Raw genomic sequence first — 288358 nt, 5'->3', positions numbered from 1 at the left:
GCTGCAGCATAGGCGGGATGCCCGCGACATTCGAGACATTCACAGCGGGCAGAACGCTCGTCCTCAACCCGACTACGATGCTTAACCGAGTGAGGGAGGGCTGAGCGGGTCCCGAAGGACTCATGGTGTCTGTGAGTAAGTGTGGGCACGGGGAAGCGGGCACATTTACTGCTTTGGACGGAGGCAGAGCGAGCGCGCACAGGTTTCGTTTTTACAGAAAACCTGTGACATGTGTGACATAGTGTTTGTGGGCACTGGGAAGTGGGCACGTTTACTATGTTGTTTGCGCGATCAACCTGAGTCGATTTTATGGGCGCGCGCCCTGTGTGAAGGGCTGTGCTTGTGTGTAGGGATGGGCACAGAGGAGTGGGCATCAGCGCTACATTTATTGCACCATCGGCCGTGGCCGGGATACCAGAAAATACACTCTTTACAGGATTTATCTGGGTAGCCGTAAAAACGGCTTTTGTGTGCAGGCAAGCGGGCAACTGTACGGGCTTGCGCGTTGCAGAAGACGCTGAGACAGTTGCAATTCCTGGGACTGAAACAGCGGCGCGCTTGGGTGAGAGTCCGGCCGCAGCGGGACTCACAAACCGGCGCTTTCCTAGGCATGCTAGGATGTTTTCGGGGCTTCCGGTTTCACCACAATCCTCGGCCGCGGCCCACGGGGAGCGGGGCGACGGTTGGCAGAGCGAGAGCGGGGCCTCGAGCTGCGTTGCTGTCGGTGTTGCGACGAAGCAGCAGGAGGGGGAGGCTGTGGCTGAGAGCTCCGTGGGGCCGGTTTAGCACGACTCGCTGAAGAGCTAGAGCGCTTCGGGAGGAAGTGCTTAAAGGCTTGAGACGCTTTCTGGACCTCGGCGAATCTCTCTACGAACTCGTTGACAGAGGATCCGAAGAGGCCAGCAGAAGATAGTGGGGCGTCGAGGAACGCGGTGCGCTCAGAATCAGCCATATCTGAGAGCGTTAGCCACAGATGTCTCTCAGCTACAGTGGCGGAAGCCATACACCGTCCCATGGCCTGTGCAGCGGACTTAGTAGCGCGGAGAGAGAGATCCGAAGCGCTTCTTAAGTCCGAGATGCAGATCGCATCAGGTCCCATCTCATCCAGCTGACGGAGAAGATCTCCCTGAAAGATCTGCAGTGTAGCCATGGTGTGTAGTGCAGACGCGGCTTGCCCAGTGGCGGAGAAGATTCGCGCGAGCAGCGTCGACGTCATGCGGCAGGCTTTGGATGGCAACACCGGTTTCGTCCGCCGTCCAGCAGAGGGCGGGCAAAGAGGGGTCGCTATCGCCTGTTCCACCGGCGGAAGCGAATGGTAGCCTCTGTTTTTAGCATCGTCTAGCGTAGCGAATGCTGGTGAGACAGACGAACGTGTTCGAGCTGAAAAGGGAGCGCTCCAAGCCTTCGCAACTTCTTCATGAAGCTCAGGAAGAAAGGGGGCAGGCTTGGATTCCGGAGAAGTGCGCTCACCAGGGAGAAAGCTACCATCCAGTCGAATCCGAGAAGGGGGCTCCGGAGCGGACCACTCAAGGCCGAGGCTCGCCGCGGCCAGCGAGAGTACGCGCATCAGCTCCCTCTCGATGTTAGCTCTTCTGTTAGGTGTACGGGCAGGAAGCGCGAGATCCGCAGAGCTCGCCCAGTCTTCACTGCCCGAGGCTAACAGAGAGCACGAGTCATCATCCCCCGACGCGGCTTTAGAATCAGCTTCCTCTGCTGAAGCGGCGGCAGACAGCGGTCGCTGAGCATCAGGGGCCAGTTGCACCAACAGGGCGTACGCCTGGTCTTAAGGTAAGTAGGTCTTAACTCAGCATTCTAAGTCCGACCTAAAAGTTACGACCGTTGCACCATCCAGGCTTAAGTCCTCTTCTCGCTAAGACCGGGCGTAAATCTTACGCCTAGTCAGTAGCAGGCGTAAATTCAAAATCTAGGCATATAATAGCGTTAATAGCCGTTATCCGATAGATAATGTTTCTATAGTAACCACTTAGTAACCACATAAGTAAATACAGTAGTAAAGACATGGCGCGCCTTATACACAGACTTTACAATGAGCGGGCTTTTAGACGGGAGAGAGTTATTCGGGACAGAAGCAATCCATTGGACCTTTACAATGATGAGGAGCTGATAGAGAGGTTTCGATTCTGTCGGAGGGATATATATGAACTTGTTGAAGAGCTGTCACCCGACTTACAGTATGTATCGGACCACAACGCAGCATTGACACCAGCATTACAGCTATTAATAGCGCTACGTTTTTATGCAAATGGTGCGTTTCAAAACACTGTTGGAGATATGATTAATGTCCACAAATCCACCGCATGTCGGGCCATCCGCAGAGTGTCACTGGCACTGAGCCGTCGCCTTCCGCGATCTGCTCACCTCCCCACTGAGGCCGAGTCTGCGGTGATGAAACGCCGATTCAGCCGGGCCTCTGGCATTCCTGGTATTGTGGGCTGCATCGATGGGACTCACGTCCGGATCCAGGCACCATCTGAGCATGAGTATCTGTATGTCAACCGCAAGGGATACCATTCAATAAATGTGCAGATTGCTTGTGACGCCAATTATAAGATCTTTAATTTGGTGGCGAGATGGCCTGGATCTACCCATGACGCACGCATCCTCCGGGAGAGTGCGTTATACCAGGATTTCGAGGCTGGAAGAGTAAACGGGCTGCTTCTCGGTGACAGTGGATACCCACTGAAACACTGGCTGATGACGCCTATAATTGCTCCGAGGACTGAGCAAGAACGACGGTATAACACCATCCACACCACCACTAGGTCACTCGTTGAGTGGTGCATCGGAGTCCTCAAGCGCAGGTAAAATCCTTTCCACAGTGTCTGTATCCCTATCCATGGTGCTGATGTAGTGCGGTCACTAGATCACTGAAAACTATATACATGGGCGGCGCTAGGGTGGGCTAGCAGTTGCTTTATATTTGTTAAAATATTATAATGTTATTTTTTTTTATCTATGTTGATTATGACAAGTGAACAGCACGAGTAAGATATATCAATATATTGAGAGACATGGAGCGGGTCAGACATGATTTTGTTTTGTAGAAAGCCTTTCTTTAAAGTGAATTTCGTTTTGGATAAATTGTATCTTAATTTTAATCAATTTTTCAGCATACAATTGCCTGTAGCCTATTTAATAAATAAGAAGTATATAGCAGACAATCATGGAGGCGCCCGCGCGGTCACTTGCACTGCACGTTAACGGGAGCGCGTCTCATCCTATAAGTTAACGAAACTCAGTGTATGCCTCACACAGACATGAGAAATACATCAAATACACAAAGCTTGAAATGTCTTTAAACGAAATAATTCAAAACGAAAAAACATAGGCTACTCTCTGATTATGTAATCCATGTGCATTTCTCTGTATAGGCGCGTTCACTACGAATATGGCGATCGTCAAAAAAAAAATTAAAAAAAGTTGAATATTACATATTTAGTGGCCAAGTTTTGCTCATTTAATAATAGTAAAAAAGTGACACATTTAGGTTTTACAGTAATCATTGACTTTTTTTCTAGGTTTCATTGTCTTCATGGAGAGATGCGGATGCACCCAGAGCGAGTCTGCACCGTAATAGCAGCGTGCACTGTCCTCCACAACATCTGTGTCACCAAGATGATCCCTCTCCCTAGGCAACACCATCAGCCGGTGCCAGAGGAAGGTGTCGACCCTGTGGACCATGCAGGGCATGAAGATGTCGGTGGACGACTAGTCCGTACACGCATTATTAATGCTTTATAAATGTTAAAATATTTCTGCCAATTATCTGCAGGTTGTAAACCATAAAAATAAGCCACAAAGAAAGTCCAGTAGGTCTATAATAAACTTTTTTTTTTATTTACATATGTAATTGTCATTGATTCATTGTACACAATTTACCATTAGGTTTATTTACAGAAATACAAAAGACCGCCCATCCTCTTCAGAAATAGGCGAAGATGACCTGTTTATCTGTTGTTGGAGCAACTGTATTTCTAAACATATTTTTTGTTTTTCAAGTTCCAACTTTTCCTGCTCGGTCTGTAATTTTTTTGTTTCAATCTCCACTCTAACAATTTCCTTCTCAAGAAGTGTCTGCTGCAGATTATCCAGCCTCCTCATCCGTTTCACCGGCGGTGCACCGCTGCTGTGTTCGTGAGAACTTTGTGGAGTGACTGGGTCCTCCATCGAGTCTAAAAAAATACAGATAATCTGTCATAGGCCTATTGTTATCTGACAACTACTAAAACTGTTATTCTAGGCTACTCTAATATATAGGCTACACACCTTCACAATTCACACTCTCGCTTGAGTGATCAACATCCATCTCTGGAGAGACAGAGGTTTCTTCCATGTCGGTACCGCCACTTTCCGCACCGACCAAACCAATAAAAGCCGGGGAATCCTCTCCAAAGATATCCACAATTATGATACTGTACACAGAAGTTTTTGGGGGAGGACCCCCGCCGGTCGGGTGGTGTTTTTTTGCAGACAAATCTTTTTTTGCTTTGCTCAGGAGGTCTTTCCACTTTTTTCTTATATCGCTCTCAGTCCGAAGGCAGCCGGAGTCAGAGCAATCGTTAATCGCCTCTGTTATCTGTCTCCATGTTGTTTGTTTTTTCTTGTTTGTTATTGTATTTGATTGCTTGGCAGTCAGTGTGTGTCTGTGCTGACTGTACTGCTCTATTAACTTTCGTATTTCAATGTCGGTGAAATTTCCTTTTCTTTTTCTTTGCTCCTCCATTGATACGGCTAATGTTACAAGTTAACCAAACAGCGGAAGATAGTTTACAGCGTAACCTAGCAACGCGCGCTGCTGGTCAACAACACATGAACGCGCAACGCTAAGACCAGGCGTAGTTAAGCCTAGGCTTAAGTTTGGTTGGTGCAACAGACGTTAGGTCAACTCTAAAGACTGGTCTTAACTAAGACCTACTTAGCAGTTAGGACCAGGCTTAGTAAAGCCCTGTTGGTGCAACTGGCTCCAGGAAGTGATCCAGGCGAAACCGGTGAAGCAGGTGGGCGAACCGGCGAGCTTAGTCGGGCTGGAGAAGGCTCCGGGACCCGCTGAGAGCGGCGCTTCTTACGGCGCGGCAGTACAGCGGGAGATGCAGGCTCGGAGAATACTGCCAGGCGAGTCCTCAGAGTCACCATAGGCATAAGCTCGCAGTGAGGGCAGCCGCCGTCAGCGAGCGCGAGCGCTGCATGGTCTTCACCCAGGCAGGAGACACAGATGACATGACGGTCTCCCTCGCTGAGTGGGGCTCGGCACGAGCCGCATTTAGAAGGCATCTTGAAAAAGACGCGAGCTCTTTTACGAGTGTGTGTCGCAGGGCGAACACACACACACACAGAGAATAAACAGAAAAAGGATATGGGCGCCGGAAAGCGCAGCAGGAACGGCAGTCGAAGGCGGCGTGGGCCAGCAGCTTCCGTGAGTGACTCGTCCCGCTGAAGTGCTTCTCAGACGACGCGTTGCTTCTTCTCGTGATCCAACGATGCGTGAGCTTCGCTGAAGAGATGAAAAATCAGTGAATCAGCCTTTTCGAGCTCCTTTTATAGGACTAAGCCACGCCCGTTTCGGCGGGAAGTGGCGAGAAGGGCGCGAAGCGCCCTCATTGGCCTGACGTCACCACAGGCCTCGCTCGATAGGCTTATGCAGTTGCCGCAGAGCAGCCAATGAGCGAGCGAGCCGTCTCGCCCATGGCAGCATGCTGCTGCAATGCGCTTTACATTATTTCAAAATTAAAGGATAATTTTTTGCTTCAGTATTTCGTGAAAAAGAGTTTTTCCCCTAGTGTTTTCAACGCAGTACGAGAGACCTCTCGTAAGAGAACTGTGTATTCTAGCCCCCTATAGACTAACCTTACCTATCACAGAAAACTGTCTGCATTTTTACATTTTCAATAAACAAAAGTCTGATTTATAAGCTGTTTTCTGAAGAAAAAAAAAAATCCCCAAAAGGACAAGGATTTCAGATATTGACATCTTTGTGGGGATATTTTGACCCTATAATGTAGAGTTGCACACACACACACACACACACTCTCTCTCTCTCTCTCTCTCTCTCTCACGCTCACGCACACACACACACACACACACACACACACTCTCTCTCTCTCTCTCTCTCTCTCTCACACACACACACACACACACACTAACGATTATGTTAGTGTTATGTTACGATTGTCATTATATTGTAAAAACGTCTGTCCCCAAATCAATATTTGACGTGATTTGCCCCGTATTCTTGAGCACAGAACTGTTGATTTCTCCCTCGCTTACCGCATCTAGGTTTCCTTAGGACTCGGAGGAGTTTTGGCGCTTTGCACAACCAAATGTGACTACAGCCTCTCACAAGTTAGAAAGAAAACACAAAGCCAATCAGTTTAGCGATGTGTGTTCAGGAGGCGGGACTCAGATCTATTAACCGTTTGTGTAATTGGCCAATTTTTTTTTAACGACGACAAGCCGGAATGAAAACAAGCCGAAATGAACTAGGAGTAACGAGGCTATTTTTAAAATTTAAGGAGTAGAAAGTACAGATAATTGCGTGAAAATGTAAGGAGTAGAAGTAAAAAGTCGTCTGAAAAATAATTACTCCAGTACAGTATAGATACCCAAAATTTCTACTGAAAAACTTCTCATGATTCGTTAATCCCGATAGCTGTAATAGTAAAAACATATAAAAGCTGTAATAGTAAAAGTTTTCCAGATAGCTCTACATGTAATGCCAGATATTTCATATGCAAGCATGTCAGCCAATCACAGCAGTGGGCAACAACACTGAAGTCTCACAGCAGACACGCCCCTTCAAACAGAGTGTTCAAATCAATGGATGAAATCAGGCTAGGAAATATGCCTTTTATTTCTAAATTATAACAAATTTTGATCTAAAAAACATACTAACATTATAAGGGCACCCCAGGAAACATTATAAAATAATAAAATAATCCATTCTATGGCACCTTTAAGTAATGTAACGAAGTATTTGTACTTCGTTACTTGACACCTCTGGTTCTGTCTCATAGGAGAGGAGTAACCGTGATAAAAAGAAACTATTACAAAGAGAGGCTTTTTGGGTTGAAGTCATTAACCCCTATTGAAATGAATGAAGACATGGATCTTGCATGTTTTCTTTAATGTTATTTGTGTGTCCGTGTGTCCGTGTGTGCGTGTTTGTGTGTGTACATGTTTTTCTATCCCGGTGGGGACTTCAACCTGAATGCACACAGACTCATGGGGACTCGTGTCACAGTGGGGACCTAAATTGATGTACACAAGCTTATAAATCATACAGAATGAGTTTTTTTTTGGAAATTTAAAAATGCATTAAGTTTTCTGTGATGGGTAGGTTTAGGGGTCGGGTTAGTGTAAGGAGATAGAATATACAGTTTGTACAGTATAAAACCATTAAGTCTATGGAGAGTCCCCACAAAGATAGTGAACCAGACATGTGTGTGTGTGTGTGTGTGTGTGTGTGTGTGTGTGTGTTTTGTGCTATATGTTTGTTTTGTTTAGTAACATATTCTTTTCATTTGTATTTTTGGAATTGGTTTTGGTAATTCCCCTTTATTGATTAACCTCAGCTGGTGACAATTTGTAATTGTGCCATGAGCACTGTAGAAAACTATGGGCTGAAACGTTTGCTCGCTGGTCTATACTTTTCACATGCAATAAATAAAATTAAAGATACATTTTTGGTAGACCCTTGTTTGGTCTGATTGCATTTTTTCAGTGTGCAGGGCAGCTTCAGCTACAACTATGTAGTTAACTGCATGCCTCAACCATGAGGATGTAATGATGGATAACAAGCTTTTGTGGGTTTTAAGAACCAGAATCAAGCTGTCTGAGCAAATTGAACTTTAGCTGCAGTGTGAGCTTGTTTATTTTCTCTTATTATGCCTGGAGAACAATTTAATTTTATTCAGTTGTGTTGTACTTTTTATTCAAACAAAATTTTTATGTAGAAAGTATCAGTGCCACCCACCCTAGACTGGTTGCTACCCCTTGCCTGGCCACCCCTATGAAAATTTCTTGCCTCCACCACTGTGTGGTGCCATCCCAAAGAAGCACAAAATCACTTTGACTGACCTTTACCTACTGTTCCCTACTGCTTTTAAAGAAACGGCTAAAGACACATTTCTATATATATATATTATGTTGTCATGACTAATGTCATAATATCTTAGTAGCATCCCATCAAATGACCACATCGTATATCTTTTCTGATTCCAACAAATTCAGATAAGCTTAGCCTTCATAGTCATTCTAGCTCACTTATTTGAAGGTACTGTACGCTTTTCTCATTCTCCTTGCACACTTTCAGTTTGCTACTTTCATTTTATTTCTTAATCCTTTCTTCAAGGTATTTGGCCTATCAATAGTGAGTGATTACCGGGTAGTGGCAAGTGTGGGCGTGTGTAGCCTACTTTAGAAAGGTCATTTAAAAACAACTGCTTTCTCATTGCACCATGACAGAAAGATGGCTAGATTAATAGCTGCCACAACAACAGCAGTCATTTCACCCCAAGGTCTAAACTCTGTTTATTTTTCTTTATTTCCATTTACGCGTACTCTATCAATTCTCCTTAATTCAGTTATCTGTATGTATATATGGTTCTGCATTAGTTTTTCTTTTGCTCTTTATTATCTTCTCAGTATCAGTATGTAAAGGTAACCTCAGGTTTTTAAGTTATGGTTTGATATTCAAGAACATGGGCTTTATTACCTTGAAGATGTCCTCTCAGAGTCTCGTCCATGAATAATTCTGTTGTTTTTACTGTTCCTGTTGTGCAATGCTCGAAGCTCATCAATTGTTGGTGTTGGTAATGCGGTGTTCCTGAGGGCTCAGGTGCAGTGCTTGCTGTGTTTGATGTCTTATGGGAGAATGTTTCGTGCCTCATCTCCAACTGTGCATCAGCTCATCAGCTCTGTTCAGTGTGTGTGTGTGTGTGTATTTGTTTGGGAACCTGCATCTGGTCTGTTTTTTTACTTAAAGTGAACCCTTACAGGAGCAGGCAGATGAGACACTTAATGGGTTGCAAACCATCAAACTTAAATATGCGTGGATTTCAATTAATTAGGCTTGGGATCAAAGGTCGTTTTTGAGGCCTCTACACATTCTGAAAATTCGGCTCAATTGTATGTTATCGGTTCATTCTTTCCATTTAAATAACTTGTTTTCATTTTGTGATTTTTGCAATGAGTGATATAAAAACTTCAGTAGTACCGTTCTAGAACAGCATACAGATTATCATGAAATGCCATGTGTTATATCTTGTATAGTAAATATATCTTCATAAAATACTGTATTGTTACAAATATAAGATGTTTTTTGTTGTTTTTTTCTCTTGGACATTCATCTGATAAAAATGGGTTATCTTATATTAAGGGTCTAGACTTTTACATGTCAATAATACACCCGCAACAATAGGGAGTGCCAAATATGTGTAAAGCGAGTGTTTCCCCCAGGATTGAAGCCACTGGACAAATGGATGCCCTAAGCAGAATTGTATTGTTGTGCCCTTCTCTACCTCCCTTCCTCCCCCACTCCCTGCCCCGTCCTCCTAAAACTAAATAGGTATATTCAACCAATAACATGAAGCTTGTACCCCAGATGTGATCACTGTAAATGAGCTGCAGCATAGAGTTTGTGTGCTGGAAGTGTGGTGTGCATTTTATCTCCTCAGTTCTTTCTAACTGCTCAAATACTACCCCTTTGTTCAGTGCATTAATAACCTAAGCTGTTGACCTTATTTTGCAATGCGGAAGTAATCTGTTTTCTGTGAATGTGAGGGACTTCCAATGCATTAGCTGCTGTAGGTAAATAACTAGAACAATAACAAAGTGCAGTAAACCATAAAACTATTTGCGCCACAAACCAGTATGTTTTATAATTACGACAAAAAATTGAAATAATATGGTAAGTCTGACAAGCAGGGCGGGGCCGATTTTTTTCTTGCGATTAGCGTGATTGCTAATGAGTGTCTCCTGCCACTGGCCTCGTGTGCTCCGGAAGAATAAAAGGAGGAGCGACGAGAGAGGACCAGGCCTAGACTTCACGTTGTTTTTTTGTTGTGCGGCAGTTGTATGTGAGGGCTGCCGCTGTACTTTCGTTTTGTTTGTTTGTTTATTTTGATATGAAAGTATGTTGAACGTTCGCCAGTTCCCGCCTCCTTCCCTGAACACTAACCTCGTTACAGTAAGAAATACCAGTTTGCAATACCAAGCAGAATGACAAGCTGTTTTGTACAGCTAAAAATAACTCGAAGCAGATGACACCAGAGGCCAGAAACTTTCAATTTAAAAATTGCTATGTTAAGTAAAATAATGTGTATCCCTAAAATCTTCATTAGGGCATTAGGCGGCTGCATATATGGAAAAAAAACACCTAACCCTAAAAAAATTCTAACAAAAGGTTTTGCAGCTGTTTTTTGTAGTATTAGGTGTCCTTAATAACATACTAAAAGTTTACCAAAGTTTGACCACTAGAAAGGTGTAATTTTAAAGATGGCGTCCAAGATGGGCAGGAAACCCTTAAAATATCAACAACTCCATTATTTGACCTAGCCAAGTAGTCTTGGTGTCTAACCCCATGTTTTCTGGGTCTATGAATCCATTGGACTTGTCTAAATTGCACTGACATGATTACATACTTATGGAATACATGATTTTGTGAGATAACTGTAAGGTTTTATCTTTGTTTGGGGTGAACCAGAGATGTAAATGATTTAGCCTATATGTCATGTAACTCCTACCCTTTTTTTGCTAAAACACAGACTTGACATTCAATGTAAAAGTTAATGCACCCAAAAGTAACTTAAATTGGAGTTGTACTTTGATCATAAACAACTCTGAATCAGTATCAGGTCCTTCCATTTGGTCCAGCTTTTGCTCCGCGGACATTCTCCAAGTGCATGGATGCAGCTCTGGGCCCCTTGACGCTCCAAGGCATCCATGTACTAAATTATCTAGACGACTAGCTCATTCTGGCTCATTCCAGAGAGTTGGTGTTTTGTCACAGGGACGTCATTCTCCATCACCTCCAGTCTCTTGGTCTCAGGTTGAATGCTCAGAAGAATGTCTTAACTTAAGAATGTCTTGCCCCAGGTCTTGTGAAGGTGTTTCTATGGCCTAGACCTGGTTATGTCACCAAAGTTTTGTCCACGTCATTCCGCTCTCAAGTTGCGCCACTGAGGCACCGTGCCATCAGCCAATGAATTGGTGTAATTCTATACAGGTTCAGACAATCAACACATGGCTTCACATGGCAGCCCTGTTTTGACTAATTTGACAGTACCACACAGTTCTAATGAATTTATTCTTTATTGGAATCAAAAGAATGGTTATGAACCACAGAAACCACCAACACTAGGCAAAACGATATGAGAAAGGAGAAATAAGCAATTACTTAAGGCGAGAGTTAGCATAGTTTTTTTTTCACTGGTCAATTTTGAGATTTTGGGATATTTGTCTTCAATAACATGTCTTCTTTCAGACTTGTGGCGAAAAAGAGTCTGAAATACACATTTAGGTCTTTATTTTACTACACTTTGTCTGTTTACTTCTGTAGATTTCTCATAAATTCAACAAAAGTTGGCGTTCTAAATCATCCTACTGCTCCGCGATTGCTGGAGCACCCTGCACCCTGTCATCACATACACTGTAATTTTTTTCCCATCTAATATTGAAAACAATGAACAAATTATTTTGAATATTTTTATATATATATTTATATAATTTATATATGCAAATAAGCGCATATTTAATTAGATAATGCATAATTTGCATATTTAAACATTAAATTACAGAAAACTTGTAATACATTTTTTTCTCATCTTAATGTAGACAATCAACTGGGAAAGTTTCATGGTGATATCTGCTAGTTAAAAATGTTACCCTATTCACCTGTAGTGTCTCGCCTTAAGGGAAATTTTACTTATTTTTCGCATAAATATGCTTGTAACCAATTGCTTTAATATATAATTGTACTTGTAATCACTTATCTATCATGCAAATATGTTAATTAGAATATTACATGGCCCAAACATGTATCAGGCACCAGTATTCCTGATCTAGGAGGAATACAAAGGAGTAATGGTCATTTTAAGGGTCCTGACGGCCGCCATTTTGAAAATGGGGCCTTTCTTGGAGTCAAACTTTGGTAAACTTTTAGTATGTTTTTAAGTACATCTGATACTACTGTAAACCACTGAGAAACCTTTTGTTAGAATTTTTTTGGGGTCAAGCCATATTTGCAGCTGACTACATGTCCACACGCTTGTAATGAGGGGGTTGGAAATCATAGGGCTGACAAAGGCTTTGACTGTAGCAGTGCATTTATGTTTTGGGGATCTGTCTTTTAGTCACTCATTGTCAGAAAAAAAAGTGAATTTGAACTGTAAATGTGAAGCTATCTCAAAGGGACACCTTTGTAATGTATCTACATGTACAATAAATGAAGATAAGGTACAAGGGTATCTTTGAGGATACTCTTTAGTGACAACCTAAAAGTAAAAAAAACAAAACAAAAAAACAAATATATATATATATATATATATATATATATATATATATATATATATATATATATATATATATATATATATATATATATATATATATATATATATAAATTATGTCAGTGTTGTATGGAAAGGTTTTGCTGGTTCTTATTTAGAGGGCTTCACAGTACTCAGAAAAACAGTGGTGAAATTAAGATTTAAACTAAGATTTATTCCACCACAAATCCACCCCTTAACAGTTGAAAAACTATAATATTTATTCATTTTTAAAATAATAAATTATTCAATATACTGTAGCCCATGCCCAAGCCTTATATTAACTTGTATTTCTGAAACAATTTTAACAATCACAATTTTAATAAACAAAATATTTCTTTTGAGCCATATTTGATCATTAGCCTTTTTTTAAACACCTGGTGAGTGGATGTACTCTAAATAAACATTTAATACTTGGCTCTACTTTAATAGCTCTGGAGTGAATTGACAATATCTGTGAACCAAACTTCAGAAACTTTTGTTAATAATTTATTAACAATACTTCACTCTCTTAAATGTCAAAAAGCAATAGAGAACTATGAGAATGATCAATGCCTCATTCCTAATATAACAAAACTTTGTATTATACATATTACTTTTATCTGCAATAAGCCTGTATTAAAGAATTTATTGATTTTTCACAAGTGCATTCCCTGAGAGAGAATGGATATCACTATAGTCTCATAAAGAATGGGCAACATTGTTTTTGCAAGACACCACAAACACATCTTCTATGCTGAAAGTGCACACTGATCCTGATAGATGTGAGGCCAACAGTCTGCATGCATAACATTCATAAAGGAATTCAGAGCATGTTTCCTTGTGCACCAGATGGTTTTTGTCACATATACAAGCTGACTGATTGCTGCTTAATCAAATCTACCGTCAGCTACCGTTTCCTGTTTTTGGTCTGTCAACCTTAAATTCAAAAGGTAAACATGTTTTACATTACACAACAGACATGGGTCACTTTGATGCAAAAATAATGTTATTCTGAATCTTATTATGAAATATTAAAGATAAGAAGTGTTGATGTCCTCCCAAACCACCTCTCCCAACACTTCCCTTTTTTATTTATTTCTGAAGCTCCCAAGTGAACCGTGTTCAGTGTTAGCTGTTTTGTTTTTCCATTTCATTAAAAACATCAGAAGTCCAGTCTGCATCACAAAACTGATCCTGTATAGCCACAGGCTCTGTCTACATGCGCACATCTATCCCCAAAGCCTCACACCGTGTCGGGTGCCAATCCCCTTAGCACAGCTTTTCTCTTGTTGTGTCGACGTATGAATATTATCTGCCAAAGAGAATGTGCTTTTTAATCAGAGTTTACTCAATAAGCCTGTTCATCTGGCTGGAGGTACAAAATGAAATGTATTGATCGCAGGATAAATCAGATTAAAAAGCATACATGTTTAAGATAATTTTATTGCTTGGCAGGATAAAAGCTGAAAGCATATAAACCATAATTCAGTTTGCCAGGTTTATCACCTGTTCACACATTCAGGTTTGTAAATCTGTGTGTCAGACCCTCCCAGCACTACCAGAGTGGATTACCATGGATCTTCTCTTAACCTAAGGGGCTATGTGTACATCAGTTTGAATCAGTCTGTTTTCTGATTCATGGCCTTTGCATTTACAAAAATCTCATCATTCTGAAATGTCACACAAAGCCTCAATATGGCACATACGCATGATACGTAATTCACTCGCCACACATGGATTGTATCTTTAAGCACATTTTCTTTGCCACTGCTTCCCCTTTCCTAAGCTATGTAATTGAATCCAGGCTTGAATAATTTTCTGTGAATTTGCATTTGCTGTTAAAGTGAAAACCTTTCGAAATTCTTTTTTTAAGAAAAATATGCTTAGTAGTAAGTGCATTACTTTACATATGTGACCCTGGATCACAAAACCAGTCACAAGTCGCACGGGTATATTTGTGGCAATAGCCAACAATACATTGAATGGGTCAAAATAATAGATTTTTCTTTTATGCTACAAATCATTAGGATATTAAGTAAAGATCATGTTCCATGAAGATATTTTGTAAATTTCCTACCGTAAATATGTAAAACATTTATTTTTGTGAGTGAATGCAGCAGAATCGCGAACATAAATGGACAATTTTAAAGGTGATTTTCTCATTGTTTAATTTTTTTGCACCCTCAGATTCCAGATTTTCAAATAGTTGTATCTCGGCCAAATATTGTCCTTTCATAACAAACCATACATCAATTGAAAGCTTATTCATTCAACATATGATGTATAAATCCCAATTTCAAATAATTGACCCATGTGACTGGTTTTGTGGTCCAGGGTATTAGATTAGTATTTTTTTGGTCGAAATTTATTTTCCAGTCCTGTTCTGCATTTTTTTCTTTCTTTTTTTAATTTTTTATTATTAGTTATGTACATTAGGGTTCCCTTTCAAAGTGGAACTTCGACGCTGTATATTGGTATTGATGCTATGGGAATGCGACATCAGTGTTGCCGTTTCCCATAGTGTCAGTACCAAGACGCAGGATCTCGTTCCCCTTCTCAGGGAACCAGGGTTACAGTTGTTTCATGTTACATCTTCTGTTGTTAAATAATGTTTACTGCATTATTTTAGTGTCATGCTTGTTTTCGTGACTGGGTTTTGTGTTTCTGTGTATGACACTGTGCACCTTCTCTTTTCCACCTGTGTTTTTAAGGTGGTTGTCAGTATATTGAAGAGGTTAAAAAAAGTTATTAATTTGGTATATTATTACATTAAATAATGAAATAACTTGTATTTAATGTAAATTACTTTACAGTTAAATTGTATTTAAAGGCACACTGTGTAGAAATTGTGTTTTTGTCAAACAGCGACCCCTAGAGTCGCTGTGGAATACTTGCACTGACGTAAATGAATGAACAGCATGTAAAAAAAAATGACATACTACAAGCGCAACAACATACATCATAGAATGCAAACAAGTTTACAAATAAGAGATTTATTTACTGGCCACTTCATGCGTTCTCTCAGATCGGATAGCTATCTGATTTATCAAAACGATTCCATTTACACCTGGTCACATAAATGTGTTTTTGCGAAACGGATTTAAATCCGATCTTCAATTCCCACACTATATGCAGATTTATTGGAGTGCACGTCACCGAAAGCAACAGATATGAGCTGCATTTTATTGATAATCAGCTAAAATTTCAAAATCAAAGACCGCAATAAGAGAGAGCAGTAATAGCCCTGGTAAGATCATTTCGTTTCTTTACTTTTAATGATGATGATTGTGTGTTAAGCGTCTGCGACTTACTTTCACTTTGATTTGCGATAGTTTGCACGTTGGCTTGATGAATAGATGCTCAGCTGCTCACCTGCGGTGATGCGTGTTCCAGTAGCGTCGTCATATCTGGCTATAACATTACATATAGCCTATAACACGCTCTCACACGTTTTTTTATTTTTATTTTTAGCATTTTTGGGAGGAGTACAATTTACATATGTGGTTTCAACGACCAGATGCATTTACACTTGTCCAGTTTCATCTGGAATGCGTCTCAGACCTCCTCCTGAAGTGGTTTGAGCGATCGGATTCAAATCCGTCTTGAATGCGTTTCGGAGGGCATTTACACCTGGTCTTTTCACGATCAGATAGCTATCCGATCTGAGAAAACGCATGAAGTGGCCAGGTGTAAACAGCCCTTATGACAAAAACATACGCACGAAAGCCGAAAACAAACGCTGGTTGGCCTCTCACGTCCAAATTTGAGGAAGTGGTGGGGGAAGTGACGTATGCCGTAAAGCAGTCGAATTTTGTAGTTCTTTTTGTGCTCGGGTTACTACCCGAACCCTAAAGTTATGCAGTGCCAGTAAAAGCGATACAGACCCTGTCAGGCTATGGCAGACGCGTCATTCAACCTATTGTAAGTCGATGTACCATCACAAGGGTCTTGGAAATATATTATGAAGGTTGAAAAGCTACATAGTGTTCCTTTAATGTAAATTACTTTAAAGTTAAATCTTTTTTTTAATTTTTTTTTTAACTTAACTTTCTGTTGAAATCTGTTTTATTGAATTGTTTAATTTAATCATATAATTATGTATTCATTTTTATTATATAACTTTGTAATATGTAGTTACATATTTGTAACTATTTGTAATAAATAGTATTTGTAATCTTTGCTATTGTTTAATCTTATGCTTGTGTGGTTTAAAGTGTCTTCACAAGTAAGAGACAAGAGAATTTCAAAAAACATTTTTGCTTGCATTTTCTTTTTTTCACACACAAAACCACAGAACAAGTGTAGGCTAACATCACAGGACGATGTTGTGAAGCAGTAATTTTCCATTGCTTTTGCATTGGTATAATAACACTTGTTGGAGTACAGGATGAAGTACAATAAAAACAGACAAAACACTGATTTTGGGTATCAGACTAGATTTGCTGTTAACTGGTTCTGGATATCAGACAAAACTCTGCTGACTGGTTTTCGGGTATCAGACAAAACGGATGTCTTCTGACGGGATCTGGTAAAGTGACTAGATCCAACATTCCTGCGTCGAGATCCAATCAAACAAAATGCTGTTGTCCAGGATTGTATGTTTAGCTCTGTTATGTCTCTCCACTCACCGCTATGAGCAGATGTGACGGATGCTCCTCAGAGGGCTGTTACCATTTCAAAAAGTTATTTTTATCCTTTGTTTCAGAGTGTTGCATGAGAATTGAAGGCTTTAATGGTGCTGTCATATCTGGAGCAGACAGTCTAAGGGCAAAAACCTTGACCGCATAATGAGTATTCTGTCTGCCAGCACAGGAAGAGGGAATTAAATCATAGTTTTCAGTGGGATCAGGTGGTTTGTAAAAGCAGAGATGGAAACTCGAATCTGCAACTTGGACTCGAGTCACACTTAAGTTGCAAAAAATAACTTGTGATCTCAGCCTGCCCTCTGTTCGTTGATTGGCCGGCTGTTTTCAGGCCGGAGGAAAACGGAAAGTCTCAGACTGAGTACAGAAGAGAAATGAAATTGAGCGGAAGTACGAAGTTCTGACGTAGTCAGGCTAAGTATTTGCTACCATATGCATTTAATATCAAAATCATATAATATCAAAATCTAGTTAACTTGCATGTGGACTGGACGGACATTTCCATACTCATTTCCACAGATTTGGCTTGTTGAGTCGGGGTAGCCAATAGAATCCAGCTGCACTGCAGCGCCAGCAGTTTCAGACCAGCAACGCCAGACCCACAGCCACAGGACAGAAGTGAGTTTCTGATTTTAAATTTAAAAGCTTAAAATTTAAGGGAATTCTGTTCTCCTTTTGTGGGTGGTGTGTCCATATTCATTCTTTATTGTCCTCTTTAGAGGAAATTTGTTTTCACAGACTGTACCAAGAGCAACATTCAACACGCATAACATGCACATACCACACAGAATTTTGTTCACATAAATAGACATATTGCACAAAAATAATAAAAATACATTAAAGGGTTAGTTAACCCAAAAATGAAAATTCTGTCAGAAATTACTCACCCTCATGTTGTTCCAACCCCGTAAGACCTTCGTTCATCTTCGGAACACAAATTAAGATATTTTTGATGAAATCTGACAGCTGGATCACTCCTACATAGGCTTCTAAGGGACTGAAACTGGCTGGCCCAGAAAAGTTATTAAAAAGATCGTTAATATAGTCCAAGTGACTACAGTGGCTCAATCTTAAGTATATCAAGCGACGAGAATACTTTTTGTGCGCAAAAAAAACAAAAATAATGACTTTATTCCACTATTCATTTCCTTCTCTCTGGGCCTCGAGTTGGTTCACGAAGTGTTTTTGCGCAGCGTGTCAGTCTTGTACGTCACACGCATCACACACATGACCAGCGTCGGCCAATAGTGAGCGTACGTGGTGACGTGTAACACAGATGCGCTGCGCAGTTATACTACGTGAACCAACTTGAGGCACAGAGAGAGAATGAAATGAATAGTGGAATAAAGTCGTTATTTTTTTTATTTTTTTGCGCACAAAAAGTATTCTCGTCGCTTGATATACTTAAGATTGAGCAACTGTAGTCACTTGGACTATATTAACGATCTCTTTAATAACTTTTCTGGGCCAGCAAGTTTCAGTCACATAGAAGCCTATGGAGAAGTGATCCAGCTCTCAGATTTAATCAAAAATATCTTAATTTGTGTTCCGAAGATGAACGAATGTCTTACGGGGTTGGAACAACATGAGGGTGAGTAATTACTGACAGAATTTTCATTTTTGGGTGAACTAACCCTTTAAGTGAACAACCCAGGCTCCCCCGAAACCATCTTTATAAGTTAGGCATTCTTTGAATTCAACGCTCTTATAGCTGAGATGACAAAACTTTTCCCTAGCCGTGATTTTTTTATGGGGTCCCTTCAAGATATCCGATAATAATTGCTCCTCTCCCCTGAAACCAGTTGCAACCCTTTTGGGTACATGAATAGGCCCAACACAATTCCCAAAATATTTGTGTTGTAAATATTTACAGCTCTTTTCTTCTAGTCTGGGTATCTAAGGGAAATTGAAATGTTATGTTATTTATCATTTCTGGATTGGCATCTAAATGTGTAATTAGCATGATACATTTTTTTACCTGCGAATACAATGTCATATTGGATTTATTCTGTATTCTTCTGAAATCGTTATGACAGTAGATTAAGTGGAGTCTGGTGTTTCCGCAAATCTGCGTCCAGGATAGGTCAAACTAAAGGCCCAATGAAAGGAATATGTGGCACATCATGTGGGGCCTTTTGAGTTCTGTCTATCTCTGACTTAGCAAGTTGCAGTTACGTGACTAAAGCCCCTTTCACACAGAGATTCCGGAAAATAGATGGATAATGTGTCCCGGGATTTGTCCCGGGATCGTTTGATTTCGGTTCATTCATACTTCCAGTGATTTTCCGGAATCTGTGAGTGCGTTCACAGTGTGACGTGTAACGTACGCATCGAAAACATGTACACTAACGCATCGCATTCCGTTCCACAAAGCTGGCGAACGATCTCAGCTTCAGTGCGGATAGTATGGAGCTCCCTGGAGTCTGTTTCATTCCAGTTTCCAGACATTTTTTGTTTATTTTTTCACACAGGGCATGTTCCGGGACTGATCCTGGCAATGTCACAATGTCCCCATTCCGGCATCAATCCTGGGACGTGTTTGCATTCACACAGAAGGCACTCTAGCAATTTTACGGCAATTTCCCGGGATCAACGCGCTGTGTGAAAGGGGCTTAAGAAAACTACACTTTTTGTATGAGCAAGCATGTAGCCACCAACTAAAATGTTTTAGTTAACCCTGTACAAAGATCAGAGCTGAAGAGTTTGTGTCCCGGCTGACGTAAGACTCTATGTGACATCGGGTCCCTAATGAATGAATAATTGAAAGTATGGGATACCGAGAATAATCAAATATCCAAATGATTAACAAAATAATAATAATAATAATCTCAATCTAAATTTTAGAGTCATTTAAAATTGGAGTCAGATTAAACACAGAGCTAGAATCAAATTGAAATAGATTCAAATAAATTAAGTGAACTTTACAGTAGCGCAAGAAAAAAACCTACACAAATTATACCTTTGCCCACACCATTGGATTCAGTCGTTGGGCCATTGGGTGGTCCTTACATGTAGCCAAGGTTCACAAAAGGCTTCCCAGGCTGTTGGAAGCATATCAGCAGTTAATGTGGAAATCGAGTGTGACCAAAGCTCTGTCTTGCCCCCGCTGTGAGTTTTAAGTGGGTTAATGCCATTGACACCTCCACTGCGGTGATTTTACTGGACTGCTTTCAATCTGCCCTCTACAGTTTTGAGTTCTTTAATTCCTCAATGAGTGGAGTCCTGTGAGTCTATGTCTGTGTTTCACACAGCTGAACGGCACTGAGTAGACGAACACTGCAGGGAAAGCACACAATGACAAATCTATACGCATTCCAGCCTGAAGTTCCTCTCTCAACTCATTGGCTCTATAAATGCACCCTAGAGAGAGTGAATCGGCTCTGTTTTTTGAGCCTCATTTTTCATACTGGTCTGACACATCTAATCCATGGCCATGAAGTTGGGATTAGGTGTCAGCATGTCCATTGAGAGGCTGAAGTAATCATGGTGGCCTATATCAGAGAGATCATCTGGGATGCCACTTTTCTTTAAAGCCCCCTCTGAATGTGACTGAGAGTGGTTATGGCACCTTATCGACAAACCCATCTTCCTCTAGATCCTGTGAAAATGAGGTTGGAGCTCCACAGGACCTCCTGTAATGGAGACAGTGATAATAATTACTTGTAGTATTACCTTGATAGCCTAGTCATCATCCTATGTCTGGAAAGGGACACTGTGGAATTTCAAGGATGTTGTAGCAGATAAACATGATATACATGCCTTTAATATGAGCGAACGTATGGTCTAAATTAAATTATGATTGTGAAATCATGCTGGAATACAAGGACATTTTGCGTGCTGATGTCTTTAAAGAAAAACAAAAACGTTTCACTCAAATTTATTCTGATAATGGATAATTAAATAAAATTAGATAAGAATGCGAATACGCATTTGTTTTTGTTTTTATTCAAAAATGAAACGCTGTTAAACCCTCTTCCTTTTGAAAACCATCTCTTTTTAATTTCACATTTATTTTGTAAATAACCAGTCCTTATGAGTAAACTAAGAAGTGCCTCTGTCAAAGGGAAAGTCAGAAGAATGTGTAGAAGCTGGAAGTATTCAAAATAATAATAATAAAAAAAAAAAACTGAGGTCAGTCATCATTGATTGTTGGTAGAATATTTACAGTACACAAAATGATTAATGTTGCATGCTGGGATGGTATTAAAAGGATCCATTAACTCTTTCACATTGGAAATCGCTTCTCTAGCATGGGGACATACATTTGATTATTGGATCACACAACAATCAAGAAGAAGAGGACAAACCAATAAATCACTCTTGAATAAATCAATTCTACAAATAAAGTTCCCTGAGTCTTTCCATTGTGGAAGACATAAAAAACATGCTTTATTCCACTCCATCAGACATCAATGAGCTGTTAAAATCAATAGTGTTAGTTACTTCACCTAAAGCCACTTTGTTTAGCTGTCTCTCTACACACCTATATGTGAGCCTTCAGTGTATTATGACCCTTCAAGTCTCTTTCTCTCTCACTTGCACACTTTTTTTCTTTCTCCTCTGCACTCCAGGTCTCCTCTATTCAGATAAACATATTAATTCCCCACTTACTAATGCACTGACTGATATTGATGGTCAACAGAAGTACAGGATAAGATCAGGAGGAAAGTCCCACAGCCACAAAATCTTTCTGAATTACCACTTGAGCTTTGCCAAGACACATAAATCTAATTATTTTGTATTTTTATTGGAAATAGAGTAGAACAAATCAAATAAACTATGTTAAAATTATTTATATATGGTTTAAATAAACATTTTATTATGTTACCTTCTATTTTATACTATTTAATATTAAAGTATTACATGGCAGTTAAAAAGTCAGTGAATTCAAGATGAATCATCCTTTTTATTGTCATTTTTTAGAAATATTTGCAATGATTTCTTATTTCACTTTCCCATGAAGAAGCATGTAGGTAATAATAAAAAACAAAACAATATTTTTTCCTTGCTTTGACATACTAAAATGGTCTTCATTTTATTTGTATATTTTGTCAATATTTGTCAATATTTTTCCTAAATTGCTGAAATGGCCGATAAAATAATTAATAACAACTTGTTGTTTGTCATAATATTACAAATTTTAATAATTTAAATATGTCTCTGGTCAAGCCTAGTTAAAGGGAAACTCTCGCCAAAATTTAACCTAGGCTCTTTTTGTTAATCGGCCCGAGTCAAACTTTCGTGTAAAAGCATAATTAGAATAGAAACGCCACTTTTAAGACTGACCGTATTTTCGTTTTAGGTCAAAATGCCTTTTGAATTGGAATGCGTGGGGCACTTCTATAATAGCATCAAAATCGCTATTTTTAAAACACTAAGAAGGCTCGACACAACATAAAACTGTGCTCGAAGTATCACCAGGGGCTCTACACATTAACTTGAGCATTGACTACATTGTTTGTGTACACAGAGTTTACTAAAAAGAAAGATTTTGTACGACTCACTTTATCAGTTAGTGTTTCCGGTGGCAGGAATTTTGTCAGTCAAAAGTAGTCGATCTCCGAATGCAACGGAACATGAGGAGAGTAAAGATGGAAAGCTCCTAAAGCTTTTTTTCCATATAAATTCATGGATAATTTTGTGCTTTTGATGCTTTTCATTGAAATTACAAGTTTATGACATTTCCTCATATGGAGTCAGTTCATTACGTTGCATTCGGAGATCGACTACTTTTGACTGACAAAATTTCAGCCATTTGGTATTTGATTATGTTCTTCACCTATGCCTTTTTTGATTACTCATCTTCTTTTCATGGTATATTTAGCCCTTTATTTCTATCTTTAGTTTGCACAGTATTGTCTTGGCATTGTGTTAAACTGTTGTGTTTATACTTACCTGTCAGATTATCTTATGTCATATCTTATGTTTCAGTGGAAATTACATCAACGCATCATACAAAGCCGCGCGTTCCAAGGTACTTCAGTGGGCCTTTAAAGACCACTGAAGCGTATGGTAGGATAATCCCTGGTATGTTGCAGGTAAGTGAGCATGTGTTCTCAGATAAGGTCAGACAACTACGGGTGGTGTGTGTGTGTGCTTTATAGTGCAGGTGATGAGGGCTGATGAGAATGATCAGTACGCCGGTGACTGTGAAGGCTGAGTGAGGGAGGGAGAGCCAGGCATGATTGTGATTTTAGCAGTTAATTTGGTGTAACATAGAGCTACCATAACAAATCAATATGCTGCCAGTGTCAGCACTGCATCATGGGTGTGTATAGTGATACTCATAATGATGATTATTTCTGTAAGATCAACAATATGAAGTAATGATTTTGATTTAAATCCTTGCTTATATTTCAGAAGTTGGCTTTGCTGAACACATTTGGGCAAAGCCAAGTCCTTAATCTTTTTTGTTCTAAGGGGAGATTCATGAAGTTTGGAACAAACCCCATTGTCTGTCCTCCTCCTCGTGTTCATGGCAGAGTGAGTGTAAGAGTATATTTTCTGAGAAGATTACATAAAACACATACTTTATGTTTCAGGTTTAGCAGGTGTACAAACCCCACTGCAGAAAGTGTGTGTGTAAAATATGAGGGTGCCAGGGGACAGCTCTTAAATGCTGAGCCAAGGTCTTTTAAACCTGGTCAGTGTTTAAACTGTTTCCATAAGCATGAACGGACCTGTCACCCCTAGTGAAAATAAATATACTAAAATATATTTGAAATACATTTATTTTATTCTAAGTACACTACAAATATATTTACATATTACATACTTAATATAAATACCCTGTAATTGTACTTTTGGTATATATATATATAGGGGAGCGCGGGGCACAGCGTAACACGGGGCTACTTGTAACACGCTTGTTTTAAATACTTCCGCACATGCTTGGATGACGAAACTTTGTGTATTTACTAGTTGCCATATCAACACTATATAGAAAAAAAAATTCCGCCAAATTTTTTATTTTTTTTGGAAGATATCCATAGACATTTATTAAACCATAGCAGAAGTAAATTTCTTACTTAAGTTAATTTTTCATCTCTATTTCTTGTGTTTATTTAAAATAAGACAAATCTGATATTATTTTAATCTCCAAGATGTGATTTAACAGTTGAGATAGTTATTTAATGCTTCACTAACTAGAAGAAGACACTAGCAGGGTTTAAATCCCAGTTGTGCAGGCGGGGCATGTTGTAACACTGCGTTACAATGTGCCCCTATTAGAAATATGCTATTATATTCTATACTTTTATTAATTTTATTGAGAAAACGTGAGAAAAAGGTGAATAAAGACTGAGAGTCAATGTTCAGAAATTACTAATTATTTATTTGTTTTGAACTATGTTGTATAGCTGTGTTTTCATGTGTTCGTAGTCAAAACTCAAAAATGAGTTTATATTTAATTATTAAAAATTGCCATTATTTTATATGAAAAAGTTTTTCAATTGTATTTTATTTAGAAAATATTTTAGTTTGTTTTGTATATTTTTTTTATTAGATCAGATAACATTTTAAGCTGTCATATGTTATGTTACAATGTGCCCCAATGCACCTATGGGGCATGTTGTCACATTTCACTTCCATTCTTTCGGGGTATATCAAGAAAAAAGTATATACTGTATTAATAAAACAAAACCACATAATTGTACTAGACATGTGGGAAATTAATGTGGGAAAAAATAAATACTCTGAACATATATAAGTAGATTTACACAAACTGAGAAAGTCAAAAAGCGTTACTTTGTGCCCCGCTCTCCCCTATATATATACACAGTACAGGTCAAAAGTTTGGAAACATTACTATTTTTAATGTTTTAAGTTTATTTGATCAAAAATGTAATGTAATATTGTGATATATTATTACAATTTAAAATAATTGGTTTTCAATTTATTATACTTTAAATTATCATTTATTTCTGTGATGCAAAGCTGAATTTTCAGGATCATTACTCTAGTCTATCACATGATCCTTCAGAAATCATTCTAATATGATGATTCATTATCAAAGTTGGAAACAGTTCTGCTGCTTAATATTTTTTCATAACCTGTGATACTTTTTTAGGATACTTTGATGAATAAAAAGTAAAAAAAAATAAAAAAGAAAAAAAAGAAGCACATTTTTAAAAAATAGAAATCTTTTGTAACAACAATATACACTACTGGTCAGTAATTTGGGGTCAGTAATTTTTTTTTCTTTCATTTTTTGAAATAAATCAATACTTTTATTCAGCAAGGATGTGTTAAATTGATAAAAAGTGATAGTAAAGAAGATTTATATTATTAGAAAATATTTTTTTATTTTGAATAAATGCAGTTCTTTTTAACCTTTTATTCATCAAATATATTAGGCAGCAGAACTGTTTCCAACACTCATAATAATGATTTCTAAAGGATCATGTGATAGACTGGATGTCACATGTGACACTGAAGACTGGAGTAATGATGCTGAAAATTCAGCTTTGCATCACAGGAATAAATTATTTTTTAAAGTATATTCAAATAGAAAACTATTATTTTAAGTTGTAATAATATTTCACAATATTACTGTTTTTTTTTTTTTTTTTTCTGTATTTTTGATCAAATAAACGCAGCCTTGATAAGCATTAGAGACTTCTTTCAAAAATATAAAAAAAACTTAATGTTTCCAAACTTTTGACCTGTACTTTTTATATCAGTAAATCTCAAGCGATATGTCAGTAAATATGTTAATGGATTTGTAGTGAAATAAATGTATTTAAAATACATTTTGGCATAGATTTTTTTTTTCACTAAAAAAATCGCATTGCTCAGGAGCTACTTACCCTCCTCCATCCCCAGCTCCTCCTCTCATCCACAGTCAGGACTTGGACTTCTGATATTCCTCTTCTAATCAGACTGTCATTTATCTTTATGCTGTTACATTACATTATTGTCATTGAAAACATCAATTGGTGATGTTCTTAATAAAATAGGGGTGTCTTGTTTTTTAATAAAAAAATAATTATACATTTTAACCCTTTACACCAGCTAGTTTATGCAGGCTTTATTTATTTATGTTTTTACTTATAAGGAAGAACTATGCTTTAAAAAATCAAATAAAGAACGGAAATGAGAAAGGTAGAAAAGTCAAAAGGAAAAATGTGGTCAAAGTAAGAACAGAAGCAGAGGAGGAAGACAGATTGTCTGGACTGGAGCTATGTTAAATGGATAGTTCCTGATAGGGAGGCAATATGACTGTTATTAAACTGCAGCCCACCTGGATTTAAACCAGCCCCTATGTCCCTTGAGGGTTCCCATTATTGGCCAATGGGTGTGAAACAGCACAGGGGGAAAGACAGGTCACTACTACAAATCTACTGCTACCACATGTGGAACAGAGCCTGAAAACTAATAAGCTGATTCCAGAGCAACAGACAGATTAAATAGAGTTTAATCACCTGAGGTGATGTATTTGTAATGGATTGTGTTGCTAGAATACATACAAACACGAAGAAGATGATGAAGGTAATAAGTAGTGATGGGAATTTCAAAACACTGCTTCATGAAGCTTCGAAACCTTTACGAATCTTTTGTTCCGAATCAATGGTTCTGAGCATGTATCAAACTGCCAGAGTCACGTGATTTCACGAAACACTTCGAAATTTCAATTGTTCACCGCTGGGGGTGATGATCTCTATCAACCCATGATTCATGAGGAGTCACTGAGAACCAATGACCAAGTGTCTGTGGGTTTTACCTGATCTCTAATCAGTTTTATACATTTGTAGACGTTTTAATTAGACATTAGTATAAATGAATAATGATAGTTAATAGTCTCATATTGACTTTTCATAGCCATTCATAGAACAAACAAAACAAACCCTGACAAATGATAAAGGAACACAAAGACACTTCTATAGACACTTCACATAGATAATCTTATTAGATCATTAGATGATTGCATTTGAAAGATTTTACTTCAAAAACAATTGCAATAGATTTGTAAAAGGTGTTTTTATGCATGTTTGGCACGGGTTTTTGTTGCATTTACACTGTTCTGACCACTAGGGGTCACCGTGGAGACGGGTGTCGGATTGTTTCAAAGCCTCAACACAATACGAAAAATTTGCTTCAACTCTTTCAGTGTTCCTTGAACAATCTGCCCACCACTAATAAGGCAGTCTTTATTAAATCCACATGCAACTCCACATAAAAAGAGTATAGCGTAACACACATCCAAACATAGATGAGACCCAACAACAATGAACAGAAACAAGGGAACTTAAAGGAACACTCCACCCATTTGCATTAAGCTTTGCAATGTTAGAAACCCAGTCATACTATTGAATGGTCGTGCAACATTTTCTCATTTTCCCCTGAGACGAGAGAAATCTGTATTTACCTCTTTACACTTCCTCCTACAATGACGCAAAAATCATCATTTTGCGTCATTGTGGGAGGAAGTGTAAGAGGGGGGGATTTCTGTTGAGACTACAAGCACTAGTTCCCACCCTTTCAAACCCGCCCATAGGGGGTTGGACCTAATGCGCTAACAGACCTATCACAGATCAGTGCCAGTGCGTTTGATTTCACCGGCAGAAACCTGCATGTCCGCCCGTCGAGATCGTCCAAAATGTCCGGGATTCGGCTTTGCTTTCTACGGTCGCCATTCATTGTTTACATGCACACCTTTTGTTTCAATATAACTGAATTCATTCCGATTGGTGAATCTGAATGTAGTGTTTACATGAACGCTAAACAAGTGATCGGTTGATGTGCGTTTTACCATTGCTAAGAAAATATACCCGCTCCTCAATGAGAGATAGCCCACGAGACCGGCGCGTCTCACAGGCGCCGCTCATCAGTAATCACGCCACCGGCTTTTGCGTTCTACAGTCGCCATTCATCATGTTTACTGTGGCGAGCAGGACGAGGCTAGGGCCGCGGGAGAAAGACGCGAGGCCGGTGGCGTGATCGGTTGATGTGCGTTTTACCACTGCTAAGAAAATACCCACTCCTCCATGAGAGATACGAGACCAGTGCCTCACAGGTGTCGGTCATCAGTAATCACGCCACCGGCCTCGTGCCGTTCTCCTGCGCGCCTCAGCCTCGTCCTGCTCGCCACAGTAAACACAATGAATGACGACTGTAGAACGCAAAAGCCGAATCCCGGACATTTTGTGCGATGCGATCTCAAAAACCCGGGCAGACTCACGGAGACTAGTAACTTAGCTTAGCTTTATTGTTTACAATTGCTCTCTACCCAGTAGGCGTGGCTTGGGAGTGGCCTCGCAGAGCAGCGAAGCAAGTGCATTCTGGGAGTTGTTGTCTTTCATCCACATGAGCCAAAAGTACATTTTCTGGCTTTTCTCAGTCTAGAAAGCTCCAAATTCAAAAATAATTTCACATTTCTTATACATAAATGACCCAATTTAAATACACATTCATCTTTCCAGAGGTGGAGTGTCCCTTTAAATACAGGTGCAAATGATGTGATTAACGACACACGGCTATCAGTAATGAAGACTCAAATCAGAAACCATGACAACAAATTCAACTCAGGAAAAAGGTGCAAACTGAAAAACAATGTCCAAATGGTGAGTGACTGTGACAGTATTTTCTCTTGAAACAGAATTTTCTCTACATCACAGAAATGAACTAAAGCCATAAAATGGCAATTTTGTTTTCATTGGGTCCTTTATAAGGCTAATGTTATTATGTTATAGTTAGTGCCTATGTTACATTACTAATGTAGTTGATAATGACCATAATGCTGGTGATGATTTCACCGTGTACAACATGTTTCTGGATCAACATCCTTGCAGGACCGTCTCGTCCCCTATGCTATAAATACCACCTGGCCAAAGCGACCGTTGACACTTCATGGAGCAAAATGGGTTGGAGATGTGTGTTCGGTTGCTCTCAAAAGCTCAAGTTTTATTCTGTTTTCCAACTGTGCGTTGATTGATTTATTCACACCTCTACTATTAAATCCAACGTTTCATCAGTGCTCGATTCGCTTCCACTGTGCTGTCAAGTACGACTTGCAGTCTGTGAGGTAAACTAAACACTATTGGCTATTTGAAAAGGGGGAGGAGCCATTCAATATTTCCCGCCTTAGCTTCCTGTTTCAGTGGAAATTATGTCAACGCATCATACAAAGCTGCACGTTCCAAGGTACTTCAGTGGGCCTTTACTGCCAAGTTTAGCCTTACAACAAGGGTTAGGGTCTTCCACACCATTCTTATTCACCTATTATTTTTATGAATAGGGTATTGTAAAAAACTTGATCCTCCCTCCCCCGCCCCAATTAATATAACTGAAGAACAGTGGAGATATGTCACATATACACCATATTAAGCATCCTAAAACCAATACTATCCTAAATTTACAATACTATACTTCCCAAATTTACAACACTATACTTGGAGAGATGTGATTGCAAACGATTGCAAAGTGACTCTTGAATGTTGCCAAAATCGAACTGTATACCATTCAGATAAATTAAGCCGACTGATGTCTGGAACACTCTGATTGCACAGGTTCTCTTCACATGAGTGCCTGAGCACTACTGCATCCTAATCAAGCATTTGTGGGCTTGATTACTAGAAATTATGCTAAATATGCTAAATATATGTTTCATACATATAACAACGTATATAGTAGTTCTGTTATATATAGAACATGACAATTGGTTAAGATCATGCGAAACAGAAACAGTTCAAATGTTTGACTGCGTGTGTATAAATAAAAAACTACAGTAGACCTATATGCTAAACCAGTCAGCATAAACAAAAAGAATAAACTACATTTTAATATAAAGATAGAGAGAAAAGATGGTAAAACCTGCTGCTATATAAATAGTGTGTGGCTTGGGAAACATGTAGCTATTAATAAATGAATAAATAAAGAAATAAAGAAATAATAAACCGATGAATTACAGTCATTTTACTGCATTGTATGCACACCATAAAGTAAATCAGGGTTTACTCACCCTCATGCCATTCTAAACTTTTCTTTCTTTCTTCTGCTGAACACAAAATAAGATATTTGAAGAATGTCTCAGCTGTTTTTGTACATGCAATGAAATTCAATGGGGTGTAATACTTTTATGTTACCTTTATGCCCTTTTTGGAGCTTGAAAGATATGGACCCCATTGACTTTCACTGAAATAAATATATTCTTTTATGCTCTGCTGGAGAAAGAAAATGATACAAGTGAAGGTGAGTAAATGATGACAGAATTTCACTATTCCTTTAATATACACCTTTGTAATCCATGTCTCTTTAAGAGAATGTTGACATTGTGAATGAATGTAGAGCACAAACTGTTTAGGTTCACTGCTGCGGGTTCAAAAGAGGCAGGCCAATGTTGAGTTTCCATGTTTCATGGGGACTTTCCACAGACGTAATGATTTTTATGCTGTATATTCTACCCCCTAACCAAGTAGCCCTAAACATACCAATCACAGAAAGCTCTCTGCATTATTACATTTTCAAAAAACATAATTTCCTATGATTTATTAGCTGTTTTCCTTTATTAGTTTTGTTTTGCCATTGCTATACTTGTGTGTAAATTGAAAATAGTCTCCTAATTTGTTGTCTTGCTCCCAAATCATCACTGGTATCATGAGGAAAAAATACGTCTTGTGAATACTGATAGACAAATTAAGCCAAGGACAACTATAAATAAAGAACAACTCAATGCATGTGTCTTCAATTTCATTCAATTTAAATCACATTGCACTGCTGCTTGGGTAATGTGCACAGGTGTCTTTGGAGGGTTGTGGATTATTGATGCGATTGGGATTGAAACCGCAGGCTTCATGCATCCATGAGCCTATATCCCTTTTCCCCTTCACTTGAAATACAGCATCCTACCAATGCCACGGCTGGTAGAATCTATAGTTGATGGACAACACTATTCCTATGAGAATTTAATGTCAACATGATCTGTATGCCTATAATGCTCAGATTGCATGCTTCCATCATCGACAGTAACCTCAAGGTAAAGGGGAGTGAAAACAACCTGATGTATAAATAACCAAATTAACATTTTTTTTTCTTTATTCCAAGAGGGTTGAAAATTGTCTCCAGGAAAAGTTCAGGGAGGCACATTGTAATTATGTGACCAGATGTTGCCATGATGGAAGAACAAGTACCTGTCACCCATGAAATACAGGGAATTGTGAAATCACTCATTACCTCCTCAGCGATTCAAAGTGTTCTGCTTCTGCGTCGCTGAGCAGGCAAAGGCAAAATGTATTTTATCGGGACGCGGCTGTCATTTTCTCAGTGTTAGCGAGCAATGTGTCTATCTGGGCTTGTTGTTAATTTACATGCAGTCTGTAGCACAGTGGATCACCTCACTATGAGCCCCTATCCACGAGTGACCTGACACTTGAACTAATGGATGTATAGGAATGTTTCATTGACTGCAGATTATGCCATTCAAACATAATACTGTTAGTAATAGGTGTCTATATACACCCGGTGCAATGCGGCGCCAGGCGGGACGCAAGTGTTTTTTGCTTGTTTCAGCCTGATGCTGTTATCATTTTCACGTCTTGCGCCACGTTGTTTAAATAGCAAATGCATTTGTGCCCATTTGTGCCCCCATGGGTGTGCTGGTCTGAAAACGAGGTGTGTTCTGACGCATTGTTGATGCGTTGCTATTTTGAGGCAACTGAAATAGTCTGTGCCATTGACCAACAAAAACCTGGTCTAAAGCCAATAAGCGGGTACACAATGCGTGTATTACACAATGCGTGTATTACACAATGTGTGCTTAGTACACACACAGTGATGCGCAGTAGCGCAAAACATGACAAATATTAAAAAATAAAAGGATTACAATGTAAAATATTACATTGCGCACGAGCAGATCCGTTTCCTCGCTAGAGAAGCGTTCAGTTTTTCCGCTTGCAAATTCCTCCATGTAAAGAGCGAATCTGAGCGCAACTGGCTTTTAAAGGCACAATATGTAACTTTTTTGCTTTAAAAATAGCAAAAATCACTATATCTATGTTATATATTTTTTTTAGTTGTTTACTTACATTATCCCGACTGTTTCCAACAACTTTCAAACCAGGAGAAATTTTAATTTAATTCGAAGACACGGCACGTTTCTTTATTTCCGTTTTGTCGCAGTCAATGGCGTCATATCCGCGTTGTCCCTGGTTTCCGCTTGTACTGCCATGGTAACCAGAGCTAAGAACTAGAGCCCTCTGATAGTAACCAAGACGACAGACGTGGACCACTGTAGTTCGCAATGTCTATCTGCACGCTGTTGTTGTTTCGTTCAAACATTATGGACCATGGCAAGCAGACTTTGGATAAAAAAGGAGAACTAAAACGAGAATCAATATCAGCGCAGTGTTTTCGAGATGCCGAGAGCTCCCATATATAAACGAGAGCTCCACGTCCGAGACTTCGACCGCTCCTACATGTACTTTATTAAACAGGTGAGCACATTTACATAAAACTAATCAATGTTATATAGTTCAACAATGATAAAATGTTAGAATATGATCTGTATGTTATTCTCATGTTGATCTAGCTTACTGCTAGTCTCATACAGACAAACTAACACATACATTTCAACACATTCAAATGCAGTTTAGTGTGCTAGTGTAATGTTAGACCAAGTGAAACAGCGCTGCATTACCTCACAAGTTTAATTTGTCTAATAAACTGACCTGTGAGTAGTAATTCTGCACTCGCGTGTAGTTCGGTAGAATGAAATGTCCATATTCCTTTTATATCCGCGGGACTCGCGTCGCTTGTGGAGCTGATAGCTGTATCTTAGCAATCCCGAACTGCTTCATATCACAGTCATGATAAAAACATTGATGTATTCAGTCATCCATAAACATTATTAGATCGGTCGGCTTGACGTTGACGACAAGATCCATAATTCTTAGCAAATGTTGCGTCGTCAAACTACGCCTTTGTTATTGTAAATAGGTTAGCGACCCCTAGTGGAGAAAAAATTCCATACTGTACGTTTAAAGGGAATGGGAGATGAGATTCTGATTGGTTTGTTGCACATTACGCCCAAAACACACCCATTACTCATTAAGAGAATAGGGACAACCCTTTTAGACCATGCGCTGGGCGCGCAGACCATTTTTTCCCGTCGTTAAACTAGCAAAAGTGGATTCGGACACAACCTAACTGCACTTGCGCCGTGTGTTTTAGTGAGTTGAATTTGTACCGACTATGCAGAATTGTAAGTTGAATTGTTAAATTTTAATTTAAGGCGGAAGAATTTAAATGAAAGGAAATTCATTGAACTGCTGTTGGTTTTAAATAAGACATTTCATTTCCAGTATTTATTACTAATAAACATAGTTATATGCTCTATATAGGGGCACTTCCAGAAATAGTAGATTGTCAATGTTTGAAATGCCACCTATAGAAACGTGTATTTGAACATGGATGGCTAGAACACTTGTGTGGTTATTGCTCATTATACAGTTTTATAAAATTTTGTTGCAGTATTTTCTTTTTATAACGTTTTATAATCTAAAATCATTGTGGTGGACACATTGTTTCACAAATCTTTTGATGGATGTTAATTGTTTTCACAGTAGCCTGCTAAACAATGATTAGAGAAATATGTCTGACAACAATGTAAATAATTTATGAAACATATGGGGAATAAATGATTAGGCATGATTAGTCAATCTACTGTAAAGTAATTATTGATGTTTTGTCACAAAACTCGTGAGCTGAAAGGGAGCAAATTCTTAAATTCTCAATTTTTACTAACCAAGTCTCTGTTTAATTATTATTATTATTATTAAATAATAATGATAAAAAGTAATAATAAAGAAGAATACAATGGTAAAAGGCAAAGAGAACATAATGGGGTTGTTCAAGGTGATGTGTCTGGGTGATGAGGGCAGTCAGTTTGCATAGGAAGAGCTGTTCTCTAAGAAGGTGAATGTCATCACCCCTCTCAGGAGTATGTCACTCTCTAACGTAGATGCCACCTTTCATTTGAGAGAGGAAGGTCATCTATAAATATTTCAGTCCCCCTTTTGTCATTATGTCCCCTCTTTTGACACCCCTGATTTTTTTTTAACTTTTTGAACCCAATTAAATTTCTTGTGTATATATTTTCAAGCGGCTGGTAAAAATATTTTATCTATATAAAATTTTAAGTAAAAACGAATTACATTTTAATTGTCTTATTCGAATCCTAACAAAAAGTGTACAGGTGTCACGAACACAGGAGGAGACAGACAGGTTTAGGTGCACACAGTGTTTATTAAAAGCAGAGTTGTGGTGGAACAACAGGAACCAGGTGATGGTGAGAGGATGGTGACTTGTAGAATGATGATGGTGACTTAGCTGGTGATGACTGAAGTGGATTCTCTGTGCAGGTGACGAGTGAACACGAAGACAGGCGATCTGGATCAGGAAGACGGACAGGAGACTGGATAAGACGATCTCAGTTGAGTAGATTGGTAAGGAGTCTGACATAAAGCAGTGTATACTGCAACGAGACCAGACATGGAGTGAACGGGGCAAATAAAGTGTGTGTTGATGAGGGAGTGCAGGTGCAGCGAGTACTCTGGTGATTGTGAACGAGTGGGCTTCCTATTCCTGGTGATTGAGTGATGATTGGGGCCCCATTTACACGTACATGATTATTTTGAAAAACTGAGACATTTCCCTTCGTTTGTACCCACAAAACGAGAGCAAACGGAAACGGAGAATTCGCCTCTGAAAACGATTCTTTCTAAAATCTCCGGCCAGAGTGGAGATTTTGGAAAACTTCGTTAGCACGTTTGCTTGTAAACTGAGAAAAACTGAGTTTTAGGCAGCCGACGTCACAGTATGCAACAGAACTTGTATCTGCGTCAAAAGTGCGACCCATGTTTCGGGATTCCGATTGGCTAACGTGGGCTTGAGCTTCTCGTTACACTGCCACCTACAGGTTTGGCATGCTCTTGACGCCATATATACACGGTTCGTGTAAACGAACACTTTTCTGAAAACTGACAGGTGTGCACAATGTTATTTTTGAAAACGGAGAGGGTGAAATGTCAGTTTATGAAAATAGCCGGCCACGTGTAAACGTAGCCTGGGGCTGTGATGTGTGGCTGACTCTGTGGCAATAAGTGGCATATTGTAAACATTTTATTTCAGTTTGTGAATGAATTGAATAACTTGATCTAACTTGATATAAAATTGAAACAATTTTGGAAAAAGCTGATAAAATGTCCATATACATATGTGTAAAATAAATACAATGTACCTTTAAGAACTCCCCAACCTTTGGTTTTGACTCAAGTTGATATAAGCCTTAATTAGACAAAATTCACACCCATCTCAATATAAAATTTAATTGAGGCTCTCAACTCCAGGTAATTTGAGATAAATAACAAAACGCATTGAAAAAGAAAAACAGCATTAAACAATTGCATGCGGCAACATAAGCTCCCAACGACATTGAATGCACTCAAAACAAAAGGCATTTGAACTCTCTGAGGTTATGTGAGGAAAGATGAAATAGAAATTTCAGGTAATTCATTGCTCTCCCTGTCCTTAGTCCTTTGTGGCAGTCAATTTGATTAAATTCTCGCTTACCACAGTGGCGGAGAGCATAAAACAATGAGGAGCCCTGTGCAGGGGAGAAAATGGCCTCTTAGGGAGATGATATGGATCTCATTTTGTATTTACAGTGTGGCTGTTTCAATGTGGAACACATCCAAATAATCATGGCAGTGTTGTCAGCACCTTTGCCCAGGTACAGCGATTCAGTAATGTCAGTCCAAATGTAGCAATTCTATAGGAACTTCATAAATACAGCATATATGTATGAGGCTTGAAGATAAAAAAGCATGTAACAACACAGAACTTTCTGTGTGTGGCCATGATGCTGTAACAGCTAGCCTAATCTGTTTCTATTTCCTTTGCAAAGGACTTTTATTTTGTTAGTTCCATTTCCCTGTATCTTAATTCCAGTTTCCTTAGTTCTTGTCTCTAGTTTCTTTCTATGGTCACTCATTGATTATGTTCACCTGTGTCTTGTTTAGTTTCTCATTATCATGTGTGTATTTAAGCCCTTAGTTTGTTTAGGTTCATTATCCTGTGTTTTTTCACCCATGTGTGTAAGCTGTTGTGTTTGTTTCTTCTGTGGAAAATCTTCTTAGTTTTATTTGTTGTTAATAAAGTGTAAAGGGCTGCATTTAGATCCCCCTCTCGTCCTTTGCATCACTATGCCTGACCAGCCATGACAGAACACAGGACCAAGATGGGATTTAGGTCATTGGCTGCCCTGGAAAGAGAACACTCTGACGGAATGTTCTTTAGTTGATGCCAATGGGGAACTCCAACTGGTGGCGTTGTGGCTAGTGGGTTCCCCCTGACAGTGGGGGTGGTCTGGGAGGACACTCTGATCTTCCACTCTCCGTGTTCCAGGGCCAGAGGATGTCCCAAACCAAGCCCCCACGCCTGCCACGGACCCAGAGCCTGAGCCAAAGCCCACCACAGACCCAATGCCAGAGCCCATGCCCACCTCGCTCGTCGACCCATCAGCTCCACCATGGCCCATTGCTCCCTTGACTCCTCCATGGTCTTTCGGCCTTTAGGCTCTGCCAGGGTACTTTATCCCTCCGGCTCCATCTTGGTCAGACATCACTCTGGTTTTGTCTCAGCCCTTCACTCATTCGATGAGCTATCTCTCCATCTTCGCCCTAGTCTTTGATCCACCTGATTATTACTCGGTCTGCAGTTCCCCTGGTTCAGCCCTGATCAACACCATGGAGGGCTCCGATATGGACCTTCAGCCCTCAAGTGTTGTCAGGACAGGATGAATTTTCTGATTCTCTGTGGCCTCCTCTACCATCCCCTCAGTGGTTCCTTCCTCCGTTGGCTCCTCTTTGGTGTTTCTCTCTACCGGTCCCTTCCTGGATTCTTTCTCCCAGTATTTTGTTTACAAGAGGTAAGCTCAATATTGAAGTTTAAGCTCAATATTGCCTAAATTTCTTTATAATTGCATTAAGAGGGTGCATGTCACACCTTCTGTGTGAACGCAAACACGTCCCGGGATTGATGCCGGGATCGATGCCGGGATGGGGACCTAGTAACATTGCTGGGATCAGTCCCGGAACGCGCCCTGTGTGAACAAAAGCCAGGACCAATGCCGTAAGGGGTGTGTCATAGTGATGACGCACGTGCCATCACGCGACTCTGTTGCTCTTAGAAGAAAGTTTGTGTTCGTCATCAACAAAGAAAGAACACAAAAATGTCTGCAAACTGGAATGAAGCAGAGACCACCTTACTATCCACGCTGAAGCTGAGATCGTTCGCCAGCTTTGTGGAACGGTACGCGATGCGTTAGTGTACATGTTTTCGACGCGTACATTACACGTCACATCCTGACGTAACGTGTCTTTACGGGATGTGTGTGAATGCACTCACAGATTCCGGGAAAATCACTGGTAGTGTGAATGAACCAAAATCGAACGATCCCGGGACAAATCCCAGGACACATTATCAGTGTATTTTCCGGAATCCCTTTGTGAAAGGGGCTTAAGTAACTTTGCAACTACATGTCAACTAACTCTCATTATAGTATTAGTAGACTGTCTGCTTAATATCTTCTAACTCTTTATTTTGATGGTCCTCCTACAGACATTCTACTGACCGTAAGTAACTTTGCTAGTACGTCAACTTATTCTAACCCACCAGTCTACTCTACTAACACTCTACTGAGAGTTAGTAGACATGTAGGTGCAACGTTACTTATAGTCAACAGAATGCATTAAAGGGGTGGTATAATGCCCTTTTCACAAGATGTGAAATAAGTCTTTGATGTCCCCAGAGTGTGTATGTGAAGTTTTAGCTCAAAATACCCCACAGATATTTTTATATAGCATGTTAAAGTTGTCACTTTTTGAGAGTGAGCAAAAACGCACCATTTTTGTGTCTGTACCTTTAAATGCAAATGAGTTTCTGCTCCCAGCACAGAGGGCGGAGCTTCAACAGCTTGTGTCCTTTTACCTCACACAGACATGCACTGAAAATGTCAAAAACTTTTAGCCTTTTATGTTCAAACCGGAGTCAGAAACATGGAGAGACTCAAGAAGAAGTGACAACATGTAACAACCTTTCTGAATGGTTAGTTGATGAATTTATGTAGCTTATGTGTAGTTATCTTCTAGTCATTGATTAGCATATTCTGTCTTGATAATCTATAAATCATGTTCCCGGGGGCGGGATTATGTAAATTTTCAGGTTAGTGATGTCACTAACCCGGGAGGAATGTCGTGTAGTCCATACCAGCCGTTTGCTGTAGTCCTTAAAAAGCAATTTCTTTAAAAGCAAATATCTCCCTTTGCTTTGAACTTTGAGCGTTGTAACTTTGCAGATATTGTTTATGCTCAAACAGCAACATTACACACTAACTATAGTTAGTAAAGTGAAATCATATTCAACCACCCCCTAAAGGGACCATCAAAATAAAGTGAAACCATGTATTATTTTGTGAATTAAGTAGACAGGTCTATGGAAACTGTAGGAGACCACAATGAGTGAGGTTTTTTTGACAGCATAATGTGAACATGATTGTTGTCTCTATATTCAGGGCAATTTAACATTTAAATCAAATCCACAGTACTTAAACCTGACATTCTGGCACTCTGACAGTTTGACAATCTGGATTTCTCAGTTTAACCATCAGCTGCTTTGTCTTTGACTGACTGAACTCAGGGAGGAGGTCTTTAATGTCTGCCGTTCCCTAGGGACCTCTTGTCTTGTGATTAACAGCCTTGGTTGTGTCTGCAAAAAAGCCATCCATCTGTCCTCATACACTCCATCTCGCTTTGCAAGCCCAGCCCAGTGCCAGTCTGAATTATTATCACACACTGGCTTTGATAAGTTGCTGTCTCTTGCACTGAGGGCAGAGGCACATGTGATGTTTAGCTGATCAATATATTTCCACCCAGTCATCAGTGAAGTGGATTTGAAAATGTTTGGAGTGTTTGCAGCTAACCTGCTGGCAGTGGTTGCTCTTGGAAGCATTTTAGAAACTAACAAATTACATCGCTGAGTCTCTTTTTTTTAGGCTGCATTAATGGTGCAATAGGCGATTTCTGAGAAAAACTGTTGATATCTGAAATCAACCCCAAACAAACTCGCCCCTCCCTTTATTGCTCCACCCTCAAAATTCACAAACACGCAGTGCAAGAGTGGATGTCTCTTTATTATAGCAAAATAATGCTTCACGTAAAATAAAGCGAAGATGACGAGCAAGGAAGAACAAAAAATGAACATACAGTACACAAGTATATTCAAGCAAGAGTTGGTTGTTACTATTACTATAGCTAACATTTCAACAATAGCATATATTGGTTCTGTGAAACAGTAAACTTAATGTTACACACATGCTCTGGGTCCGTTTTCAGGCCTTCTCGCTTAAGTCTCCACCAGCTCTGGAAAGCTTTTCTAATATCAACACAGGTCCTAAAGCACTTGCCTGAACTCTTCTTTTTCCAGTGATATTCCTCTGACCTTTTCTTTTTTTGTATTGTCTCACAACCATTACTCTTTCTACAGTCTTTGTTCAAATCTCCCTCTTGTTCTTATTCCTAACCCAGCTGATTCATAGGTAATGCAATTTAAATTTAATTGTACACTATTGAAAAGTAGTGATTCAAGATTCTTCTTGTTTAGATTTTCTGGAGTAACTAAAAATGGCATATACAGTATAATAGTAATACAACTTCTGTATAAACACATTTTGTTTCAATGTCGAAAACACTTTTTGGATTATATATCTGTAAACCATAAGTAAAGCTTCTTCAAATTACTATTATTTTTTTCACCCCATAGCTCATTTAAACCCAACTAAACTTGATATCCCCTATTCTGTATTACTAATTCACCTTTCCAAGTGCATTTAACAAAAAGTTCAAAGGGAAAGTTGTAACCAGATTTTTAGGCTTATTATCATCCATCTGGGTAATTTGAATAAAAACAATTGTTTTAGTGAAACACAAACACATTTCATTTGATATCATAATGCAGAACATTTGACATATTTCATTTCTGAAAAAATGAATTTCTGAATTGCAATAATCAGTACTGCATTTTGGTGTCTTTGCCTTGTCATTTAGGTGGTACTGATGTGGGAATCCAATTTACCTGTCCATGAAATAGAAAACTATAGTTTATGGTTCTAGATTCATGGAATGATTGTATGGCTCTGCAGTGGGCAGTAGCTTGATTTAAGAGAATTCTTTTAAATCCCCTCGAGACAAAAACAACCAGGTCCAGGTGAACAAGATATATAAGAACCATAGGGGTAATCATGCCACACTCCCTGGATGATTGCTTTTGCAAGCAGCATAACAACTTCCATCAACGTCCAATGGCAATTGATTGCAGAATTGCATTATGAAAACATAACTTTGCGAATTGATTCGCTAAAAAGTGTCAGACACAACGATTAGCTCTGTGTGCCTAGAGGCTAATGGATTATGATGTATACTTTGCTTGCCCCCGAAACACTATCAGAGTTTACCTTCAATTTATCATGAGGATGTGTTCAGGGATGACAATGGGCAGATAATTTATTCTCAATGATTTTGTAAAGCATCAGACTTTTTCAGCATGAACAATTGACACTCAGAATACAGATACCATGCTGTTCCTTGCTGCACTGTTGCATTTACATAAGCAGCGGTTTGATAAATGACTGTGCGGTGGCCTGATGACCCAGTCGAATACGCAGCCCTATTATATTTAAAGGAGAGCGCTACATGTCTAGCTTTACATTCCCGGGAGATGAGGCACCCACAGTGCTGGGAAATGACTGAAAGTCAGAACTTAACCAATGAGATCATTTAGAAAGTGCCCTATTTTCTTTTGTCAAAAGTCGCTCCTTTTTTATTTCTTTTCTAAGTTCCCCCTCTTCATTATGTTGTCCTATTCAGGTTATCTGGATAAGTGGCTGCATTCTTGTTCCATTTCTAAGAATCATCTTTCTCGTTTTTAGTTAAGCTGTATGCATTTGCATATAGTGGCACATGGTGTGTGTGCATCTCTGGCACTCAGCTTGTGTTCGACTTGTGGCATTACCTCCAGATCATGAAGGTTATAGTGAGAAAAAAAAGGTTAGCTGACAGAAACTGTACTTAACATGCTGGAGCCATACAGTAAAAGCACCCTAAGCCTGTCTGACGAGCAAAAGACAAGCTAACCATATCCTTCCTATCTCCTCCACACCTGCCCACAACCCTGAGCTTCAACACATTCTTATTCATATTCCACACACTTGTGGGCATACACTCACAATACTTCTCTAGGGCTGCATATTCCCATGAAAATTCATGCAGTGGCTCTAGTAGGCCTGTGATCATTCCGGTCGGTCTGGGAGATTTCATCCGACAGATTCCTTTTTTTTATCATATGAGAGGAACCACCTGTTAAACATTTATAGCTTGAGCTCCGTGCCTGGAATTCTGGCCCATTAGAAGGAAAAAAAATGCATGGCTGCATCTCCATTCAGTGAAAATAAGAAAAGAAAATTGACACACCTGCTACCCATGAGTGAAACAATGTACAATTTAACATTAAATTCAGTTATGTGGAGCATGTTAGACTGGTTATGCTTAAAGATGAAGTCATTAATCTAGGTGGACCAGACAGTTTATTGGTTGATGCCAATTAGCTTGTCTTTTTAATCTGTCCTTTGCAAAACATGGGTTATTTTGTAGGGATAATTGTGTGAGAAAGACCACTGTCTGTTTTGTTTTGTATCTGTCATAAGGCAAGGCAAGGCAAGGCAAGTTTATTTATATAGCACTTTTCATACACAGTGGCAATTCAAAGTGCTTTACATAGAAGAAATTAAAATAATAAAAAGAAATAAGAATAATTAAAACAGTTTAGAAAAATAAAAAATAAAATACAGTACAGTACAAACAGTCGGACGAACATTGGCACAGTGCTCATTCAGTAAATGCATAGCTAAACAGATGTGTTTTTAGTCTGGATTTGAATGTGACTACTGTAGGAGCACGTCTGATCTCCTCTGGAAGCTGGTTCCAGCTGCGGCTGGCATAATAGCTAAAAGCAGACTCGCCATGCTTAGAGTGAACCCTTGGTATTTCTAGCTGATATGATCCTAGTGATCTGAGTGATCTGTTGGGTTTATATTCAGTGAGCATATCTGCAATGTATTGAGGTCCTAGGCCATTAAATGATTTATATACCAGTAATAATACTTTAAAATCAATCCTAAATTTAACTGGGAGCCAGTGTAAAGACCTGAGGACTGGTGTGATATGTTCATATTTTCTGGTTCTGCTCAGAATCCTGGCGGCAGCGTTCTGTATGAGCTGCAACTGTCTTATGGTCTTTTTGGGAAGGCCAGTGAGGAGTCCATTACAATAATCCACCCTGCTGGTGATGAAAGCATGAACAAGTTTCTCTAAGTCTTGTCTGGAAACAAAGTATCTAATTCTTGCAATATTTTTCAGATGATAGTATGCTGATTTAGTTATTGCTTTGACATGACTACTGAAACTAAGGTCTGACTCTAGTGTCACACCAAGATTCCTGACTTGATGTTTAGTTGTTTGACCCCTAGAGTGAAGGTATGCGTTCACCTTGAGAACTTCATCTTTGTTTCCAAATGCAATGACTTCAGTTTTGTCTTTGTTTAACTGAAGAAAGTTTTGACACATCCAACTGTTGACTTCATCAATGCATTGGCACAGGGAGTCAATGGGGCTGTAATTGTTAGGCGATAGGGCTAAGTAGAGCTGTGTGTCGTCTGCATAGCTGTGGTAAGCAATTTGGTTCTTTCTCATTATTTGGCTCATTGGGAGCATATACAGGTTGAACAGGAGTGGCGCAAGAATTGAGCCTTGAGGGACTCCGCATGTCATGGATGTCCACTCAGACTTATGATCTCCTATACTCACATAATAACCTCTCCCATCTAAGTATGACCTGAACCATTTTAGGACTTTCCCAGAAAGCCCCACCCAGTTTTCCAGCCTGTCAAGAAGTATGTTATGATCGACAGTGTCAAATGCAGCACTGAGGTCGAGTAATACCAGCACTGATAATTTGCCTGAATCAGTATTTAAGCGAATATCGTTTATTATCTTTATGAGCGCTGTCTCTGTGCTGTGGTGCAGTCGGAAACCAGATTGAAAATTGTCAAAGTATCCATTCGAGCATAAGAATTTGTTCAGCTGATTGAAGACAACTTTTTCAATGATCTTGCCTATGAAAGGAAGATTTGAGATCGGCCTATAGTTGCTTAATATGGTCTTATCCATATTGTTCTTTTTCAGGAGGGGCTTGACAACTGCAGTTTTCAGGGAGTTTGGAAAACTCCCAGAGAGAAGTGAGGCATTTACCACTTCTAGAAGATCTGCTTCTAAACTATTTAACACACTTTTGAAAAATGATGTGGGAAGTGTGTCAAGAGCACAGGTTGATGTTTTAAGGTGCTGTACGGTTTCTTCCAAAATTTTGCCATCAATTTCTTTGAAGTCAGACATAGTAACTACTTTCTCAGGTGGTTTGATGGTCTGTCTAACCCCAGGGCAACTCAAAGATGTGCTGATCGCCTTTCTGATATTATTGATTTTCTCAGAGAAGAAAGAGGCAAACTCACTGCACTTGTTGTCTGAGAGCATTTCACTGGGAATCTGGCTTGGGGGGTTTGTCAGTCTCTCTACAGTAGCAAAAAGAGTGCGTGTGTTGTTTAAATTACTGTTTATAATATTTGAGAAGAAAGTCTGTCTAGCTTTGCCTAGTTCCATATTAAAAGCATGGATGCTGTCTTTGTAGATGTTATAATGGACTACAAGTTTTGTCTTCCGCCACATGCGCTCTACTTTTCTGCATTGTCTTTTCATATTTTGCACTGCTGTTGAGTTTCTCCAAGGTGCTTTTTGTCTGCCACTCTTCTTCCTGACTTTAACAGGAGCAATATCATCAATTACACTTTTAACTTTTGAGTTAAAGGAATCAAGGAGAAAATCAACAGAGTCTGCAGATATGCTTGGTGTTAAGGATATAGCCTTCATAAATAGTACACTAGTGTTCTCATTTAAGCATCTCTTCTTGACAGACACAGATCTAGCTTCAGTGGCAGGAGAGATCAATATATCAAAGAAAATACAGAAATGATCAGACAGTGCTACATCCTTAATAACAATCGATGAAATGTTTAGACCCTTACTGATAAGTAAATCTAGAGTGTGTCCACGATTGTGTGTGGGTCCATGAACATGCTGAGTCAGATCAAAAGTTTTTAAAACAGTATTGATTTCTTTTGCCATATTGGTTTCTGCATTATCTATGTGGATGTTTAAATCTCCAGCAATGGCAAAACAGTCAAACTCTGATGTAATTGTTGATAACATTTCTGTAAAGTCCTCAGCAAAGGCTGGAGAGTATTTTGGAGGCCTGTAAATAATGATAAGTAAAATGCGTGGAGCACCTTTTAACACAATACCCAGATATTCGAAAGACAAGTAATTCCCAAATGATTTTTGCTTACATTGATAGATATCTTTAAAAAGAGCAGCTAGACCCCCACCTCTCTTAACAGCTCTGCAGACACTCATAAAAGTAAAGTTCGGGGGGGCTGCTTCATTGAGGATTGTTGCACTGCAGCTGTCTTCTAGCCAGGTTTCATTTAGAAGCATAAAATCCAGATTGTTTGTGGTTATTAAGTCGTTGACTAGAAGTGATTTATTTTTAAGTGAGCGAATGTTAAGGATTGCTAACTTAACAGACTTACTTTTCCCCACAGCAATATTAGTTTGACGTGTAAGAGGCACCAGATTAGTTAGGTTTGCTGCACGGCTATTGAAGGCCTTAGACTTTCTATCTTGTAATAGAACTGCAATAGAGGAAGATACAGGCACACTGGGTTCCCGTTTGTTCTGTAAACATTTGAGAAAGTTACTGTTATCAAAACGGGGACCCGACACATATCACTGAGAGCTGGTATCAGTTGTTTTCGGTTCACCTCGAGCAGATGGAGGAGGGTGTGGGCCCTGGCGTTGTGGCAGAGGCCGAAGAGCTCTCACAGGAGGAGGGGGAGGGCGAGCTGGGCCCGCAGGCTTTGGTGGTAATGGTGCCTGTCTTTTTTTAGTTGGTATTTGGGGGCTTGCAGCAAAAGAGTGGGATAGTCTGGTTCCAGCATACACCAGTTCTTCCAATTTCTGTGAGAAGCACAGGAGTGGAGTTGCTGGGGAGAGGGAGAAAGTGTCTGGTGAAAGGGGCTGTTGCTCTGGTGTTATCGGAGGTTGTGATATGCTGTCCTGGATTCCCTGGCTGTTTTCCAGGAAGTCGTCCTTGGGTGGTGAATCTTGGAGCAGTTCTGATATGTCTGTCTGTGGTGAGCTGTGTGGACAGGGCTCAGCTGATATTGTGTCCGTGAGCAGAGGTTGTTGTGGCGGAGTGGTGTTATCATGTCCATTTTGCTGCTGAAGTGAAGTCCCGTGGTTATTCATACTGTATCCAGATGTGTGTGTGCCGTTCAGATTGAGTGGATTGGCACACACTGCAGAAGGATGATTGAGGGAGAAGTAGATATTGTCCTTTAACACTCTTGAACCAAGTTTGTTTGGGTGATGGCCATCCCGATGAAAAAGTTGTCTCTGACTCCAGAAAAGATTGAAATTGTCAATGAAGTTTACTCCTTTTATATTGCAGGTTTTTTGCAGCCACGTATTAAGCCCAAGCAACCGTGAAAACCGGTTTGTTCCTCTTGCTGGGAGTGGTCCACTGATGAATGTTTGCACTTTCAGTCTTTTAAGTGTTTCAAAAAGTTCATTGAAATCCTTTTTAAGGAGTTCTGACTGCTCTTTATGAATATCATTCTTCCCCACATGAATGATGAGTCGATTTGCAGTCTTATGTTTCATCAGAATGTTATGAAGTTCCCTGTTTATATCAGAAGTTGTTGCTTGTGGAAGGCAGCATGTAGTTGTATCCCTGCCGCTAATGTTTCTGATTATGGAGTCCCCCACTATCAGAGTCCTGGGCTCGGCAGCGCTCTGAGCTGAGTGCCGCTGTCTGCTCGACCTTGAGCGCCAGTTAGCATCAGTGTTAGCCACTGGCCCATTCAGTCTGTGTTCGATCACATTCATCACGTTTGGGGATTCCTCATTTACATTCATTAGCACTTCAAATCTGTTCTCAAGATGTATAGGCGGTGGTTGGAGACCAGTGTTTGCAATCCTTGTCAGAGCTGTATCTGGGGTAGAGGATGCTACTGCGGCAATATGTGATGCTCGTGACAATCTGATGTCTCGAGTGTCTTTGGGTCTCCCTCCCTGTTTGTGCCATCGATTAGTAAGTCGATCGGCTTGTTTCTCTACCTGTCGAGGAGCACTAGTTTCATGGGACTCACCGGTATGCTGAGGGTGTCCATGACGAAGCTCTGTTGTGTGCTCCGTCTGGTTTGGTGGTCCCGTAAGTAACTTTGTTTCAAGAACTGCAATCCTTTGTAAAAGTCTGTGGCAGTTGGTGCAGCAAGTAGATTTCAGAAGAGGCATTTTCTCTTATCCTTGTAGGCAGTTGTGTTTTCCTTTCCCGGAATGTAAGCTGGTCGGGTAAAAGAATTCTCAGTTTTTGTAGTAATCCAAACTTTGTCGTCTGAGCACTGTGCTGATTTGCTGAAGTTAAAATTAGGTGATATAAGGAAATAAAATAAAGGAAATAAAATATAAGAAAATAGGAGATAAAATGTAAAAGCGATAGAGCAAAGCGCGGAGCAGTAAGCGAGAGCGTCTGAACAGTAGCTGAGCAGGAAGTCAAGTCATATGCATGTGAAGTTTAACAATGAGTTTGGAATTACAAGAATAACAATGGATTGGATGGAGGAGCATTGGGAGCACTTGCTAGTCAAGTCAAGTCATCTTTATTTATATAGCGCTTTTTACAATACAGATTGTTTCAAAGCAGCTTTACAGTGATAATAGGAAAATAATGCAACAAAGTTTGTTTTTTTGCTGTAAAGCAGCTCTAGAAGAAAATAGCGTCATAGTCCAGCTCAAGTAAGTTCAGTAATGGTTCATTTTTGCTGTAAAAAAGTTAATATATAGCCGCTCTGGAGAAAACAGTGATGTCATCGTCCAGCTCAGTTCAGTTCTCATATAATGGTGTCAAGGCAGGCAGATCATTAATATCGTTGAATATTAAGTGTCCCTAACTAAGCAAGCCAAAAGCCGACAAAGGCCACAGTGGCAAGGAATCAAAAATTCTCGTCTGGCCAACAAATGAACAGTGTATGATTATGATTCAGGCAACATTACAGGTCAGAAGTCAGATTGGATCAGAACATTCAGAATAGTTATCCAGCTCCATCTGGTTGAAGGTCGGAGTCATCACGTCAGTATGGAGATGGGTTTGTTGAGGATCAGTGCCGATGGCTGTCGTGTCGATGAGGCCTTCACAGGGGAGAGTCTAGTTGACAAAATCTCTGCTGACACTTCAGGGCATCGTTGTGGTTGTGTCTAGGCGCAGGTCCACCATCTGATCTAGATACAGCCCGGATCCGGCTGACTACATCATGTGTTGTGGTCATGACTAGGCGCAGGTCCACCATCTGATCTGGATACAAGTGGCCTTTGATGGCACTCAGGAAAGAATTCAAGCGGCAGCCAGGCTGAGGAAAGAGAGGTATGACCAGTAGGCCGCAGGAACAAAATACAAAATGTGTGGAGCTCGATAAAGTATAAAGTGGTTTGAGTGCCTACTGAGGGGGGAGATGTCTATTCTATCACCCCTTTAGATAAGTTTACATAGGTAAAACGGGTGCATCGTACTATTTTGAAGCCTGTCCCTGATGTTTCACCTTTAATCCATCTTCCATGTACTGGCCTTGAGTCTGTGCGATTTGATAACACTAGAATTGAAAAAGAAACAGTGGATGGACAGTGTTGGATTTGTGTCCCACTGTCATAGGAGAATCCATACACTATTGTGCCAGTCCCAGCTGTCCCCCCTCCTGGCTACACGGAGTAAGTATTTGGTCCATTGTGCCCTGATGGCTTGCAAGAGGTCTTAGGTCAGATGGCCGATTGGTTACCTTCTGTTGGCATGGGGGCACTGGAGCGATTTCTCTTTGGAGATTGGCATGAGAAACAGCAGGGAGACATTTCAATCCTCATCTCGTGCCTAGGGCTGTGGGGATTCGTGCGAGGGGGGCTGCGACTTCTTTCCCTTGGCATAGCGAGGGGGTGACTGTTGTTTTTATGCCCTGGATTTAGCTCGTTTGTCAAGATGTTCGAACCTGGGGGGGAGAAGGGGGGTCTGTGTGGATTGTGAAGATGCGAATAAATAAGAATCGCAGGGCGTACATATTTGTTTTGCCCTATAAATAGCCTGAGGTTGGGTAGGATTAATAATTTCCTGACCTTTTTCCACCGACTTCCGGTGTTGTGACCCTGAAGCATCATATATAGGTATTATGAGTGCAGCATTTGAGTTGAAGCTTTTTGTTGAGTTCTTGGAGAGTAAGAGAACGTCTCAAGTTATGCATATAACCATGGTTCCCTGAGAGGGGAATGAGATGCCTCATCAGCTGATGCAATGGGGATATGCCCCGTAGGACCCAGTGTCTGAGGCACGTGTACCAACTAGCCAATCATGGCCAATGCAGTGATGATGTCGAAAGGTGCTCCCCAGCATATAAAATGGGCACCTGAAAACACGTAATCAGCAACTTAAGTTTCAGTCAGCCAACGACTGGAAACGCCCTGCACAACGTTGGGGAAAGAGCATAACCTGACTTAATTCCCAGATAACTGGGGAGGTGAAAGAGAAGAGAATATCATCATTGACGATCATCTCAAAAATCTGTCGGCTCTACTTCTGAATATATTTACCAGGGAGCCAAACACCCAGTCCCAGCTTGACCTGACGCCAGCCACCCCCCCACCCCCATCATCCCATATTCTCCAGCCACACTCGCCTTCTGCACCTGGCGAGGCATGAATTTCCAAAAGGTGGCCGACTGCGCCTCTCTGTTCATTACCGTCTCAATGGCAGCGGCAAACAGTCCAGAGGGTGAGACGGGGGCATCCAGGAGGATCACTTTGTCATACTCCTTGATGCCTTGTCACCAGAGCAGCCATAGATCGTCCAAGGGAACGGGCCACCTGCCTGGTTGCGTGTAGTTCGGAGACCGCCTCGGGATAATCCCTCCCCCTGATCCAGGTCCTTAAGCAGATTTGCCTGGTAAGCTTTCAATACTGAAATAGTATGCAAAGCTCCGCCAGTCTGACCAGCCACCGCATACGCTTTGCCCACCAACTTCAATGTCATCTGACATGGCTTAGGGGGCAAAACGGGAGCCTTCTACGATGAGGATGTCCCGGGGAAAGATAATTTGCTAATTGCCTCTCCACCCGAGGCATACACCCATAACTCCACTCCCTCAGCCCCTCTACATTCAAATAATTTGAAGCAGAATGGACCATTCCAAGCTCAGTCTGACTGTAGCATGAGTTATAAGCTCCTCTAGCTCATCGGCATTTCGCTGCATGGAGCAGGAAACAGGTCTTTTACAAATATCGGTCTCTAGTGACTCCACGCTTTCTATATCGTCAGAATCATGAGTGAGCAATGAGTCCTCATATTCCACATAAGAAGTCGCAGAGCGGGCATCCACTTCAGGAACGAGGACAGCAGAGCTGGGGGAGAAGTGAGAGCAACTTGCTCACGCTCCTCGAGCAGCTCCGTCTTAGATCCCCACGGCTGTAAGCTGTGCACTGCTTTAGCAAGCGCGGAGCCCAAGCCGTGAGGCTCAACAGCCTGACTCTCTTCATTCATGAAGAGTGCCAAACGAGAGCAGAGCTTTCTCAGTGAGAAATCATCAAAATGAATGCATCCAGCCCCCTCAAGGGCTGAACGTGCATGCTCCACTCCTAGACAGATAACACACATATAGTGACCATCGCCAAGCGTTTTGAATCACGTGTATGTAGGGATACAGTGTTTAAACTGTTTACTTGTCATATTGCCTTCTCTTTTACTTTCACACACAGAAAAACTGCTTCCTGAAGACATTGAACTTGATGACGTGTTTTCAGGTGCCCTTTTTATATGCTGGGTAGCACCTTGGCTTGCAACGTCATCACTGCATCGGTCATAATTGTGTAGTTGGTACATGTGCCTCAGACACAGAAAGGAAACAATGTTTTGTTTCTTATTCATTCTTTGTTCATCATAGGGACGGAACTCCTTGGTCCAAGAATGTGAGTATGTGAGCTGTTAATTTGGTTAATTTCAGGGTTGAGGATACTGTGTTTATGCAAATAGCAGTGAGGATCATTTATCAGGCTGAATTTATTTTTGTTCCACTTTTGGAGTACGACACAGGTATGCGTGTGTGTGTGTTGGATTGTTATGTTTTAAAGGTGATTGAAGTAATGCGGTTAACCGCTGATTAATGTTCGGGCCTCAGACTCACTCTCCCAGTTTAAATCTAGATTAAAGTCGCATCTCTTTAGCCAAGCATTCACATAATGCATCTCAAAACCATGTACTCCAGTTATATCAGATCAAATGCACATGATTATCTTTGCTTAATGTTTTGAACAGCAGCTACGCTAATTATTTTCCATTTGCTTTTCTGTTTTATCTTGGGATGCCCATCCCGAGGAAACTAGAGAGTATGCAATCTCCAGTTTGGATTCAGCCTATTATGAAGACTTCAGATGCCCCAATACCTGTGAAGAGATGGCGTCAACTCCTGCAAAGACTTCAGATGATGTAAACTCTGAATCTACATGCACCAGTGCTAAATTTTCTATTATATCCTAATCACAGTTAACAACATGTATTCATTACTTAAGCGCTCACTGTTTCTGCCTTACATGAATACATTGTTTAAATTAATACATTATTAGCTAAATGCGTGATTTGTATATGTATATTTCTGAAATACATAACTTGACACAGACACCTCTGATGACAGATCACTCTAAATTGTAATGTAGACATGAATTTTTTTAAACGATATGTATTGTGAAAATCGCTATACAAATAAATGTGAATTGAATTTATTTAAAGGATTGTGTATTTTAAATGCTTATGCGTTGAATTCATGTAAACATGCATAGCGATGCGATCCTGTTTTATTTTATGTATGTTGACGTTTTGTATTTTATACACAACATTCAATCGCATTGTCAAAGATTGCAAGTTGTACTCTTGTATTTGGTTTAAGTGTGTGATTTTAAAACCTGAGATAAGGTTGAGCCAACTGCTGAGGTTTATTTTGTGTTATTGTTTAAAGGGGATTTTTTAAATCTGGGTCTTTCCCTTTCTTAACTGCATGGTGGCTTGAGGTTTTCTTTCACAGAATGTACATCGAAATAAGGGTGTAGAGTGACCTGTATTGTTCACTGCAATTATTTCAAGTTATGTTTTAGTGATTTAGATATCAGTGCATGTGTGGTGTGTGTGCCCTTAAGACTGTGGGTTGTGGTCCAGTGACACTTTGCTTCTTTCTCTTCCCACAGGCCTGGTATAACCTGTACTATTTTAAGTGGTGGGTTGTGATTTTAATATTTTGATATAAGGTCCAGATCTCCAAAATGGGATTTTAAGTTAAATTGGCTATTTATCACAATCTATTATTGATGGTTGTTTTGTTAATAAAAGTACTTGAAGGTGACCTATCTGTTCTCTTTTGCTACTGGCTGTTGAATATGTGTTGCTGAGCAAATTATTTCCTTGGGCATAAGTCTCTGGTGGCTTGGTCGGGAGTTAAGTGTGACCTTTTGATACAGCTCAGTCACATCTGCTTATGTTCTTCTGCTGAAACAGTTGTTTGAGTGCCTTCACATATGTGCTGTGTCAACACTAGTCTTAGCAACCAAAGTAACGTCTGAGCACTGCCATGTACACGTGTGTCATTTCCATGACCATTCTTAGATGAACATGACATGGGAAAGGAGTGAGGATGTAGTTCTGAGCTAAACTGAAATGACAGGGGAGATGACAAGACATTAATCAGCAAAGAAGCAGATTTTTTGCCCCTACTTTGTACTTTGAAACACCCAGACCTTCCATAATGTTTCAATAATGTTAGATCTGCTGGCTGGGTAAACCTCAGAAACTGTTTTTACCTCTTGAGAGCTAAGTTAAGATTTTAACTACAAAGAAATAATCAGGTCTAGTAACTCCCACTAGATTCTCGCATTATTAGGAGTCCCCTAAAGTTTTATAGTCAGCAGCAGTTATTTTTGTTTTGCTGGCATTTTTTGGTCATTCTTTATCATTAACAGCATTCTTATATGGCAAACAGGGTTCAGTATGACTCAACAGAACATTTGGAATTTAAAAAAAAATAATAATACCTCTGGGCCCCAGGTTTTGTGCTCCTTACACAAATTATGGTCATGTGTTTTTGTGAGATGGCCTTGGATATGAGCAGTTTCCGAATGGCATCCCTGCTGTAAATTCCAGGATTATGTGCTCTCATAATGCACCGTTTTTTGTTGAGTTGAAAACACAGAGGTGCTGATTCAGTTCCATGTTAAAACTCTTTTGTGGCATTTTGCAATTAAACATAACATGGAGATGATAAAATAATTGTTTTCAAAGACTAGCACTTTGACACTCAATATCAAAAGTTTGCGTTATCAAGCCGCTAAAATGAACGGCAAAACACATAAACATTTTTCTGTTTTTAGTTGAAAACGGATTGTGTAAACGGCCCCTTTGTCAGTGCATTTTGTTAATGGCCAAATTTCTGAAGATGATGACATCATGCACATACGTATTACTCGTTCAGTCTATAGTGTTTCATCGCCATCTAATGGGCAGGCAGCAGAATACAGCGTTTTTAGTCATTTTCGCAGATCCGTGTGAATTTTGAAAATGGTGTCGTCTGTATGCGGAAAATTTCTCAGTTTTAAGCATATCTTTGTCGTGTAAACGTACCCTTAGTAGTAGTTGTAGTAGTAGTACTTGTTACTGATGGATCTACCATTCTGGTGCCAAAACCCCATAGATGAAGTGCTGATTGTCTGTTCTTTTCTCTAGGTTGATCATACTGCTTAATGATGTTACCACATAAGCTATACGTTTTTTGGGCCCTATTTTAACGATCTAAGCGCATCGGTCTAAAGCACATGGCGCAAGTGCACTTAGGGTGTAACACCATCTACGGGACAAAGTGTACGTGCGTTGTGAACCCGCCTATTCACCTTTTTCACGGGAAGCAAAACTACCAGTTATGCTTTGGGCGTGCGTGTAGGCAGGATGCTTAAAACTTCCGGTTTGCAGCTTGACGCATTAGGTAGGCGTTATTGGACAGCTCTGAAACGAAGGTTGTAATCTGTTTTACTTCATTTTAATGTCCATAATGGCAACAAGCAATGACAACATTAGTTTGCGGTGGCAACACGGGCAAGACTATTTAACGAAGACCGTAAACAACGTAAATTTGTCTGTCCATCATCCTACGAAGTTGACAAGCGCCACCTCCTGGATTGATGATATGAAACAATGGTCAGCAGTCACATATGTTGACATTCAATTATCTTGTTTTGTCTGAGGGTGTCAATGGCGAGGAGCTTAGAAATGATTAATTATAAAAGCACGGAAGCATACAATTACTTACACAGTAATAAAATTGGACAAATTCTTTGCCATAATCATCAGCAGTTCACATTCTCAAAAGTGGACATAGAGCCGAGTCAGACTATAAATAAACCCAATCACATTGCGTGGGTTATGTTACAAAATAACAGAGTAGTGAAAACAGCTGGATGCTCCTGCGTAAAAATATAACAAATATGTAATACAGTACACATATTTAGCAAAATACTCTCTATAGCAAATTTTTCTAACCAACTAACTTGCTATATATGGTCATTAAATGGCTTTCCTGAGGTAAATGTAACGTTCAATTTGATGAACGTCACCACAGAATCATCCTAATTTACATCTCTTTCTCTCTTCCCCCATTCCTTCTCTCTCTCATGCTGAGGTCACCAAAATTCTCCCAGAAATCTATATGGTTTAATGTGAATAATTATCATACAGTTTTATACATGTTTGGTATCATTTGAAATGTCTCAGTGCAACTGGTACAAATGTCTCATTCCCAAAGAAGTAAACCAAAAGGTAATAAAGTTCAAGTTTAGAGATAACTTGCACACAGAGGAGGGGTGGGTCTTCCAGGCAAATGGCATCCTGCCCAAAAGGTGTAAACTCTGAATGCAAATTCCCATTGTTAGCAAATGTTTCTATGCGAAAGAAGTTTCTGTCTATATAAAGAAATGCAACGAGAGGCTCAGCGCGATTTGTAACTCAAATAAGCCCGTGATGCGGAGTGTATGCAGGCACTCAGCATCAAGTATTTTCTAATGTCAGGTTTGCATCTTTTCTCTTTATTCCAGAGCATTTGATGTTTTGTATTTATTATCTTTGAACTGAATATGACATTGGCATGAAACATTTATCTGACATAATAAATTTCCATTTAGAACAGCAAAAACACTGCTTGACCAATCTAAATTTGGGTGTGTCTTACCTCTGTTTTAATTTAATGTTACTTTAGATAAGTGTACGTGGGAAACCACGGCATGGCCAATCCAAAGCTATTATAAGAGTAAGTAATGTTGGTCTGCTTATATCTGTAGTAGTAGCCATACCTCTGCCTGGCGAGTATACTGTCATGTGTTTGTTGCATATACTGTCAAACAGACACACACAGGGAGACATGGAATGATGATATTGATGATATGCTTGATAGTGTAAACTTGTATCTGTTACCACAATATTTTAACATTATCATACCCATAAACACACCGATTTGCAGCTCAAATAGTTTTAATGCTAATGAATCAGACATACTAAAATATGGTGGATAGATCAATGATTCTCACCAGGTGTCCTGGAGCCTCCACAAAGCTGCATGTTTTGGATGTTGTCCTTGTCTGTGTCACAGGTGCAGCAGAACTCAAATGTAGGTACAAAAAGGCTGAGTAGAAGAGCATACAGGTGAGTGAATACACAGTAAAACAGACAGGAACTGCACTTTATTATTTTGTTCTTTGTTTTTGTTTTACTTTATAAAATATTTTTTGTAAAGCCATTAAATAACCTCTAATAGGCTGTTTAATAGCAGGTTCCCTTGCGACAACTTACCTCATATTGTGTTGCTACATTTTTCTCACTTGATGGTGTGTTTAATGAGCTGTATCTGTTTTTCCTGGGCAATGACATTGGAAACCCAAGACTTTAAGGTATGTTCTTTTGTAGAATCTTTTAATAATAACCACATGGTGGGAAATATTCACTGAAGCAATCAGTGTGCCAACTAGTACATCCCCTACATGCTAAGCACACTTATCTGACATTATTTATATGAGGCACTGACTGTCACTGATTTGTTTGCCAACCGATACAATCTGTTGTCTATATCTGTGAGGTGGTTATATACAAATTATAGTGAACTCACTAAGTACAGCAGACCACTTCAATACACCAGCCATGATCAATTTCCCTCTTCCTAATGTGTCCATAAACATGCAACACACACCTGATCAACAATAGAAACATCTGCATGATAGTTGTCCGTCATGTTTGTGAAATGAGACCTTGGCTTCAAAATAAGAGGTTGGCTCAACACCACTGTGTATTGACTTCCCATACACTCTTCTTGATCTGCTTTGACAAGCAATAACTTTGATTATCAAGGCCTTAATGATATGTTACTTTGACACTAATTCCCTTGATGACAAGTCTGCGCAATGTTGCATATTTATCCAGATCAGGTAATCAGGTGTTTTTTTGTAGTTTTTTTTTTTTTTTTTTTAAGCCAAAGATGGACTCAAATTCTGCCATTAAAAAATAAAAATAAAATAAAAAACAGCTATGATTCTTATCTATCAACACTGTGCCTCGCCTAGGATTTTATTATCGCTGAATTTCTGATGTGGCTTACTAATTTGCATAAAAAAAGTTCTGGCCATCTGTTTAGTAGACAAAAAAAACCAAAAAAACAAAAAAAAACGGACACATCTGAGTTCAATTTAATGTACATTGGTAGAGAAACTCAAAATATAAGCAGCGGGAGGCAGTTGTTTTGTGTACTCTACTAGTAGCATATTAAATTCAGTCAGCAGGGTGAAGAACTCAAGGTCGTTGTCAGAAGTAAGGCAATTGCTGGTTCCCTGTGGGGAGAGAGGTTAGTGAGACACAGCATGAGAGTGTTAATGTTGGAGAAAATGTGCTCCATGTCCATTTATGAAGTATATACTGCCAGTTTTTCCTTGACAAGGTTCCAAGGTTCCGTCCTGCGACAGCAGGTCCAGGATCAGATCTTATAGGCTACTGGGAGCCATTTATAAAACTGAAAAATTTGTCTCAAATTAGTAGTATAGTAGTAATTTTAGTAATAATACAAAATTAGTAGTAATACAAAAAAGTATTTTGGTTTTGGCTACACTGTGAAAAGTGACCAGTTGACTTAACTTAAGAAAGTGAGGAAACCCCTTGCCTTAAAGGTGTAGTTCACTTCAGAATTTAAATTTCCTGATAATTTACTCACCCCCATGCCATCTGTTTTGTAAAATATGTCTAGTGTATGCACTGAATAAAGACACTGAGAGCGAGCTCATACGTTTCAGGAACCTTTTTACTGGGAACATATGTGTCACCTTCAAAACAGTCTGTGTGTAACCATGAACCTTTAGTTCCCTTTACAGAACACCTCCCCTCTTAAGTAAGAATCCCCCCCTCTGACATCCAACAACAGCCCTTAAAAGCAATACTCACTTATCGGGAAATTCTTGTCAAACTGAACCTTTCACAACAAAACATTTATAGAATAAGGGTTTTTTTTTGTTTTGTTCTCAAGTTGGTGTGTGACCTGGTTGTCTGACTCTGTAGTTGTAACAGTCTTATCCAGAGGCACCTGAGGTTGTAGTTGGTGCACCGGACGTAGGTGTGTTCGGTTTCTCCTGATCTGTCCTTCATCCGTGTGAATGATGTAAGACCTGGGTGTTGTAGCCTTCTGAACGACTGTTCCTCGTTTCTCCTCTCTTGGGAGCCACACATTTTGTCCCGGCTGCAAAGGCAGCAGGGGGCGGGCTCTATGACACAGGTTGTAGCGGAGTTGTTGTTTTTCTTTCAACCGCTTTTCAGCCTTCTTGAACCCTCTGATGTTTGGCCAGCAAAGAAGCAGGGATGCTGGAAGCTGAGGTATGGTCGTGCGTAGCTGTCTGCCCATAAGGAGTTGTGCAGGGGAGTAACCACACCCCAGAGGTGTGGCTCGATACGCCATCAAAGCTTTTAGTTTCTCACCTCCTCCTTTCCACAGTCCTTTTATGGTTGCCACCGCACGCTCTGCCTCTCCATTCGCTTGCGGGTATCTTGGGCTGCTCGTGATGTGTGTAAACCCATACTCCGTGGAAAAGTCTCTGAACAACCCACAGCTGTATTGTGGTCCATTATCAGACACAACTGTGTCCGGTATCCCATGGCGGCTAAATGCTTCTTTCAGAGCTGCAATGACTGTGTTGGCTGAGGCAATATTGAGGTGGGCAACTTCAATATAACGTGAGAAGTAGTCCACTACAAGGAGATAAGTCTTCTTCTCCCAGAAGAATAAGTCCGTGCCCACTCTTTGCCAGGGTCTCTCCTGTACCGGGGTGGTCAGCAAAGGCTCCCTGTGCTCTATCCTGTGCTGTGAGCATATGTTACAGTTCTCCACCAGCTGACTGATACAGTATGTACTGACAGTCCTGGCCACCAGACGGACTGGTGTGCTCTCGCGCTGCACTTGACAATACCTTGATGGCCACTGTGGAGGTTGTTGAGGATGTCCTGTCTCATGTCGTGGGGAATGACGATTCTCTGGCCCCTGACAAGCAGCTCTCCTGCTAACGTTAGTGTCGCTCTTTCAGGCCAGTATGGCCCCAGCTCTGGCGGAAGGGCATTTTTCTCCGGCCAGCCTGTCTTGCAGTATCTGATGAGTTTTGCACACACAGGGTCAGTTTTCTGTCTTTCTTGTATTACCTGCAGTTTTGTTTCAGTGGCGGGAAGGCTTTGGATGACAGCATCCACAAAAACTTTAACCTCTGCCTCGTTATCCTTTTCCTCCTGTGTGAGTGTTTGTCCTACAGGGGCTCTTGATAATGTGTCTGCTGTTATTAAACTCTTGCCTGGCACATGCACAATGTCGAACGTGAACTTCATCAGTCTCAACCTGAATCTCAGCACCCTGGGAGGGAGTTCATCTAGCGCCTTGGTACTCAGGAGTGGCACTAGAGGTTTATGGTCTGTCTCTAACCTGAACTTCAGTCCCAGGAGGTAAGGCGTCAACCTTTTGCATGCCCACGTCGCAGCCAAAGCCTCCTTTTCGATTTGTGCGTAATGTTTTTCGGCCTCGGACAGGCCTCTGGAGATGAACATGATGGGCCTCCACGTTCCATCACTCTGTTGTTGGCTGAGCACGGCGCCCAAGCCAAAGGATGAGGCGTCTGCCGACACACACGTCTCTGCTGTTGTTGAATATGAGGCCAGCACCCGTGGTGAGCTCAGTTCTATTTTAAGTCTTTGGAACGCCTCTCTCTGTGGTGCTCCCCAGCACCACTCATTCTTCTCACAGAGTAGGTCTTTAATTGGCCTGGTGTATGACGCAAGGTGGGGTAAAAACTTGCCCAGATAGTTCACCATCCCCATCACTCTCCTCACGTCTTCTACTCCCTTTGGTTCGGGCATCTCCATGATGGCTCTGACCTTATCTGGATCCGGTGTCACACCACCTGCCATGACACGATGACCCACAAACATGATGTTATCTTATGTAAACTCACATTTTTCATTCAGTGTGAGTCCTTCCTCTCTCAGTCTCTTCTCTCGTTGTGCTGCTGTATGTCCTCTCCATACACAACTATGTCGTCCGCATGACACACCACTCCGTCGCACCCCTCCAACATCTGCGACATACGACGCTGGAAGTGCTCCGGGGCTGATGAGATCCCAAATGGTAGGCGATTGAATGCATATCGCAAGAATGGGGTGATGAATGTAGTGAGGAGCTGGCTCTCCTCTGACAACGGGATCTGCCAGAAACCGGAGGTTGCGTCCAACTTCGTGAACACTTTTGCCCCGGCCAGCATGGCTAGTGTGTGGTCTACTGCTGGGAGAATGTGTCTCTCTCTCCGCACCCACTGGTTCAAGTGCGTCAGGTCCACGCACAGCCGAATCTTTCCTGGCTGAGCTTTTGGCGCCACAACCATGCCTGCGCACCAGGGTGTGGGCCGGGTCACCTTTGTAATCACCCCCATGTCCTCCATACGCTTCAGCTCCGCCTGCACCTTATCTCGCAGTGGTAGAGGCACGCGGCGTGGGGATGACAAAGCGTACGGGACAGCACCTGGCTCCAGCTCTATTTTGTAGGGCTCCTTTAATTTTCCCAAGCCTGAAAACACTGTAGGGTACTGCGCTTTAAAATCCTCTTGCTGGGTTTGTACAGTGTGGACACGCCTTATTAGCTTGAGTGCTTTTATAGCAGGAAGGCCCAGTAGCGCCTTAGTCAAATCTTTAACAACATAAATGTCTTGTTCTGTTGTTACCTTATCGTGACTCAGCTCACCTTTAAAGCGTCCTTTTACTTCCAGTCTGTAGTTTCCTGGTCCATACAGCACTTTGAGTGGCGGTTGCAGTGTCCCATGCTTTTTAATGGAGTAACTGCTGCTTGGAATTGCTGTAACACTTGCTCCAGTATCCAGTTTGAAAACAGTTGCTTCTCCATATAACTGCACTGTCTCTATCCACTCGTCCTCACCCTCAGAGCCCACCTCTCCTAGGAAAGCAAAATCCTCTTCGTTTTTGCTCCCCCTCTGTGCCTCTGAGATTTCATGGACCCCACCAGTCGATCTGCATTTCTTTGCAAAGTGTCCCTTTTTGTGACAACTCCTGCACTCTGCATCACGGGCGGGGCAGTCCTTCCACAGATGTTTCCTTGAAAATCCGCACCTGCCGCATTCGGATGTCTTTGACTCCGGTTTATCTTTGGCCGCTTTCCGTCATTTGGTATGTTTTTGCTGTATTGCTTCAACCTGTGCGGACGCTTGCTCTGTCCCTCGTAACACTGGCTGCTGTTTTTTTACTGCTGCACTCTGTCTCACTCTTGTCATGGCTTTAGCTAGTGTCAAATCAGCGTCCAACTGTAGACTTTCTGATAATTTAGCATCACTAATGCCAACCACAATTCGGTCCCTTATTAACTGTTCTCTCAAGACCCCAAATTCACAATGTTCGGCCAGCGTGTGCACCACTGTTATAAAGGACTCAACACTCTCACCGGGCTCTTGGTTTCGTCTGTTGAAGCGTGCTCTTTCGAAAATAACGTTCCGCTTACTAACACAGTGCGCCGTGAAAGCCTCTGTAACCGCATGATAGGACTTCTTTTGTTCGTCTGTGAGGGGTAACACTTTTAGAATATCTTCGGCATCGTCGCCGGCTGCATACATAAAGGCGTTCACTTGAAACTCTGACGATTGTTTATCCAATCCTGACGCTATTCTGTAGCGTTCAAAGCTCTTAAACCATCTCGGCCATTCGTTAGCATTGGAGAAGTTGAACTTGCCTGGCAGCGCTAGCTGTGGAGCTAACTGTTGCGCCGTTGCTTCTCCGTCCATCTTCCTTTCTTTTTCGGGACGATGTTTTGCTTCACAGGTTTAGTTCGTCTTTCTACTGTCCTCCTCCACTCCGTTTTACTTCTGACACCATGTTTTGTAAAATATGTCTAGTGTATGCACTGAATAAAGACACTGAGAGCGAGCTCATACGTTTCAGGAACCTTTTTACTGGGAACATATGTGTCACCTTCAAAACAGTCCGTGTGTAACCATGAACCTTTAGTTCCCTTTACAGAACACCATCCAATTCATGTCTTTGGAACTAAAGGGTTGAAGGTCCAAATTGCAGTTTCAGTGCAGCTTCAAAGGGCTCCAAACGATCCCAGCCGAGGATTAAGGGTCTTATCTAGCGAAACAATTGGTCATTTTCTAAAAATAAATAAAAATATATATACTTTTTAACCACAAATAATCGTCTTGCACTAGCTGTCAGGATTCCATCACCATCTCCTTCCACTCATTCCCTCACTCCGCCCACTCATTGTCACCTGATTACTAATCACCATCACCTGGACCTCATCATCAGTTCACCCATATATACCTGCTACAAACATTCAGTCATTGTCTGATCTCGTCTACACATGACACAGACTCTCTGCCATACTTACCTGTATACCTACCTTCGATCCCGATCTTCTCAGCCAGTCACCATTCCGTCTTCTAAGGAACTCCATCATCATCTGCAAGAGAAAGAGAGAGAGAGAGACTTGGTTACACTTCAGTTAAGCTATCATCTGAAATTCAACTTACTGTTTACTCACCTGTTTCGCTGTACCGATCCATTCTGCAAATTAAAGCATTTAACTTACCATTCTGTCTGCTTCGTCTATGCCAAACCTGACACTAGCTCTGTGATGCGCTACGCATTACGTAATCACGTTGGAAAGGTCACGTGGTAAACTGACGTAGGTGGAAAATGTAGGGCAGGGTGAAAAATGAATTTTCTCCTCCAACTTGAAAATCGTCCGACATCGTTGTTTTACCTTTTATTATTATTATTTTTTAAAGGGCATTTGACTTAGTCTTTGCACTTTCACTTTGTGAACACTAGGTCGGTACTTCTGCCTATGTCACGCGTGACCTTCATCACAGCTATAGTGCAAGACGAGCATTTGTGGTTAAAAAAAGTATATAAATGTTTATTTCTTTTAGAAAATGGCCGATTGTTTCGCTAGATAAGACCCTTATTCCTCGGCTGAGATCGTGTAGAGCCCTTTGAAGCTGCACTGAAACTGCAATTTTGACCTTCAACCCGTTGGTTCCTGTTGAAGTCCACTATATGGAGAAAAATCCTGGAATGTTTTCCTCAAAAACCTTAATTTCTTTTCGACTGAAGAAAGAAATACATGAATATCTTGGATCATGTGGGGGTAAATTATCAGTAAATTTTAATTTTGAAGTGAACTAATCCTTTAAGATTAAGTATAAATAAACTTCATGAGTAATTGGAAAAAAAAAAGTTATGTGGAATTGGCAAGTTCACAAAACGTATTTTTTTAAATTACGCATTAAGTTTATAACTTTATAATTTTAAGGCAATGAGTTTCCTCACTTTTTTTAAGTTAAGTCAACTGATCATATTTTACAGGTCTTATGGAAGCAAAGGCCCTATCCCAAATGGCACCCTAAACACTTGTGGTATTCCTACGAGTCTGCTGCAGAGCTCGCTTCAGTGAGAGCTCGGCAAAAGTGCGCATCAAGGGCACCCTTCTGACACCTAAAATGACAAATGGAGCACCATACGTTCTCATGGACTTAACGGACACGCGTACGTGGCATCCATTGTAAGTCCAGAAGACCGTAAGTGCATATGAAGTGTGCCATTTGTGACATGCCCATAGTATACAAATAGAGTGTACAAATTGAATACAAAAACCAGAATGTAGTACAAGAGGTATACTTATGGACACACCTATCACACACACTTTGATGGAAATTGACTAACATAAATCATTAAAAACACACACAATTGAACCATAGACTGTAAAGAAAGATGTACGACGTGTCTCCACTTCCATCCATTGTAGAAAAATGAAGCCAGAATATTCCCTGCCTGGTTAATTAGAAGCTATGTATCCACATTGCAGGACTCTTATTGCAGACACATCATAAGACTACAAGACCATCTTTTTTGTAGACCCTGGAGGATACGGTATGGGATAGAAAATGTAAAGTGTCGTCCCCCCCCCATCTTACAGGAGTAGAAGGCACTAGAGAAGAGTTTAAGAGGAGTGCCATGGTGCTGCAGAGTACTGCTCCCACGACGAAACGCCATTCAGGGTCTGTATGTTGGAGGACAGGCATGGATGTGAAGGCTGTTTTGAGTGTGTTGTAGCCAGGAACCAAGGCCAGTTTGTGAGTTGTTTGATCACAAAGCACTGGATGTAGTTGTGGAAGACTTTGGACTCTGATAGTAAGTTGGCCAGCCCATATGGCATAACCCAGTATTCATAGTGGCCAGTGGGAGTGATGAACATGGTTATCCACTCATTGCCCTTTCTAATGCAGTTCAAATTGTAGGCGTTTCATAAACCTAACTTGGAGAATACATTGTATTTAAGTTGCACTCCAAACCTTTCAAGTGAGAGATAGCTAGAGGGGTCGAATGTTATTAATGTACTATTTATTAAAACAAAGTATAACCAAGTATTAATCGGCTGTAGTAGACTGTTAGGCTAGGTGTTAGGGTTCAGGTAGGTAGAATAAGTTGACATGTACTTGTAAAGTTACTTATAGTCTGTAGAATATTTTGATGCTCCCAAGAGACAAAGTCTTAACAGATATTAAGCACACAGTCTACTAATACTCTATTGAGAGTTAGTTGGCATGTAGTTGCAAAATTGCTTATAGTTAAAAAAAAGTCTTTAGATGTATTTCAGTTTCCAACACTTGGCAATATAGCAAAGAAATTGTTTGATGCAATATGATTTTTCAGACTGCCTTACTGCCTATAACAGAAATCCTTTATGTTCTCACAATTGCATTATTAAGCAGTTTAAGGTCTCAAGTTGATGAATGAACTTCTTCTTGCAACAGGGTGCTTCAACTGTTGGCTACGTGAGGCACGTTGAAGCAGAATCAGAAGACAGGATGAAGTGACAACAGGAATTTAATATAAATAGAAACGTACCAAAACTACAACACAGTGTTGACGAGAACCGACCGTGAACAGAGAACAATGAGGAACTTAAATACACAGATGAAAATGAGAAGACAAGGTGACAACAGCTGAACATGGTGAGTAATGATGATCGCTGGCAGGTGCGGGTAATGGTGAAGTGAGTGCAGGTGTGAGCCGGAGAGGATGATGGGACATGTAGTGAAGACGATGACTAACAGGTGACCGTGACAGCTTGACACATTGCTCCCCACAGCAAGCTCTTTTTATGACTTTCCACTTTCTCAAGGTGATTCACTCTATATTCGTCTCATTCTCCAGACATCATGATTCTTGTAAGTGGAGAGATATATTGCTTACTTCAAGGTAAACAAATTGCCTTAAGTAGAGACTAGAAATCAATTTTCCCTCTAAGGATGATCAGTGAGGACCCTCATGCTGCTTCTGATGAGCGAAAAAGCACACGGATTTGATCTCAGATCAACTCAAAATGTTGAGCAGCGCTGTATGCAAAAGCCTTTGAAATTCTTGATATATTTTAAGATCAGTGCATTTATTCTGTATGTTCAATAGATGGATTCATTCATTGACTCATGCAGGGTGTCAGCCTTAAAATAACAAACACATTTTATTTATAATATTAATTACAATATTGAAAATTATGTCATTTCAAAGTTGGTGGCGTCACTCCAATGGTCCCCCCTTCGGGGACTTTAATTCCTCCACTATCACACTATCCGGCTTTGATTTATCACTTTGTAAAAATTTGGTCATTTATCTTTTTACTGGTCTGAAAAAGTATATTTGCCACACTTTACTTGTATGTAATGTACTTAGCAATTTGCATTTTGCATGCTCTGCAAGTTATACACTAGATTAATGCTCTCAGATGCAGCTCCTGCAATTGCCTGAGACATAATCCGTAAAAAAAACGTCCTTGTTCATTTTTGGCCACAGCATTATTCATTCAGTGACCACATCCACACTTTCAGAGTAGAAACTGAACTTCACCCTGAGTAAAACAGAACATTGGTCCAATTAAGCTATAGTATAGAACACTGTGCTGTTGTTTTCTCTTATTTTCCATCCAATTGAACCAGAAGAAAATTACAGTATGAAAAGGTTTTAACAAGCTGTACAATAAACCACTTTACCTCATGATGTGCAAGGCTGCAAAAAATCTCTAATAGTACTACAACATTTTCAATTGACCTGCGTATTGACTGGAAATCTCTTTATAGCACTAACTTATTTTATGTGGTGAGACATGATTATTCTCTAAGGGACTATAACAGAAGGTGTTGGTGTTTTGCTCTTTGCCTTGGGTAGCAGACAGTGCAGAAGAACTAATTGGATCTCACAAAAAAAGACAAACCATATTCACTACCAAATAAGAACGAGGCACTTAGATCTTACTGAAAGGTTTATGCAGTGATCAGTGTGATTTACATTCAGAATCCCATTCTTTGAAAAACTTTAACTAGCCCAGTAAGTGTTGTCCTAATTATCTGAGGATCATTAATTAAATTAATGAAAAAAATATATATGTTTCACTCAATAAATACCTCATTCTCCCTGTTCCTCTATGATACTTTCAACACCACAAATAACAAATCACATTTACAGCCCACGTTTACTTACAAATGTTAATGTAATGTTAATATGAATGTTCCTTTGTAAAACACTCAACATTTAAAATCAGAAATGACAGTGTCCTCAAGCTTTTTTATAAGCTTTCTTTGCTTTCTCCTGCATCCATCTGAAAACAAACAAAGCCCTCAGCAGCCTACTAGGATGTATTTAAACGGTCTCTTCTCCCAAGATCAATACAGAGGATTGGTTGTTTTTTCCCCCAGTCTGTGTTGTGGACATGCAACTGTTTTAGTCAGGGTGGATTTACAGCCATTTATAAATTTATCTGAGATCCAAATTGAGGAACAAACAGAATCACAAGCAAAATAAATAAATAATAATTCACATATAATGAATATTCAACACTTATTCAAGTTGACAAGCTCAACTGAATTGTTTTGGCTGCAAGCTTCTTTATTATTTCATTCATTTACATAATTATTTAATATTGTCCTGGACAATAAGGGACTGGAAAAGATCCAATGTTTCTACGCACTGATTCAGTGGTTTTAAGGCCCAAGAATCAGGGCATCATATTAGGAATTATGTGTGGTTTAAGGTCTGATCGACCAAAGGAAGTAAAAATGAATTATTTTGGAGTTATATATGTTTCAACAGGGCTTGCACCAACATTCCAGTAACTGCAAAATGTAGTTTTCCTCTAAAAATACGCTGGCGAACAACAATTTGCGTTTGACTGACTATGGCAACAGTTCAATGTCCTTTATACGATCGATTATCATGATCATTATCAGTTTATTAAATTTACACATTACAAATAACATCACTTTCGTTTTCTTCTTTAATACAAATCTACGCTATGATCGCGGCGCCAATAATTCTCACATTGCATAGAATAAACATTTAGCACCACGGACAGCGCTCATGAACAATGGTAACTCAAATAAAGAAAGTGCTTTCAAACTTCCCCTAATGTTACTCTGAGCATTCCTCAAGAGATAAAAGTTTCGCCAATATGTCGTGTGACAGCAGATACAGAACAGCTGAGCTGCAGATGTTTTTGTCCTTGTGACCTGAATGTGGCGTCCAGTAAACCTCAGTAGAGTAGACTCAGACGTCAGCTGAGAAGGAGGTACTAACATCAACACTGTACAGTTCCAACCGCATATGAGGAGTGTAATCATCACCACACGGTGGAGCAAAGGGACGCCAAACTTTATTCCCACTTCTGAACCGATGAACAAAGTTCAGCAATTGCAAAAAAAGCGTTGTGCATCTCTTCTAACACTTACACTCTTCTGCAAATAATTATCCTCTCTCTATGGATTGTATTCTGTTGTCAAAACGCAAGAGCACTATAAATGTTGCGCTTTCCCCCAGAAAACAAGGCAGTGACTGTTCAATGTGCACCCAGAACGGATTGCGATGATTGTGTCCAACTTCAGTGTGATCAGCTGCAGGAGGGCGAACAACGCGCTGTGCCTCAGTGCAGTGGAGGGACATTTGGAGGCGTCCTCCCCCTATAACACTCTCAGTCCCACCGGCCACCTGCTCGTGGCGATGAGCTTGGGCTTCATCGGCACTTTCGGATTCCTCAACAACCTCCTGGTTCTCGTGCTCTTCTGCCGCTACAAGGTGCTGCGGTCCCCCATAAACTTTCTGCTGGTGAATATTTGCTTGAGTGATCTCCTGGTGTGCGTGTTGGGCACGCCGTTCAGCTTCGCGGCGAGCACTCAAGGGCGATGGCTCATCGGCGACAGTGGATGTGTGTGGTACGGCTTTGCCAACTCGTTATTAGGTGAGTGTTTTTGTGGAATCTGATCTGCACGTATTGTATCATAACATTCTGTTATGGTTTTGCATGCATGAAAGTTTGATTTATCTGGATTTGATTTCATCTGGCATAAATCATTAAAATGATATAAAACCTGTTAATCATAAATACCCAAAGTGTCCAGCTTTGTCTCCGTTTGAACGTTTAGTTTTATGAATAGGGATAACAAATATGACATCTTCGTGTTGCTGAGATCTAAGTTCTTAGAAATGTTATCTTTGTATTCATGTTTCGTAATTGTTTTACTATTCAAAAACATATAGTCTACCATTTTCTACAAATATCTTAATGACTTTAAAATGCAAATGGTGTAAGCATAAATAAAATAAATAAATAAAATACTTTCCGTGTACTTGGAATAGTACACGTGAATGTGCACAACTTAATCGCTATTTTCAAGCCAAGCCTTATCAGGCTTGTTGTTGTTGTATCACCCCAGTTAAAACTTGCCTTTCATAAAAATGTCGTATTTTCCAAGTTGGGTTTCCAATGTTTTATGGGGACATTCAATAGACATAATGATTTTTTTTCTTTTTTTCTGTACAAACTGTATATTCATACATAATAAACCCATAAACCCACCACAGAAAACTTTCTGCGTATTTACATTTAAAAAAAAAAAAAAAAAAAAAAAAAAAAAAATCACTTAACGATTTATGGGGACCAAAAAATGTCTCCACAAGGACACACACACACACACAGACACAGACAGAGTTGTAGTTTATAGCTGCAAATGCATCTGAAGGTGATGACACTGGTTCTTTCTGAAGGCAGTAAACTGTATGTCAGAGTAAATTCAGCATCTCAGACTGATAAATGACCGATTAAACATTTTTCAAGAATCGTTGTGTCCACCTTTATCACAAATGAACTTAAATTAGGCATGGAGTGTTTGATGTTTTCCAGTTTGAAGATTGCATGTTATTGCTTTCACCATGTTTAACTGACGCCATTTGATTAGCATGCTAAGTTACATTAGTTATATTGTCTGAAAACTAGGAGAAGAGAGAAGGGAAATGTGATAAAGTGAGAGAAGGATCCATGAAATAAAGAGTCTCAGAAGAGAAAAAGAGAGATGCCATTGAAAGACATGAGCTCAGCAGGTAAAGAAAAAGGCTAGAGTCCAAGAGCAGAGACCAGAGAAAGGACAGCATGAGCACACACCACGGCATCTTTGGGTTTAATCACTATCAGCACCTCTGTGAGCTTTGGAATGCAAAATGATATTTTCTGGTGGTCAGAAAGTGGGGTTGTAATAGAGAAATACATTTCTTTGTTAATTTTCAAAACTGCAGAATGTCTTGGAAATGATTGTCTCTTCTAATCCCGGCAGTGTGTTCTCAGGACTCAGATGGCTATGAAGATAATAACAGTGATGTTGATATTGATACAGATATTGTCATCTGTCGTTCAGTCATTCAGCTCAATTAAATTCAGTGTTGATTCAGTTTAGTTTAATAACAGTATGAATGTAAAGTAGTTAGGAAGCAAACTCTGTTCAACTATAAAGCAGATAATAGCATGATTATTCAGCTCAAGTCAGTCAGTGTTAATTCAGTTTAGTTCAATAATAGTGCATCAAAATAGGAAACAAGCATAAAGTAATTCAGTTATTATCAGCTCTACAGAAGTTTAATAGTGTCATTATTCAGCACAAGTCAGTTCAGTGTTGATTAAATTCAGTTCACTAACAGTGTCGATATTGCTGAGTAAATCAATTCTGAAACAAATTTAAAATTGCCATCCAGCTATTTTCACATCAAGTTTTGTTCTCATCCAATAGTGTCAGTGCAGTAACATTTACAGTATTACTGAATATTAAATGTCTTTTAAAGCCCAACTGAGCAAGCTAAAGTCAAGGAAACAAAACTCCATAGTGGAGAGAAAAAAAACATTGGGAGGCATCAGGTTCAGTTCTCCTCTGGCCAAATGAAATAACACAGTGTGATTCTTCATCACAAGTCAGACTATGCACTGAAATTATAAAAAAAATGTTCTTCTGCTCGAGGATCGGGATACGCCACGGCAGAATTAGGTAAAAAATGAGAAAGTCTAAAGAAGAATCACCATTGTTATATTTTCCAATAAGTCTCTTTTTTGCATCAGAAAGCTGCCAGTGAATGCAACAGAGCAAGACAAATCACATTTGATTGCTTTGTTTGTGGGAAAATCATCTCTTGGCATCTTAACATAGCCAGAATATTAGATTTTGAATCCACTTCTCTATTGCTTGAGATCTTATGCAATTTTACAGATGCTTACTTCATCAGATTCATCTCCTCTGAGATGTTATGTGGACAATTTATCATTAAAATAAGCTAAAGGCCTCATGTCTCATAAAATGTTTATGACTGTTGGTTTTATTTGGATTCAATTCTGTCAGGAACACTATTGTCAAAGATGTTTGACAAGTAGCATACAGTTTGAATTGTTGGTGTGGTTTTGTTCTGGGCAAGAACTCCCTGCCCATCCGTGCAGCCTAGCATGGATAAGAGCAGGAAGTGCAGCGATAACCCCCTTTAGGGTAAACAGAACAGAACCAACATAAATGTATTGCAGATATCATTAATGTTCTTAATGGCAATAATTGAATGTATAATAACAACATAAATAAAGATAAATGGCAGTCTGATTTGAAGAGTAATATCAGTAATATTGAAGAGTAATATCAGTCCTAAAGTCCTGACTGGACGAGAGGAGGAGCTGGGGATGGAGAAGGGTAATTGGCTCCTGAGCAACACGATAAAGCTGCTGATAATACTGAATGGACCTTATATAGGGATGCTGTAATAGGTAGAGTCAGCTGATCCAAACTTGACTGATGTGACCCGCCAGAAATAACGCTACACTTGATTTTGAAGAAAGTAATCAAAAAGTAATTTCATGCTGCAGGGCTGTGTTCTTAAGCACTAGTCCCAGAGGAACACATTAAAAACGTAACTGTTCAAGGTAACTGTGGAGAAATTAAACACGTGTATTACATGTGTTTTTTACACAGTTATTAGCACTGTGGTTACTGATCATGATGAATAATATAATAATAACAAGATTTTTTGTTGTTTAAATGGGTCTAAATCTGTTATGATTGAGTTTATATAAAATTATGGAAGAATGAAAAATTTTCCAGTTCAATTTATTCTTCCATAATTTTGTGACTTGACAATTTCCACTATTCACTCCTTTCTTCCTTTGATTTCTGCTCCAAGAAACTGGCAGCATCCAATAATTTGCATTTGGAGTGGCATTCATGGAGTGACGATTCTTCTATTTCAGCAATCTCTTTGCGATTGCTGAAATCTCACTATATTATTGGTCCAGATAGCTTTGTTTTTCTGTAAGTATCACTTGTCTTGTGCGAAATGATATATTGCTACTGAAACAAATATCAAATAGTATCAAGTTGAGTTGTTTGCTCATAAAGCTCCCTCTCTCTCAGTCCCTCTCTCCAATATATATGTACAGTATACAAAGATTTGGATTGTTCTTGAAAAACAGTTCTAGAAAAGTCTAGAAAGTTCTAAACAGTTCTAGAAAGTGCTAAGGAAGTGCTACTTATAAGCAGTAACGTTTGTTATATGGTTTTTCCAATTTTTTCTCTCGGGTGACCTTTAAAAATGTTAAAAAAAAACATTTTCATTGCTTTTAATCAAAAGTTCATCCTTAACAAGAAAGTCATACATGTTTGGAAAGGCTAAGTACATTATGACACTTTTTTTTTTGTTTTTTGTTGTTGGGTGAACTCTTATTTTAAAGGGCCCCTATTATGCTATTTTAAAGTTTCCATGTTTACATGCATCAAAGGTAAAAAAAAAACTGTTTAATTTCCTCATAATATACATTTGCACATCATCACATTTTCAATGATTCTCAAACGACTCGTCAGATGAATCAATCTCTCTAAATGCCTCCTTTCCGCGAGCTACTCTGCTCTGATTGGCCAGACAGCTCAGTCTGTTGTGATTGGCCTACCGTGTACAGCGCGTCGAAAACAAAAATGCCCATTGCCATAACAACGTCAGCTCTGCTTGTCCTGAGGCTTCCTACACTGTACACTAAACAAAGAAACGAACAATGACGTCGATTTGACCATATCAATGCGAGCGCGAGTCCGATGATGAAACATTGGAAGTTATTGAACCCGAACCTCCATCGTGAGGACGACTCGAGCAGGATGTTTCTCAGTGAAACACTACTCAGTTTGAGGTACATTATATGAGATGTTGCAACTGTAATTCCTCACCATCAGCATTAACAAGTGCATGTCCATCAACAAACCGATTATTTTACTTGTACAAATTTATTTACAGAGTATTTTTCTAATATATTGCGGTGAATATGTGGAAACTGTATCAATAACAGTGCATGTATGCAATGTATACATTAGCCGAGCTCTAGAGTGAATGATCTGTAACATAAACGTTGGTAAAACAAATATTTCCTCAAAGTAGTGAGAACGACAGACAATCTGCATTAATAGACACAGTTATAGGTAATAGTGGTTCACAACTGATTAGCAGAAGTATTTCAGTAAGACAGTGATAACGTGAGTTAGCCAGTTAGCAGGAGACCTACACAATATAAAACTCAAAACTAAGTTTTTTGAACACCATCTTTCAAGACCAAGTGGTTTGCGAATCCTGCACTGAACTTAAAATAAAGGGAAAACAGCAAAAGTTTAGGATTATACTGCTGTGATATCGTGGTAAAGATGCATTTTAACCATTGATTCTACACATGCTCGTCCTTGGGCAGTGAAAAGAAACTGTCTTTACCTTCACATTGTAGAGCACAGCGTCTTCTCGACATGATGCTATCCAGTGTCCACAGGAATCAGCTGCAGTGTTTGAGGTTCAAGTTTTCCCTGGTGTCTGTGCGCGCAATAAGTGGGTGAGCCATATACTAATGTTTTGTCTTTAGTCACAATGAAACGGCTTATGACTCGTTTGAAAAACGATTCATTTAATTGACTCAGTGTCGACTTTTACTTTTGAAAGACAATAACTTTATATACTGTGCACTTTCAGATTTAAAACTTTGCAGGATGTTTTCATTCACTTAGAGCTACAGTATGTTACACACTACATGAAAGGTAATTTTCAAAAATCCATAATAGGGGCCCTTTAAGGTGTCACATAACCAAAGTAGTCAGACCAATGCATCTTGAGACATAAAGACCAAGCTTTTTTCCCTATAGATTCTCAGAGATGGACTATATGGTTCTTATGGCATGGTCTAGTGGTTTAGTTAATGGATCAGCAATCAGGCTGTAGAAGGATTTGATTTCGGGTGAGCTCCACTGCGGTCATGACCTTGAGTTTATGTATTATGCCCTCCCTATCACACCATCACACGGTGAGGTGAGCTCAATATCTACAGCAGGTTTTCGCCCTCCCAAACACTCACATTAAGTGATAGTGGTATTGTGAGGGACTTAAAAAAATAAAAATAATAATAATAATTAAATAATTAAAAGAATAATAATAAACAAACCTTGAGATTTAATTGTTTTACATAATCTCTGGTCTGCATTTATTGACCTGGAAATCAAAGTGTTCCACTTTAACAGATACACTAGGTTATTTACCTTGATTAATTTATTAATTGTAGCGTCTTTACAGAATTAAATACATACGTGACTGTCCGTTGCTTCAGATCAGATTCAACTAACTCTAACTACCTTTACCTGACCAACATCATCAGGTTAGTTCACCCAATTAATTTTTTTTAATTTGAATGAAATTTCTGTCATCATTTAATCAACCTCATGTCGCTCCAAACCCGTAAGACCAGGCACTGGGCCAGCAGGGGGCCCTGTCAAATTTACTGTGTATATTCTTTTCAAATAATTAATTTATTTATTTATTTTTCAGTAAAATTGTGTTTAATATTGTGGAATAATGTGATTCTTTTTTTTGCAGTTGCAAAGTATTAACTGGTAAATAAATCAAATAAACACTTTTAATGTATTGCTGCGCTGTTCAGAGGGACATCTAGAGACGAGTGAAAATCATTGTGTAATATAAAGTCACGCGTAGAAGACCGTAACTTGAAAAACAAAACAAAAATGAGTTTAAATCCACAACCAAGTGGATCAATGAAAAGAAAGCAAAAAAAGGACAAAGAAGCAAGAGAAGCTGCCACAGCCACCGTCACCATCACAATGTCGGGATGATCACACTAAGAGTAAGACAGATGATGAACACCTGTTTTGGGAGACAAACAACGACCCAGCATTGTGGGGAGATTTAAAAAGGGATTCGGTGAGAAGTATTCTTATTAACAGAGGGGCTGCTGCTTTTCATAACCGAAGCTTAAAATATACTTCTTCCGTAAGGGATAGCAGTCTGGGTGGCAAGACTCGCTCCCTTACCAATGATTTATTACACACTCACTTACCAAAGGGCCAGATTGTGTCACAAGAGTGGCTTTTATACTCTCCATCAATGGGACTGGTGTTCTGCTATTCTTGCAAACTTTTCTCGTCCAAAAGACACATCTTTACAGATGGATTCAGTGACTGGAAGTACCCAGAACGGATTTGTGAACATGAGAGGAGCCCAGGTCATATGTCCTGTATGCTAGCCTTATTGCATAGATCTAAAAACACTCAGGCGATGGACTCAGCTCTGGTCAAACAAATAGCTGGAGAGAGGGAGTACTGGAAAGAGGTACTGAAACGTGTGGTGGCAGTAATACAATTTTTAGCCAAAAGAGGACTGGCTTTCAGGGGGGAGGATTAACTCCTAGGTTTGCCTCACAATGGAAGCTATCTAGGAATTTTAGAGCTGATATCTCAATTTGACCCGTTTCTATCGGAGCATATTAAAACACGTGGCCAAAAAGGAAGGGGAACTGTATCTTGTTTGTCATCAAGTATATGTGAGGAGTTTATTGATGTATTGGGAGAACACACTAAACAAGTAATCACAAATGAATTAAAGGATGCCAAATATTTTTCAGTCATCGTTGATTCACCATCACAGATTTGTCCCACACAGACCAGTTAACATTCATCTTCAGATTCGTCAATGAGAAAGGGAATGTACTAGAACGATTCATAGCTTTTGAGCCCATTTCATGTCACACAGGTGAGAGTTTGTGTGATTACGTTGTCCTTGACTTGGACATATTAAACTGTAGAGGCCAATCGTACGATAATGCGAGTAATATGTCGGGCATACAATGGACTGCAGGCTCACTTAAAACGGATAAATCCATTGATCCATTACATACCTTGTGCTGCTCACTCATTGAATTTAGTAGGTGTAAACAGTATACACAGCAGTCCAGATGTCGAACAGTACTTTAGTCTGTCACAGTCGTTGTATTCATTTTATTCTGCATCTACTCGCCGATGGGCAAAAGTGTTCGAAAAGACAAACTTAACACTTAAGCATTTGTCTAATACTCGGTGGAGCTGTAGGGCTGATTCGGCCAAAGCTCTCTGGCAAAATTATAGTAATATAAGAGAGGCCTTGAACAATATAGCTGCAGATGAGAACGAAAAAAGGGAAACACGCAACGAAGCATCGGGACTGCGCGCAAAGATGGACAAACTGGAAACTGCATTTATGGCGCAGTTCTGGAATACTATACTCGAACGATTTAACGTGACCAGTTTATGTCTACAAAAAAGTGATATGGACCTTCGAAAAGCGACACGACTGCTTGAATCATTGCGTGAGTTTGAATCAGCGAGCACTATTTGAACACTTTGAGAGGAGTGCTTTAAGTGTGACAGGTGTATGTCAGTCTTATAAGAATGAAGTACAACGCATCAAGAAAAGAAAAACTTTTGCTGACGAGACCACAGATGGTGATGCAGCTGGACAGATCACCATCAAAAATGCTGAAAACAATTATTGATTATGGACTGCCTTTGGTTTTCCCCAATGTGTATGTTGCCCTAAAGCTTTTCATCACCCTGCCAGTCAGCAACTGTGAAGGAGAACGTTCATTTTCTGTCATGGCAAGTAAAAAAAAAACGAACTAAGAAGCAAAATATGTCAAGGACGTCTCAATTCACTGTCTTTAATGGCCATTGAATGCAATCTTGTGAGGGACCTGGATTTTGATGATGTTGTGGAAGCGTTTTCTCTGAGGAAATCGAGAAAGATACCCCTCAGCTAAGGTAAAGTTAAACCAACTTTTTGGTTCTAAGCTAAATGCCTGTGGTGAACGACAGTTATACACACGAACTGCTAAGCGCATGTCTGCTAAATGTAGAAATGTAAAATTTCTATGTGGAATTTTCTCCTGTGATATGATTTGGAGAGGTCAGAAGCTTTTTGATAGAGTATGTTGTACAGGATGTTGATAGATACTGTTGAGATATAAATAAACCAATTTGTGGTGTGAAAGTACAGAATATTGTGTGCTTTCTCTCCCCGTGTATTTCTGCCATTGTTAATCCTGTATGATGGGGCACACAGGTGCAATACTGCTGTCGAAAAATTTGGTAAAGGGGGCCTTTGAGACATCCATGCCCAGGGCACATCATTGCCATAATCCGTCCCTGCATAAGACTTTAATTCCTCTTAGACCACAAACAAAAATTATTTCTAATATATTTTCTAATCTTTCTAATCATTTTGTTCCATCCTGTTACACTTATTCAGATGCGTTTGTAGTTTTGTTTTCATGGACTTTTAGTTTGTTTCCATTAGTCACATGTGTTCCTTCGTTTGAGTTTCCCGTCACTCATCAGTTCCCATGGACACTAATCATCATCATAGCTGGTCATCATTTAGGTTATTACCATGTGTATTTAAGTTACTCACCTCCACTCAGTGTTTGTCTGGTCTTGTTTGCATCAGCGTTTGTGTATGTATTACCTGTTGGACTGTTATTAAACTGCATTTGAACTTTATTCCTGATCACCATCTGTCTGTTTGCACCTGGCTAACACATCCATTGAAAGTCCACTCAAACAACATTTTCAAGCTTCAAAAAGTAGTGATGGGAAACTGTGGTTTAAAGGTGGAAAAAAGGTTCATTACTCAAAGTTTTTAACACATTATGCATTAGTGATATCTGGTGGTCTTGTTTTCTCCACCATATCTAACAAATCACTGTAGAGCAGAAAAAGCATGTGACCAAAGCTTCGGAAGTCCGTGACATACAAGTGTGGGATCAATACAGTTCTATCTAATCTCATCTCATCTAAATTAATTTGTGCCAATGAGACCACAACTTGTGTCATGTGTAGCCTGGTCAATGGATTCACATATTGATCAATAATATAAAATATACAAGTAGGCTATGTGATCATAATTATAGTAGGCTAATTGTAATTGACAAAATATTTTGGGTGTTCTGTTTTAAGAAAATATAAATTATTTTATAGGGAAGTGTAGTGTTAAATAATTTAAAGAATGCCTCCTCGATAATCATTTCCCTTTTTATGCATCAGATGAGGTCGCGATTCTCCCGAAGCTCCATTTTTTTTCAAACCAGCTGTGCCGACCTTCCGATACTGCTTGACGTTCGAAGCTTCAAACGTCATCAATCACGTGGCATTGTCATTTCGATACGAGCATCGGTACAGTGTGTGATACAAAAGTGCTTTGAAAACTGCGTCAGAGCATTGGAGCCCCGGTATCAACTGTCCCATCACTATAAAAAGTACATAAAGACACTGTAAAGTAATCCATATGAATCAAGTATTTTAATATGAGTCTTCTGAAGAGACATGATTGCTTTATATTATAAATGTAGACTTTTATTCACAAATAAAAACTGACCAACATACATAGAGCTCGACAAATAAGGTAAACAGAAGCTCAAACATCTCATTAACAATAGCTTGAATCTTTAAATAATCTGATTTCAGAACAAAATGCATTAGTTATGTGCACTTTCATATTCATTAATCTGGTTAATGGGGGGAAATGATCAAAGTGGTGCAGTTAATCCCAAGACTTTTGTCAGGCCAGTTACATGGTTAAAATTACAACACTACTTCAGTCCACTTCTCTGATAATAGAAAATCAGTAAGAGGTAAAGTTGAATCTTAGAGACTTGAATTGATTCCCTTGACAAGTAAATGCTTGGGCTCTGTGGTGCTCTCAAAACACCAGTGGAAGACAGAACACATGGAGAGGGCTTGGGAAAACTTTTTAATTGTCATTATTTTTGCAGTTTTGTAATTCATAAAGTGTCACAAAAATTACACACTTCAGCTTTAAGAACTGCGGCTTGTGGATTGCTTTCACCTAAAATGGTACAGCCTTGAATTAATAGTAAGACATGAGTTCTACTCTTCTGAATGTCTTATATGCCTGCTGAAAAATACTCAAAATTGAACTTAATGTGCAGCAGTCTGTTGGTAATGGAATGTCACATTTGACTATTTAAACCTAAATCAAATTATAACATTATTGAAATATCTTTATATTTTTTTCTGCAGGCATTGTGTCGCTTATCTCCCTGGCCGTGCTATCATATGAACGGTACTGCACAATGATGGGCTCCACAGAAGCTGATGCCACCAACTACAGGAAGGTGGCCTGTGGGGTGGTGATGTCCTGGGTTTACTCTTTAATCTGGACTCTGCCCCCTCTGTTTGGTTGGAGCCGCTATGGCCCAGAAGGCCCTGGAACCACCTGCTCTGTAGACTGGACAACCAAGACAGCTAATAACATTTCTTATATCATCTGCCTCTTTATTTTTTGCCTGATTATCCCCTTCCTGGTCATTATTTTCTGCTATGGTAAGCTGCTGCATGCCATTAAACAGGTGAGTGAAACATTATCCACTGTCATTGGTTTTCTGAAATCATTTTTTCTGCTAAACCTTTTTGCATTTGTCCTTAGCATTTCAGTTTTTGATTAAGGTTAGGTTGTTTGTCATTTAGCAGCTGCGTATAGTCCACCTGGGGCTATGTTCCTTGTGCAAGGGCACAATTCTGGTAGGGGATCTCAACTACTTTCTAGTTCTGGATGCCAGCCAAGATCCCTAAAGGAAAAGTTAGGTTATAGTTATATATCCATATATATATATATATATATATATATACACACAATCTAATCTAATTTGGTTGTATTTATTTATGATTTCACTGGAATGAAAAGCGCTCTGAAGAGAGGTGAGAAATGATATGCAAATTGTGTGCATACCGACCACTGGCCCACAGAGGGAAGGGTAATAATGTGAGAGATGGATTTTAACTGCTGGTAAAAGTAGTGAAACAACTTATTATAACTTAATGCAGTCACCTTTTTCAGCAAACATGAAGCGTGGATTTAGAGTGCATTAAAGGGTTGGTTCAGAGTAAAATGAACCTAGGGTCCTTTGCACCATGACCTAGGTTGATTTTACTCCGAACCATCCCTTTAAGGGAACTGAGCTTTGGCATTTTTTAGACCTGAGACAGTCTTGCACATTTACTTCCTGATGCTTACATGCGCTCTCAAGTGGCCAAGACCTCAAGTGTGGATATTGAGACAGGACCTATTGAAGCTTCCAGACAGGTGTGTTGGAGAAGGTTGAAGATGAACTCTTCAGGAAGCTTATCTTCCAACAGCAGGAATGGACCCTGATTTAGATGGTCACAAAACGAATGTCACAACGAAATCATAGACACCCAAGTGGAAATCCCTGATGAAAATTCTTGACTTTACAATAAACCAGTAGTTCTCAACTCCGGTCCTAGGGACCCACCACTCTTCAGATTTTGTACATCTTTATTTAACACACCTGATTTGGATCAACAGCTTGTTAGAATTGAATACAGCGATGGGTCACCGGGACCGGAGTTGAGAACCACTGCAATACACCAAGAAGTGCAGAAAGATTTAATTGTGTTTGTCTTATTATTTTACAGACATTTTTACTTAGCCTGTAATGTTTTTTAACAACGTTACAACCATCACCAACAATTTCGACATCTTGAAGATAAGGAGACTCATGTGCAGACAGACACAGTTGTATGGGAGGGAAGTATGAGGAGATATTTGGAATAAGTTGCCTCCTAGGAAACAAATCATTTTCAATGAGACGGTTGGGTGGAATTTAGAGCAAGATAACTTATGAATGTGAACTTGTGAAATAAGTTGTGTGTTTCTAAGAACATTGGGTCAGCCTGACTGTGACAGATTTTTTTTTTATCTTTTACTGTATGTTCTGGTGTATTTACTTTGGATATAAATTTGTTTTCAAGCCATCCCACAAGTTTACTTATCCAACTGGAAAAGTCGAAGGAAAACTCAAAATATCTTTTGTTCAGTCTCTCTGTCTTTCTCTGGCTCTTTTTCTGCACTCAATAGTCACTTTGTAGAATCTTTTAAGTGGCCTGTCCAGTTTAGTGAAAGCTTCTGTTGCTACTGTATTAGCATTCACTTTACCATTGCATCATAATCGCTAGTGTCGTTTTTTCACAGATGAAGACAGTCTGACTTCGCAAAGCGCATGCATGAATAACAGCTCAAGATTCCTACAGCTACAGGCAAAAATAGCACTGTATGTGTGTATTTTATCTATTTATTTTGCTAATTTACATACATCTGGACTCTCTAGACAAATACTGCAGTGTCATCCCTTGTTGCAGAGAGCACACTAATAAATCAAACTAGCTAATGGTGTTGAATTCCCGATTTAATAAAGCGATCTTCTTTTAACTGTATGATGCAGTGAGAGTAAAATCAATTAATCTGCTTTAAATGAGATGACTAGTCCTTTCTCTAGCTTTTCACAGATGAATAATTAATTATGGAAGAAGTTGGAAGTAGAAGTTCTGAAGATATGTTATGAGCTCAGGACTGCTGTTACCTTTGGGAATATATGCTCCGAATGACATATTTCATAGTCACAAAATGAGACTATTTGCCAAACCCAGGGAAAATCTTGTCATTAGTTCTTTGGAGTTGGTTGACTATTATATATAAGTTTGCATGCAACTTGTTTTGCTTGTATGAGCTAGCTGTTGATGTTAAGTTCACAGGAATTGTTGAATGCACTCAGAACGCTGTGTTAGATGTGTGAGAGATATGTGAAAATACATTACGTACTTTGATTAGAGAGGTCAGCTGGCTGCTGTTGATGTGCTTGGAAACCCAAGTAGACAAACTGTGTGGTTTCTCTCTTTCCTTCTTCTTGAGGGGCAAATGTGGCTTCTCTTCAGTTTTATATATCTTATAGCTTTTTATATCTTAACAGATATATGTTTAAGCAGATGGAAGAACTCTCAGCTATGTATTTCTGCTTCTAACTGGCAAATTAAATACAAGCTCTAAATCAGTGATTGTCACAAACTGCTCTGAAGATCCAAATGCAGTTTTATTGGGGAAATCCAAAATCATGATTCATGTAACAGGCTTAATATCAAGGCAAATAATGACTGAGTCCAGGAAAAAGGGAAATGGGTTCAAGACCATAAACCATAAACCATAAACCATGACAAGGGAAACAAGAGAGCACACTCAGATCAACAGCTAATGACACACAGGTGGATGTGATCACATGATAATGAGTCCAGGCAAAGGTTTATGGGAAATGTAGTTCATGATGGAATGGCAAAAGACCAGGGAGGAGTACCCTCTGGTGGCTATCATGTTCAAATAAGATCTTTAGACTATTTAAACTACAAATTATATATGTCCAGTTCTGATTTTTATTTCTGTTTTGACTGCACTTGCTTTTGCTTGTATGTACCCATTGGTTGTCATGATTATGTGACAAGCTTACTTATGTTCACCATGCTTGAAACATTCGCAGTGGATGTTTCACCATTGAATATGTTTCTCATACATTAAAAAAACCCTGGAAAAAACAACTGGAAATAGTGGCATATACACTTCTTAAAATAATTTATCATCCTTTGTATGGTATATTGCAGTATTTATTATAAATTATTATTATTTGTATTATTTATTTTATACGTGCCCTTGTAATCTTTAATCAAAAACATTAACGTCTCATCCCCTGGCCTCACAATGACATTTCTTTCTATGATGTGTATACAAGTGTGGGCAAGTTTGTCCAATGACCAGACAAGTTCACTTCTACAGTTGGCTTTCTAATTTTAAATAGTTTACAAAGTGAAATATTTGAAATGCTCTGTGGTCTTTTACAAACTTAACTTTTACACCCTATACCTATTGAATACCTGTTGATAAGGGCATGCTCCAGGGGTATCCAATCCTGCTCCTCAAGCGCCATGTTCCTGCAGACTTTAGCAGAATTGCTTGGAAGTGAAAAAAGATTAAGTACTGAATTGATCATATTAAACAGGATTTTTGAATTCTCACTATACCTTGAAATGAAACGAAATAGTTTATTTTAGCTAGTATCCAGAGATTCTGTCTGTAACTTATTCTTCTTCCACATATGCTCAGCTCTCCTACGTGCTTGTCTCATGTCTCATGTGTCCTTGTTTAACCAAGGTTCTTATTTGGTTTTACAACTCTTAACCCTTAATGGGGCTATTGAGTTTAGGATAGATGAGCATGCAGATTTTAAGATATTATAAGAAACATTCACATCTAAATCAGCATAGGAGCCCTCAAGAGTACCAGTAATGTCAGATTCAGAAAATACGGTCTTAAACTTCTCAAACGTATCCGTGTTTACATTTCGAACCTGAGAAATTGGAGGACTAACACTCCTAATGACACATGGAGTAGTAACAGAACTGATAATAAACATGTGATCTGAGAAAACTGAGTTTTTAATTTCAATGTCTCCAACAGAAAGGTCCAACATAAGTATAAGTCCAGGTGGTGTTCATGTTCATGAGTAGGACCATGTACATGATGAACAAAGTTGAAAGAGTCAGTCAAATCCAGAAAATCTTTAGCCAGCTAATTAGATGAACAACAAACATGCACATCCAAGTCCCCCACTATTAAAAGTTCATTATATTTTAGGCAAATATCACCTAAAAAGTCAGAAAATGCAATATAAAATCCTTATTAAATTTTGGAGTATGATATACTAACTGCACTGCATTGATCAGAGATCAATCAGAGATCAATCATCAGAGATACTCTGACCCAATCGCCTTGCCGTAACAAATTGGCCCTTGTGAAAGTCACTCACATCTTTATTGTTGCCTTTTCTCCTGTATCCAACATATTGATTACGAGAACCGATTTTTTGCATCTAATCTTCTCAGACCATACTATGTGGCCTTGTTAGGATATGATCAATGGTATTCACTTCACCTGTGGCTGCTCATAATGTTTTGGCTCATCAGTATATGTTACGTTTGGCCTAAATGTCATTTTTAGCATCAAATCAATTATTATTATTTTTTTAGGATATGATCAATGGTATTCACTTCACCTGTGGCTGCTCATAATGTTTTGGCTCATCAGTATATGTTACATTTGGCCTAAATGTCATTTTTAGCATCAAATCTATTATTATTATTTTTTTTAATGGCAAACAGATTTAGGAAAAATCTTTGGTTACACTTTATTTTAAGGTGTCATTGTTACAGTGTAATTCTATATTTAAGTACTGAGTAATATTAAGCAACTACATGTACTTACTCTAGGGTTAGGGTAGGATTAGGATTTGGTTGAGGTTTAGTTGCATGTAATTATGCACAATTTACTGTTATTACTATGGCAAGTACATGTAGCATAACAAGGACACTGTAAAATAAAGTGTTACCAAATCTTTTCATTCGTAACTTTTCTGGAGAAGTTGGATGACTATGATGAATATACATTTTGCATGCTACTTGTACTGTTAATATTTACATCTTTATTCAGTTCTTTCATACATTCTCTGTGTTGACTCTTGCTTTGACATCTCAATCACTGTTTTCGTGCATATTTTACACTGATCATAACCATAGAGTTATGATTTAGCAGCTGTTTAAGCATGCTTTCTAAACCATCAACCTGACATTTTTGACAGCATTTAAAGTAATCTCCAGTGCTGTATGTTTGTGTACTAGCGGCTAATGTTCTGATCCATATACAACATCAACAAATATCTTCAAACAACTATTTAGTTTTGAATTTGACTATATAACTTACAATAATTTTAATGGTGTCCTGGAAAAATCCCACATATCTCTGCTCTGTGACAGGCTCATTGCCCTGTAAAGAGCAAAATAGAGTCAGGATGTGTTTGGATTTGCTGTTTGGAATCTTTGGACAGCGAAGTAAAGGTGTATGGTTGAAATCAACAAAATGGCTGAAATCACCTTAAGCACTTTTAATATGAGCAACATCTCATGCCAACATGAAAAGGTCAGTCAAGTGTGTCATGGTGTGACAGCTGTCAAAGTGAATTTGACGATCATTGTTTGATTCATAAGGGTCACTTGTTGTACAAAGCTGTAAGTTTGTATAACAAGAGAATGAAAGAATGTCCTATATCCACCATGCTGCTCACTATAACGTGATAGTAAAATGCTCAGAAAACACGGGCTGCTACCAATATCACTTGGGTCTGAACACGGGGGTCTGGAGACACGTGCTGCTTGTCAGAAGAAGCTGGGGATGTGTAGATATAATTTCTAATTAAAGCTACAATATGTAATTTTATTCACTGCTAGGGTTCGCTAACCTCTTACAATAACAAAGGTGTAGGTTGATGATGCATAAGCGGAATTATGAAACTTGCTGTCATGCGGAAGGATCTAATAATGTTTATGGATGAGTGAATACATTGATGTTATTAACATGACTGTGGTATGAAGCAGGTCGCGATTGCTAATGAGAGACAGATATCAGCGCCACACGCGAGTCCCGTGGATATAAAGGAATAAGGACATTTTATTCTACCGAACTACCCACAAGTGCTGAATTAATACTCACACAGGTCAGTTTATTAGACGAATGAAACTTGTGAGGTAACGCAGCACAGTTTCACTTGGTCTACACTATCACACACACAAAAAAAAAAATCCTGTAAAAAAACGGTAAATCTCTGGCAGCAAAGTTTCCAGACGGATTCCGTTAAATTACAGCAAATAACCATTTCACAAAATTACAGGCAAAAACCGTAAAAATACAGAATTGACTTTACGGTCAAAATTAATTAAATTACAGTACATTACTGTTAATAATGGCTTATTAAACCGTGGAAAAACGGATAAATGATGTCAAATTACATAAAAAGAACATTTAACTTTAAGGTTAAGCTGTAAATTTAGGGTTTTATAAAGTTATTTTATAATAATGCTCTGTCTATCTACAGTAATTATCTTTTAATATATAGTTTTTCTGTGTAAAATAACTATGAAGTTATGTATAAAAATGCAATAAGTACATAAATTCAAATACAAAGTTTGTATATTTACAGTTTTAATTTTTGCAGATCCAGTTTCACAACTTTGACCAATCTCTAATTAAGTACTTAATAATAGCAAATGTACAGTCAATTTCTGTTAAATTAACTAAACATATAAGTACGGAATACCAGCACATTTACAGTATTACTCAAACAAACACTGAACATCAAGATACATGAATGATAGGAAATACAGGCTTAGTATATCATTTAGAACATGTAAAAATATCCACATTAAAAAGACAATTGCTGTATGCCTTTATACTCTAATATAACTTATTTTAAACATTTACAATTACATTTTATCCAAAGTGACTTAAAATTAAGAGAACAATAGAAGCAACAAGTGCAGTGACAAGTCCCAGTTAGTGTAGCACAGTGCACAATTTTTTTTATTTTTTTTATTAAAACAAAGATTTAGTATTATTGGGTCAAGTGTTTATGAAAAGATGGATCTTTAGCAGTTTCTTGAAAATGTGTTGAGTTGGGCAGGTCATCCCACCAGCAGGGAACAGTCCAGGGAAAGGTCAGTGAAAGTGATTTTGTGTCTCTTTGGGATGATGGCACCACAAGGCGCCGTACACTTGCAGAACACAAGCTTCTGGAGACACATAGATCTGAAGCAGTGAGTTTAGGCCTTGCTGCAGCATCTGGATCAGTTGCAGAGGTTTGACTGATGCTGGAAGAGCTGCAATAGTACCTCGGCTCCAAAACCATAAGCAGTTCTGTCTTGGCAAGGTTGAGTTGAAGGTGGTCATTCATCCAGCAAGAATTTTCCATCAGGTAGGCTGAGATGCGAGCAGCAACCGTCAGATCCTCTGGCTGGAATGAAAGGTAGAGATATATGTCATTAAGTGATAGGAAAAGTCATGTTTCTAAATGACAGAGACAAAAAAAAAAAATTAAATAGATGGGTGGAATCTAACACAATCGTGGTCTTACTGTAGCAAAACCAAACCTTGTGCAGTGGCCTCACAAGGATCAAATGAATATTCACATGGGAAAATACAGTATAAAACAAATTAAATTTTCTGCCACTTTTAGTGCAATCATATGGAATCAGAAGACTCTGCCATTACGATATTTTAAATTACTTCTTCCCATACCTTGTTTGCCATGATCATTCTGCTTTCCACTTGACCTGAAATCACAAAAAAAAAAAAAAAAAAAAAAAAATTTAACAACTCAGTATTACATTTACACATGTCAGAATATGTTCCACTGGGACAATGCAAAACCTCAACTGACTATGATCTGGAAGCTGAGCAGGAAAGGCTAACAGTGAAGTTTTAAGCTGAGACACCTAGGGGTGTAACTTTCTGTTCATCTGGATCAATGCAATTTTCATAACCAATGATCAAAAGTATCCTATGAAAAAGGCTACTATGATGACCCCAGGCCATCCAAAATGTAGATAAGTTCATTTCTTCATCAGAACACAAACATTCTATCAACTTTTATTTTATAAGCCTAATATATGCACATGCATTCTATAGCTACGTGTTGGCAAGCAAATGCAGCCTATGTAATTTATCATGTTGTGTTCATATTCTAGTCTCATGTGCTTTCCTGTATCATCAAGTACAGTATTTACTGAATTCGTTTTCTTAACAGTCTTGATAGCCACGTTAACCCTTATGAAAATGAACTATGGTTTAACCACAAAGAAAAAAACAAAAAAACATGGTAGGCCTATTTGTAGTATAACTGTGGTTATTAAAAATGGTAATAAAAATCCGCCAAAAACGTGGTTACTATAATTTTACTATAATTAAAACCAAGGATATTTTTTAAGAGAAGAGTTTTCAGCTTCCAGACAGTGTTTAAAAATGTCCCGCCATTTAAGAGATTGATTTACTGACAGATACTATCGCGTATTAACGAAGATTTTATACACAATTAAACGGACTTTGATATGTACAACAAGTCTAGGAAAGCTTGTTTTAGGTCTTTTGAGGTGTGGGTTCAACTGATCTTTCTTAAAACAGATGAAAAATGTAGACGCATTGCTAGCCTACATTTTCAGTGTTTTGCCCTCCAGCTCTCGCCAGTTAACGTTAACTGAACATCATTTAAGAATGCTAACGTTAGCTTGAAAACTGTAAACTTAACACAAATGTAATATAAAATATCATTCACATGTAACGTTAGTATAATGAGACTCTTACCTCAGCCGGTGATCGGTTGGCATGATGTCCGCTGTGACGAACAAGGCTCACTGAAAAGGGCGTTATTTCCGAAGAATCCAAACGGACTGACTGACAACAGGGCTCCTGTTCACGGCTGCTCTTGACGAATACGATTGCTTTGAACCACTGTTGATCTCACAATCCACTTCACGAGAGTAGACTGAATTCAAATCTCCCGCTTGCCCAAACTCGACTGATCAGCTAACGTTAAACGTTGTGGGCGGGAGTAAACAGCGGAAATGAATTTGAATCTGCGTCATCGCGCACGCGCACTCACACACACACAAAGCCCTGAATGTGCAGCAACAGAGATTTGGAAAAATATTCATAAAATATACATGAAATTATGGGAGAATAAGACAATGAAATAATGATCAAAATGAGTATATAATAAAATGTGAAATAAAAAATAATTCAATACAGGCCTACTGTAGCCTATGTAGGGTACTGTATGTACAAATACTATTATTTAACCTTAAAAAAACTCACTTTAACCCCCACATGCTTAATAATCTGTAAGGAAAACATATTGAATAGATGCTGATTTCCGCAGTTATACCTTCTTTTCTTTGTTTTCTAATTTCACAGAAAAAATCTGTAAAATATTACTTAATAATTTCTGTAAAATTACACATAACTTACACATAACAAGTTCCTTTTAAAAAACGTAAAATTGATGTAAAACCAAAATACAAGCAATTACCTGTAAATTTAACAGTGGACCTTTAAATTACAGCAAATGCCTTTTATTTTACAGATATTTGCTGTATAATGACAAAACGGTAAAATTCTGTAAAAAAAATAGACAATTTTCCTGTAAAATTACACTTTTTTTTACAGTGTGCATTTGAGTGTGTTGAAACTTATAATGTTATTCTATGTGTTTGTTTGTCTGTATGAGATTAGCAGTAAGCTAGATCAACATTAGAAAAACATACTGATCATATTCTAACATTTCATCATGTTGAGCTATATAACATTGATTAGTTTTATGTACATTTCCTCACCTCTACATTTGCGCGTCTCTGTCAAGTCGAAGTTTGTCACGCACGTGGAGCTCTCGGCATCTCGAAAACGCCACCCTGATCAAAGTCTGCTTGCCATGGTTCATAATGTTTGAACGAAACAACAACAGCGTGAGTGTGCCGCTAGACGTAATTAGACGCGAATATTACGTCATTGACAGGCGACAAGTGGGACAGGGCGACAGGGATGAGCCATTATTTAAAACTGGAATTTCTCTGAAATTAAAAATCTTTGGGAACTTTTGGGATATTGTAAGTACACAACTGCAGGAAATATATCACACTGTGCAAGTGATTTTTGGGTATTTTATTACAAAAATCTTACGTATTGTAGCTTTAAAAAGCGATTGTACTGGTGCATGGTTCCTCACTAGTCTGGGTTGCATCACCAACAGGATCTACATTGGTGTGATTCAGCAGGACTTTGAGACAGCACAGTGTAGGACGTGACAGAACTAAGAGTTTGGCCTCAGGTGCTGGATGCGTTTGTCGGCCTACAGAGACATTGGACGGACCGGTTTGGACATTATCAGTCCTGCTGCAGCTGTGTGGAGGTTACATTCTGGCCAGCTCATTGCCTTGGGCGCAGGCTCCACGCAGACAGATACAAATGCACACGTGTTTTTACAGCCTGAGGACTAACACTCCAACCTACAGGGGAGAAAAAGAGAGAAAAAAAAGTGTAGTGTGCAAAGAGAAAAGGAAACGAGTGCTCCTGTTGGTAATTCTCTACTGAAAAACTCTACAAGGATTTTCATTATGTCATTTTTGATTGGATTTAATCAGCTATGAGCTACAGCAAATGTTACTGGAGTTCTAAGTATGACCATGTAATAGATTTTTGTAAGCTCAGGAAGTGTCTCTCTCAGGCTTCCCTTACATAAGGTTACGTTCACTCTGATTGGCAAAAGCAGCTTGTAATTAGCCTCCTCTGGAACTCAGATTACTTAGCACCTTGTGGATTGTATGCTGAGATTAAACCTACTATGATTTGCAGTGAAGTGCAGTATGTGTGTGTGTGTATATTATTCATGCCTGGGGAACATATTATCCTTGTATTAGTATAAATTGTACCTGGCAGATTGTCTGCACCAGGTGTCATTAGCAATCCATGAGTATGCATGAGTATCCAACTTATTTTTTCCCCCCTTCCTGGCTGTGAGTAGCATATATAATCATTTTGTCATAGGGGTTATAAGGTATATTATGTCATAGTTTGTTAAATAGTCTTTTTGTTAGATATGTAGGTATCACTTTATTTTAAGGTGATGTAGTTACACGTTGCTATATGTACTACAGTAAAAACAGTAAATTATGCATAATTACATGCAACTAACCCTCAACCAAATCCTAATCCTACCCTAACCCTATAGTAAGTACTGTACATGTAGTTAACTATTATTACTCAGAACTTAAATGCATAATTACACTGTGACAATGACAACTTAAAATAAAGTAACTACATGTGGTTAATTAATATTACAATGTAACTACGTCATCTTAAAATAAAGTGTAACCGATATGTATAAACGTAATGTTTTTCAACTAAAACCATGTCGTATTAATCATTAACTTCTCATTAATGGGTGAATGAGCAAAGAGCAAAAAAAACAAGAAAAAAAAAACAATGTGACCTTTTTATATCATTGTTATCAATTCAATTTTCTGTGAATTTAGAAATTTTACATGAACAACAGAAAACAACACTGATGCAAGAAAGAATATTAATTATTCATAAAATTGTATTTGAATATATCATTATATGATTTTTTTTAAGAACCTGAGAATTACTAGCATTAACTAAAAAAAAACAAAAAAACCTTATAACTCATGATTGCTCAGAAACAGTCCACATTTTTGGAACCTAGAAATGAATTTTATATTATTTTATAAAAAACTACTGGAATGTTTTAAACAAAATGTATGCATTTTACTTGAATAAACTTTCAGTTTCAGATAAGAAATATGTTTTTTTGATTATTCATGCTTATCAACAAAAATCTGTCCCTAAAGAGTGTGTGAGAAACGCGAAAGACACTAAAAATATTTTACAAAAGTATTTCTGAGACAAATCTAACTAAAAAAAAGTTGACATATTGTGCATAACATCATGCGTAAAGTGTTAAAAGTTTCATTTATAGATTTATTCATGTTGAATACAAGCCTCTCTAACCTAGGTGTGTGACCAGTGATACATGTAATGGTAATAACACCCAAAGCCCATTATTGCTAGTTACAGGCAGTATCAGCAATTTGCATTTCATTATATGCAATGCACTAATCAAGTTCATGGGGAATAACATCATGCAATCTTTGAGCACTTAGAAAAAAAAAAAAAAAAAAAAAAAAATCCTTGAAAGCAGGTTTCCTATTAATTCACTGTCATTTTATTTAATTACAAATTCATGTGTTCCCATGGTGTGAACTTTGACTGACACACTGAGGCAAAGATAAATTATTAACCTGTGAGAAATCCTTTTGTACATGGTTTCTTTTGAGAGTCAATAACAGTGGTTGTGACAGGAACTTGAGTTTTGAACGTTTTCAATTGCTGACAGGGTGTATATGGCCTTTCATCCATATCTCATCATTAAAGCTAGTGTCCCATGCCTGTAATTTACTTTCAATTACATTGCCTCTTACATCTCAGTTTATTCTGCAGAAACTGCTGGAATAAGGGTTACCAGCTTCATTTCTCTGATAATTTCCTGTGATTTGTTCAATCCAAATGTCTGCGCAAATTGTGAGGTATCAAAAATATTTATTCAGATGACAGTTGATGGTTTCTTGGAAAGGAAAATAGCTTAAATGTACTGGCCTGTGACAATAAAACAACTGCAAAATATGTATAGTGTGTGAGAAAATTAAGTAATTATATATATTTTTTTTTACAGCAGATATTTTTATGCCGTTCATATGGCACCAAGAAAAAGTTAATTTTTATAAAATATCTATCCATCCATCCATCCATCCATCGAGTGTGTGTGTTTGTGTGTGTTACCGGGGATAGATATATATATATATATATATATATATATATATATATATATATATATATATATACACACAGTATATATATATATATATAATATTTAAATGTTATATTTACATTTATAAATGTAAATGTTTTTTTTTTTCGTTTTTTTTTAATTGAGCCAGCTGTCGAAAGCAAATTTGTTCAATATAAATGCACCAACTTACACAAATTAAGCTGCGGATTCTGCAGAGACAATATCTGTAAGCGGCATTGCAGCTCTCTGACACACACTCCACTTATCTATCACACATTCACAGCAGTTTTATGGGATTGTGCCTGCTCTAAATTCCCCCTACCGCTCTCATTGAAAATGATTTGTGTCAGAGTGCCCCATCTTACTTCTGTATACAGTACATGTGTCTCTCCTCACCTGTGAGGGGCTGAGCATGGTGGGTGATGGATGTTACTGTTACGATCTGCTCCGAGACTCGAAGGTAAAGATCCAAACGCAGCTTTATTTAGGGGTAATCCAAAGAACAAGCAATAGGTCATACACAGGAAGGCAGTCCAAACAAACAAACAAACAAACAAACCAGGCAGGGGTCAGAGGCAAGAGAGTAATCCACGGAACAGGCAAGAAATCCAAAAACCAAGAGACAACAAAACCAGGGAAAAACGCTCAGAAGTGCAGTGCAACAACATACAAAACTTCGCAGTGAGTGATGGGGTGAACCAGGCTTATATGGGGTGAACTAAACAAGAAGATGAGATACAGGTGAATGTGATAATGAGTGCTGATTAGTCCAGGCAGAGAATGATGGGAGATGTAGTCTGTGAGTGAACATAGTCTATTGTGGAGCGCCCTCTGGTGGCTCTCGAGGGCACTCCAGCTGGTTATCGTTACATAGCCCCTCCCCAAAGAGCGGCTTCCAGACGCTCCAAAACTGTCCAGGTGGGAGGTGGCCCGGAGGCGGACCCGGGGGCGGGATGGAGGGCCAGGTCCGTGGAGCGGAAGAGGACCTTGAGACTGCGGTAGGGCGGAAGGCCAGGGCGGAGCAGGCTGTGCAGGCGACCAGGGCGGATCAGGCTGTGCAGGCGACCAGGGCGGAGCAGGCTGTGCAGGCGACCAGGGCGGAGCAGGCTGTGCAGGCGACCAGGGCGGAGACGACCCTTCAGGCGGCCAGGGAGGCGACCATGGCACAGGAACAGACACCGGCTCAGGAACAGGAACAGACACAGAGACAGGAACAGACACCGGCTCAGAGACAGGAACAGACACCGGCTCAGGGACAGGAACAGACACAGAGACAGGAACAGACACCGGCTCAGGGACAGGAACAGACACCGGCTCAGCGGCAGCCATCTTGTCTGAAGACACTGGCTCGGCGGAGACCATCTTGTCCTGAGACACTGGCTCGGCGGTGGCCATCTTGTCCGAAGACACAGGCGTGGAGTCGGCCATCTTGTCCGAAGACACAGGCGTGGAGTCGGCCATCTTGTCCGAAGACACAGGCGTGGAGTCGGCCATCTTGTCCGAAGACACAGGCGCAGAAAGAGGAAGAGGAACAGATTCAGGCTCAGTATCAGGATCAGATTCAGGCTCAGGAACAGATTCAGTCTCGGCGGGACGAGACTCTTGGCGAGCGGACGTGACGTGAAGCTCAGTCTCTGGATCGGCTGACGTGACGTGAAGCTCAGTCTCTGGATCGGCAGAAGTGACGTGAAGCTCAGTCTCTGGGTCGGCAGAAGTGACGTGAAGCTCAGTCTCTGGGTCGGCAGAAGTGACGTGAAGCTCAGTCTCTGGATCAGGATCAGCGCGCTCTGAGCTTGACGGGACCAGCGGCAGCGAGGGCTTTGAGCTGGTTAGGACCAGCGATGAAGAGGGCTTTGAGCTGGACAGGACCAGCGATGAAGAGGGCTCTGAACTGGACGGAACCAGCGGCGAAGAGGGCTCTGAGCTGGGCAGGACCAGCGATGAAGAGGGCTCTGAGCTGGACAGGACCAGCGGCGAAGAGGGCTCTGGGCTGGACAGGACCAGCGGTGAAGAGGGCTCTGTGCTGGACGAGACCAGCGGTGAAGGCTCTAGCTTGGCGGGCATGTCGCTTGCTGTCTCAGGTGCGGCGGGCATGATGCTGTCAGTCTCAGAGGCGGCGGGCATGACGCATACTGCCTTGGCTTCGGCAGATTTGGCGTGAAGTGCGGGCTCGGCTGGACTGGCGTGAAGTGCAGGTTCGGCTGGACTGGCGTGAACGGACTCAGACTTAGTAGGTACTGTGGAGTCGCAGGGCTCCTTGTCCGCCAAACCCACAGTAAAAGCTGAATTGCTTAATTGCAGGGCCAAATTCATATACTGTCCAAGAGTCCAATGAGGATTGTGCAGAGGCATGCTTGAACTGAGCGGCTCAGATAATCCTCCTCGAAAAAATATCATTAAGCATACCTCTTCTATGCAGGTCAGGTGAGCCAGCTCCAAAAAGTCAATTACATAATCCTCCATTGATCGATCTCCTTGACGGAGACGTATAAGTCTCAATGCTGGATCCATGTTGGCGAAGTTTTCTGTTACGATCAGCTCCGAGACTCGAAGGTAAAGATCCAAACGCAGCTTTATTTAGGGGTAATCCAAAGAACAAGCAATAGGTCATACACAGGAAGGCAGTCCAAACAAACAAACAAACAAACAAAACAGGCAGGGGTCAGAGGCAAGAGAGTAATCCACGGAACAGGCAAGAAATCCAAAAACCAAGAGACAACAAAACCAGGGAAAAACGCTCAGAAGTGCAGTGCAACAAAACGTCACAGTGAGTGATGGGGTGAACCAGGCTTATATGGGGTGAACTAAACAAGAAGATGAGATACAGGTGAATGTGATAATGAGTGCTGATGAGTCCAGGCAGAGAATGATGGGAGATGTAGTCTGTGAGTGAACATAGTCTATTGTGGAGTGCCCTCTGGTGGCTCTCGAGGGCACTCCAGCTGGTTATCGTTACAGTTACAGTACAGATCAAGTTAATGTCAGTAAAATAATTAAGCAAACACAACAAAACTGCACTTAGTTTATTGTAAAATAAAATGAGATTTGAACGAGCATGGTAATGATTTAATTGTGAGATTTTTACCATTCAAGAATCTAGATTTTTTACATTATTGTAAAAACGATTAACTGCTGAGGTTTGTGATGGGCTGGTATACAATAGTTCACGGAATCCATCCATGCACATAGACAATACGTTTCTAAGTTTGACTGATGAAGTGAAATATTTTTAATGATCTTGTATAGGTGAATGCACAGCTGAGTTTCACTATAAATTCACTATCTATTCATGCCCAGCGCTTATTCCATTAGTCAGCAGAAGTCAGATGTAGTATTTTACAGTCCTTCGACCAGGCTAAGTTTAGTGTGTGCTTTTTCTAATTAACCTTCACAATACCCTTTTCAGGTTTTATGAAATAATTTATTGGTTCCCTATTTGAGAGTGATACATGTGAAGTTTATATTAGAGAGGTTCAAGCACAAGTTTCTCTCCTTTAATTACAAAAGTAAAAATGGAATTGAGGTGGTGGTGGGATGCCCTAAGATTTGACACCCATATAAAGCTCCCATGTACAGTATATACTGTATATTTAGCATTATTATTAGGATTGGGCAAAATTCTGAATTTAAGAAATCTTCCTTTCAATTTAATATTTCGAATTTGAATTAAAAGGATGATGAGGAATTAAACACGCAGATTTTATTAGTTTAATTATTAGTTTTGTCCTTATATTTTATTACCACAAAACAATTAGCTACAAAACATTAATTAACAATTATGTTATAAAGTTTGACCATTTATGCCCTATTTATTCCATGATAAGAAGACAACCTTTTTATCAACTGATTAAACATCTCTGTAAATTGTTCATTATTGTCAAAACAATACCAGCCATTGAGACATCAATGTCAAGGGATGGTTGTGTATGTGCAAAGGGACAAGGAGCAGCAAGAATCCAATTGCAGAACAGTTTTTTTTTTTTTTTTTGCAAACACGAACAAAGATAAACCACACTGAAATTCTAGACCAGAAACAGGAACAACATCCAAATACTGGGACAACAACAGCTTCACACAAACATACAACGAAAATGACTGACAAAATGAACAACAGGTGTGAACTGAACAGGGTAACTATGGTAATAAGCAAGGGTTATCAGGGGAGCAAACCATGGAGCTAATGCAAACAAGGGAACACAGAAACAATGAGAACAGATTAATAAGTTGACTTTACTTAGAAAAAGTGAGGAAACCGATTGCCTTAAAATTTCCAAGTAAAGTAGTGTATTAATTTTAATTTAGTTGGCACAACTTAATAAAATTTGTGTAGAAAACTTGTTTATCAAGTATACTAAAGTACTGTTGAATCAAAATCATTAGTTGTGTTAACTTCTCATTAGAGTTCACATTACTTGGAAAATATCAGGAAACTGATTGCCTTAAAAAAAGCAAGTAAAGTGAAATAGGAATAGTGTGTGGTACTGACAAATGCTTAGTTATTATAATTCACTTACACAAGAGTTCTAGTAACTAAAAAAGAACTGTAGAGAGTACTTGATCATTTACTTTAAAAAAGAAAAAAATAATTGTTACCATTGTTGTGTTTTGCATGCTGAATGTTGAAGTCTGTGTGACTCAAGCATGATCATTTACAAGATTGTTACAAATATAGAGGGATTATATAAACCTAATTAAAAGTTGTATCCAGAAGAACCCATTTCACAAGTTGTTTAGGACATAAGTGTTAGCAACAAAATGATAAAAGATCATTAATTGACATGAAATATAGTTATGTCATACATCATTCATTCACATACATATATATACATATAAAAAGGAAAATCAGCATCAATTTATGAAGTCAACTTATGTGATGTTCTCTCAAATTTTTCAGTTGTATTGACAATTCAACATTCAAGATGACTTTGGGAAATGAGTGAATGCAAACAGAGAAAAATAACTGCAAAAGTGGAGGAAATGAGTGAACAGTCCATTAAGATTTTCCCCGCATCAAAAACCGCACTCAAACCAAACAATTCTTCAATTCTTCAACTTGGGTTTTCTGAGTAAACAAAGCATAGTATGTGAATAGTACAGATTACTAGATTTGTATAATTAAGTTAAGACATTAAGTAAAGTTAACTAAAAAAGTTTTAGTTAGAATCACGACAGGATCATTGGGACAACAATGGGATCATGACAGCGCATGTACTGTAAATTGCACAACGAAAGAGAACAGTCTTGAATTACAAACACTCAGGAGAACACAGAGAAATACAACCAATCTACCATAAATGAAAACGGACAAAGAACTGAACAAAACAGGGAGTATACAGACTAAAGGGCCATTCACACAGAACATGTTTTTCAAAGCAAAGAGTGCGGGCAGTGGAACGGGGAAAAATCGCAAGGTCTCGAAACACGTTGAACTGTTGAACTGATTTTAACTTGAGTGCTGTGTTTTTAGAACGCAATGTCATGCGTGAGATGCTGCAAAAGACTCGAGACGCGTAGTGAGTAATAATAATTAACTACATGTATTTACCATAGGGTTAGGATAATTGTGTGTTGTTTGGGGTTAGTTTACATAATTCTGCACAATTTATAGTATTTCCTATAGTAACTACGTGTAACATGGGCACTTTAAAATAAAGTGTAACCGGGTTTGGTTTAGTTGCTTTTAATTATGCAAAATGTACTGTTGTTACTATAGTAAGCACATGCAATGTGTAACAAGGACACTGTAAAATAAAGTGTTACATAATTTCATAAAAGTGTAATGTAATTGTAATGTATAGAGTTACAATGAAAACAGTGTGGTGGATTTGTTTAACAGGTTTTTCCATGCATCTGGTAGAAGTTGCCACAGTTCTTCTATGGATTTAGGCCGTCTGTCTCTTCATATAATTTCAGCCTGACTCAATGATGGTGAGATCAGGGGCCTCATTTATAAACGTTGTGTACGCACAAAAGAAGGCGTACGCCGCTCTCTATGCAATAATTGGTATTTATAAAAAGCAAACTTGACGGGAAAATGTGCGGTCCTTCACGCAAACTCTAACCCAGGCGTACGCACAATAACGGGTGAAATGAGAAATGGCGACACCGTCGGCAGATGGAAGAAACACGTGAAAGTGTGTGAAACTTTAGACCGTTGTGTAAAAAAATGACAATACTGCCTCTCATAAATAACATGAAGACTTTACAAAGCAAGTCTTACAATTAACAGCCTACACGAACACCCGTTTGATCGATCTGCAGTGTATAACAAACAAAATCAAACGAAAATTACAACAGAAATGCTAATTAACACATATTTGCAAAAAGAAAAGTGAAATATGTTCTGCAATAATATTGGCATGTTGTGCAATTCATCCTCATAAATAATATAGTAAACTGAACGAAATAATGTACAAAACTGATATTCTCGTCAATGTGTCCATCTGGCGGAGCAGATAGATGCAATTAGATAGACAGATAGATAGATAGATAATTAGGGAGATATATAGATAGATAAATAGATAGATGTATTAATTGTCCACTGGGGAAAGTTGTTTTCATAGTAAAACATTTCTTCATCAGCTACGGAATCATGGTATTCATGCATATGCCTTTAGTTTGTTTTATTTTTGATAAAATAACGTTTGACGTATGTCTCAACTCTGGCGATGGAGCGCTAGACGCTTTTTTGCCTCAACTTTGATGTCCAACCATTTCTTTTTTATTTCGGCCACGGTCCGGGGTTGTGAGGCTGCAGCATTTACGGCGTCTGCAACCTTTTGCCACTCAAGTGCCTTTTTGGCATTAGTAATGCCCACACTGTGCCCTCCAAACAAAATTTTTCTCCTCTTTTCCACCTCGCCAACGATAACTTCTACTTCACATTGAGTGAAGTTACGTTTTTTTTTATTTCCTCTCTGTGTTTGCCAAGATTTCGCAATCAATGAATATTAACTTGTGGGCGTTTCACGGACTATTTATGGGCATCTATGGGTGTGACATGAAGCCGCAAAAGCTGCGCTACATTTAGAATTGATTGTGATTTTTTAAGGGAAAACTGCGTAGGATGTGCGTGCGCACGGTTTTATAAATCCGAATATTTCTGTGCGTACGCACGACCTATGTTTCATCCGTACGCCACTTCTGACGCAAATCCTACGCAAAGTTTTATAAATGAGGCCCCAGATATTTGTGTGGGCCTAACCATCTGTTGTAGGACACTTTGTTTATTGAACAAAATTGGATTATTGCAATGCTTGCAAAATAAATGTTTGGAAATATAAAATGTATATTTCCTAATGACGCTCTAATACAAAGGATATAAATATCTTAAAAATGTTCCATTTCAAATTCAGAAGCCTGGCATTAGATGGACATGCATTCAAAAACCCCATTCCCTGTATGATTTTGTAAAATTAATGATGAAAACGTTTTTACTTAATGTTCTTAGATGCAAGATAAGTCAATTAATCTATCTCTACATTCATCAAAAGCAGCTTATATGTGAGTTAATTGGTTAAGTCAGTTTTCTAATAAAAACCTTCATCTGGAGAGGACTGCAGTAATGGCCAAGAGCGAAATTATGATGCTGTGTTTTGATCTGTAAACACTTTTTCACATGTGAACAGAGAACCAAATGATTATGTCAAGCAGCGTACACCATCTGCGTTTCTATCTTCCATCCAACCCCCAAATGAAGATGTGACACATTTGGAAGTTCCAACACAGTGACAAACCACCAATGGTTTTGGACATGACTGCTGTAGTGACAAACTAATTCAATCAATGCAGTCGCTTTATTTATTGTGAATGATGGGATTGAATTCTGAAGTAATTGGTCTCGAGGGTTTAATCTGCAGTACATCTGTCCATCCCTTTAGTCTGTCTCAAGACTAGAGGACCGTTCACACTAAGAACAATAACTATAAAGATAACTATAACGATAACTATATTAGCATACACAGCAATGATATTGTTTTTCAGTGTCACTATTGTTGTTGTGATGTGGACTCTGTGTTAGGTTTTTGGATGAGTTTTGGCCTCATTGTGTTTCATTTCAGTTTCCCGCCATTTTATCATGTGCTATTGTTCTCACCTGTGCCTCATTTCCTGTGAGTGTATTTAAGTTGCTCTGTTCCTCTGTTTTTGGCTTGTTATGTTGATACCAACCTCTCCAGTCTTTTGGTACATTTCTTTGGATTTATTACTTCTGTTTGATTATATGACTTTTTCATTTTTTTGTCCTTATTTTTTTCCCATGGAAGTTTTTTTTTTTTTTTTCGACCTTTTTGGGAAACATCATTTACCCTTTGATGTTTCTAGACCAGGGTTCACCAATCTCGGTCCTGGAGGGCCGCTGTCCTGCAGAGTTTAGCTCCAACCCCAATTAAACACACCTGAACCAGCTAATCAAGGTCTCACTAGGCATACTAGAAACTTTCAAACAGGTGTGTTGGAGCTGGTTGGAGCTAAACTCTGCAGGGACAGCGGCCCTCCAGGACCGAGATTGGTGAACCCTGTTCTAGACCCTCTTTTGGATTTTTTTGGGATTGTCTCTTGGGAAAATTAGGAGTTACTTTCTGGACTAATTAAATGAAACATTATCTACATTCAGCCCTCACAGCTTTGTTCTAACCTTGGTTCTGACACTCTGCTATTTTACATTTAGAAAAATAGCAAATTTACTATTTATATTTTACATTTAGAAAAATTTACCTTTTTAAAACTGTATCTTAAGTCATGACTGAAAGTCGTTTGTGTGGAATGCCTATTTGAGGCAATTCTCATTCCTTTGGATAAGTCAAATTTAACTCTCTGCACATTACATAAAGTCCAGTCAGCTTCCAGGTCCTATAATTCCCTTAATTTGCAGTAATCAAAAGAAATGGCTCATCGCAAGATCCTTTGTGCAAAGGAGTTGAATTGAGCATCTGATTGTAATTTGATGTTAATCTCGCATCTGATCATCATGTGGGTCCCTCGCCTTCTGCCAAAAATTTGTGAAATTAGTCATTGAGGCCTTGCTAATTCATTTAGGTTGTATGCCCCACTGTGGTTTTGATGATTAAATAAGTACTACAGCCCTTTCTCTCACAGCCACAGTCCAAAATCAAATGAGTAGAGAAAGTGCTGAACAGCTTGTGTCCTCACTCCTTGGCATTTGTAAGAGGACACGGCTAATGACATGTGGTCCTCGTAAATGAGTGAGACTGGGATTCAGCGCTCTGTCACTATTCATTTCTCCTGCAGGGAGTATCAATCCCAATTCATTTGGGAGTTGCACGAAGGAATCAGGGCAGGGACTCGAGCTGATTATCAAATGTTCCATTCGACCTACTTTCACATATGTAATGTGAAACATATGTAATGCTTGTATAAATAGGTAGGTATTAATTCCAGGTTCTATACTGTAGAGTTCTCGTTGATCTTTTTATGGACTCACCGACCACATTTACATGCACATTATTTTCCAATTAAAGTGGTTCAACTAAAAAAATAAATAAAATGTTTGACATACTTAACATCTATTGGAATATTCCTATACAGTAAATAAGTGATCTGAATAAACTAAGACAGGTGTTATTCTTATCTGGAAATAGTGCAGATACTCTGTCATTCTTTATTAGGCATATGTCAGCTGTCTTATTCAGATTTCTAGAAACCAGGTTATTGGCTTAAAACCAAAAATTGGCATGATCAGGTTAATGTGCTAACATGATGCTTACTGTAACAAAGTTCAAGGCTCAGGGAAGAAAGAGGTAGGAACCGGCAAATGTTAAAAGTAAAATTTAAAAACAAAATAAGCAAAATAAACACAATAAAACGAAAGTAAGCGGCAGCTGCATCACGGCCTGACTGACGAATAAATGTAAGCAAAACAACCACTCAAATGTCCCAGACCTGGGGCCTGTTTCAGAAAGGAGGTTAAGTGAAAACTCTGAGTATGTTAACCCTGAAATGAGGGAAACTCTGAGTTTTCTGTTTCAGAATGGGAGGTATGTTAAACCTGAGAAAGCAGAGTAAGTCAAGCCTGTTTCAGAAAGAGAGGTAACTTATACTCAGAGTCAGTTACCATGGTAACTTACTCTGTGAACCTAACCTGGTTGGGAGCAGGTTTTCTTCAGTAAACCCAGAGTTTCTTTCGGTCTCCTCCCCTTTTTAAAGTGGAAGTGGTGTTTAAACACCTCATTCAGTCTTTCAGTACATTTTTATTAATAAAATTAATCTTTTATTAATAAATAAAATATATATATTTTTTTGTTGTTGTTTTTTTTTTAAAATAAGATGAAGTCTATATAACTCCTTAACTGGCAACTGAAAACACAGTAGTAGATTAGAGTTACATAATGTAGTTCTAAACAAATTCTACAGAATTAAACTGTGGCATTTACTGAAAATCACTGAACTGTTCATCTGTGTACCAGAAGTTGATGGACCGTCCTCCTGCTGTTCTTCAACACTCTGGGGGCGGGGGTAGAGATAAGAATACCCGTTTATACTTAAACTTTAAACTTAGATTCTATAGGCTACTCCACATAAAAATGTGAAAAAATCTGAATGTGTAGATTGTTTGATGTGTAGACACATAATATTAACATTAGGCCTCTCTGTGGCAGCAGAAACTCTTTATCCCCATGTGATGAGCATTTGGTTGAGTACACTTTATAACACTATTTGTCATAATTTCTGGTGTATTGAGTAGGCGACTTACAACTGCCTGGGGTTCTGTTGGGACAGGAGGCTCCAAAAGACATATATTACCATCAGAATATGTTGGGACCAACAAAAATCCTAACCCAAAGTAAAATAAATGGAAATATCAAAAATAGCCTATATAAAAAATAACACATGTAAACCTCTTACATTTTATGAAGGCCCTTGGATTTTCGGAAGTGACTGGCTCTGAAGTCTGTCCAGGAATTCCCTCTGCCAAAAATGCTGCTGCACTGCTAGACACTGGATGCTTTAGTTATTTAATATGTCACATGTTTGTAAAGTCAGGTAGCCTACACCCATGATATGCTCAAGCCTTACTTGACTGAATGCACCTACATGAAAATTAAAATTAGGTTGAATAACATACTGTTCTTCCAGTTTCACCTCTGATATTATAACAGTTGGGCAAGTAACTTGTATTACTAACTACAAATGACATCTTCAACAGTGTAATTAGGTTAATGTAATAATGACTATCTTTAGAAATTATTGGTCTACTTATTACTAATTACTAAATCCCATGTCAACCTTAAACACTTGAACAATACAGGGAGAGACAAGAAACTGCACTTTTAATGCTTTCAAATAAACAATATACAATTGCATGAATAATTCTTGAATTGACCAAAGTGTGTAGAGGGAGAAGGTTACATTAAAAATATACCTTTTAAAAATGTATGTTAAATAGCCTATACAGAATTGTTCTATAGTCTAATACAATTACATCAGATTTAACTTTAAATTACGGAAGAATTAAGAGTAATCCCTTTAATTAAATTACAGTATTTAGATTACTTGGTAATTAATTACACCCATCACTGTATAACAGTAATTAAAATGTGAAGAAATATGAAGACCTCTTTTTGTCTGGCGCTGTTGCCATGGTGACTCATAATATCTGTGCTCCATTGATAATGGCTTTTTATAGTTGTGGTGCACGCGCAGAGTTGATTGAACTATCTAATTTCAGCTGTTCTGAAACCAAAAACTCAGAGTTTCCCATCTCAGGGTAAGTCAACTCAGAGTTCAAGTTTTAACTCAGAGTTGGTTGAACCTCCTTATTGAAACAGGCCCCTGGTCCTCTCTCGTCTGCCACTGTCGTCATTCCTCCTTATATCCTTCCAGAGCTCCTCCATGGGACACGCAGGTGTCGTTCATTAACATTCGCTCCACCAGCCTGTTTGCCACACATACATAAACAGAATATGACCAAATGCTGATTGTATTTTGAATATTTTTCTGCAAGCACTTTGCAAACTCTCTATGAGAAGCCAAAATTGCAGGTGTTTACACTAGTTAAAAAACGCATTAAACAGGCGTTCTAAACAGATTTGGGGAGGAAAACAGTGCCAACGACGTAACACTATTGTTTTTTTTAACATTTTAAATTTTTTTGCATTTGTCAGATGTTTTAATCCAAAGCAATTCATTTTTATTTCAGCTATGGTAGCTGTTTTTATAGTTTCTAAATATATTTACTATACTGTCATAACAAATACCATATATTTTTTTTTAACTCTATCCAGGAGATGTCTGATACTTTGAACATTAAAGCTGCCATCGGCAAGATTTTTTTGATCATATTCACTGAAACCGACACTATGCTCCAACAGAACAACATAAATCAGCCGGTTTTAGAAAAAAAACCTGCGCTTCTACCTCCACCTGGAGCCTGTTATTTGTTTTGCAAAAATCCACCGCTCCCGGTTCTTCTGGTCCAATCAGAGTAGGGCTGTGTGAGATCTGACTGTCAATCACAGTTCGTGCACACGCCACAGATCCCCCCCTCCCCTCTCGCGCACGTTGCAATATCACATGCACACGCCTGAAGTTTGCAGGCGTGTTGGATTGTACGAAGCGTGATGGCGGAGAGACAATCTACTAACAAGCTTCCAATTCCTCGGTTAACAACCAGAGCTAGGAGGTCCAAAACAACCAAGGAAAAGAAAATTATGCTTCAATGCTGAAGAGACAGGTGCGTTCACAGAAAATCTGGTGCACACGCACTGACGAGCACAAACTCGATGGGAGGGTGCTTGGTGGTAGTGGGGGAGGGGCATGAGAGTTGTAAACATTCAAAATTTTGGCTAAGTCCCCTCAATCTGCCAGACTTGCCGACTGCAGCTTTAAGTTTAAGGTGTCCCTACTCAGCCCCACTGTAAGAAAACTTGAACTTATTTGCTTTATGTAAATGATAGGTCAATTGACCCTTCGCTAAGCCCCGCCCTCCTTAGTTACTGTTGCTACGCCTGTCAAGCTTTTGCGCCTGGCACATCTATTACAGTATGTATGCAGCGGTGTCAGACATTCCCAAGGAGATAATTAGTCATTTTTGGCGAACAGGTGAAATATCTGAGAGAGCAAGACAAAAGGGACTGCAGTATGCATTCGAGGGATATATCCACGACATAATATGCAACCGATTAGAGAATAATTTCATCAAAATTGAAGCTATAAAGCCTAACAGTTATAGGTCCCAGCCCAGCGCAAGCAGCAACCGCCTCATACGCTGACCATTCAAATGGGAACAGCTATGTTCGTGCACAGCAGGGTGAGTGAAATTTGAAAATCTAATATTTATAAATCAAACAGCTTATCCATAAGTATTGTGGAATAAACACAAGACATTAGCCTGACCACTTTGCAATGACAACATTCTCCCGCTTATATTTTTAGTGCGCCAAGATACTGCTCAGTGCTCACACGCCGTGGGTCACATAAGTGACTAACGTTACTGTTATGAACTGATTAAGTTTGCATACCAACCTTTTCCTTGGAGATCTCCGGCAAGCCCCCTGATGTTCCCTCCTTTTACTAACTACCTTTTACTTTTACGTTACTAGAACTAACACAAGGAGAGTTGCGATCGGATTGGGGTAGGGCGGCCGTCGATTAACAAAATGCTGAAATATATTTTTAAGTAACGCAAGTTATGTCAGTGAGCCTCCGTCTTGCCTTTAATTACACTTGATCCACGAGCTGAACAATAACTTTATTCTAGAGCTGCTATAAAGCCAAAACACTTTACTTTTAATTTCCTATTATCAATGTAAAGCTGCTTTGGAACAATCTACATTGTTAAAAGCGCTATATAAATGAGAATGACGCCCGGCATTTCTCCCCTTGGGTTTTAGGTTTCGGGAAGGGAACAAAATCCACCACCCCGTACAAACTTTTAGGATACCGGGTATCAGATTTGCACAATCCGCACAACGCTTCGGCATGTTTCCCTCGCTTGAAAGCTTGCCAGACCTCCCGCGCCTAGTTACGGTTGCTAAGCCACGATTGGCCAGTGGCGGTTTTCGGGCATGGCTTAGCGAAGGGTCAGTTAACTGTTCAGATGTTATTGATGTTAAAATCAATAAATGTATCTGCATCTCAACTCAAAATCAGAGCTTTACTAGCTTTACTTTATCAATATGGGCTATATTATTGGCTATTACAATTATTGGTTAATACAATAACAATATCACTACCATTATTGTTAAAAGCCACACAAATAATACCACAGTGCTGATACAGTCCATGCAAGGTGATTCCAAGTTTAGGATTAATTACTTGCCTTTGTTGGCCAAATTAACCCTTTAAACTAGGTTCGATATTGATAATCAGGTAAAGTTACTTAAAAAAAAGTTATACAGAATCACTGAAATGTTTTTTTGTACTGTTTGTCTGTTCAGTCCGATCTATTTTTGAGTTTTTGGAACGTAATAAATGTATGTTTGTTCAGCTTTATTAATCACCCATGTCCCATTATTTGCATAACATTATTCATCATTTTAATGAGTTTTCTACTAAAATGTTAGTGTTCTAACAAGATTTTATGATGGAGTGAATAATAATCAGCTGTTTGAATATGATTATAGCCAGTTTAATGTCAGCATAAGTGCATTTGTATTTATACAATCGTAGGAATGAGATTTGCTGTCACAGCTAAAACTTTATTATTTAGTAGGATGCAGTCTCTGTTAAATATTCATGACATCACAAGACTTTTTACAGATACCTGAATTCACTGATTAACAAGAGAGCAGAACTGAGTGTGTGAGTGAATCGGAAAGTATCTAATATGCAATCTATCCGTTTTCATTGGGAGGTAGCAAATTTTTTTCTGCATCATGCATTCAAAGGCTCAAAACCTCTTTGCTGATTTCTTTAGTTTGGGAGCTGCAAACAAACAATGCATCAGTCTACTCTAAGCATTTACTCCTGTCAGTACTGCAATTTTCCTTGAAAAAATAACGGTGCATTTGCTCAGCTTTTGGACTTCTTCGTAATTTGACATCATAATTACAGGATTGAAATAAGTGTTAGATGCATTTGGCGCATGCTTTGGTTATATACCACAGGCCTTTGAAACATAGAAAAGGAGTCGCTATAACTGTTTCGCTACCACTTTCAGCCTCTTCAAGGCATCGTAGATTGCAGTGTTTTTCAACAGAATGCCTTAAAAGCTTAATTTTGATTGACTTTATAATGTTTCCCATCCGACGATAGGGCAACGCCGCTACATACTGAGATTTTAAGCATGACAGAGATAGGGGGATGGAGTATCGAGCATGTCCACACAGAGCAAGGGCTTCTTTATGAAGAGAAGCCTGAAGCTGTCTTTGCTGGAGACATGAAGTCCTGACAGGGTGAAGAAGCCCCATGTCAGCAAACACACAAGACCTGGGCATTCAGTCCGTCAGATTAAGACCAAAAGAGAAAAGATTGACAGATACTCCATGTGGAGTGTGGACACATAGTTAAGGCTGAGACAAATTTCTTGTTCTCGCTGGCTGAGTGAACCTGGCTTTGACAGTGCACATAAAGCAAATGTTTATATATATATATATATATATATATATATATTTTTTTTTTTATCTCTGTATTCATGCACCTTTTTACAATAGAGCACAACACCACATGGTTCCAGAACTATTTTGTCCATGGGGATTTTTAACAATAATAATAATAAGTCGTCATTAAAGTGTTCTGAAACATGAACCAAACCAACCAATTCTATAGTGAATCAAAAGATCAAAAGAAATGATTTGAAGCAAAAAATGATTTGAAAAATGGGCAAAAGGACAAAAGACAGTATGAAAGGTCATGAAAGACATGAAAGGTCTGCATGTTCCACCCGTGTTGGCGTGGGTTTCCTCCATTATCCAAAGACATGCAGGATGGATTAATTGGAGATGATTAACTCTTTCCCTGCCATTGACATAATTTTTCATGTCGCTTCCCTGCTATTGACGGAATATTCCGGCAATCTATGTTTTCACTGTTATTATTTAGGGGGGCGCTATTTTACATCTTCTGAAAGAGTACAGAGTTTCCAGATCCAAAAATCTGGAGAAACACATCAAAAAAGAAGAAAGAAACCAGCGATAAAAGCATTGCTTTATGCATGTCACGGAGCGCTCCGTGCTGCCTCCCTCTGGAATCATCAGATCACTATCTCCCGAATTCTAGAAACTGCACTTCCCATCATTCCAGTCACCTTATCATCTGTGATTACCATCACCTGGACATCTTCAGCTCACCTATATCTGGACTGTTCTTCCCATTGTTTAGTTGCGAAGTCTTGTTTTGCCAGTGTTATTCCTGCAGACAGTTCCGAGCATTATTTCTAAGATTCCCGTTTCCCTGGTTTGGATTTTAGCCTGTTTTCCTGGACATTTACGAACGTTTCTCTGCCTGCCCTGACCTCTGCTCTCTTCTGACTACAAGTTTGGATTGCCCTTCGGTTTGTCTGCTTGTGTTGCATGTCAGCTCTATAGTGTCTTCTGGTGTGTTACAATAAAGCTTTGCACATGGATCCAACTGCCTCAGCCTCTCGTTCACAACAGCCTTCGGCCCCTGAGACCCGAGCACAACAGAAGACTTCGCCACCCCCGGATCCAGCAGCTTTACATCATCTCTCTACGGAGCTCTCGAGTCAAGCCTCAGTTCTCACCGTACATCAACAACAACTGGTAAAACTAACCTCCATTACTGACGAGTTAGTGAAAACCATGCAAGCCCTTACTGCTCAAGCGACAGCCACTAATCAAGCTCAAAACGCCAGTCCACCTGTTCCACCATCACCCAGCGTGAGTACCGCATCTAATAATCCTCGTTTATCTCTCCCTGAGAAATTTAATGGCTCACCTGCTGATTGCAAGGGATTTCTTCTGCAGTGTACGCTTTACATCAGCCAACAGCCACAGTTGTTTCCCTCTGATAATGCTCGTGTAGCTTTTATCTGTTCTCTTCTCACGGGACGGGCACTGGAATGGGCCACCGCACTCTGGGCAGGAGGAGAGCTTTCATTCCCGAGTTATGACGACTTCATTGCTCAGTTTCGAGAGGTTTTTGAACACGCCGCGGGAGGGAAGGATCCCGGTGAGCAATTATTATCCTTACGTCAAGGAAATTCCACGGCGGCAGATTATACTCTCTCATTTCGCACCCTCGCGGCTCAGACGGGCTGGACCGACGATCCACTTAAACTCCTCTATCGAAAGGGCCTGCACGCGGATCTTCAGGGAGAATTAGCCTGCCGCGACGACGACAAAACTTTGAGTCAACTCATGGAGCTCGCTGTCCGTCTGGATAAACCCTCTCGCGAGCCCGCCGCACCTCGCTCAGAACACACTTCAACAAGTATCCCTCCGCCAGCTCCGGGCCCGAACCCATGCAAATCGGCTTCATGCGCCTTTCCACAGAGGAGCGCGAGAGGAGGCGGAGAAACAATCTCTGTTTATACTGCGCTCAAACCGGCCACCTGAGGGCGTCCTGTCCCGTGAGACCCACTCACGGCGATTTTTCTGCGGTGAGTCCCAATACTCGTTATTCTAATTCTCTCAATTTGGAGGTTTCTCTGTGTATCACTAATGAATCTCTGAAAGTTACAGCTTTAATTGACTCTGGGGCAGCTGGAAACTTCATTGATCTGGCCTTTGCTAAAGCTCATAATTTATCTCTAATTCCATGTGGATCCCGTGTGGCTGTGGCAGCGCTAGACGGGCGCCCCCTGGGGTCGGGTCAGGTCCAGTACACCACTAAACAGCTCACCCTTAACATTGGAACTAAACATACTGAATTAATTCATCTGTTCACTATCCACTCTCCTCTTCATCCGTTAATCCTAGGATTTCCCTGGCTGGAGAAGCACAATCCTCATATTTCGTGGTCTGAAAGGAGGATTATTCAGTGGTCCCCTCACTGTATTTCCCACTGTCAACCCGCTGTTCATGGTCCTGAAGCAGCCCAGAATTGTATCAAAAATCCAGATCTCCAAGGTGTTCCAGCTGTTTATCACGACCTCGCCCAGGCTTTCAGTGAGCAGGAGGCTTCTCGGCTACCACCCCATCGTGCAGGAGACTGCACAATCGAACTGTTGCCTGGAGCGTTACCTCCCCGCGGGAGAGTATATCCATTATCCCAGCCTGAGACTGACGCAATGAAGGCTTACATAGATGAACAACTCACTAAGGGCTTCATTACACCCTCTACTTCTCCTGTTTCAGCGGGGTTCTTTTTTGTGAAAAAAAAGGACGGAGGCCTTCGTCCTTGTATCGACTATCGTAGTCTGAACGAAGTTACTGTGAAATATCGCTACCCTCTGCCTCTGGTTCCCGCAGCCCTGGAGATGCTTCGCACCGCTAAGTTTTTTACAAAGCTGGACTTACGGAATGCCTATAATCTTATTCGGATTCGGAGGGGTGATGAGTGGAAGACGGCTTTCTCGACGACCACGGGGCACTATGAATACCGGGTAATGCCGTTTGGCCTTTCGAACTGTCCCTCTGTGTTCCAAGCTTTTGTAAATGAAGTATTCCGCGACATGCTGAGCCAGAGAGTCATAGTTTATATTGATGACATCCTTATTTATTCAAATTCCTTTGAAGACCATGTACGGGATGTGCGAGCTGTCCTCCAACGCCTCATCGACAACCAGCTGTATGCAAAGGTTCAGAAGTGTGAATTTCATCAAACCCGCATATCCTTCCTTGGCTATGTCATCAGCGCAGAGGGTGTTACCATGGATGACAGCAAGGTTACAGCCGTTGTGAACTGGCCTCGACCCACCACTGTGAAGGAGCTTCAACGTTTCCTGGGGTTTGCGAATTTCTATCGAAGGTTTATCCGAAACTTCAGCATCACTGTGGCCCCGCTAACATCCCTCCTTCAGGGGGGGGGGAAACATTTCAAGTGGTCGTCTGAGTGCACTTTGGCGTTCAATCTTCTAAAGGAAAGGTTCACCTCAGCTCCCATTCTCCACCATCCGGATCCCGAACGGGAATTCATTGTGGAGGTGGACGCCTCTAATACCGGCATCGGCGCTATTCTGTCCCAACGCCACGGTAACCCGGCTAAGATGTTTCCCTGTGCCTTTTATTCACGCAAGCTCAATCCTGCAGAACGGAATTACGAAGTGGGAGACAGAGAACTTCTGGCTATGAAAGCCGCCTTCGAGGAGTGGAGACATTGGCTTGAGGGATCTCGCCATCCATTCACCGTTCTCACTGACCATCGCAACCTGGAGTACATTAGATCAGCCAAACGTTTGAATGCCCGACAGGCCAGATGGTCCCTGTTCTTCTCCAGATTTAATTTTAAAATTACCTATCGTCCAGGATCTAAGAATGGAAAGGCTGATGCGCTCTCTCGCCAGTTCGATGGTTCCAGTGAACAGTTTGAACCCACATCAATTCTGCCATCCACACTCATTGTTGCGCCAGTTCAATGGGATATCATCTCGGAGATTACGGAAACCTTGAGGAACCATCCTGTCCCTTCCGAGTGTCCCCCTGATCGACTCTTTGTGCCTCCTGAACTCCGCTCTCGAGTTCTCCAGTGGGTTCATTGCACCCCCAGTGCAGGTCACCCCGGGATTTCAGCTACCCAGCATCTTGTCACGAACCGTTTCTGGTGGTCCTCGTTAAAAGCTGACGTCATCAAGTTCATCCACCAATGCACCGTCTGCAATACTGTCAAATCCTCACATTTGAAACCAGCCGGACTCCTTCAGCCCCTACCAGTTCCTCGACGCCCACATAGCTGTGGATTTTGTCTCTGATCTTCCTTCCTCCCAGGGATACACTGCTGTCCTTTCTGTGGTTGATCGGTTCTCCAAGGCCTGTCGTTTCATCCCCCTGGCTGGTCTGCCCACCGCCCTACAGACGGCGGAGGTACTCATGCATCAAGTATTCCGTCTTTATGGTCTTCCGGAGGACATTGTCTCGGACCGTGGTCCTCAATTCACTTCTCGAGTCTGGAGAGAGCTCTGTTCCAAGTTAAATATAAATGTAAGCCTAACTTCGGGGTACCACCCTCAGGCCAACGGACAGGTCGAGCGTCTTAATCAGGACCTCACACGCTACCTCCGTACCTACTGTCATCAAAACCAACAGGACTGGAGCCGATACCTGGTTTGGGCGGAGTATGCCCAGAATTCCCTCCGTAAGCCTGCCACCGGACTAACTCCATTCCAGTGTGTGCTAGGGTTCCAACCCCCGCTGTTCCCATGGGCCGGCGAGCCCACGAATCTCCCGGCTGTTGATTCTTGGCTTCAACGTAGCGAGGAAACATGGAACTCTGCGCATGTCCACCTCCAACGAGCCGTCCGCCAGTTCCAACACCAGGCTGACCGAAGGAGGCGCGGGGGTCCCCGTTACCGCCCGGGACAGTGGGTGTGGTTATCCACCCGGGACTTCCGTTTAAAACTCCCATGCAAAAAGCTATCTCCCCGATTCATTGGTCCCTTCCAGATCCTCCGTCAGATCACACCTGTGTCTTATCGTCTTGCACTTCCCTCTACTTATCGTATCTCACCCACTTTCCATGTGTCTCTCCTCAGGCCCGCGGCAGCTCCCAGGAGAGAGGAGGCCCAGGAGGAGGTCGCTCCAGTGCAGGCTCCCCCCATTGATGTCAGCGGCGAGCAGGCGTACCGGGTGCGAGAGGTCTTGGATTCCCGGCGTCGCGGCGGGGTTCTCCAGTACCTCATCGACTGGGAGGGGTACAGCCCGGAGGAACGCTCCTGGGTCAGGTCCCAAGACATTCTGGATCCCTCTTTGGTGGCTTCCTTCCATCAAGAACACCCGGATCGTCCAGCCCCGAGGCCCCGTGGGAGACCCCGCCGCCGTCCAGGTCCTCGCTTCCGGAGCCGCTCGCAGGGGGGGGGCTCTGTCACGGAGCGCTCCGTGCTGCCTCCCTCTGGAATCATCAGATCACTATCTCCCGAATTCTAGAAACTGCACTTCCCATCATTCCAGTCACCTTATCATCTGTGATTACCATCACCTGGACATCTTCAGCTCACCTATATCTGGACTGTTCTTCCCATTGTTTAGTTGCAAAGTCTTGTTTTGCCAGTGTTATTCCTGCAGACAGTTCCGAGCATTATTTCTAAGATTCCCGTTTCCCTGGTTTGGATTTTAGCCTGTTTTCCTGGACATTTACGAACGTTTCTCTGCCTGCCCTGACCTCTGCTCTCTTCTGACTACAAGTTTGGATTGCCCTTCGGTTTGTCTGCTTGTGTTGCATGTCAGCTCTATAGTGTCTTCTGGTGTGTTACAATAAAGCTTTGCACATGGATCCAACTGCCTCAGCCTCTCGTTCACAACAGCCTTCGGCCCCTGAGACCCGAGCACAACAATGCACATTCTAGTCTTTGACCAAAGAAATTCAGCTTTTTGTTCAAAATGTAGTTTTTTTTTTTAAAACTTAACCACATTCAAGAGTTGAAAAGAAAGAATGAAAATATATATTCAAGAAACTCTGTTCTTTCTTTTGAAATATTGCATGTTCAGATATTCATTCAACAAAATATTCTGGAGGCCATGAAAGATTTGTGAAAATGATCAAAACTGCTGGCAGATGGCATCTATGTGTATATATATATATATATATATATATATATATATAAAATATATTTTTATTATGTTTTTTTTATAATATAATATGCTGGTGGATAATATATATATATATATATATATATATATATATATATATATTATTCACCAGCATATATTATATTATATCTTTTTATTATATATATTTTTTTATAATATAATATGCTGGTGGATAAAAATTAAATTGTCAGTGTCTGTGTTATCCTTGCAATGGACTGGCCATCCATCCATTGTGTTTCCCTGTCTTCAGCCAGAGATGTTTTAAGACAAACAGTTTGGAAATATAAATAGTTTGAGAGGGTAAGAAGACCAACTCTGATTTGTCATTCACAGTACTTAATGGTAGTAGGGTGTCTTTGCAGAACTCTTTTGGCTCTTTCATTTATTTGACTCTTTTTTTTCTTTTCTTTTATTGGTTCTTCACATAATGACTGAGGAGAAGAGCTTCCTTGGAATGCTGTAAATTATGTGCATCACATTGTGAGTCAGTCAGCTGTCACACCATCCAGAAAAAGTCATATTGCTATCTTCTATTAGCAAATCTAGCTCTTTTTAATCAAAAAAACGCCATTCACCTCAAGTTTTTTATAACTCAACAAAAAAAGCAACAACAACAGAACAACTGTTTACATCAGTGGGCTTGCTTTGATAGAACCGACTTCACTTGACAATAATCCTCTAATTGGTGTGTATTTCTATACTTTCTCATGATCATGTTTAATTTATTTATTCACCCTTTTCACTGTTAAACTTTCACTGGTATTTTTAATGAAGTTGAAATCATGCAGAGTGATGGCTTCAACAAAAGCATATGTATTATCAATGAACAACCTCTGCCCTCATAGGTCTATCTTTAAAGGTTTATGAGTTGTCAGAAAAATCATTTTCTCTATGGAGAAAATGAATAGGATATTTATTTCTGGAACGCAAATACTGTGCTCTATGAAAAAGAGATTTAAACGTACAGTATGGCATTTTTCGCCACTAGGGGTCGCTAACCTATTTACAATAACAAAGGCGTAGATTGATGACGCAACATTTGCTAAGAATTATGGATCTTGTCGTCAACGTCAAGCCGACCGATCTAATAATGTTTATGGATGACTGAATACATCAATGTTTTTATCATGACTGTGATATGAAGCAGTTCGGGATTGCTAAGAGACAGCTATCAGCTCCACAAGCGACGCGAGTCCCGCGGATATAAAGGAATATGGACATTTCATTCTACCGAACTACACGCAGAATTACTACTCACAGGTCAGTTTATTAGACAAATTAAACTTGTGAGGTAACGCAGCGCTGTTTCACTTGGTCTAACATTACACAAGCACACTAAACTGCATTTGAATGTGTTGAAATGTATGTGTTAACGTTAGTCTGTCTGTATGAGACTAGCAGTAAACTAGATCAACATAACATACAGATCATATTCTGACATTTTATCATTGTTGAACTATAAAACATTGATTAGTTTTATGTAAATGTGCTCACCTGTTTAATAAAGTACATGTAGGAGCGGTCGAAGTCTGGGACGTGGAGCTCTCGTTTATATACTGTCTATGGGAGCTCTCGGCATCTCGAAAACACCGCGCTGATATTGATTCTCGTTTTAGTTCTCCTTTTTTTATCCAAAGTCTGCTTGCCATGGTCCATAATGTTTGAACGAAACAACAACAGCGTGCAAATAGACATTGCGAACTACAAAGTTGTCCGCGTCAGTCGCTTTGGTTACTATCAGAGGGCTCTGGTTCATAGCTCTGGTTGTCATGGCAGCACGAGCGGAAACCAGGGACAACGCGGATATGACGGCATTGGCGGCGACAAAACGGAAATAAAGAAACGTTTCTCGAATTAAATTACAAATTTCTCCTGTTTTGAAAGTTGTTGGAAACAGTCGGGATAATGTAAGTACACAACTAAAAAAAATAAAATAACATAGATATAGTGATTTTTGCTATTTTTAAAGCAAAAAAGTTACATATTGTGCCTTTAAGTTAGAAATGCAGTGAATATTGGGTAAAAGGACAACGAGTTTGTAAAAATTGGAAACTTACTACAAAATCACTCGTAGTAAGAGAGTTCGCAGATAATTAGTAAGGCTGGTTTGATATGGTTGTTGACCATTTCTTTGTGTTTCTTTCTTTTTCTCTGTTTAGAAGTGGCACCATTTCTCTATTTGTTTGTCAGACGGTCTTATGGATTGATTCAGCCTGTACTATTTTGGGGAGTGTGGTGAGTCTTTGGGCAAAGTCTTCCTGTAGATCAAAAAGCATGGTGCTGGCAATGTCAAAGTCATGGGTTTCATTCCCAGGGAAAGCAATAACTTTTAAAATATCATCATGTGTATCCTTACTTGGATAAAATCATCTGCCTAATGTGTAAATGTGAAATTTCTTTCCCTGTGCCCTGCTCACTTTGAAGGGCGGAAACCCTTGAAGTGGGAACTCTGGTGGGGGCTATAGGCAATAGTGTCTCATAATGTGGCAATGAAATGCGAGCAATAAAAAACAACATAATTTTCTTTTTATCTGGAATGAATTACCCTTCATATGGCATCCTCTTCTTGAAGTGCCCTTCAAGGGAGCAAAAACGCCATTTATAATTCACCTTTTGTTTGACTATGGTTACGTTCAGACTGCAAGCAAATGTGGCCCAAATCCAGTTTTTTTTGGCTCATTTGTGACTGTTTTTCTCATGACAGTGTGAACAGCACAAACCACATGGAATCTGATCTTTTCAGTTCCGATTTGTGGCACTTCCATAAGTGGTACTAAATCCCATCCAGGTCTTGAATTCTGAATTCTGACGGAATTCATGCAAATTTTACGTCACTCTAGAGCAACATTCATCACAATTCTGCGCTCATGGGAGTCACTTCATAGATTTGACAAACTTGATGTTATCAAGACATTTGTGAAAGGTAGTCAGTAAAGGACAGTGGTGTGTCAGAGCTCATAAGTATTACACTGACAGCTCATAAAAGCAAAACACAAGGGCTCATATAATAAATGTTTAAAAACTCTACTCTCTTTTTTTGCATCACCGTCTTTGGTTTTTTTGAAAATATTGCCTGCTTATAAATTTGCTGGCTTCCGTAGCAGATCACACACTATAAACGCATAATCACTTACTTTAATTTTCTCTGTGTTTACTTCCATATGAAAGCGTACTGCATGAGGTTTTTTTATCATTCGATTTGATTTGATTTATTAGACAAAAAATAGTGAAATACACTCATTTGTCAAGGATAACACTATAAAGTTAAAAACTTGTTTCCACTGTGGTCCTTAATGTAAAGCACAAACTTCACTCATAGTGACAGGTTACTTTGGCATTGCATACTATTATAAATACAAAGCAACAATAGGTTTCCACATTTGTAAAGTTTACAATCACAATTAAACATCCACACAATACACTAATACAAATTCATCTCTAAAACAACCCATCTAACTTTTAACATTTGCACTAAAACCAACCATATTAGAAATACTTTTGATATCCAGAGGTAACGAATTCCACAATTGAGCCCCTGAGTACTCAACAGACCAAGACCATACATAGTTTTAAAAAGATATAATGTAATATCCATGAGACTTTGCCTAGTATTATAAAGACATCTCTCACTTACCCTAGAGAAATATGTGTTAAAATATGTAGGAGCTCTTTTATTAATTAACTTGTGTACCATTTTTAGTTTAAAATGTGCTACTATGCTTTCTATCGGTAACCAATCCAGATGTCTAAAATGAGATACATCAACATGTGCACAAATATTAAAACTTAAAACCAACCTTATCAATTTATTTTGCAATTTCTGTAACTTATCCAACCATACACGAGACAGATCAGACATCCAAGAAATGAATGCATACTCAAAATGACATTGCACTAAACATGACATAGCACTAAACATGATTCAAGTAGTTGAGTAGTGAATTTTGTTTATCCATAAAATTAACTAGCCATTAACCTTACTTAAGGTTTTCATAGCCATACTTGTACCACTCAAATCATTGTCAAGGACACAGCCAAGATAATTAACACTATTTCTGTTTGATATTACGCTATCCCTTACCTTGATAGATATGTTAGGAACCTTGATCAGATTACTTTTAGACCTAAATAATAATATTCTGTTTTCCCTTAAAGCAATAAGAGTTTATTTTCAGAGAGCCAGTCTTTTAATTTAATTAACGCCTCACTTAATATCACTTGTATTTTCCCAACACCCTTGTCTGAAACCAGTAAAGCAGAGTCATCAGCATACAGTATAATAACAATTTACAGTCACAAACTGCTTGCATATCATTTATGTATAGGATGAATAAAAGGGGGCCTAAGACACTTCCCTGAGGAACGTTCTTTTGCTAAGTTCAGGACCATGATCTGTTTGCACTGGAATCTGATATTGGCCACATTTAAAACAACAATGTGAACGGCTTTACAAAAAATCAGATCTGAGCAATAAATCGGAATTGAGCTCCAAGGTTCCAGAGTGAACGTAGTCTGTGTTGCCGATGCAATTCAAATGGGCAGGTCCCATATGATGGTAGCAATCTGTTTGTCTTTCCTTGAGCAAGCAGCAATTTGTCGTATTCACTTTGCTCAGTTTGTTTTTGCGAGTCCAACAAAGCCTCAATACTAATAACCAGAATCCGAAACTCAAACTCAACTGTCTGACTGAGGGTGAGAGATCAGATTATTTGTTGGTAAGGTTGTTTTTGAGGAATTCTAGGGCCAACGACAGAAAACTTACAGATGCCTGCCGCCAAACTCATGAAAGATGTGTAGATTGAGGACGACTGTGTGCCTGTCCTTTGCTGAAGACTCTCTCTTGCTCTCTCAGACACCATCTGTCTTCATATTGACTGTAAACTTCACTACAGTGAGAGACAGACTTACTGGATTCTTTTGATACAACCTGGCTCAGTTTGAGAATGGGATCAGCCTTACTTTTACTATTGCTTTTATTGCAGTTTGTTTTATGGAGATTATGTGGATGGGCAAGAAAATGATCCCATGAGAACTTTAACTAGAAGTGGTTGGCAGGGGTCCATATGCAGGGGTCCATATGCTTTAATGTTAGCAGCGTCAATTTGGAAAAACAATCAAACAATCAATTAAAATTAAGCTCACAGCATGCCTCGCCTAAATAGGAAAATTACCATTGTGCATAAAATGCACAATATGCACTAAGTTTTCAGGTCCTCTAGGATTTTGCTATGGCAAGAATATCCGACTGTATATAAGAATGCAAATTAAACTAAATTCTGCATTATTCTAGCCTAGAAATCTAGACGCACCCTAGCGGCAGCAAAATTTATTTTGCAGCCAGGGTAGTCTAGCAACTCTCCGTTGACTTTTGGAGCTGTAAAAACCTAAATTGGGTCAGGCCAATCACATCGTGTATAGAGTAGGCGGGGCGGGCTTAAACATAATGACGACAGAGTTGCGACGGTTCCCTGCTACTTGAAAACAAAGAATGGCTGCTGCTGGCGAACAGTCTTTCAAATCGGCTTTGGCCGCGACTCTGGAGGACTTGGAGTTAAGTTTTTCTTTGAGAAAAGAGCAAAGCACGGCACTTATCTTCCTTTTTTAAGAGTGACTTGTGTTCGTAGTTTTGCCAGCCAGATTGAAAAGTTGAATCTATCAACTAACGTTAGCTCTGCTGTTGGGAAAACGCTCTGGTTGGTTGAAGCGCTGTCCTATTGCGTGCAGAGGGAATTTGAAAGACAGCCGTTTATCCCGCCCCTCGGATTGAGCCGTGTCTATGGTGAGTTGCCAGACCTAACATCTTGATGTAGGCCTGGCTTGTCAGGCTAGCATTATTCATCTTATTTTTCACATTTCTGATCAATCCCCATTGTGCCCATAAGTAAGACTGAAAATTCTGTCATCATTTACTCACCCTCATGTCGATCCAAATCCTTAAGACAAATTAAGATATTTGTAATTAAATCTGAGAGATTTCTGTCCCTCCATTGACAGCTACGCAACTACAACTTTGATGCTTCAAAAAGTTAAAAAAAGATTGTAAAACGAATCCATATGAATTTAGTTTAGTTTAGTCCAAATTTACTGAAGAAACACAGTCCCTTTATAAGATGCACAGATTGAATTTAGGCTTTTATTCACAGTAACATTGTTCAGCGAACACAAACAGAGCTCATAACCCTTTAAAGGGATAGTTCACCCAAAAATGAAAATTACCCCATGATTTATTTACCCTTAAGCCATCCTATGTGTATATAACTTTCTTCTTTCAGACGAACACAATCTATATTAAAAAACATCCTTCCAAACTTTATAATGGTAGTGAATGGCGCTCCTGATTTTGAAGTCCAAAAAAGTGCACCAATGCATCAAAAAAAAATCCACCCTGCTTTCCACAAATATATATCACAATATATATTTTCCTCATAATGTGTACATATATTGCAATTACATGTTCCTATGTAAATGTGAATATATATATAAACAGTGTCAGTGCATGTTCAAAAAATGTATTCACACACAGTACCATATTTTATCACATGTACATCTATATATTATGAAGAGTATTGAATATAAAATTACATACTGTACATTATGATATACAGTGTATATAGTAAATATATTGTCACATATTTTGTGATAAACCTGAATATATGAAAGATTGCAATTCCATATGTACTGTACAATTTAATAATATTGTAATACATTAACAAAATTAATTATTTTGTTTATTATAATATAATTATATATTTATCCTTCATACATCAAGGGAATGTATATATTTTTTGCTTAAGGGCAGGTGGGGAGAAAACCTCAGAGTAGGGTCTATGTTATTGGGAGACCTTGCATTATGCCACTTCACTGGACAGCTTTGAACACAGGGGTTAACGTTTGATTTTCCAGCTTGTTCCAAATAACCTCAAACAAGCCACTTTTGTGTTTTGCACCTAAATCAACTACTGTCCAGGGGTGCGTTTCCCGAAAGCATCGTTGGCCAACTATGGTCGCAAGTTCATCGCAATGTCCATTGAACTCTATTGGTAACGAGGGAACTTGCGACCATAGTTGGCTAATGATGCTTTCGGGAAACGCACCCCAGCACACCCGGTGCATGCTTAATATTTCCTCATTACGTTTTATTGCATCTTTTTTTCTTCTGACCACTGACGGCTACGGCAGGATAAAATGTGTTGGACAAGTTTATGTTCTTCATCATCAATCATTGCACTGATCCCCAATAGCACACAAACTAATGAAACTATGAATTTGTCAACCGCTAGCCTACATTGATTCTTACAAATGGGATTTGTGTTATATTCATGAGCTGAGAGAGACCAGTTCTCAATCATAATTTAATCAATACTATGGTGATTTGTTTTAGCTATGTAGCTAGCTAGCATTACATGATTTCTTTAAATGCAGAGGCTATTTAAGTGCGAAGGAAACGGTATATTCTTTTTATACAAAAGTTACCTTTGTAAAAATATCAATACTCTCTACCATTTTTTTATTTTTTATTTTTTTGGTAGTTTTTATGTGGTTGGACACCATTGTTGTAGATGACACATAGTATTATTCAATAGTGAATAGATCATGATGACTGTGTCTAGATCAGGTTCTCACTCCAACAGAGAATAAATCACTGGGAATATAAATAAATATATATATATATATTTTCTTTAAATTAGAAAATAAAAAGAAATCCTATTCTGACCTATGATCTTCCTGCTTCCTCCGGTCTGTTGGTCTGTACATTTGTACAATGATTCTCTTTGTGACAGGTACTGTGAAGCCTGTTTATACTCGTCGCGTCCATGGCAAAAATGATGTCATCGCGGTGTGAGCGCTTGTGCGCATTGAGTGCGCAGGACCCCATTTCGCGTGGTGGTGTGCAGTGCACTGCATTTTTTTGTAACTTTGCACGCGGCTCCACTTCCGAAGATGCACAACTGCAAGGCAACTCTGTACATCTGTACTGGCACCTGACTACCATAAAAGAAATAAGCCTTTTTAATAAAAATAAAGGTCCATGTTTAATAAAAATGTTCATGAAATTAAAAGAAAAATTTCAAAAATAAAGACGTTCATTTAGTTTTATACACAGTTCTCATATCCATATATGTAGTTCTAATCTAATGCCACAAGTAATAATCTCAAGGTTTACTGGGTTTTACACGATTCTTTGATTCTTTTGCAGTGTGGGTTTGGTGAAGTGTACCAAAAACAAACATCGTCTGAATCCGAAATCGCCCCCTATACCCTCAAATAGGGCGTTATTTGAGGGGACAGCCATTTGTAGTGGTGTCCGAAACCATAGTGTATGTTATTGAGTGCACTCATTCAATCCCACATTGCACAGCAAAAACGTATGTACAACCGATGTATGCTCAACGGCTGTCTGAATACACTCACTCGTTTTCATTCACTCCTTCAAGTGAACTGTATTAGAGGACTAACGTAGAGAATAGTGAATGGGTTTAGGGGGCGATTTCGGATTCACCACCTGTGTACATATAATCCCAGTGTTTCCTGTGTTCTTTGTCAGATCATGTCCATGAATGGATGTCTTGTTGGTTTCCTCAGTTTTGTTTCCTGTATTCCTTTGTTTCCTGGTTTTCTGAGTTTGGTTTTTGTATCTGATTTTTCAGACAATAAACTCTCTGCACTTGGATTCTGCTCACCCTTGTTTCTGAGTTCACCGATGTTACAGTTAGCAAGAAAGATTACATTTTAAATGTATTTTATTTAGTGTATCATTGCATAAAATTAAATGAAACTGAAGGTGAAGGTCAAATGGACACCTGGTTAGTGCTAGAGATCAGATTCACATGGAATCTGCACCTACAGAACAACTTAACAACAATCAACTTCTGATTATTACAATACCTGTCAATCACAAAGTTTTTTTCTGCATTCTGCATCCTTCAAATTTTTGTTTTATTACATATTTTGGCTTAATCAATTATGTTTTCAGATACCATGACACTCGTTTTAAGACATTTTACCATGTTTACTATATATTCAATTTTCACCCCCCCAAAAAAGGGCCTGCGGCCTGCCGATAGGGCACTAATCTTTCCTAAACACCAAACCCAATACTCTTCCCAATGCTGAGAACAAAACAAAAAATACATTAATACAGTATATGGTAGGTGATGCAGGAAGCAGGTTATACTGTATATATATGTTCAACCCTGCTGTTTCCATAAGTCATGTCAGCTTAGTAACCTGGTTGCACAAAGCTGTGAATTGCGATGACACCTCAGCTTGCTGACTGACTGACTGACTAAGACCTCTGGCTCAAAAGGTTGCATACTGTAGTATGGCAGGGAGTAAATATACAGTAGTATCAGTAGACATGCCTCCAGACCTGTTCACATCAATCCGTATGTTCAGCATTATAATTCTATCCGATTTTGTTCAGGCAAACTAAGAAGGCAGGCTTGAATGAAAATTTCGCTCTCTGAAAAGAGGTGGTGCTTATGGAAAAGCAGAAATACAGTGGTATAATATTTGCTTATCAATATGCTGATATACTGTATTTTTCTTTTTTTATTATTAATATTTTTGTTGGTCTCAGTATTTGCATTGCTATGTCTAATATTTGCCATAATATGTGTTCATTGTTCAAAATGTTGCAACACACACACACACACACACACACACACACACACACACACACACACACACACACACACAGTTGCTCAACGCCCTCAACGCCCATCCGCACAAAACAGTGCCTGGTGGCTCTAGAACGCACTCCCGGAAATAGGTTCCAAGGTGTAAACGATTATCAGTTATCTCTGCGCAAACACAGATGTCGCGCACATGCGCATCACGTGTTCAGTCCATAGGTATGAGCTTTTGAATATATATGTGCGCAGGCGTGTAGTCCTTCTTTACAAATCAAACCTCAACAAACTACTTGTCTGCCTTAAATTTATAATACAGAATTATTTATCACCTCCGCGTAGCCACGTGGTGACTCTGTACAGATAAAATGACAACATTTTATCTGTACAGAGGTAAAGGGAAGGGAAGGGAAGGAGGCCTTCACATCGGAGAACCTAGTTGACACTTCAGGACTGCGTTGTCTTCGTTTTCAGTCGCAGGTCCTTCATCAGATCTGGATACAGCCTGGATCCGGCGGACTGCGGTAAACCTCAGAACACAACCTCGGAAGGTTATCCTTCATATGACGTAAAAAGTACATCAGGATTTATGGGAAGTGTTCCCGGTTCCGGCTGACCTAAACTATGGTTTTGGTGCTAAATAAGAAAAGGATCTACTGCCAGCAGTCGATTTTGATATTCTAGGTATTATCAACTGGCCGGAATTTTGAGATTGCAATAGACGTGAAGGACTATAATGTGTTAAGAGCTCGCTCAAGTACTGGGGAGCTAAACCATTTAGTGCTTTGTAAGTAATCAGCAATATTTTAACATTTATACGATGTTTAATAAGGAGCCAATGCAGCGTTGACAGAACCGGGCTAATATGGTCAGACTTCCTGGTTTTGGTAAGAACTCGAGCTGCTGCGTTTTGGACCAGCTGTAGTTTGTTTATTAAGCGTGCAGGACAACCACCCATAATAGCATTACAATAATCTAGCCTTGATGTCATGAACGCATGAACTAATTGTTCTGCATTTGTCATTGAGAGCATATTTCTTAATTTAGATATATTTTTATGATGGAAAAATGCAGTTTTACAGATACTAGACACGTGACTTTCAAATGAAAGATTGGTATCAAAGAGTACACCCAGGTTCCTAACCGACGACGAAGACTTGACAGAACAGCCATCAAGTGTTAGACAGTATTCTAGGTTATTACGTTTTTGTCCAATAATTAGAATCTCTGTTTTTTTCAGAATTAAGTGATAGGAAATTGCTAGTCATCCAGGTTTTTATATCAGCTATGCATTCCGTTAATTTTGTGAATTGGTAAGTTTCGTCAGGGCGTGAAGAAATATAGAGCTGAGTATCATCAGCATAACAGTGAAAACTAATTCCATGCTTCCTAATGATATCTCATAAAGGTAGCATGTACAGAGTGAACAGCAACGGTCCTAGTACTGAGCCTTGTGGTACGCCATACTGAACTTTTGATCGATAAGACATCTCTTCATTTACTGCTACAAACTGATAATGGTCAGATAATTATGATTTAAATCATACTAATGCAATTCCACTAATGCCAACATAATATTCAAGTCTATTTAAAATAATGTTATGGTCGATAGTATCAAATGCAGCTCTAAGATCGAGTAACACTAATAGAGAGATTTCTCTTCACTGTCGCTTAGCAAAATAGTCTGTTTGTAAGCGCCACCAAGGCAATGGAAAAGATTAGAACATAAAAGTCAATTCACAAGTTCACACTTACATATAATCAGATATAATATAAAATATGCGCATTTGGCATGCTGTCCGAGAGGAGGGCTCTGAGCTCAAAAGTTTGCCCGAAACCAGAGCACAATTGGAGAGAAGTTTGGAGAGAATAAATTACAGAATTTTAATTTCACCTTAACAACGTAGTGGCAAGTTTTGCATGGAAAAATATTTTTTTAGAAAATGTTACATCTAGTTTTTGTATGAAAAAACACATCAAATTGGAATCCATTGTCAATGGGGTAACTAAACAAAAAGGGCTGTGTTTTCTTTTTGCTGGAAAAGTGGAGTTGGTCTGCATTTGGCTTTCATTGACTTCAGGGCAGCGATGAGAAGGTACTGTAGGTGCATCTTATCATATGCTGCAAGAGAAACTGTGAAGGCACATCCGTTCATTTAATCACCCATTCCTATTGTACATCTGGATCTGGAACAGCAATAGGTGGGTCAAAATAAGAGGAGGTGGATCACACCATCACAATCCTTAATAATAATTGGCTCTTCTTTGTGTAAACTGACAATGGGGGTGACATGATGAGGGAAGATCAGCTGGCATGGTGGCATGCACATTTGAAATCTCCTTTACTGTCTCTCCATTAGCATATGTGGGTTGATAATTGTCAATTATCAACACATGACCTAATCTATGGTGCACACAATTACTTTTTTTGCAGTGCTGAACCACAGAAAAATGGTTTTCAGGAGGCTAATTAACCTTTCTTCCATCCATTCACACATTCGTCCTTCCACCCTCCCTCCTTCCTTCCTTTTGTTCTCAATCACAAAAAAAGGTTTATTAATGCGAGAACTCTAAATAAAAAGGTTTTAATTAAAAGTCAATAGAGTGCTGCAGTGATGACATTTTTGTAGGTCAAGCCAGAAGTTAGCATCACCCTGGTTCCCTCGACAAACCCCCAACAGATTATTGCTGAAATATTTCCTATTTTAGGAAAATTATTTATATTTCCTCTGGTGACAAAGTGGGCATTCATTCATACATACACATCATGTATCTAAAATAACAAAAATAAATAAAAGCGATTCACCTGTGTATGAGGCAAAAAGATGTCATCAGCCATTGTGAGCAAATTACATCTAAACTTCACAAAGTTGGTCATATAAAATCACAATCAACTAATATATTGTTGCACAACATCACTAAATGTTCAATTTAACATTAATTGTGAGACAATTAATTAACAACACAGAGTTTTTCGTAAAAGGCATAACAGTTACAGTAACACTTTTAACCACAACATCACTTACAACATCACAGTTAAGCTTCCAACAAGCTTGTTTAAAAAAAAAAAAAAAAAAAGAATAGAATAGAATAGTTTAGAATAGTTGCCTGTTTATAAACACGATGAGATGCTTTTACCTGTTTGGCTGATGACGTTCAATGTTCCAAAAAACCTCTGGAGTCTTATTTAGGCACTTGTTAGTGTTACAACCGGCTCATATTTTCAACATAAACGAGAGGCAACACAGAGGGGCAAGGAGTGAAAGAATTAATTTATTCAAAGAAATAATCCAAATTAACTAAAGGTGTTCAAACAATCAGTAATCAGTATTAGTGGAAGTCATTATTGAAAGTGTGTCCCTCTTCTCCCACGCTCCAGCAATCCGGATCATAGAAGTATACTTTTAAGGAGAAGGAAGAAAACGGCACAAGAACAATACCACATAGGAGACTCTCACTCACCCCCTACTCCCCTGTATCATTCACAGCAATGAGCACGAAACTAAGTGTCAGCAAACACGTTGTCTGCGCCTCGAATATGCTTAATTTGCAAATTATAAGGTTGCAAAAACAAAACCCACCTCATCAACCGCTGACGGGCTTTGCAACGAATGTAGAAAGGTCAGTAGATTGTGATCTGAATAAGTGACAATTTGAGCTCCTCCCCCTACATACACACCGAAATGTTGAAGGGCCCATATCAATGCAAGTGCTTCTTTTTCAATGACAGAGTAGTTTGCTTGATAATAATTACATTTACGTGAAAAATAGCTAACTGGATGATCAATCCCATCCATCCCAGCCTGCAGAAGAGCTGCACCTGCCCCGTTCTGGCTCCCATCCACCTGAGTCTTAAAAGGTTTGTCAAACTGTGGCGCCGCTAATACTGGAGAAGAGGACAGCAAAAGCGTTACATTTTCAAAAGCTTTTTGACAACCTGGAGACCAAACTAACTTAACAGAACTAGTTAATGGGCAAACAACAGACAAAAAGTTTGGGCAAAACCCCCAATAATATCCAGCCATACCCAAAAAACGCATTAATTATTTTTTCATCGAAGGAACAGGGAATCGTTCAATCGCATGCACTTTTTCTTGCAACGCTACCTTGTCCCCCCTCCCTTACCAAGTAGACCACATTTGCTTTAGGAAATTCACATTTGGCCAGATTGACAGTAAGCTGAGCTTCAGCTAAACAGAGTGCAAACACGCTCAAAATGCTATTCCTAGTTATCGCTGTAAACAATTACATCATCTAAATAAACTGCGCAGCCCACAAGTCCTGACACAACAGGGTTCATCAGTCTCTGAAACGTTGCTGGTGCTTTTCTTAATCCGAAACTCATAACGGAGTAAGCATATAACCCAGAGGATGTATTGAAGGAAGTGATTCCTTGCACCTGAGATTTTAAATGCTCCTGCCAATATCCTTTTAACAGGTTGAACTTACTGACGAATTTAGCTGTTCCTACTTGATCTACACAGTCCTCAATCCGGTGAAGGGGAAACGCATCAGGCTTTGTAACCACATTTACCTTTTGGTAATCCGTGCAAAGTCTGTAAGAATTATCAGATTTGTTTAACAAGTAAACACGTTAAAGCCCAGCTAGAGCAAGATGGTTTCGCTAAAACATTATCCAATAAATACCGAACCTCATCCTCTTGTTGCTTCACAATCGGCCCACGGTAAAAACGTTGACGAATTGGCAATGCATCACCAACATCCACATCATGTTCAATTAAATGTGTACGTGATTGGGCTGAAATGTGTGTGTACATGATTGTGACAAAGCTGAAAATTCATGTATTACCTTTATTCAAAAAAATAAATAAAAATAATAATAATAAATATAAACTCTCTCTGTTGAAAACTAGATTGGGTCTTTAAATGATACAAACTGAGTAAAGTTGCAGTATTTGTCAATCTAGGTTGCAACACACAATCTGCAGGGGCTTCAACTTTCTCCTCAGTTATGCCCATAGGTGCAATATCACCCCCCTCTGAAACTGTTAGTACAGCAGTAATTTTAGATTCGGCACTATCACGAAAAAATATGGTTTTAACAGATTAACATAACAGAGCTGAACAGATTTCTTTGGATCAGGTGTAGACATACAATAATTAAACTCCAATACTCGCCGAGTGACAGTATATGGTCCTGAGAATTTTGTGCGAAATGGAGAAGCAGACAAAGGCAACAATACCAGAACCTGATCTCCCTGAGAAAACTCTTGCAGTTCTACCAGAAAGACTCGGGAGGCAAAATGACGTAACAAAGCATTAATTTATTAACAGCCCAGCAAGCAAGTATTGTGTTATGAAGTTCTTTGGCATAGGTTCTAATGCCATGTAAGTGGACCATGTGCTACGTTGAGTATTTTATCTCGCAATTTAGTGGGCACTACAATCTGCACCAACGACTCACCTCAGCTGTTTTTGCTATGGGACATTCATTTCCGTAACAGCGTCCCATCTTGCACAAAATGCCAGCTTGCTGCACTCTGCACCTCATCCGGGGACATAGCCTCAAATAAACTAGACAGCATTGAGTCCTCCCACTGCGCAGCTACTAACTTTGCATGAGAAAAAGAAGCTGCAAGAAAAGAAAGGCCAGGAAAAGCAGGTCTTTTGCACAGGAGCTTGATCAAACTCTCCCTAAAAAAAAGCGGCTAGAATTCTTAGCCGCTTTTGTTTTAGAACAAGTCACAGCACATGATGAAAACACATCGGGAAATTCTTCAGCAGCAACATCACACGAATTGACAGTAGGTAGTGGAGCGACAATGGGTGACGGAAATACATCTGGCCACACACCCTCTCCGGCCAGATTGTTACCCAAAATCACATCCAAAGTCAAACACCCATAATCACCTCACCTTTACCAATTCAGATGGCAAAACAACTTTGTGCAATGGAATGGACATACTTGTAAATGCTATTCCCTGAACCAGTACAGTTTTTCCCAAACTCGAGACTGATGAAAACGGTAAGGTAGATTCTAAAATAAGTGATTCTGAGGCACCTGTATCACGTAGAATCTTAACAGGTACATTTTCAGCCCCACTCCAACCCCCCCAACGAATCGAAACAAACCCATTCGTCACAAATGGAGCATAATTTGGATTTAACCCGGTTAGACATTCACCCTGTGGGACAACCTGAAACGGCTTCTCAGCAGGACAAAGCTCCTGGTGAACACAATCAGTCAGTAATACCGGGGACAAAACATTTTGCAATCTTATAGATCCCTTACCACAAATTTGTTTACTTTTTAGGACAGGACATTACTTTTTCCAATGCCATTCTTCAAATCAGTAGCAGCACATGGAGTCAGGAATAGCTTTTGGAGGACCATTAGGCACTTTATCTGTATTTTATGTAAAATCAGGTTTCTGAAAATTTGCCTCAAATAATTTTCACTGTAATTCCTACCCCTATTCACTCTATAATCACGACCCAATTTTTATGCATTGACACAAAATCATCGGTTAACACTGCAGCCTCCCCAGCAGTCTTAAGGCCTCATTATACTTCTGCGTCGGACCTACGCCGGAGCCTATACGCCGTAGGCAACGTGTTGGTTTTAATTTATACTTCTGCATCGTTGTCCGCGTTGACGCGCACCTAGGGAGCATGTGAAACCCCGAGGGAGGGGTTCTGGCAGACCAATCACAGCGATTGTGTCCGCGTAGAATAGACGCGTTGTTACATTTTTGGAGAGGTGCACGTCGGGGTACGCCGTAGGGTACGCGCGCTACACACAGCCTACGACGTAGCTACGGCGGCAGTTTGACGCAGAAGTATAAATAGGCCTTTAGGCTTGTTCTCATTAATATAGGTAGAGGCTCTCAGGAATAATACATTTAAGCTGCTCAGTGAGAATCAATTCTTGCAGGCTCTAAAATGTACGCACATTAAAAGTAACGCACTAACAATCAAAATGAGTTAATTCACAAAGAACTTCAACATGGGTTTGTTGCTATTTTTTTTCAAGTGCGAAAACGCAATCGATATGCCTCCGGGACTAATTCAAAAGCTTTACGAACTTGGGCTTTTACCTTCATGTAATATTTACGATTCTCCACTGAAAGCGCAGTATATTCTTGAGCTCTACCAACTAATTCTGACTGAAACATAATAAGGCCAATCTCGTTCATTGACCACAATCCGTCGGGGTCTTTTTCATTAAATTTTGGTAGCAACTTCAAATTACTTTCTCTAACACCGTCTGCTAATAGTCTTTCATCAGCCATGAGTTTCTATCGTTCTATTTGTAACTGATCATATTGAGCTTGTTGATCTGATACTAATCTTTGTTCATGTTTAAGTTTTTCGTACTCAATTTCACGCTGCTTTACCAAATCATCAGCCTTAAGTTTTTCTAATTCAATTTCCTTTTCTTTTAGTTCTTTCTCACCTGCTTAAAAATTTTTTTTTTATCATGAGCCTGCTGTAATGCCAATATTTCCTTTCGCTGTTCAAATGATAAATTACTCATCGAAATATCAGGTTTCTGTGATCCTACATCAGAACCTGCTATTGCTGTCTCTGACATACCTGTCATTGCACCACAATCAATCAATTTATTTTTAATCAACGCTCTCAACTCATCTTTTCATTAAAGTTTATCGACTAATTTACTTGCTCTCTACAATCCCCCATAATTTCCTACATTCCCTTTTCTGACAGAGAATTAATGAATTCTTCTAACAACGCCATACATAACCAATCAAATAATTTTCAAACTGACACAGTGACTGACAAATAAAATCACGTAATTTACAACTCGGCTCACAATCAAATCTCCCCCAAACTATCCCACATGCCCAACTAACTAACTAACTCAACCCTAATTCTTCCTGGTCTTCCTTTCAGGCAAGCCTCTTTAAGCATCTAATACAGCTGGTGCATAGCTGAACTATCGGTCCAGACCTGCAACCATGGCCGTGCACTCAACCCAGGAATACAAAAAAAAAAAAAAGACAGCCTACCGGGGAGCATAACAAATAAATTATGAGCCACCTGTCCGAAGCCAAACACAAACAAACTGCTCCACTTACTACGAGCGCACCTGATTCTCTTCACTAATTACCAGTCCATGTGCCTCTAGGGGGAAAAAAAAGCGGACGAGCCCCCATATGTAGCATTAGCATATTTCAAGACAAGTAACAGCTTTAAAAAATCACAAGGGGTATTAATAATGTATTTTATGTTGTAGAATAAAATATGATATCTTGAGCTTATGTTAACCACAGACCTTATTTCAGGCTTTTAACCAAGATCCCATCCAAAAACACCCATAACTGGTTTCTGGCTTTTGGCCTACAAAAATATGTCATCCCTGCAGCAATCTATTATAAATGGTGAAGCTGACAACTGTACCAATGAGAGAACGTTTAAAATATTTAATTACCTTGTTGAAAAGTAAAATAACTTGTGGTTCCCTTGGCATATGAAGTCCCTAAACCTTGAGCATTCCATCTACAGTTGTTGAGCAGTTTCAGGGGAGGATACTGATTAGCTCTTGATTAATACTTTATTGATCCTCCTGGGGCAATTCAGTAGAAAGGAAGATTTCATAGTCAGCAGTGTTCTAGCCATTACAGAGAAACACTAATGGACTTAATATCCATCACCTAACCACTTGACCATTACTAATTAGCTTAACAGATTCTTTTTCAGCCAAAATGTATTGGTGTTATACTACATTTTGATGATTTAAAAAAATGTAAATAGTATATACTATTTTGATATTCATTGTTATATTATCAACCTATAATAAACAGTTAAACCTACTATACTGTGGATTATTTTTTTTAGATCTATTTTACAGATATTATTATTAATTAACAATGTTTTAATCTTTATCTCCATGAAGGTCAGCAGTGTGAACACGACTGTGAGCCGCAAACGAGAGCACCGGGTTCTTCTCATGGTGATCACCATGGTGATCTTCTATCTACTCTGCTGGCTGCCCTATGGGATAGTGGCTCTGCTGGCCACTTTTGGAGCCCCTGGACTGGTGACTGCAGAGGCAAGCATAGTGCCCTCCATCTTAGCGAAGTCCAGCACTGTCATAAATCCCGTCATATACATCTTCATGAATAAACAGGTGAGCAGAAAGAAACCAGGAGCCCCAAGGTTGGGCAAAAATCAAAAGTTCAGAACTTAAGGATTGGATTTGTGAGTGAATTTGAAATTCAACAGTCACACATTAGAATCAGACATTCTGTATAATGTTTTTTAAGCCTATTTTATGTTGTGCTCCATGTTAAGACTGAGGTAAATTAGTCTGTGGTAAATATGTTTCCTTCCACAATGGTCCATAAAATGGAAGTACACTAAATTGATTATTCATCAGATGTTTCTTCATTTAAAATGTGATCTAATTAATTTCAGCTCAGATGTTAATTAGATGTTGTATTAATTTACATGAGCGAACAATCATGTGCTTATAACCCATTTTTTACAATCACTTTGGCACTACTATCAAAATGGTTATTGGGTACAATATACATAAACATAAGATAATTTATTCATTAAACTAAAATCACCTGTTCAAAATGACAAACTTAAAAGTATTACCATTCCAAAAGTTATCTGATGATCTTTTTATTTCAGGCCCCTGTCTTGAGAATCCAAAAGATAGGGTTAATGGACATATAAGTACATTCAGTGATCAATCCTTTGTTTTGCATGCAGGCAAGAAATTAATTTTCTTTTTTAAGTGGAACTTTAACGCTGCATCTGATAATGACGCTATGGGGGAACGCCCTCATCGTGACCAGTATCTGAATATGTGTAACAAAGCACCTGTCAGTATAACAGGGTGCCTGGAAGACACATCATCAGCTTTTTTTTTGTCTTCAGGAGCTGCTTTCTTTGTATGCGCATGCATAAACTAGAATCTGTGAGAGCTGGATGTGCTCATTGTGATGCATTTGTGGTAAAAGCTTTTATTCTGGCTTGATTCTCTTTCAAGGGATAGAATCCAGGATTTGCACGGAGTGTGTTTGGCTCTCAAGGGAGAGACACTGTCACTCAGAGTGATGCATTTGCAGTAAGAAGTTCTGTTCTTGCTTGATTCTCTTAGGTTGATGAGAATCAAGCTTTTGCATGGAGCATGTGCTTTTGAGGAAGCTGAATGCATTCACTGTGATCTGTGTACTGTGTGTACTCTCTTTGAGAGTCGTGCGTCTGCACCTAGCAGTTCAGGTCCCGTGGCTTCCAAGGCAGCAAAGCAGAAGCGATTGTGAGCATTGTAGGCGGAGTTTGGGAAGAAGTCCTTTTTGGGCGTCCTCTGATTGCTCCATTGCTCTCAAATACCATTTTGTGGATTTGGAAGCTTGCTCTAAAATAGTTCCAATCCGAATGGAGATTTATTAAAAAACATTGGTCTCATGTCAGTTCAGGAAGCCGCTCTGTGGCCGCTTCTGACCTGGCTGAGAGAATATTAAGATGTCATGTAGCAAATTATTTGCATGTGGAGGGGCTGTGTGAAGAGTAATATGCGAGGATGTCACGGTTGATGAGTTGTTTACGAGCTATCTCTCCCTTGGTGCTGCATCCTCTTGGAAGGCTCCCGTGAGAGTGAGTGCGTTCGGCATTAAAGCGGACTAGTGAGTCTGTTTGCTTCTTGAGGAGAACCCTTCTTATCGTTTACATTCTGCATATGAGGGTATGGTTGTGTGAGATAAAATAAAGATGGAACGCAATCCCCTCTTGCGTTTGGATTGCAAGGATAGCTTTGAGTTGATGCAACCCCTTCACTTTCTGCTGACCACTTTTTAGCAGAAGTGTTTAGCATTAGAAATCCCTGGCTGGTAATTGCTGAGGGACAACTGTTTTTAGGAGAAGTCACAGTGAAATTATGTGATTTGACCTCCCTCCGGTTTGACTGGAGGTGTTAGCAGTGAACTGCTGAGACAGCTGCTTACTGGAGGAGTGATTGCGGTGAGGTGATGCAACCCCTTCAGCTTTAGTTGCCCTCCCTCTAGTATGACTGGAGATGTTAACTGTGATCTGCTGAGGCAGCAGATTATTGAAGGAGTGGTCGCATTGAGATGATCCCTTCACTTTTAGTGTGTGGTTCTTCCAGCTCAGCTGGTGAAACTACTTTGAAGACATATGTTTTTAGAAGGGCTGGTCGCAGTGAGATGATACAACCCCCTCACTTCCGGTTGCTCTCCCTCCATATTCTGGAGGTGTTAGCAGTAAACTGCTGAGTTTGTCTGTGAGCGTGCCTCCTTGTTATCTGTCATGTAATTTTGTAAAAAGCAATAGCTTTAATGGGTCTTAAGTTGAGTGCTTTTATTCAAAGCATGGTTCAGCTGTTCTCCTCTAGTTATACTAGGGTCTTGAAGTAGAACCTAAGCTCCCCTTTCGTTTCCTGGGGGTTCAGAGTCTGGGTCATAAGAGTGGTGGGCACACTGCATTATGCCGTACTCTCATTGGAGGGGCAGCAATAATGAATGTTGTAGCCTGAAGGACTAATTACAAAGGTTTTTAGCACTTTGCATGCTCCCTTTCTTAAACTGCTCTTAAGATACTCCTTATAGCAGGATGAACCGAATTGTGTTAGGTACTCACAAAATGTCCTTAGTTAGAGGCAGATTACGGTGTTATGGTAGCACTCTATAACTTTTCTCAAGTAGTGTTGCTCTCCACTATGACTCTAGTTTAATTGAGTAAAGCTTGAGCTCCGCTGCGGTTTCCCTTAGGGGTTGACTTGCAATGGCAAGAGTTTTTAGCTTTTATTCTGTGCCACTATTGTATTTGCATCCCTTGTGATGAAGTGAAGGTTATATTTTCCCCCCTTGAAATTAGTGTTAAATTGAAGGTCATAGTTGAATTTCTCCCTTTGATAAGCTACTCCCTAAAGGGCTTAGTCAAAGTGTTGACACACTCAGCACTTTATTAGAGCTTTTGCTCTTGGCTTTTTAAGGCTTTTTGCCTGCCCTGCAAGGGAGGGAGGAAGGTTGTAAAGCCCAGGACTTCCCTTACAATATAAAATAGAAGCTAGGATACCTTCTCTTGCTATTAGAGAAAAACATTGGGCTTAGGGAGTAGCCCCTCTAAGCAGTCTATGAGTCACAATTTGCACCAAGGGGATAGATGATGCTCGGACTCCAGTGGTTGAGCTCCGATGCTCTGACTCCATGTTAACCCTTAATCGCTGTTAAAAAAGGACAACATTTAGGCTGTTTGGGGTCATTTTGACCCAAACTTTTAAAGAGCAATTGCATAAGGAAATATACATTTTTTATATGGAAAACTATATATCATTTTTTTATTTACTTCTCAACTATACATTTATGCTGTGTTTTTGTGGAAATTTTGAAGTTTTTTACCTATTTACTGCACAATTACATAACTAGGCCATAAATTGGCTCATGAAAAATGATTTTTTAAAGAAAAAATCACTTAAATGATGATCTTAATTAAATCTAAATAGTTTTTGGACATTGCTCTATGTGTTAGAGATAGAATACTGACATCTGCTGGTTTGTGGAAAAACTTTAGAAATTATAATTAAAGAAAGAAAGTGCAATGACCACATATATCCAATAGAGGGCCATAGAGACTCATTCATTTTCACTTTATTGTTTGTGATGCTTCAACTTCTCCTCACAACTTTGATATATATATTTTGTGAATATTTCTTTAAACATTTTGAAATACATAAAAAATCTGTATTTTTGTCAGAGTTAGAATTTGTTGTTTTCTGATATATTTTAAATTATCTGCTTTTGCAAATTATTATACATACATTTGCAGAACCATTACAAGTCACCACTATGACATGACTGTGGTGTGTGTGTGTGTGTGTGTGTGTGTGTGTGTGTGTGTGTGTGTGTGTGTGTGTGTGTGTGTGTGTGTGTGTGTGAACAAGCTTGTTCCATGTTGCATATGTGACATTTTTCAGATTTATGCCAGTTTAGTTGATTTTATTTGCCAATTTCTATAAAAATGCTCTCTGTTGCAGTGACATAGATGTGTGTGTTTGTGTGTGTGTGTGTATGAGATAGAAAGTTCGTTCCACTTTGGGTTTATGCTCTAGGACCAGACCTTGATTTAAATGTAATTTTTTTTTAGATTTATGCCAGTTTTGTTTATTTTATTTGCCAATTTCTATAAAAATGCTCTCTGTTGCAGGGACATACACGTGTGTGTTTGTGTGTGTTTGTGTGTGTGTGTGTATGAGATAGAAAGTTTGTTCCACTTTGGGTTTATGCTCTAGGACCAGACCTTGATTTAAATGTAATTTTTTTTTTGATTTATGCCAGTTTTATTTATTTTATTTGCCAATTTCTATAAAAATGCTCTCTGTTGCAGTGACATACATGTGTGTGTTTGTGTGTGTTTGTGTGTGTTTGTGTGTGTGTGTGTATGAGATAGAAAGTTTGTTCCACTTTGGGTTTATGCTCTAGGACCAGACCTTGATTTAAATGTACATTTTTTTAGATTTATGCCAGTTTTGTTTATTTTATTTACCAATTTCTTTAAAAATGCTCTCTGTTGCAAACACATACATTTGTGTGTTTGTTTATGTGTTTGTGTGTGTCTGTGTGTGTGTGTGTATGAGATAGAAAGTTCGTTCTACTTTTTATTTATGCTCTAGGACCAGACCATGGTTTATATGTATACATTTTCAGATTTATAATGGATTTAATTTTATTTTTTTGACAAACAAAATAAAAAAAAGTCATTTTTTTCATTTTCCCATTCATTTTCAATGTGGGGTCATTTTGACCCCAAACAGCTTAAACGGTAAATTTTTTTTTACACACCTTTAGAACAACCAAATCAAGCCCAGTTTTTTTGTGCATGTTTAGATAGGTTATTTAGGAAAAGTCCCAGAGTTTCATGCCTCTGATATGAAGGTAACATTTTTAAAAAATGAAAGAAAAGTCCAGTGGGGTCATAATGACCCCAAACAGCGATTAAGGGTTAAAGGCACACTATGCAGTTTCTGTTTTTCTCAAACAGCGACCCCTAGAGTTGCTGTGGAGTACTTGTATTTAACGTTACTGTCATAAATACCACTCACGCAGAGCCGTCTCTGCACTCTTCTGACTGCGCTTTCTTCGTTTTCTTTGTCGACTCTACCATGATTCACGTCTGAAATGCGTGCTTGTGTCAACCATAGAGGCTGCTTCATATGTTGTTGATGTATGTGACGTCGTGCCGTAAAGCAAGTCATGATTCTCGCGAGATTTGTCGGGGCGCCACCTCTCCAAACCTGCATTGCTGGTTTTGCCAGCGGCGGCGTCCCCCCCCCCCCCGTTTTGCTATCGGGATGATTCGCCCTACTACGGGTACATTTACCATCAAAATGATTTCGAAGCTGTTATATTAAGGTACAAATATTGCATAGTGTGCCTTTAAGGATGTTCCCCCATAGCATCATTATCAAACGCAGCGTCTTGTTCCCCTTCTCAGGCTAGTTACCACTTAAGAAGCATTGATGCTTTTCATCAATACTGTATTTTTATTTTTATTTTATTTCATTTTATTTATTTTACTTCAATTTCATTAATTCAACTGTGTCTGTAGTATTCTCTTTACTAGTCTTTTTGTAATTATGTATTGGTATCTTGTGTGCAGGGCAGGCGATCTAAATTAATGTTCCAATGGTAGTTTGTTAAATTAGTTCTTAAAATAAATGATTCTGCAAGTGCAAGGTTTCTTTAAAGATATGAATGCACAATGCATTGTTTTGAACATTGCACAGCCTTAGTTACAAATGATGACCATTTTAAGTTTTTTTCTAGATTTTTGAAAAATAATATCCTACAAGATTCTAAAATTAGTGGCAACGTGATTGTAAAAAACTGTAACTTAGGTTAGGATCCTTTAATTTTTTGAATCTACTGAATCTTATTTTCTAGCTCAATTCCGGAAAAGGGCATTCTCATTTCAATTATGATTGCTGTACAACCATGTGTACCACACTGACGATTAAAATCCTTGTGGAATCTGGGTTCCACGTTTTTTTTTTTTTTTTGGTCAAACTTTTTGTGTACACATTCTGTGTGGGCTTGCTCAAAACTGACTGATTCTCCAGACTTTTGCATACCAGCATGAACAGAAAGTATCTCCATCAAAGCTGAGTGTGCTGAGCCATTCACTGAGTCTCCAGAAACTGGGTGCCAGGGATGTTGTGGTCCAATCTATCTACACTGTCAGCTTGATAAAAGTGATGCGACTGGTTTACTGGCCTACTCTCATGTGAAACAATCCAATTCATTGTGCTCTTTTGCACCATCCGTCAAAGTGTCAGCTGTTGAAGAGGGTAAATAGCAGCCCTACACTTCCACTTGTGGTTAGGGACCTCTTATTTATGTAGTCAATTCAAGCTTTTGCCAACTGAAGAGAAGGTATTATACTTTAACACTCCCCTAACTCAATAAAGTTAACTCTGTTTGGCTCTGAGCGATGTTTTTTAGGGCAAGTATGTTTTGTTTTTTTTCCTCTTGTGGAGTGTACCACTGAGTTGTCTCAATGCAGGAAAGTAGGTCTCACTGGAGTAAGATGGAATGCCATCCAAAGGTCATAAATGGTCTGTCAGCTCTGGAGTCTGAAAATCCACATCAGAGAGATGCTTAACTTCCACTAAATCCCAGATATGTTTCACTCTAGGTCCCAAAACTCTGGTTTGATTGATGGAGCTTGTCATTTGTCCTGTCTAGTGTTGTGTATGAACCAAAGAGCACAACATGCATTTACACATTCCATGTTGCTACAGAATGGAAAGCTAGTACACCCTAAATATAAACCTTTTTTTTTTTTTTTTTTGAATCCACTCTTTTGTGTAGCCATGAAAACTAACCTTGCTTGTAAATTATTATCATTGGTGGTGCTGGCTACGGTATTTTACCTTTTTTTTTGTACTTTTACATGCACCATACTTTTGCATGAACATCTGCTATAAAATATATAGATTGAAATGTACTGTATATTAAAATGGAATTAAGGATATAGAATGAACTGTTTCTTATTGTTCCTAAGCACATGATCTGTTTAATTAACCAACAGCAGCTTGACAGAGCACTTGAGTCGTGTCCAGACCACAAAACTGATACAGTAAGTATGGCCTAGTTGTCAATGGGTGTGTTTCCCAAAAGCATTATTTGCCAACTTCTGTCACAAGTTCCATTAATTATCAACATACTTCAAATAATTGTTTCTCGAAATCTTAGTTCCAACAAAAATTCGCAAATAGCAACAAACTTGTAGTAAGAAGCATAGTGTCTTGTTGTTATGACATGTGGCCTTAAGATTTGATGGATGAACCTGCGCCTTGACTGGAACCTAGCTTGTTGTGTTAAATGTGTTATGACTTTCCAATTTTATGGACGTCACCATTTTTGATATTTCTTTAGTCACGTCACTATGGTTACAGATGATGAGTAGAATATGGGTTTGACTCCGTATTCAAGATGCTATTGTGAACTGCTTTGTGAACGGGACATTTCGAGACTCACTGTAAGTAAAAGTGATTGTCAATCCAAACATGGACAGTGCGAATGTAGCCATTAAGGGTGTGTTCCAGTGTTAGTTCATTAACGAAATTATGATGAAAAATGTTTCTTTGACAACCATTTTTTTCCATGACTAAGACGAGACGATGACAAGACAACAACGTCATTAATCGATAACTGTGTCTTATATCAACATGCAATATCATTGACGAAAAAAGACAAGACTAAATGTGGTGAAAAAAATAAAAACTTGACCAAAATCACACTTTGTTTTTAATCGCATAAAGGAGGAAAGAAAAAACATCACAGACTGTTTTTTACAAGCTTTCATGCCTACAGTGGTCACATTTCAAGAATTGAAATCCCCAATCAGAACTTTCCTGTTAAAAGAACACGTTTTCTACCCGGTTATTTACTTTGCAATCTGGCAACCATGTGCACGCGCTCTCTCAATATCATTGAGATATTCTGCTTAAATTAAAGTGTCATTCAGTCGGTCTTTGTTCTGTCACAAACCGCTTGCGCTGTTTGCTGCGACTAAATCTGCGATCAAAGTGCAGGCTGATATCTGAATATGTAGAATTGCACAAGTGCTACTGCTAAGATTGCAATGTCAATCTGTATTGTTACCTTAATTAAAATTTCTCATAAGCTTAACTGAATTGGTCTAAAGAGAGAAATTATAATAACTATTTTTGTCTAAAGACTACATATAAAGACTAGACTAAATCTATGAAAGACAAAAATGACAAAAATGTGACTAAGACTAATAAGCATTTTAGTCTGAAGATGAAGACTAAGATTAAATAAAAAATGGCTGTCAAAATGAACACTGGTGTGTTACTTGTAGTTTGGTTCTCTTGATTGTTTGGTCTGGACAAAATAAGATAAAAAAAAAAAAGGCTTTTATGATGTATATTTTGCTACAGACCTTACCGAACATCCATACACCAAGCTGTGTGTTGGGCAAGATGTGGTTCTGATGCCTGTACTGAACTGTAAAGGGCAATATATGACAAGAAAAAACAGGTTTGCTTGAGCATTCTGTCCTTTTTAGAGTTGCATCTTGTGACATCTCATCCTGTTTTTGGTTTGTTCAGATATAAATTGAAGGAGTCTGGGGCAGATTTTTAATCGAGCTGAGAGAAACGACAGGGGTGCTACATTTTCCCTAAAAAAAGTTTCTAGCTATGCTGATGTCCTTGGCACTTTTGACTTGAAGTGACCAACCTATTTCCTAGAATACCCTAGCAACCTCCTAGCAATGACTTAGCAACCATCCAAAACACCCTATAACACCCTTCAAAACATACTGCTATCGCTCTCCTGGATGTAACAGTTAGAATAGGCTGACTGTAATTTGTTGTTTGATCCAGTCTCTTTTGCACAGTGTTATTGTGATTCTGAATCAGCGAGATCCCAAAACTGTCCTTTATGCTTGATCCAGCAGAAATGCAGATATTGCTGTCTCGACTATATCAGTGCATTTTGTTCAGCTGAGGTTAATTAATTTTGTGTCCAGCTCTAAGCATCCTGCTCTTACTTCTTTACAGTCTTTCAATGACTAAGGGAAAGAGGAACAGAGCATTCATCCTGCTTGATTAATTACCTCATTGTTTTGATGTGCTTCGTCCAACAACTGATTGTGCTGTTTTAACATTATTGAAATAAATGATAATGCAACATTGTCAGCACGGTTCCTCCGGTGTGGATACAGTGCTCAGGCTTTGGCTGTGTGTATCAATGTAGAAGGAATAGATCTACTGCAAGTTGCTTTAATCCAAGTTGAGCAAACTTCAGAATAGTTCAGAAAAGATGTCGTGCCAGTTGCATACAGATGGACCAAAAGCACAGACAACAAAGAAACTGCAGAGAAACATTTAAAGTCATGTCTGTCATTGAGACAGATCTCTCAAGACTGTTCAGTCACCCTTGTCAGATGCAGTATCATATCAAAACTGCTGTCCTGCTTTGTTGCACAGCTTTTGTCTGCTGACTGAAGAATTGCATATTCTGATAGATTAGCCTCAGTGAGCAGTGTGCTTGTAGTGGGTTTAAAATGGTCTAGGCCAGTGTGCATTTAAGCAATTTCACACGAGTAAGAATACCTGAATATGTGCTGAATATCAGAACAGCTGTGATTCGGCCATAGACACTATGGGCCCTATCTTGCACCCAGCGCAATTGACTTTGTACACCGACGCATGTATCATTCCTATTTTGTACCCGGGACTTTTCCCTCCACAGACGCACGTCGGTAAATTAGGTAAATTAACTTGCGCTTGTCAAAAGTACTGACATTTTTTACAATTTAAAAAATGTGATGATACCAGCATTTCCCTCAAGCATTTTGAGCGCTGTTGGACGGATTCTTAAACACCTCTGATTGGCCATTGTGTTGATGTGCTCAATATCCATGTCTGCGATTGCCCGTTGTGTTCAAGCGCTCAACATATATGTTTGTAATTGGCCATTGTGTTGATGTGCTCAACATATGTGTTTGTGATTGGCCATTGTGTTGATGTGCTTAACATATGTGTCTGTGATTGGCCATTGTGTTCACGCGCTCAACATATATGTCTCTGATTGGCCATTGTGTTCACGCACTCAACATATATGTTTGTGATTGGCCATTGTGTTGATGTGCTCAACATATGTGTCTGTGATTGGCCATTGTGTTCACGCGCTCAACATATATGTCTCTGATTGGTCATTGTGTTCACGCACTCAACATATATGTTTGTGATTGGCCATTGTGTTGATGTGCTCAACATATGTGTCTGTGATTGGCCATTGTGTTCACGCGCTCAACATATATGTCTCTGATTGGCCATTGTGTTCACGCACTCAACATATATGTCTCTGATTGGCCATTGTGTTCACGCACTCAACATATATGTCTCTGATTGGCCATTGTGTTCACGCACTCAACATATATGTCTGTGATTGGCCATTGTGTTCACACACTCAACATATATGTCTCTGATTGGCCATTGTGTTCACGCACTCAACATATATGTCTCTGATTGGCCATTGTGTTCACGCGCTCAACATATATGTTTGTGATTGGCCATTGTGTTGACGTGCTCAACATATGTGTCTGTGATCGGCCATTGTGTTCACGCGCTCAACATATATGAATCTTATTGGCCATTGTGTTCACGCACTCAACATGTATGTCTCTGATTGGCCATTGTGTTCACGTACTCAACATATATGTTTCTGATTGGCTATTGTGTTCACACACTCAACATATATGTATCTGATTGGCCATTGTGTTCATGCACTCAACATATATGTCTGTGATTGGCCATTGTGTTCACGCACTCGACATATATGTCTCCGATTGGCCATTGTGTTCACACACTCAACATATATGTCTCTGATTGGCCATTGTGTTCACGTACTCAACATATATGTCTCTGATTGGCTATTGTGTTCACACACTCAACATATATGTATCTGATTGGCCATTGTGTTCACGCACTCAACATATATGTCTCTGATTGGCCATTGTGTTGACACGCTCAACATATATGTCTGTGATTGACTACAATGATCAACGCTTCAAAAACATGTTATCTTTGACGCTCTTCACAGAGCGCTTACACAGATACACACAGGAGTGTTTGAAAGCAGGCGTCTATCAGCGGATCAGTCTATCAGCAGACATATTAGGAATCCGCTGATAGATGCCTGCTTTTAAACGCTCCTGTGTAAGTGCTCGGCGAAGAGCGTCAAAGATGTCATTGTTGATCACTGTAGCCAATCACAGACATATTTGTTGAGCGCATCAACACAATGTCCAATCAGAGACATATATGTTGAGCACATCAACAAAATGGCCAATCAGAGATATATATGTTGAGCACAACAACACAATGGCCTATCAGAGATATATATGTTGAGCTCATCAACACAATGGCCAATCACAGACATGTATTTTTAGCACATCAACACAATGGCCAATCAAAGGTGTTTAAGAATCCGTTCAACAGCGCTCAAAATGCTAGAGGGAAATGCTGGTATCGTCACATTTTTAAAACTTCAGTACCGAAGTCGGTATTTTTTGACAACTCTAATATCGAATATGCATCAGTTCTGTAAACGACTTAATACTGAGCAATGGTGGACAGTAAAACATATTTTACTCCATTAACCCTTACCCTAACCCTACAGTATTTATTTTGGAAAACTTCCAAATTCCAAATGTAGTGTAATTCACTACATTCCAAATCATTATATCTTACATTACATTTTAGAAAAACATGCCATTCCTCTTTTCTTTTTCTTTTCTTTTTTTGATGTGAAGAAAATCAATATCTCCCATAGTGGTCTGATAGAATCATTTTGAGCTGTTTTTTCAAATCACATTGAATGTTTCAGTGTTGTGAATTTGACATCTGATAGCGGCCGTTAACTCATATAATTTAATGATATGGTCAGAGCGAGTCTCAAGTCTCAACTGACTGATGTGTTCTTGTCCAACAGAAAATGAGCAGAGAACAGGGAGTAAAACGAGAGAGCTTGTGTGTGCTGCCTCCTAATAATTCAAAATAAATCAAATTAAACATGTCTGCAGGCCATGGCCAGATTCTTTGTCAGCCCAGGGATTCCCAAGCTTTTATGTCTGAACCCATTTGACCTAAATTATTTATGAATTTAATGTTTCAATAATTTTAACAGCACATTCGTATGTTCATGGATATATGATATCGTTTAATGGCCAATGGTCACATGCAAGTAAAGAAATAAAATATTTTGATAAATTTCCTTTATTTTTAATACATTTTTAGCTTTCCATCAACTCACAAACCCCCTGTAGTTCCCTCATAATCCTCAGTGTGGGAAACTGGGTTTAGCCAGTCAGAAGGCTATTGTGAAGCTTTCTGCCTGTCAAGGATTTTGCGAGTTCACAGCGGGCAGTCCACATGTGGGAGGAAGTAAGAGTGTAATGCATGAACTTTAATTCAGTGGCTAAGTCTGGTGGAAGTTCTAGGCCGGAACCAACTGTTGCCTAAAATTCAATAAATTGCAGATAATTATTCAGAAATATTTTTTTGAGAAACAAGCTTCTACAGTAGAATTGTTTTTCAGAAGGTCACTGAAGCTGCAGAAATCCATTTAGAAATAATCTGCATTCAAAATAAACCACAAAGATGGATATAAACTTATTTTCTTGAATCTTTTGCATGAAGGGTTTGCACAGTGTTACATGTCATACAAATCCTGTTTGGTACAAATCAATATGAAGGATTGAGTGATGTTTCCGGATATACATCATACTCCAGTCGATGAGGAAAGATTCTCCTGTATGTCATTTTCAGTCTTCAATTCCTCCCAGCCCGTTACTATGGAAACTGTGAGTTGAGGCGAGTTGAAGACTAAAAATGCTGTACAGATACAAGTAACATTTTTTGGCCAGCAACGTCCATCAGAGAATGCGGGAACAGAACATCTTCGGTGAGTCTGGCCCTGTGTTTTCTCCCATAGTATTTGATGATTGTGACTCGAACATCTGTTAGATATGAAACTTGAGCAATGGATTTTCACATAGTTTTCACTAACTGTTGAATTACTGTAATCTTCAGTATAAAACCAAAGAAGAGCAGAATTTATTTGAATACTGGGATATATACAGTATGCATATTATAAATGTTAATGTCTGATGTTACAAAACTGTGCTCCTGACATAACATTTGCATTCCATTTATGACTCAGAGAGCAAAATATTCATGGAAGTGGGGAGCCATCAATATTTATTATCACTTTTGCACAGTTAATAGTTCTCAACATCTGAGATTTTATTAGACCCAATTAATGATAGATAAGCTATATTATGTCCTCTTTACTCATTTTAAGTAATGTAAGCTATATTAAATTGCAAATTGAAGATTTCATAACTCATCAAAGCATGCAGAGAAAATTGCATGTGCAAATTAAAAAAAAAATTCTTTTTTTTTTTGCTTCATTGTTTTCTTGCCATATTATTCTGAAAAAAATAAAATAGTAATGTTATGTCTACAATAGTCTTTTCTTTAAGACCATGGTAACTACTCTTTATCTGGATACTAAATATGAAATTTAAATATGAAAAAAATTATATATATATATATATATATATATATATATACACATGTATATACATATACATATACATATAAACTGTACGTTCTTTTGTGGTTTTGCCTCGGGAGTCACAGTCAAGAAAGTAAAGCAATCAAATGTCATATCTCTTCCACACCGCATATGTAAGCAGCAAATATGTATTTCACTGACCATAATTATAAGCTACATATAATTATAATTATCATTTATACTGATTGTGTAAGCAGAGTGATGCTAGCAGTAGTTTCAGCATTGAGCTTAGGAAAAATGCTCCACAAAACCTGTTTGTCAATAACGCACTGAAATTATGAATAAAATAATAATCATATCAATAATCATATTCATATGCCTGTCATAATACACAAAGCGGAAGCAAAGGTGCAAGTATACTCTTTATTGGTAGGTCAAAAGACACAAACAGTTCATAAACTTGGGTGGGCTAGTGGCGCAGGGACAAGATGGTCAGCGTGCTGGTGAAGAGTGGTGACGGTGAATCCAGTGCAGGTGAACATCCAGATGAGACGAAAACCATGAAGACACCGAACAAGACTGAGAAGGTCTCAAGACTCGAACCAGGAACAGGACTGTGGACGGGCACACGATGAACACACACTGAGGACACCAAACAACGATCTGACAAAGAGAGGAGAGTGCGATGAGTCTTTATAGGTGAGTGAATTGGCAGCAGCTGGTGCGGGGAATGAGATCAGCTGGCGCGCTGATCAGCTGGAACGAGCGGTAACGCCCACTCACTCACACACACACACACACCCACACACACAGAACAAATACACGAGACACGAAGAAAACATTGAATTTATGAACCGTGACAGTACCCCCCCCTCCTATGAACGCCTCCTGGCGTCCCCAGACTCCCTTACCTGTCGATTGTAATCATCAATAAGGGAGTGATCCAGGATGTCTCTAGCAGGCACCCAACTTCTCTCCTCCGGACCATAACCCTCCCAGTCCACCAAGTACTGGACTCCGCGTCCCCTCCGCCTTGAGTCCAGAATACGATTAACCGAATAAGTGGGTTCCCCTTCTACGAATCGCGGCGGTGGGGGAACCGGGGCTGGCGGATTAATGCGGGAATAAAACACGGGTTTGATTTTGGATACATGAAAAACGGAATGAATTCTCCTGTACACTGGAGGAAGATTGAGACGGACTGCCACCGGACTAATGATCTTGGTGACAGTGAACGGACAGACTAACAGTCGCACCCAGAAATCTACAAAACTCTTGCCAAAATTTGGACACGAATTGGGGTCCTCTGTCGGAAACCACGTCCGTCGGGAGGCCATGTAACAGAAAGACGTGGTTAACGACTGTTAACGCTGTCTCCTTGGCTGAGGGTAATTTGGGCAAGGGAATGAAGTGGACCACCTTCGAGAACGGGTCCACCACGGTCAAAACTACCGTGTTACCCTGAGAGGGTGGTGACAAAATCTAGTGCGATATGGGACCAGGGTCTCGAAGGGATCGGCAGCGGTTGAAGGAGCCCATCTGGGGGTCGATTTGATGTCTTACCAGTGGCACAAACTGAGCAAGCCAAAACAAAACTGTGAACGTCGCAAGCCATACGTGGCCACCAAAATCATTGCTTGACTAAAGATGTAGTGCAACTGACTCCTGGATGACAAGCCACATTGGAACAATGCCCCCACTGAATAACGTCGGACCGTAATCCCTCTGGCACAAATAAACAGTTCGGTGGACAACCGACCGGAGGTGTTACCCCTTGTAAGGCCGTGTTGACCTTCGATCGACCTCCCATGTGAGTGTGGAGATAATTAGGGTCTCCGGAAAAATGCACTCGGGAGTAGACGGGCGATCGGAACGGTCAAAAATGCGCGATAAAGAATCGGGTTTGATGTTTTTGGAACCCGGGCGGTACGAGAGAGTAAAGTCAAAACGTCTGAAAAAAAGTGCCCACCGAGCCTCCCTGGAGTTCAATCTTTTAGCGGTTCTAATGTATTCCAGATTCTTATGATCGGTCCAAATGATAAAAGGTACCCCCGACCCTTCTTACCAGTGACGCCATTCTTCCAATGCTAACTTGACTGCTAACAACTCTCTGTTACCAATATCATAATTACGTTCGGTAGGGGACAAACGGTGAGACAAAAACGCGCACGGATGCATTCTGTCGTCTGCAGGAGAACGTTGGGATAGCACTGCACCTACCCCCACCTCTGACACATCGACCTCCACCACGAACTGACGTGATGGATCAGGGGTAACTAAGATGGGGGCTGAAACAAAGCGGCCTTTCAGTTTGGCAAACGCAGCCTCAGCTGCGTCTGACCACCTGAACGTAGTTCTGGGGGAGGTCAAGGCGGTCAGAGGTGAGGCTAGTTGGCTGAAATTGCGAATGAACCGCCGGTAGAAATTGGCGAACCCCAGAAACCTCTGTAGGGCCTTACGGGAATCTGGACTTGGCCAATCCACCACAGCCTTAACCTTCTCAGGATCCATACGCATTCCCTCAGACGACACAATGTACCCTAAGAAAGGAACAGACTGTGCATGAAAAGCGCATTTCTCCACCTTGACAAAAAGCCCATTCTCTAGCTTGGCCGTTGAGAGCGTGAACTGCGATGGTACAGGTGAGGGGTAGAAGGGGAGCCTGAATCTGGGGAGCCAGTGCATATGTGTAGTCCATGAAGTTACCCTCTGCCCCGGAGTCCAGTAGTGCTCGACAGTCGTGAGTGTGGGCTGACCATCTTAGTCTTAGTCTTAGTCCGGGAGGAGCGTAGATGTTGATGAGGTCTTCTCAGCGGAGATCCCACCCGACAGTAGCCTCAGATTTACTGCCAGGCTTGCCCCTTTTACCGGGCAGTTATAAGCAAAATGTCCTGCTGCGCCACAGTAAAGGCAAAGGCCCTGGGATCTCCGCCTTTCCTTCTCCTCCCGGGAAAGCCAAGATCGCCCGACCTGCATGGGCTCGTGATCGTAGACGGGGCTGACCGCGTCCCCGCCGCTGGCTCGCAAAGTCTCAGCCGCTCCAGAAACACGAGCGGGTAGCATCCGACGTTCGACTCGGGAGAGTCGGGAATCCATCAACTCATTGAGGGTAGTGGGTAAGTCCAGAGCATAAATCTCTCTCTGGACGTGGTCAGCCAGCCCATGCAGGAACATATCCCACTGCGCCTCCTCGTTCCACTGACACTCTGCCGCCAAAGTCCGGAACTCAATAGAGTAATCAGACACAGATCTTTCGCCTTGCTTGAGGTCTGCGAGAATCCGTGCCGCTTCTCTTCCCGCGACCGCGCGGTCAAACACTCTCTTCATTATGGCGGAGAGTGTCTGGAACGAGGCACAGCATGGATCTTGGTTCTCCTACACCGCCGTCCCCCATAGCGCTGCCCTCCCAGTCAGCAGCGTGAGCACAAACGCCACTTTGCTCCGTTCTCTGGCAAAGGTCCTGGGCTGCAGAGAAAAATGCATCGAACAGCGTGTTAGGAATGTTCTGCAATAGTTTGGCTCACCGTTGTATGGCTCGGGAACAGGTAGGCGGGGCTCTGACTGGGAGACGCTCTCTGGTGGTACGGGGGGAGCGGGCGGTGTGGGTGGCGCAGTGGGAACTCTCAGATGTTGTAATTGCTGGGTGAGCTCGGACACCTGCGCCACAAGAGCTTGAATAGCCCGACCCGACTCATTTATGTTCCTCTCCTGTGTATCCATCCGTGAAATTCTGGACTTGATGAATTCCTCCAGAGGAGAAGAGGGTCCGCTTGCCGCTTCCATCGCTTGGTCAGATCGTTCTGTCATAATACACAAAGCGGAAGCAAAGGTGCAAGTAAACTCTTTATTGGTAGGTCAAAAGACACAAACAGTTCATAAACTCGGGTGGGCTAGTGGCGCAGGGACAAGATGGTCAGCGTGCTGGTGAAGAGTGGTGACGGTGAATCCAGTGCAGGTGAACATCCAGACGAGACGAAAACCATGAAGACACCGAACAAGAACTCAAACCAGGAACAGGACTGTAGACGGGCACACGATGAACACACACTGAAGACACCAAACAACGATCTGACAAAGAGAGGAGAGTGCGATAAGTCTTTATAGGTGAGTGAATTGGCAGCAGCTGGTGCGGGGAATGAGATCAGCTGGCGCGCTGATCAGCTGGAACAAGCGGTAACGCCCACTCACACACACCCACACACACAGAACAACAAATAAACGAGACATGAAGAAAACATTGAATTCATGAACCGTGACAATGCCCAAATAATCCTTAAAGTCCCCCTGTAGTCATTAATTGTATCCCTTTAAACTAATTTAAATGTTATTTCCTTAAAAAAAAAAAAAAAAAAAACTCTTCATGCCTTAAAATAGCTTGAAGGTAACTCTACACCCTTGCCTCATTTAGTATACATTCAGTAGGTTCTATGAATATGCAAATTAGCCCCACCTCCACTCACTTACACCAGTTCAGAGATTAGGCTTGTTCGACTCGATACAGCACTGCACAGACCAATTGGCGGTATTGAAGCAGTGCATTCCAGTTAGAAATTCTGTCCGACTTGAGACAGCGCCGAAGCCACATGACTGTAACATATGTCATCAAAGTACCACGAGAGTGATTCGAGAGCAGCCGGAGGACTCTCAAGAGCGGCTGCTCGGTGTGTCCAACACACCTTTCCACTCGTTGACGATCACACTTTGACGTGATTGGTTACAAGGTAGTTTGTGACGTCAGAAACACCAGCGATTTCAAACCTCGTTTTTGAGACTGTCTTTGGTTCACTGCAGTTTTAAAAATACTCAGCAATGGTGTTGACTTATGAATTTGCACATGGTTTGTCTTAAAGCACATTAAAAACACCACATAGACATATAAACAACATTAAAAACTTGATTTTCACCACAGGGGGACTTTAAATTTAAATAATTAACTTCCCCTCCCCCTTTCAACGTCTTCTCTTCTCGGACGATGTGTCCACCTGCAACCTGTCACTAACGCGAAATTGCAGCAATTAACAGATGACAACAATCCAACGAAATCAATCAAGTCTCGATGGACAAAATCAAGTCCTGGTTTCACTCTGATATACTTCCCTACTGATAACAGTAGGGAAGATGTTTGCAATTTTCGTTTCATGTTGATTGACTTTCTGTATGAAAACCCATTTCTTCCTCAGAGTAAAAAAAAAAAAAAAAAAAGTGAGATGAAGTATAAAGTATATAATAAGAAATAAATGTATATTGCGAGAAACAGTTGCAATTGTGAGGAACAAAGTCACTTCCCTTTTTTATGTTACTCTCTGGTAGAAACAGGCTTCCATATTTCTGTTCTGCAGCAGAAACACTCTCAGTGTGAAAGGACATCGCAAGCCTGCTGTTGCTCACGCATGTGGTGTGAAACAACCCTCTGGCTTTTCTGACCAGAGCCAAATACACGTGATAGTCTCTGACCCAATCAGAAGTGTTATGAACCAGTGATGTCCCATTCCTCTTTAAAAATGAATGGACTGGACTTGCTATGTTTTAACACAACAAGCAACCTGTCAGTCTTCTTCCCAACAAAGAGAAAACAACAGAGGTTGATCATTAAATGATTACAAGCACAGAAAGGTGATAGAAGCTCTCTTAGTTTTTTTGCAGGGGCTTTTTTCCCCAAACATTTTAAATTGCTTTATCTTTGCACATAAAACGAAGTGCATGCCCTTCTTACTAATGAAGTGCAATACTAGATGTTTAAATCTTTTCATACCCTTGTCTGGTAGAGCAGGATTGTCCTTAATCACGTTGTCACAGTTATGCTTAGTTTTGGTTTCCCACCACTAGTTTGTCTCATTGGTTTCTCATTAATTAGATCCCACTGTTGTTTTATTAAAAGACTTATCTATTTTGATCTACTGCTACTCTCTTCGTCTTCTTCTTGGAATACCCGTGACACACATATACAGTGAATTGTCATCATGTGTAAACATCGCACCTTTCTATTTCTTGAGGAAATGTAGTTGACTATAAGTATACTTAACAGACAGCGTATACTAAGTACACTACGTTTTCTTAAGGGAAGTGACATCACAAACCTGGCAGTGTCTTTCATTTAAAAGAGCACTAGTAGCCAATACCACTAATAACTTCTCACTTGTCTAAAGAAGAATCTTATTGAGAAGGTTTCATTTAAATGTTTGTTTTTTTACGGTAGCACTTTACAAGAAAGTTTAATTTGTTAACATTAGTTAATGGATTAACTAACACGAACTGAGGAAGTTACAGTATTTATTAAAGTTCTAAAGTTTTTCATTGTTTTCTCATGTTAGTTCACAGTGCATTTACTAATGTTAACAAATACAACTTTGGATTTTCATAATATATTAGTAAATGTTGAAATAAACATTAACTAAGATTAATAAATGCTGTAGAAGTATTATTCATTTTTAGTTCATTCTTACTTCAACTAAATTAGTTAACTAATGTTAACTAATGAAACCTTATTGTAAAGTGTTGCCATTTTTCCTTTTTATACAACACTTCAATGTCTGAAACTTTCAAACTTTGGTCCTCCAAAGTTGATAAATCAATTGTCTTTGTTATTTTGTTTAATTAAAATTTCATAAGTATGTTCTCCAGGCTTCAAGAATAATTGTATATTATTTATGTTACATAACAACAGAATCATTCATTGATACAGCACCATTACATGTTGTCTGGCTTTGTGCTTTTTTATGCCTGACCAGTTATTATTATGATTTCACTGCCTATTAATGTAATTTACCTTTGTTGCATTCCCAATGACCCCTTTTTTCCTTCTCTCCTTTTCTTCTCCACTCTAAATGGAACGGACACAATTATTTCATATTACTCGCAGACATTTAATTACGGCCATGGAAATGATAGAGCCAGTGTACATCATCAGCAATTATTCAGTTGCAAATTGCATAATTGTTCTGTTTAGAGGTAAAAGTTAAATGTGATTAGGGGAGACTTCAATATCATTTAGAAATGGTACTGATGATGAATGTGAAAAGGATATCAGTCTCTTTGCAAAAGGCAGCTGTGATAATGGGGATGTTTGGATAAAAGAAGAGCCCTTTTCTAATCAGAATTCCTAAATGAGCTGTAATTGTAGTCTAAGCCCAGCCATGGCTGATGTGCTTATTCTTCGATGCTAGCAGGGGGAACGACTCATTAGCGGTATGTGACTCTTATGAAGTGCAGGTACTGAAATTAATGCAGATGTTTTCATTTGCAGCGTCATATGAAATCAAAGCATTGAGAGAATCAGAAAAATTCATAAACCACAAACTTACTGTAGTATGTGATACAATGTTTAAAAGTTATGAGAAAGATGCTCTCGGAAATATTGCTTTACAAATGAAAAAGATTAGTATTACATTTACATAATAACACCAACAATACTATAGAGGCTTAAAGTTTTAAGAGCTGATGCTGCCTTTGTGTGCTATCGGGATTTTCGCAAATATTACTGGGAAACTTTCGATTTCCGAGTTGGGCGTGCCTTAAACATGACGGAGGGGAGAACAATTTCACGATTTTCTGTTATTCTTTATTAGTTTTTTCCACAACAGCTACATCGCCTTGTCGTTAGTGCATATTTACGCAAATGAATAAACATTTGAAGCATATTGTATGTTTTTTAGGTGTGTAATGATACCCTCATGTCACGATTCGATACATATCACGATACTCAACTCACGATACGATATTATTGCGATACTCCAAGACATATGATTAAAGATTATCAAAAAATGTACTGTTGATTAAAATACTAAATTTGATATTACATTGTGGGTGTAAATGAATAGGCTCAGTCTTGATGCTGGTAACCCAATGCACAGGACAATGGTGACAGCAACAGAATAACAATATTGATGATTCTGAAGCTGAAAATACATAATTATTTTAGACGAATATGCTTGCACTCCGTCACTGACTAGATATATTTACAATAATGTAGGCCACTTTTTACTGGTATCAGGACCCACAAATATTCCCCCATTGCATTATTATACATTATATTCATCATTATATATAGTAGTTTAATGTAGTACTGACATTAAAACTCGTTTTCAAACTTGCTATTGAAAACTTTTTTCTTTTTTTTTTCTCATACAGTATTTTTTTATTTATTTTTTTAGGTGAACTAATGTATATTGTCACTATCCATGATACATATTGATGCATTTTTGTATTGCGATATATTGTGACACCCCTAATGTTTTATACACACCGTATACACACAAATTCCAGAATCGTCAGCAAGTGTGAAATGTATTATTAACATTTATGTCAGGATCCATAGACCACTTTATCGTGCATTTATTTGGACTTTTTGTGAATGTTCTTTCCAACAACATAGTAATTACGACTTTTGAAGCACATTCGACGTGCATGGGAACGTGTAAATGAAAGCATAAGATTCATGTGTATACTATGTTTCCTGCAAACTGATAAGTGCATGAATGAATTTCAGCATTGTTGTTCTCTAATGCCCTTTACTTGTCTGTCTGGGTGTATCTATGTTAGTTCTACAGGTGTTTCAGAGCACTTCTCAACTGTGACAAACCCCAGCGAGGTTCCAGTATGAAAAGTTCTTCAAAGGCAACGAAACCTTTTCGGCCTGGACGGCGCACAGACAACTTTACTTTTGTGGTGGCTTCAGTGGAACCCTCAGCAGTCCCCAATAAGACAAACCCAGTGGAGGACGGGAATCTATCAACAGATAATGCCAGGCCTGCAGTGGTCTCCCTTGTGGCCCATTATAATGGTTGAGAGTTATTCTGTTTCAAAAATGGCAACACTTGAATAAACTTTCCACACAAAATGAGGGAAATTCAGTGTGAGATTTGGAGGATTTTACAGGCATATGCCGTATAAATACTATGAAAAATGAGAAAAGGAAAGAATCCTGAGGGAAGCTGATTTTGTGGAGTTTATTTTTGTGTTTAATATGTGTCTGCTATTCAAACAACAGGGTGTTATATTCTAGTAGTAATATGTAGCTAGCAGTTTCTAATTTTCTTTCAGATTCTGCAGATGTTGATTTTACTATTTTTGTAAAAGATCTGTCCAAAAGATCTGCTGAAAAAAAAAAAAAAAAAGACTATTCTGAGAACAGTAAACAACAGCTCTTAAACCTCTCTTCGAAAAGATTTTTTTTTTTTTTTTTTAATGCCCCCCCCCCCCCCCCCCCAAAAAAAAAAAAAAACAAAAAAAAAAAAACAACGATATTTCTAACAATGTACAACTTGTACTTTTTTTGAATGGTATTAAAACAAAAGGGTTTTTCTACATGTATTGTTTTTTTTAAAAAACAAAAAAAGGGAAGTTGGGTTTGATGATTTTCCCCCCAATGGCTTTTAAACCTGTGTGGCCTGTATACAGTGAATGTAATCATGTTTTTTTTTTTTTTTTTTTGGTCAATGTTGAAGGCTAATTATAATTATATTATATTTATGAAAAAGTCTAAAGATATTGGGACAGCTTGAAAGCTTATACATATTTGCTAATGTATGTTTATGTCTTTTTTTTTAATTTGTACAAATTACATTATATAATTACATGGCATAAACTAGATGCTCTTTAGACCAAACAGAGAAGAAAAAGGAAAAGAAAATTGACACTATTGTGTTAGGACATTTAACTTTACTGTTGCAAACCCATACATTATTTTTAAGTATACTTCACTCTTCCGTATGTTATTTTTATGTATTTTTTTACATTAAAATGTTGATGTAAACATCTACAAGAAAAGGTCTAAATTCAAATCTGGTCTCTAGCAATTTATTATAGCCGACAATATTCTCCACGTTGGAAGCGTCTTCTGTATGAGACTAGAAGTTATTATAATTGACTCTTTGTGTGTGTGTGTGTGTGTGTGTGTGTGTGTGTGTGCGCGCGCATGTATGCAGAATTCCAGCTTTATCATTCAATTAACATTAAATTAGTCACGCTCTCCAAACACATTCCATTTAGAAACACGCATCTGAAATTTAAGATGTTCTAGATGAGCAGAAAATAATTTCAAGGCTCTGTAATATTTTATGACAAAGATGTTTTTAAAAGCTCCTTTAAGCATTTTAATCAGCTTTGCTTATTTGTGCTCAGTGTATGGTTTAAATAAATGTATTAATATAATTTATATTAATACAACTTAATTAGTTGTGCATGACCTGTGTTTCTGTTCATGCACCCAGAGATACTGGAGTTGCATTTGCTTTATGTTTGATACAATAATGCAGTAATAACAAATATCAGAATAATGCAGAGAACTCCACAGTTACAGTAGTATTTTTTATTTTTTTTCCACAACAGTAGTATCTCAATAAACATATAAAGGACTACAGGCAGGTAAAGAGATGTGGAGGACCTATACATCAAGATCAAATTCTGTGAATCATCTACTTTTGCTTAAGACTGTTATAAAAAATAAAAAAGAATAAAAAAGTTTTTTTATTTATTTATTTTTATTAAAATTCTACCTTGTGCAATTAATAATAATATGAAAGGAATATGTAAAAAAAATGTCACATTATTAATTTAGAAAATTCCAAAATCACTTGTCCACAATACCATATAGAGGTTGAAAACAGACTTCTATGACCTTTGTGAAGTGAATCATTTGATTGTTTAGTCTTATATGATTCGAAATGTATTAATTTACAATATTTATCTTTGTAAAGTGTGAACATCTCAATCCAAAGTTGTTACATTTTACATTTTTCAGTTAGATTGCAAACACAGTTTGATCAATAAAGGTCTTTTGAAAGCAGCGTGGCACATTTCAAATGAGAATTTTATTTTTTTTATTTTTTTGGCCTTCCAGAACATAACCTCTGGCTTCTGTCAACAGGCAAAAGTCTAGTGAGCTTCAATCATCCCTTAAATGTGAAGATGATGGCAGTGTGTAAACTGTTAGTCAAGCAAAAGTTTCTTGCAGACTTTCTGTTTTTATGGACTTAAGAAATTAACTTATGCTTTGAAGTTATTTTCAAACTGCTCCAAACCAGAAGATGATTCAACTTTAGTAAATTTGACATTTTATAAAATAATAATGATACTAATAAATCTTCAAAACAAGTAAATAAACAGTCAGCAGACAAATGAGGAATTTATGGTTTACCAAATGATGTCATCTCTCTAAAGCCTTGTTTTTCTCCTGATATGCATGACGGTTCCGGTTTAGGTCTTAACACTTCAAAGCATGTCCTCATCAAATCTCTTTTTTTTATGAAGGACAAGACACTATTAGACAGAATCAATTGCAGTGATTGCTAGCATCAGTCGCAGCATCTTGAAGCATAAAATTGGTTTCACAGAAGACAAATACCATCAGAGCTGTTTGGAGTCCATGTGCCCAGACGAGTCACAAACACACTGGCTGCGTCCCAAATCGCATACTCTCTTGAGTAGGTACTTATTTTGAGTAAGTAATTACTTCACGACCACTAAAACAGTATGTTCTGTGTAGTATGAATGTAACACGAACGTACTACATATCTAAAGTTCCAGCATCATTTACATGGCTTCACTGTCATTCATAAATCTTGTCCTGTGGCCTCATGGGATAGTTAAGTGTCCACCGTATGCACACTTCAGAATCTCACTGGATGAAGGTCATCTGGGTACTTTTAGCCAACTCTTTTATGAGTACTGTGAATTCGGACATACTTCTTTTGTCACATAGTGTCATTCATCTACTATATGGTAGGGAAGTATGCATTTTCGTACGCAGCCACTATCTCTAGGATTTCCCTTTCCCATATAGGAGCACTTACAAGTCTGGACTAATCAATTCCCAAATTCATTACTGTAATTGGATCACCAGGCTCTCTCACCACCACACAACGATCCCTGTCGCTGGAGTACTAATCACCAGAACCTGTCAATTGTTACTCACCTCATCAGTCACCACTTATAAGCAAACACCTCAATTCAGTCTTTGGCTGGCCTTGAATAAGGACACGGATCCAACTCTATGTGATCTCCACCTGATTCCAAGTTCCCTGCAACAACTCCAAGAAGTATATCCTTGTGTTTATTCCCTTGGGCCCCTATCACACAACCGGTGCAATGCAGCGGCAGGCGCGACACAAGTGTTTTTTGCTAGTTACAGCCTGACGCAGTTATCATTTTCCCGTCCTGCACCACGTTGTTTAAATAGCAAATGCATTTGCGCCCATTTGTGCGTCCATGGGTGTTCTGGTATGAAAACGAGGTGTGTTCAGGTGCATTGTTGGAGCGTTGCTATTTTGGGCAACTGAAATAGACTGCGCCATTTACCAACAAAAACCTGGTCTAAAGTCAATGGCGCAATATTTTTTTTGTTATTTAAAGAGCGCGTTTGTAATGTGTGCTTAGGCGGGTCCACAACGCGCGTACATTTTGTCCCGTAGATGGTCTGCTTGCACTTTAACTTCGCGCACGAGCAGATCCGTTTCCTCTCTGGATCGCTGATCGCGTTCAGCTTTTCCGCTTGCAAATTCAGCCATGTAAATAGCGAATACTCCATGGCGTGAGCACAACTGGCTTCTAAAGGGAATGGGATATGACACTCTGGTTTATTGCACGTATACGCACAAAACACAACCATTACTCATTAAGAGAATAGGGACCCTTTTAGACATGCGCTGTGTGCGCCAACCATTTTTCCTGTCGTTAAACTAGCAAAAGTGCACTTGAGCCATGCGCTTTAGACCATGTGCTTAGATCATTAAAATAGGGCCTCTTGTGTTTCCAAATCAGCTTCCAAGTGTGTATTCACCTGCTATACTTACCTGTTCATTGCTCCAACGCCAGTCGACTGAGGTGTGTGCTTCATCTGCCAGCTCTCCATCAGCCTTCAGTAAGAAAAAGGACTTTATTTTTCATTATCATCATATAAACTCCCACAAACTATTTCAGTTATTATTACTTACCTGCTCCACGCTGTGTGTCGAATAAAGTTTTTAACTGGATTCACTTATCCTGTTCACTGAATATGTTTCCTGTCAATTGCAGGCATTCATTGTCCATTCCTTATAATAGGGATAAGCTAAATAACATTCAGTAAAATGATAAGAGGAAGGAGGTGCCTGGAAACAAGACATAAGCATGTTTTATATTGGTTGTATTCACTGCTGGCAAAGATTTAGTACAGTCTGTCTTAGTGATAAATGGACTCGGTGATAAAAATCCTCAATGAAACGCATTGTTTTTTTCCCCCCCTTTTTTTTTCTTCCTAAATCCCTTCTGGGAATGTCACAGAGTCCTAATAAACAGAGTATTAAAACTGAGAAAGGTAAACCAATAAAACAGTTTACAACAAAACTTCAGAGTGTTGAATATCGTTTAAGTACAATTCTTAACTGTTGTTCAGTCTAGAAGGTTAAGATCATATGTAATGTAAATTTGCTCTTAAAGGGTCATGAAACCCTAAACCAAATTTTCTGAGATTTTAACATATGTATGTGTGTCGAACACCATTGAAGACAATGTTAGCATCTGTTAGATTTAATAGTAGGGGGAAAATGGTAGTAGGGGGAAATTTTGGGGGGGTTTTTTCGCTATTTTCGTCTTCCGGGTTTAAAATCTTCATGGGACACAAGTGTTTGTTTTCGTGGTGCAAAAGTTCCAGTGCATCTTTCCCTGCGATGCTGCCAGGGCTAGACTCTGGCTGTGGGTGGTTCGTTGGCCATCAACCACGGACACATCTAAACTTTGTGTGTGTAGCAAGGATTTTTGGAGAACTGGAGAATGGTGGACTTCGGCCTTGTTCACCAATGCTGGTTGTGACTTGCGAGTGATGCAGTAACAAGTCCCGAGGACTTTTCTATCCATTCAGAGGTGTGTGTGTGTGTGTCTAAAATATAACCCTGACCGTTTTACTTGCCTTTTGTTAAATAAGCACCCATTATTAAAATTTAGATATTTCGATAATACCTCATTTGGACGGAACGTATGCTTAATTCGATTTAATATTTTGGCTATACTCTATTTCGATGATTGTTGGTTTGCACCCAACAAACACACTTTGTCACTCATAAAACAACAACCTAAAAACACTAACAACAGTTAGAATTATACAATGTTTTCTTTTGTAAATTTTCTGTACAAAACAAAAATGACAATTCTCTATTATTTATAATTCACTGGAGTATGTTACATGGTGCCTGTTTACATTAGTGTACAAAATTATTCCTACTTTTCCTCTTTTGTATAGGTAATGAGTGACATGAAAAAAGACTCACCACAGCAACATCTCATTGTTTCAAGAATTGTTTTCATAGTATATATATATAAAAAAAATGTATATTCAGAATATATTTCAGAAATGTAGCAAATTGCTGTCTTATTCATTTTTGTGTTGTGTTTTGAACATTTTGACTTTGAACACTTTTAACATTTTTGTAAAAGTAGCTATGTAAACATGCAAATTGGCCTGTAGGTACATGGAGTAAGCAGAGTATCTACTAATACTGACTGAAATAATGACTGCCAGTTGACATGTAGTTGCAAAGTTACATATAATTAGAATGTCTAAAGCCACTAAAATAAAGTGTCACTTTATTCACATTCCTTATTTTTTAATCTGTACCAGAGATCTTTAGATTTTTAAAATGACATTGTGCGAGCCTAAGACACTTGGAACATAATTTAACTTTTTTTTTTTTCATAATTATCTGCATCCACATATATGTCATGTTGATATTTCAAATGAATCCCAATTATCACACACATACAGTATATGTGTGTGTGTGTGTGTGTGTGTGTGTGTTTGTGTGTGTGTGTGTGTGTGTTTTATATCTAGATCATTAATCATACTAATGGTCAACAGTCTACAGGAATCCATTTTACAATCCATTTGGTCAATACTGTACACTCGTGGTGGAGCTGGAGGCCGTTCACAATTGATGTGTTCTTGCATTCCATCTGCACTATTTCTTAATTATTGGTCTATTTACAAATGTCAGACAACCATATTGAGTGATTAAAATCCGACTCCTGCATTCAGTTCCATTCTTTTGTGCTGCAGCTTTCTGTTTTATGAAAGCATGAATGTGTCACATTTGAATGGCTTGTTATTCTGTGCTGTCTGCTCTCAGTTCTTACTGCCCTCAGTGAGGTTTTGGAGAGGCATGTTGCCTGAATAGCAGATGGGGCTGTGCTGACTGTGGACTCACAAAACATGCAGGTAGTAAGACTGAATTCCTTAATTATTGAATTGCTTACAGTCATTTTATTGCATTTTGAATGTGAAATGAACTGCTGTGCCAATTAGAAAGTTGGTTGGGAGAAGTGTGTGAAGAGTTTTGCAAAATTACCTTGAGAAATGCTTCCTCCCAGTGATTGTAAAAAACTAGACCAATTCAAGAACAAAATTATCATGATAGAGACATACAATTCTGCTTTACATAGTTTTACATAATCACCTTATAGATACAGACTGATTTTTTTCTGTCAGGCTAAAAATAAAAGCCTCCAGCTCCAAAAAATAAATAAATAAAAAAATAGTGTCTGCAGGTAAAGGAGCTGAAGTGCAAATTAATGTCCTTTTCTGTTTTGTTCTCATTTTGAAACTTAATAGCATGTGGTCACAGCTAAGCAGATTCAGAAATAAGTGAAGGTGATAGACATGTAATATGGTCCTTCATAAATGACGCACGCCAGAACCACTACAGGGGGAATTCAGCTATACTCCTGTATTTATGTGACACTTGTTATTTTGATTCTGTCGAACAGCAGAATAATAATTTGTCCTACTGATGATGGCACGCTCATCTGAAAGGTGTAATTACTGTCTGTGGTGTAGAATCCTTAATCGAGACAAGGTGAACGAGTAATTTTAACATCAAACAGCTCAGTGTAATGTCTTTCTTTCTTTTCTTTTCCTTTTTATCTTCTTTTTATAGAGAGAAAGTAAGTTTAATAAGAAGTTGCAACTTTCAGATTTTCAAATCACAGAAAGCATTCTAACGCTGAATCTTTACAGAATGCCTAAAACTCTCATACATTAGTAATTGCCTTTCCCTGAGAATTGGGACCTATGGCACCTCGGAAAATGTTGACCTGATAGAACAAAGAAGAACGCAAGAAACACAGAACTTGATGCAGAACATGTAGACAACGGTACAGTGTATCTCAGCTAAGGAGGAACGGGCTGTTGTGCGGTTGGTCTACAGAGACACTTGGCTACATTCCCAAAATGGACCAAGAACCAAAAGTAGAAAGATCACTATCAGACAGATATGCAATGATTGTACATGTACCAGATGACCAGTATAAGTTGTTCAATTATAATAAAGCTAATCAACTCATTTTGTTCAATCTGTATTGAAATTCAATGAAAGCTGTTCCCTCAACTTTTGCCTTCACCTCACATTTTAAAAAACGTATTTACATATAATTTCAAGTTCATTTTTATTCAGCTGTGACTGAAAGCTGTGATGTACAGTATGTGTTGTAATTTTGCGCATGCCCCATCAAACTGATCCATTCAAAACAATTTGTGGACTGATTGCAAGCATTTGGGGAAGATATTGTTAATGAACCGATCATAGTGCGATGTAAGCACCAACTACTGTGTTTTACGAAGTGGTGATTTTGAATGAATTTGTACAATGTGAATCGTAGACTGGGGCATAAGCAGATCTTATGAAAACATAAGAATGAGATTGTACACTTCAATCGAATTAGCCACCAATTGGCTAAAACATAAAAACAGTTAAAAATCGGCATACGACTGTGTTGAAGGCATGGACCTTCCTCACATTCAAACATAATGAGCTCATGACAAATTAATCAAAAGATAATTCCTTCGTCAAGTCAAGTCAAGTCATCTTCATTTATATAGCGCTTTTAACAATGTAGATTGTTTCAAAGCAGCTTTACAGAGATAAGCGTATAATTTAAGGCAACAGAGATTGTTTTGGCTTTATAGCGGTTCTTTAATAAAGTTATTTTCCAGCTAAAGTTAGTTTTGATTTATTCGCTTCCGTCTCAACGATCATTTGTTATTAAATTAGGGGCCGCTAAGACGACACCATTCTCTCTACACAGACTTTAAACATGAACCTGTGATAAACGCTGATGGCGTTCACATGCGCATTAAGAATTGGTTCTATAGTTATGTGAATATATGTGCGCAGGTTTGTAATTCCCTACAAACCAAGCCTAAACAAAGTACTGGTCTTCCCTTATAAATTTTGATACAGAATTTTATTTTGTCACTTCGGGGTAGGTACGTGAAACGAATTTTCCCGACAACGCTTTATCTGGAGTGATAAAGGGATCCTCCATAGGGAGAGACTAGTTGGCACTTCAGCACTGCGTTGTCATCGGGTCCAGGTGAAGGTCCTTCGTCAGATCTGGATACGGCCCAAAACCTCGGGATAAACAAAGACACTAAAATTAGCGTAGATGCCATTCTTCTTATGATGTAACGAGTACATCAGGATTTATGGGAAGTGTTCCCGGTTCCGGCTGACCTGATCTATGCAGCCTAACATTGAATTATAGAAGTCAAATGTATTATGTGAATGCTAGGTCAAAGAGATGTGTCTTTAATCTAGCTTTGAACTGACAGAGTGTGTCTGCTTCCCGGACAATGGTAGGAAGACTGTTCCAAAGTTTTGGTGCTAAATAGGAAAAGGATCTACCGCCAGCGGTCGATTTTGATATTCTAGGTATTATCAACTGGCCGGAATTTTGAGATCGCAATAGACGTGAAGGACTATAATGCGTTAAGAGCTCGCTTAAGTACTGCAGAGCTAAACCATTTAGTGCTTTGTAAGTAATCAGCAATATTTTAAAATTTATGCGATGTTTAATAGGGAGCCAGTGCAGTGTTGACAGAACCAGGCTAATATGGTCATACTTCCTGGTTCTGGTAAGAACTCGAGCTGCTGCGTTTTGGATCAGCTGTAGTTTGTTTATTAAGCGTGCAGGGCAACCACCCAGTAGAGCATTAAAATAATCTAGCCTTGATGTCATGACCGCATGAACTAATTGTTCCACATTTGTCAATGAGAGCATATGGCGTAATTTAGATATATTTTTAAGATGGAAAAATGCGGTTTTACAGATACTAGACACGTGACTTTCAAATGAAAGATTGGTATCAAAGAGCACACCCAGGTTCCTAACCGACGACGAAGACTTAACAGAGCAGCCATCAAGTGTTTGACAGTATTCTAGATTATTATGTGAGGAAGTTTTTTGTCCAATAACTAGAATCTCTGTTTTTTCAGAATTTAGAAGTAGGAAATTACTAGTCATCCAATTTTTTATATCAGCTATGCATTCCGTTAATTTTGTGAATTGGTAAGTTTCGTTAGGTTTTGAAGAAATATACAGCTGAGTATCGTCAGCATAACAGTGGAAGCTAATTCCATGTTTCCTAATGATATCTCCTAAGGGTAGCATGTACAGAGTGAACAGCAGCGGTCCTAGTACTGAGCCTTGTGGTACACCATTGTAACAATATTAGCTCAAAGGGGAAATATTAATAATAATCCATAATTACCAATTATGATTAATTATTAATATTTGGGTCAGTTAATTAGATTAACTTTGAGGTAAGCCAAATTAATATTACAATCAATTAATCAGTTCCAACGAACTCTTTGATTATTCATTTATTCTAAGAAAAGTGTATCTTTCATGGTCACTGAAAAATAATTATTCCTTAGCATGTACAGCACTTAGAGCATGTAACAAGATCAAGATCGTAAAAGGGACTTTGTATGCAAGCAGAGAATCAGAAACCAAATGCATAATTGTGCACAAGTTAAATCACAAACATAACTAAACTAAACAAACAAACAAACATACATACATTCATCCATACATACATGCATAGGTAAAGTGGTGAGTGTTATGGAACCAGAAGCAGGTAATAGAACTATGGAAAATATCTATTTCAATATGAAAATAACCATCAGCTTATTTTCAGAGCACCTCATTAAATTGATACTTGCATGGTATGTGCAGTGAACATTTCTTGAAGTGGTTGAAAATTTAGTTCATCGATGGGTCCGTGAGTGTCAAATGTCATGGTGCAAGTTGCCATTGTTTTCTCCTCTGCTGGATGGAGAAGATGATGATGAATAAGCACTCTCCTGAATAAGCACAACCCTATGCAGGCTGGCTCACCCAATGAGAAGGGTGGAATTTCTGGTGGGAGTTTCCTCTGTGATGAAGATTTATGAGTCTTTGTCTTAAGCGTGCTCACTCGAACTGGCATGCTGAATTGGTGTTTGATGACGAAACTAAGAAAGATTCTTGTAATACTAATATGTTGCACAGCTAGCGGCATATCATGTACACAATCATTTCGATCTTCAAAGTACCAATTTATAGAGACCAAACATGGTATAAGTGGGGTTACATTGACCGTTGGTCCTGTAATAAACTACATAGTATCAAAGAAATCATAGTATCAACAGATAATAGTATTAAAAGACACAACACACGACAGTAAATCATCCACAGAGTCGGCTTTGCAGCCTTGGCTAAATGTAATTTACATGAGACTAGATAATGATCTGAGATGTCATCGCTCTGCTGCAGAATTCCAATGGCATCAACATCTATTCCATGTGATAATATTAGATCTAGAGTATGATTACGAGAATGAGTAGGTCCTGACACGTGTTGTCTAACTCCAATTGAGTTTACAATGTCTTTAAATGCCAATCCCAATGCATCTTTTTCATTATCTATGTGTATATTAAAATCACCAACAATTAGTACTTTATCTGCAGTCAATATTAATTCTGATAAAAAAAGTCAGCAAATTCTTGATATCTTGATATATGATGATATCTAGGTGAAAGAGGCTCTATGTGATGGGATTTATCTGACCCTGAGCGAGGCCGCTAGCAGACAGTCGGTTAAGCCAGTCTGTCTGCTTCCTGACCTGGTGCCCAATTTGTCATTTTTTATCTCTAAGACTATGAGCCAAATTACTAGAGAGAAGAGCAGCACCATCCCAGGAGGGATGAAAACAATCTGTTTTCAACAGGTCAGGTCTGCCCCAAAAACTTTTCCAATTGTCTATGAATTCTATCTTATTACGCGGACACCACCTCGACAACCAGCCATTGAGTGAACACAATCTGCTAACTATTTCATCACTCCTACGAACAGGAAGGGGGCCAGAGCAAATTACAGTGCCTGACATCGTACTTGCCAGTTCACACACCTCTTTAATATTGATTTTAGTGATCTCCGACTGGCGGAGTCGAATATCATTAGTGCCGACATGAATAATGATCTTAGAGAATTTACGATTAGCATTAGCCAGCACTTTTAAATTTGCTTTGATGTCAGGCGCTCTGGCTCCCGGCAAACATGTGACTATGGTGGCTGGTGTCTCTATTTTCACGTTCCGTGTAATAGAATTGCCAATAACTAGGGCACAATCAACAGAATTCTCAGTAGGTGTTTCACTGAGCGGGGCAAATCGATTTGTTATGGTAATCGGAACGGAAGAGTGTTTTTTTTATCTGCGACTAGAGCGATCCCTCACTGTCACCCATTTGCCTTGCTGCGCAGGCACTAACTCAGCCGGAACCGCATCATGTAAAGAGTTCACTATGCTAGGCGCATCCAAAATAGTATCTAAAGCTCTAGCACTCTTACTATCCTCAATTAAAGTTTGGATGCGTGTCTCTAGTTCTGAAATCTTCTCCGTCAGCCTAACAGTCTCCTTGCATTTATCACATATAAATCCTATATTGCCGACAGAGAAGGCTATGCTAAACATGTGACATGAAGTGCGGGTGACAATAACAGGACAAGACATTACTCACCGCGTTAACAGGCTAGCGAATTACTAGCGTGTTGTGCTAATAATAACGGAAGCTAATGATGTCAGGTTAATCTGAGATGTTGGGTAAGCTGTATTTAGTAGTATAAACAACTAGAAATGATAGTAAATGATGGTTCAAAACAGAAAGAAATACGAGGCTAAGATGGAGCTTACAGCACCGAAGCAAACAAACTCACAGCAGGCAGCGAGGCAGACAGGAGCAAATAGTCTGAAACTTTATTCTTTAGCTGATGTTGCTCTTGGACAGTGTGTCTTTAGAACAATTAGCTCTACACCATTTCATTTTATATTGTATAATATGGCTGAGTTTTCTCTGAATTCTGAAGAGGTACAGCGTTTCTCAGTCTCCACTGAGAAAACGACCATGAAATACCATTACTAATGTCTTTTTGCTTCGGTAGGCTATATATCTCCTTTTCACTCTTTCTCTCTTACTCCCTCACTCTGTTTTTACCAAAAAATATTATACATAGTTCTATTTTTTCTCCCTGATGTCTTCTAGATATAGTTGTAGCCATTATTACACTGCAGTATTGTGAAGACAAAGATGGTCGTAGTAGAGTAGTATCAAACACATCCTCATACAGCAATTGTCTGCAAAGCCACAATAATAATAATAATAATAATAATAAAAATGCCTATTCAGTTGTTCTCTGCTAGCAACTGACCAGTCATTTTTTAAACATTTGGCCAATGCATCAGTTACTGCATCATAACTGCAACATTTTCATGCTGCGTTAAACCTTACACAAATAATACAATAATACACAAATAATACACAAATAAAGTCAGGTCAAGTCAGGTTTATTTGTATAGTTCTTTTCACAACACACAGTTTTAAAGTAGCTTTACAGATTGGATTATTATCATGGTAAGTATCAATTATTGTGTGGCAGATATAGGTTTGGCAACAGTCTGGGAGCGGCAAGATAAAATTGGGCTGATGTGAACATATTTATTGGATCTAGAAAACACTTGCTGATGCATTTTAAACCAACTGGAGTATATTTATAGAGTCTGTGAGACAACCACATTAAATGTTCTTGAATGAATTGCTCGCCAGCCTGTTATTGTGGATGTATTGACTTTACATTTTCATTTCTCTTAACATGATGTTGATCAAAACTAACTGTGGTTGCTTTACATGTCGGTCTGACTTACTCTTGGGCGGTCCTTGGCCAATGAAAGCTGCAATGGAGTCCAGACCTTCTGGCTATGCAAGACTATGTCAGAATATACAGAAAGCTGATGTGCTGTGCTCAAAACAGGATGTTGCATTAGCAATAAACAAAAGAAATTATCATCTTATCAGAGACAGCTTTTTCTAATGAATACAAAGATGAGTGATTATTTAAATTCCCAGCCATTTACTGTCTTGCATAACTTGGTCTAAAACTAAAGCGAAAATGTAATCATTACTAGCCTGCTTTACATAAGTGAAATTCCTGAAGCTCAAACGATTGAACTTGGTGCCAGAAGCAACACTGAAGTCATGGGTTCAATTCCCAGGGAACACTCAAATTGATAAAACCTTCAATGTATATTAACTTGCTTTGGAGATCTAGATAAATGCATCTGAGACACTCTTTTTTTTTTTTTTTTTTTTAAATCTACACTTGAATGTGGGTATGTTTTAATAAAAAATAAAATAAAAAAAAAGAACAGTAAGCTGTGAAAATTGCATTTTTGTCAAATTCAGAACAATGATAAAAAACATAGATGGAGTAGATTGAGTCCATCAACACCCCCAACGCTTGCTCAGTACTATGACATTAGGCAGTTTTGATTTATATACTGTTTAATGTTTGATGATCGCATTATATTACATGTGCAGAAGCAATGCTTCTATCGCATGTTTCTGCAGCTTCGCTTGTTTTTGGATCCAGAGATTCTGTACTCTGTCAGAAGATGCATAACATGCCCTACATCTTGCAAGAAAATCTTGTAAATGGTAGGGAAGCGTTGTGTGATAAGGAAAATTCCGTCCATGGTAGGAAATGACAGTTCTGTGCAACCAAATACAAAAACATGCGGCAAATACTCACAACGCACATATGATCAGGATGTTAAAATAAACAAAACTTCCCTTTCAGGGCATCGTCAACACTTTTTCCTTCAAAATAAAATAAACTGACCCAGTATAAGCTTCTCAAAAAGTGTCTATGAGGCTCCACATAACGTTCCTGCTGGCCGGAAGGAAATATTCCCTATACTGTGGCATACAGTATCTAGGGAGCTCCTCTTCACAGGGTGAAAGTTTCTTAAAGAGTTCTAGTTGCTATTTGCAGATGACCTTATTGGTCCGAATTTTAAAGCTGACCTGATACTGGCTACTCAGCCTTGTTTTGATGGGCTGTTTGGCAGAAAGTTCATAATTTAAGTATGTCACTCTCTATAACTCACTTTCCATATTCTCAAAACATATACTGCATGTATATTTTATAGACATCCTCTGTAAAGTCACTGAGTTTCTTTCATTTAACCTCATCACAGCACTGTGTAATGTGAAATATGATGAATTATCCTGTGCTGAGAGGGAAGGATGGGAATTAAAACATGCTTCACTGTTAGAGCAAACAAGTATTACATAGAACAGACTGCTATTCTCCCAGTGTTTTCTTCAATCGGGGAGCCATAATCATCCTCATCAGCATAGCTCAGATAACTGGCTCTGAGTAAGTATCGCAGTTCTAGTCAACATCTGGAAGGGATCTCCACACACAATGAGATGCCCTGCATTATTAATCACTTTTCACTTTTATACTCAGCCTTGAGTCTCATGGTGAGGTATTACTGCACATCCCTCTGTGATCATCCTAACCTTCATGTCACTTTTTCTAAACATTCATAATACTTGTTCTGGTTGTGTATAAATATAACATGTTTCTAAAATGAAATTTTAAAACAAAAATGTAAAGTCAATACATCCACAATAACAGGCCGGCGAGCAATTCATTCAATAAGTAAACTCTTTTGGTCTGTGACAACTAACACTCATCAAATTAAATTCATTTGAAACCTGCACTAATATATCACAATTGTAGCTTGTGAATAAACATAATACAATACATCATTGAACAGGACATGGTCTTAGACTTATATTCCTACACATCCTTTGCTCAATTACATACAAAAAGAATGTATGATAACTTTTGGAAACTTGGTGTTTATTCATGGTTTGTGTTGCATAATCAGGTTGGTTGCCCTTTTCCTGTTCCCAGTTCCGGCTGACCTAATCTATGCAGCCTATCATTGAATTATAGAAGTTTATAATGTTTTATGTGTATGCTAGGTCCAAGATATTTGTTTTTAGTCTAGATTTAAACTGACAGAGTGTGTCTGCTTCCCGAACAATGTTAGGAAGACTGTTCCAAACTTTTGGTGCTAAATAGGAAAAGGATCTACCGCCAGCAGTCGATTTTGATTTTCTAGGTATTATCAACTGGCCGGAATTTTGAGATCGTAATAGACATGAAGGACTTTAATGCGTTGAGAGCACGCTTAAGTACTGCGGAGCTAAACCATTTAGTGCTTTGTAAGTAATCAGCAATATTTTTAAATGTATACGATGTTTAATAGGGAGCCAATGCAGTGTTGACAGAACCGGGCTAATATGGTCATACTTCCTGGTTCTGGTAAGAACTCGAGCTGCTGCGTTTTGGACCAGCTGTAGTTTGTTTATTAAGCATGCAGGGCAACCACCCATAATAGCATTACAATAATCTAGCCTTGATGTCATGAACGCATGAACTAATTGTTTCCGCATTTGTCATTGAGAGCATATGACGTAATTTAGATATCTTTTTAAGATGGAAGAATGTGGTTTTACAGATCCTAGAAACGTGACTTTCAAGTGAAAGATTGGTATCAAAGAACACACCGAGCCTTGTGGTTCTCCATACTGAACTTGTGATCGATATGACATCTCTTCATTTACTGCTACAAACTGACAACGATCAGATAAGTATGATTTAAACCATGCTAATGCAATTCCACTAATGCCAACATAATTTTCGAGTCTGTTTAAAATAATGTTTTGGTCAATGGTATCAAATGCAGCACTAAGATCGAGTAACACTAACAGAGAGATACAACCACGATAGGATGATAAGAGCAAATAATTTGTGACTCTAATGAGAGCTGTATCAGTACTATCCTCGCAGATACCATTTCTTTCTAAAAAGGAACATAGTTGTGAGGATCCTGCCTTTTCTAGTATCTTTGACAGAAAAGGTAGATTCGAGATCGGCCTGTAATTGACTAATTCAGTAGGATCAAGTTGTGTTTTTTTAACAAGCGGTTTAATCATAGCCAGCTTAAAAGTTTTTGGTACGTATCCTAATGACAAAGATGAATTAATGATATTAAGAAGAGGATCTATTAGAGGATCTCCTCTGGGAACATCTCTTTCAGTAGCTTAGTCGGTATAGGGTCTAACATGTTGTCGATTTAGATGATTTAACGAGTTTAGAACATTTTTCCTCTCCTATAGCAATGAATGAATCAAATTTTTCCTTAGGGAGACTACAATGCACTGCCTGATGCGATACTGTAGTAAACTGTTGCATAGTTATAATTTTCTCCCTGACATTATCAATCGTGTAAGTAAAGAAGTTCATAAAGTGATTACTGCTGTGTTGCTTGGAAACGTCTTGGGTTGAAGCTTTATTTTTCGTAAATTTAGCCACTGTTTAAAATAAATACCTAGGGTTCTGTTTATTTTCTTCTGAGAGGGTTGAAAAATAAGCAGATCTAGCAGTTTTTAAGGCCTCTCTGTATGCAATCGTATTCTCTTTCCATAAAATGTGACAAAACTCTATTTGGTTTGTTTTCTTCCAGTTGCGCTCCATTTTTCTGGCTGCTCTCCTAAGGACCCGAGTGTGCTCATTGTACCACGGCTTTGGACTATTTTCTTTAATCTTCTTTAAGCGCAAAGGAGCAACTGTGTCTAAAGTGCTGGAAAAGAGAGAGTCAAAAGTTTCTGTCCCAATATTGGGTTCTTCTAAGCTATTTGGGATGCTGAGGAGATGAAACTGATCAGGAATATTATTAATAAAGTAATCTTTAGTGGCAGAAGTGACTTTGCAGCCTTGGCTAAATGAAGTATACATGAGACTATAATGATCTGAGATGTCATCGCTCTGCTGCAGAATTTCAACGGTAATAACATTGATTCCATGTGATAATATTAGATTTAGAGAATGATTACGACAATGAGTAGGTCCTGACACGTGTTGTCTAACTCCAATAGAGTTCAGAGTGTCTCTAATGACAATCCCAACACATCTTTTTCGTTATCTACATGTATATTAAAATCACCAACAATTTGGACTTTATCTGCAGCCAGTACTTAAGAAAATCAGCAAATCATTTGATAAAGTCTGTATGATGCTGTATATATACAGTAATTTTAGTGATCTCCGACTGGCGAAGTCGAACATCATTAGTGCCGACGTGAATAATAATCTTTACAATCAGAATTTACAATTAGAATTAGCCAGCACTTTTAAATTTGCTTTGATGTCAGGCGCTCTGGCTCCCGGCAAACATGTGACTATGGTGGCTGATGTCTCTATTTTCACGTTCAGTGTAATAGAATCGCCAACTAGGCAACTAGGGCACTTTCAACAGGATTCACAGTGGGTGTTTCACTGAGTGGGGAGAATCTATTTGTTATTGTAATCGGAATGGAAGAGCGGTGTTTTGTCCCACGACTACAGCATCTCACCGTCACCCAATTCCCCTGCTGCACGGGCTCTACAGCCAGAATCGAACAATGTACAGAGTTTACTAAGCTAGTCGCATCCAAAACAGTATCTAACGCCCTTGCGCTCTTACTATCCTCGATTAAAGTTTGGATGCGTGTCTCTAGTTCTGAAATCTTCTCTGTCAGCCTTCACTATCTCCCTGCATTTATCACATGTAAAGCCCTCAGTGCTGACAGAGAATGCAATACTATACATGTGACACGGCATGCAAGTGACAATAACAGAAGACATTACTCACCGTGCCCAGCTCAAAGCTCTCATCGCTGATCCCACCCAGCCTCCCTCTCCCACCTCCGCTGTTGGGGTCTTCTTGCTCTACTGTTTTGCCTCTACTGAGCCCTGTCGACCCCTCTGCCCATCCACAGCGACCCGTCTGTGTCGCTGTGGATTCACCTCAGGGTTTCCAGGCCTCAGCAGCGCCCGGGTCTGGTGATCCCCTGTCCTCGCCTCTGTCCCCTGTACCTTGGACTCCACCTTGGCCCTCCGACCCTTCAGCTCCTCCTCAGCCCATAGTGCCCTCACCTCCGCCGTGTCCCGTCAGGCCTCCAGCTCCACCATGCTCACTCGTCCCTCTGTCATCTCAGTGGTCAGCCGTCACCCTGGCTCCACCTCGGGACTCTGTGCTGCCGGCTGCACCTCTGCCCTGCATCCCTTCGGCTCCACCGGGTTCCGTCTTCCCTCCTGCTCCTCCATCGTCCTCACTCATTCTGGTTCCGCCGCGGCCTTCCGGATCCCCTTCTCCGCCTTGGTCCCATGGGTCTTCGGTTCCGCCTTGGCCCTCCGGACCTGTGGTGTCGCCTCGGCTCTGGGTCCGGCCGGCTCAGTTGGGGATCCCTAAAACCCCTGCTCAGCCTTCATCGCCGTGGCCCCCTGCTCAGCCTTCATCGCTGTGGCCCCCTGCTCTGCCTGCACCGCCTTGGCCTTATCTTCAGCCTGCTCTGCAACGGCCGCCTCCTCAACCTGCTCCGCCTAGGCCGCCCGATGGGTGGTCTCCTTGGCTCCTCCCTCCGTAGTCTCCACCCTGGTCTCTCTCCGCCGCGAGGACTCGCCTCCCGGGAGGGGGGAGTATTGTCAGGATTGTGTTCTGTTTCCACCATGTTGGTCTTCATCATCATCACTGTCTTCACCTGTGTTCTGTCATCATCATCATTAGTTCAGTTCTATCACCTGTGCATTGTTAATTGGTTCATCATCACCTTCACCTGTTGTCTTCATTATCTTCTGTGTATTTAAGTTCTCCCTTTTCACTCTTCAGTTGTCGGTCAATGTTTGTGTTGTTAGCACTCTGTCTGTGCACGCACACTGTTTCGAGTATTCTTCAGTTTAAATAAATATTGAGTATTTTGGATCTTTGCCTGGAACTTCATCTTCTTCTACCCTGAGACGTTACAATATGTTGATGAGTAAGTTATATTAAGCAAAATAAACAACAATGAATGATAGTAAATTAAGATTCAAAACAGTAAGCTTTACAGAGCTTAGCAAGGCAGACAGTAAACCAGCAGCAAGGCAGACAGTAGCAATCGATCAAAAAAGCATGTAAGAAAATATAAGAAAATTGAATAAGAAAATGAAACCCTGCACCCCAACCCCACATACACACATACTTGTATTTGTGGTTTACTGGGACTCTCCACAGGCGTAATGGTTTTTATACTGTACAAACTGTATATTCTATCCCCATACACTAACCTTATCCCTAAACCTACCCAATCACAGAAAACCTTTGGCATTTTTTGAATTTCCAAAAAAAACAGTTCAGTACGTTTCCTCATAAACCATGTCATTATACACATTTGTGTCCTCATAAACCACACACACACACACACACACACACACGCACACACACACAGACACACACACAGAGAGAGAGAGAGAGAGAGAGAGAGAGAGGCATACTCAGAAGTTTCTTCCTACTGTGGAAAATAACTGGCTGTATTCCCATCTACTTTCTTCTCAATTCTGACAAACCTGGAATTACTTCTCTAGTATATCTTTTCCATCTCTCTCCTTCTACACACACACACACACACACACACACACACACACACACATACCTACTTAACCACAATGTGAGGACGTATGACTGGGAACCCTACCTTTAGGGACACCCCTTTCTGAAGGGTCTAGAGACAAAAGAAAGATATGACTGCACTTCTGGAGAAGCTGTCATCACAATTATCACTTGATTTTATCAATAAAAGCCTTCCTTAAAGACCTGACATTTTGCCTTCACTTTAGGGACAGTATTTTTTATGTCCATTTTGGGGACATTAAACACAAACTCTGATGAAGTCATACTTTGAGGACCATGGTGATACACATACTCTGGTTAAGGTATACTTTCAGGACATTGTTGAGATGTTATATATTATTTATCCTAAGAAGACAGAAGTAGAATATTACAATTCAAAGTTCCAATACTGGACAGTGAAATCAAGCTAGTGCAGAGATACAGGTGTGAGAGAGTAAACTGGGTTTCTTCTTTTCTGCAAGATCACTGTAAATGGGTAGCCTACATTTTTTGTCTGATTTGTAGCTTGAGATCAAGTGCCTTTGGCTGCTCAGTTGGGGAATGACAATTAACATTCAGAAATATTATTGATTTGACTGATTGACTATCAGAAGCAAAAGATGAACAGAATTGAGCTGAATAATAACACTATTGTCTTTAATTTCAACTGTAAAACAGCTCTACATTATTCATTTCATAATTGTTGACATTTGCAAGTTATTTTATGTCTGTGAAGCTCCTTTGAAACCATCTGTATTGTATCATGCGCTATAGAAATAAAACGGACTTCACTTCATGGCAGAGAACCTTTCACTGACCACCGGCTGCATCCCTCTAGTTAATTTAGCATCGACTGTAAACTAATCATTATCACAAAAACATCTTAAGGAGTTTTCCTCATCAGAGTCATCTTTGGCTACACACTGGGGTTAAGACATTAGGCATGTTCTTCTGTAAAGTGTAGTAATTGTCAAAAAAAACTCTATACAAATAAAAATAGTGATACACACTCTCCGATTAAATGACTCTTTGGGGACTCGAGTGACACACACACTCCGATTAAATGACTCTTTGGGGACTCTAGTGACACACACACTCCGATTAAATGACCCTTTGGGGACTCTAGTGACACACACACACTCCGATTAAATGACCCTTTGGGGACTCAAAGTGACACACACACTCCGATTAAATGACTCTTTGGGGACTCTAGTGACACACACACACTCCGATTAAATGACCCTTTGGGGACTCGAGTGACACACACACTCCGATTAAATTACCCTTTGGGGACTCTAGTGACACACACACTCCGATTAAATGACCCTTTGGGGACTCGAGTGACACGCACACTCCGATTAAATGACTCTTTGGGGACTCTAGTGACACACACACACTCCGATTAAATGACCCTTTGGGGACTCTAGTGACACACACACTCCGATTAAATGACCCTTTGGGGACTCGAGTGACACACACACTCCGATTAAATGACTCTTTGGGGACTTAAGTGACACACACACTCCGATTAAATGACTCTTTGGGGACTTAAGTGACACACACACTCCGATTAAACGACCCTTTGGGGACTCTAGTGACACACACACACTCCGATTAAATGACCCTTTGGGGACTCTAGTGACACACACACACTCATATTAAACGACTCTTTGGGGACTAGAGAGACACACACACTCCGATTAAGTGACTCTTTGGGGACTCTAGTGACACACACTCTGATTAAATGACTCTTTGGGGACTCTAGTGACACACACACACACTCCGATTAAATGACTCTTTGGGGACTCTAGTGACACACACACTCCGATTAAATGACTCTTTGGGGACTCAAGTGACACACACACACTCCGATTGAATGACTCTTTGGGGACTCGAGACACACACAAACTCCGATTAAATGACTCTTTGGGGACTCAAGTGACACACACACACACTCCAATTGAACGACTCTTTGGGGACTCTAGTGACACACACTCCGATTAAATGACTCTTTAATATTAACAGTCTTGGACACATTGTGTTGAAAGTGCACATTGCAGTTAATGACAGAACTTCAAATTATTATTTTTTTTAAAAGAACAACAATGAAAAATCAATTAACTTGGAGGTGGGAATGATTCTCAGTGCCCAACTATCCTCTGTACTTCCTCCATCCACCCTTCTTCAAAATCTCTCTACTTCCTCCTTTACATTCTCTCCTCCCTCTTTAACTCTACTCCTCCCTCTTTAACTCTACTCATCCCTCTTTAACTCTACTCATCCCTCTTTTTACCCGCTTTACTCCTTTTCATCCTCTTTAACTCTACTCCTCCCTCTTTAACTCTACTCCTCCCTCTTTAACTCTACTCCTCCCTCTTTTTACCCACTTTACTCCTTTTCATCCTCTTTAACTCTACTTCTCTTCATCCTCTTTAACTCTACTCCTCACTCTTTTTACCCGCTTTACTCCTCCCTCTTTATCCTCTTTAATTCTACTCCTCCTCTTCACCTCTTTAACTCTACTCCTCCCTCTTTTTACCCTCTTTACTCCTCCCTCTTTTCATCCTCTTTAACTCTACTCCTCCCTCTTTTTACCCTCTTTACTCCTCCTCTTCATCCTCTAACTACTCCTCACTCTTTTTACCCGCTTTACTCCTCCCTCTCTTTATCCTCTTTAACTCTACTCCTCCATCTTTTTACCCTCTTTACTACTCCCTCTTTTCATCCTCTTTACTCCTCCTCTTCATCCTCTAACTCTACTCCTCACTCTTTTTACCCGCTTTACTCCTCCCTCTTTTCATCCTCTTTACATTTACTCCCTCTATTCATCCCTTATATTAGGTGTGCTGGACATGGGCTGTGGCTGGATGTAACCGATTGGTGAGAGTTGCCGTGTGCAGACGAGAGAATGTGATGTCGGACACTTTCTGCTTCCCGTAGTGACGCTCAGGCTAAGTTTGCATACTTTACCACAGCTGAAGTGGAATAAACGCATTATTTTCCAGATACAGATATTTCAGAGACATTTTCATTCAATACATGCACTACTGTTTGTACAAGAATAAAGTTCAAAATAAGCCTAAATACCAGTGAAGTGGGGTCTACATTGTTTTATTTTGATAAACATTTATCGCAACTACACGAAAAGAGCTTTTACTGTTATAAAGAACAGATTTGTGATCCTTAGTGGAACTGAAGGTGTGAGAAGAAACATGAAACGCACGTGATCGTTGTCAAGCGGTGTACTCTGCCAATCGTGGATTAGCTGTGTCATCATCAGAGCTCGTGAGTCGCTCTAGAGAATCTGCTCTGGCTGAGTCCTCCTGCTCTCCAATCACTCTCATTGTACTCTGATGCCTTATGGCACAGTCACGGGCGTCGCTGTCTGAAGTCGGACACAAGTTCTAACCATCAAGCACTGCTCAAGTTAGCCGCTGATCGTTCTGTGCAGCGCTGCATGAAGTCCAACAAGCCTAATGTAAAGGGGACGTAAAGAGGGAGGAGAGAATGTTAAGGGGACGTAAAGAGGGAGGAGAGAATATAAAGGGGACATAAAGAGGGAGGAGAGAATATAAAGGGGATGTAAAGAGGGAGGAGAGAATGTAAAGGGGACGTAAAGAGGGAGGAGAGAATGTAAAGGGGACGTAAAGAGGGAGGAGAAAATGTAAAGGGGAATGTAAAGAGGGAGGAGAGAATGTAAAGAGGGAGGGGAGAATGTAAAGGGGACGTAAAGAGGGAGGAGAGAATGTAAAGGGGATGTTAAGAGGGAGGAGAGAATGTAAAGGGGAATGTAAAGAGGGAGGAGAGAATGTAAAGGGGACGTAAAGAGGGAGGAGAGAATGTAAAGGGGACGTAAAGAGGGAGGAGAGAATGTAAAGGGGACGTAAAGAGGGAGGAGAAAATGTAAAGGGGAATGTAAAGAGGGAGGAGAGAATGTAAAGAGGGAGGGGAGAATGTAAAGGGGACGTAAAGAGGGAGGAGAGAATGTAAAGGGGATGTTAAGAGGGAGGAGAGAATGTAAAGGGGAATGTAAAGAGGGAGGAGAGAATGTAAAGAGGGAGGGGAGAATGTAAAGAGGATGTAAAGGGGAGGAGAGAATGTAAAAGGGGAGGAGAGAATGTAAAGGGGATGTAAAGAGGGAGGAGAGAATGTAAAGGGGATGTTAAGAGAGAGGAGAGAATTTAAAGGGGATGTAAAGAGGGAGGAGAGAATGTAAAGGGGACGTAAAGAGGGAGGAGAGAATGTAAAGGGGACGTAAAGAGGGAGGAGAAAATGTAAAGGGGACGTAAAGAGGGAGGAGAGAATGTAAAGGGATGTAAAGAGGGAGGAGAATGTAAAGGGGACGTAAAGAGGGAGGAGAATGTAAAGGGGATGAAAAGAGGGAGGAGAGAATGTAAAGGGATGTAAAGAGGGAGGAGAATGTAAAGGGGACGTAAAGAGGGAGGAGAAAATGTAAAGGGGATGAAAAGAGGGAGGAGAGAATGTAAAGGGATGTAAAGAGGGAGGAGAGCATTAGGCTTGTTGGACTTCATGCAGCGCTGCGCAGACCGATCAGCGGCTGACTTGAGCAGTGCATGCCGGTTAGAACTTGTGTCCGACTTCAGACAGCGAAGCCCCGTGACTGTGACGTATGGTATCAGAGTACGGCGAGAGCGATTGGAGAGCAGGAGGACTCAGCCAGCGCAGCTTCTCCAGAGCGACTCATGAGCTCTGATGACGACACAACTGATCCACGATTGGCCGAATCCACTGCAACACAATGATTAAGAGTTAATTCTCACACCTTTAGTTCCACTAATGCTCACAAATCTGTTTTTATAACAGTGAAATCCCCTTTCATGTAGTCACGCTGTTATATTGTCATGTTTATCCAAATAAAACTGATACAATGTAGACCCCACTTCATCGGTATTTAGGCTTATGTTGAACTTTATTCTTGTACAAACAGATGCTGTATTAAGCAGTACATGTATTGCATGAAAATGTCTCTGAAATATCTGTGTATTTGGCAAATAATGCATTTATTTCACTTCAGCTGTGGTAAAGTATGCAAACACAGCGTGAGCGTCTCTCAATTTTAATTTCTATACCTTTATCCTTATTTCTTTTAATTTAGCTCCATTTCTTACAAAAAGAGTATAATGTGCAAAGTGTTAAAGTGTTTGTGCCTCCCTACAAACCACCCTTTCTTTAAGAGACGTGATCCTGTTCCGCACATAATTTCTCACACCAGTCCATGTTCGCTGCTTCAAAGCTTCTGGCTCTGCGTCACTACGGGAAGCAGAAAGTGTCCGACTCACGTGTCTGTTTTCAGCTCCTCCCGCCTGCACACTGCAACTCTCACCGATCGGTTACATCCAGCCACGGCCCATGTCCAACACACCTATTCACTCTTCCCTTTTTATCCTCTTAACATTCTCTCCTCCCTCTATGACAGAAATATCAAAAAGTTTAACATGACATTCCATCCAACTTCATTGCAACTGAACAAAGAAAACTGAATAATGAAAATTGACTATCTTAATATCCTCTACTTCTTCATTAGCCTTCTTATACTCTAACTTTGCACTTTATATTCTGTTTCATTCCATCCTCAAAATATTTCTACACCTATATCCTCATTTCTTTTAATTTAGCTCCATTTCTTACAAAAAGAGCATAATGTGCAAAGTGTTAAAGTGTTTGTGCCACCCTACAAACCACCTTTTCTTTAAGAGTCGTGATCCTGTTCCGCACATAATTTTTCACACCAGTCCATGTTCGCTGCTTCAAAGCTTCTGGCTCTGCGTGAATGCATCTTTCACAGTCTTGCTTACCAGGAACTTTGTATGTCTTGATGAACTTCATCATGTGTCTCTCTACTGCTTTTACCTCACTGTCCTCCCATTTCTTTTTTGGAGCGTTTGAAGAACCTATGAAATAGTTAAAAACAAGTAAATACTCATTACACATTCTCATTACAACTAAATTGGTGAGTAAAGACCAAATCAAGACTAATGTGTCCTAATGTGTATATTTTTTTCATTTGGCTGGATATTGCTGCATGGAGCTGATTCATGTTTATTTGATTATTGTTGTTTGTGTAGTTTAGAGATTTTTCTTACCTTGATCCTCCCATGAAACAGATTGATCAGATTGAACAAGTTGATCAGTCTCTGCTGGTGCTGTTTTCTGAGATAGGTCACTGTAATCCTCCTCATCACTTGACATGGAATCACCTTGGGCCTCAAGTTGCTCTAAATAATTCACTGACAAAAAAATTTACACTTTATTGCTTATACTTACCATCTGTGACATGATTATATATGTTACCGGCAAAGTGTGAAATCCCGTTATTGTATAGAATGCCTGATGGTTACCTAAGTTACCTACCTACATTACCTAGGGCATTCTATAGAATTCCGGATTACACACTTTGCCGGTAACATATACATTGTTTTGCAAATATGTAAAGAACAGATACACACAGACAGTCCAAGTATACTCGTACCATTTGGGTCAATTTCAATGTCATCAAGTTTCTTTCCTTTGTAGTCAGACAGTGTTCCTTTCTCCATGGCCATTAGCAGCTGGGAGAGCACTTGTTCAACAGGATGGGGTCTGATGTGACCAAACATACCAAAAATCAGCTCAGATGAATCGGATGGTAGTTCTTCTGGACATGACATTGTCAAAAGTGCTTTGATACATCCAACATCTCCCAACGAGGCAGGTAGTTCATCTGATCAATTTATGACTGTACCATCACCAAAAAAGATGAAATGCCAATCTAAAGAGACAAACACCTTGTCTGGTGATAAGACTTTTATTCAGTCAATGCCATCACCAAAGACGGAACTCCGCAAGGCGTACAAGAAGCAGTATTGCCTTAATTGCTCTAAGCCATATTCAAAAATGGCAAGACACCTTGAATTTGTCCATCGCAACGAAGTGGGGGTTGTAAAGGCAATAGCATTTCCAAAACATTCCAAAGAAAGACGAGTACAGTTGAACCTCCTTTGAAAAAGGGGCAACTTTGCCCACAACACAGATGTGGTGAGACAAGGACATGGGGAGATGATTGCCTGCTACCGTCCAAAAAATAGACAAAGAGCCAAAGAATTTATTCACTGCATTTACTGCCAAGGGCCTTATAACAAGCGTAGCCTTTGGAAACATATCAAAAACTGTCCTCTGAAACCTAAAGATGATGATGCCCAGGGCAGGAAAAGAGTTCGACCTCTGTGTGCTCTAAACACACCAGTCGGCTTAGAAGTGAGCAAAGGTTTCAAGAAAATAGTGTCCTTTATGAACTATGATGAAGTTTCGCGTGTAGTTCATACTGACAGATGCATCTTTCCTTTGTAGTCAGACAGTGTTCCTTTCTCCATGGCCATTAGGACTTTACTCATTTTTGCCAGCTGCAGTGTTCCCTCTGCGATGGACAAACTCAAGGTGTCTGGCCATTTTTGACCATGTCATGTCCAGAAGAACTACCATCCGATTCATCTGAGCTGATTTTTGGTATGTTTGGTCAACATCGCTGTAGTCTGTGACATCGCTGTAGTCTGTGTCACAGACAGTACTTCCTGAATACTGAATGAGAGAATATAACACTTACTCAAGGCAGTGGTTCCTGTAACATTATGTTTCATCGCATTGTGGATACTGGCAAGCAAAGTCATAATTATGCCAAAAAAATTGAGCATATAAAGTATCACATGGCAAGTCACATACCTGTCTTTTTCTTGATGGCCTTAAAGAGGATATCTGGAAGAGGAGAAATACAAACAAATATAAATAATATATAATTTCATATAATCTATTGTTAGTTCTACAAGTGCAATACAGCCAGACCATCCCAATAATTAAGCAAATTAATCTACCCACCTCCCTTAATGAGAGTGTCTCAGACATCTGCGATTTTGAATCACAGATAAGAGTGAAGATAAGGGTGGAGCAAGAGAAGATGATGATGATGATGATGAAGGCTGCGCATAGGAAGGCAATGAAGGCTGCCCAGGCGAGGATGATGAAGATGAAGGCTGCCCAGGCGAGGATGAGGATGATGAAGAGGAAGGCTGCCCAGGCGAGGATGATGAAGATGAAGGCTGCCCAGGCGAGGATGAGGATGATGAAGATGAAGGCTGCTCAGGCAAGGATGATGAAGATGAAGCCTGCCCAGGCGAGGATGATGAAGGCTGCCCAGGCGAGGATGAGGATGATGAAGAGGAAGGCTGCCCAGGCGAGGATGATGAAGATGAAGGCTGCCCAGGCGAGGATGAGGATGATGAAGATGAAGGCTGCCCAGGCGAGGATGATGAAGGCTGCCCAGGCGAGGATGATGAAGGCTGCCTAGGCGAGGATGATGAAGGCTGCCTAGGCGAGGATGAGGATGATGAAGGCTGCCTAGGCAAAGATGAGGATGATGAAGATGAAGGCTGCCCACGCGAGGATGATGAAGATGAAGCCTGCCCAGGCGAGGATGATGAAGGCTGCCCAGGCGAGGATGAGGATGATGAAGAGGAAGGCTGCCTAGGCGAGGATGATGAAGATGAAGGCTGCCCAGGCGAGGATGATGAAGGCTGCCTAGGCGAGGATGAGGATGATGAAGGCTGCCCAGGCGAGGATGATGAAGGCTGCCCAGGCGAGGATGAGGATGATGAAGGCTGCCTAGGCGAGGATGAGGATGATGAAGGCTGCCTAGGCGAGGATGAGGATGATGAAGATGAAGGCTGCCTAGGCGAGGATGAGGATGATGAAGGCTGCCCAGGCGAGGATGATGAAGGCTGCCTAGGCGAGGATGAGGATGATGAAGGCTGCCCAGGCGAGGATGATGAAGGCTGCCCAGGCGAGGATGACGAAGGCTGCCCAGGCGAGGATGATGAAGGCTGCCCAGGCGAGGATGATGATGATGATGAAGGCTGCCCAGACGAGGATGATGATGATGAAGGCTGCCCAGGCGAGGATGAGGATGAGGATGATGAAGGCTGCCCAGGCGAGGATGATGATGATGAAGGCTGCCCAGGCGAGGATGAGGATGATGAAGGCTGCCCAGGCGAGGATGAGGATGATGAAGATGAAGGCTGCCTAGGCGAGGATGAGGATGATGAAGGCTGCCCAGGCGAGGATGATGAAGGCTGCCTAGGCGAGGATGAGGATGATGAAGGCTGCCCAGGCGAGGATGAGGATGATGAAGGCTGCCTACTAGGCGAGGATGATGAAGGCTGCCCAGGCAAAGATGATGAAGGCTGCCCAGGCGAGGATGATGAAGGCTGCCCAGGCGAAGATGATGAAGGCTGCCCAGGCGAGGATGATGAAGGCTGCCCAGGCGAAGATGATGAAGGCTGCCCAGGCGAGGATGAGGATGATGAAGGCTGCCCAGGCGAGGATGAGGATGATGAAGGCTGCCCAGGCGAGGATGATGAAGGCTGCCCAGGCGAAGATGATGATGATGAAGGCTGCCCAGGCGAGGATGATGAAGGCTGCCCAGGCGAGGATGAAGGTGGCATGGGTGGCGCAGGAGCTGGTGACGGTGATGAGGACAGGGCAGGAGAGCATGAGGTTGATGAGGCCATTATAGAGGTGGACAAAGCACAGGGTGCCGATGAAGAGGGTGCATCAGATGTGGATGCGACTGAGGATGACTGTGACAGCTTGAAATATAATTTGAATAAAAATATAAGGTCTAAAAGCAAAAGGACTAAGCAAACTGTTAATTAATAAAATAAATGAATAATAAAATAATTAACCGTTAATTGACTGAGGCGTTGATCACAGAATAGTGTGATTATGTTCACATATTACTCACCAAACAAACTTTTTGTGATTGCTGTTTAGCAATCTTGTGTTCCTTTTCAATTTCTGCTCTGTTAAAACGTTCATAGCAATCTTCATGATGTTGTCTTAATTTTGCCAATCTTGATTGAAACCGCTTCTGCAGATATATAAAGAGGTATTTAGCTTAAACAAGAATAAAATGTACATTAGCAATATTGAAAACTGTGGCACCCATTTCAGACAAGAACAAACACACTGTAGGAGTGAACAAAAAATGTTTTGCACATTTCAAAGCAAAGATCATTAATAAAATAAAAACTCTAAACAAACATTTATACAAACTTTACATACAAATTGTGACAATAGTCACATTAATAGTTACATTGGTTCAGAGTCAGACATTTAAACTCTGAACCAATAACTATACTTAACTAGCAGAGGTTGGTAGTAAGGCGCTACATTTACTCCATACCATCCAAGTCATTTTTAGTTTGTTTGTTTTAATTGTGGGTACATTTTACATAAGTGTGGGTACATAAGTACATTTCTAATGGCAATACAATTTTGTATCATTTGAAGCGTTTATACACTAGTGACGGGTCGTCATGAACGAATCTTTAATATGACTCGGGACTACCGAGTTGTCTCAGAGAGTGATTCGTTCATTTTGCGCTGACCGCACATGCCCAACATCCCATGGGTTCTGTACTGGAAACAGAAATGATTAGTTCATCTCTCGAGACTTCGGGTCCAAGTCTTTCGTTCTTCCGGTCAGTCCCACAGAGGCTATGCTGTCAGTACCGGAAAGATAAATGATTAGTTCACCTATCAAGTCCACGAAAACTCAAAAGATGAACTAATCAATTCTGTATCCGGTAGCGACTGCATAGCTCAGCCTATATGGGGCTGTCACGTGATGCACGAATGACTTGAACCCAAAGTCGATAGACTCGAAACGTGAACTAATCAAAACTGTATCTGGTACTACAGACTGCAAAGCTCAGTTTATGAGGATCACGGGATGATCGAACGGCTTAGATCGGGAGGTGAGGTAAACTAACAGAATGCATAGCCTGAAGACCCAAATAAATAAATTAACTGTTTCTCATAATATGGCCTTTTTCTTGCATTGCAATTTTTTTCTTATTCTAAATGCGATCAACATTTGATGTGTTTGGGGAATTTGGCTAACATGTAACATTTTAAATACATTCTGCTGAAATGAACGAAATAACTCGAAAAAAGATTTGTTCATTTTGATGAACGAGATTTAAAGATCTGAGTCAGTAAAATGATCCGAACTTCCCACTACTATTACACACGTGTGCTGGATGAAGTGGATATGCACCTACAATCAACTAAAACCAAACCTTTAAAAAGCATCCTATGGTTTGCCAGCGATAAAGATCTTTTCGAGTTGAACACCTGAGCGCCAGCTGTTAGTGGTTGCCTGTGTTGCGTGTTCATTATTTTGGGGGCCGAGCAATGAAGGGAGGGGTGTGTCTGTTTGGGTGTCGATTTCAAATATCAATAGTGTTTCTCAGAAATCACTCACTGCACTTTCAACTAGCTGGCAGTAAACATCAGTAGATAGTTGCTGCATGTATGAGATGGTTACCGTTTTATTCATTGATGTTATTGCTTTGCCTGACTGCTTATATGGACCATTGCTGTTCACCTTGTCCAATTCAGGAGAAGAAACAGAAGCTGAACAATGGGGCTGGATGTCAGAAAAGAAACCAGTGAATATCAAAATCAGAATATTTGTAAAGGACAGAAAAACTTGTTCATGTTCATTCCTCTAGCTGTCCTACACGTTATCTATCATTTCTTTCACACACAACTCTACGCTGAAAGAGTCAATAATATAATGATACAGATGTTTTAAAGTGGACTTACCGATTTCTGCAGACCCAAACTGCTGGCTGGCTTTTTATCAGTGGATTCTGCTGATGCTTTATTCAAAGGCTTGAGAAATATGAGACCACAATCACATGGTAACTAATCAGAATGAGAGTTAAGATTATGAGATTTGTGAGAATTACTGATTAATCTCTTTAGCATTTTCTTGATAGTACCTTGACTCGCCATGGCCAATCTGAGTCGCCATAATTGTAAGTGATTTCCTCCCCTGGTAGAATGTCTCGTACAGCAAAGAGACACAGGTGAGGTTTTCTGCTCACTTCAACGGTTCTCATTTTGCAAGTATTTCTGGTCTCATCATTTACATAAGTCTTCCCAAGGACGAGTCTTCTTTAGATGCATCCATGCTATAAAGACATAAAATGACCACTCAGTACTAGCTAAACATGTACAGTTATTATAAGTGGTTCTGAACCCCAGTCCTGGGAACCCACCACTCTGCATATGCTGTATGTCTGGTGTTTTAATCCACCTGATTCAGATGAGGAGTTCATCATCAGAACACAGCTCTATGAACTCAACTGAGTGTGTCAGGTGAAGGAGACATACAGAATCTGCAGAGAGGAGGGTCTGAGAACCACTGATCTATATGATATATGAGATTAAATGGCGCACTGCAACATCCTCTCAGCTCTCAGATAAAGGCATCTAAAATTAATCATTTTGTTCTCTTTAGGGAATACAGGGAAAGCCAATTTAGATGACTCAAGGAAACTTCACTCAGTACTCTTAATGTCAGTTCATGTTGAATTTTAATTATTAGGGTGTGTTCACACCTGGCATGTTTGTTTAGACTGTTAGTGTGGTTAATTTGAATAAGTGTGAACACTGCCATCTGAAACCTGGTGCCACCAAACAAGAGGATCCAGATGCTGAATAAATAGGTCTCAGTTGGCTTCCAAACGAACTCTGGTGCGGTTCGAATGAAAAAAGAATGTAACATGGACCCAGAGACATGTAAACGAACCAAAAACAGGAAGATGTGACCCTAAAAAGGACAGACTGGTCAAGCATAACAGGTTTGACAATAGAAATGCCAATCTGAACACTAAGCGGACCCGGACCAAACGAACCAAGCGAACAGAACTCCAGGTATGAACACATCCTAAGTATTTTACAGTTCCAGATATTTTAGCATCCCTACTACAGCAATCCAACATTTCTGTACTCACCACCAATTTTTGCCATGCCACTGAAAATCAAACAGGAACGTGTTCTCAGCTTCAGTGTAGTGTTCAGTTCGGTCGGAAGAAAGCTCTAAAGAGGAGAAATACATTAGCTGCAGTTTCTTTAATGTCAACTATTATTTTATTACTAAAAGTTCTCTACCATATGACGTACATTATACGATGTGAAAGGGAAATTACTTAAGGAAAATAGTCAAAAGTCAGGCTAATCTCAAAGCATGATTTGCTTTTTATACTTTACATTATACTTTTAAGTCTTAAAATTATACAGTTAAAATTACATACATTTTCTTACACAAACCTATTTTTGCAGGCCAACCCGGTAGTAGTTGAACATCCCCTGGTTTCCTCCACAAAAACCCACTGGGATTTGCAGAAAATAAGCTAAAGTTAATCTATAAACTACACCACGGTTGACCAACTTCAACTTCCTTACGATGAAGCTTCAACAACTGTGTTGCATTATTTTAAAAGACAATTCTGTTTGTTTATTATTTGCATCTCTTTCAGGTAGTTTTTCTTTGTGGTATATGGATGTTTTATGTGGCTTCTATAGTTTAGATAAAAGTATAGAGTTTTTTTTTTGTTGTTGTTGATAAATGTGCCTCCAGGAACTCTAAAGCTTTAAAATCCATCTCCCTGTGTAATATTTATAATGTTTCTGCATTATTATAATGCATGTTTGACTGATTGTGTGATGTATACATCCCCATCCCTACATCTACCTAGAATAGTTTGCAAGAGTGCGATTATAAACACAACGAGGCTGTGAAAGTGACTAGATGAGTTAATCTGTTCAGCTGATGACGTTTAATGTCCCAGACAACCCGTCTCCCATTTAGACACTTGTTAACAACTGCCTTTTACCAGACAAGTAAAGGCTTTTAAAAAAAACACACAAGAGAGTATTACTATTTTATGTTGTGGAGTAAAGCGTGAAAATATCTTGATCTTGTGCTAACCATGGATCTTATTTCAGGAATTTAACCAAAACCCATTGATCATGTTTACATGCACACCGATACGCTGATAACAAAATAAAATCACCTTCTTGAAATAATCCATTATCCAGGTTTACATGCAAACCAATAACCACGTAAACCACTACTTTATAAGTAAATCAGGTTAATGACGTCAAAACCTAACCATTCGTTTATCTGACTGTGTATTTCATATGTCATGTCAGTTGTGATGTTAAATAAAGCCCAAGAGTATTCCAGAATTTCAGAGGAAAACTTCCAGACTCATATTCTCCTCTCATGCAGTATCGGGTGCAGGATTTTGACTGTACCACTTCTGAACGAGATGAGAATACTTTTAAGAGGTTCTTGGGTCAAGAAAACACTCGCTCTGTCTGGATGTGCTTTAATCCACAATAAGGACACTTTCCTGTCACACATCACACATGCTCCCTTCAATAAGCCACAGAACACAGAGGTTAATGTGTTTACATGCCGGGCAAATCTGCAAATAAGGGGCAAAAATCTATCTGTGTCGATTGGTTTATGCTTATGCTGTTTATGGTGACCTTAGTCTGCGTTTACATGACCACATGCACTGTCGGCTTATTATGCATAACTGGGTTCAGAATGTGCAAATAAACATTGACTTTGGGTTGATGGAACCAGAAATGCAAAAATGTAACTGGTTTTGTTTAACTTGTGAAACATGGATATTAGTTGGCCTAACAACCATATGACTCACCTCACATTAAATTCTCAGTTTTGTAGATTAACGTTATTACTAAACTGCTTAGTAATTTATACTTGCCTTTATATTTGCTGATGAACTGCTCTCGAAGCCCAGGCTTGTCGGTTTCACAGGTAATGTGATGCTCAGCGTCCTGCAGAGGTTTTTTACGCCTTTTATTTCCCAGCATGCTGAATTTCTTTCTTGAAATGACTGAAAAAAATAAATAAAATAAATATAAGGTGAATGAAATAAACAAGCATATTTAAAAAAATCTTGTTGATCTTACTGGAATTGTTCACCCAAAAACATACATAATTAACATACAATTATATTAATTGTTGTTCCAATTGAACCTCATGTTGTTCCAAACCTGTGTTGTGTTTTTTTCTGTTAAACACTAAAGTATATCTTTATATTATATCAACAGAGCTCTATTCAATGACAGCACATGTGACCAGTCAACAACAGGCATTTAGATAAAAAAGGCAATGTCAATGATGCCAAAAACCATTAGTTCTTGTGTGCCTTGTGACCACAATTGACATCAATCTACTGTATATTCATATTTGATTTAAGAGCGTATGGGAGATTTTCAGTCAGTAACCAGCTAGATTCATAGGGGCTATTTTTAATGTGCTTTTGGTCTGCTTTGGATTTGACACACACAATAAAAATACTATAAAGTGTCTATGTACTGGCATTGGGCAAAAAAGCTCTATAAAGATAAATAATAATAAGAACAGGCATATAATGTAATAAAAAATATTATATAAAATAAAAATTATCAAATAATAATGATATAAAAAAATTGAATTCATTATTTCATTATTTATACAAATTACTGTTGATAGTTGACAACACTTTTGATAAAAAAAAAAACAATGATATAGGCTAGTAGACTATCACTGACTCAGTTGTTTAGATTAATTTGCAGAATCTAAAGTACTATTATATAAAAAATAACAAAATTCTATTTACTGGCCATTGCCTACAAGTTGGCAATAAACTTTTTCTTTATTGCAGCAAATCATCATATTAGAAGCAAACTCAAATACAGTCGAGAAGTAAATAAAACCCTAAGGAAAAAATAATTAAACAACTAAAATAAACACATCTTACTAACTTTCATATTTCACAATGTATTTAGTTATCATGCATTTTGAGGACAAGTCTAGATCTCACCTTTAGCCTTTAATGCGTGCGTGGTGGGGGTTGTCGTCGTCTGTTTCGCGTCCCATTGTCACGTGTCTGCATTTCCCGGGAAAACACATCCACGGTCGCAGACTTGCGTAAATGACGTAATTACGTATTTGGATTTCACGTTGAAATTGTGACTACATTTATTTAACCTAATAGAAAATTATCTGATGGCAAGAATCTTTTTTTCCACAGTTTTAATCACAGTACTCTTTCTTCAAACTAAAAAAAAACAAAACAAAAAAACCTGTGGTGAAGTGAGTCTTTCCAGAGTGTCTTTTCCGGTCTTTTCTAGTGGACAGAGCACATGATCACTTTTAAACGAATCCACCCGCCTCGAACTAGGAACCACTGCGCATGTGCGTACAAGCACAGGTTTAAAAGAGCAAAAAATGCCTAAATGAGCAACCTAGATCTCTTGAACAGGCATATTATTTTCTACTAATATCATTAATAAAAATAGTAAATTGATGTCTGCAAATATACAGCAGGGCTGATATGAGCTGGTATATCTCCAGTTCTGCACTTGTCTGTGTTGTTGTCATTTCATCAGTGTCCCACAACTACTTCAGAATTTATTTGAGTTAAGAAGGGGGAAGGAGTGTGGATTATTTCGAGGCTCAAAATTAAACTTTAACGTGTAATTTAACAGCATTATCTTTTTATGTATTTAATAAATGAATGGTATTTACATTAAAGGGGCGGAGAAGCTGTTAGACAATGTAAAAGTGCTTTAAAAACGCATAGCCACAACAGATTGTCATCTTTTGAGCAGCACTGCTGATTACCTATCTCTCTGTCACTGGTCAGTCTGTTAGTTCATTCATCTCATCTCTTTCACTCTGCAGTCAGTCTCAGTGCTGTGGGGGAAGGGCGCGCACGCGATCAGTCTCAGTGCTGTGGGGGAAGGGCGCGCGCGCGATCAGAGTCAGTGCTGTGGGGGAAGGGCGCGCGCGCGATCAGAGTCAGTGCTGTGGGGGAAGGGCGGCTGATCACAGTATGAGCAGATCTCAGTCAGTCTGACAGGCAGAGACAGAGCTAGGGTTAGGGTTAGGGTTAGGGTTAGGGTTAGGGTTAGTGTAGATCCAATGGCTTTTAAAATCAAAGTAAGAACAAAATACATCTGTAAACAAACATTTAAACGTGTCAGCTTGATTCATGATTCTTTTAAACACTTTTTTTCTTTTGTATTATGACTATATGTAACTGCTGTCTCTATCTCTCTCTCTCTCTCTCTCTCTCTTTCTCTCTCTCTCTCTCTCTCTTTCTCTCTCTCTCTATATATATATAGAGAGAGAGAGAGAGAGAGAGAGAGAGAGACTCTCTCTCTCTCTATATATATATATATAGAGAGAGAGAGAGAGAGAGAGAGAGAGAGACAGCAGTTACATAATGTTTGCTGTAACTGCTCTATTAACAGTTATTATCAGTCACTTTAGTACATTTATTGAATCATCCTTAAGATTTGCACACCAGTACCTAAGTGCATTTCGTACAAACAGCAGAACACAATAGATTAGCCTACCATCAAACTCCTGTAACTTGCTCAAAATCCTTAGTACAATATCAAAGAACATATCCTTGTGTCATTGTTCACAAACAAGAATGTCAAAATGCTTAGTTTCAGATGTAAACTATGGCTACGATTTTGATGACAATGATTGAAAATACAAAATACTGCACTGTATCTGAATGACATATAAATTTAAACAGCACACATATACGCATTACTCTAGAGGAGACTGGACAGGATTCACATATGCACTTTTACTGTTGGTCTGACAAAAGATTACAGTACAGTGGCATTGTGATATAAAAAACAAGACTATCACACATATACTGTATGTACATGTCGCTATCAAGTATATTTACTGTATAATGTATAATGCAAGTAGACTTCTGTAATAGCCTATAGCATTACAGTAAGTCTACAGTTTATGGTGAACAGTACAGTGCAGTAGAGTGAACACTGTCTGATTACACACCTGTTCTGTCTACAAACGCTTGAATGATTGAAGACACACGGTTGTTCTCCCAACATTCGGCTGCACCCTTCAACCAGCCTCGGCCATAAGGTCATGAATGAGAACATGATCTACAATAATGGCACTTATTTCTTCTGAAACACACAATCTTAGCCTGTTCCTCTGTTTTACCTCCTTACCCTTCCACCACACATCCTTGCTCCTCTTCTTCTTCTCGGCTGTTCACCCTGTTGTTCTTCCTCTCTCAGAGTGTGTAACGTGTTGTGCTCTGTATGCATCCCAGATGAAGCTTCATGAGATGCACTCTGAGCTATTATAGTGAACTGGTTGATCATTGATTGATCTAATGCTTTACATTCCCCTTCATTAGTGAAATTCAGAACTCACCTCTGCAATTCAACAATTCAGGACAAAAAAAGTCTAATAGAATTGTATAGAAAATATGTTTGACAGTTTATGACAACTAGTTCAACCAATTCTGCATTTAATGACTTATGGAACTAATGCCTATATGTTTTGTGGGGTAAGACTATTCAACAGAGAACCAGTATAATACATTTTTATAAACATGACATAAGCAATTAATAATGTAAGAAACAGCATACATTTGCACATAATCAACTGCATGAATGTACTGCAATTTGTTCAAAAGAATGAGAAATTGCTTTTATGAGGTGCACAAGTAGATAATGTGGAGATTGAACAAGTAAGAATTTTAGTTGTGATCTGAGAAATGCACCAAAGCAACTGAGAAAAACTGTAATATAATTAATATAATAATATAGTATCATTAGAATTGTTGCTGTAACTGCTCTCCTTTATATAATATAATATAAAGAGAATGTTTGCAGTAACTGATCTCCTCTATATAATATAATAATATAATATAATATAATACAATATAAAGAGAATGTTTGCTGTAGCTGATCTCCTCTATATAATATAATATAATATACGTTAATATAAAGAGAATGTTTGCTGTAGCTGATCTCCTCTATATAATATAATATAATATACGTTAATATAAAGAGAATGTTTGCAGTAATTGCTCTCCTCTATATAATATAATATAATATAATATAATATAATATAATATAATATAATATAATATAATATAATATAATATGAGAATGTTTGCAGTAACTGCTCTCCTCTATAATATAATATAATATAATATAATATAATATAATATAATATAATATGAGAATGTTTGCAGTAACTGCTCTCCTCTATATAATATAATATAATATAAAGAGAATGTTTGCAGTAACTGATCTCCTCTATATAATATAATATAATATAATATAATATAATATAATATAATATAATATAATATAATATAATATAATATAATATAATGTAAAGAGAATGTTTGCAGTAACTGCTCTCCTCTATATAATACAATAAATATAATATAATATAATATAATATAATATAATATAATATAATATAATATAATATAATATAAAGAGAATGTTTGCAGTAACTGCTCTCCTCTATATAATATAATATAATATAAAGAGAATGTTTGCTGTAACTGATCTCCTCTATATAATATAATATAATATAATATAATATAATATAATATAATATAATAAGAATGTTTGCTGTAAGTGAATGTGTTGCTGTGGTAACGGACTCCAGCTCGGTGGGTGGGGGAGGGGCGGCGGCCGCTCAGGCGAAATAGCTCATAATATGACAGGGAACGGCAGAGCGCAAAGTAGGAGAAAACACTTAAAACAAATAAAATCACTCATAAAAGCAAGCGATTTTTGCATGTTTTCACATCTTTTTGTGGCTTGTGTATTTTTATTGAACAAACTCAGATGAATAAATCATCACACATATTGACAGATTTAAACAATTGTCCCTCGATCCGCTTTTGGAAGGAAATATGTACTTTTTAAATTCACATGACGTAATGTGCCTGTCCCTTCCCCGCTTCAAACTCGTTCCTATATGATTAACAAACTCCTATGTAAGTTACTGTACGTGCTGTAACGTATAGTCTCTGTATAGGGTGCGGGGCAGCAGCGCGATCTTCACACACACACAGAGCAGACTCTGATGCGAGCGCAAAACTGCGAGGATTAAAGTTTAGAAACATGCTCATATAAATCGCGAGAGCTCCAGCTCAGGGCAAATTAGTCTATTTTTATTTAAATACTAATTATTGGGAATTTATCTATAATTTTCTGTCAATTCATTCATTAATCATGATTTTTTTTGCCTCCGCCATGTTTGTTGATGACGTATTGGCGTCTGATTGGTCAGATCATGAATTCCCGCTCTCGTAGTAGCTTCCTGCGCTCTGATTGGTCAGAATCCCCGAAGTGTGTATCTTTTCCGGAAGTGCAGTACTCCTAGAGGGCGCTGTGTTATACACACTTTAGTGGGGGGGCATACACACTTCAGGTACACAAATCACTTAAAAGTGATTTTTTGGGACAAGTGAGATTTTAAGCCTGGACACCATTTTAGAGCATGCTGAATGCCACTGTATAGTCAAACAAATGAGGACATACAAAATGTCCTCAATTTTTTGGGTGGTCCTCAGTTTACCGGTGTGTATTCTGGTGAATGTACCCAAAAGTGATATAAGTAAACGCACACACACACACACACACACACACACACAGTCATATTATTCTATGTCTGGTTAGAATTGCCTAATTGAATCAGTAATGGTCTCTATTACTCTTCTCCCAGACAAATCTGATAAACTACTCTAAAGACAATCTCTGGCCCAACATAGATGGTTAATTCAGTAAACTTTGCTGGTACATTGCCTAGTGAAAAACTGGTACATTGCCTAGTGAAAAATTAAAGAGCTCTCAAATTATTTTGATTCATTCTGCCCTTTTATCATTACCTTTTAATCAGGAAATGTAAATGAAAACAGAAGGGGAAAAAAGAATGTACTTTTTGCCATTTTTATTATTATTATTATTATTATGTATTGTTATTTCACCTCGTATTCTTCTTCTTCTTAGATTCAACTGTATTGTCATTCTGCAGAGTACAATTTCTTAATTTACAATTTTACAATTTAAGTGCATTTACTGTAAGATGCAGATGATAGACCATAAGTGACATAATATAATATATATATACACAGATGATGCTCTGGTTTTGAAGGAGGTAAAAATGGAAGTTGAATATTATTATTATAATTAATAATAAAAAAAATAAAAAATAACTTTGTTGCATGCTTTCAGGTCAAGTTAGTCTTTAAAGCTTTCACTCCTCAGCCATCTCCATCTCTTTTCTTCTTTAGTGTCCCAGTATTACTAACTGCTATTGGAATAGTTTAACGGAATGGCAAGACAAGAGAACTGTAGTGCAGACATCAGCTTTGGATCATGATGGTGCTGTGATCGGCCAGAAAACAGATGGTGCACCTCACATCCTTTGCTCCATAAATCATACCGCCTCTGACATTTACACCAAATTGCAGTGGTGGGATCAACGGTTCATTCTAGCCCCACTCCCCCACCTTTATCTGCTGCTCCCCCAATAAGAAATCATCGTTCAGGCTTTTAGACAGATCTGCCGGGGGTTTAGGTCCCTCTCCATTACTTCCATCATCAACTCCTCTGTGTCCACAATTAATGATAATGCTTTTACTCCTGACCGGAGCAATATGAACCTGGTGGCATGTTGAGGGCAAATTATGTTTTACACCACAGTCATTTATTAGTCCTGCCTCTCAGAAAGAATGAAAGGTCTTTTAAAATGGCTGTTGTGTTAATAGCCAGGGAATGACTTTTCTGGAAGAGATAGACAAATATGTATTGTCTATCTGTATTCATCCCATTAAATAATTATAATGTATTTATCCCATTTTTATTGTGTTACATATTAACAGAACAACATCTAACATCAATTTAGAAAGAAAAGATTTACAAAGCACTCTTGAACAAAATTCTACCAGAAAGACTCGGGAGATAAAATTATATAACAAAAGCATATATTTATTAACAGCCCAGCAAGCAAATATTTATAAAGTTGTTTGGCGTAGGTCCCGTCCGTAGTGCCCAATCCGAGGGTAGCGGAAACTGCTTTTCCTGCCAGAAGATGAAGGCAGGGGCGCAGCTGAGGTATGGGAAGGGACCATCCTGGTGGTGGTGGGGAGGATGGAGGGGAAGGGACCATCCTGGTGGAGGTGGGGAGGATGGAGGTAATTGTCTGCGTCAGCATCTGCGAACTCAGACATGTGTAAGTACCAATCTTTTGTAATTCAATTATTAGCACATGATTGGTTAGATGTGAAGGTAATAAGTGACGTAACGATCGAGTCTTCCTAGCAGAACTTACGCTAAAACTTTAATTTATCATTTACTTGATTATGAAATGTCTTCATCAGTGTCAAAACAGAAAAGCATTAAATACTGAAGTTATGAATAAAAACTGAAGAGGCAGCATTTAAATTTAATTACACTTTTATACAGTTCCCTTTCAGTCGCTCACGTTCGACGTTACGTTGATGTGACTACGTAATTGGGATAACCTTGAAAGACTACTTTGAGTGTATTAAAACGAGCCAATGCACATTGCGATGGCATGCGATAATTGCATCAGCTGCTCTGCTTGCAAATTTGTCTTTCGCTTCGGAGCCGAGCGGTTCTACTGTTCCTGCTCTACAATCATCTGACAGTATTAAAGGGGACATATCATGCTAAATCCACTTTTTTAGCCCTTAAATGCAATCTGAGCAAAGATTACAGGTTCAGTCTACAAATAGGGAATACAACGGTAGTAGAGTTAATGGTACAGTAACACTTTCTATGAAGACCATGCTTATAATGAATTATAGCCCCATTTATACATATTAACAAGCAAGTTTTACTATTCTATATATTTATAAAGACTCATTAAGACATATACTGCATTATAAGAAAAGTTATAGTTACATTTACATTATTTTTTTTATAATTACTTATAAGTCAAGCATTTGCTTTTTTGTGCATGCTCATAATCCATTATACACTGATTTATAAATGATCAAATATAAAATAGTTACAGAGACACTTGTTTGCTGTACCAATTAGTTATCAATTATGTCTTTAATGGCTAATGTTTGAATTAGAGGTCATGAATGGTAATTTTGATTTGTTAAAATCTAAATCTCAGCCATGTGCATGGTACTGCTTAGCAGTTTAAAATTATTTAGTAAAGTCCTTACCACAAAGGGCCTGAATATGCCATCCACTCATGCTGGTCAGTTTAAGAAGTTATACTGTTTACACTGAACTGCCATTTGGGAAATTCACCCCAACTCCACTAAACCAATTTTAGCTGTCAGCTCATGAAATGTTCCTGAGAACAGGGGAACGCTAGCAATTTCAAAGATGACTCAAAACAACTACTGTATGACTGCTACTCTAAGTATGATAATCCATGTTCAGTTGTGTTCATTTCAGCATACAGTATGAGGTGTAATGTATTGTGTAATATTGCCATAATACAAAGCACTGAACCTTGTACATATTAATTAATTCTGATACTGATTTATTTAAAATGGGGCTAAAGGTTACAAAAAAATCAATTTACCCGGAATATCGAGAGACAGCATACAAAGGGTTTTTAAGCAAAGGGAGTAAAGTTCAATTATAGCATTAAAACACTCATTAATGGGCCACAAGTAATGCATAGAAGTGCTGAGTTGATATACTGTTGGCCTACACTACCGTTCAAAACTTTTATTCAGCAAGGGTACATTAAATGAATCCATAATGACGTTACATTTAAAATTATACAAAATAGTGTTTCATTTAAAATAAAATTAACAGACATTTCTGAAATGATACAAAATATTAAAAAAATCCAGAAAAAAAGATACTTCTCAATATTTTTTTAAGGATCATGTTACACTGAAGACTAGACTAATGGCTAGTGATAATATCTTTAAAAAATAATGATTTAATAAATAGTAAAAAAATTTTCACAATATTGCTGTTTTTGCCTGTATTTTTTTATTAAATAAGTGCAGCCTTAATTGGCGTGTATAATAATCTTCTTTCAAAAACATAAAAGATCCTACTGATCTCCTACTGAATCTCCTACTGAAATGGTGGTGTACATTTCACATCATAAAAAGCTCATTTGTTGTTTCACCATAATCATGATAGTTATTATTTGTGCTACACTCTAAAAACTCCTGGGTTATTTCTTCAACCCATTTTCTGGGTTAAAATTATGGGTTATTTTTTCAGAGAGTAACCATTTTCTGGGTTATAGGGCTAATATTTTGACCCAATTCATGGGTTGTTTGGGTTTCTGGGTTATTTTTCAAAGAGTAACTCGTGTTCTGGGTTATAGGGTTGGCTTTCTCTCTCTCTCTCTCTCTCTCGCCCGCCCGCAGTTGTTCTGGAATTTTCTCACAACAGTCGTTTGAAATAACCGTTGCTTCGCGCTCGATCCGTTTTGGCCTGTGCTTCATCGGTGCAACTTCATCTATATTCAAGGTAAGAGAGTATTTTCAGTGTTGATGTAATGTAAACTTTTCTGTGTCCATATCCCTGTTGCTAGTTTAGCACCATTTGCTAAAAAAAAATACGTTGCTACGTTGAAACTAGCGTTAGCCGTGGTAATTCTGTGGTTGGCATGTAGCCGCGGCTATCACGCTATGTAGTTAGGCGTTAGTCTATGTCTCCCAGTCTGCTTATACAGCTACAAGACAGCCTAGTTTTAAGTGAGCTGCACAAAGGCATGGTTGAGTGGGTGTCTTTCCAAAACTCCTTTAGGCATCCAGTTGTTGCTAGATAAGTTTTAAGACCTGCTTAAACATGTCTTGTAATACTTGGTAGCTCAAAGGCAGCGGTTTGTTGTTAGATAACTGGAAGGCATTCAGATAGAGCTACTGTAGATAGAGCCAGACTGACTTCTAAGCAGCTTTGTAATACTGGCTTACTCTGAGGCAGCCTGTTGAGTTTTAGATACCTACAAGGCAGCTGAGGTGATGTTTTAACGCTGGGTAACTCAAAGGCAGCCATTTGTTGCTAGATAACTGGAAGGCATCCAGGATAGAGCTAGGTACAGACAGACTGAATTCCAACTAGTTGTGTAAGGCTTGTAATACTTGGTAGCTCAAAGGCAGCGGTTTGTTGTTAGATAACTGGAAGGCATCCACATAGAGCTAGATAAAGCCAGACTGACTTCTAAGCAGCTTTGTACTACTGGCTTACTCCGAGGCAGCCTGTTGAATTTTAGATAACTCCAAGGCAGCTGAGGTGATGTTTTAACACTGGGTAACTCAAAGGCAGCCATTTATTGCTAGATAACTGTAAGGCATCCAGGATAGAGCTAGGCACAGACAGACTGACTGGGCTGGTTAAGGCAGGTTACCTCTGAAGCAGGGTGTTTAATTGTAGATATGTATTTTGCTAAGCAACTCTAATCCAGTTGTTAGATAACTGGGAGGCATGTAGACATACAAACTGACTTCTGCTGCTTTGTAAAACTAGCTTCATCCACTTGTTAATTTAAAGGCATTTTAAATAATTGTCTTCCATTGACATAACTGGGAGGTAGCCACATCATTTGAATTATTTGATATTTAACAACCCTTTATCGGGCGAGGAACCATATTTGGTAACTTAATCGCGCATTCAAACTGAGTCTCCCCTGCCTGTTTGCGTTGTCATATGAGCGCATAGATTTCTCCTAGCCAATCAGCGAAGATCAGGCTACGTCACTGATAGTCACATGATGGCATCTGACCAATCAGAAGTTGCGCGGAGCATTTCAAACTTCAGTGTCGTTCCGGATATTGGAAAGTGAGGTTATGCGCTACTACCTACTCCCACATCAGCGCTAATAACTTCAAAACAAAAAATGGTGGATGAAACTCACACATTCTATGGTTGAATAGTTGTGCAACATGTTGAGATAGGTGTTGTTTGCATAGATTTCTTGAAAGTATTGACATTTGTGGCATGAAAAATGGTGAGACCATATTTGATCATACGCCCTGTTCATGTAAGATTAGCGCAAGTCCATATTTAGACATACGCCCTATGCGTATAGAAAAGCCGTACTAGGGTATTTTTTCTACAAATAATGCATTATAACCACAGTCTATGATTATAACGTAGGACAATAGTATTTACTAGTGCATTGAATGTTATCACAGGTTTGAATAACATTATAAAGTGATCCAGTGGGAAACGTAACACATTTATAGACATTTTCAAGCCATAGATATTGAAATATGTGTGGTTTTGGTCAGTTTTATGACCTTTATAACAGTTTTTAATACTTATAATGATATTTTGCACTTCTTATTATATATTTACCCTTTATGTGTAAGTTTTATGCCCTTGAAACAGTTTTTATCATAGTTAAATGCCATGTATTGGTGTTTTTTTTTTTACTGTGAGACTTATTACTGCTAAAATAAGTGGTACCACCAGTACTTGACCATACCAAAGATCAGTAGTACAGATCTTTTATAAATGTATACATTTATTTATAACATTTATAAATGCACAAATGTGCATTTATAAAACATGAATCATATTAGATGTTCTTAGGAGCACAAACCATAAATGAATACCCTATTCATTAATTTGGTTTCAAATTATGTTAATGTATTAAAATAAACATTTTTAATAATTTGAGTAATATTTCAAAGGATTTATATTTTTAGCACTTAAGTGTTATGACAGACCAGTCCAATGTTACTCACTTATTTTTCTTATTTTTCTTATTATTTATATTTCAGTAGATCTGCACTTCACTGTTACTCAACAAATAACTCAAACTGGGCTTGATATTGACTCAAAAATGTACTCTCTGTTCTTTGCAGCTATCTACGCGAATCTTTTACGGCAAGAAGGGGACAGTTGTGCCAGCCCACCCCAGCATCAGTGATGATGAGGGCTCTGAGGAGGAAGATGATGATGTGGCAGACCCTTACTTCCTCCCACCCACCCATAACCTAGACACTCCAGGCCAGAGTGATATAGGCCCCTCTGCCAAGAGGAGTCACTGTGTGCGACCTGCAGTTGAGGTACTTGATGATGATGATGATGATGACGACGACGATGATGAAGAACCAGCACCACAAGCAAAGAGGCCAACTAAGAAGGGGAAGCCAGCTGCCAGGCTAACCACCTGGAGGAAGGATGACCTGGACAACGCCACCCTGCCTGAGTACCAGCACTGTCCCCCAGACTTCATTGAGACTCCATTTCAGTACTTCAGCAGGTACTTCAGCCCCCAAGTCATCAAGCACATAACGTACCAGACCAACTTGTATGCAAACCAGAAGAACATCAACACCTCCTTCACCACCACTGAAGACGAGATGATGATCTTTGTGGCTATCCTGATGTACATGAGGATTGCTGAGCTGCCTGCCGTTGAAGACTACTGGGCAATGGAGACCAGGGTCCCTCAAGTCGCAAACCTCATGTCATCGAAGAGGTTCAGGCTGATGAAGAGGCTTGTCCACTTCAACGACAACACCCAGATCACTGGCACCATCGATCGATTCTTCAAGGTGCGGCCACTGTTCAGTCATCTGAATGCTGCCTTCAGGAGTGAGCCACAGACCCCCAAGCAGTCTGTGGATGAGGTCATGATTGCCTACAAAGGCAAGACAGCTGGCAATTTGAGGCAGTAAATTAAGAACAAGCCAGACAAATGGGGATTCAAGTTGTTTGCTAGGGCTTCTGAGGATGGCTTCATCCATGACATGGTGTTGTATCAAGGTAAGACTACGCTGGAGGCCCACGGTGTTCCCCTGACACCTGAACAAACAGCCATGGGTGTCACCAGCCAGATCTTCTCCGTCCTAGCCAGCACCATGTCCTCCTTCACCACCACAGCCATCTTTGTGGACAACTTTTTTACCAGCCTGGAGATAGTGCGGTACCTCAAGGACAAAAACTGCAGGTACACAGGGACAGCCAGGGACAACAGAATAGGCAAGCCTCCACTCAAAATCATCAAGGAGATGGAGAATAAGGCTGTCCCTCGTGGTACGTATGACTACGTCACCAGTGACGATATTGGCTTTCTGGATGGCCTGTCTTTAAAAAAATTTAGAATCCAGGTGTTCAGAGAAGCTAGCAGCCCGAGGTCACTCACATCGCATCCCAGAAGGAGCTCAGCATCTCAAGGCAGCCTCAGCACTTCTGTTGCCATCCCCACACCTGTCTGGGGACACCGCAGCACAAATCCAGCAATCCATGTGCGGTTTGACATGTCCCTGTTCCACGCCCCTGTCTACACAAACCGCCAGACCTGCAAGTACTGCAGCCGGAAGGGGAATATCATGAGGTCGAACGTGGTCTGCAGGGTCTGCAAGGTCCATCTGTGCCTCAATGCTGGCCGCAACTGCTTCCTTAAGTACCACGAAGCAGTGGCCTAATTCGCTGGACTTGAAAAAAAAAATGTTCCCTGTGTTGTGGCTGTGCTATGTCTGTGCTGTCCAACTGTTGACAAGCCAACGATGGATTGCCTTCATGTCAACAAAATTATCAATGACAGAATTACTGATGACTCTTTAGATCTTTTTACAAATCCTACCATTAATTTAGGAAGTATTCTTTGAAATCTTGAAAACAGCAATATATTTTTTCAAGGTTACACATCTGCATTACTCCTATAAGTTATGCTTACTTGGAGGACATGAAACCAGCAAAGCAACACAGAGGCATGCGGGAAGACAGTCTTAATTGCCTTGATTTCTTTCTGGTCCTTGTCAACCATAACACATCTAGGAATGGAAATTGAACTTGTTGAACTTGGAAATTGAAGTGTTAAGTTCATAAAATTATCATAAAAGGTGGTAAAGAAAGTTCAGACTGAAACCCAACCAACTAGAACCATTAACCATTAAATACATTGGTGTGAGGTCATCTGCTGCCTCTTTTAGTGTCTTAAGGCAAGCTTCTAGAGTAGATGTCGTCTCTTCACTCAAAATAAAAAATGACTCCTTTACCTTCTTCATTTTTCACCATGACTGCATAAAAGGCAAATCCATATTGAGTGATACTTTTGTAGGTAGCATCAAAAAACAACATTTGTCCCCCAAATTTTTTAAGCTGCTCCAGCTGCCATGTGGAACTGTAGACAATCATCAGGGGCTGATCCTCACTATGTGAGAGTGGTTGAAAAAGTAAAATACTGTCTTTCAACTCAGACTGGATTAGTTTTTCAACAGATAGACTGTCATTTCCGTCCATTTTGATGTATTTATTGAAGCTGGCTCTAATTTGTGTTATGTCCTCTGGAGAGACAAAGAATGTTCTGTCCATAAAGTCTGTTTTTCCCCGGCTCTGAGACCAGTCAATGCATTTTAAAAGAATGGCGCTATTTGAGAGCCCTTGAGAAATACTACTATGAATGAATTCTACCAAGTCCTCGTCTATGCGGTTCATTCTATTTTCTTTTGCGTTAGTTAGGTCATGGCCACTATGTTTAGACATCTGCCTCACAACACAACCCCTGATATTGGCAGATGTTATGAAATGGAAGGACACATATGCCGAACAGGAATTTGCCCTTGTCGTCTCAGGGTCACCAGCCGAAGAACCTGTTTGATGGTTTGACCGCTCACACCTCCACTGGATTACATTTTTCCTGGTCTTCATATAGAAGAATCTCCCTTTTCCATTCTCATGTAGGCCATCCAGGTGGTTCCTCATGAAAAGGTCACCTGGAATAGTCCCAACATTTTCTATTGTGCGCTGTATTCTCGGATCTCTTTCTTTCCTAAGACCATCCTCAATGGACTTTCTCCAATATGTCTCCATTCTCTAAAGAGGAGGAAAATTATTATACATAGACGATTATACATAGCACACGTACACATACCTCCATATCTTGTCAACTATTAGCAACCAGTATTGTAAAGCAACCTAGAAGTCAGCTCCTCATCTAATTCGTCAGTCCCTTATAGGTATTCCCATGACTACATATGATGTAAAAATCACTGCACCATCAAGTATCTTTGATATTTTTCTTGTGCTATCCTGATTATAAATGATCTACTTCGCAACACTGCGTGTGAGTAGCTTGGAACTTGCCCAAGGTGCCATAGTTATCTGAAATTCAACAGGCTGCCTCAGAGGTAGCCAGCGTTGCAAAGCTAGGTGGAAGTCAGTCGGTCTTAACCTACTTATGTCAAGGTGTCTTACAGCTATCTAGCAACAACTGGATGTCTGTGAGTAACTCAGTGTGACAACATCCCCTCAACTGCCTTGAACTGCCAATTCAACAGGCTGCCTCAGAGTTAGCCAGGATTACAAAGCTGCTTGGAAGTTAGTCTGTCTTAACTACTTATGTCTGGGTACCTTCCAGTTATCTCACAACCAATGGCTACCTGGGAGGTACCAAGTAAAGGAGCTACCTACGTCTAGGTGCCTTCCATTTATCTATCAACAACAATGTCTGTGAGTTACCCAGCGTGACAACATCACCCAAACTGGATTGAAAATATCTACAATTCAACAGGCTGCCTCTGAAGTAGCCAGTATTACAAAGTTAGCTGGAAGTCAATGTCTGCACCTACCTCTGTCTAGATGCCTTCCATTTATCTAATAACAAATGGCTGCCTGCAAGTTAGCCAGTGTTACGACATTACCTCAGCTGCCTTCCAGTTATCTACAATTTAACAGGCTGCCTTAGAGGTAGCCAGTATTACAAAGCTGCCTGGAAGTTAGTCTGTCTTAGCCTACTTACGTCTAGGTGCCTCCCAGTTATCTATCAACAACTGGATACCTGTGAGTTACCGAGTGTGACAGCATCACCCAAGCTGCCTTCCAATTATCTACAATTCAACAGGCTGCCTGCAAGTTAGCCAATGTTACAATATCACCTCAGCTGCCTTCCAGTTATCTACAATTCTTAGAGGTAGCCAGTATTACAAAGCTGCCTGGAAGTTAGTCTGTCTTAACCTACTTACGTCTAGGTGCCTCCCAGTTATCTAACAACCAATGGCTGCCTGGGAGCTACCACTTATAGGAGCTACCTACATCTAGGTGCCTTCCATTTATCTATCAACAACTGGATGTCTGTGAGTTAGCCAGTTGCCAGGTGACAACATCACCCAATCTGCATTGCAGGTATCTACAATTCAACAGGCTGCCTCAGAGGTAGCCAGTATTACAAAGCTGCCTGGAAGTTAGTCTGTCTTAACCTACTTAGTCTGTCTATAACCTACTCAAGGTGCCTCCCGGTTGTCTAGCAACAACTGGATACCTGTGAGTCACCCAGTATGACAACATCACCCAAGCTGCATTGCAGGTATCTACAATTTGACAGGCTACTTCAGAGGCAGCCAGTCTTACAGAGCTAGTTGGAAGTGGTCTGTCTTAACCTACAACAAGCAGCCTTCCAGTTATCTATAGTTCAACAGGTATTATAAAACAGCCTTGAAGTCAGTCTCTCTTGTCTAGATGCCTCTCAGTTACCATGTCCAGATGTCTAGCACATATCCTAAATGATGCCGCTGCTTATCAGTTAGCTTGTAAACAATCTGAAAGACAACCACTCAACCATGCCTCATACCATGTGCACCTCACCTAAAGCTAGGTTGTGTCGTACTTGTTCAAATAAGCAGACTGGGAAACATACAGGCTAATGCCTACCTACATAGCACTACTCAGTCACTCTCCCAACCACTCAAAAAATTAATTGGCTGCCTGGAAGTTAGCTAGTGCTAACGGCTAGCCCGTTACTAGTAAACCATATCTTTAATATCCACTGATAAGTTTAAAAGTAATACATAACTTAAAAGCCAACATAACTTCAATGCTCACCACTACCAGCTATTATAACAGACTGACTATATTTTAGCTAATCTTGGCTTAAAATTATTAGGTAAAGCTACCATTGCTGTTAACAGTTTGTTAGCTAGCTAGCTGAGGTGCCCATTCAGCCAAGGAAAAAATAGTTTTGTCTATAGCCTTACTCAAAGCACATGTAACTTAAACACTTTAAACATTTCAAAATGAATTCAAATACAGTCACATTCCTATCTTACGATATCTAGGATACTCACCTTACCAACGTTGAGTCGAACTGCTTCACTGCAGAAGGAGGCGGAAAGTTGAAATCTAGCACCAGTGCTGTGATTGGCTGAAACTGTAGGGGGCGGGGAGTGCCTTCCATGCAGCGCTGCCTTGAAGATGACGTTGGGTGCTTAATGCAAGCCCTGTTACCCTCACTATCCAGGTTGCATGACTGTAAGTAAGTCTGCAGCTCACAAGCTACACTTAGCTCCTGGTTGTTAGGTGGCAAGGCTTGTCCAGCAGTTTTAAAGTAGCTTCCTACAGTCATCTTGTTCTTTGGAGCACATCCAGCTTCAGCATCCTCCTCAGTGTTTTCTTCTGGTGGTTCTGGGGAAGGCATCTACACGCATACAAAGAGACAATAAAAACAAATTTAGGAGTCTCAAATTACTATATAGATCACAGTGGAGCACTTGTTTTTTTATTAGGCAAGGCAAGTTTATTTATATAGCACATTTCATACACTATGGCAATTCAAAGTGCTTTACATAGAGAGGAATAAAAATAATCACAAAATAAAAGCAAGGAAAATTCAAACAGTTATTCAAAAGCTTTACATACTGTAGAAAGGAATTATAATAATCACACTAGCAATTCATAGAGATTTGCATAGAAAATAGACACAAAATAAAAGCAGGGGAAATTAAAACCATTATGAAAGGAATTAAAAGAGATAAATGATACAGTTATAAAATGAATTAGAGTAAAATGAATTAAAATAGTAAAAAGATGATACATAGAATAAACTTCTCATCTGGTAAAACACCGGTGTATCTTATTTTGACTCTGAGATTTCCCCCAGATTTTCATATACCATGGATTATCTGAGCCCACCAGATTAGTTATCTGTACCAATCCAGACCAGTAATCTGTACTAGTCACCACAGTGTTCTCTTGACCGTCATGAGTCAATCCCTCTCAAACTCCACCACAGAAAGGTGAGCACTTGCTCACAAATTTGGTCATCGGGACCATCAGGGTTTCCCACACTACTACAATACCCTTCATAAAACACAGGTTATCAATCAGTGCCATTTAAATTCAGTTTAGAATCAAAAGGAGAATGCAGGGATTAAATACAGTGTAATCAGTCAGACGTATGTACAGCTATACAGATGTGTTTTGAGTCTGGATTTGAATGTGACTACTGTAGGAGCACATCTGATCTCTTCTGGAAGCTGGTTCCAGCTGCGGCTGGCATAGTAGCTAAAAGCAGACTCACCATGCTTAGAGTGAACCCTTGGTATTTTTAGTTGATGTGATCCTAATGATCAGAGTGATCTGTTGGGTTTATATTGCAGTGAGCATATCTGCAATGTATTGAGGTCCAATAGGCCATTGAATGATTTATATACCAGTAATAATACTTTAAAATCAATGGGAGCCAGTGTAAAGATCTGAGGACTGCTGTGATATGTTCATATTTTCTGGTTCTGCTCAGAATCCTGGCAGCAGCGTTCTGTATGAGCTGCAACTGTCTTATGGTCTTTTTGGGAAGGCCAGTGAGGAGTCCATTACAATAATCCACCCTGCTGGTGATGAAAGCATGAACAAGTTTCTCTAAGTCTTGTCTGGAAACAAAGCATATATATGCAATATATTGTTGCAATATATTTGAGATGATAGTATGCTGATTTACACTGTTAGACTTTTCAAGGGTTTTAACACTGTTTTAACACTGTTCAACACTGTTGCCAGTAAGTTACTGTAATTAAGAGTTACAGTACCAAACCGTATTTCAGTTTTACAGTACATGGTACTGTAATTGTGTAATACAGTGCATTACTGTAAAAAACGAAGCTAATCAGTACACTACTGTAATTAATTGTATTTGTACTAAATATAAATTAGATTTCATAATTTTGATATATGATTAATTTTATTTTTATCCTACATAAGTACTACTGACATACAAACCAATTAGACAAAGTTATCACAAAATACCTTTTTTATTTTATTTAAAACATTTCATATATATCACAAAATAAACAGTCTGCCAATGCTGGAAATGATGTGTGAAATTTTTACACATTAATGGGTGAGTTTAGGGATAACGTTTTTTGTGTTAATTTTAACTCATTCATTGTGTTAATGATTTTAACAAAGTAAATATGTCAGAAAGGTTAGCACAAAGATGTGTAAACGTGTTAAATTAACACATTATGTGCTGTCCTTCACTGCACACATTGTTAAAAACATACATAAATCCTAAACAAAACGTTAGCATTTGACGAAATGAATGTAGAGTCATTGGTTGTTTAGCTTATACAATTATTATAATGAAATATCAACCATTACATTCATAAAACTGCAGAATATAAATACATTTTTAAGCAGTCAAAAAGGAAATGTCCAACACAGGACAAAACACACTTCTTTTCACAATACATGACACATAACCCCACCTTCAAAATAATTTCACTTATTTCCAAAAATTAGCTGGATTCATGTACACTGGTGGCCAAAAAAGTATTTAATTGTCTTAATGTTTTAGAGAGAGAGAGAGAGAGAGAGAGAGAGAGAGAGAGAGAGAGAGAGAGAGAGAGAGAGAGAGAGAATATTAGTGTCAAATTATTTTTAACCTCCTTTTTTAAAAATTGTATTATTATTTTCACAAAAACTTAAGAATATATATTTGTAAACAGCTTTTGTCAATAAATAGCATACAAAATAACTAAATTAAATTATGCCAGATTCAATTTCAATACTTACAAATCATAAATTCTGTCCAAAAATGCTGAGATCCATAGAGAGAAAGACTGAAATCGATGATTTTAGCCCATTTCACCTTGTCTGCAGTGGAGGGGTACCTGTTTGAGACAAATACACAGTAAGACACATGCAAGAAATCACTGAGTGATGATCGTTCTCCTTCCTACAGTAGTTAACCCACCTGTGCGCTGATATTAGGACCTTCCTGGTCAGGTGGGACTGCAATGGTAGAGTATTCTGCCTAATAAAATATAAAAATAATGCAAACATATAAACTTAAGTTGTTTAGAATGCTAGATTTGGTATGAATGAATTAGTGAGAGTTTTACTGCAGTGCTTTCCTGGATACATTTAATCTGGTGAGACAGAAAATGGTCCATCTTCTGATTGGTTCATTTGCTGTGTAATAAATATAAAGTTAGACATGATGCAAAGGTCACTTATTTGATATAAAGTTAGCCAATTTTATAGAGATTTTATAAGATATTGTAAGCTGCCTAGTCTGCACCAGTGGCTCCAAAGCACATATTGCTAATCATTTCAGCAAACTTATCTCAAAATATATCACAAATGGCCTACCTCCGGAATCTTGCTAGAAGTCACTGGCGCGAATTGGCGCTTTGTTGCAGTTGCCTTTAAACACATATAAAAATGGAAGTAAATATTACATTTTATTAAAAAAAACATATAATATGTTATAGTTTGCAAACTAATGCTAAAACTATAAAGGTTCTCATCAGTAGGCCAACATTATCTACAACCAAAACAGAATTTCACATTAGTTAATTTATTGTTAATGTAAACTAAGCATTGCTCGTTGGCATATTTTAACTCGACAATTCAATAATCTAACAAAGTCTGTAAAATGAAACGTTAGCACAGTTGTGTTGCTGAATATTCGATCGCTTACTCCAAAAGCACTCATTGTTTATGATATGATTTCAGATAATAACCTAGATATGCTGTGTTTGACAGAAACCTGGCTAAAACCAAACGATTACATTACTTTAAATGAGTCCACCCCGCAAGATTACTGTTTTAAACAAGAACCTCGTCTGAAACGCAAAGGAGGAGGTGTTGCTGTAATTTATAGTAATATTTTCAAAACCACTAAGAAATCAAGTTTTAAATATAATTCGTTTGAAGTGTTAGTGCTTAATGTAAAATATATAGTATAAATGATAAATCACGTTTGAGATTTGTGTTGGCTACTGTATACAGGCCACCAGGGCACCATAAAGATTTTATCAAAGAATAAAACTTTCTATCAGAATTAATATTGACTGCAGATAAAGTACTAATTGTTGGTGATTTTAATATACATGTGGCAGTTTGCTCTCTTAAGCTCAATACAATACCAATTATGGCACAAGAAAAATAGACTACGCCACCCCGGAATGGGCCGGGGACCCACCTGTACATCAAGTGCAAAGCACACAGACACGCAGTGGCTGGGTCAGATATCAAACAACAGGAAAATGTTTCTCATCATTTATTAAATAACAGCAAGAAAACTACAAAAAAAAAAAATATATATATATATATATATATATATAATAAACACACATTGAAAGGAATACATCAACCATAACACATACTACACCCACAATTTAACCACTTCAGAATTGGGGGTTCGACTCGCCTGCCCAACAACCACTGCAATTATTTGTGCGCTCACCACACAACACCAAATCACACTCTGTGAACACTGCAAGTCGATAAGCGATCACCACCACACCAGGGGACTTTGGCATTGAGTTATTACCCCAATTCTGAATGGAAAAAAAGAAAAAGAACAATATTAAACATAGACAACCACACACACTCACACACACATACGTAAGAATCTGTTAATTGAACTCTCTTCGCATACAGACAAAAGGCATCGATTGGTCACACACAAAAGAAATGGAACCACCACTCACTGGCTGACGCTCATTAATAGCTTTTCAACATCGCGTCGCCCAATGATTACGCTCTTCTGAGTGTAATCTCAGGTTGGATTAAAAAAAACACATGAAAAACATATTCAAAACATACAACACCAATTTCACAAACATAAACACTTTAAAAAGATATCACGTTTTCCGCTAAAAGAACAAATAGAGGTGACAACACAGTTGTTTGCCGCTGTACCGAAGTCCAAAGATCAAACACTGAAATTGAGCGTACTAAATTTAGAATGCATCACCACAGCCGTGAACGCGCCACTGTTCCGGTCGCCTCTGGACTCCTTATCACGGGACTGAGAAATGGAATAGTAAGTCAAGTGGTCACAAGCAATACACCGTTCCGGTAATGGGCAATGAGAAATGGTCGAGGAGTTGCTTGCAGTAAGAGGCACGATCCAACGGGTCCAGAAAAGAGTCACCACCAAGCCTAACTGCCTCCACAAAGCCTGTTTACGTCCATCGAGCCTGCTGCAACACCTTCCTCGTATCACTATCAAAAATACATTTGTAAACATACGTTTGTAAATTACGTTTATGATCTCATTAACCTGACATTCAAATAGGTATGACTTACCGATTGTTGGTGACTCGCACCACCCAGTGTACTCCGTAGAGTGCAAATTACAGGCTCGCCATGACGGGTGTTAAGCAACGCGCCTACGATACTCCGTAGTCGCACTGTAAATTAAATGGGTCTTAACTTATCCTTCCCAACGCAAATTAAAATTAAGCAGCTACCAGTAATTCTTACCTCCCAGATCTAAACACTGCACACCAACATGACGTCACGTCCGTAACCCAGAACGACACGCTCCCTTAGACGCCATTCTCATCCCTTTTATATCCGCCGAACTTACTGAACCCGCCCCTAATTCTTATCATGGTGGATAGCATCACCACATACACATCGATAATGAAAAAGATGCATTGGGTTTGGCATTTAAAGACATTATAAACTCAATTGGAGTTAGACAACACGTGTCAGGACCTACTCATCGTCGTAATCATACTCTAGATCTAATATTATCACATGGAATAGATGTTGATGCCGTTGAAATTCTGCAGCAGAGCGATGACATCTCAGATCATTATCTAGTCTCGTGTAAACTTCATTTAGCCAAAGCTGCAAAGCCCACTCCGTATTATAAATATGTTAGATCTATCACTTCTGCCACTAAATATTGCTTTATTAATAATCTTTCTAATCAGTTTCATCATCTCAGCATCCCAGATAGCTTAGAAGAACTTGATATTGCAACAGAAACTTTTAACTCTCTCTTTTCCAGCACTTTAGACACAGTTGCTCCGTTGCGCTTAAAGAAGATTAAAGAAAATAGTCCAACGCTGTGGTACAACGAGCACACTCAGGCCCTTAAGAGAGCAGCCAGAAAAATGGAGCTCGATTACTTACAGAGAGGCTTTAAAAGCTGCTAGATCTGCTTATTTTTCAACTTTATTAGAAGAAAATAAACATAATCCTAGGTATTTATTTGAAACGGTGGCTAAACTAACGAAAAAGAAAGCTTCAAGCCCAGAAGTTTCCAAGCAACACAGCAGTAATGACTTTATGAACTTCTTCACTTATAAGATTGATAATATCAGGGACAAAATTATAACTATGCTACCGTCTACTACAGTATCGCATCAGGCAGTGCATTGTAGTCTCCCGGAGGAAAATTTTTACTCATTCGTTGCTATAGGAGAGGAAGAATTTACTAAACTCGTTAAATCATCTAAATCTACAACATGTATGTTAGACCCTATACCGACTAAGCTACTGAAAGAGATGCTCCCAGAGGTCATAGATCCTCTTCTTACTATCATTAATTCGTCTTTGTCTCTAGGATACGTACCAAAAAACTTTAAGCTGGCTATGATTAAACCGCTTGTTAAAAAAAACGCAACTTGATCCTACAGAATTAGTCAATTACAGGCCGATCTCGAATCTACCTTTTCTGTCAAAGATATTAGAAAAAGCAGTATCTTCTCAACTGTGTTCCTTTCTTGAAAGAAATGATATCTGCGAGGATTTCCAGTCAGGATTTAGACCGTACCATAGTACCGAGACAGCTCTCGTTAGAGTCACAAATGATTTGCTCTTATCATCCGATCGTGGTTGTATCTCTCTATTAGTGTTACTCGATCTTAGTGCTGCATTTGACACCACTGACCACAACATTCTTTTAAATAGACTAGAAAACTATGTTGGCATTAGTGGAATTGCACTAGCATGGTTTAAATCATACTTATCTGACCGTTATCAGTTTGTAGCAGTAAATGAAGAGATGTCTTATCGATCACAAGTTCAGTATGGCGTACCACAAGGCTCAGTACTAGGACCGTTGCTGTTCACTCTGTACATGCTACCAATAGGAGATATCATTAGGAAACATGGAATTAGCTTTCACTGTTATGCCGACGATACTCAGCTCTATATTTCTTCAAAACCTAACGAAACTTACCAATTCACAAAATTAACGGAATGCATAGCTGATATAAAAAATTGGATGACTAGTAATTTCCTACTTCTAAATTCTGAAAAAAACAGAGATTCTAATTACTGGACAAAAAACTTCCTCACGTATTAAACCAGAATACTGTCTAACACTTGATGGCTGCTCTGTTAAGTCTTCGTCGTCGGTTAGGAACCTGGGTGTACTCTTTGATACCAATCTTTCATTTGAAAGTCACGTGTCTAGTATCTGTAAAACTGCATTTTTCCATCTTAAAAATATATCTAAATTACGCCATATGCTCTCATTGACAAATGAGGAACAATTAGTTCATGCGTTCATGACCTCAAGGCTAGATTATTGTAATGCTCTACTGGGTGGTTGCCCTGCATGCTTAATAAACAAACTACAGCTGGTTCAAAACGCAGCAGCTCGAGTTCTTACCAGAACCAGGAAGTATGACCATATTAGCCCAGTTCTGTCAAAACTGCATTGGCTCCCTATTAAACATTGCATCAATTTTAAAATATTGCTGATTACTTACAAAGCACTAAATGGTTTAGCTCCGCAGTACTTGAGCGAGCTCTTAACGCTTTATAGTCCTTCACGTCCATTGCGATCTCAAAATTCCAGCCAGTTAATAATCTCAAATAATCTCAAATAATATCAAAATCGACTGTTGGCGGTAGATCCTTTTCCTATTTAGCACCAAAACTTTGGAACAATCTTCCTACCATTGTCCAGGAAGCAGACACACTCTGTCAGTTCAAAGCTAGATTAAAGACACATCTCTTTGACCTAGCATTCACATAATACATTATAGACTTCTATAATTCAATGTTAGGCTGCATAGATTAGGTCAGCTGGAACCGGGAACACTTCCCATAAATCCTGATGTACTCGTTACATCGTGAGAAGAATGGCATCTACGCTAATTTTAGTGTCTTTGTTTATCCCGAGGTTTTCCCGCAGCCTGCCGGATCCAGGCCGTATCCAGGTCTGACGAAGGACCTTCGCCTGGACCCGATGACAACGCAGTGCTGAAGTGCCAACTAGTCTCTCCCTATGGAGGAACCCTTTACCACTCTACAGATAAAGCGTTGTCGGGAAAACTCAATTCGCGTATCTACCCCGAATTGATAAAATAAAACAAAATTCTGTATCAAAAATATAAGGAAACACCAGTACTTTGTTTAGGCTTGGTCTGTAGGTCTGTACATATATTCAAACGCACATAACTATAGAACCAATTCTTAATGCGCATGTGAACGCCATCAACGTTTATCACAGGTTTGCGTTTAAAGATTGTGTAGAGAGAATGGTGTCGTCTTAGCGGACCCTAATTTAATAACAAATGATCGTTGCGACGGAAGCGAATCAATCAAAACTAACTTTAGCTGGAAAATAACTTCATTAAAGAACCGCTATAAAGCCAAAACAATCTTACCTTAAATTATACATTTATCTCTGTAAAGCTGCTTTGAAACAATCTACATTGTTAAAAGCGCTATATAAATGAAGATGACTTGACTCTTCCCCGGGCCAGACACGAACGGCGCGATCCAACAAAAGACAGTCAGAACCCAGTGATATTACACTAGATGCTCCGGCGCGACACGACAAATCCCAAACAGTGTATATAGTGATGCACCGTTATATTTCTGACGTACTCCGAGTCCAAGCGCTCGCGCTATTCCTGACAAGGGACAAACAGGTTTGCATTTTGTATTAATGGTCCGGTCGCTTCAATGTGTCTAGACAGCCTCTGGCTATTATAGCGTTGTTGACACGCGGTGTAAGGCAAAAATTAGGAAATAAAAAGCACGATGGAATGGTGCCAGCCAGAGAGGCCGTTACGTCAAATACAGTAGTATACAGCAAATTTAAAAAATACAGTAAGTCTCTGTATGTGGTGTTAGACGTCACAGAAAATTCCCATGATGCAATGGGAATCACAGTTATTTACTGTAAAGAGAAATAGCAGTATAATACTGGGGGATTTAAAGTAAATAACTGTAGAAATTACAGAAAAGTCTAACAGTGTAGTTATTGTTTTGACATGACTACTGAAGCTAAGGTCTGACTCCAGAATCACACAGAGATTCCTGATTTGATTTTTAGTTGTTAGACCCCTAGCGTCAAGGTATGCGTTCACCTTGAGAACTTCATCTTTGTTTCCAAACGCAATGACTTCAGTTTTGTCTTTGTTTAGCTGAAGAAAGTTTTGGCACATCCAGCTGTTGTCTTCATCAATGCATTGGCACAGGGAGTCAATGGGGCTGTAATCGTTAGGCGATAGGGCTAAGTAGATCTGTGTGTCATCTGCATAGCTGTGGTAAGCAATTTGGTTCTTTTTCATTATTTGGCTCAGTGGGAGCTATACAGGTTGAACAGGAGTGGCGCAAGAATTGAGCCTTGAGGGACTCTGCATGTCATGGATGTCCACTCAGACTTATGGTTTCCTATACTCACATAATAACCTCTTCCTTCTAAGTATGACCTGAACCATTTTAGGACTATCCCAGAAAGCCCGACCCAGTTTTCCAGCCTGTCAAGAAGTATGTCGTGATCGACAGTGTCAAATGCAGCACTGAGGTCGAGTAGTACCGGCACTGATAATTTGCCTGAATCAGTATTTAAGCCAATATCGTTTATTATCTTTATGAGTGCTGTCTCTGTGCTGTTGTGCGGTTTGAAACCAGATTGAAAATTGTCAAAGTATCCATTCGAGCTTAAGAATTTGTTCAGCTGATTGAAGACAACTTTTTCAATGATCTTGCCTATGAAAGGAAGATTTGAGATTGGTCTATAGTTGCTTAAAGGGGTGGTATAATGCCCTTTTCACAAGATGTAAAATAAGTCTTTGATGTCCCCAGAGTGTGTATGTGAAGTTTTAGCAGATGTGTTTATATAGCATGTTAAAGTTGTCACTTTTTGAGGGTGAGCAAAACTGCACCGTTTTTGTGTCTGTTCCTTTAAATGCAAATAATAATAAAAAATAATAATACATTTTATTTAGAAAAGCGTCTTTCAGGGTACCCAAGGACACTGTACAAATTGGTATAGTCAAGGAAATACAAAGAACTACTAAAACACAATGCAGCTACATCCATACAAATGAGCTGCTGCTCGTGGCACAGAGGGTGGAGCTTCAACAGCTTGTGTCCTTTTACCTCACACAGACATGCACTGGAAATTGAAAAAAAAAAAACTTTTAGCCTTTTATGTTCAAACCGAAGTCAGAAAGATGGAGAGACTCAAGAAGAAGTGACAACATGTAGACAACATTTATGAATGGTTAGTTGGTGAATTTATGTAGCTTATGTGTAGTTATCTTCTAGTCATTGATTATCATATTCTGTCTTGATAATCTATAAATTGCGTTCCCAGGGGCAGGTTTATGTAAATTATGATATTTGCTTTTAAAGAAATTGCTTTTTAAGGACTACAACAAATGGCTGGTTGGGACTACATGACTACATGACTACATGACATTCGTCCAGGTTTAGTGATGTCACTAAACCTGGACGAATGTCATGTAGTTGACAAAGAAATTGCTTTTTAAGGACTACAACAAATGGCTGGTTGGGACTACATGACTACATGACATTCGTCCAGGTTTAGTGATGTCACTAAACCTGGACGAATGTCATGTAGTCATGTAGTCCCAACCAGCCGTTTGTTGTAGTCCTTAAAAAGCAATTTCTTTAAAAGCAAATATCTCCCTTTGCTTTGAACTTTGAGCGTTGCAACTTTGCAGATGTTGTTTATGCTCAAACAGCATTACACACTAACTAAAGTTAGAAAAGTGAAATCATATTCAACCACCCCTTTAAATATGGTCTTATCCAGATTGCTCTTTTTCAGGAGGGGCTTGACAACTGCAGTTTTAGGGGAGTTTGGAAAACTCCCAGAGAGAAGTGAGGATTTTACCACTTCTAGGAGATCTGCTTCTAAACAGTTTTACACACTTTTGAAAAAAGATGTGGGAAGAGCGTCAAGGGCGCAGGTTGATGTTTTAAGGTGCTGTACGGTTTCTTCCAAAATGTTGCCACCAATTTCTTCGAAATCAGACCTGGTAACAACTTTCTCAGATTGTGGTCCGATCTGTCTGACCCCAGCGGAACTCAAGGATGTGCTGATCACCTTTCTGATATTATTGATTTTCTCAGGTTTGCTACAGTAGCAAAAAGAGTGCGTGTGTTGCTTAAGTTGGTGTTTATAATATTCGAGAAGAAAGTTTGTCTAGCTTTGCCTAGTTCCATATTGAAAGCATGGATGCTGTCTTTGTACAAGTTTTGTCTTCCACCACATGTGCTCTGCTTTTCTGCATTGTCTTTTCATATTTTGCACTTCTGTTGAGTTTTTCCAAGGTGCTTTTAGTCTGCTACTCTTCTTCCTGACTTTCACAGGAGCAAGTTCATCAATTACACTTTTAACTTTTGAGTTAATAGAATCAAGGAGAAAATCAACAGAGCCAGCAGATATGCTTGGTGTTAAAGATATAGCCTTCATAAATAGTACACTAGTGTCTCATTTAAGCATCTCTTCTTGACAGACACAGATCTAGCTTCAATGGCAGGAGAGATCAATATATCAAAGAAAATACAGAAATTATCAGACAGTGCTACATCCTTAATAACAATCGATGAAATGTTTAGACCCTTACTTATAAGTAAATCTAGAATGTGTCCACGATTGTGTGTGGTAGAGGGCTGCATTGGGATTGAGTCCCGCCGGGTCCCGCGGGACCCAACGCAAATCTCGCGGGAGCGGGCGGTTTGAACTTTGCTGCGGGCGGGAATGGGCGGCTAAAAAAAAAACACTGCGGGATCGGGAGGTAGCCTAGCGACATGATCGAGATGTCAATAATGGCGCTTTTCCACTACATAGTACCAGCTCGGCTCGGCTCGACTCGACTTGCCTTTGTTTGGTTTTCCACTGTGTAAAAGTTGTAACTGTATCTGCTTCCAGGTACTTTTTTTCGTACCACCTCCGGCGAGGTTCTGAGCGAGCTGAGGCGATACTAAAATGTGACATGAAAACACGGCAGACTGCTGATTGGTTAGAGAGAATCATCACTATTCACTGCGTCATCATTGCACGCGCCAGACGGAGTATCCTGAATAAAAAACAGCAAAAACAAAAACAAAACCATCCAAAAACAGCATACACTCGATTTCCTCCATTGTCCTGTGTGTATGTGTCTAGAATACATGCCAGCCAGAGAAACGAAACAAACAACCCCATGAATCTCTTTAATAATAGCAATACAAATACGTGTTTTTTCCTGTGGGACGGGAGAAGACACAAAATCATTGCATCTCTATTATTGTGCGGGAATAAATTCTCAGAGTTTTTGGGTGTGGGCGGGAGTGGACATACATATTGCGGGAGGGGGCGGGAGTGTAACACATACGTTGCGGGAGCGGGCGGTAATGGTCAGAAATTCGGCAGGCGCGGGCGGGAGCGGGATGAAGAAAACAGTCCCGCGCAGGGCTCTAGTGTGTGGGTCCATGTACACGCTGAGTCAGATCAAAAGTTTTTAAAACAGTTTTGATTTATTTTGCCATATTGTTTTCTGCATTATCTATGTGGATGTTAAAATCTCCAGCAATAGCAAAACAGTCAAACTCTAAGGAAATTGTTGATAACAGTTCAGTAAAGTCCTCAGCAAAGGCTGGAGAGTATTTTGGAGGCCTGTAAATAATAATAAGTAAATGGAGCACCTTTTAACACAATACCCAGATATTCAAAAGAAGTTTAATTCCCAAATGATATTTGCTTACATTGATAGACATCTTTAAAAAGAGCAGATAAACCCCCACCTCTTCTACCCGCTCTGGACATGGAGGGCGCATACTGGACAGAGCAGTGCCAAGGCTGGGTCTGCCTCCTCTGAGGGCAGCGCTTGAAGGTTCACCACCTGATCTTGAAAGGGAGTGGTGGAAACCTTGGGCATGTATCCAGACCGGGGTCTCAGGATCACGTGAGAGTAGGCCGGCCCGAATTCCAGGCACGCGTTTGTAGGGTACTCAAACCTGCCTCGTCCCGTCCAGGAGCCATACGTGTAGATTCCACAGATCGAGACGAGGGTGCCATAGGGTGCCCCGTCTCTGAGAAAGGAGGTCCTTCCTCAGAGGAACTGGCCAGGGAGGTGCTGTTGCGAGTACAAGTTCAGAGAACCAGGACCGGGTGGGCCAGTGAGAGGCAACCAAAATGAGCTCGTCGGGTGCACGGTTCAGGTCTCCCAGGATGTAAATGGCTCGAAGCGACCTCAGATGCTTCTGACTCCATAGGAGGAGATGGCGGGCGAGTTGCGACATACGGTGGGAGCGTAGACCACCTTGTCGGTTGATGTACGCTACTGTCGTGGTATTGTCTGAGTGGACTAGTACGTGTTGGTCCTTGAGCAATGCATGGAAGCGGTGCAGAGCCAAACGTACCGTCAGCAACTTGAGGCAATTGACATGCCAAAGGCGCTGGGGTCCTGTCCAGGATGGATGCACATGGCGCTGGGATCCTGTCCATTGCACCCCAGCCTGTGGTGGAGGCATCTGTTGAGACAACAACATGCCTGGAAACAACAAGCCTCTGAAATAACTTCAGTGGAACCACACTCTTGCCCTTGAATTGTCTCAGGCAAGTCAGCAGTGACTGTGCGCGCTCGTGGCGACCGAGTCGATTTTCCATACTTTTGGGCAAAGTCCTCGACCGCACCGCCGAAAACGCCCGCCTGGGATATAGGAGAGACTCTCTCATATCAGCCAGGTTGAGCTACAGGTGTCTCTCCTGGACCACTGCTGTGGACATCACCTGACCAAGGGAGTGTGCGGTCACCTTCGTCGCCCGGAGAGCGAGGTCGGTGGCGGCATGCAGCTCATCGAAGAGCCCTTGGTCAGAACTACCCTTGTGCATATCCCTGAGCATCCTGGCCTGGTAGACCTGGAGGATGGCCATGGCATGGAGTGAGGCGGTGGCCTGCCCCGCAGCTCTGTAAGATTTCGGCACCAGGGTAGACAAAAATCTACAAAATCTACTCTGCGGACACAGTTGCATCGCAACAGAGCGTTCGACAGGGGGAATCCCAGAATACCCTTTGGCCCCGTCGAGGGCAGAGAAGGCGGAGGAGGTCGTCGAATGATCGCGGGAAGACAACGGGGACTTCCAGGATCTCGAGACCTCCTCATGCACCTCCGGGAAGAAAGGAACTGGGGGGATGCATGACGGGTGTCAGCGCGTGCAGCCCCCAAGAATCAATCATCCAACCACAAGCGCTCAGGACAGGGCGGAGGAGTTCACTCTAGTCCGATGCTCACGGCGGCCCGGGAAAGCATGGCTGTCAATTCCGGGTCGGACTTGGACAATGCTGGCACACCCGAAGGCGGCAGCACAGCTGAATCTTCATCCCCGGAAGACTCCAGCCCACCTTGTGATGTGGCGATCGACATCCTCTCATCATCTGGAGCCCCGAATGAGACGTGGGGAACGTCCGCAGACGGCAGACAGAGTGTGACTGCACTCGGAAGACTCACGGGTTGCTAAGTGGAAGAGGGGGGTGTGGCCCAATGAAGCCTCATCGGGGCAGTGTTCCACACCGTCACCCTCAGGTCACCTTGGCCACCAGCCAAAGTATCGCCTCTCGTGGAGGGGATAGATTGGGGTGTGGCAGAGGGGACTCTACCTCTAGTGAGGTCACGGAGTCTTTACCGCAGCTCAGCGATGGCCATGTTCCCGCATTGAGAACATGACTCATCCGTGAACGCTGCCTTAGCGTGCTCTAAGCCCAAACATGCAAGACAGCGCTCGTGCCCATCAGATAATGAAACGGAACGACCGCACCCTGAAGTGCACGGGCAAGACATCTTTAAAAAGACATGCCGCGTGCAAACTCTTTTTGTGAGAGGAAGCCCAGTAGTTGTGCTGAAGCGCCCAGGGAGAAACACACGCTGTTGCAGACCACTGCACAGATCAGCAGGCAGGAATGTGAAACTCGCTGGAGAAATGCCGTCACACCAACACAAATTGGAGAGCTGCTCGTCTCGAAGATACTCAGATGACACTCAGAGAGAATAAGGCTACAGGACTGAAGAGGACCTCTTGTCTCCGAAGCAAAAACATAACTGCATGTTGCAAGTATACTTCCTTATATACCCATGAGGTGGGGCGGAGTTACTCTATGCAAATTCCGCAGACCCATGGCATTTCCTTGCCATTGGCTCGTTTTGTAATACTCAAAGATGATAGGCTTCTAAGCAAAACCCCATTCGTCATCACAACATAACTCGTAGAGACCACAAAAGGGAACGAAAATACTACATTATGAACACTGATCCAGATTCATAACTTATCATTAGCTCATGATACCTAATGCATGTTAATGCTAACAAATAGAACATTATTTTAATGTGACAATTTTTTAAAATGTTTACAAATTATGTACACCTACATGAGACTATTTATCAGTAAACACTGCCTTTTTCTAAATTCTGCTGGGTGCACATACATTCACATATAGTATTGTACGACCAGCCAAATATTGCTCGCTTTATCTTAAACTTTTAAATCTCTGTAATTGGACTATTTGGCAGAATATGCTGAATATACTGTATGCCACTTGGTGTCGCTGTAATATTGGAAAAAATACTAACTGCATCTTTAAAATGGGCGTAATAGTTACACTATATTAAGGGAAAATGTTTAAACAACATACCAATAGCTAAATTAAGTCTATGTCCAAAGCAATGTAGTCTCGTCCAGTTATTCAGAGATGCTGCCCTGATCATATTAGCTGCGTTGTCCGTTGTAATGCAGACAAGTCTTTCCTCAAGCAAACCCCTTGCAGAAATCTCTTCTTTGAGGCCCGTTGCAATAGATTCAGCTGTATGGTCTTGTGGGAAAAACAAAGTTTGCAAAAGCTTGCTTTTCATGTCAAACTCGCTGTCAATAAAATGAACAGTCAAGCTCAGATACGGCTCCGCAGTTCTACTTGACCACAAGTCGGTTATGGCAGCAAAATATTCAGCACTGCGAATTTCTCTTTCTATTTCCAGTCGGCGTTTCACATACAGCCCAGGCAGAGCAATGTTAGAAAAATAGTTGCGTGAGGGTATGCTGTATCTTTTGTCAAGAGTGGCAATTATTTTTTTAAACCTTTCATTGCTTACAGTGTTTATTGGACACATATCCTTGGCAAAATGAAACGTGATCGCCTCTGTTATTTCCGTGTGTCTTTGAGAGCAAGGCGAATATGGTATTGCGTTGAGCAATGTCCCCATTATTGTTGTCTGTGTTGTGGAAAGCTGATGATTTTTTGTGGTTGCAGCTTTTTGTGCCTTCAACCTTTGAAATTCTTGTTATTGTACTTTATGGTGGCTTCTAAGGTGGTTGAAGAGGTTTGTTGTGTTACATTGCGACGTCTGTACGGCACAGTTTGCATAGGACTTGTACCTGATCAACATCACTTTCACTGAACCCAAAATGCTTCCAAACAATGGAGCATGACCACCATTATTTATTTCAGCTAAATGACTGTAAGCTTATCGCGTGGCAACTTCTGCTACGCCATGAAAGCGCGCTTGAAATCTAAACACCGTCACGTGAGACGTGCCGCAGTTGATCATCCGTGCACTCTCAACCCATAAGTAAAATGACCAATTTGCAACCCTACAATGTTTGTTTTGCGCTTGGTATTTACACATTGATATCGCAACAATTATGATAAATTAATCATGGGAGACAGATATCGTTATCACGATTAAAATATGATTAATCGTAATGCCCTAACTGCTTGTATTGCTTATCGCTACTTACCGGCATCTTGCCTTTATCGTCTTCCTGTGCTCCATTCATCTTTGTTCAGCTCATACAAAAATAAGAGTTATTATAATTATTATTATTATTATTATTATTATTATTATCATCATCAGCAGCAGCAATCATCAAGGTGTGTGTGGTGCAATTGTTCTGTCCTGTTTGGACTTTTTCATTATTCATCCACTCTAGTTATGATTTGCTACATTTTGCCATCTCATTTCACCCTGTTGGTTACTAAACTGTTTCATCATTGTACTCCGCATTCTCCTGAGTCTGTGTTCTGTGACAGTATTCTCTTTATTACCCTTGGAATACCACGTAAATACCATCGTATATGAACATAATCATCCAGTTCCATGGTACATATCAAAGAATCATGGTATTTGTTATGCTCTTTGTGCTGTGAAACTTACAAAAAAGTTCCTACTTCGATATCAGGAGAGAAATTTAATAAAATTTTAAAAAGCATAAGAAATGGGAATAAACGAGAGCATTCTGAGGGTTAATTGAAAGTCATCACTGTCTGTGCTAGATCTCCTGCCGTGCTGTAATATTATGCTGTCACAGAGGATTGACATGCAGCTCAGTGCTAAGAGACGGAGTTGCTGGGGGTTTTGCCTTATAGGAAAAGGTGCATGACAAATTAAATAAATGCTGAGCATCATGTCTCCTTTCATTACTCCATGTGAGACATTTCTAGAAAGTTGCTACACCTTAAGAACAGACCTCTTGTCAAGGTGGCATTTCCAGATTACTGAACTTGACAGATGCACTGTTGATAACTGTTGAATAAAAATGTTTCATGTGGTTTTGCTTAAAGACACTCATGGTATTCTCACAATCAATTTATTTTTTTTATTTTTTTTTTATAACAAAGGAATTCATGCAACCATAAGACCAGAAGTACATTCCCACAATCACTTTATACTGACAACAATGACTCAATTTAGATTTCCAATTCAACTCCCAACATCGGAAACAGCTTATTTAACTGATGTCTAGACTATACAATATGGACAAAACCATTCTACTAATAAATGGAGTAATAAACTGCTTTTTTATTGCCTCATTTCACATTATCATTTGCTGCTTGAGAGCTGAGAATGAAACAAGTGTCAATCAAGCTTATTTTGATTTTACCAATAGAGAATGGCATTTAATTTAGGTTATTTAATTATCCAGTGGCCTTTTAAACTTAATAACATTAATGCCATTTCAATAAGATGTGTAACGCCTCTGGGGTGAGATTCATTAAGATTAATGTTAAAGGTAATATCTGGAATCATCTTTAGAAGATAAGATTTCATGTTTTAATCGGGGGAGTCAGTCTGCACACAGGAGAAGGCAATAGAGACAACCAATCTTAAAAAAAATAATATATATATTCTTTTCAACTTTTCCAGGTGTAGCAAATTTGCTCAAAAGTTATAATTAATTTTTAATATTTGGATCAGTTAATAGAATATCTGTCATGACAACTCGTGGGATATTTTTAGCATGGTAATGGATATGACAATGTTAATGTATTTGGTCTTGGAGGAATAGATCTGCTATGCTTGCTGCTTCTGTTGATTATTGATGTTGTTGTAGATTATTGATGCTGCTGCTGCAGAGCAAGTACAGGAACTTGCTACTGCCTATAGTACGCCAATACGCTGCTGTGAGTATGTAGACATGCTGCTGCTGCACCAATAGCATCAATTACCCCCCAAAAAAGCTGGAACGAGAAGATGAACAATACAGCCTAAATGTGTATGCTGCTGTGAGCATGAAAACATACTGCTCCTCTGCAATAATATGCTTGAGATGATCCCCCATCAAAGCAGAAGAGAGATGAAATTATACTAGGGGAAAAAAACATGCAGACACTGAAATGCAGATGAGTTGTCAGGTTTATGGTTTGCAAATGTTTAGATTTAGTTAGACTGAGTATATTTACAACTATAAATAAGCCAATTTTACATTGAATTCCTTGAAAAGTGTAAGGATTGTGAATTACTTGACTGTAACCCTGTTCCCTGAAAAAGTGGGAACAAGATGCTGTGCTTGATTTAAACCCTATGGGAAAACATATTTGTTTGACCAGTTGTGAACACGTGTGGCAAACAAGAATTTGGCTAAAATAACCTCTGATGATGACGTCATTGGAATGCGCACTTAAGAGGCTATAAATAGACGTGTGACAGGTGCGCTCATCAGGTCACTTTTTCCGAAGAACATCCTGGACATGCCCCCAGTGCAGCAATAAAGCGCAGAATCTCATTCCCGCTTTTTCAGGGAACAAAGTTACAGTCAAGTAACCCGTAGTGTCAGCCTCAGACGTCATGCCCACGGACCATTGGCTGAACGTTTGATGCATATGGCACACTTTTCTGGAAATACTTCAGGAGTTTCGAAGTCGTGATCTGAATAAAAAAAGCAAAACCACCAATGTGTGTAAAAGTAAAGAGAGCATGAAAATGTAAATGCAGAGAGCACGGAATGAGAAGAATAAACTGCAAAGTTGGACACACAACAAGGCATTGGTGTCAGGAGGAGATAATCAACCTTTGCATCCTCCATCTGAAGGAGCATTTGCTCATTTTTCATTCCTGGGAAATATGGAATGATAAAAAAGGGGATGAAACATTTCTTTCTGCTGTTATAAGTCTTCAGTAACATGAGGGACAGCTTAGGGCTCAGTAGGCTGAGGTGTTGCTAAGGGCTGACATCTCATTCTTTACATCAAACAAGGCTTCTATGTTTATCCATACCTCAATGGCAGGTAATGAAAGCACCACACAGACTGAAAGCAGATGGGAAGGTGAGATACAATGTGTTATGGAGCATTAGGGTGAATGAAATAAAACAAAGTTAGTTCCCATTCAGAGCTTATCAGTAGTATATTGTGATAATGTGATGCTGAGGTAATGAGGCAATCGCAGGTAATCCCAGCCATGCGAATATTCCGACCAACACCACAAATGTGTGATATTGCTTTTATACTCAGCAGTTAAATAAACAATACGTTAATATTAAGTAACTCTTTGGATAAAAAGTATCTGCTAAATGTACATGTAGACACAAAAAACACAGTATCTTTGCGTATTTTGCTATGCCAACATAATGTAAACAAGAGTCAAAGCTGAATTAACTGTTGCACATCTTCACGCAACATTGTAGTGTCACGAGTTGAGGTAGGGTTGAAGTGAGTACTCAAGGATGCAGAGGAATATGGTATTTTATTAATATAAAAGTAAAACAACAAACAGAAACTACCCCATGGGGGAAAAACTCTACATGACGAGACTTGACGAGGCAGGCAGACTCTCGACACGACTGACTAGGCAGGAAACATACACGACAGGAATCATCAGACAGGTAACAACACTATGCGACAATGATCTGGCACAGGACAGCAAACACAAGGGGAATAAATAGGACAGCAAACAAAGCAGTTAATGAGGGAGGACAGGTGGGGAAACTGAACCAATAATGAGATAAGATGGGCGGGGTCAAACAATAGACAGGATAGCGCAGGGATGGGCAACTTTGGTCCTGGAGGGCCACTGTCCTACAGAGTTTAGCTCCAACCCTGAAAAAAATCACCTGCCTGTAATTTTCTAGTAATCCTGAGGACCTTGATTAGCTTGTTCAGGTGTGTTTGATTAGGGTTGAAGCTAAACTCTGTAGGACAGTGGCCCTCCAGGACCGAAGTTGCCCATCCCTGGGATAGCGCATGGCAGCACAAGACGAGCCATGTGCTCACATCAAACATGAAATCACACACAAGCACGTGACCAACGATAACCAATCGCTAGCCATGAGCTTACACAGAACAAGTCATGAACATGCAGCTAATGAGAGACACTCATAAGCCATTCACACAGAACAAGATAACATGAATGCATGCAGCCAGTGAGAAGCACTAGCTGCGTGTAACAGCACAAGACAGAAACAAACAAGACACACAAACAAAGACAGGATAATACAGGAGTGTCAGAGCTCTGTCACAAAACCAAGAAACACACTAGATCGAGGTGACAGAACCCTGACACTACTCCCCCTCAAAAAGGACACCCCCATGCGTCCCTACGAGGAACACAAGACTAGAACATCACAGAACAAGACAAGACCAGCACATCAGAGAAAAATAAATGAATCAAACAAACAGTCAACACAAGACAGGAGAACAAAACAGACAAGTATCAGGGAGGATGGGGAGCCAAGTTAACACAGATAATTAAGTCTAGAAGGGACCAGGAAGGAGCGGATGGGTGAAGCCAGGGAGGCTCAGGTAGGTCAGAAGTCCTAGCAAAGGACCAGGGTGGATCAGGCGGGTCTGGAATCCTGGCTGAAGGGAGGGTGAAAAATGGTGATCATGGTGGAACAGTTCCAGGGCTTAAGAGCAGGCTCAGGATCGGCTTTCAGGCAGACAGTGGGCTCTGGGACAGTCTCAGGGCAAGCAGCGGGCTCTGGGAAGGTCTCAGGAGTACAGACAGGACAGGAGACAGCCAGCTAAGATACATGTGCTGCCCAGGCACGCAGGGCAATCATGACATTATGGCGAGGATTGCCCTCTGGGCTATGGCAGGACTGACAGGGGAAACGGGTGGCTCAGGAATAGTCTCTGGACAGGTAGCGGGCTCCGAGGCAGCCTCCAGGCTGGGAGCCGATGCTGTGTGAGTGGCCCAGACACACACAAGGGCAGTGACATAGAGAGAAAAGGCAACCTCTTCAGACATGACAGGGAATTCAGGAACCGACAGACTTGACGTTATAGAGGAAGCCTTCCTTCTCTTTCTCCGCCTACGCTGGTGGGGCAAAAGCGTGGAGATAGCTGCTTCTAGGGGAACGGCAACGTTTACGGCCGTCTCAGGGCAAATATAAGCAGCAGCATAAACAACCATCTCTGGGGACACTGCTGCTTCTTCAGCCACCACAGGGGGTGCTGAAGCATACACGACCACCTACGGAACAAATGCAGCAGTCACAGACGACATGGGCAGAGCTGCAGGGTGCGCTGCCACCTCTGGGTAGGTGGCAGATGAGGCGGACCGGTTCTTCCTCCTCCTACTCTGTTTACAGGTCATCGGAGGGCTGGGACTTCCACTGACTGCAGGTGGAAGGAGGGAACAGTCAGTGTGGTAAGAATTTGTGCTTCAAGGGGAGTCCACCTTTCCATGTAAATGGTACATAAATTCCCAAAATGGCAGGTGTCCCAGCCGTCCAATCTCCTAAATGCTGAGGGGCTTTGTGAGGCAGATGTTAAAAACCTCTTTCAAGTCAGCATTTTTTTTATAGTCCAGGTCGTCCACCACAGCAAGGAAGTCATGGGCAAAGTCTCTGACATCAGACCTCCCCTGACAAAGGGAAGGTTTCTGGACAACATGAAGGATCTGTTGTTTAACGGAGCTCAAATAGAGAGGAGACGGGAAGAGGAAAGTGCCCATTTTCCGCTGAGTCCTCTTGTGACCAGGGGCCTCATTTATAACCGTTGCGTACGCACAAAACAGGCCCTGAAAGAGGCGTACGCCACTTCCGACGCATAAGTTGTGATTTATAAAAACAAACTTGACGGGAAAATTTGCGCACCTGCACGCAAACTCTGACCCATGCGTGCGAACGTTTTGGAGATGGAGCAGTTTGGCGACACCGATGGTGAGCTGGAGTTAAATGTCTTTTTGGTCACTTTTAGACAGAAAATCTAAAGAAAATTAAACATACAGAAAGATAATACAAATATAATTTCACTCACCAAGCCTGTTACATGAAACAAATATCCATCCCTTCTTAAATATCCGCGCCAGCGAGCGCGTTGAGCCGTTTAGTGAAACTGACGCAAATAACAGATTAAATAAATAAAATAATGATTTAAACTATGTTTTGCTTCTGATATAAACATTTAGATGAAATATGCCATTCAAATTAATGGAGTTAAACACTTAAACATGAAATTATTACTGAGAAGTTACAACATTTTTATATTCAATCAATAGAAATATTTGTTGTGGATGCAATGTTTTTTTAACACTTTTCCTGTGGCGTGCTGTGTTTTAATGTTTTAACCACAGAGATAATTGCTTATCATGATAATACCAGATTGTCTGAGAAAATAGTTTCGTGCAAATAATGCCCAAGGCCTATCTGTTTCCATTAAAAATATAAATCAATTAAAAATACAATTCGGCCAGTGGAAAAGATTGAGAAAAACTTTCTCTGAAATGTATTTTACACTATTTGATTTATGTATTCAAAAACAAGGCAAGGATAGGCAACTACTTGATTTTTATTAATGTAGCCTAATGCGTCTTGTACCGTTAAACGTTATCACGTGGATGAATAATCATATGCAAATGATATGCAGATGAGGATCTGCATAGTAAAACTAGGTGTTGTAAGCTCCATATATGGTTATTTCGGGGAGGAGACGCATGTGCGCACAATCTTCCGCTGACTGGGATTTATAAAGTGAATTCTGCGCAGGTTCTGGCGTACGAACGGTTTTATAAGTCTGAATATTTTTTTGCGTACGCCATTTTTGGCTTTCGGGCGCACGTACATTTTTAGTAAGGTTCGAGAGAACATGATCAAAACACTTGATCGGATTGAAAACTGAAACTGAAAGGACTGCGCATGTGCAATGACGTTGAATAGCGTAATGACGTATGATGCGCGGAACGAGATTTTATTCCTGTTGAATAAAGTGTCATATAAATGAGTGTCCCATCATTCTAAAATTCTCATTTCACTCAGCGTCTGTGACGTGAAGCAGGACAACGTCCCACCAGTCCTTGTTTTGGATTTTCATCCACAGACGACTGGTTTTGGCCGCAGGGAGGGGCATTTTTACTGCGTGATAAATATAAGCAGCACGGCAAAACGGTTAATATGCTCACTGTCTCCAAATCATGACCAGAGACGGATTAATATTACGTCTGCTGTTTAAAACAAATAAAGAACCAATAGAGCAGAATAGTTATGCGCGAACAGCGGGAAACTCTGTATATTTGTGCAGTGTGCGCATGTCAAAAAATCTATTCCGATTTGAAACTTGTGACATAAACGTGCACATCAACCCGATTACTTTTATTTATCGTTCATGTAAACACCGTGTTCGGATTCATCAATCGTATTGATTTCATTCCGATTGAACCAAAAGGTGTAAACGTAGCTAATGACTCACTCAAAAAGATTTTTAATAAACCTGCAGCAAAAAATCCACATGACTTCCCTTGCCTGCACCAGGACGTTACAATATTCTGGCCTCACTTTTCCTTATAATTAAAGTTCTTAAAGGGAGTCCAAATCTTTGTTTTGCAAATCTTGTAAAGAGGAGCTTGATTCCACAACATCCTGCAATGATAAACACCCAGACAGCATGGTAACATTGATTCAATATTGAGTTTTGATCCAAACCATCATTTTGGTTGACATCAAAATTTCAATGTTTAAAGTGTGTTGGATCAGCATTGAAATGTTGATGAAAGTGAACAGCACACATGGGTGAATACAGTGACATTGAACTAACAGTGAGTCTTAGTTTATGAGCACAATATCTTGCAGGCATGTATCTGTGCAAAACACTACTGGGTGTTTCCCAATCAGTGGGGCGTTTCAGTTCATGATGGGCACTTTCAATGGTGTTACCTCATTTGCTCTAATACACTGGGGGTTTGGTTTAGGGGTGGGCCCTCATGATTTTAGCAAGTCTTTTGAAAAATGGTTGAAAAACACCAATTGTAGTTTGAAAATTGGCACTAATTGGTATACGCCCATTTTGGTTTTGCATGTGGGCTTCTCAGTAGTTAATTGATGCTTCCTTATTAGAGAGAAAACACAAGGTGCATCCATTACGGAAGTCTTGTGTGTTTGACAGGCATGAACTCTCCGAGTTTCAAACAATGGTGCATATAATGTATTTCTGTTTTTAGCATGCTTTTTACTTGCATTTTATTTATTGTTACTAAATCTACTAACATACATTAATTTTCAAAGTAAGTAAATTGTTGAAAAAAAAACACAGATAGCATGGGAACATTGATACAATGTTGAGTTTTGATCCAAACCATAATTTGGGTTGAGATTGACATTTCAGTGTTTAAAGTGTGTTGGATCAGCATTGAAATTTTAATGAAAGCCAACAGCACACATGGGTGGAGACAGTGACATTGAACTAACAGTGATTTGTAGTTGATGAGCACAAGATCATTCAGGCATGTATCGCTGCAGAACACTAGTGGGTGTTTCTCTATCAGTGGGGCGTTTTCAAACCACAATGGGCATTTTCAACCACTTTACCTGATTTGCTCTAATCCATTGGGGGCTTGGTTTAGGGGTGGGGTGGTTTAGCAAGTCTGTTGAAAAATGGTTGAAAAACATTTATTGTAGTTTGAAATTGGCCACTGATTGGTAAACGCCCATTTTGGTTTTGCATGCGCACTTCTCAGTAGTGTAACGCTTCCTCATTAGAGAGAAAACATAGGTGCATCCTAATACAGAAGTCTTGTTTGTTGAAGCACCTGACATACTTACATGACTTCTCTAGCACAGTTTCAAACAATGGTGCATCTACATACTTAAAAAATGCACATTGCTTTAGTAAAGTTTATTACGAATTTCCTGAATAAAGTTCTAACGTCATTTAACACATTTCTTGAAGTGCAGGAGACATGAACATAAGCAAGAAAGTTACACTGCAAACATAGCCCATGTCTTGCATCCATCAGTGTTTGCATGCAGAGCACATTGCTCCTTTAGTAGGAATGAAGGCTGACGAAGATGGACAATAAAAAAAAAAAGCACCCCCCTCCAGATAATGCTGAAATTGATTATACACCGAGTTGTTGTCGACAGCATAATCACCTGACCTGGGACTTGATGATATCCTGTGCCTTATCACTGCTTAATCAGGTAATCATTCATATTCTTGAATCTGTATTAAATTTGAGAAATGTAACTGATTTCCAATCAGTTTAGCTTGATTCCACTGAAACACAATAACAAAAAACATCTTGTGTTTATTAAGAAAGTGACTGACATGGCTATTTTGTTATATTTAAAGAGATTAAGGTCTACATAAGGTGAATCTACAACTTTAAAGGGATAGTTCAGCCAGAAATGAAAATTCTGTCATCATTTACTCACCCTCAAGTTGTTCCAAACCTGTATGAATTTCTTTCTTCTGCTGAACACAAAAGAAGATAGAGTGAAGAATGTTGGCATCCAGACAGTTGATGGTAGCCATTGACTTCCATGGTATTTATTTTCTACTATGGAAATCAATGGCCACCGTCAACTTTCTGGTTACCAACATTCTTTAAAATATCTTATTTTGTGTTCAACAGAAGAAAGAAACTCATACAGGTTTGGAACAACTTGAGGGTGAGTAAATGATGACAGAATTTTCATTTCGGGCTGAACCATCCATTTAAAGAAATTTATTTTATTTTACAAGATAAACTTGTTACTTGAACGCTATGTAGTTTCACAGAAAATGAACTGAGATATAGTTAATGGCTATAGCTCATAAGGGTTTGTTCCTCTTCATGAAGTCATGAGTTTAGCTCCAACACCTGCATGGAAGTTTCCATTGATCCGAATGACCTTGATTAGCTTGATTAGCTGCTTCAGGTGTGTTTAATTAGGGCTGGAGATAAAATCGGACACCCCTGCCATAGTGATTTCTTTTGATATTGAAGCATTAAGAAAAATAAATGAAATACTCAGAATTTAACAATACTTTAATCATAGTTAGAATATTTTGTGTTCAGCAACTTTAAAAAGTGAATCGTATTGTGTTTAGTATATTAACATTCTTGAATGTGGCAACTGAATTGACTTGTTCTCGAGTAACATCATGCTTTCTTTTTCAGATTTCAGAGAACCCAAAGGAAAAGAGGCAGTAGTCTGATGTATGACAGATTTTTAAAAACCTGAACCTGGACCACCTGTAGTTATGACATCAGACTTCTGAAGCCAATTTTATTTTTAAAGGTTGAAATGCTTTTGTCCTATTTCTCCCCCTTTCTTTTTTAAAGAATGATCTTTTAATATATTTTTGTCATTGATTGATTGAATAAAATAAATTAACTCAACTGCTGGAAATGTGTCATTTATATTTTAAAAGGTTTTTGCCAAATTTTTGGTCAGGAATTTGTTGACGCATCATTGAAGTGTAGTTGAAATATTAATGTTGTTTCAACATTAACTTAGTACATCAGATGGCAACATTGGTTGACATTCCTTTTCAGTTGTATTTTCTGTGTTTCAACAGAATCAACATCACATTGTAACATTGATCAAACCATATTACCAAAGATTATTTCTGTTAATTTCAGTGTTGATTCAACAGCAGTGATGCCGATTCAACATCATAGTGTAACGTTGATTCAACAATATTACCATCGATTTATTTTAGTTAATTTCAGTGTTGATTCAATAGCAGTGATGTAGATTCAACATCTTAGTGTAACGTTGATTCAATATTACCATTGATTATTTGTGTTAATTTCAGTATTGATTCAGCATCGGTGATGTACAATCAATCATAGTGTAATGTTGATTCAGTAGCATTACTATTGATTTTTTGTTCAACAGTTTCAACATTAACTGAGGGTGCAAAAGTGATGTTGATAAAAAATCACTTTGTAATGTTGAATCAATACTATTACCGTTGATTTTTGGTTGAAATCTCAACATTGCTTCAGCATTAACTGAGGGTGCAAGAGTGATGCAAAAACATCACTTTGTAATGTTGAAGCAATATTAACAGCATTGATTTGTGATTGAAATCTGAACATTATTTCAATATTAACCGAGGGTGCAAAAGTGACATTGAAACAACATCACTTTGTAATGTTGAAGCAATATTAACACCATTGATTTGTGATTGAAATCTGAACATTATTTCAATATTAACCGAGGGTGCAAAAGTTATGTTGAAACAACATCACTTTTTAATGTTGAAGCAATATTAACACTATTGATTTGTGGTTGAAATCTGAACATTATTTCAATATTAACTGAGGGTGCAAGAGTGATGGTAAAACAACATCACTTTCTAACGTCATTTCAATGTAATCAGCGTTGACGCATCAACACTGACTCAACATTGTTTCAATGGTTACATGCTATCTGGGCATCTACTAAAGCCTCAAAGACTGACAGCTGTTGTGCTGTGCTCGACATGATCAAATATCAACATCTACACTTCTTCTAAGACTTCTGAGCTAAGACTTCTTACAGTCTTTTATTCTTGTGTTTTCTTTCAAATAGTCCTTGTAAAGCTTCTAACCAAGGCCCTAGTTGCAATTCATGATGGTAACTCACATGACTTATTTGCACAATTACTCAATCAGAAGAGTGAGAAGAAGTATTTTCCTCCTTTATTTCTACTTTCTAAAAATGGACTGCCCTTGAGCAGAGTCCATAAATCATTCAGTCTCTGAATGAATCAATAACTCAGGTGTCTGTTCAAGAGGGACTTTTGTGCCACACGACTCATTTCAGCTTCTATGAGGGGAACTGTGCACAACAACAAAGATGTCCAACATAGTTCAACATCATCCATATGCTTTACAGTGTGCTGAATTTATTCGCTTCAAGAAACAAACTCCCACCTGGAAAATTTTGGCAAGCATATGTTACTACCAACGCAATTTAAAGAGCTTATCAGTTTGTTCCCAAAAATGTAGCGAAGTGTGGCAGAGCGGAAAAGTGCTATTTCAGCTTTCTGTCTCATTCATCACTCTCTGAGGAGACCTTTAGTTTGTTATTACGGGAACCTCTGTTGTCTTTAGGTGAATTTGGGGTCATTATAGCCTTGTCTCAGATCAATACTCTTTTGGCATGCTTCTACACCTTCATACCTGATCTTTGAGTGAAAGCTAACCTTTGATTGTGCTAAATATTTCAAAGTTTGTCTCAGTGTTTAAACATTTATTAGCAACTGACTGAAGAATACTTGCACAAACCTGGTTGACAAATAGGACATAATGTGTAAAGAAAATAGTATAAAATGAGTATAATTATTTTATAAGCACATTGATTGTGGACAGTTCTATACTAGATTTGACAGTGGGGTACATTGGAATTTCTTAGTATCTTGATGAGAAAGCCCAGAGCTAAAAGCTCTTTCCTAAGGACTGTCAACAGTAGAAGATGATTTATGAGCCACACTAACAGAGGTTCTCTAATAAAACCTCTTCGATATCTGGAGTTTTTGCTCGTACAGTGAAGTGAGTCAACACTGACCATATAAAAGATATCAAGGAGAATAAAGGACCTGAACTGTTGTGTAACTTTCCTGAACTTGTGTCTGGAGATTTACGTAAGGCACTAGGAAATAGAAACAAATGTAAATAAATCAACTTTTTCACAGCTTATGGAAAAATGTTCTGACCTGATCTCAAAGAATGACATTTTGAAGAATGTCCTGGCCTCTCTGTATTCGACTAAAAGTGGTGCCAAGTGTCAGTGACCGCAAACATCACTGACGTCAAACTTGACACAATCTAATCCCATCTACAATAAGGGTTAATTTGTTAACAATTTGTTAATAATAGTATCATGAACTAAAAATGATCAGTTAATGATCAGTCAATTAAATTGAACCTTATTGTAGTATATACATTTCATTAAATGTGTGGGTAAACTACTTGAAATTGTATTGTAAAAAAAAAAAAAAACCTCAAATAGCATGAAATGTCACTGTTAATGCTCAGCTGGACTGTTAGTAATAATCTGTATTTATGAGGCATATTGTTGTTGATGTCTACTGGCTGCACACAGCTGCAGGACATTCATAAGTCCGTTGCAGTGGGAGCAAGGTATGGCAAGCCGTTTTAACTTTTATTCATTTCCAGGATATGAATCCTTGATATCAACAATTCAGTTTTCACTAGTTAAAATGATAGTTATTGATATCAGGAATTAATTCTCTACTTGTAACAATGGCAGTTTTTGATATCAGAAATTACATTTCCACTAGTAATAATGCTAATTCTTGATATCCACAATTCAATTTTCACTAGTTAAAATGAAAATTCTTGATATCTGTAATTGTATTTTCACTAGTGAAATGTCACCATAGTATGGCAAGCCTTTTTAGCTTAAATTGTACCCAGCGTTACTCGTCGTAATTGCATTTTTACTAGTAAGAATTCAATTAGAGAGCTCTACATTTCAATTCTTACTAGTAGCAATTACAATTAGAGAGCTCTCTTATTCAATTATTACTAGTAAAAATTACAATTAGAGAGCTCTCTAATTCAATTATTACAAGTAAGAATTACAATTACAAAGCTCTCTAATTCAATTCTTACTAGTAACAATTCCAATTAGAGAGCTCTACAAATTATTTTTTACTAGTCATATGTCCCCATTGACTTCCATTCATTTTTAATTACGGAGCTCTACAATTGAATTGTTACTTGTAAGAATTCCAATTAGAGAGCTCTCTATTTCAATTGTTACTACTAAGAATGCAATTGCAGAGCTCTTTAATTCAATTCTTACTAGTAAGATTTCCAATTAGAGAGCTCTATAAGGCCCCATTTACACTGCATGGTTCAAGTGACCCAATTCCGATTTTTACCGGATATAACCGGTGAACGTGTAAGCAGGAAAAAAAACGCATTGGATTCCGATTTTCTCAGATCGGATTCAGGCCTCACTCATATGTGGTAATAAATCGGATATGAATCGGACACGTGCATTTGCGTCTGCCATGTAAGCAGACAAATAGGATATTCCCCACTAAATGCGAGTCATACGTCATTAAAAAAGGGACGTCAACTCAGGTGGACACCAACTGCGATCACATGACTTAGGCTACGTTCACACTGCAGGCTGAAACGACCCAATTCCGATTTTTTTGCCCCTATGCAAAATCATACAGATCATGTATCTGATCTTTTCATGACAGTCTGAACGACACAGATCCGATCTTTTCAAATGTGACCCAGGCCACTTGGGTATGTGGTCCCAAATCGGATACATATCCGATCTTTTGAAATGCGACTTCAGTCTGAACGGCCAGGTCGCATGTATCCGACCCGCACGTCATTGATACGTGAAAAACGTCATAATTCTGCGTTGAAGTAGTCGTCGGTTTGAAAACGGACTGCATATTCGTCGAGCTGAGGTAAATCTGCCGAACGGGTCGACCTCGACGAGCCCGTTAATTAAAAAAATAAATAAAAGCCCACGGCCACCATCATTATATATGACTAACGTTATGTTAACTTATTTGTGCTGATATTAGATAGGTCAGCGGCTGCTGTCTGGCTCTTGTGTAACGGTCGCTGCGCGCGCTCGTGTGTGTGTGTGTGTGTGTGTGAGAACCACAGTTAGTTGAAGTTTAGCTACTTCCGCAAACAACAAGTGACGTCGTTGACCGTTGAGTACTCTTCTGCGCATGCGGGTCACTTCTGGGTCATTTCACGTTCACACAGGAGATCACAAAAGGTCGCATTTAATTGGAAATGTGAACGGCCTTGCAAAAAAATCGCATTTTTTCAAAAAATCGGAATTGAGCATTAAGCCCTGCAGTGTGAACGCAGCCTTATTAATGGTGCGATGGAGGACGAAGGCTCAACACAGTGGAGTATTTTTTTCTCCACCTTATGAGAGCAATGTTTTGCTGATTTTTGAAAATAGTGCGGAAAGCAAAACACTGGATAAATAGAGATGCACGGATAAGCTCCAACGTCACCCGAATCCGCAGCCAGAAACAAATCATCTACCCGCCACTCACCCGCACCAATATTTTTGTCTGATTTAAGTATCCGTACCCGATGGTCAAATTATGTGTTCGTATGTGTTGTTTTGCGTGAGGATAAATGGATGATCGTCACCTTCAACAGCGGACTCGAGGCGACGGTTGATGCGCGCATCTCTAATGGTAACATAATACACTGATGAATGAGCGCTGCTTTTAAATGAACATTTCTTTAAAACAAAATTTATTTGACAGAATTTCATTTTCTTAATGGCATAAACAGGCTTTACTCCCTTGAAACTTAAACTGGAATGGAACATACTCATATTTTAGAGAATGTAGTTAATATTTTCGTTAATAATGATTTATCATAGCCACCCGCGACCCACTCGAAATTAATCAGAATGTTATTTTTATTAGCTTACTTAACCCGCCCGATCCGCGGATTATCCACAGAGCCCCCGCGGATATGACCGCGATCCGCGCATCATTATAAGAATTTTGTCTGCTTCTGCATCCATTGCATATCGAGCTGTTTTACTTCATTTTCCGGGTCAGAACGTCTACATTTGGTTGTTTTGGCAGTGTATAGTGTAAATGCAAATATCGGATACGGGTCACTTTTAAAAGATGATGTAAGCGGGTCGTCAAAAAAATCGGATATAGTCAGCAAATCGGAATTGGGCATCAAGACCTGCAGTGTAAATGCAGCCTTATTCAGTTGTTACTAGTAATAATGCAATTGCAGAGCTCTTTAATTCAATTACAGAGCTCTGCAATTATACATATCTTTAATTCGTTTTTTTACTAGTAAAAATTCATTTAGAGAGCTCTGTAATTGCATTCTTACTAGTAAGAATTTAATTAGAGAGCTCTCTAATTGGAATTGTTACTAGTAATAATTGAATTGTAGAGCTCTCTAATTGGAATTGTTACTAATAATAATTGAATTAGAGAGCTCTCTAATTGTAATTCTTACTAGTAATAATTGAATAAGAGAGCTCTCTAATTGTAATTGCAACTAGTAAGAATTACAATTACAGAGCTCTCTAATTCAATTCTTAATAGTAACAATTCCAATTAGAGAGCTCTACAAATGAATTTTTACTAGTAAAAATGCAATTACGACAAGTAACGCTGGGTACAATTTAAGCTAAAACGGCTTGCCATACTATAGGCTATGGCTGCCATTCAAAATCAATTCTTGATATCAAGAATTGATTTCTTACTGGTTGAAATTCCAGTTTCACATATCAGAAATACAATTCTTACTAGTAAAAACCTTTATTTTTGATATCAAGAATTCAATTGTCACTAGTTGAAATGTATTTTCTTGATAACAACAACTGAATTGCTACTAGTAACAATGTTCATTTTTTATATCAATAATTCCATTTTCACTAGTGAATCTGAATTGTTTAGTTAGAATATGGCAAGCCGTTTTAGCTTAAATTGTACCCGTTACTCGTTGTAATTGCATTTTTACTAGTAAGAATTAAATTTGAGAGCTCTACAATTCAATTCTTACTAGTAGCAATTACAATTAGAGAGCTCTCTAATTCAATTATTACTAGTAAAAATTACAATTAGAGAGCTATCTAATTCAGTTGTTACTAGTAAGAATGCAATTGCAGAGCTCTTTAATTCAATTACAGAGCTCTGCAACTATATATATCTTTAATTCGTTTTTTTTACTAGTAAAAATTTAATTTGAGAGCTCTGTAGTTGCATTCTTACTAAGAATTTAATTAGAGAGCTCTCTAATTGGAATTGTTACTAGTAATAATTGAATTGTAGAGCTCTCTAATTGGAAATGTTACTAATAATAATTGAATTAGAGGGCTCTCTAATTGTAATTACTGCTAGTAAGAACTGAATTGTAGAGCTCTCAAATTTAATTATTACTAGTAAAAATGCAATTACGACGAGTAACGCTGGGTACAATTTAAGCTAAAACGGCTTGCCATATTAACATTTAAACACATGTAGGATATGAATTGTTGATATCAACAATTCAGTTCTTGATATCAGAAATTCTGATTGCTGATATCAAGAATTCAATTGTTGATATAAAAAATGACGTCATCACAAATGAAATTACAACTAGTAAGAAACATACTCCTTGATATCTGTAATTTAATTCTTACATGTTAAAATTTTATTTTCACTAACTAGTAAAAATTGTTATTGCAAGAATTCGTTTTTGGATATGTGCATAGTAATGACGGTTGACGACTGCTTATACATTTTCAAATAAGAGCGTGATGTTTTTGCGTGATGTTTTACGTGCTCAAGAACTGTGATGAACTGTGAACAAACTGGCAATGGCAGAGGAGGTTTTGAGGCAAACTGGAAGGCAATGTTATGACATTGAAAGGACGTACCACTATGGCTTTTGTGGTCAACGACATCTACGTGCCATAGAGGTATGTCTCAGAAATGTATCAAGAGTTGCCAGTCTGTTAAGAACAGAGACAGCGGACAAATTTAAAGACTCGCTCATCGACTTAAAGGGTTAGTTCACCCAAAAATGAAAATTCTGTCAGTAATTACTCACCCTCATGTTGTTCCAACCCCGTAAGACCTTCGTTCATCTTCGGAACACAAATTAAGATATTTTTGATTAAATCTGAGAGCTGGATCACTCCTCCATAGGCTTCTGTGTTGCACGTCACACGCATCACACACATGACCAGCGTCGGCCAATAGTGAGCCTACGTGTGACGTATAACACAGACGCGCTGCGCTAAAACACTACGTGAAAAAACTCGAGGCCCAGAGAGAAGGAAATGAAAAGTGGAATAAAGTCGCTATTTTTTTTATTTATTTTTTTCGCACAAAAAGTATTCTCGTAGCTTTATAAACTTAAGATTGAGCCACTGTAGTCACTTGGACTATATTAATGATGTCTTTAATACATTTTCTGGGCCAGCAAGTTATAATGTCTTAGAAGCCTATGGAGGAGTGATCCAGCTCTCAGATTTAATCAAAAATATCTTAATTTGTGTTCTGAAGATGAACGAAGGTCTTACGGGGTTGGAACAACATGAGGGTGAGTAATTACTGATAGAATTTTCATTTTTGGGTGAACTAACCCTTTAAGAAGGATTTTGCTGGTGCAAAATGTAGAGCAAGACCGGTCCTACTCTGCCGGACGTGTACATTTCGGTGAGTAAAATTGTTGTTCTCTCTAAGTTATTAAAATGCTAGACCTGTTAATTGAGAACATTTAAATGATTTAAACTAGGCCATATTTGGGTCGCTACGACGTCTTTCTTGAACACATGGCGACGCTCCGTCTCTGGTTCAGAATTAGCTATTTACTGCAAAAATACCCCAGACTCGCCTCTTTGATGCCATTAAAACCCATTTAAACCCACCGGCAACAATCGCAAAGGTTCAAATTGATTTTAACTACGTCATAACTTTGGGGGATTTCAATGTTTCGTCAGCAGGGGGCGATCTTTGTTAACTCATTAATGTGTTTTTCAGTATTTTTTATTTATTATTTTTTAACCTGACCTCTGACCTCTTTAAATATTACAATAATTACATACTCTTGACAGTTTTTTTTTTTTTTTTTGTAACTAGGGTTGCAAAGGGGCAGAACTTTTCTAGAAACTTTTCATAGGCAGTGGAGTTTTGGGAAATATTCCTTGTTAGAAACTAAATGGGAATTAATTGGAAATTTGGGGTAATTTATACAAATGAAATCATACACAAACATTAATATAAACATTTTGTTTGGTCATAAGCAGACATGCATGCAAAGTAACAGTTTACAATTATTGTAAAAAAAGAAAAAGAAAAAGAAGACTTTTTGACTGATTTATTTGTAAGTAGAACTTTAATTGATTATTTCTTTGAACAACATGCAGAAAAGCATGAAAGTTGTGTAAAAAAAAAAGAAGTCCCATTTAAAATGTAAAATGAAAGAGAAATTATCTGTGCAGGATGCACAGTGCATGCAGGAGGTTTGGCCTCAATAACCCTGAAGTGAGTGAGCAATGTGCAGGGTAGAAATTTTGCTGAATTGCCATTAAATCTGGTTGTTTTAAACAAGATTATTTTCAACTGCATTCCCTGTTATAGGCTTACATGCAATTTTGTAAATTAATCTGTTAATTATAATGTATTATTGTTAATTCCCATTCCCAACTTTGAAAATTCCTAGAATTTTGCAAATAAGTTATTAAAGGAACACAGACACTTCATATTTAATTGTATTTAATAATTTAAATTGTGATTTTTACATTTAATAGATTACACTTAGATAGATAGACTACTTAATAGATTGAAAACGTACTAGATTAAGTAAAATGCGCATGGCCGCAAGGGCATTCACAAGGGTGCGGAGCAGAGCGACCAGTGGAGAGACACTGTTATGAATGCCCGTGTGGCCTCATCAGTGTCTGTTAATTGTTGTTCAATTGTTCTTTGTTTCTTTTTGTCATAGGTGTACGTGGAAGAACTTCCATTAATGTTTCAAAGCAGCAAATTGAGTTTCTAATGATACAGGGACACACCATTAAGCAGATGGCCAATATTCTCGGCTGCTCATCTTCATTTCTTTATAGGAAAACTAAACAGCTCGGAATTCAATACGAAAACTGCAAACACAAGTGAATGAGGAAGAGCTCATTTAGCATGTCAGAAGACTTCAGAAGTCTCTATCCCGGCACAGGAAGTGAGGTGTGTTAGGCAAAGGAAAGTAAAATTAATTATTCTGCATCCATACTGTCAAATTAAATAAATGTGCTTTTATTATTACTTCTTAGATCATGAGGGGGCTGCTACAGTACATGGAGAAGGGCTGTTTGTCCAGCGGTGCAGGGTCCGAGAAGCCCTTACCCTAATCAATCCCACTGCAACTGCACCGCAGGTGGAGTAATGCCATTGCCAGAAGAGTCTACCACAAACAGTTTATGGCGCATAGATGGAAATATGCGGTTGATTAGGTAATACACTATTCATCCCTCCCCCCAATACAAAGACACACAGGTTCGGTGGACTGGAAACACTAAATTGCCCATAGGAGTGAGTGCATGTGAGAGTGTCCTTGGCCCTTTTTATACCTGGTATTAAGATGTGTTTTTGTCGATCGGATCACAAGTGGATGATGCTAAATACAGGCTTAAACATGGTCTAAAACTTTTTGAGCTTTTGAACACTTCCAGAGGTAGTTGAAAAAGCATTCGACCGGATGCTTTCATAGTGTAAACGCTCATGTGGTAGAATGTGTTCGAACAACCACAAAACACTGTCTACTCTCCTCCTACTGACCTAATACGTAAACATTATGGTAAGAGCTCTAGCCAGACAGGATTTAAACTTTGTCGGCTGAAGACCCAAGTTTGGTTTGAAGACGAAAAACGTACCAAACACAATGTTCTCTCACCATTCCTGATTTCTAACACACACTCCCTGCGTTCGGCTTGTCTTGTGGCTGTCAGAGCAGAAACGAAAGCTGCTGTTCTCTGTGTTTTTTAATCTTCTCCTTCATTCCGTCATTCATATGTACATTGCATGAGCTTATGTCGTCCATTAGACTGAAAGATCTGAAAAAGTCCATACATTTACCTGCCCATAGGCCCTCCTCTCAAAGAAATCAGGACAGAAGTGGTTGAAAGTGGACAAAAGAGACAGATTTAAACACCAGGTGTAAACGGGAATTTGTCTCCCTCGTCTACTTGTGATCCGATCGACCAAAACACTGCTTAATAACAGGTGGAAACAGGGCCCTAGTAGTACTGGGGTTGCACAAGTTAGTGCACTTCCAGTGCTGGGTTACATCAGGAAGGGCTTCCGGCATAAATCCTGTGTCGAAAAGGCCTTATTCAGACTGTCAGGCCAAACCCAATTTTTGTGCATATCTAATTGGAATCTGATCATATTTAGCAAGTGTGAACAGCAAAAAAAAAAACAACAACAAAAAAAAAAACACATGAAATATCTTTCACACCCAACTCATGTTTTGCATCTGGTCAAAAACATGATTTTCCCAAGATTAGTAAAGAGGACCTCAACATTCAAAAGTTATTATGAGAAACAAATGATCAACACAGACTCTGGTACATATTGGTTTAAAACGTTATAGGTCTATTCTTAGTTACCACTGTGCTGTCTGCAGTGTCATCTGTGTTGCCACTAAAATCAGTCAATCACCACAGATGGAGTTCTCTCAGAGTTGGCTTCTGCTTCAGGTGCACTTTGTGACTGGCACAAAGGAGGTGGTGATTCCTGTGCGGGTAATTGTTGTCATTTACACCAGAACACACTTTTACATTTAAGCATTATCAAAGAAAATGATTACAAACCTGGTATAATTCTGCTAATGGCAGAATGTACAGTCTACTCCGGCCAAGAGCTTGCTTTAATTATTTAACAGAAGTAACCTGAAGCTTCTGCAATTTCTTTCCTCTGTCAGCCTTGGCTAATTCATATCCAGTCAAATTCTGTCTGACATCTGGGAAACTTTGACAGATACATTGTTTGAAATCTGCCAATCTCCAATTCATTTGGATTTGGGAGACTTTTTCTTTACCTGTGTCATCCACAGGGCTACCTAAAGATGTTTTGAAAGAAAAAATATATATTATTACTGTATTATTATAAAAAATAAAAGTCATAATTCACTGTGCCATTACCAAATCCAGTTTGTGTCATTTATCTTCATTCTGTCACTGTAGAATTCATGGTGGTCATAAAGGGATGGACATGGTCAGAAACAATGCTCAGGTAGGCCGTGGCATTTAAACGATGCCCAATTGGCACTAAGGGGCCTAAAGTGTGCCAAGAAAACATCCCCCACACCATTACACCACCAGCACCAGCCTGCACAGTGGTAACAAGGCATGATGGATCCATGTTCTCATTCTGTTTACGCCAAATTCTGACTCTACCATCTGAATCTCTCCACAGAAATCGAGACTCATCAGACCAGGCAACATTTTTCCAGTCTTCAACTGTCCAATTTTGGTGAGCTCATGCAAATTGTAGCCTCTTTTTCCTATTTGTAGTGGAGATGAGTGGTATCCGGTGGGGTCTTCTGCTGTTGTAGCCCATCCGCCTCAAGGTTGTGCGTGTTGTGACTTCACAAATGCTTTGCTGCATACCTCGGTTGTAACGAGTGGTTATTTCAGTCAAAGTTGCTCTTCTATCAGCTTGAATCAGTCGGCCCATTCTCCTCTGACCTCTAGCATCAACAAGGCATTTTCACCCACAGGACTGCCGCATACTGGATGTTTTTCCCTTTTCACACCATTCTTTGTAAACCCTAGAAATGGTTGTGCATGAAAATCCCAGTAACTGAGCAGATTGTGAAATACTCAGACCAGCCCGTCTGGCACCAACAACCATGCCACGCTCAAAATTGCTTAAATCACCTTTCTTTCCCATTCTGACATTCAGTTTGGAGTTCAGGAGATTGTCTTGACCAGGACCACACCCCTAAATGCATTGAAGCAACTGCCATGTGATTGGTTGATTAGATAATTGCATTAATGAGAAATTGAACAGGTGTTCCTAATAATCCTTTAGGTGAGTGTATATTAGGTAGGCTTGTTTTTTTTTTGTGTGTTTTTTTTTTTTATGCTTAGTGTTACGGTCCCATAAAATATGAGTCTAGGATTCAGGGACACATAACATAAAAGATCGACAACGAAGTGCGTGATCCAGAAATATATATATATTATAACTCAAACAACTCACAAATTAACCAAAAAATGAGAGACGGGGAGCTCAGCAACAAAGGGAAAGGAAATACAACCCACAGCTGAAACTCCCCGCTCCTAACTCAAGTTCAAAACGGTAAACAATGGCAAAACGGCGTTGAGCAGCTTCCTCTCCCAAGGCCACCTCCTTCCATTTTATCTCCGGTCCTTCCCCAGCACCACCAATCAAAACTAAGGAAAACGGAAACAAGACAACATTAACATAATTAACATAATAAACCTTAATTAGGGAACTCCAGGCCAGGCGTTCGCGATACATGCGTAACACCCCCACCCCCAGATGGTGAATGGTGGGAAAAAACCACAACAACCCACCAATCACCATATAACAGTGCACGACAATGTGTCTGCCAACACATTGTTCTTCCCGGCTACATGTTTTATCTCCAAATTAAATGATTGGACAAACAAAGCCCACCTCATTAAACGCTGATTTGAGTTGCGCATTTGATTAATAAACACGAGAGGGTTGTGGTCCGTGTAAACCGTAACCGGACATGAAGAAGAACCGATATAAACCTCAAAATTATTAAGGGCCAGAATTAAGGCAAGCGCTTCTTTTTCAATTGTTGAATATGACTTTTGATGTTTTGAATTTTTTTTGAAAAGTAGCACACCGGATGTTCAATGCCATCAAGCCCCTCCTGCAACAAAACAGCACCTGCTCCCGCATCACTGGCATCCACAGCCAGTTTAAACACACGATCGTATGCTGGAGCAGCGAGAACAGGTGCCTGCATCAGGAGAGTTTTAAGGGACTCAAAAGCATACTGACATTCCGGTGACCATTTAAAACTTATTTTTGGACTCAACAAGTCAGTAAGTGGGGCAGCTACAGCAGAAAAGTTTTTACAAAAACTGCGGTAATACCCCGCCATTCCTAAGAACCGTTGTAGTTCACGACGAGTAGAAGGAACTGGAAATTATGTAATGGCCTCAATTTTGGCATTTACCGGTTTTACCTTGCCACCACCCACAATTTTCCCTAGATAGGTTAAGGTTGCTTTCGCAAATTCACATTTAGCCAAATTAACCGTTAAGTTTGCCTCAGCCAACCTGTGAAACACTTGTTGTAGCTGATTGATGTGCTCATCCCATGTCGCAGAGTGAATTACTATATCATCCAAGTATGCCTCGCAACCCGGCACCCCCCCCCCCCCCCCCAAAACGCAGTTAACCAATCATTGAAAGGTAGCGGGCACATTGCGTACCCCAAAAGGCATTACAGAATACTGTAAAAATGCATCAGGAGTAACAAACGCACTAACTTCCCTGGCACGTGGAGTTAATGGCACCTGCCAATAGCCTTTAAGGAGGTCTAACTTTGTCACGAAAGTTGCAGACCCCACGCGGTCAACACAATCCTCCATACGAGGAAGAGGATGACAATCAGGCTTCGTGACATTGTTAACCTTCCTAAAGTCTGTACAAAAATGGTCAGATCCATCAGACTTAATAGCGAGAATGCAGGGTGAACTCCATGAGCTGGCACTACGTTCTGCAATGCCATGCAACAGCATGTAGTCAACCTGATTTTGTAAACGCCGACGTTTCTCAGGATTGACACGATACGGGTGTTGTTTAATCGGCATGTTGTCACCCACATCGATGTCATGCTGTAATATGTGTGTTTGGGACGGCACATCTGAAAAGAGTAAAACATAACGGTTAATTAAATTTACAACATCTGTACGCTGTGAACAGGGTAGATGCAAAAAACAAGAATCAAGGTTAGCAAGCATTTCAGAGTTGTTTAACCGGCCCTGAACTGTAGCCACAAAAGGACTCTCAATACCACAATCAACTTCAGAACCGGACAGCAACTCCCAGGCCTCAGGGACAGTTTCCACTCCAGATGTTACCTCAGAGAAATCAGGTACCTGAAAAGCACTACAGACAGGAGAACACACAGTTTGAGGCTTTTCAGCATTAAAGTCGGCATGAAATCAAATTTGACAAATCTTCTGTTTATATGTAATATTGTAGTGTTTTTTATAAATGATTTATCTGTGCACTTCATTATTTTTTTTAAATTCATGTACCCTTATAATCTTTAATCAAATACATTACCCTTCCCTCCCCCCTCGAAACGACCTCTCTTCTCTTTCGGTCACGTGCCATGGCGAAAGGGTGCGGCCAGAGCCGATGAGGGTGTGGCTATCGGTGTCTGTCTCGTTTCGCGGGAGGCTCATATAAATATGGGCTGATTCCTGCCTGAAAATTTAGCTGCTCGTCCTCGTTCTCGTCGCCGGGCTCCTCAATAAAAAATCCTTCATGGGAGGGTAACGGGGGAGTCCGGTGGAGAGAAATCCTCCACAACTGAATGTAAACTGGCATTCAAATCTGCCTCCATTTTGTTTGCAACGCCCAACCACCAACGATCCAATCAATTCCCGAAGGACGAAATCAAGCCCCGCCCTACATTTTTTTCTAATTTCAGAAGCCGTTTCACTCGGATATACGTCACAACAAGGAAAAAATGACAATCTCAACTTCCGTTTCATGCCGACTTTAAACAAAGCCAGAACCAGCTTTCCCTCCCCCGAACTGGATTTGTCCAACTGCTCACGATCATAGTAAGATTTGATCATATTGACATGGCACAGTCTGCTTCGACGGGCACGGTCAGGAGTAGCTACAATATAGTCCCTGTCACTAACCTTCTTCTCTATGACATAAGGGCCACTATAGCGTTCTTGAAGACTAGAACCAAGGATAGGTAAAAATACCAAAATTTTATCCCCAGCCTTAAATTGTCTAATCTTGGCTTTCTTGTCAAACCAACCTTTCATTTTGGACTGAGTAGCAATCAGATTTTTGCTAGCCAACTCACAAGCCCTGTGTAACTTGTAACGAAAAGAGCTGACATAATCAAGCAAATTGTCTTGTTTGAACTCACTCAACCAATTCTCCTGCAGTAACTTTAAAGGGCCACGCACATTATGAGCAAGCACTAAATCTGCTGGACTAAAACCAGTAGACTCTTGTACAACTTCTCGAACGGCAAACATCAAAAGATGTACCCCATCATCCCACTCCTTTTCAAATTCAAGACAATAAGCACAGAGCATTGACTTAAGGGTTTGATGAAACCTCTCCAGTGCACCTTGACTCTCCGGATGGAAAGCACTCGAAAAGCGGTGGGTGATGTTCAGCTGATCTGCCACCTGTGCAAAAACACGAGACATAAAGTTTGTCCCCTGGTCAGTTTGAATTACCCTAGGGAGTCCAAACAATGAAAAGAACTTAATTAGTGCATTTACAACAGCGGGCGCAGTGATTTTACGCATAGGTATAGCTTCAGGAAAACGTATTGAGGCACACATAATGGTCAGTAAAAATTGGTTACCGGATTTAGTACGGGGCAATGGACCCACACAATCGACGACAACATGATCAAATGGCGCATCTACAGCTGGGATAGGATATAAAGGATATGGCGGTATGGGCGGATTTGACTTCCCAGAGACTTGACAAGTATGACATGTTTTACAGTGTAGCTTCACGTCCCGTTTTAACCCTGGCCAAAAAAACTGTCTCAAGTTTCGGTCATACGTTTTATTAACCCCTAAATGACCAGCTAAGGGATTATCATGTGCCAAGCTAAGTATTTCACCCCGAAACCGACTTGGTACAACAATCTGTGTGACAATGCTCCAATCATCCTGTGCAGAAGCGTACGATGGTGTCCATTTAGGCAACAGGACATCATTTCTAATAAAATAATAATAAAAAAAAAATAATAATAAAAAAAAACATAATAAACCTTAATTAGGGAACTCCAGGCCAGGCGCTCGCGATACACGCGTAACACTTAGTTAAATGTTAGTGTGTATTTTTGCTTTATTGTCTCTTTTAGAGGTCTGCACGGGCTTTAAACACTGTTACGTCTCAGTATGTATTCTTGCAAATGTGTTGTGTGTGCCTGTTGTGTATGGCCTCCTGAAGTTAATTGCTTCCATGTAAAAGTTTTTAGTATTCTTGGTTACTGTTTTCCTTTGTTCCCCAAATAAATATTTTTGTCTTGATTTGCAAACTGACGTTGGTGTTTAATAAGTGTCGGGATGGGATACAGGGGCTCTGAAGACGTTAATGCCTTCAGTTTATTTAAAATCTTTTTTTTTTTCATCTGTTCTTTCTAGTATAGGGGAGGACGTAACAACACATTTAGTGATTTTGCAAGTAGAGATATCAATAAATGTAGGAAAGAGATCTGTCTGTGCAACCACACTATTTAAACTCAATAGTGTCTTCATTCATTTCAAAGAACTGATATGATAAAGGTGAATTGTGAATGGCATAGTTTCCCAGAAATGCATACCACAATTCATAAAGATAATATTAATGGAATTTGAGTATTGTTATTGAATTTGAGACATTATAATGGTAAGAGCAATGTGTCAGTACCTATATGAGAAGAGTCGGTACAATTCATTATAAAATTATTTTCACATTGTTTTACAGATACATTTTTGCTAGAAATGCATTAAATAGCCTGTAAATGCAGTTGTTACAGTACATCAATGAACACTTTACTTAAAGCCTTAATGTATAATGCATTATAAAGGTATTGGTAATGTATTTTATATTGCATTATATCTTTTAATAAATAATTGTAACCAAAGTTAATATGCATTATAATATTTGCAGATTCCTTTTACATCTGAAATTGGTTGTTTGCCATGTTTTTTAATGCATTACACTATCTAAAGTTGTAACAGTGAATAGATACGTATTATAATGTATTATAATTGTAATTATTATGAATTGTAATTTTTTTATCATTCTTTTTTCTTTTTTTTTTTCTGTGTATTGTTTTCACAAAAGGTTATCACATATTATTATTGTAATATGTATTGGCATCATTGGTGGAAATGTTCAATAGCCGTTTCATTTCGTAGAGTGTTGCAAATTGCAGTTATTAATTATTATTAATTATCCAGTGAAGAAAGAACAGAAGTACTAAAAAGAAGAAAATCTCATGACACTTTTTTTCAGTCAGTTTAGACATAGAACCCACAGTTCAAACTTCAAGTCATGAACACTGACTTTAGTTTTCACTGTTATGCTGATGATACTCAGCTCTATATTTCTTTGCGCCCTGACGAAACTTACCAATTCACAAAATGATGGAATGCATAGCTGATATAAAAATAATGGATTACTGGTAATTTCCTACTACTTAATTCTGAAAAAAACAACAACCAGAGATTCTAATTATTGGACCAAAAACCTCTGCACATAATAACCTAGAATACTGTCTAACACTTGATGGATGTTCTGTCAAGTCTTCATCGTCGGTTAGGAACCTGGGTGTGCTCTTTGATACCAATCTTTCATTTGAAAGCCTCATTTCTAGCATCTGATAAAATCGCATTCTTCCATCTTAAAAATATATATATAAACTACGACATATGCTCTCAATGACAAATGCGGAAAAGTCAAGTCAAGTCAAGTCATCTTCATTTATATAGCGCTTTTAACAATGTAGATTGTTTCAAAGCAGCTTTACAAAGATAAACGTATAATTTAAGGTAACAGAGATTGTTTTGGCTTTATAGCGGTTCTTTAATAAAGTTATTTTCCAGCTGAAGTTAGTTTTGATTGATTCGCTTCCGTCGCAACGATCATTTGTTATTAAATTAGGGGCCGCCAAGACAACACCATTCTCTCTACACAGACTTTAAACGCGAACCTGTGAGAAACGCTGATGGCGTTGACATGCGCATTAAGAATTGGTTCTATAGTTATGTGTGTTTGACTATACAGCCCGATCTCATCCCAAGGCGTCATATACTGACGCTTTTGACATTTCGTCTACATCCAACGCACATGGCACCCTTTAGCGTCAATATGAGACGCAGATATATATGGGCCAGAAGGCGCCTCCTAGCGGTTTAACCCTAACCCTACCCCAGACCTAAACCTACCCATAACCGAACAAAGCTCTGTGCGTGTCATATTGACGCTAAAGGGTGCCATGTGCGTTGGATGTAGATGAAATGTCAAAAGCGTCAGTATATGACGCCCTAGGATGAGAATGCGTTGGAATATATGTGCGCAGGTTTGTAATTCTCTACAGACCAAGCCTAAACAAAGTACTGGTGTTTTCTTATAAATTTTGATACAGAATTTTATTTTATTTTATCACTTTGGGGTAGGTACGCAAAACGAATTTCCCGAAAACGCGTTATCTGTAGAGTGGTAAAGGGATCCTCCATAGGGAGAGACTAGTTGGCACTTCATCATCGGGACCAGGCGAAGGTCCTTCGTCAGATCTGGATACGGCCTGGATCTGGCAGACTGCGGGAAAACCTCGGGATAAACAAAGACACTAAAATTAGCGTAGATGCCATTCTTCTTATGATGTAATGAGTACATCAGGATTTATGGGAAGTGTTCCCGGTTCCAGCTGATCTAATCTATGCAGCCTAACATTGAATTATAGAAGTCTATAATGTGTTATGTGAATGCTAGGTCAAAGAGATGTGTCTTTAATCTAGCTTTGAACTGACAGAGTGTGTCTGCTTCCCAGACAATGTTAGGAAGACTGTTCCAAAGTTTTGGTACTAAATAGGAAAAGGATCTACCGCCAGCAGTCGATTTTGATATTCTAGGTATTATCAACTGGACAGAATTTTGAGATTGCAATAGACATGAAGGACTATAATGCGTTAAGAGCTCGCTCAAGTACTGCGGAGCTAAACCATTTAGTGCTTTGTAAGTAATCAGCAATATTTTAAAATTTATACGATGTTTAATAGGGAGCCAATGCAGTGTTGACAGAACCGGGTTAATATGGTCATACTTCCTGGTTCTGGTAAGAACTCGAGCTGCTGCGTTTTGAACTAACTGTAGTTTGTTTATTAAGCGTTAAAAGTTAGTTCATGCGTTCATGACCTCAAGGCCAGGGCCGGCCCGCGGAATAGGCAAATGCTAGGGGCGCCACTCATCCATAGGGGCCCCAAAATGAGTGAATGAGTGATTTATTATTATTCTTTTTTTTTTTACTAATACTATTTTAATACTATTAATTAAAAAATATTACCAAATAAAGCTAAAAACAAAAAATCCCCCGACTCATCTCGGTCCGCCGCATCAATCTTACGCCGCCCAGCAAGTGCTGAAGTCTGTCAGAAATAGAGCGCACAATCAGTTTACTATTGGGAATTTGTTGTGTCACACTCAGGCACCCCGTAGAAGTCGGTCTAGACATGGTGAAAGTTACCTGATTGTGACGGATGGCCGAATTTACATGACGCTACAGATTAGCATCATAGTCTGCCATAGATACAGTGTCACATACTTCCTATAACACCCGATGTACTTGTTACATCATAAGAAGAATGGCACATTAGTCTCTCTGTTTATCCCGAGGTTTGCCATAGTCAGCCGGATCTGGGCCATATCCAGATCAGATGGTGGACACAACCACAATGCATTCCTGAAGTGTCAGCAGAGATTGTGTCAACTAGACTCTCCCCTGTGAAGGCCTCATCGATCCTCAGCAAACCCATCTCCATACCGGCGTGACTCCGACCTTCAACCAGATGGAAATGAAAGCTTTAGTGTAAGTTCTGCCGGGAAGACTCAATTGTTACGTCACTTATTACCTTCTCATCTATCCAATTGTGTTCTAATACTTGTAGTATAAAAGATCGATCCTTACACATGTCTGAGTTCGCAGATGCTGACGCTTTCATTCACCTCCATCCTCCCCACCACCACCAGGATGGTCCCTTCCCATACCTCCCAGGGGGTCGGCTGCGCCCCTGCCTTTGTTTTCAGGCAGGAAATTCAGATTCCGTACCCTTGGATTACGAGCTACGGACGGGGCCTACGCCAAAGAACTTTATATCATAATATTTGCTTGCTGGGCTGTTAATAAATGTATACTTGTTTCTGTATTTTGCCTCCCAAGTCTTTCTGGTAAAACTGGATAAAATTCTGAATGTTCCAATCCAATCTGAGTTCTGACCTGTAATGCTGTAATCATGCACTGTTCGTTTGTTGGCCAGAGGAGAACTGGCCCCTGACTTAGTCTGGTTTCTCCCGAGGTTTTTTTTTTTTTTTTGCCATTCTGTCACCTGATGGAGTCTGGGTTCCTTGCCACTGTATTCAACAATATTACTGATCTGCCTGTATTTACACCATTGTATGAGAACTGAACTGACCTGGATGATGACATCACTGTTTTCCCCAGAGCTGCTGTATAGATAAATGAACTAAATTAATAATTAATGATTTTTACAACAGAAATGAATCAACACTGAACTTAAGCTGGGCATTGACACTATTTTCATCCAGAGCTGCTGTACAGCCAAAACAAACTTTGTTGCATTATTTTCCTGTTAAAACTGTAAAGCTGCTTTGAAATAATCTGTATTTTAAAAGCACTATATAAATAAAGGTGACTTGATTTGAATTGAATTGAATTGAATTGTGCTTCCTGAAGAGGCTGACAGCTATTCCTCACCAGCCCTTTTGTGTGTGGTAGTATTTGTTTCACACAGGTGAGACGCACAGGTATGTGCAGGTACGTTTTGGATTTCTATTGATTGAGATGCTCGCCCTCAGTCCTCCTTTTTTGTGAACTGTACGAGATGAATGGAAAGCCATCAGGGAGATATCAAGATAAACATTAAAGTAGTTCAAGGCTGACGGGTAAATAAGAGTCATCCATCAAGCACAAAACTACTTACATGCCTTGTCAAAGGAATGCGGAGCCTGGCACTGTGTAATACAAGCCAGCAAACTCTAGTCAGAACTCATGAAAGCCATCGAATGCACAAAGGGCACTTTTATTTAGTGATGATGCTTGCTTGTCCACAGATTTCACAGCTCGGACTTACCTGTCTCTACAAAGAATTGGAGTGAGTGTGAGGTACTCTCGATCTATAGCTCAGACTGACCTCCAAAGACCACCCTTATCCATTCAGCATATCACATACAGCCTTCGTCTGAAATTCTTTACTTAACCTTAATGCTCAGCAGTTTATGGTCTACAAGGCCATGTTTATCTAAATTTGTTCTCCAACTTACTAATATGTATTACAAGCAGCTGGTTCTGCTCGGCTCGCTGGGTTTGCCTCTTGAGACCAGTGGAGTGAGGTTTATCTGCACTGCTCTTACTACTGGGCCTTGGGGTGAAAGGGACAATGATAACATTGCTTATAGAGGGAAGAAAAAAATATAATATATGTATATATGCATATAATATATATATATATATATATATATATATATATATATATATATATATATATATATATATATATATATGTAATTGTAACTGTCCAGATTTTAAAAACTGTCCACATACAGTCTCCAGCATTCTGTTCAATGCCATGCAGTTATGTACAGGATTTTATTGCCTCCACTGAGCCAATTTATTTGAGATACAATGTAAAATAGAGACCAATGTATTCTGTTCAATGCCATGCAGTTATGTAGAGCATTTCATTGCCTCCACAAAGCCAATTTATTTTAGATACAAGGTAAAATAGAGACCAATGTAACACCAATTTGTTAAATCTCCCAAAACTTTTATACTCTTTAACATTAACAAGCCAATATTATATTAACTAACAATATTAGCAATGAAGTTAAGCTTTTATAAAAGAAAATAAATAAATAAATAAAAAACATTAACTTTATTTTGACTTTCAGTAAAAAAAAGCACTCAATGAAAATGGGTTAGTTCACCTAAAATAAATTTATAAATAAAATAAATAAAAGAAAAGGAATTATGTTAGCATTTATTTACTCATCTATGCAACGCAAGAGGAGAGCATGAGAGGATGGTGATTGACTGTCAAGATGTTGGATCCTATAGCATGTGTTGCATGCTAAGTATTGTAGGAGAATTGAAGCAAAAGAGCTTGGAACACTTCACTGTTATAATGTAGTTTTAACAAAATGCAAGTGCAGCAGCCATGTACAATATCTACAATTCTTAACATTATTTCCTAGAGGATGTTCATTAAGTGAGCAAATTAACTCATTAACAAGAGCAAAATGATAACATCAAAAGTATATCCACATCCTTTAAACAAATATTCACTATATGTTTAATAAAACCTGAGGAAATCATATTTTAAGCTTACAAGTTACTTTGAATGATGAGGAACACATTATTATTTAAAAGTTCTACATTAGGGTAATGACTAGCAAGAATCACAATATGACATAAATTAGCAAGATTATGCCAATGGCACTGTAGTTCTGTATCTATGCCTCTGTAATTGCTTAAAATTAAGGTCACATATCTATACTTGCACTGACAAAAAAATAAATGGACAAAAATTGGTGTAAAGCTGGACAAAAATGGACAAAAATTGGTGTAAAGCTGAATTTTTTCTCAGGAAGACCTGTTAAAGTTTCTGGATCCATCTGAAACCCCTTTCTGTCAGTCATATTCAATGTTAAATTGACAAACAAATGGAGTCACACTTGGGAGCCCCAATTATCTCTGAACCAATGAAATTGGTGAGTGGAATTTGCATGCCAACCCAAATTTGCATGCTTCCCCTTGCATATGGGTATATTAAGATGGTGGCATGCATCCACTCATTAGATTTTTGCTTCAGAGCTGAGTGGTTGTCTTTGTTACAGTGATCACTCTTCCAATTACCTCTAAATGAGCTTGTGAAACCTCTCACTGGAGATCAACGTGTGGCACATTCATTGCGATTGAAGGCCATGATCACTGTCTCACATGTCTGGGCCACGTGCACGCTGAGACAGCATTTGTGGATGGATCATGTCCTCATTGTGAGAATATGACCTTGGTGATGCTGTGATCACGACTCTACTTTCTCATGAAGAGTAGAGTCCTCTCTGCTTTTACCCAGCCCGGTTCCTTTGTACAGTACAGGGCTGCGGGGGTTAACAGTCTGAGAGATCTGAGGGTTACAGTGGGCGCTCTTCCGCCGGATCAGTCCCCACGGACCCCCCACTCCTCCAGCCCTTTGAATGCCGTCGAAATTCCAGATGATAGCATGGGTCCCTCACATGGCGGACCCAGCATGTCATTCGGGATACCAGCCGAGGACCAGATGTCGATAGCTTTGAAGACAAGCCTCAGCTTCTCCCCTCTGGGGTTATCGCTTACTCTGAGTCAGATTCAGAGGTGACATGCTTATCCAGGCTGCCACAGGCATCGGGCTTGGCTGGAACCCTCTGCCTTGCCCTGACAATTGCGGTTGGACAATTGGTTCCTGGGTGCGGGGCGTGATTCACAGCTGTGTCCTGCCCAAGTGGCTTTCTTCCCAGAGGTGCATGAGAAGGTCCAGAAGTCATGGAAGGCACCTTTTACTGCATGAAGCCACTTCACTGACTCCTTCACTTTCACTACCCTCAATGGCTGGGCAGACAGGGGGTATGTGGAGATTCCAAAGGTGGAGCGTGCAATTACGTTGCACTTGTGTCCGTGGCTCCCATCCAAGGCCTGTAAGCTGACGTCAGCCCTGGCTGCTAAGGCTTACAGTGCCGCTAGACAGACCACCTCTGCCCTGGTTGTGATGACCATCCTGCAAGTACATCAAGCCAAAGCACTCAAAAAAACCTGCACAAGGATAGTTCTGAGGCGGGGTTGATGCAGGAACTGTGCACGACGACCAAGGTCACAGCTCGGGCCCTCAGCCAGACGATGCCCACCTTGGTGGTCCAGGAACGCCATCTCTGTCTAAACCTTGCTGAGATGCGGGATGCCGACAAAGTGCATTTTCTCAATGCCCCCCATCTCGCAAAGCGGCCTCTTTGGCAACAATGTCGAGGACTTTGCCCAGCAGTTTTCAGCAGTCCAAAAGCAAATTAAACACATCTTGCCCCGGCGTGATACCACCACCACCAGGCCGCCGTGGGCTGCCCCCCAGTTCACTCGTCACCGAGGGTGTCCCATTACGGCTTCTATACCTGCTCCGGTACGGCCAGAAACAACATACCGGCTGCAAAGTTGAGCTTGTTCATCAAATCTGCCCTGAGACAGGCGACCCAGAGATGGAGGGAACTGCTCTGAACCAGGAGGTTGTGATCATACCACTCCTTCCCCCAGAGGAGGGCAAGTGTGGAGAATCTTTTGTTTCATGTAAAAGAGTGATTTTATGTTCCGCAGTAACGCCGCTCAGATTGATGCATATGAGTCCTCTTCAGCACTGGCTGAACAGCCGAGTCCCAAGATGGGCTGGTGCTGCGACACACTTTGTGTGACCATTACACCAATCTGGCACCGAACTTTCAGCCCTTGGTCAGACCTTGCCTTTCCTTGGACGGCAGGCGTACATAAACTGCCAAGGCAGTTTGTGCTCATGTCGCCTATCACAACTCGCCTGACATCTAGTCCTCTGGAGTCAGCAGGGGCTCAAGTTTCCCCATGCCATTTACATTCCGGGCAAGCTCAATCATGCAGCCGACGCGTTCTCACGACAACTGACGCTACTGGGAAAATGGAGACTCCATTTCTAGGTGGGTCTAGCTGATCTGAAGTCGATTCGGGGACGCACAGGTAGACCTTTTTGCCTCCCAGGAATCCTCCCACCGTCCGGTCTTTTACTCCCAGACCGAGGCACCCCTTGGTATGGATGCCCTGGCACACAGCTGGGCCCTGGACCTACGCAAATTTCCCACAGTGAGCCTGCTTGCACAGACACTGTGCAAGGTCAGGGAGGACGGGGAGCAGGTCTTGTTGGGTGCGACTCACTGGCCCACCCGGACCTAGTTCTCGGACTTGATGCTCCTTTAGGGCCAGTTACATGCTGCATAAGGCCAAATGAGTTTAATAGCTCTGTTAATTTCACAGAGCTACTAAACTCATTTGGCCTTATGCAGCATATAACTGGCCACACACACAAACATGGTCTCACACACTCAATCTGATGATCTCATGTGGCTCTTTTTAGTTTTTAAATGTCTTCCTGAAACTGCCCCAATATACCTTTCTGATTTGTTGAATAAATATACTCCAGCAAGATCACTCTGAATATCAAACAGTAATTTGTTGATTGTGCCAAAAAAAAAAACGGCTAAAAATTGGTGAGTCAGACTTTAATTATTTCGGTCCCAAGCTATGGAACTCTATTCCTGACAACCTATGAGCAATCGACTCACTATTGTAACGACTGAGACAAATCAGACACAATTATTTGTTAGTTAACAAATAATATTTAAAACTCACTCTGGGATCTATGGTCCCATCCCCGCAACAAGGGCAAGAAGGGTCTTTGGTTACCATGACTACGATCAGATAAGTTGGTTTTATTGCTGTTAAAAATGTGGTCATGTGGTCAAGACAGAGAAGACAGAAACAGACAATGGATACATTGGCACATTTTTATTCATTCATGTACTACACAGTACAACACACACACAACAAAACAAAACAAAACAAACATTTTTTCCCTGTTTTACTTCTTTTTTTTTTTCTCTCCTCTAATTTTTTTTTTATATATATTTACTTACAGTAAGATGTGTGTGACCATCATATGACAGTAAAAGAGCACACACAAACCTTATTCTAATATGGAATTGTATTGGAATGGTAAAGAGTGTTGGAACGTGACAGGAGGGCCTCCACTCAAGGAGACAATATGATGAACACGTCTAAGAATGTTCCACATATGGTTGAAATACCATCATTTGCCTAGAAAGATAACATTCTGGGATTCAAGACTATAAAGGAGAAAGGATGCCCTCCCTTCACTGTCATACTCTGCAGCCACTCTGTGTGACTGTACGACTGCTGGCCTTTTCTTGCAAGAAAATAAACCTCATCAAAGACTATTGGAAATGTTTGTCTTTTATTCAGTGATAGAATTTTGTTTGCCACCACACCTCCCTGAAGGTTCTCGAGGCGACGGTAAAGCAACTCAAATTTGGCCTTACTCGTAGCCCAGCCTCCCTCATAGTCATACCATTGATAAAGACATGGGCAACTAGAGTGGCTTGAATTTTATCTGAGACTGCTTGTCTTCTTGTCCTTGCCCTTCCTCCTCTTCCTCCTTATCCCTCCTCAATCTCTTCCTTCATGTCTTTCTGGATCCATTGTTCCAAAACTAAAAAAAAGAAAAAAGATTTGGGCCCTTTTATCTATCTATTGAAGGATCTGATTGATGTGTGTTCAATTCATCCACTCTTAGTGTTTCCACCTGGATAATTGTGTGCTAACTGAGCTGAAGCTGTGCTGACTTGAGTGAACAATATTGAGTGCTAGTGCTTTCTAAATGACAACATGGTCTAGGCAATGAGAAATGAAGGGATTTGTGTGTAGAGTTTTGCAATGACAGTTCAACAAATCTGACTCATGTGTCAAAACAGGGAATAGTGTTTATAGTTTAGTGAAGTGGGTGTGCTTTTTGATAAATTACATTATGGTTTTGAAATTTTAGTTCAAAAGCCTGGTTATAGTGTTTAAGCAATCGAGAAAAACTGTAGTATTACAAGAATCTTTCTTAGTTTCTTCATCAGAAACCAATCCAGCTGCACATGCAAATGAGCACGCTTAAAACAAAGATTCATAAATCAACCACAGAGGAATTTTTTTGGTCAAGCAAACCCGGAGATGTGGAGCCTTTCTCAGGCTTTATTAGAGACAAATTCACAGTGACCCTCCTCTCTCTTCTTCTGGCTCTCTACTGCTTCTTCTTCGGGTTGATGTCTGTGGTGACCACCGCCTGCTATGCTTTCACTCTCCCAAATGAGTCAGACTGTATTTTCTTCAATCCAACTCAGAAGAAAACTGCAACCTTACCATCACTGAATGGACAACGATCAACTCTTGGCTTTCTCGGTACGTTCAGGGTGCCGTGCTGTCCTGCGTGGCCTCAGCAGGCCCCAGGGCAGCAGGCCTTGACTCACCATGTGCTCATTTAGGAGAGAGAGGACTCCCTTAACCACAACAGAATGGACAAGGACAACCTCAGGAGTTTGGCACAACGTCTTCATTCAATACAGAAGAAGTCCATCGCAAATCCCACCATTTGCTCTGCATAGCCTCTCCGGCCCAGGGCCAGCAGGCCACAATCTGCACTCCAGCCATGAGAACAGAGTCGAACTAACTATGCAAGTTCATCATATCTTCTTCATCCAGCGGAGAAGAAAACGATTGCAACTCCAACATTTGACACTCAACAACTTCAATGTTCAACCACTTCAAGAATTGTGTCCACTGCCCAGACCATGCAAGTATCAATTTAATGAGGTACTCTGAAAATGATAAGCTGATGGTTATTTTCATACACTACTTTTCCATAGTTCCATTTCCTGCTTCTGGTTCCATTCTATCACTCACCATTTTACCTATGCATGTGTGTATGTATGTATGTATGTATGTATGTATGTTTGTTTGTTTGTTTAGATTAGTTATGTTTGTGATTTAGTTAATAAAACTTGTGCACAATATGTATTTGGTTCTGATTCTCTGCTTGCAACAAAGTCTATTTTACTATCTTGATCTTGTTACATGCTCTAAGCGCTGTACAGGCTAAGAAATAAAAAAAATTATGGTGGCCATGAAATATACGCTTTTCTTAGAATAAATGAATAATGAAAAGAGTTTGTTGGACGAACTGATTAATTGATTGTAATATTAATTTAGCTACATCAAGTTAATCCAATTAACTGACCCAAATATTAATAATTAATCATAACAAAGTTATTATTAATATTTCCCCTTTGAGCTAACTCGTTACACTATGCACTTTTAAAAAGTATCTCAAATCGCATTTGTTCACTTGGGCCTTTCCCTGATTTATTTCACTGTTGTATTTTATTATTTTATTTCTATTATGTGATTTTATTTTTGGTCATTTTACTATCTTATTTCTATGTGTGTATGTATATATTTTTTTCTCTGTAAACACTGTTTTACTTACTTTAAATAAACCTTTACTTACTTGCTTACTTGCTCACAACAGCCCCTCCCTGGTTAATTTCCATGAGGACCTCAAGCCAGATTTCCTACTACTAGGCCAGCTTATGCTTTGAAGAAGAGTCTGTTTGCTGAGTGGTGCTCTTCCCACCGGGAAGACCCCCGGAGATGCCCGATCAGCTTTATGCTTTCCTTCTGCAAGATACTTTGGAGCAGAGTCTGTCCCATCGTGGCATACTGTATAAAACACTATATGAATAAAGGTGACTTGAATTGACATATTTCTTTAGAGTGATTGCAAGGTAGAAGGAATGTATGCTGAAGATCATATGATCTTAAACATGAAAAGCAGAATGATCAAGGCACATGTCCTTCAGAAGCATTCTGTGATCAGGCCTTTGTGGAATAATTGTTTATTGAGCACATGTTTATTCAGCTGTAATTAAAACCCTTGAAACAATTAAGAATGGAACCAGCTGAATTAATCGACTGTAATTAAATCAATTCCCCCATTGTGCTTTTAACCTCATTCAGCAAGCCAGGCAAAAGTGAAAAATTCCACAGTCAGCCGGTTTCCCCATTGTCTGACGAACACATAGAAAAACTGCAATATGGCTTTTATTAGGGGTGTGATCAAAACCAGTAGACCTACATTAACCCATACCAAGTAAAAAAATCACTATCATGTCATTCCAGAATTGTATTATTTTCTTTTAATTGTTTTTGTCCATACAATGAGAGTCACATACTCTCTTCAGTCTCTTGAGTATAAGTAATTACTTTGCGACCACTAAAAAAGTAAATGCAATGTATAGTATGAATGTGTGTAGTATGAATGTAATCCGGACGTACTACATTCGCCATGTTGCCCTAATCACGTGACCTGATTATGGTCTGCATCACTGCCATTAACAAATTCTGACCCGTGGCCTCATGGGATTGTAAAGTATCTTCAGTATCTTGCTGTAAGAAGTAGGTCATCTGTGTACTTTTTGTCTACTCTTTCATGAGTTCTGTCAATTCGGACATACTTCTTTTGTGACATACTGCTATTCACCTACCATATAGTTGGGAAGGATGCAATTCTGAATGAAGCCATGGAGCAGTTAAATCTTGAATCTTCAGGGAATCACCCGTAAAATAAAATAAAAAATAAAAATAAAAAATAAAAAAAACAGTGGAGAGTCTGCTGGCAAAAAGAGAACGCAACACATGTTTTGATGGATATCACATGTTAATAAAATGGGAGTTAACACTGGCTTGGCTTTTCGGAGATGGCGAGAACTGAGGGATTTGAAATGTAAAAGTGGGAGATGGCAGAGATGGCGTTTTTATTACTCAACAGGTGAGTAATATGTAGGCTAATACTGAACAGATAAATTGCCATATCTAACAGAGTTCATTGTAAAGCACTATCAGTTGTGAAAGATCATTTCATTATGGTTGTGAATTTATTTTTGTTGTAGCAAATTCTAAGTCCTCAAATCGGGTCTCGAAGAAATCTCTCAAGAGTCGAAGTTCCAGGTTTCAGAAGAAGTAACTTTATTGACAAGCAACAAAGTGAGATGCAGCTGTTCATCTGATCTGCAATGGTCGGAACCTCAGGTCTTATACCTTTTCTTATCACTAGGTAGCCAATCAGCTATTTTTCTCTTCTTGCTCCACCTCAAGATCTCGCTACCGTTAGCATCATCTTTCCTAGAGACATTTTTCTATTGGTGGAAAATCTTTGGCCATACCCATTTTTAAGGGATATCTCGGGTCACATGATTCTCTGCACCTGCAGTGTTGTAATGCCATCCATCATTTTTAATTAACGTTTTTAGTACCATCTTATCAGCTACCTATACACATCTTCTCTCTGAGCTTGTTAGGTACTCTTTCATCCTCACAGACCACTTGACCTAATTTGACCTGATGTATCCTGATTTAACCTGGGTTCTGACTGAGACACAGAAATACAGACTTTTACATGAGGCAAAGGAAAATCTCCAACATTTTCAAGGAAGTACCATGTCTATTTTGGGGTGTATATATATATATATATATATATATATATATATATATATATATATATATATATATATATATATATATATATATATTTATTAGTTTGAGTTCCTTTCAATCTAAACTGGTTATATCTCTTAAGCCTATAGTGAATGTTTTATGAGCAGTATATGTAACCATATTCAAACGCACTGTCACGCAGAGCCAGAGCCATAAAGGAGATGCATTGATTAACACTGAATCACATGAAAAATACTTGATTATAATTTAAATGTAATATGTTATTAAAGTCATCATTACTAATTTGTTTAAATATATTACATACAAGTTTCAATAGAAATTAAAATAAAGTATATTTTAGTTTACCATAAACGCTTGTCAGTACATTCAGCAGTACAATTTAACCATATTACATAACTGAAAACAATAGAAGTAATTATAAAATTACATATGAATATACTTAATTTCTACTTAACTGGGTCAACTAATTGCATTTAATATAAATGTAAACTATAAGACATTTTCATTTACAGTTTTTCTCAATTGCTAAAACACAATTTCTGAAACCTTGCTCCTTGTCCTGAAAACATTAAACACAAAACCTCTGACTCCTCTTGCAAAATGAAACTTTCGCCCAAAACAGTTTTACCTGTGTTCAAAATCAAACACTGCTCTCAAATCATAAACAAAGTGATCAAAATGATATACACTATCAAGCAGTCAGAAAACAATACACCAAAAAATAGAAAACACATTGTTCAAAACATATAGTTCTCGAAAGATATCTATGGACTGCTATTCTGTTTGTAGACTTACACTCAGAAACAAGTAATAAAAACTCGTTGAGTGTTTTAGCGCAATTTTCTGACCTCATGGGATCACAACACTAAGAGATAGTAAATCTTTTCCTGGATTTTTTTTGTGCGTTCCCGAGATTAGACCTTCCTTACAGTTTTTCTCGATTGTTTACACACATTTTCTGGTACTTGAGACACAATGACCACAACATGTAACTCATTCACCAACCCCCTGAACCAATTCTGCTAAACTACAAGCACAATTCCTGCTTTACACTCAAATTGCAGTTCTAAAACACACTTTTTTCAAAACACTACACACAATTCTCTGCTTTTGGCACAATTTTCATGCAGAAAATCTCTTGTTTTCACAAGGAACACACTGCCATTCAAATATGCACACTGACTCATCACATGGGCAAACACCCGTCACACAGTTTTACAATTAGCAATCAGAGCTTTAGCATAAAAGGGCAACAGGTGAGCTCTTCAATGGAGCAATGGATGCCAACATTGGATTTTTTTTTTTTTTTTTTTTTTTACTGTATCTGTATACAGTCAATTCTTCTGTTGTTTTGTATGTAGACCACTGTATGTACAACTTTGTGTTGGTTGGGATGTACACTGTGTACATTGTTTTTGTGGGAAAAATAAAATATATTTGTTACCATGTATTTGTGTGTTCTGAGTATAAAAACAATATTCTCAAATATTTTACAACACACTTATGTATGTACTGTCTGTAGTAAGTGTAACACTGAACAAAAAAAGGCCTACGTCATTATGATGAATGGAGAAGAAGTGTTTTCCATTCATCATAGTGTTTTACATTGAGCACATCAGTGTTCAACTGGTTCTTATAAATGTCTATTCATATGATGGTTTGTGTGTGTCATTTGAAAACAAAATACCATTTTGAGAAGAAATAACATTGTTTTGAATGTAAAGTTTCATTTTGCAGGAGAATTGAGGGGTTTTGCCCATTGTGTGTGTTTTTTTGGATTTGTGTGTAGAGTTCTGAGAATATGAGGCATGCTTTCAGAAAATGTGTGTAAACAATCGAGAAAAACTGTAACATAATGCCGAAAACCCGAAGTCTCTAGGTGGTCTGGTTGAGGAGTAGATAGAAGTGCAAGATTGGTGCGCACAAACAGAACAGAAATCATGAGTTAACAATCGCAATTTTGTCCGGTGGAAAATTGCACTAAAAAAGGTACAAAAGCTGTCACTGGGAAAGTACCCTTCAAAAGGGTTCTAATATGTACCATTTAGGTACTAATATGTACACTTTTGGAACTAATATGTATACTTTTGGAACTAATATGTATACTTTTGGTACCAATATGTACCTTTGAGGGACTAATATGCACTCTTTAGGTACAAAGGTGTACCTTTTGAAAAGATACCGCCACAGTGACGGCTTTTGTACCTTTTTTTCTGAGAGTGTACCCGTGACACCTTACTGTACCATCAAAACGTTCATTTGTGACATACTGTATGACTGCACTTGATAAAAGGAAATAAAAAGAAAAGTAAAAAACAAAACAAAAAACAACAAAAAACACACACACAAAAAAAACATTTTTAATCTCAAAACAAATTTCATATTTTTCCGCCATTGTCTTTTGATGAACGAAAACATGTTCTATTATAGTAGCTCAAAATTGATCAGAAATTACTACTCTGCTTTTGCCCTTTCCTCCTCCTTGTACCCCTATTTTTACAGTACTGTACCCTGCATCTCACAAAATTGTCCTTTGTCTCTGTGATACTGTAATTCTTGTTCTTTGTTGATATGAACCTGCAACCAGTCAAAATCTATTGAGCAGTCAGTGCTGTTACAGTTTTTCTCAGTTGCTAAAACACTAAAACCCATTGGCTGAACAAAGTTCTCAGTTGCCTGAACTCATTTAGCTAATTGTGCAGTCTGTTGTCAATACCTTAAACCATTTCACATGGTAAAACACAATTTGCAGATCTCACTTAGACTTTTCAGCACAACTTTAAACGCATTCTCATTCTCAAAACACATTCTGCGCTCTATTGCCCATGTCATCCATACTGGTAAACTAAGTGGCAACAATCAAATACAAATAGAGAACACATGTCATTGAACACAACCACTCAAAATTGATTTAACCTGTTTCAAAAGATGCCCAAAGACAAGAAGAAGCACACTGATCACATGTTTACTTCTTTGATTTTTGTCCCTTTCAGTATCGTGTACTAGTACAGTGCATTGTAGGCTTTATACTGTACAATGAACATGTATGGCCCTGAACATTGTGCTTTCCATTTGTTAACAGCACTGACTGCTCAATAGATTTTGACTGGTTGCAGGTTCATATCAACAAAGAACAAGAATTACAGTATCACAGAGACAAAGGACAAGTTTGTGAGATGCAGGGTACAGTACTGTAAAAATAGGGGTAAAAGGAGGAGGAAGAACTAAAAAAACTGCAGCAAGAGCAAAGCAGAGTAATTTCTGATCAATTTTGAGCTACTATGATGACGGATGTTTCCGTTCATCAAAAGACAATGACGGAAAAATATGAAATTTGTTTTGAGATTAAAAATGTACTTCTCCCTGAGAACTATATGTTTTGAACAATGTGTTTTCTATTTTTTGGTGTATTGTTTACTGACTGCTTGATAGTGTATATCATTTTGATCACTTTGTTTATGATTTGAGAGCAGTGTTTGATTTTGAACACAGGTAAAACTGTTTTGAGGTGAAAGTTTTGAAACAGGTTAAATAAATTTTGAGTGGTTGTGTTCAATCAATGACGTGTGTTCTCTATTTGTATTTGATCATTGCCACTTCTGTTTACCAGTATGGATGGCATGTGCAATAGAGTGCAGAATGTGTTTTGAGAATGAGAATGTGTTTAGAGTTTTGCTGAAAAGTCTAAGTGAGATCTGCAAATTGTGTTTTACCATGTGAAATGGTTTAAGGTATTGACAACAGACTGCACAATTAGCTAAATGAGTTCAGGCAACTGAGAACTTTATTCAGCCAATGGGATTTAGTGTTTTAGCAATTGAGAAAAACTGTAATTGCAAATAGCATGCCCAAAAACATTACATTCACATGTATTATTTTCATTAAGTACTCTCTTTAAAAGTATGCTAACGTGTACTTGTTTTTCACAAGAGACATTTAAGTCTTTTGAATAAGTAAAATTGTATATTTGCTTCAATCAAAACAGTCGCTAACAGAAGTCTTCTTGGTGAACCTCTCAAGACAAATATTGGTGAACCTTGGACACTTCAGGAGGCTTCTAAATTTAATTGATATCTCTTTTGTGATGCATAAGTCTCTTTTATTTGAAACGTACGTCCTGAGACAGGGATATGAAGAATAATGAGAAGGGCAGTGAATTTTGTCAACAAAAAAGCTAATAGAGACCAATTAAGATGATGGATATCTAAAATGAAAACAGCAGGGATTTTCTTTTTCTTGGAGTTGAGCCTTAATTGGCCAGGTTCACATAAACCTTTTAAAGTGAATAATATCAGACTTGTATCAGTACAACGGTTCAAAATAAATACATATGTCAGTGATGGGGTTGGAATTTGTGTGATAAAAACATAAAGTGCTTCTACTTGTCATTGCATATATCTTCTCTAATGAGAGTCAGGAATGTGATTGAGGACATTTGCAATGGCTTCATTCAATTGTAAAGTTGATCATATGGCTGGTCCACTGCAGATAGAAAAAAAGAAAAAAGAAAAGTTTATTCTTGAAACAAGAAACTTCTAATGCGTCAAAATCTTCTATGCCCTGAGAAATGGATTACATCTAAACAAGCCCATCAGGGAGTGCCATGAAATACAAAATAGCTTGATATGGACAGAAGCTTCCTCAGGCAAGTCTTATTCTTCTAAAGAGACAAGGGGTACCTGATTTACCCCTTTACCCAGTATATTATTGAGGCAGGATAAATATAAAAGATTTTTGTTGGGATGTGAATGAGCAATCATATTGTGAGGACAATTTGGAGAAAATATGCTCAACGTGGCATTGTGAATTGCATCAGCATAAGCTAAGCTTTACCTTGAGCACCTGCCGTAATACTTTCTCTCACTGCAAATATTACAGTAACTATATTTCTTCTTTTGTAGCCTTAGGTAAAATTCTTCAATCTCTGATTTTTTTGTTCAATCACTGGTTATTATTACGATACATTAAACTGAGATATCTTACACTGATATTGTTATTCTACTTACATGGTATTATTCTTACTTTACTTTAGTAAAGAATTAAGTGTTAATTAAATAAAAAAAACTATCACATTTAATAAAATATTTAGTAATATAATAATAATATTTTTTTTCTGTAACATTCCCTCTTACCTTTACTGGATCTGTTGCTCTGACCGGAGAGACCAGAGGTTTCACAAATCCTAGTAATTTCTAATAATGCCTTGGGGTAAAGAATCCGATCTGAATGACTTTTCTGTGTTTGTTTGTTTGTTTGTTTGTTTGTTTGTTTATTTGTTTATAGGAAAAAAAGCTATTAAAACACTTTTAAAGCTATTACAGTTTTTCTCGATTGCTTAAACACATTTCTTGAAACTATGTCTCGTATTCTCAAAACTGTAAACACAAATACATAACGCCTCACCCAATTCCCCAAACATCCTATTTTCAGGTCAAAATGAAGCTCTACACTCAAAACCATTCACTCTTGCTGAAAAACCAAACTTTGCCCTCAGACAGGACACACAAACCTTCAAAATCACACACACTACAACATAGTCTAACACACTGGTGCAATAAATTCAAAACAACATTTCCAAAACTGGTAAGTTATGTTGCTTGTGGTTCCCCCCCTCACAAACCTTTTCACATGATGAACACAAAAGACACAACCAATGGATACATTGGCACATTTGTATTCATTCATGTACTACACAGTACAACACACACACACACAAAAAAAAAAAAAAAAAAAATTGGCCTGTTTTACACTTTTTTTTCTCTCCTCTAATTTTTTTATTTATTTTTTTCATATTTACTTAAGATGTGTGTGACCATCATATGACAGTGAAAGAGCACACACAAACCTTATTCTAATATGGAACTGTATTGGAATGGTAAAGAGTGTTGGAACGTGACAGGAGGGCCTCCACTCAAGGAGACAATATGATGAACACGTCTAAGAATGTTCCAAATACCATCATTGGCCTATAAAGATAACATTCTGGGAGTCAAGACTATAAAGGAGGAAGGATGCCCTCCCTTCACTGTCACACTCTGTAGCCACTCTGTGTGACTGTACGACTGCTGGCCTTTTCTTGCAAGAAAATAAACCTCATCAAATACTACTGGAAATGTTTGTCTCTTATTCAGTGATAGAATTTTGTTTGCCACCACACCTCCCTGAAGGTTCTCGAGGCGACGGTAAAGCAACTCAAATTTGGCCTTACTCGTAGCCCAGCCTCCCTCATAGTACTAAGACATGGGCAACTAGAGTGGCTTGAATTTCATCTGAGACTGCTTGTCTTCTTGCCCTTACCCTTCGTCGTCCTCCTCCTCCTTATCCATCCTCAATCTCTTCCTTCATGTCTTTCTGGATCCATTGTTCCAAAACTCAATAAACTGATTTGGGCCCTTTTATATTTATTGAAGGTTCTGATTGATGTGTGTTAAATTTTGACTCCTAGTGTTTCCACTTGGGTAATTGTGTGCTAACTGAGCTGAAGCTGTGCTGACTTGAGTGAACAATATTGAATGCTAGTGCTTTCTAAATGACAACATGGTCTAAGCAATGAGAAATGAAGGGATTTGTGTGTAGAGTTTTGCAGTGACAGTTCAACAAATCTGACTCATGTGTCAAAACAGGGAATAGTGTTTATAGTTTAGGGAAATGGGTGTGCTTTTTGATAAATGACATTATGGTTTTGAAATTTTAGTTCAAAAGCCTGGTTATAGTGTTTAAGCAATCGAGAAAAACTGTAATAAGACAAAAGCAGTGAGTGCATACATTTTATTGCTTCCGTTATTTTATATTTAGACAAATAACTTAAATAATAAAAAAAGGAAATTTCATTTGGTGCCACAAGTGAGTTATAATGCGGATTCGATGCTTTATTAAATACAATGTTTGAGCATATGGTGCACTTACAAGCTGGTCTGGAACATTTGCTTCTTCCAGCCGATCAAAGCTAGCATTTATAATGCTTTTTAAGGGATAGAGAAGGTAATGGTTGATAATGTACTGGAGATTGTGTATGAAAGCACACCAGATGAACAAGCACTGCCCCCATCTGGTTGGTTTTTACCAACCAAACTTTCTGAATGTGACAGAACAGTCTGTTCTGAGGAAACTAAATTAAGCTATTAGTTACAGGCAATTACAGAAACTAATCTACGGAAACAATACAATTTAGTAAAGTCATTAAATGCACAACTTTGGATTTAACACTTCTATAAATATAAACAACAATTTATTACTTATTATTTCATTTAGACTTCTTATTCTCTGTATTTTGGAACTGTGTTCATGAAAAGACAATTGAGAATTGTTGAACGCAAGTTCACTGCTGTGTCATAAAATTTCAATAAAGGATAAAGGAAAACTCGACATGACACTCGATAATTCTGTTTCTCCCACTCATATAGAATTGGTAACACTTTACAATAAGGTTAATTAGTTAACATTAGTTAACTGCTACCTAGTTAACATGAACTAAGAATGAAGAATACTTCAATTTATTACAGTTTTTCTCGATTGCTTAAACACTATAACCAGGCTTTTGAATTAAAATTTCAAAACCATAACGCCATTTATCAAAAAGCACACCCATTTCCCTAAACTATAAACACTATTCCCTGTTTTGACACATGAGTCAGATTTGTTGAACTGTCACTGCAAAACTCTACACACAAATCCCTTCATTTCTCATTGCCTAGACCATGTTGTCATTTAGAAAGCACTAGCATTCAATATTGTTCACTCAAGTCAGCACAGCTTCAGCTCAGTTAGCACACAGTTATCCAGGTGGAAACACTAAGAGTCAAAATTTAACACACATCAATCAGAACCTTCAATAGATATATAAAAGGGCCCAAATCAGTTTATTGCGTTTTGGAACAATGGATCCAGAAAGACATGAAGGAAGAGATTGAGGAGGGATAAGGAGGAAGAGGAAGAGGAGGAAGGGCAAGGACAAGAAGACAAGCAGTCTCAGATGAAATTCAAGCCACTCTAGTTGCCCATGTCTTTGTCAATGGTATGACTATGAGGGAGGCTGGGCTACGAGTAAGGCCAAATTTGAGTTGCTTTACCGTCGCCTCGAGAACCTTCAGGGAGGTGTGGTGGCAAACAAAATTCTATCACTGAATAAAAGACAAACATTTCCAATAGTCTTTGATGAGGTTTATTTTCTTGCAAGAAAAGGCCAGCAGTCGTACAGTCACACAGAGTGGCTGCAGAGTATGACAGTGAAGGGAGGGCATCCTTTCTCCTTTATAGTCTTGACTCCCAGAATGTTATCTTTCTAGGCCAATGATGGTATTTCAACCATATGTGGAACATTCTTAGACGTATCCATCATATTGTCTCCTTGAGTGGAGGCCCTCCTGTCACGTACCAACACTCTTTACCATTCCAATACAATTCCATATTAGAATAAGGTTTGTGTGTGCTCTTTTACTGTCATATGATGGTCACACACATCTTACTGTAAGTAAAAAAAATTAGAGGAGAGAGTAAAAAAAAAGAGTAAAAAAAAAAAAAGAGTAAAACAGAAAAAAAAAATATTTTTGTGTGTGTGTGTTTTCTGTGTATGAATAAAAATGTGCCAATGTATCCATTGGTTGTGTCTTTTGTGTTCATCATGTGAAAAGGTTTGTGAGGGGGGAACCACAAGCAACATAACTTACCAGTTTTGGAAATGTTGTTTTTAATTTATTGCACCAGTGTGTTAGACTATGTTGTAGTGTGTGTGATTTTGAGGGCTTGTGTGTCCTGTCTGAGTGCAAAGTTTGTTTTTTCAGCAAGAGTGAATGGTTTTGAGTGTAGAGCTTCATTTTGACCTGAAAATAGGATGTTTGGGGAATTGGGTGAGACGTTATGGATTTGTGTTTATAGTTTTGAGAATACGAGGCATAGTTTCAAGAAATGTGTTTAAGCAATCGAGAAAAACTGTAATACACTAACTAATGTTAACTAATTAACCTCATTGTAAAGTGTTACCAGTGTTAATAAATATAACAGAAAAGAAGCCCTTCTTTATGTCAGACTAGAATCAGATTGAATTAAGTGGCCTGCTGTTCAACAAGCCATAAATACATTTAGACTTGGATAAATATAGTTCAGAAAGCCCTCAGTGATGTCAGTACATTTCCAACAAAGGCAGTTGTGTTGCTCAGTGGTTGTTCTTACTGTTCTGTGCTTTAGGGACGAACACGAACATACAGACCAGGTAAGAAAGACAGTTTTTCATAACTTTGCTTTAATAAAATGCCTCTATATCAGTAAAGAAAAGGTCAAACATGTTTGGTTTGACATGGCACTAAAATGTTTTGGCATTTCCAAAGCCAATTGCTTCAAGCAGTTTAGATTAGGGATTGGGTGCCTATATTGTGTTGTACAATCTTCATAACAACAAGTCAAAATTTACAAATTGTGAAGTGTGACATCTCAAGTGTCATATAAGATGTATTATACATAGTTTTTGTAGCAGGATAACATGGCTTTTAAACTCTTGAATATTTTTTTGACATCAGTATGACTCTACTCTGGAAGATCTTATTGGGAATCCTTCTCATTGGACGACTTGGTCAAGGTCAACACCTATTAGAGGAAGATTTGGAGCAAATAGCAGTGGATGAAGGGGCCGAGGAGGGAGGAGAGGAGGTGGAAGAGCCTGAGGGTCCGGGGACAGATGTCAGTCAACCTGATGATAGACAGCCATGTGCCATGTGGATGGGAGGCGTTCCTGGCACACCTGGGCACAGTGGAAAACCTGGGAGAGACGGCAGAGATGGACATGATGGGCCGAGGGGCGAGAAAGGAGATAAAGGTTAGAGTAAACTCTCTTTACACAGTTTGGAACTTTGCTAACTTCTGTCTATGATGACCTCGCCAATAGCTTGTTTCACAAAGCTAGTTGAACAAACTCTGAGTTTCAGAGTTGGTTGAGAGTTTACAAAACCAAACAAATCCAACCTGGTTCAGATCAGGTTCAGCGGTTTCACAACACTCACTTTAAACATTCTCTGTCAACTCCAGAGTTTCTGATACAACGAACAGCTAATCACACCAAACATGTTCGATTTACTCCTTACAAGAGAGATTGAGATTTTTATGAAAATATAAAAAAAATTGTTTTATGAACAAATTTACAAGTCAAGAAAAACACTGCTGCTGCCATGAAAGTCTGTGAAAGCAGCTGAAAAAAAAAAATATCAGACTATATTAATGCAAGTGAATCAACTGAATTTATTTAATCATGCACAAGATCTTAAAAAAAAAAAAAAAAAAGTGTAAATTAATCAATGTAAGCTTTATTTGTCATGTACAGAATTGAGCGTCAGCGTCAGTTCTGGCAGGCCAGGTAGTCAAGACGCTGCTAATGCTGTTTGCTAACAACACTGTCCCGTCAGCTGATCTGCTCCAGCTGAGCTGCATTAGCTCGTTAACTCCCCTCGCTGCTCAATGGCCAAGCTCAAACAAGGCGCCCTATTTAAAGCACATTCAGTTTGCTCATACATGCTTGCTGCTCGCTTCTGCTGCCTGCCACCTCCCCAGCTCCTCCTTATGCATAACGTGGCATTTGCTGTTATGCCATGTTGCCTGCTCTGTTCACAGGGGGATATTTTAGCTCTCACAGTCCTAAACTGTGTGAGCGTTCCCTAATGCTGCTGCTGCTGCTGTCCTTTGGCTCTCTGCTATTTCATGGTGCTCATGAAAGGTCAGAGGACTCCCTGAACAGAGCCATACCGCCAAATTTCAATTCAGGAACATCAACTTGTTTGCAATATATTCAATAAAAATTATTTATTTTTATTGTCTGTGTTCTTGACTTAATGGACCTGACAGAAGTTTATTTACTGTAAGCTGAGTGCAAATAGCCCACTTTGTTGGCAAAGGCTATTTACACTAACTTTGTCTGGTTGAACCAGCGGTACATATGAATCTTCTGCTGTCACAATCCAGTTCATGTACACCAGCAACCGTACATAATGTGTCTGTTTTTTGTAGGTGAAGCAGGTGAGAAAGGAGATCCTGGACAGAAAGGGGATGTCGGTCCAGCTGGACCAAGAGGCTTTCCTGGGAACCCAGGTCTGAAAGGAGCCCGTGGGGACAGTGCCTTGTCTTACCATTCGGCCTTTAGCGTAGGTCTCAAAGAACTTGTTCCCACCACCAACGTGCCAATCCGCTTCAACAAGTTCTTCTACAACGACCAGCACCACTATGATGATGTTTCCGGAAAGTTCCGCTGCGTTCTGCCAGGGGTGTACTTCTTCACTTATCATCTGACCGTCTACACTAAAGATGCTAAAGTCGGTCTCTACAAGAATGACAAGGCTATCATGTTTACCTATGACCAGTACCAGGAAAGCAATGTGGACCAGGCATCAGGTTCTGTTATCTTGCGTTTAGAGGCAGAAGATGAGGTATGGCTGCAGGTCTATGGAGACGAGAGCTTTGGGGGAGTGTATGCAGATAATACCAACGACTCCACCTTTTCTGGTTTTCTCCTGTATCCTGCTATTCCTACTCCTGCACGGAGACGTTGACAAGATCCTAAATCAGGGGTGTCAGACTCAGTTCCTGGAGGGTCACAGCCCTGCAGAGTTTAGCTTCAACCCTAAAGAAATGCACCTGATCTAGATAATCAAGTCCTTCAGGCTTATTTAAAAACTACAGATGTGTTGACACAGGGTTGGGACTAAACTCTGCAAGACTGTGGCCCTCCAGGAGCTGAGTTTGACACTCCTGTAAAATTAATTTGTTTGGCTATTTTTAGTAAGTGCTTTTTAACTCCCCCGATGCAGCGAGTGGGAGATATGCTTCAGTTTGCATGACATTTGAAATCATTTGTATTGATATGTCTACAGAGCTTCAGATATAATGAATCCTCTTTTTTTCTTTATAGAATGCTTGTGTGATGATGTGAATATTAAAGAGTTTCTGCTTTTCCATAGTAACTGAGTGCCAAATGACTCGAAATTGAAAAATTGTTGATGAGTTGTCGAGTTTATAGTGGCACTGGGTAACCCTCGTAAAATCAAAGTAAAAATAAATAAATATATATATTGTTACCAGACCAAGGGGTCATTTCTAAATCACACGAGGTCCCCAGATAATACTAATCCAGTGCGAATAGGGCTTAAGTCTCATTAGAGGATTAGTTGATTATTACTAGACTGTCTGCTTAATATCTACTAAAACTTTATTTTGATGGTTGCCCAGCAGACATTCTACTTAGTATAACTTACTCTACTAACCCTACTCCTGACAGTCTACTAATACTGAACTAATACTCAGAGTTAAGGTCCGTTCACACTGAGCGTGATTAAACAGCGTAAATGTACGTCGCGATGACGCTCTTGAGTCGAAACAATAGATCCCTAAGAGCTATTCACACCAGGTGGATCAATCGCAGCGCGACAAAGCAAGGTTTTTTTTTTTGGGCTAGTGTGTCGATTTTTTCCCCCGTCGCCCCGCGATAAAACGAGCCGTCCAATTAGATTTGAGCTTACCCGAGCCGCTGCTGTTGCACAAAAGTGTGAGAGTGGTGCCGCTGTTTTGAAAACCTGTATAAAACACAGAAGAAAAGGAATTCCAGAAGAGAGAAGAGAATGGATGTTGAGTTATTTTAATCGTTGGTGTCTGAGAACATATTTATTCCATGCGTACCAGATGTGGGCCGTATCTGGGCCGACACTATGACACACACATGACAGCTGTAGCTGTAGCTCAGTTCGTCAGCGATTCGCTTAGCTTTATCGTGTCACGCTCAGTGTGTATGTATACATGTATGTATAGCTGTTTATTTATTTATTCATTTAGTATGCCAGCATTGCTATTTTTTACACACAATAAACTGTTAAACTCGTAATTCAAATGAAATATAACAACTTTTGGAATTGAGTGCACTTAAAAATGGTCATTATGGTTTCTGACACCGCTACAAATGGCTGTCTCCTCAAATAACAAATTGCCTCAAAACCATTTCACCTGTAGAGAAAATCAAACAATGCTTTCAGATACACAGCCAATCAATATATAAACACTGCAGATACATTTTGCAACTACATAAAAAAAAGTATAGTACAGTGAACATATTGTATACTGTATGTAGGCTACTGCAAGTATGATATTCTATTGAATATTGTATAGCATTGAATGTCTGTATTCAGAACTTGCATACTGTAAAAATGCAATAGTCCAAATGCAAAAGCCCAAAAGGTCAAAGAAATGTTTTAATGAAAAGCATCTTACCACTGACCACTCTTCCTCCTTGTCCACCACCTCTTACACTTCCTCCTCTCCCTCTCAGTTTGTTTCCATCCATTGTTGGTATCATCATTCAGTGCACTTGTGCCACATTTGCACTCTGAACTGGCTTAAAGTGTGTACAGTTGCTTTGATCACAACATTAGAAACAAGTGTGAACAATTGTTTAGTCGTTGTGTGTAAACGATAACAGCTGTAGTGTGTTGTAATGTAGTTGTGTTTAATATTACAGAGCAAAATGTGTTTTAGTGAGTGAGAATGTTTAGAGTTTTGCAAAAAGTGTGCATTTGCAAAAGGTGTTTAACTGCCTCCACTTGTTTAAGGTCTTGCAGGAGTGATTTATTCAACAAATTGGTTTGGGCCATTGAGAATTTGGTTCAGAGAATAGGGTTTAGTGTTTTAGCAATTGTGAAAAACTGTGATACACATCCAGTGTTGCAGTCAAATCTGTATTGGCCTGCATGCAGTGAATGGATTGTTAAGAGTCTTCCATTGGCCACAGTCCAGCACTAGCAGTTGTTGCATGGCATGGTCTAATTTAATGAGTGTATTTTTAGTTTAATTGATGGGAACACTGGGGAGCAACAAGATCACTTTCTAAGACCTGGCTCTAATTCGCAAGATGAATTTAACTTTGCTTAAAGAGTAAATTTACCTATAAATTAATTTTCTGTCATAATTTACTCTATTTATTCTCTCTCTCTCTCTCTCTCTCTCTCTCTCTCTCTCTCTCTCTCTCTCTCTCTCTCTCTCTCTCTCTCTCTCTCTCTCTCTCTCTCTCTCTCTCTCTCTCTCTCTCTCTCTCTCTCTTCTCTCTCTTTCTCTCTCTCTCTCCCAAACTTGTATGTCTTTATTTCTTCTGTGGGACATAAAAAGAGAAATTCTGAATTTACTGATCAGTCTCTTCCATGCAATTACAATAATGAATCTTTTTTTTTCTTTTTAAAGTTTGAAAGCTCCACTCTTTGTTCTTAAATCGCATCAAAAAACAATTAGTACATACCGGTACTTCAAAATCCCTCTGAGAAAATTAAGTCATGTATAGTTTGGAAGAACATGAGGGTAATTAAATGATGATGACTTTAATTTTTGAGTTATTCTCTTTACTCACTGTATTATTTTGATTTAGTAAGATTTTAAAAAGAATTTCTGTTTATTTGCATTTGTTTCTTGATTGCATTAACTGGGATTAACTGGGATTGTTTAAATACAAAATTTAAATGTTGTATTATTATTTAGTGATTTTTAGTGTATATTTTTTATATCAGTATGACTATACAAATAAATGATTGAACATTGAAATATGAATGTGTGGGATGTGTCTGGAATGATATACTGGTGTAATATGAGTAGTGCTGATTAGAAATCCCCCTCATGTCTGGACCAGTTTGTGACCTTGAAACACACACACACACACACACACACACACACTCCAAAGCAGTGAAGCAAGACACGCGCACGTGACACGTGTTGGCAACGACACCTCAGACTGACAGATAAATGTGAATTTAGGCTACTTTAGTTTTTTACACATTGTCATGTTAATTATAATCAAATGCATTTTGTTTTATTGACCACAATATTATCATTGATATTTGTTTGAGGGGCATACAGAGGGAGCAGATGAAGACACCAGGACAGCATAATTTCACAAACAGAATCACAAAACTATAAAGCAGAACAACATTGATAATAATAAGAAATATTTTTTCAACATTGATAATAATCAAAAATGTTTCTTGAGCAGCAAATCAGCACATTAGAATGATTTCTGAAGGATCATGTGACTGAAAATTCAGCTTTGCCATATACAAAGAATAAATGACATTTTAAACAAAATTATTTTAAATATTTATAATATTATTTTATATATTAAAATAGTAATTTAATATATAAAAATATCTATAAAAATATTTAAATATTTGTTTTAAGCAGTAATCTTCTATCTATAAATTACAGGAACGTCTGTCTGTATGTCTGTCTGTCTGTCTGTGTGTCTGTTATTCGCATATCTCTCGAACCGTTAGTCCGATGGATTTCAAACTTGACAGGTGTCTTGCTATGGGCATGAGTAAGTGCAGTGCCAAGTTTGACGTTGTTTGGATTAGAAATGCAAAATATATTGTTAAATATATCAGTAAAAGAAGCACACATTGAAGATGTTTCGATGATGTTTAGAAGCTTGTGGTTTAAAAATAAACATTCTGACATAAACACTCTGTCAGCTACACTGTTTACTTCTGAATATATATATTTTTTTTTCACAGCAATCATTTTTAGTAACCTATTCACAAACTGTTTGCTCAAGCGTAGCGTTTTTTCGGAGTTCACTGTGTAGCCTGCTCCCTGAATCGTCACGCTTCTTCATTTGTGGATGTTAACTGAATCTGTAAGTCAGATGTTCACCATCTCTTTCACGGCCATCATTTTTGTGGATGTTAACTGAATCTGTAAGTCAGCTATGCTGTTTACTTCTGAATATTATATTTCATTCCGGTGCGCTTAACGTTATCGCTACTGTTTAATAGTAGCCTATGCTATTCACCATCTCTTTCACGGCCATCATTTGTAGTAGCCTATTCACAAACTGTTTGCTCAAGCATAGCCTGGTCTCAATGCTAAGTTATTACTGTGTCATGCGCTCTGAAGTTAGCCTGTAACTATGTGATGTTGAGTATGCTACGTTAAATAGTTGCCCTGCCTATTCAACAGGATAGCTCATGTAGGCTATGCAAGCTTAAACGTTCTTAACTCTCCTCTTACCGATCGTGATGGCAAATCCCCATCTTACATCCTTACTTTTCATCGTTGAAACAACCAAGTTAGCTGTTTATGTGTTCTCCTTTGTTGTGCTTAACATTGTTTTATCGGTCGTTAACTGGATAGTAGTCAACAAGTCAAACATAGCCTGATCTCAATGCTAAAACTGGCTATTATGCTCTTAACTATTAACTGATTTTGCACGGGCACTGCACTAGTATTCATAAATACTGTGTGTGTGTTTCTGTAGCCATTCAAATAGTTGAGAGTTCTAAATGTTCTAACATCATAGTGGAGCTTCATCTCTAAACTGCAGCTCTGACTCTGTTCTGCTGTTGGTGTGTTATATTGGAGTGAACAGATCGAAAGGCTTTCGAGACTTTCTGCAGATATCGACAACAAATATTGGATTGACTTGCAACATTCGGTGTCCATTATGGCGCTGTTCAGCACTGTGTGTAGACAACTGTTCGAGTGTTTCACACACTTCTTGCCTCAGAGAGCGGCGCAAGAACCAGACAAACTTCCGGAGGAGTGTGAGGCCTTCACTGTCAATGACAGACGCCGCAAGGTAACGTTACCTGAGAAGAGCCAGCATGGAGAGAGAGAGGAGGAAGAGGAGGAGGAAGACATAAAGATGAGGCCGAAACAGACAGAGAGACACTTGAAAAGATAAAGATGAAGAAGAACGGACGTGTGCATCAGAAAAAAAGAGAGAAGCTCAGTCTGGAAAAGCTGATGGATAGATGAACTGAGCTTAGAGAAGCTGGAGAAAAGAAAAAGAAAGAGAGAAAACGGAAGACAACGGTTCTTCTTGTGGAGGTCAAACCTCTGGATCCATTGAGATCTTCCGTCTTGAAGCCAATAGATGGAGAAATCCCGATGTTTCCCAGTGTCTCCGAGCACGTCGCTCTTCCAGCCGCTCACTTCAAATTCCTGCCGCCAGTGACAAAACCACACACTCATCCTCAGAAACCAGTTCCCGCATCCGAGGATGAGTTTTCCCTGATTCAAGTGGATCACAGTGAAGTTGTTTCCTTCTGGGACTCACTCAAACGCTCCCGAACGCCGGAGGCCGAAGTTAAACCGGGAAAGATGTTTGCTTGGATAGAGAAAGAGGAGTAGAGAGAGGTGCAGGAGGAAGAGTGGAGGAGATCCAGGGATTTGAGGAAGACGAGGATGATCCCAGTGAAGTGGGAGACTTCAAGGTCATACAAGGCCATTCCTTTCCTGACATTCCCAAGAAGTGCACAAGAAAACTCCCACTTTTTCTGTTCACCTGCAGGAGAAAGGAGGAGAAGGAGCGAAGAGAGAAAGAGTTGCTGCTTGAACGATACAGGAATGATCTGAAACTGAGGCACTTGTGGATCAACAAGCACAATCGCAACTACAGCTCCTCCTAGTGAAGATCATCATCATCCCTTTAACCCATGTAAATAAAACATCCTCTTCATTTATTACCTGTGTAAATAAAAAAAATTGCTAACTAAAAATGTAAAGATCCATGACTTTTCTTGACTATTGAAACCTAAAACATGTGTATTATGAAGTGAATCAATTTGAACTAATTTGAATGGTTCTGCAGGTCTCATGTTCGATCATCTGCAGGTCTCATGTTCGGGATACGGAAGCCCACTCCGCCTTGAGCTCTCCAGTTCTGAGGAACTGGAAGTTGGCAGCATCGAGGCAGGGGAGACTGAGGACTCACCACCCTTCTCCTGAGGAGCCGGTTGAGGTTGTGACTCGTGCGGTAGAAAAACTTAACATTGAGTGGCCACCAGAAAAGCAGGAAATTAACAGAAAAGCAAGTTAGATGAACACTTTCTGTTAACCCGAGCACAACCTCAGCATCAGACAACAATATGCTTAAAACAGAGAAGTTTTTCCTTTGAGTTTTCCAGTACAGACGAAACCATTGTCAAAACGATCCCCATTCACACGAATCCGCGAAAACGACTAAAAACACTGTATTCTGCTGCCAGGCCATTAGATGGCGATGAAACACCATAGACTGAACACGTAATACGCATAATTGTTTTCAGAGATTCGCGTTTTTGTTGTTTACACAGAGACCACTTTCAAAAACGTGCACTTTGAAACCTGTTTTCAAAAGTTTGCATTTTCAGGCACCCAAAATGCTGTTGTCGTGTAAACGAATGGCCAAAACACATAAAAAGTTTTATGTTTTTAGTTGAAAGCGGTGTTGTGTAAACTGCCCCTTAGTGGTCAATAAATATTGAATCTATAAAACGTATCAATCGCCAATTAAGCAAGGTCATGCACGTGCATGCTGCTCAACTGTGAAACACATAAAGAAGACACGAGGAAAAATGAAGGGAGCTTGCCGGAGTTATGTTTGGGGTCCTTTTATGTTTAAAGGCTAGAGTTACACCTTCATGGCTAACTATGATTGGGACTGTCACATTACATAACATTATAAAGAGAACACTATTGTAATAAAATGTTGTGAATTCATTGAGTTTAGTTGCCGTGTTGTTCCAGGAAGAGCACATCTTTTGTGTTACATACTACCCTATCTGTTAACACTTTATAATAACTGCATACTATGAATCATTAGTTAAGCATTAGTAAATAGTTAATTTATCATTTATGAAGCATTGTGCCTACATTAATAGACATTAGTAAAGCAGCTTATAAATACAGCTATAAATGTTTGTTTGTTTTTTCTTGATTTATAAGCATATCTATAATGTGTTTATTAATTGTATTTTCATACTTTTTTAATGATTAATTTATCAATTATAAATTAAGTACTACATTATTTGCAAACCAGCTATTTAGGAGTTTAGTGGTTCATAAGATCATTTAGAAAGTGTAAGTAAAGTATTAATCAAATATTTAAATATACAATTATACATCTTATTATAAAAACATGCTTTTAACAAGTGAACTATTGACATGTTTTCCTAATGTAATGATTAATTCAGGTAGTTATAAAACATTTAGTAGTTGCCAGTTTACTATTTTGCCTCGTAAAACTTTTACAAAGGAGATTTAAAGCCTCAGTTATCTTATAAACAGAAAATAATAAACAAACACAACACAGCTGTGATACAGAACATAGAAATATTTATTTCAAGATGCAAAAATTAAACTGTACAACTGTACACTTGATATAAAATGAAAAATAAACCTCTGCAATGTCATAGAAAATAAACAAATCCTGTACACCTCCAGAAAACATAACTGTGCAGTAGGCTACAATGAAACTAAGCCTCTGCAATCTGATATAAAAATTTATTTCTGTAAAGTGTAAACATTGCTGAGTAAAAATTTACCAGTGCCAACACTGATAACATGAGTGCCACAACACATCAAATAAAATCTTTATAAAAATATAATAATATAATAAAATATTTCACAGTGAAATATTTATATATATTTATATTTATATCGTGTAGAACAAAATTTTCACTCAAATTGCTCATAAATTTAAACAATTACAAAGAAACGGCAAGTAACAATAAACTAAACATGAGATTTTGAAGTAGAGAAACTGATTTTTTTTTGTTATTATTATTATTTTTGCTGGTAAAAAGTACAAATAAAAAATAAATTTCATTCATCGTTTCATTTACAACTTTGAAAAATCAAATGAGCAGTCACATTGAGTAAACTGAGTAAATATATCCATTACAGTAATGTTCATGTCAGTGTAAGTACACATACCCTGCTGAAGATGGCAGCACAATTCTGCTTTGGATGCTAAACAACAGGCCTCGCAATTCATTTAAGGTTTGGCTGGTTAGCATGCGGGAAAGTCAGCCCCTGCTGGTACTTGCCCTAACTACACAATTTTGTGTGCAAAACCATATTACTTAAATGATAGCTATTCAAAAGCTGCAATGAATATTGGTTAAATGTGTTTTTTTTTAAGCAACAACAATATTATACTATAGTGTAGGTTTTGCTAGTGAAGGTTGTTTGGGGGACTTTAAAATGCATCAATTGACATTTTCCCCTGTCTACAGTTGTTACAGTTCCACAGTTACATTCCAAATCCAAAATGCACTAAAACTACCAAAACACGTCAAGTCAAGTCATTCTTCCATAAGACTAAAGGTTTCACCCGACAAACTAACTGACCTAAAAACATGTAACAACTAACACATTACATAATGCATATTACTGTAAAAATGGTATTGCTGTTTTGTATTACAGTATGTTAGGTTTGAGTAAGAAAATGATATAGTCACTTAATGTATTTTGTGCCAAATCAATGGGAAAATGGTCCACAGTTTAGCCCACATAGACTGCTGTTGTGCTCACTGTGTTTTGAAAAAGTGACCTAAGTACTGAGAAATGTCCTAGAGACTGTAAAAAATTGCTCATGCACTAGAATAGTTGATCTGGTAACTGTGGAGGCCAATTGAGTATAGTGAAGTCATTGTCATGTTCAAGAAACTAGTTTGAGATGATTTGAGCTCAGTGACATGGTGTGTTTATCATGTTGGAAGAAGCCATCAGATGATGGGAACACTGTGGTCATAAAGTGATGGAGATGGTCAGCAACAATACTCAGGTCAGCTGTGGTGTTTAAACGATGCTCAGTTGGTACTAAGGGGCCCAAAGTGTGCCAAGAAAATATCCTCCACATTATTACACCACCAGCAGCCTGAACCACTGATACAAGGCAGGACAGATCCATGCTTTCATGTTGTTTACACCAAATTCTGACCCAACCATCTGAATGCCACAGCAGAAATCCAGACTCATCAGTTTCGTGTTCTCAGCTGACAGGAGTGACACCCAAGCTGGAGGACGAAGGATCGAGGAAATGAGATAGCATCAATTTGACTATTGAGAAGTGCCCCTAGTATATTTAAGTGCCCCTAGTATATTTTTAAGTATACTTTATGTAGTAAGTATACTAATATTAACGTACAAGAAGTGTTACAAACCACTCTAAGACACAAAGGCTGAGGATCCAAAATGCAGAAGTTTATTAAAGGTAATCCAAAGACGCAATCCAAAATAGGCAAAAGGTCAAAATACAGACAAACAATCCAGACAGATAACATGTCCATGTTGATATGGCTGCTCTGTCAAGTCTTCGTCGTCGGTTAGGAACCTGGGTGTGCTCTTTGATACCAATCTTTCATTTGAAAGCCACGTTTCTAGCATCTGTAAAACCGCATTCTTCCATCTTAAACATATATCTGAATTATGACATGCTTTCAATGAAAAATGCGGAACAGTTAGTTTATGCGTTCATGACCTCAAGGCTAGATTATTGGGTTACACTTTATTTTAAGGTGTCATTGTTACAGTGTAATTATATATTTAAGTACAGAGTAATATTAAGCAACTACATGTACTTACTACAGTATAGGGTTAAGGTAGGATTGGGATTTGGTTGAGGGTTAGTTGTAAGTAATTATGCATAATTTACTGTAATTACTATGGTAAGTACATGTAAAATATGAAACAAGGACACTGTAAAATAAAGTGTTACCGATTATTGTAATGCTATTATGGGTGGTTGCCCTGCACGCTTAATAAACAAAGTCCAGTTGGTCCAAAACGCAGCAGCTCGAGTTCTCACTAGAACCAGAAAGTATGACCGCATTAGCCCCGTTCTGTCAACACTGCATTGGCTCCCTATTAAACATTTTCTTCTAGAAACAAACTTTGTTGTATTATTTTCATGTTATCACTGTAAAGCTTCTTTTTTGTAAGAGTGTGTGTGAAAATCCCAGTAGATCAGTAGTTTCTGAAATACTCAGACCAGCCCGTCTGGCACCAACAACCATGCCATGTTCAAAGTCACTTAAATCACTGATCTTCCCCATTCTGATGCTTGAACTTCAGCAGATTGTTTTGATCATACAGGACTAAATGCATTGAGTTGCTGCCATGGTATGTGTATGGTGTATGGCTGTGTCCGAAAACTTAGGTAGTTGACTTTTTGCCTCTCTGCCTTGTCAGGCAATGACTTTTTAGGCAGCGTTTGCCCACGAAAGGTACATCACGAAATGGACTTCTTAAGGGAGCGTAATGGTTTAATGATCTACAGCAGAATAGAGTGAGCTTTGGTGAAAACTAAGCAAATGTTTAAATTACTAGAATAGTATTTTCTCACTAGCAATGACATCAGAAGTGTACAATGTTGGTCAAAAATGTACATTTACACACAAACTATCCACCAACCGCAACTTTCAGACACAATCTTTATTTTTTTAGCTCAACTGTCACAGAATGGAAAGGAGACAAGAAGTGAAGCTAACGTTGGATTCGGGCTTGCCTTAATACCTTCTTACCTTGGAATGCTTCCGAAGGCAGCATTTTTAGCTTTCAAACACAGCCTGAGGACCTATCTTGCACCCAGCGCAACTGACTTAACCGATGCATGTATCATTCCTATTTTGCACCCGACGCACAGCGGACTTTTCCCTCCACAGACGCATGTCGTTAAATTAGGGAATGAACTTGCGCTCCGGAGGCAGTTCAGCGAAAAGAGAAGACGTGTTCCGGCGCAAACGTTCCCTGGTGCTATTTTGCAGTTCCAGAAAACAATTCCGCCACAGACCAGGAAAAACCTAGTCTAAAGTCAGTGGCGCGTTTTCAGTGGCGTGTTCAGATGCTATTTTAAGGGCGCATGCTTGGCAATAATGTAGCGTGTGCACAACGTGCATACACTTTGCTTCTCTCATCTACACACAGACGCAGCAGTTGCCATTTTTGCAAACCATACATAATTACAAGGAAAAATATTCCACACGAGGGAAATCACTGTAGTGTCCATGAAGATGTGAAAAAATAGGCATAAATCTAGCTTACACATTTACCAAAATTATTATACGCCTGTTTAACTGAAGCTAATTTGGGTGGGTTTCTCCCAAACCCATACTGTCACTTCTCTGTCTTTTACAGCCCTGACGAGAACGTCCTCGGCTGTGAACCGCTCCTGGCGTGCGCCTGGCAAATCTGCTGTTATTATAGCAATCCGTCATGGAACAAGCACGCCTGCTCTTAAAGGGAATGTGAGATGATGCTCTGATTGGTTTATTTCATGTTAACCACTATGAGTGATGTAGCTACTTCAGACCAACCCATTTTAGATTTGCGTCGGCGCAAGAGTCATTTATCCCGCTGGTATAATAGCAACAGCGCCCGAGATCCGCCCACAAAGTTACTTGCGTTTCGCGTTTGATACTTGCATTTCAGATCATTAAAATAGGGCCCTACATGTCATTTATGTCTCAGGTGATTGGCTCAAAAGCACAGGAACAAAAAAATGTCCTCGAGCAAAGATGCACTTCCAGGGGAGACCTGTGCCAGCTGAGCTATTGCCACTGAGATGAATGATAATTCATAGATGGCAGATAGCTCTCTCTAAGTATTTTAGACCTGCTTGGTCCTAGTGAGTCTATCTATCTAAAGAAAGCCTTCACATGTGCTTTATATGCTTCACATGGTTTATAATCATCACAGATTAATTGCCATGGACACAATGCAGCGCCATGTCTCTGGATTGTGTGTACCTTTACCAGGTGTATGTGTGTTTAGCCATGTGCAAGACCAACCTTTTTCCACAGGTGTCTTCACCCATGTTAGCTGGACAGAGGCCAGATACAAGCCTGTTTGCTGTCGTGTGAAGCTGTTCCAGAGCTCACTCATCAGGCCCCTTTCTCCGGCCCCAGGCTCTCACTCCTGACCTTATCACTGCGGCCCCTGTCATGACACACTCTCCTCTCATCTCAATAATGACCACCACTCTTATCCCAGTCGCAGAGCAGCCACAGGACAGCGGTGCAAAGAACTGCAATAACAAAAAAATAATGTAAATATTAAAGCACATTAACATTACAATAATAATTAAAGCTGCAAGCAGCGATGAAAAGGGCCCTCGCACCCCAGCCACCGCCACCCGGCGCCTTTAGTAAAGGCCTTAAGATTACACTCGCCAAATTTGAAGAGGATCAGATCAAAACTGTAGGAGGAGTTCGTTAAAGAACAACATCAGGAAATGGCAAAAACTGCACAAAATCTGAGAGGAAGTTCAAAATAGCTGACTTCCTGTTGTGTTTAGGGCTACGCTCCAAGAGACTTTTTTGTAGGTATTGGGTCATTACATGTATGTACCAAATTTCATACCTGTACATGAAACGTCGAGCCGGGGCAAAATGTAGGGGCAATAATTAAGCCATTTTCCCCACCCAATTTTGAAAACCATATCACACGTAAATTTTCACCACTTCTGAACCGTGTGCAAAGTTTCATGATTTTTCGAGCACGTTTTGTATTTGCCACACTTCCTGCTACCAGCAGGTGGCGCTATTGCTCTAACCAAATATGAGCATGGTCATGTGTTCAGGACAGGACTCTTATCAAACATGTGAAGTTTGGGGCAGATTGGAAATTGTATGCCTAAGTTACTGCAGGCTGTCTGTGGTCATAGATATCATATATAAACGCTAGATGTCTTATGGCGCAGTCACTTCCGGCATCACCGTTCGGCCATCTTGTCACAGTGAAGCTGTGCATTAAGGTCAGTGTCAGCATGCACACAAATCCTCATATCTCGCTGAAATCTTGACGGATTTACAAACGGTTTGGTTTCTTACAAATGTTATTAACGTGGCTATAATTCCGAATACATCTAGCCTTTATATATATCTATGGTCTGTGGTTGCCTAGCAACATCGGAACTGCAAGCAACATTAATATTGAACTTATCTGATCATGCATATATCACCAAAAGGCCGAAATTGGGTGAACATTTGTCAGGCCGCCGAGGGCACACCCTTCAACGAAAACTTAAGATCTTCGCAATTTAACGTCGCAAAGGCCTTAAGATTACACTCACCAAATTTGAAGAGGATCAGATCAAAACTGTAGGAGGAGTTCGTTAAAGTACAACATCAGGAAATTACGAAAAATGCACAAAATCTAGGAGGAAGTTCAAAATAGCTGACTTCCTGTTGTGTTTAGGGCTATGCTCCAAGAGACTTTTTTGTAGGTATTGGGTCATTACATGTATGTACCAAATTTCATACCTGTACATGAAACCTAGAGCCGGGGCAAAATGTGGGGGCAATAATTTACCGAATTTGCCCCCCCCAATTTTGAAAACCATATCACACGTAAATTTTCACCACTTCTGAAGCGTGTGCAAAGTTTCATGAGTTTTCGAGCATGTTAAGGCCCTCTAAAAAGTGATTCACTCTGGAGAAGAAGAAGAAGAAGAAGAAGAAGAAGAAGAAGAAGAAGAAGAAGAAGAAGAAGAAGAAGAAGAAGAAGAAACGGAGCAAAAACAATAGGGTCCTCTCACCATCGGTGCTCGGGCCCTAATGAACGTAAACAACTTAAAGAGCACTGACCTGTACACCTGACTGCTGCAGATTCATTTCAGCGTTGATAGTGATTGAAACGCATAAATTTGAGTCACGAACCGCTCCGAGTACAACATCACATTTCCATCTCTTCAAAATGACAGTAGTTGAACACAGCATACGCTTGTTGTTTTGGTTCAGGAGGAACTGTAAAAGGCGGCTGCTGTTTCGATTGTGCTGCTCGATGACTGACAGAGGTATGGAAACACATATGTTGACAGGCAGATAGGACGTCTTACGCCTTCCACAGATGATATAAATACATTAAGATCACTTAACTTAGTGATTGATATCAAGATGTGAAGAGACTTTCAACCAGCATAAAAAAAAAAAAAAAAAAAAAAAAAGATTCAGGAACAAATCAAATCCGCATACAGACGACACAATTGTCAAAACATCCCCCATTCACACAGATCTGTGAAAACGACTAAAAACGCTGTATTATGCTGCCAGGCCAGTAGATGGCACTGAAACACTATAGTTTTTGTTGTTTACACAGAGACTGTTTTCAAAAACTTGCACTTTGAAACCCGTTTTCAAAAGCATGCATTTTCAGGCACCCAAAAACGCCGTTGTCGTGCAAATTAACGACCAAAACGCTGTTAAAATAATTGTTTTTTACGTTTTTAGTTGAAAACGGTGTCGTGTAAACAGCCCCTTATTTGTAACGGGTTATCTGTGTCTGTTTTGTTACCGTGGGTTTTCATTGATTGTTTGAGTTGT

At 39.3% G+C, this 288358-nt stretch overlaps 4 protein-coding genes across 5 annotated transcripts; 2 read left to right on the top strand and 2 right to left on the bottom strand.

Moving 5' to 3' along the window:
* The first annotated feature begins 66565 nt into the window (after nt 1-66565).
* tmtopsa (teleost multiple tissue opsin a) lies at nt 66566-154663 on the top strand. The gene is made up of 4 exons (XM_084120241.1): nt 66566-67328; nt 77773-78101; nt 130949-131182; nt 153171-154663. The coding sequence occupies exons 1-4, from the start codon at nt 66956-66958 to the stop codon at nt 153414-153416; spliced, it is 1182 nt and encodes a 393-aa protein (XP_083976367.1). The 5' UTR covers nt 66566-66955; the 3' UTR covers nt 153417-154663.
* Nucleotides 154664-178247: 23584 nt separating this feature from the next.
* LOC311086993 (uncharacterized protein) lies at nt 178248-180730 on the bottom strand. Of its 2 annotated transcripts, XM_084120254.1 has the most exons (4): nt 179729-180730; nt 179343-179486; nt 178942-179150; nt 178248-178666 (listed from the first exon to the last, which is right to left on the bottom strand). In XM_084120254.1, exons 1-4 carry the CDS (start codon nt 179904-179906, stop codon nt 178640-178642), a joined length of 558 nt encoding a protein of 185 aa, XP_083976380.1. In that variant the 5' UTR covers nt 179907-180730; the 3' UTR covers nt 178248-178639. The 2 variants fall into 2 exon arrangements, with proteins under 2 accessions (XP_083976380.1, XP_083976379.1); XM_084120253.1 differs by having other exon boundaries at nt 178248-179150.
* On the bottom strand, nt 180622-189414 carry LOC311087527 (uncharacterized protein; the record flags this gene model as incomplete). Its single annotated transcript, XM_084120854.1, has 10 exons — nt 188982-189414; nt 187878-188009; nt 186093-186177; nt 185076-185267; nt 184897-184965; nt 184616-184717; nt 183029-183154; nt 182569-182873; nt 180955-180973; nt 180622-180813 (listed from the first exon to the last, which is right to left on the bottom strand). The coding sequence occupies exons 4-10, from the start codon at nt 185193-185195 to the stop codon at nt 180622-180624; spliced, it is 933 nt and encodes a 310-aa protein (XP_083976980.1). The 5' UTR covers nt 185196-185267; nt 186093-186177; nt 187878-188009; nt 188982-189414.
* An 82004-nt stretch (nt 189415-271418) lies between these two features.
* adipoqb (adiponectin, C1Q and collagen domain containing, b) lies at nt 271419-273903 on the top strand. Its single transcript, XM_084121125.1, has 3 exons — nt 271419-271476; nt 271781-272076; nt 273258-273903. Exons 2-3 carry the CDS (start codon nt 271782-271784, stop codon nt 273794-273796), a joined length of 834 nt encoding a protein of 277 aa, XP_083977251.1. The 5' UTR covers nt 271419-271476; nt 271781; the 3' UTR covers nt 273797-273903.
* Nucleotides 273904-288358: the final 14455 nt, after the last annotated feature.

The sequence above is a fragment of the Abramis brama genome (assembly GCF_963993115.1).
Source record: "Abramis brama genome assembly, chromosome: 7".
NCBI lineage: Eukaryota > Metazoa > Chordata > Actinopteri > Cypriniformes > Leuciscidae > Abramis > Abramis brama.
Note: the sequence above shows the minus strand (reverse complement) of the source record. Positions and strands in the feature narration are given on the sequence as shown.

Bases quoted from the DNA above. Each gene is read 5' to 3' on its own strand.
- LOC311086993 (XM_084120253.1), bottom strand. From the start codon at position 179,906: ATGTCATGTCCAGAAGAACTACCATCCGATTCATCTGAGCTGATTTTT. The intron at 179,487-179,728 runs GTACGAGTATAC...TTTTTTTGTCAG, and splicing joins CATTGAAATTGACCCAAATG to TGAATTATTTAGAGCAACTT. The intron at 179,151-179,342 runs GTAAGAAAAATC...ACTATTTCATAG, and splicing joins TGTTTCATGGGAGGATCAAG to GTTCTTCAAACGCTCCAAAA.
- tmtopsa (XM_084120241.1), top strand. From the start codon at position 66,956: ATGATTGTGTCCAACTTCAGTGTGATCAGCTGCAGGAGGGCGAACAAC. The intron at 78,102-130,948 runs GTGAGTGAAACA...ATCTCCATGAAG, and splicing joins TGCTGCATGCCATTAAACAG to GTCAGCAGTGTGAACACGAC. The intron at 131,183-153,170 runs GTGAGCAGAAAG...TATCTATGTTAG, and splicing joins ACATCTTCATGAATAAACAG to TTCTACAGGTGTTTCAGAGC.
- adipoqb (XM_084121125.1), top strand. From the start codon at position 271,782: ATGACTCTACTCTGGAAGATCTTATTGGGAATCCTTCTCATTGGACGA. The intron at 272,077-273,257 runs GTTAGAGTAAAC...TGTTTTTTGTAG, and splicing joins GGGCGAGAAAGGAGATAAAG to GTGAAGCAGGTGAGAAAGGA.